Source organism: Ornithorhynchus anatinus, chromosome X1 (genome assembly GCF_004115215.2).
Source record: "Ornithorhynchus anatinus isolate Pmale09 chromosome X1, mOrnAna1.pri.v4, whole genome shotgun sequence".
Lineage (NCBI taxonomy): Eukaryota > Metazoa > Chordata > Mammalia > Monotremata > Ornithorhynchidae > Ornithorhynchus > Ornithorhynchus anatinus.
In genome coordinates, this window is record NC_041749.1 from 44582321 (window position 1) to 44792438 (window position 210118).

The window sequence follows — 210118 nt, forward strand, 5'->3', positions numbered from 1 at the left end:
TTGTAGAGGTGAAACCGGCAGGTCTTGGTAACGGATAGGATGTGTGGGGTGAACGAGAGGGACGAGTCAAGGATGACACCGAGATTGCGGGCCTGCGGGACGGGAAGGATGGTCGTGGCATCCACGGTGATGGAGAAGTCTGGGAGCGGACCGGGCTTGGGAGGGAAGATGAGGAGCTCAGTCTTGCTCATGTTGAGTTTTAGGTGGCGGGCCGACATCCAGGTGGAGACGTCCCGGAGGCAGGAGGAGATGTTGTTGTAGTATACTTTCCCAAGCACTTAGTCCAGGCCTCTACACTGTGTCCAAACCAAGTCGCTTGTATTTACCTTAGCACTTAATATAGTACAAGCATATCAGGTTGGACACAGTCCCTGTCCCACATGAGGCTCACAGTCTTAATCCTCATTTTACAGATGAGGAAACTGAAGCCCAGGGAAGCTAAGTGACTTGCCCAAGGTCATAAAGCAGGCAAGTGGCAGATCCGGGTTTAGAACCCAGGTCCTTCTGACTCCCAGGCCTGTGGTCTATTCACTAGGCCCTGCTGCTACTCTTAACAAATATTAACTTTTATTATTATTACTACTACTATTATTAATAATAATCATTCATTCAATCGTATTTACTGAGCATTTACTGTGTGCAGAGCACATACTAAGCACTTGGGAGAGTATAATGCAGTAATAAACAGACACATTCCTTACCCACAACAAGTTTTCAGCTATCTCTCAAACCAACTTTCAAATTATCTTTCTGGACTCTTTCAGCCCCCATATTCAGTCATTCACAGAATCCTACCAGTTGTTTCTTTACATAATAATAATAATGTCGGTATTTGTTAAGCGCTTATTATGTGCAGAGCACTGTTCTAAGCACTGGGTGGATACAAGGTGATCAGGTTGTCCCGCATGGAGCTCATAGTTTTTTAATCCCCATTTTACAGATGAGGTAACTGAGGCACAGAGAAGTTGTGACTTGCCCAAAGTCAGCAGGCAAACGGCAGAGTCGGGATTCGAACCCATGACCTCTGACTCCCAAGCCCGGGCTCTTTTCACTGAGCCACGCTAAGTGACTTGCCCACAGTCACACAGCTGACAAGTTGTAGAGCTAGGATTCGAACCCATGACCTCAGACTCCCAAGCCCGTGCTCTTTCCACTGAGCCACACTGTTTCAATCCCCAGAATCCTCAACTTCCTCTCCAACCCACCACCACACTGGTCTCCCTTCCCCTCCTCTCAGCACTGTGCTCGTCCGCTCATTTGTATATATTTTCATTACCCTATTTATTTTGTTGATGAGATGTACATCCCCTCGATTCTATTTATTGCTATTGTTTTTGTCTGTCCATCTCCCCTGATTAGACTGTAAGCCCGTCAATGGGGAGGGATTGTCTCTATCTGTTGCCGAATTGTACATTCCAAGCGCTTAGTACAGTGCTCTGCACATAGTAAATGCTCAATAAATGCTATTGAATGAATGCATTAATGAATGAATGGTCCAAGCACTTGTCATATCCCAACTCTACTTCTGCATCAGAGCTAAGAATAGTGTTTGGCACATAGTAAGTGCTTAACAAATACCATCATCTTTATTATTATTAGCTTCCTCGCATACATCCCTGCCTCTGATCTTTCACTCTCCAGTCCATGCTTCACTCTGCTGGCTGGGTCATCTTCCTAAAAATTGTTTGGTTCACATCTACCCAGTTCTCCAAAGCCTCCAATGGTTGTCCATTCCTCTCCATATAATAATTATGGTATTTATTAAACACTTACTACACGTCAAGCACTGTACTAAGCACGAGGGTAGTAGATAGAAAATGATCAGGTTGGATACAGTCCCTGTCCCACATGGGGCCCATGAGAGAGTAGGATTTGATCCCCATTTTGCAGATGAGGAAACTGAGGCACAGAGAAATTAAGTGACTTGGTCAGCAGACAAAAGGAGAAACTCCTGATCTATGGCTTTCAGGCACTCAATAAACTCTCTCCCTATTTATTCTTGCTCCTTTCCCACTACAGTCTGGCTACTATATGTCAATCCTAATCACTATGCCTCGTCTCATCTTTCTCGTCCTCCCTCCTACCTGGAACTCCTTGCTCCTTCACAACAGGGTAAACCAGCGGGAAGCAGTGTGGCTCAGTGGAAAAGAGCCTGGGCTTCGGAGTCAGAGGTCATGGGTTCGACTCCCAGCTCTGCCACTTGTCAGCTGTGTGATTGTGGGCAAGTCACTTCACTTCTCTGTGCCTCAGTTACCTCATCTGTAAAATGGGGATTAACTGTAAGCCTCACTTGGGATGACCTGATTACCCTGTATCTCCCCCAGTGCTTAGAACAGTGCTCGGCACATAGTAAGCGCTTAACAAATACCAACATTATTATTATTTATTAAACCACTGCTCTCCCCATTTTTAAATCACTTCTGCAATCCCATCTCTTTCAGGAAGCCTTTCCTGATTAATCGCTCACCACCCACCCTACTCCCCCCAACCACTTGAGCACTTTTCCTCCAAGAGGCCTTCCCAGATTAAGCCCCCAGCTTTCCTCACCCTGACTTGTTCCAATTGTTCTTCCCCCCTCCCAGCCACACTGCTTTTATGTACATATCTATTATTTATTTATTTGTACTGACGTCTGTCTTCCCCTCTCCAGACTGTCAGCTCACTGTGGGCTGGGAATGTGTCTGTTTACTGTTGTATTGTCCTTTCCCAAGCACTTAATACAGTGCTCTGTGCACAGTAAGCGCTCAGTAAATGCAACTGAATGAATGAATGAACTGCTAAATCACCTAAACACTTGGGTTCTCGCTCACGCCCCATCCTCCTTTTGGCATCTTTGTACATATCTTTAAAATAACCTCCAGTCTCCCTTTTAGGATTGTAAACTCCCTGAGGGCAGGGATTATGTCTACCAACTCTAGAGTGCTTTAAGAGCTCTGTATAAAGTAAACACTTATTTTTTAAAAATTTGTAATGGTATTTGCTAATTGCTTACTTAATATGTACCAAGCATAGTGAAGCAGAGTGACTTAATGGAAAGAGCACGGGCTTGGGAGTCAGAGGATGTGAATTCTAATCCCGGCTCCCCCACTTGTCTGCTGTGTGACTTTGGGCAAGGCACTTAACTTCTCTGTGCCTCAATTACATCATCCGTAAAATGGGGATTAAGACTGGGAGCCCCATGTGGGACAAACTGATTATCTTGTATCTACCCCAGTGCTTAGAACAGTGCTTGGCTCTTAGTAAGCGATTAATAAATACCATAATTATTACTTTGGTATGAGAAGCAACATGGCTCAGTGAGAAGCAGCGTGGCTCAGTGGAAAGAGCCTGGGTTTGGGAGTCAGAGGTCATGGGTTCGAATCCTGGCTCTGTCGCTTGTCAGCTGTGTGACCTCGGGCAAGTAACTTAACTTCTCTGTGCCTCAGTTACCTCATCTGTAGAATGGAGTTTAAAAGTGTGAGCCCTAAGTGGGACAACCTGATTACCCTGTATCTACCCCAGCGCTTAGAACAGTGCTCTGCACATAGTAAACGCTTAACAAATACCAACATTATTATTATTATTATTATTACCTGTCACTCAAGTTGGACACAATCTGCGCTCTACATGGCTCTCACAGTCTTAATTCCCATTTTACAGATGAGATACCTGAGCCACAGAGAAGTGAAGTAAATTCGTTGTGGGCAGGGAATATGTCTGTACGTTGTTGTGTTGTACTCTTCCAACTAACTTAGTACACTGCCCTGCACACGGTAAGCTCTCAATAAATACGGTTAGTTGATTGACTGATTGATTGATTGACTGAAGTGAAGTGACTCACTCCGAGGTCACACAGCAGACACATGGAGGAGCTGGGATTAGAACCCAGGTCCTCTGACTCCCAGGCTCATGCTCTTTCCAGTAGGTCACGGTGCTTCTCGTTCTAAATCAACAAATACTAATGATTGATTTAGGCCTTTTACATTTACCACTTGAGAGTAAATGTAGCTTGTAGGTGACACTAATGAAACTGACTGAGAATTAAGACCGTTTCCCCCTGTATACTGCAAACTCCTTGTAGGTAGGGATTGTGTCAATCGATTGTGCCACATTATACTTTTCCAAGCGCCTAGTACACTGCTTTGCACACAGTAAGTGCCCAATTGATACCACTGATTGATTGATTGACAGGAGTCCAATGTCTCTGAAAATTACTGCAAGAAGATTGAGATTGCCTCACTTCAGGACCCCAGCCCCTGGAAATCTGCATACGGTAAACAAAAAATAAATAGGATTGGTTGGTTGATTGATTGACTGATTGATTGAAAACACGTTCAGAAATGCCAGCACTGCAGAGTTCCAGGATATGACTACCAGGGTAACTGTGTCCATCAGCTTGGCTTGAGAAGCAGCATGACGTTATAGATTGGGAACCGGCCAGGAAGTCAGAAGGTCATGGGTTCTAGTTCCAGCTCCACCACATGTCCACTGTGTGACCTTGAGCAAGTCACTTAACTTCTCTGTGCCTCAGTTACTTCATCTGTAAAATGAGAATTAAGACTGTGAGCTCCATGTGGGACAAGGACTGTGTCCAAACTGATTATCTTGTATGTACCCCAGTGCTTAGAACAGTGCTTGGCACATAGTAATAATAATGTTGGTATTTGTTAAGCGCTTACTATGTGTAGAGTACTGTTCTAAGCACTGGGGGAGATACAGGGTAATCAGGTTGTCCCACATGAGGCTCACAGTTAATCCCCATTTTACATATGAGGTGACTGAGGCATCGAGAAGTTAAGTGACTTGCCCAAAGTCACACAGCTGACAAGTGGCAGAGCCGGAATTCGAACCCATGACCTCTGACTCCAAAGCCCGGGCTCTTTCCAAAGCACTTAACAAATATCATAATAATAACAATAATAATTAGTAAGTGTTTAACAAATACATAAAAAGATGAGTTCAGTTTTAAATATACTGAGCTAAACGTGCTGGTTGGACATCCATCTGGAGATGTCCTGGGAGGAAAAGGAAATAAGAGATTGCAGAGGAGGGAAATGAGGCAATATGGGCAGGGAATGTGTCTGTTTATTGCTATACTGTACTCTCCCAAGTGCTTAGTACAGTGCTTTGCACACAGTAAGTGCTCAGTAAATATGATTGATTGATTGATTGATTGATTGATTGAATGAATGAATGAATGAATGAATGACTAGTGAGGTAGATTTGGGAGTCATCTGTACAGACAGAGTAGCTGGAGTCCAGGGAGCAGATGAACTTCCCAGGAGAATGACTGTAGCATGAGAAGAGGAGGGTCTCTAGCCTGGGATTTTGAGGGACCTACTAAGGGGATAGAAGAAGGAAGAAAAGTCAATGAAGGAGATTGAAGGGCAAGAGGAGAACCATGAGAGAAAACTGTATTGATAAAATTATTATTGTTGTATTTGTTAAGCGCTTACTTTGTGTCTCTCGTTCACCCCACACATCCTATCCGTTACCAAGACCTGCCGGTTTCACCTTTACAATATCGCCAAGATCCGCCCTTTCCTCTCCACCCAAACGGCTACCTTACTGCTACGGGCTCTCGTTATATCCCGGCTAGACTACTGTGTCAGCCTTCTCTCTGACCTCCCTTCCTCCTCTCTCGCCCCGCTCCAGTCTATTCTTCACTCCGCTGCCCAGCTCATCTTCCTGCAGAAACGATCTGGGCATGTCACTCCCCTTCTTAAACACCTCCAGTGGTTGCCTATCAACCTCCGCTCCAAACAAAAACTCCTCACTCTAGGCTTCGAGGCTCTCCATCACCTTGCCCCTTCCTACCTCTCCTCCCTTCTCTCTTTCTACCGCCCACCCCGCACGCTCCGCTCCTCTGCCGCCCACCTCCTCACTGTCCCTCGGTCTCGCCTATCCCGCCGTCGACCCCTGGGCCACGTCCTCCCGCGGTCCTGGAACGCCCTCCTTCCTCACCTCTGCCAAACTGATTCTCTTCCCCTCTTCAAAGCCCTAATTAAAACTCACCTCCTCCAAGAGGCCTTCCCAGACTGATCTCCTCTTCTCCCACTACTCCCTCTACCACCCCCCTCACCTCTCTGCAGCTAAACCCTCTTTTCCCCCTTTCCCTCTGATCTTCCCCCTCTCCCTTCCCATCCCCTCAGCACTGTATTCATCCGCTCAACTGTATATATTTCCATTACCCTATTTATTTTGTTAATGAAATGTACATCGCCTTGATTCTATTTAGTTGCCACTGATTTACGAGATGTTCTTCCCCTTGACTCTATTTATCGCCACTGTTCTTGTCTGTCTGTCTCCCCCATTAGACTGTAAGCCCGTCAAACGGCAGGGACTGTCTCTATCTGTTGCCGACTTTTTCATTCCAAGCGCTTAGTACAGTGCTCTGCACATAGTAAGCGCTCAATAAATACTATTGAATGAATACTAAGCGCTGGGGTGGATACAATCAAATTGGGTTGGACACACGCAGGGCTCACAGTCTCAATCCCCATTTTACAGATGAGGGGACTGAGGCACAGAGAAGTGAAGCGATTTACCCAAGGTCACACAGCAGACAAGTGGCAGAGCTGTGATTAGAACCCGTGACCTTCTGACTCCCAAGGTTAGATAGTGCTACCAAGAGAGAGAGAGAGGGATTCACAGCACTCTAGTTCTGAGGAATATGTTAAAGAAAGATTTGGGAAATATACTGTTAACCTTGTTTCCAGGAAAGCACATGATGTCTTCTACATTCATTTCTTGTCATTCATTAAATCATATTTAATAGAAATAATAATAACGATGATGGTATTTGTTAAGCACTTAATATGTGCCAAGCACTGTTCTAAGTGCTGGGGTAGATACAAGGTAATCAGGTTGTCCCACAGGGGGCTCACAGTCCCCATTTTACAGATGGGGTAACTGAGGCACAGAAAAGTGAAGTGACTTACCCAAAGTCACACAGCTGATAAGTGGCAGAGCTGCAATTAGAACCCATGACCTCTGACTCCCAAGCCTAGGCTCTTTCCACTGTCACGCTGCTTCTGTATTTATTGAACGCTTACCATTTGCTACGCACTGTACTAAGCGCTTGGAAGAGTACAATACAACAACAAATAAACACACGGCCTACAATGCTCAGTCACAAACTCATCTACACAACACCCTTGTAAATTAGGTAGGTACAGGAAGCAGTGTGGTAAAGCAGCTCTCGGAGAGGTCAAGGAGGATTTGGAGAGACTCAGTTTCTCTAAACAGGTTCCTGGTCCTAAAAGACATCTAGAACAGACCCAAGTTCAGCCTTTATTTGCAGAGGAAGATTCCATCTTCTCTGTGTTTGAATTCTATCAACTGTTATTATCCCCGGGGTATTTTTGTAAAGCAAAGAGGTATTTATTTAAGACACAAGCCAAATATTCCATCAGGACCTACTGAAGCTAAAAAATTGTTGACAAAAATGTAGGTGAAAGAATGTTTTGGGGCCAGCGAGTTTGCCGCAACTATCCTTGAAGATATTTTCTGTGGTCAAATAAGTTTGCACCTAATCATCTCGATATGGGTCCGCAATCCTGGTCTGTCATGGCAAAAAAAGGTTTTGTTTTCTTCTTATCCTGAATGGAGAACTGATGAGTTCTGTCTATCAGGTGTTTAATGCGCTGTGCAGCTATCACCAGTCATTCTTCTGCAGGTTTAGGGAAAGCGTACAGGTGACAGAGTCAGAGGAAATTACTGTTAATGAATGTCAGCAAATGTCATTGACAAGGGCTGTTTCCAACTCCAAGATCTATTTACTAAGGAAATCACTCTACTTGACTCTGTTATTTATCTAGTAGCTGTCAACACTGCACGCTGGAGATTTATGAACAGAAAAAGTTACAGTGTGAAGGGAGAGGGCAGAGAACTAGGCAGCAAATCTAAAGAAGGAGGTGTTTTCATGGTGGGTGCTCCCTGTGGATAGGGAACGGGAATACCAACCGATACTGTACACTCCCTAGTGCTTGGTACAGTGCTCTGCATACAGTAAGCACTCAAAAAATACCACTGGTTGATTGTTTGGATGGCCTTATTAGTTCTGCATAAGGTGGTCATTGATCATCTGCTGGTTTGTCCTCTGGCTGATAGAAATGTGGAAACCAGTGCCTTTATGCCAGGTGTTTTAATTTTCACTGCCCACACTCCCTCCACTATGACTTATCTGCCAAGTTCCACACCTTGGACAAAACATCCAAATTCACCTGGGAAGCGAATTGGATGGGCTTTGGAGTAATAAGAAGAGTAATAATTATGGCATTTGTTAAGCGCTTACTATGTGGCAAGCCCTGTTCTAAGCACTGGGGTAGATACAAGGTAATCAGGTTGTCCCACGTGGGCCTCACAGTCCTAATCCCCATTTTACAGATGAGGTAACTGAGGCACAGAGAAGTTACAAGACTTGCCCAAAGTCACACAGCAGACAACTGGCAGAGGGGAGATTAGAACCCATGTCCTCTGACTCCCAAGCCCGTTCTCTTTCCACTAAGCCACACTGATTCTCATAGCCATGCTGCTTCTCATATTTGAGTGATTCGGTCCTATATGGTAGGAATCGAGAGGACATCTGTGAAGATAAGAGTCGTAGGAGATCATCAGGGTAAGCCATGAACCACAGTGACATCACTCATGTCTCAGATTCTGATTTAATGGAGTGCCGTTGCTGGTCACTCTAGTTCTGAGGAATATGTTAAGGAAATGATTTGGGAAATGCATTGTTTACCTTGTTTCCAGAAAAGCGCATAATGTCTTCTACATTCATTCATTCATTCACTCATTCATTCATTCAATTGCATTTATTGAGCGCTTACTGGGTGCAAAGCACTGTACTACATGCTTGGGAGAGTACAATACAACAACAGATAGATACAATCCCTGCCCACAGTAAGCTCACAGGCAAGCTCACAAACTCATCTACGCAATCCCTTGGAAGTTAGCTATGTACAGGAGACAGTGTGGTAGAGTGAAAGAGCAATTGTTTGGAAGCCAGCGGGTACGCGTCTGTTATCAGCCTGCTCTGTGACCTTGGGCTTTAGCCTCTTTCAGTTTCCTCATCTACCGTGTCCTCCCCCCGACTTTCCCATCACTGTAGACAACACCATCATCCTCCCTGTCTCACAAGCCCTTAACTTTGGCATCCTCGATTCATCTCTCTCATGAGAGATTAATTGATTCGTCTTAAGAAAAGCAGCATGGCCTAGTGGCAAGAGCACGGGCTTGGGAGTCAGAGGACGTGGGTTCTAATCCCGGCTCCGCCACTTGTCTTCCGTGTGACCTTGGGTACGGCACTTCTCTGTGTCTCAGTTACCTCATCTGTAGAGTGGGGACTGAGACTGTGAGCCCCACGTGGGACAACCTGATCACCTTGTATTTACCCCAGCACTTAGAACAGTGTTTAGCATTGAGTAAGCACTTAATAAATACCATAATTATTATTATTATTCAACCCACATATTCAGGCTGTCGCCAGATCCGTCAGTTGTACCTTCACAGTGTCTCTAGAACCTACCTCTTCCTCTCCATCCAAACAGTAATTGATTTACTGATCGATCCAAACTCCTCCCATACTGATCCAAGTGCTTACCGCATCCTACCTCAACTCCTGCATCAGCCTCCTCGCTGACCTACCTCCTTCCTGTCTCTCCCCTGGCTCCCCCCCATGCTTGCCTCTGCTGCCCTGATCATTTTTCTAAAGAAAGAAAACATTCTGCACACATTTCCCCACTCCTCAAACACTTCCAGTGGTTGCCCATCCATCTCGGCATCAAACAGAGAGTCCTTTGCACTGGATCATCTCCCCCCCCCCCCCCCCCCCCCCCCCCCCGCTACTTATCTCACTGATCTCCTACTACAAGCCAGCCCACACACTGTGCTCTTCTGTTCCAACCTAGATCTTGTCCCACACACTGTGCTCTTCTGTTCCAACCTAGATCTTGTCTCTCTCCCCAGTGACCCCTTGCTCACATTCATTCAATCGTATTTATTGAGCGCTTACTGAGTGCAGAGCACTATACTAAGTGCTTAAATAATAATTATTATGGTATTTGTTAAGGGCTTACTATGTGCCAAGCACTGTTCTGAGAACTGAGGTAGATCCTAGGTAATCAGGGTGTCCCATGTGAGGCTCAAATTCTTAATCCCCATTCTACAGACAAGGGAACCGAGGCACAGAGAAGTGAAGTGGCTGGGCCAGGGTCACACAGCAGACAAGTGGCAGAGGCGAGATAATAATAATAATTATAATATTTGTTAAGTGCAATGTGCCATGCCAAGCACTGTTCTAAGCACTGGGGTGGATACAGGGTTAATCAGGTTGTCCCACTTGGGGCTCACACTTTTAAACCCCATTCTACAGATGAGGTAACTGAGGCACAGAGAAGTTAAGTTACTTGACCGAGGTCACACAGCAGACAAAGTGGCGGAGCCGGGACTAGAACCCAAGTCCTCTGACTCCCAAGCCTGTGCTCTTGCCACTACGGCGTGCTCTTTCTCACATCCTCCCTCTCTCCTGGAACTCCCTCCCCATTCACATCTGACAAACTACCAATCTCCCCATCTTTAAAGCCCTACTAAAATAATATCTCCTCCACAAAACCTTCCCTGACTAACTTCTCATTTCCTGATGCTATTGGCCCTCCCTTCTGGGTCACCTATGCACTTGGGTCTTAAGTACTTTGATACTCACCCCACCCCCAAGCCCCACAGCCTTTAATACCAATATACTCTGACTTTCCCTTAGCTGTAATTTATTTTAATCTTCGTTTCCCCGACCAGACTTGTAAGCTCCTTGAAGGCAGGGATCTTTCTACAAACTCTATTCTATTTTCCCAAGCACTTAGTACAGTGTTCTGCGCACAGTAAGCAATAAATACCATTGATTAATTGATTGATTGATAATGATATCTGCCTTTCTGCCTGCCTCACAGGGTTGTGGGGGCAAAAATAAGAAGGAATGTCAGAGCTCTTCCAGAATGAAAGCATTATACGACTAAGTTATTTATTATTATCATTATTATTGTTATTCCACAGTACTCGTGTACATATCCTTATGCTTTGCTAGTTCCCCTAACTGTATTTTAAATACGTCTGTCTCCCCCACTAGATTGTAAGCTCCTAGAAGTCAGGGACCATGCCTAGCAACTATTATTGTACTTTCCTGAGGCTCGATAGGTAGTCTCACCTACTGCACTTTAAAGAATACCCAGAAGACTCCACAGAGGGTTAACTTTCTGAGCAGTTAAGTGGTGATTACTCAAGATAAAATAAGTTAATGGATTTCCATTTCCTGGTTAGGAACACCAGAATATTCTCCTTAATGTATGCATACAACTGAGTGAAAAGATAGGTGTTTTTCATTTCATCTCTATGGTTAATTTTAGTGAATCAACTCTTTTATGTGTATGTCATGCCTGCTCCGGGCAGCTTAATTTTATGTCAGTCATCTTCATCGGTACCATCTGAACACACTCAGAATTTGATTAACTAAAGCAAAGTCCAAAGAAGACTTGACAACCCAATTTAACCCCTGACCTCTGGAAAAGTCTGAGTCAGGAGATATGCTTTGCACCATGCTCAAGGTCCACAGGCAAAGCCTCTGTTGAATCATTTTGGTGATGTGAATGTAAAAGTTCGGCTTCCCGTGTCCACGTCTCCTTGATTTAAATGGGTTCTTGAGTGGAGAAGGGTGGAACAATTTTATAGTAGAGACATTTTATCTTCCAGGAGAGCACCTACAATTATAGTGTTGAAATCTTAAATGGCACTTCATTATATTCAAAAACTAGAGCTGCAACAAAGCCATGAAATGCAAAATCACCCGTGGTGGTAGAAGTTCAAAGGGAGATTTTACCCAAGAGGGAGGGAATGTAATCTGAGCCTCATTCCATCTCAGCTCCTGTGGCCTAAGGCAGAGTTCCAAAACTCTTGGAGCCTAGGCTCACAGAGAACTTGAACTTGGAGAGGACATAATAGCCACGTAGAAAATATAAGGGGGACAGGGACTGTCTCCCTGACCAGTATTTCCGCAGAACAACGCGTCAGTTTCATTGGGTTATGCAATGTTCCCAGCAAAATGCACATAATAGCCCATGTGTCTCAGCGTCTGGTATCTTTGAAGGGCTTCGGTAGTCCCCATTTAGAGCTGAAATGGCCACCGTCTTCACCTGTCACCTTTATAGGCCGACCGGGTTCAGCTCCTTTTATTCATCCCCCCCCCACCCAGCTCTACATCACTTAAGTACATATCTGTAATTTTATTTATTTATATGAATGTCTGTTTTCCCCTCTAGACTGTAAGCTCATCGTGGGCAGGGAATGTGTCTATTTATTGTGATATTGTACTCTCCCAAGCACTTAGTACAATGCTCGGCACATTGAAGCACTCAATAAATACGATTGATTGACTGACTGACTATAAGGTCGTCGTGGACAGGGAATGTGTCTGTTATATTGTTATATTGTACTCTCCAAAGGGCTTAGAACAGTGCTCTGCACACAGTAAGCACTCAATAAATATTATTGCCTGACTGACAGACTGACAGCTGACTGGGGCCAGATGGAAGCCATCAGAAGAGGTAGTGCTGTCTACCAGATGGCAGCTCCACTTCTTTTAGTTGCCCCTTGGGGTGAGCCAGGGTCCCAGCCCTCAAAACCAGCAGGAGCTCCAGGGAGTTCTCTCACCCTGCCAGGCTCCAGGGTTGGAAGAGAAAGATCTCCTTGTCCCTAGCCCAGACAAGGATCCCAGTGTAAGTTCCGAAAGCAAGCTAAAGGGGAGTCACTTCCCATGTCTGTGTCCGCCACTTGTATAGTACTTTCCCAAACACTTAGTACAGTGCTCTGCACCCAGTAAGCGCTCAATAAAAACAACTGATTGATTGATTGAATAAATACTACTGATTGTTTGATTCTTCCCCCCCACTGGAATCTCAAAGGCAACCAGGGGAGCTTCCCTAGATGAAGTGTCCAATTCCCTTTCCATTAAGCTTCTCGTGGACAGGGAATGTGTCTACCGCCTCTGTTATATAATACTCTTCCAAGTGCTTTGTTCTGTGCTCTTGCACATGTGGACACTCAATAAATGCCATAGATCAATCGCAGTCAGTTTCTCCACAGAATGGGAGTTGTAGTCTTGAGAGAACTTCACGTTCACAAAAACTCGCAACGTAGGTCTCACGCCAAGTCTTACATCGCAGGGCAGCACAGAACCATTTCTTCTTCTTTAGAAGGCTTGTCCCCTAGATAATAATAATAATGTTGGCATTTGTTAAGCGCTTACTATGTGCAGAGCACTGTTCTAAGTGCTGGGGTAGATACAGGGTAATCAGGTTGTCCCACGTGAGGCTCACAGTTAATCCTCATTTTACAGATGAGGTAACTGAGGCACAGAGAAGTTATGACTTGCCCACAGTCACGCAGCTGACAAGTGGCGGAGCCGGAATTAGAACCCATGACCTCTGACTCCCAAGCCCGGGCTCTTTCCACTGAGCCACGCTGCTTCTCTAGATACTGTACCCTCTCAAAGCCCCACCTTGCATCACCCCCCTCCCCTTTAACACCTTGCCTCAAATCACCTTGGGGCTCAAAATGGACACCTGAGCACCTTTTCAGCAAGTTACAGGCTATTTGCAATCAGGGCCCTGACCTCCCTCGGTGAACTCATTCGCTCTCAAGGCTTTGACTACCATCTCTACGCAGATGACACGCAGATCTACATCTCCGCCCCTGTCCTCTCCCCCTCCCTTCGGGCTCGCATCTCCTCCTGCCTCCAGGACGTCTCCACCTGGATGTCGGCCCGCCACCTAAAACTCAACATGAGCGAGACTGAGCTCCTCATCTTCCCTCCCAAACCCGGTCCTCTCCCAGACTTCTCTATCACCGTGGATGGCACGACCATCCTTCCCGTCTCTCAGGCCCGCAATCTCGGTGTCATCCTTGACTTGTCTCTCTCGTTCACCCCACACATCCTATCCGTTACCAAGACCTGCCGGTTTCACCTCTACAATATCGCCAAGATCCGCCCTTTCCTCTCCACCCAAATGGCTACCTTACTGCTAGGGGCTCTCGTTATATCCCGGCTAGACTACTGTGTCAGCCTTCTCTCTGACCTCCCTTCCTCCTCTCTCGCCCCGCTCCAGTCTATTCTTCACTCCGCTGCCCGGCTCATCTTCCTGCAGAAACGATCTGGGCATGTCACTTCCCTTCTTAAACAACTCCAGTGGTTGCCTATCAACCTCTGCTCCAAAAAAAACTCCTCACTCTAGGCTTCAAGGCTCTACATCACCTTGCCCCTTCCTACCTCTCCTCCCTTCTCTCTTTCTACCGCCCACCCCGCACGCTCCGCTCCTCTGCCGCCCACCTCCTCGCCGTCCCTCGGTCTCGCCTATCCCGCCGTCGACCCCCGGGCCACGTCCTCCCGCGGTCCTGGAACGCCCTCCCTCCTCACCTCCGCCAAACTGATTCTCTTCCCCTCTTCAAAACCCTACTTAAAACTCACCTCCTCCAAGAGGCCTTCCCAGACTGAGCTCCTCTTCCCCCTCTACTCCCTCTGCCATCCCCCCTTTACCTCTCCGCAGCTTAAGCCTCATTTTCCCCTTTTCCCTCTGCTCCTCCACCTCTCCCTTCCCATCCCCACAGCACTGTACTCGTCCGTTCAACTGTATATATTTTCATTGCCCTATTTATTTTGTTAATGAAATGTACATCGCCTTGATTCTATTTAGTTGCCATTGTTTTTACGAGATGTTCTTCCCCTCGACTCTATTTATTGCCATTGTTCTTGTCTGTCCGTCTCCCCCGATTAGACCGTAAGCCCATCAAACGGCAGGGACTGTCTCTATCTGTTGCCGACTTGTTCATTCCAAGCGCTTAGTACAGTGCTCTGCACATAGTAAGCGCTCAATAAATACTATTGAATGAATGAATGAATGAAAAGATCCTTGAGGACATCTCTTATGAAGTTCTACTCTTCTAAACACTCAGCAGTCACTGCTCTGCACATAATAAGTGCCCAATAAATGGTACTGACTCAATAACTGATCGACCTCAGGTTCTCCTGATTGTCTCTAAGATGGAGAAAGTAATATTTAACCAATTAATGCCATTTATGTTAGACTTTAATAACCCTGGAAAAAAGGAGCCCAGATCATTCTTAAGGCCAGCAATTCTAAAAGAGGTGAGATGTGCACTAGAAAATGGGAACTGGAGAAAAATTAAGTATTTTAGGTCATTGCGGAAAAATTTGCAATCTACATTATTCCATTCAAAGTCTCTCTCAGGAATGTTTAAAAAATTCTAGCAAGTAATAACACAATTGTTCCCATCCTTTCCTGTCATTTTTCCTTTCTTGTTATTTTTTTTTAAATTCACCCATCTGGGAAGCATTAATAATAATAATAATAATGATAATAATGGGACTTGTTAAGCACTGTTCTAAGTGCTGGAGTGGATTCAAGTTAATCAGGTTGGACAGAGTCCCTGTCCCCCTTGGGGTGCACACTCAATATTTTTTTAAAATTTAAACTTGAATTAAAGAAAAAACTCTTTAAACTCTTGAATTTTAAAATTTAAATTAAAATTTTAAAAACTCTTCAATTTTTTTCTTTTTAATTCACACTCTTAGATACTTCATCTAGGGAAAAAAACAATTCCTGATTTTACATTTTTTTTTAATTTAAAAAATTAAAAAAAATCTTGTCTCCAATCTCTGTTGAACTCTCCCCATTGCTTAGTACAGTCTCTGTACACAAAAAGACCTCAGCAAATGGAGCAAATATGCATTGGAGGTTCTGCCATCATGCTTAGATCATGTCCCCCGATGGACAGGGACAGTATGAAATTCCCAAATTAGGGAACGTTAGGCCCACAAGTGTCTGCCTGACAGGGGAGCAGTGTGGTGACAGAAGAAATGGTTCTGTGCCGGCTTGCGCCGTAAGACATGGCGTGAGAACCACGTTGCGACTTTTTGTGAACGTGAAGTTCTCTCAAGACTACAACTCCCTCGCTGTGGCGGAACTGACTGAGATTGATCAATGGCATCTATTGAGTGTCCATGTGTGCAGAGCACAGAACTAAGCACTTGGGAGAGTAATAATAATAATAATGTTGGTATTTGTTAAGCGCTTACTATGTGTCGAGCATTGTTCTAAGCGCTGGGGGAGATACAGGGTAATCAGGTTGTCCCACGTGAGGCTCACAGTTAATCCCCATTTTACAGATGAGGGAATTGAGGCACAGAGAAGTTAAGTGACTTGCCCACAGTCACACAGCTGACAAGTGGCAGAGTCGGGAGTCGAACTCATGACCTCTGACTCCGAAGCCCAGGCTCTTTTCCACTGAGCCACGCTGCTTCCCAGCGTACAGTATAACAGAGGCGGTAGACACATTCCCTGTCCTTGAGAAGCTTAATGGAAAGGGAATTGGACACTTCATCTAGGGAAAAAAACAATGCCTGATCAGGCAGAGAACTTCCTTCCTATTTAAATGAGGATTCTTTTAATAGATGTTATTACAGGAAGGAATCAATGCAGGAGTGCCCTTTGATGAATGGGGAACTATATTATAAGTACAAATTTTTCAGAATTAAAACACATCCAATGAGTCATGTGCATTACATATTGTTCAGTCATGTATTGGTCTTTCCTTAGCTAATTAGTAAGGCATGGTATGGTATTTACTAAGTGCTTACTGTGGGCCAAGCCCTGGGCTAAATGCTGGGATAAATACATAATTTAACAGATCAAACAAAGTCTCTGCCCCAGTTGGGGCTCACAGTCTAGGTGAGGGTAGAAAAATAAAGACAGTGGTAACAATGAACTGCAACAGTGGGCAACCAGAATCGACCAGCCAAGCCAGAGTGTCAAGATTTGGATCTTGGAGGTGGGAATCCCCCCTACTCCAGGTAAACAGTCCTTAGTTACCAACTCCATCAGCCACCCCAGCGTTCTAAAGGTGTGTTCTGCCATGCTGGGAGAGTCTGGGCAGACTCCAAGGGGGCAGGGCCAGGACCCCCAGTTTTAAGAGGGTGCTGAGCCACTGATCATTTGGTACCATATACAGAAAATGGGGCATCTGGCTCCGTGCCCCGAGGCACTAGGGGAAGATGGGTGGACTTGGGGAGGCGACGTAGACCACCTGGACCCCATCTTAAGTGGACACTGAGCCACATGCGGCTCGGTCCCTGACCTCCAGTCCTACTTTCTGGGGAATGGGACTTCCAGCCCTGGTTTTCTGTGGTCTTAGGGGAGGCTAAAGCCACAGTCATAGGTTTCCCAACCTTCTCAAAATTGGGGAGTTCTCAACCGGCCCTTCTCTGCTCCCTCTGCCCTGCCAGGAAAGGGGCTGCTGGGTACCCAGAATGTGTGGGTCTTGTTGAGGGCCTTGGGGTTCCTGCTGTCGAGGGAGCAGCCCAGCCACCCACTGCCGCTTGGTCCTTCCTCTGCCTCCTCCTTCCTTAATGTCAGTCTCAGATCCTGAACTGAGCGCCTGCTGGAATAAAATCAGAGCTGAGATAAGGGCTTCTTTGGGCTCATGGCAATGACAGCTCTTTTGAGCCAGTCTTCACTCTTTTGGCTCCTCTCTTTGATCACCCATCTGGGAAGCATTGGCCCAGAGTGGAGTAATAATACTAATAATAATAACAGTGGGACTTGTTAAGCCCCTACTGGGTCCCAAACACTCTTCTAAGTGCTGGGGTGGATTCAAGTTAATCAGGTTGGACAGAGTCCCTGTCCCCCTTGGGACTCACATTCTTAATTCCTATTTTACAGGTGAGGAATCTGAGGCCTAGAGAAGTTAAGTGACTTGCCCAAGGTCACACAGCAAATGTGTGACAGAGCCAGAATTAGAACCTGGATCTTCTGACTCCCAGGCCTGTGCTCTATCTACTAAGCCACGCTGTTAGGTGGTGTTTGCAGTACAGGAAATGGGTGACCTTTCCAATGAATGATCCTCACTGACCTCGCCCTTTTTCTTTTTTTTCTTTTAATGAAAAGATATTTGTTAAAGCGCTTATTATGCCCCAGACACTGTACTAAGTGCTGGGGTAGATACAAGATAATCAGGTTGGACACAGTCCCTGTCCCAAATGGGGCTAGCAGTCTTTATCTCCATTTTACTGATGAAGTAACTGAGGCACGAGAAGTTAAATGAGTTGCCCGAGGTCACACAGCAGACAAGTGGCAGAGATTGGATTAGAACCCAAGCCCTTCTGACTCCCCAACCCCTTCCTTTCTCTCTCTCTCTCCTAGATGGGGAACTAAAGGGCTTAGTCTGGGAAGGTTTCTTGGAGGAGATGGGACTTTAGGAGATTTTGAAAGTGGGGACAGTGGCAGACTGTTGGATGTTAACAGAGAGGGAGTTCCAGGCAAGAGGGAGGAAACAGGCAAGGGGTCAGTGGCAAAATAGACAAGATCGAGGTACAGAGAGTAGGTTGGTGTTAGGTGGGCAGAGTGTGTGGGCTGGGTTGTAGTAGAAAATGGGGGATAAAGTAGGAGGGAGAGAACCAATTGACTGCCTTAAGGGTAATGGTAAGGAGCTTCTGTTTGATGTGGAGGTGGATGGGCAACCCATTGGAGGTTTTTGAGGACTGGGGAGATATAGACTGCATGGTTTTTCAGAACATTGATCTGGGGCAGCAGAATGAACTATAGACTGGAAAGGAAAGAGACCAGCCCTCGTCCCTAAAGTGAAGTCCAGGACTGCTGGCCTGTAGGACACTTCTCAGATTCTGGCAAGTGCTCAGAGCCTGGAGTGGAAGATCTGGGAAGCTGTTATCAGAGCAACTGGAGGGCAAGGGTCACATCGACTAACTCCATTGTTCTCTCCCAAGCATTTAGCTCAGTGCTCTCCACGCAGGACGTGATCGCTAATGACCACCGATAGATGGATGGAAGTTTCTGACAAGTCAACAACTCGACCAGCAAGGCCGCCCCCTGGTTTGGCGTGGGGAGGGGATGGAGTCTGAGCTGGGATCCCATGACTAGCCTCCCTAACTTCCCCTAACCTCCCCTCCCCCAGGAAGCCATTTGACGGGTCCTCAGATCAGTTCCTCAAACATGCCGTTCCTTAAATCAGAAAACTGAGACGTTCTCGGTGGCCGTGGAGGCAACCTCTCCCTCTCCCCTTTCCTTTCCCTAGCCCAGAGCTTTGCTTTCTAGCCCTGGGTACCGCCATCGGTTCTGAGCACCTGCCTGTGGCAGGGAAAGGGAGACGGGCCGCTTGGCCCTTGGCGATCCCCCTTAGAAGAGCGTCTATCTGTCCCACACCTCCGACTTCCTCCTAAGTCTCCCGGACCACGTCGGCTGAGGAAACGAGGTGGCAAAGTGGTGGGCCGGGGCCATTTCAGGTGAGGCGCCTCCACACGGTTCAGGTTCAGGTTCAGGTTCAGGTTCAGGTTCAGGTTCGGAGAAGCAGCGTGGCTCAGTGGAAAGAGCCCGGGCTTGGGAGTCACAGGTCGACTTGTCAGCTGTGTGACTTCGAGCAAGTCACTTAACTTCCCTGTGCTTCAGTTCCCTCATCTGTAAAATGGGGAGGAAGACCATGAGCCCCACAAGCGACAACCAGATCACCTCGTATCCTCTCCAGCGCTTAGAACAGTGCTTTGCACATAGGAAGCGCTCATCAAATGCCATCATGATTATTATTGTCATCCCGACTCTGCCACTCGTCAGCTGTGGGACTTGGGGCAGGTCACTTCACTTCCCCGGGCCTCGGTGACCTCATCCGTCAAATGGGGAGGAAGACTGCGAGCCCCACGTGGGCCCACCTGATGACCTCATATCCCCCACCGGCGCTTAGAACAGTGCTTGGAGCACAGTAAGCGGTTTAGCAAATGCCAACACCATTATTACTAGATCACCGTTCCCAGGGAAGACTGAGAGGCCGCCTACGGGGCCCTCGCCGCGCGCCCGATGGCCGGGCCCGTGACGTCACGGGCAGAGTCCTCCCCGACCTCGGGGCGGGCCCCGTGACCCCGGGGGGCGGGGGCGGGGGCTCCCCCCGGGGCGCGCGCCGGTGGAGGAAGTGCCACGTGTACCGCGTGCGCCTGCGCCGGCTGCCGGGCGCTTCCGGCCGGGCCCTCCGTCTTCCCCGTTGCCGGCCCCGCCCCCGCGGTCGGCGGCCTCACCTTCCCCGCTCCGCCCGCCCCCCCCTCCGCCCCCCCCCCCTCGTCTCCCGGGCTGCGCCGGGCCGGGCCGGGCCGGAGACCTCGGCACCATGTCGAGGGAGTGAAGCCTCTGCCGCCGCCGCGTCCCCCGGTCCCCGCCTTGTCCCAGAGGCTCGGCGTGTGGGCCTCGCTGCCGCCATGTCCCAGCCGGGGAGGCCCGGCCCCGGCCCCGGCCCCGGCCCCGGCCGCCCCGGCCCCCCGGCCGCCCGCAACGGGGCCGCCTCGCCCGCGGGGCTGCCCTACAGCAACGGTGAGTGCCGGGGCCCCGGGGCGGCCGGGGACGGAGACGGCCGGGGAGGCCGCCACGGCCAGCGGGGCCGGGCCTCCCGTCCCCCGGACCCTCAGGACACACGATCCTTTCGGAGAAACGCTCCGGGGACCCCTCGGACCCCGGCCTCCCTCCTCCTCTTCCCACGGGGAAGCGTGACCACCCCGCGGCCGGCCGGGCCTGGGGCCGTGGGCGAGGGAGAGCAGGACCTCTCCACCCCCCCCTCCCCTCCCCCTCCGGTCCTTCAGCCCGGCTTGGCCGCCCGGGCCCGGCCGGGGGGAACCAACCCGTCAGCTCTAGGTGCGTGCGAGGAGCGCTGTACTAAGCGCTCGGGAGCGGGCAGTAGCACGGGGTCGGTGGGCGCGTAGCCTGCCCACAGTCTAGATGAATCGGGGACCTTCTCCTGCCCGGGGCGTTGGGGGGGGAAGCCGAGATGGGGGAGTCCGGGAGCCCGGGCCCGGCTGCTTCTGCCGAAGGGCTCTGAGCGTCCGGCCGTCCCACGGCTTGTCCATCCCAAGGCACGGGCTTCGGGGAAACCATCCCCCAGTACTTTCCTGCGGGAAACAAGAATAAACCTCCCTAGCAGGGCCCAGGGAACTCGGTCCCCGCCTTTCTTTAAAGGGGGGCCCAGAAGCGGTCACCGGCAATCTCGGCTTTTAACAGCTTTTGCTTTGTCACCCCTCCCTCCCCCCACAAAACCAAAACAGAACAACTGGGTTTCGGCCATTTCATTTCGGAACACCTAGAGTAAATCTCGGTGCTCCGGTTAAAGGAAGAGGGAGGAGGTCAGCGAAATAGTTCCAACACAGAATAATCTCTGACCCTTCAGATTCAAGTGTACATGTGGCATCCTGGGTCGATTTGGAGTGGGAGTGTCTTGAAGTCTTACGGCTCTTCTCGGATTCTTTTGACTTCCCGGGTTATTGGCGTGGCGGAGCGAACTCGAACGAGGAAGATTTCCTAATTCTAGAAATTGTCCCCTGGGACAAAGCTTTTATTTATGAGAACCAGTTTAAAGACTGGGTAGGCTGCCGTGATTTCCAGGAACACTAAAACTGTTTCAGTACGGAATTGGCATGCGTACAATTGTGGGTACCTAACTTATGAAGGGACTTTGAGCCCCGCGGTAAACCTTGAATATAAAATCTGAAAAGAAATGGAATTCTTCTCGTAGCAGGTCTGTCTTAAAAAGACCCTTGTGTGGCAGATAACAATGGGGGAAAGATGGGAAGGAGGGGAATAAATAGAAGAAAGGCATTAAAATTGGGCCACATTAGCCAATCAGTTGGTGTTGTCTCTCCAACGGGGAAAGAAAAGCGTAGAAACATTTTTTCTAAGTCTTTAAATGGTTTCAGCTTAATTCTGCATGATACATATGTGTGTATTTGTGTATGTATATATATAATATGCAAAAAATTAAGCTGTAGTTGGTATATATTTAAGTGCTTACTAAGCGTCAAGCACTCTTCTAAGCCTGGAGTAGATAGAAGCCAATCAAACGGGCAGGGTCCCTTTCCCACATGAGGGCCACAATCTAAGTAGGAGGGAGAATGAGTATTTAATTCCCATTTTGCAGTTGAGGAAATTGAGTCACAGAGAAGTTAAGCGACTTGCCCAAGATCACACAGTAGGCAAGTGGCAGAGCTGAGGTTAGAAGGTCCTCAGGCCCCCAGGCCCTTGCTTTACTCAGTAGGCCAAGCTGCTTCCCTACTTATAGGGAGTTCATGGTAAACTGTGAGTGATCTCTTGACCATTCACGCCTTTTCTACATGGAATACCCTTGTAGGCTTATCCTAAAAATTGACACCTGATGAATTTAAAAAGAGAAGCTAACAATGCTCCTCATTCAGATTACAGAACCCTCCAACAACTTTTTTAAGGACTTTTTTATTGGGGAAGCTAAGGAATTGGTTTCTAATGCCTTGATACCGGTGTATCCCGACTAGGCAAATGCTCTTTTCGTCTTTCTGGTTTTATTCACCAGGCATTCAGCAAACATTTTGCTGAGTACACATCGCTGAAGACCCATTTAGAAATGCTCATTTCTGAAGATATTTAGGGTGATACATTGTGTTGCTTTGACAACCACCTTGTGTTCTTTCAGATGGTAGTTTCATTGAAGTCTTTTTGAACCCAAAAATAAAATGAGCTGGCTAACTGGGGGGAGGGGGGGGCTGAATTTTGAATGTTACTTTCGTTCATAGTTTTTCATTTTTAGTCCTCTGGAAAGATTAACATCCTACACCAAGATCTGCATTCATTAAACTGTTTATTTTTTAATTCTTAGGACTTGTTCTATTCGCAGTCCCTTAGCTCTTACTGAAGGGTCATAAACTTTTAGGCTTTTACTTCTCGAGGAAGTTCGTAGTCTTTAGAGCTCTTTTTCGTGCAGCAGTATGCTTCACTTGTTTTCAAAATGATCATTCATTCATTCAGTAATATTTATTGAGCGATTAGTATGTGCAGAGCACTGTACTAAGCATTTGGAATGTACAAATCGGTAACAGAGACAGCCCCTGCCCTTTGACGGGCTTACAGTCTAATCGGGGAGACAGACAGACGAGAACAATAGCAATAAATAGAATCAAGGGGATGAACATCTCATTAAAACAATAGCAAATAAATAGAATCAAGGTGATGTACATCTCATTAACAAAATAAATAGGGTAATGAAAATATACACAGTTTATGTATATGAATATGAAAATATATACAGAGAAAATATATCCCGCTCCGCTCCTCTGCCGTCCACCTCCTCACCGTCCCTCGATCTCGCCTATCCCGCCCTCGACCCCTGGGCCACGTCCTCCCGCGGTCCTGGAATGCCCTCCCTCCTCACCTCAGACAATCTAATTCTCTTCCCCTCTTCAAATCCCTACTTAAAACTCACCTCCTCTAAGTGGCCTTCCCAGACTGAGCTCCCCACTTTTTCCCTCTGCTCCCTCTACCCCCCCCCTTCACCTCTCCGCAGCTAAACCCTCTTCTCCCCAGTTTCCCTCTCCTCCTCCCCATCTCCCATCCCACCCCCTCAGCACTGTACTCGTCCGCTGTCCGCTGGACTGTATATATCTTTATCACCCTATTTTGTTTATTTTGTTTAATGAGATGTACATCACCCTGATTCTATTTAGTTGCCCTTGGTTTTACGAGATGTTCTTCCCCTCGACTCTATTTATTGCCATTGTTCTTGTCTGCCTGTCTCCCCCATTAGACCGTAAGCCCGTCAAACGGCAGGGACTGTCTCTATCTGTTGCCGACTTGTTCATTCCATGCGCTTAGTACAGTGCTCTGCACATAGTAAGCGCTCAATAAATACTATTGAATTAATGAATGAATACAGTTGAGCGGGTGAGTACAGTGCTGAGGGGAGGGGAAGGGAGAGGGGGAGGAGCAGAGGGAAAGGGGGGAAAAGAGGGCTTAGCTGAGGAGAGGGGAAGGGGGAGGGAAAAGGGGGAGCTCAGTCTGGGAAGGCCTCTTGGAAGAGGTGAGCTTTAAGTAGGTTTTTGAAGAGGGGAAGATAATTAGTTTGGTGGAGGTGAGGAGGGAGGGCATTCCAGGATCGCGGGAGGACGTGGGCCAGGGGTCGATGGCGGGATAGGCGAGAACGGGGGGGGGGGGGGGGGCGGTGAGGAGGTGGGCAGTACAAAGAGACTGGAGGAGAGGTAGGAAGGGGCAAGGTGATGGAGAGCCTTGAAGCCTAAAGTGAGATCACTCACCTCATCTTAAAATTTAAACTCCCAAAGCCTTGTATTCAAGGCTCTGCATAGTTTCATCCGACCCTGTAATTTTTCTTCTGCTCATGTTTTCTCCTCGTCTTCTGTGCTACACATTTTCTCTAAATTCTGTGGTCTACTCCATTTTATCCTTCAAAACCTGGAAAGTGCATGCGAATGGAAGCCATGGAGATCCTCATTCTAATCCCTTTACTAGCCTGCTGTTTGATCATGGGCAAGTCCTGTGCCTGGGACTTCAAGGGAGGACTGGAAACCCTATGTGACAGGGACAAGTTACTATCTTGAGTTTACTGCTGTGCTTGACAAGAGTTCTACAGTTCTGTGGCATATAGTAAGTGTTTCCTAAGTGCCATAATTACTCTGTTTAAAACTTAATTGTTTTTATTGGGCATTTACTGTGTGCAGAGCACTGTACTAAGCACTTGGGAGAATACCATACAATAAAGCTTGTAGCCTTAATTTTTGCCTTCAGGCTTACATTGTAATGGGGGGAGACACATTAAAATGAATTTCACATAGGGGAAGGGTGGAGTAGAAGACTATGGTAAATAAGGGCTGTGGGGCCCAGGTGCGAAGAAAATCAAAGTGGTTAAGGAATACAGACCCAAGTGCGTAGGTGGGTGAAGCCAAAGAGAGGGTAAGCGGTTGGGGAAATGAGGAGGAGTTCAGGGACGACTATCGTAGGAGGTGTGATTTTTTAGCAAGACTTTCAAAATGGGGAGTGGTGGTCAGTCAATCAGTGATACTTACTGAGCATTTACTATGTGCTAAGTGTACAGTGTACAGTGCTGTGTACTAAGCGCTTGGGAGAGTACACTACAACCGAATTAGAAGACATGTGCCCTGCCCATAACGAGCCTACTGTCTAGGGTGTTCTATCAGAAATCAAGGGGAAAAGAGTTCCAGGCTAGGGCTTGGTGGTAAGATAGAGGAAATAAAGGTTCATTGAGCAGGTTGGAGTTGGAGGAGCAAAGTGTGAGTATGGTTGTTTTAGGAAATCAGTGAGGTAAGGGAAGAAGGGGAGAACTGATTGCCTTAATGCCAGTGGTGGTAGGGGGTTTCTGTTTGCAGAAGTGGTTGGGCAATCTAGATTCTAGAGGAGATTCTAGAGGAATGGGGAGACATGGATTGAGAGGGGTTTTTTTTCTATTTTTTAAAAAAACCATCCGATCAGCAGAATGAAGTAAGCATTGGAGAGGGGAGAGACATGAGGCAGGGAGGTCAGCGTAGGAGGCTGATACAGTAATCGAGGCAGGATCAGCGTGGTAGTAATTTAGATGGAGAGGAAAAGGTGGATTCTAGAGCTGTTATGGAGGAAGAATCAAGATTTGGTGGCAGACAGTATTCAAGTTGCTTGAGAATGATGAGTTGAGGCTAATGCCAAGGATACAGACTGATGAGGCAAGGAGGATGGTTGTGTTGTCTGCAGTGCTAGGAAAGTCACTTGTGGGGACAGGGTCTGGGCGGGAAGATGAGTTCTATATTGGACACTTTAAATTTAAGGGTGGGGCAAGAAGCGATGCCCTGAAGGCCACAGGAAATGGGAGACTACAAAGGAGAGAGGTCTGTGCTGGAGAAGCAGATATTGGGAATCATTTGCATAGAAATAGTTGAAACCCTGGGAGTGAATGAACCCTCCTAGGGAGTGGTTTAAGATGAAAAATAGACCAGGGAACCAAGACTAGAAGGGAAACGGTGTGGTCTAGTGGATAGAGTCAGAGGTCTGGGAGTCAGAAAGACCTGGGTTCTAATTTGGCCTTCGCCTCTTGTCTGCCCTGAGACCTTGGGCAACTCACTTAACTTCTCTGGACCTCAGTTACCTCATCTGTAAAATGGGGACAAATAATAATAATGATGGCATTTAAGCGCTAACTATGGGCTGGTCTAAGCACTGGTCTAAGCGCAGCGGGGGCAGGGGGATGGGGCGGGGAATATAAGGTGATATCAGGTTGTCCCACGTGGGATTCACAGTCTTAATCTGCTGCGAGAAGCAGCGTGGCTCAGTGGAAAGAGCCTGGGCTTTGGAGTCAGAGCTCATGGGTTCGAACCCCGGCTCTGCCGCTTGTCAGCTGTGTGACTGTGGGCGAGTCACTTCACTTCTCTGTGACTCAGTTCCCTCATCTGTAAAATGGGGATTAAGCCTGTGAGCCCCACGTGGGACAACCTGATTCCCAGCGCTTAGAACAGTGCTCTGCACGTAGTAAGTGCTTAACAAATACCAACATTATTATTATTATTATTATTAATCCCCATTTTACAGATGAGGTGGCAGACACAGAGAAGTAAAGTGACTTGCCCAAAGTCACACAGCTGCCAAGTGGCGAAGCAGGAATTAGAACCCACGACCACTGACTCCCAAGCCCCTGGTCTTTCCACTGAGCCACGAACTGTGAGCCCCACGGGGGACATAGACTGTCTAACCTGATTAGCTTGTACCTATCCCAGTGCTTAGTATTCATTCATTCATTCATTCATATTTATTGAGCGCTTACTATGTGCAGAGCACTGGACTAAGCACTTGGAATGTACAAAACGGTAACAGATAGAGACGGTCCCTGCCCTTTGATGGGCTTACAGTCTAATCGGGGGAGACAGACAAGAACAGTGGCAATAAATAGAGTCAAGGGGAAGAACATCTCATTAAAACAATAGCAAATAAATAGAATCAGGGTGATATACATCACCAGTACAGTGCCTGGCACATAGTAAGTGCTTAACAAATACCATTTAAAAAAAACCAAAACCCAAAACTGAATCTTTAAGGGACTCCCACAGTTAAGGAATGGGAGGCAGGAGAGGAGCTGATAGAGGGGACTGAGAAGCAGCAGTCTGCCAGAGAGAGGAAGTGACCAGGAGAGGACAGTGGCAGAAGCCGAGGATAGTGCTGCCGCGAGAAATTATTTAGCGATCAATTTTCCAGTGCTGATGTAGTACTGTTTAACATCTGTTGTAGCGATGGATGCATTTTTAGATAGTTATATTCTCAAAAAAGTGTTAAGAGAAGCAGCATGGCGCAGTGGAAAGAGCACGGGCTTTGGAGTCAGGGCTCATGAGTTCGAATCCCAGCTCTGCCACTTGTCAGCTGTGTGACTGTGGGCAAGTCACTTGACTTCTCTGTGCCTCAGTTACCTCATCTGGAAAATGGGGATTAAGACTGTGAGCCCCACGTGGGACAAACCTGATTCCCCTGTGTCTACCGCAGCGCTTAGAACAGTGCTCTGCACATAGTAAGCGCTTAACAAATACCAACATTATTAACCTAAAAGTAATACACTGTTTGTGTAGTGACAATTTTGTTACTGCTGAAGCTTCAGACTTGGAAAACAATTCGTGCTCTTTTAGAAATGTTAGAGATATAGTACAATTTGCACTGACATGGTAGGGCCTCAATTAACAAAACAGGACTTCAGAATTCTTTATTTCAAATTTATCACGGTGCATTTGCAATACTCAGATGAATGACTGTTTTGCCAAGGGTGATGAAGAAAGGGTATATGTAAAGCAATTGGACTTAGATATTAGCTACATTTTTGTGGGTTTTGACCTGAAATATCTAGATTCCTGTATTTTGAGGTCCTGATTTGGCCAGGTAATTTACTTGCCTGAACTCCAAGTTTATAAATATTTTGTCTGGGGTAAGCACAGAGTAGAAGGCTTTTATGTACATTTGAGTTCATTCATTCAATCATATTTGAGTGCTTAGTGTGTGCAGAGTTTGACTTCCACACTGTGGGTCATATTACCAGCACTCAGTGGAACAAACGTTTAAATCAATGTCACTTTACTTCTCTGGGCCTCAGTTACCTCCTCTGTAAAATGGGGATTGAGACTGTGAGCCCCACATGGAACAGGGACTGTGTCCAACCCAATTTGCTTGTACCTATCCCAGCGTTTAGTACAGTGCCTGGTACACAGTAAGCACTTAACAAGTAACACAATTATTATTGGTATTGGTATTTATTGAGCGCTTACTGTGTGCCCAGCACTAGAGTACAGGCTTGGGAGAGTACAACACAACAGAGTTGGTAGACACATTCCCTGCCTTCAGTGAGCTTACCATCTAGAGACAAGCTTACAGTCTAGCAAACCCATTTTAAATTAAATTTCATATCTTGATAATGCTGTTATTATGGTTTGCTAGTGGTCTCCATCATGAAAATGTCCATTTTTCTCAAAATACATTTCTCCGATTTCCCGCCCAGAACATATCAGCCACGCACAGTTAGGTATTTTGTTTATAACTTTTATTTTAAAATTTTTCAAAAGTTCAAAAAAACTGAAACAAGGACAAACAAATGGAGTTTGTTTGGTGATGTGGTCTTGGAGAAAGACGCTGTTGTCCTTCCTTGCACAAGCATGGTAAAGCACAGTTGCAATTCAGTTCATGCACAACTAGGGAACCAAGTTCACCTGGACTCAGCATTCTCTGCACATGGATATTTGGTTGAACCATCTGTATATCTTTTTTTTTTTGTTACCAGGTGCACTCTTTCTAGAAAGAGCCCACACCCCATTCTCATGCTTTGCAATAGCTCCCAAATGAGGACACTAGTCTAGCCTGTATTTTTAATTTATCAGTGATCCTGTAGTAAAAGTCATACTTAGATATTTTGTTTGGCAGATGTGGCATATTTTTAGTCTCATGGTTTAAAAAGATGGGCCCCCCACCTTCCCCCACCCCCCATTTTAGGGTCCTTGGACATTGAATTATTGGATTATTGAAATCCAATTAAAGGAATCAAACGTCACTTCTTACTAATGGATAGGACCATATGGGCTCAGGAGAATCTGTTGACTCAATCAGTGGTATTTACTGAGTGCCCGCTGTTTGCAGAACAAGAAGTGCTTAGGAGAATTCAGTAGAGTACAGTTGGTAGACATGATCCCTGACCTCACGGAACTTTCAGTCTAGTTTCTTGGGAGCTGGGTTGACCAGACATGAAAATGAATTACAGATAGGGGAAGCAGCTGAGGATAAAAATGTGTACATGAGAGCTGTGAGGCAAGTGTCATCACAGTACTTACAGGATAATGACACAGTGCAGAGGTGACGCAAAGGGAGGGGGAATAAGATGGGTGAAAAAGAGATTCATCAGGGAAGGTTTTGTGGAGGATATCTGATTTTGGTACGGTTTTGAGGATGGAGAGAATGGTGGTTTGCCTGATGTGAAGTGGGAGTTCCAGGCTAGAGAGAGGAAGTTAGTGTGCAGGCTGGGTTTGTAGTAGGAAATTAAGTGAGATTAGATAGGGGGAGAAGTGACTGAGTGCCCAAAAGTTGTAAGGAATCACTTATGATGTGGAAGTCGATGGACAAGCCTTTGAGGCTTTTGAGGAATACGAATGGGGAGACACAGACAGAATGCTTTTTTAGAAAAATGACCTGGGTGGAAGAGTGAAGTATGGCTGGGTGGCAGGGAGGTCTGTGAGAAGTTTGTTTCAGTAATCAAGGCAGGATATGATAAAAGCATGGACCAGCATGGTAGCAGTTTGGATGGAGAAAATTCTAGAGGTTGTGAAAGTAGGACCGACAAGTCCAGTCCTAAAATAGACTTTCTTGACAGCCAATTGAGATGATGCAAATTTTTGTCTCAATTGACGGTCTGCTCATTTTTCAGTTAGGGTTTAAGTATAAATGGTGTATTCTATTGTTAAGGGTGGCTATGATTGACATGAACAAGGTAAGGAAATCATTACCGTAGTGTGCTTTGAATAAACCTGTTGTATGATATGCTTGGAGAGAACCCCGATTCCTTTTGTTCCCTATGAATTTTCTCTGACAGTTCTCCCTTTACTGGTAGATGAAAATGATCACTTGTAAAAATGACTTGTTTAAGGCAAGATTCATTCCATTCTTTTTTCTTCTCCAAAGGTCCTGTGCAAAACCCATTGATGCATTCACCGCAAGTGTCTGTAAGCCAAGGATATAATTCTCCATTTCCAGGATCCTACCCTCACCAGATGCCCACAAAGCCTCCTCCAAGTCCAACACCCGGACAATACAACTACGGTGGTCCTCAGACTGTTTCTGCATTAAATAACTATCAGGGACCCCAGCAGACTCTTAATAGACCACCTCTGGACTCAAATCTAATGGCCCCTGTTCCCCAAATGCCATCACTTCCATCTCCCAACCCCGCAGCTCTCACAGCACCTGCTGGGAACTTTCTTCCCAGAGCTGATCCCACCCAGCCTTCAAACTGGCAATACAGTCAGTCTTCTAGTAGTCAGCGACCTGGTGAATCCCAAATAAACCATCTTGCTCCCGGACCATCCCAGCCAGCCTCCTCTTCAGAGAATACAAGCCTATCGACAAGTCAGTACATTGCTTCTCCTGGAGGGCCTCCTCTTCAAAACAGCTACATGAATTCAGGTAGTTCTTTTGGGACAAAGTGAATGGTATTCATGACAGAACTATGTTTAGGCTTTGAAATTTGAGACAAAGCGTATAGACAATTATTGTGTTTCTTTTAATGGTTTGTGTCTTAGGCAGTCTTGAGATATTTGCAGGGCACAGATTACTTCTCACAAGGTCTCGTCCTTTCCAGGAGTTTACTCTGCAAACATGCTAAATCCTTGAAATACTAATCTACCCACACCACATTCCTTAAAAAAACCCCAAAAAACCCTGACCCCCCCCCCCCTTTTAAAGTAAACATTTTTCCAGGCTAATTCCAGTCCACAGTTCTAGAGGAAAGGGGCATTTCTGTTACCTTCCGCCTGCAAGTTCATCTCTGCCAGGGCAATGGTGCAGCTGGGAAGCTAATTTATCCTGGATTTGCTTGAGGACAGTAAAATGGCTATGAGATTGCTTTTGTGATTAAAGGCTTTGTTCTCCAAGTTAGAAAAGGTTTCTTTCCCCTTCATAGCTTTCGATTGGATGAGGGTGTGGAGTAGACCGTTTCAGGATTAAACTAGGAGAATTCAATCATATTTATTGAGTGCTTACTGTGTGCAGAGCAAAGAGTGTACTAAGCATGCTGGAGAGTACAGTATCACAATATAGCAGAGTTGGTAGTCACATTGCCTGGATAATTTGAGAGCCAAAGGAACTTTGAAAGTTAGGCACCTTCCTTATGCTTTTTAGATAGGAAGGAAGGTTTCTGCCTGCATGCCCGTTATTAGGTATTTTCCACCAATGGCTTCTTTGGTGTGCGAGTTTAATTAACATCCCTCAGTGCTGCTCTAAGCTCCTGCCTCCCAAAGAAGGCCAGATTTAATTCCCACTCTTCACCTACCTCTTGTTTCCCCATATCACTCACCTCATCTTCTGCATACCTCCACCCTTTTCCTGACCTCTGAGTGAACTTTAGTGGAGTCCACTTTGGAAAATAATACACTTAATTTGTAATTAATTCCATAATGATGGTATTGAACTATTTATACTAACAAAACAGGTTTTTTTTTAAATTGTTTTTTCCCTCCTATTAAAAGCTGAATAGATAGCACTGGCAGTCAAATTGTAGATTCAGCTACTTCTGAAGAAACCAACCCATTGGTTTTGTTGGCAGCTGATACCCAAATAATTTGGCAGCGCTAAATGTCTAGAACAAAAGAATGATGGCCTTTTCTTAATACAAGTGCATTAAGAAGTAAACACAGTTAAAAATATCACTTATAAAATGCTCCTGTGAGTAGTTAACATGCTACCTAAGTATTTTATTATTTGTACCTGAAATAGTGGTGTGCCACTTACTCTCTTCTGTTTCTTTGCTAATGAATATCTTATGAAGATGCTGCGATTTTTATGTAACGTGAACAATTTGTTAGAAGGAAATCATTACCATAGTATGCTTTGACTAAACCTGTTGCATGATATGCTTGAAGAGAACCCTGATTCCTTTTGTTCCCTATGTATTTTCTTTGACAGTTCTCCCTTAAGACCGCTTTCCTCCCGCCCCATCAGAATATTCAGGCTTTGAGAGAAGCTAAAGTAATGCACTGTTGGGGTTCTGTTGTTACTCTGCTATTTCATAGCAGCTAGCAAACCTGTATTATACTAATGTAATGCAATCATTTTTCTCCCCTCTAGACCGTGAGCTCATTGTGAGCATGGAAAGTGTCAACCAACTCTGTTGTATTGTACTCTCCCAAGCGCTTAGCACAGTGCTCTGTACATAGTAAGCACTCAATAAATGAAATTGAAGTTGGTAGATGAGAAGGTGATGAAACTAAAGCAGAAGCAAACCAGATCACTTGTCCACAGTCATAGTGAGTCATTTATTATTAGGGTCAGGACTAACACTCAGAGCACCTGTTTCTTGGTCCTTGCCCAAATTCCATGTACTAATCATCATTCCTGTTGATCATTTTCCAGCGGTTGGTCAACCTGGACTTTTTTTTAGGAAAACAGCTCATGCAGTCTATTCTTTGTGTGCTGGAGTAATGATTTTAACAAATTTTGTTACTAAAAAAAAAAAGGCTACATGCAGGTGTGGGGTTTTCACCAAGAGATAGAATTAGAGTTGTCTCACTGACTCAGACTGGAACGATCTGTTGGAAAGGCACCACCAGGCACACACACTTTGAATCCAACACAGATGTGTAGAAGTATGTATTCGTAAGTAAAATTTATGTCACATTGCTGTCTTCCATGGGAGCCTATGCAGTTCACAACTCAACTGTAATTACTCTGTTTTTTCTGGTCTATAAAATGTGTTGGGCAATAGAAAATGTAATAGATTTTTTTAAATTAATGGTTCTTTTTCTTTGTCTTTCATGTGCTTTTTAGTGCAAGACATGATAATATATATAATATATAAGATTCTGTAGATGCCATGTAATCAATGGCATGTTTTTGAAGTTATTTTTCCATATAGAAACTTGTAAATGTGAATGCATTCCTGAGACTAGTCATGATAGTTTTGCTAGATACATATATTAATTTGAGGCCCAGTATGTATGTTTTTGGGAGTGCAGGTGGCAATTTTGCCACAGCAGCTTACTGATCTGGTGTATTCACAATTTCATTTTCAGTAATTGTCTAACACTAGTTATTATGGTATTAAGTACTTATTATATGTCAAGTATTACTATTATTATTATGTTAGCACTTACTGTGTGTCAAACACAGTTCTAAGTTCTGGGGTAAATATAAATTAATCAGGTCAGACACAGTCCCTGCCCCACCTGGGGCTCACATTCTAAGTAGGAAGGAGAGCAGGTATTGAACCCCCAATTTACAGTTGAAACTGAGGCACAGAGAAGTTGTGACTTGTGAACTGGGATTAGAACCCAGATCCTCCGTCTCCCATTCCCAACCCCTTTCCACTAGTCCACACTGCTTCCTCAAAGACCATTTCAAGATTATACCATTTTTCTTCCTCTTTCATCCCCTACTCTCCCCCAAAGTGATGAAAATAGTAGGTCCTGGGCAGAGTTGTAGTGGACTTTGTCTTTGGAAAGGCAGGAGGAGTTGCTGGGCAGGAGGAGCCTTTGACCCACCTTTTATTTCAAAGTATTTAATAATGCCTCCTGTGTACCTGTCTTATTACCAAAAGACATGGGTGGTAGAGAAGAATGCATCAGCCATTTTGAATGATCCAGAATTAGTAGAGACCTTCTTTGGAGTCTAAACTTCACTGTTCTCCTTTGGAAACAAAAAAGGCAGTTTTTTTGCTTTCTCAAGTTCATAAATTCCAGGTCTCGGGTTCTGTTTCCAACAATATCCACCCTATAGTTAGACGGATGTGCTCAGTTTCTTCACCTGCCTGTGTGCTTTCTGGGAATGTCTTCCCACCTTCTGCATCCCTGAAATTTCTGTTGCCGTATGGGAGCCTTTTTTTTCCTTATCCCCCTTAGTTCTCCTGCTAGGTAAGCTTTAAAAAAGCTTCCTAAAATAAGGTGTCTGATTAACTTGATATAAAACATGAATATCCCCACAAGGAAAACTGGAGACAAATACTAACTTTTATCATGCACATTCATTGAGAACATAGTAACACTCTTTTTTTGTTTGAAAAAGTACAGTTCAGAATTGTTATAGCTGTGAATCATAACTAGAGACTAATGACAGCACATACACGATTTTTAAAGTGCAATCATATCACTTTAGTGAATCTTGCAGTTGCTGTTAGCTGGCTCTGATGACTTTGCTGAGTTGGCTGTGTACTTTGCTCCTTGGTCTTTTGACTTGTCTGAATTGCCAAAGGTATCCGTGGGCACACTGTCATAGATAAGGGAACAGAATGGGAACAATCTTATTGTAGGTTTTGTCAATAAAAGCCCAGGCTAATCATGTGAATTTAGTGGTTACAAAAGGTAATTGTGCAATCTATTTTAATTTCAGAATTTTCTTGTAGCTCCCATTTCCTGTGGTTAAACAAATGAATATAAATATAATATCCAGTTATATTCTGGATCTTGATGACTATTTTGTTAAAGGTCATTTAAGGCAAAGGAGCGCAGTGCAAATAAAGTAATCTGATGCCAAAAAGTCTTATTTGGGCTGATGAATGAATTGAAAACCTAGGTAAACATACCATATGCATCACTTCTCTCCTCCCACTCCCCCAAAATCCACTTGCTTTTTCTGCCAAACTAGATAATATTGTCAACTTGGAGGGGCAGGTGACAAACATATTTTCATTACAGAGCTTCCTAGGCCTTTTGTTTTTTAAACCGGCCAAGTTTTTTGGCTTCCTTTTGGAAGAAAGACATCGTAGAGGGCAAGCAGTGTGGTGTAGTGGAAAGAGCACAGGGCCTGGGAGTCAAGAGAGCTGGTTTCTAATGACCGTTCTACGGCTTGCCTGCTGGGTGATCTAGGGCAAATCGCTTAACTTCTGGGCCTCAGTTTCCAGTAAGGATTAAATACCTGCTTTCCTTCCTCAAACTGTGAGCCAATGTGAGACTGGGACTGTCTACTCTGATTACCCTTAAGTTCCCCAGCACCTAGCCCAGTGCTTTACCACGATTATTATTGAGAAGATAAGGGCTAGAAAAGTTTTTGAATAGAATTTGGAAATCCGAACAGAATCTGAAGCATTTTTGGCTTGGGAAGCATTCTGTTATTTGATTTGGAATCTGAGTTATGAGACACATCAGACCAGTTTCAGATGTTGGACGCTCAAGTGCACACATAAATACAGATTGAATATGGCGATATTGTAAACAGGTTGGTGTTAATCTGCTCAGCCCTTTGCGAGCTGCTTGACATCAACTCGTGATGTCTTTGAAATCTATCAGCCTATTTTCAGACTTTTAAAATTGTTTACAGTAGTCATAATGGAAAGTGTGAGGACAGGCCTTATTGCCACTAAAGAAAAATCCAGAATCACTTTGCATTTTACACTTGCCTCAAAGTTGGTAGGTTCTTAGAAGAATATCTTAACAAGAGGATTCACTGATTCTGAGAATAATCAGTGACTAAAAATAAAGTGAAGAACCAAGATACTAAACGGGTATATGTTGGACTGAGTCTTATCTGATTATCCTGTTTCTACCCCAGAGTTTAACAATGCCAGGATTATTTTTTATGTGTTGGCTGTATCTTTGGTCCAAACTCATTACTGGGAGATTGTCTAAAAACACACTCTCATTCTAATGCAGATATAAAGATTGAGTCGTGAGAATGAAATGGTATGAGATCGCAAGCGTGCATACTGCATCTTGAAGATCAGTACCAACTGAGCTAGAGAGAAAAGGAGATAATTAAATTCCAGGTTTGGAGGAATGACGTTACTGTAAATTGAGCTTGAGGTACAATATTGGAAAACCTAGTTGTGTACTATAGCTATCCTCAAATACTCTGTTTTTTGTGAAAATAAATGTTTCTACAGGCTCTGCCCCACTGGTGAATCAGCCTTTGCCTACAACTTTTCAGCCAACTCGGGCTCCTGTTGGACCTCCTCCCTCTGGAGGCCCACCTCCAATAAGGCCACTGGCTCCCCCAAGAGGATCACCAAACAGTGCTATTCCCCAAACCCATAATAATTCAGCTACAAACCCAGAAGGTAAGGAATTCTGAACCACAAGGGGAAAGGTCCAAAATGTTTTACTGTTAAGGAATTATGGACAGATCCCGACAGAATGTAAAACATCCCCGACCAGCAGAATTGTAGCACATTCAGTACTCAAATATGGAGGTTAAGTTCTTGATTAGCCTCACCTTAAACAAAACTCATGTCACCTGGACCAGCTCCACATGCATGTGAGCCCCTGTTCCTTCTGACATCACCACTGCATTCTATTCAGACAGTTGCGTAGAACATTCCATCATTTGTCTATGCGCTGAAATCTACCCCTTAAACACTTGGTATTCACCTCATCCTCAGCCCCGAAGTATTTATACTTTGCCATTTCCTTTATCTGTAATTTATTATAATGTCTGTCTCCCCGATCCAAACTGTAAGCTCCTTATGGGCAGGGATTGTTTAATGAACCCTCCCTGGTGCTTAATTCAGCGCTCTTGCTCACAGTAAGAGCTCACTAAGTACCACTGATTCAGCCGTTCATTGTCAGTCGGCCTTATATCTAAAGCAAATAGTGAAGACACTGGCTTTGAAAAGACCTCGGTGGTATAAGCACTGTTTTGCCCCGTGAATGCGATGCAGCATAATTTTCTCACTAATCAAATTCCTTGCCCTTCCTGGTTTAGTAAAGACTCAGTCTCTTGCCTTGCAGGCTAAGATATAAGATACAAGACCCATCTCTTTTCAGTTGACTTCCTTACATTCTTTACACATGCATTTTTATTTTTAAAAGTTGCTTTTATAACCACATTATGTAACTGCTTTTATCACTATGTGTTTCATCAAGTCGTTTTGACTTTGTACTTATCCTCAGGCAATTGCATGATGATGGCTCAGGCTTTGGAATCTAGGCGGAGTTTTGTGTTATATCATTTTTCAACTATTGCAGTTTGGGAGGAAAGGGCAAAGTTAAGACTAATGAATGGTGTGATCTTTGGGATAAAGACAGCCTAAAGCATTAACAGTCACAAGAACAGCTGTGAGAATCAGAAGCCATGGTAACAGAAATACTACAGTAATATCAGTATGAAGCTTCATCCAAAATGAAGAGATTTCAGAATATTAAATGATAGCATAATACTGTTTTCTACTGGAATGGGATTTTTAAAAAAATCTCTCTAAGCAGAGGTCTTGATGTTTTCTGGAACTGGCAAAGAGGAACCACTTCTTTGTTGTTGAAAAGAAATTTAGTTGGTCTTAAGCAACTATTCCTGTTTGTGACTGGAGAGTTGGAAAAATCTTGAGAATTTTTGCACTTGTGCTGTGATTTTTTTTTTTCTGTTAAAATTAATTTACTGACTTCAGTGTTTGATCTCGCCTCAGTCTTGATTCTGTTTATTGCCATTGTTATTGTCTGTCCGTCTCCCCCGATTGTTTTTATGAGATGTTCTTCCCCTTGACTCTATTTATTGCCATTGTTCTTGTCTGCCTGTCTCCCCCGATTAGACTGTAAGCCCGTCAGAGGGCAGGAACTGTCTCTCTCTGTTACTGATTTGTACATTCCAAGTGCTTAGTACAGTGCTCTGCACATAGTAAGCACTCAATAAATACTATTGAATGAATGAATGAATGGTTCTTTTGACCTCTTGGTATGATATTGAAGTCCCCAAACCCTTAACAATTTTAGCTTAGTAACCAGGATTCAATAGTTGGCTTCTTAATCTGAAATCTTTCCTTTAAACTGCTTTTCTTGTGACTAAAAAGCACAGTCTTAGTCTTTTTTCACCATCTTTTGCATCATGTCATCCAACGATCTTTTTGTTAAATGGGTTGTGATGATTCTCCCAGTACTTTTATACAACTCCAGCTCCATCTAGTAAATTATAACAGTTACTGCAATTTCTGATGCCTAGCTTGACTGGTTTAACCTGGCTCCTTAAGTGCACACTTGTACCTACCTCTAAAAGAGAATCTCCTATAAGGAGTTTATAGTTTCTCTGACATCTATTATCAATCAGTGGTATTTATTGAGCGCTTACTGTGAGCAGAGGACTGTACTAAGTGCTTGGGAAAGTATAATACAATACAGCTGAGTTGGTAGGTACCCTGCCCACAATGAACTTCACAGTCTAATGATGTGCCTGGGTGCTCTGCTCTGACAGAATGTTTAGGAAGAAATCTTATCGATTCCCAGGTTTTGGGGGGTAGTTTGTTTTGCTTTTTCATGTTTTAAAAGTTTCAACCTGACTTGGAAACTGAAGCCATTCTGCCTCTGCATTCAGTCTTGGGTGTTCTTTTAATGGACTCCCTTTTTGTTGCTTTTTTTTTTCTTTACACACTATAGGTGATGTTGCATCGACAGCCAATAATGGATCTACGGTCTACAACAGCTATGATGCAATTGAAGGAGGTGGCTTCATGGGTAAGGCGTTAATAAATATTTGTATCAGTGAAGTGTTCTTCAATAGAAATTCAAAGTGAAAATAAATTCTAATATGCTGTTAATATTTTGGGGGCAGAAAATTTAAGTGCACAGAAGAAAATTCCTAATAATTTCACTCTCTTGGAAATGTTAATCAATCCACAAGTGTTTTGCAAATTAAATGAATGATCTTAGCTGTAGTCATGCATGACTCTGTTCTCGTTTTAGTGGAAATATGCTTATCTTTTTTGTGTTTAGACTCAGATTTCTCTTCTATATTTAGGAGCATCACATCCTCCCAACCAGAATCCTAAAGTGGCCCGAAACGTTGGGTATTCGTATCCAACCTTACCACCAGGCTACCAAAATGTAGCTGTGCCCGGGGCACCGGGAATGTCGTCCACATCCTTGCAGTATCCCAGTGGACCACAGCCATTTTCTCAGGTAAACTTTTGTTGCTTTACTACTTTTCCCTCTTTCTGCCGCACCCCCTCGCCATGCCTTGCCTTACAGGTGTGTTCTCCAGGGCTGGTTTGGAGGACTTGTAATATTCCAAGTTTCCTTAATTAATGTGAAGATAACTTTTGTAATTGATGAGCTGGATGCTTTTATTTAAAGCTTTCTATTTTTGCATGTTTTCTTCAGAGCTACGATATTGTTGAATTGGATAACTTGATTGAATTTAGAAAGCCGAGTTTTTAAAAAGGTAAATCGAAAAAACAATTAATGTAAATGATTTTTTTTTTAAGCCTCCCATAGGTGCTAATCACTTAACTGCAACCATGGGTGGGTTGAGTTTACACCCTGAAGGATTAAGAATGGTCAATCTTCTCCAAGAGAGAAATATGCTTCCTCCAACCCCATTAAAGGCTCCTGTCCCAAACCTGCATGAAGATATCCAGAAACTCAACTGTAACCCAGAGTAAGACTTTTAAAAGTAATGCAAAATCGTCTAAAATTTAACTTGCAATGATTTCTCCATTTCCCAAACTTTATTTTAGATATATGTCATGAATCCATGGCAAAGATAATTTTCTTAAAATGAATATGTAGATGTTTCAAGAAGAGTAAATTTGATTACATTCATCATTCAGTTGTATTTATTGAGTGCTCACTGTGGGCAGAGCACTTGTACTAAGCCCTTGAAAATTACATGAGCACTTAACTGAAACAAGTTGAAGAAATCCAGGCAGATTGCTTTGAAAATGGACTGATTCGAATACTTTGAAACATAGGGGTCCTGATACTGGGGTTTCCCCGATGAGGTTTTACTCTCAAAAAGAGAAACATAATTTGGTTTCTTTCGTTCTGTTGCATTCTAACTCCTAAGCCTTGTGAGACTTTTGGTATGTCCCTTATGGCTAATTGGCTGCCGAAACAGTTGGCCGGGACCAAACCAACAACTGACAGGCCCAGCAGTTAGACTCCTGGGGAACCACCCGGTTGTGGTTTGAAATACAAACCCAGCCAGATAACATGCTGGAAGACTGGCTTGATGGGGGAGGCACTCCTATAATGAATGGGAGGGTTATTAATAACAATAATGAGAAGCACTGTGGTATTAAGGGTTTACTGTATGTCAAGCACTGTACTGAACACTGGGGTTAATACAAGATAATCAGATCCCAAGTGGGGCTCACAGTCTAAGGCTAGAGTACAGGTATTGAATCCCCATTTTGCAGATGAGGGAACTGAAAAAGAGAAGCCGAGTGCCTTGCCCAAGGTCACCCAGCAAGCAAGTGGAGGAGCTAGGAATAGAACCCAGGTCTTCCAACTCCCAGGTCCAGCCCGGCTGCTTCTCTCTGAATGTTGTTGCGAAACCTTGCATTAAGGAAAATTGTGCTGTAGTACTCAACTATTGTGACACCATGTGCTGGTGTACAGCCATTTCTTCAGTAATGTGGCAAACTAAACCCAGACAAGCTCACACTGATGAATGAGCATTCCCTAGTTTCCTAATCTCATCCTAGCCAAAACGCATACTGCAAACACGTGTTATGGAAGTCTGCTCAGGGATGATTTTACTTACCTAAAGCTGGAGCATCTGGGAGGACCTTGTGGTTGGAGGATATCCCTTGTGCTACACCCAGCTGCATAAACATTGCTGATTGTCCGAGACTGGTCCAGCAGATTACTCTTTCCATTGGCTCCTGGGTCCTCTGAACTTCTCCCTCCTCCCAGCCGACTCCTGGGTTTTGGAAAAACACCTAATGCCGCTCCAGAGTTGAGGCTTCCTGGTTGCTGTGTGCTAAAGAATGGAATCAGCTGCATGGATTGCCCTTGTCTAAAACATGCCTTTCAAATGCATTTGCTATGAAAACCTCAGGAGTCAAGAGATTTGGATAAATAATGTTTAGCACCTTTCATATTGGGGGTTACTGGTAACTTGAGCGTCAGTGTTTGAAGTGGTCCGTTCATATCACGTTCAAAACTTTATTTTTAAAATATAATTTAAACATTTATTTTTGAAATCAAAACTAAATGAGGCTATTGTACATGTAACCATAAGTCAAACTCTGCCAATATAATGAAAACCATGTTTGATAGCCTGATTAGGAAAAATTTATTGCAGCCAACAAAGTGACTTAATTGGGGCGGGATGGATGATTTGGCCTCTCTTTCTGGAAGTGCTTGAGTTAAAATGTTTGGTTTTAGTTTGCAGTGAAATTTTAAAAAGGACCTAGTTGAAATTATCGGTGGGTGCCCTTGGAATGTTTTTAACTATGTAACTTTTACTTGCTCAGATATTCATTTTCATCTGTCTAGGTTGTTCCGGTGTACCTTGACCAATATTCCTCAAACTCAGGCCTTATTGAACAAAGCCAAACTTCCTTTGGGACTGCTGCTTCATCCTTTCAAAGACTTACTGGTATGTTAAAGTGCTCGAAATGAGTCTCCAGATATTTAAAATCAGACATGTGAGGGTCTTTTCACTGTAATCATTCAGGGAAAAAAATAACTTCAGGAATAATTTAGACACCTGTAAAATTGATGTTTTAATCGCTCCCGGAGGCCTAGTTTGAAAATTTGAACTACATCTCATCCAGGTTCCAAGTAAAATGCTACTGTTGAAGGAGATTCTGAGAGGTGGCTTTCTCAAGATGTGTGGCTCTTTTTATCTTTGTAGCCCCTGTCACTTGATTAATCTCCTTTGTCTTGAAGAAAATTGAGGCTTTTGAATTGTATGAGTAAGACAACAGTAAATGGGATATTATGACAAAGTACACTCTATTTAAATAGAAGCAGAAGTAATTTGTTTTTGAATGGTGCTTTCAGTGTGATTTCCCTGTACATCCTTTGGGCCACCCTAAATTTCTGGGTGTGCTTATTGCTCCTTGGAGTCATGGAAAGAGACTGCTGGGAAGGCGAGGAGGGAAGAGCAGCCAGATTCAACTCTCCTACTTTTGCAGTTTTAAAAAAAAAGACAAAAAAAGCCAGTTCAAACTCAATTTGAAGCATCTTGTCTTAAATTCCAAGTACTGTATATCTGCAGAACTGTGACTCCATCAGAACTCACATCAGAAGCAATAGGTGCGATCCCAAGGCCTGAAAATATTCATTAAGATGCTTTTAGAGCATAATAACTTTGTCTTTTTTAGCAATTGCCCGTAGTTACCTCCAGTACAATTGTGAGATGTCGTTCGTGCAGGACATACATCAACCCCTTTGTCAGCTTTCTTGACCAAAGGAGATGGAAGTGCAACTTGTGTTACCGAGTGAATGATGGTAGGTATTGAACCAGGGGATTTTGAATATACTCAGCCAGGAACACTCAGTGGGGGTCTGGGAATGCTCCATAGTCTAAGTACTCCCCACCCCTTTCCCCATCCCCCCCCCCCAAAAAAACCTCTCTGGGTCAGTACCATGTGGCTTTGTCTCTGGTTGCTCATTCTCAGGCTCCTCTGCCTCCCACCCTCTAACTGTATGAGTCCCTCAAGGCCCAATTCTAGGTCCTCGTCCATTCTCTGTCTATACCCTCTCTCTTTTTTTTAATGGCACACTGTACTAAGAGCTAGGGTAGATATAAATATGTGTGGCACATAGTAAGTGCTCAACAATTGCCATCATTATTATACAAGCTAATCAGGTTGGACACAGTCCCTGTCCCATGTGTAGCTTGCAATCTTAATCCCCATTTTACAGCTGAGGTAACTGAGGCCCAAAGAACTTAAGTGGCTTACCAAAGGTTACACAGCAGATATGTGATGGAGCTGGGATTAGAATCCAGGTTCTTCTGACTGCCAGGCCCATGCTCTAAACACTAGGCCATATTGCTAATTTTAAAAAAAAGAGCACGGGCCTAGAGGTTAGAAATCCCAGCTCTGCCAGATGCATGCTGTGTGACTTAATTTCTCTTTGCCTCAGCGTCTTCAACTGTAAAATGGGGAGTCAATACCTGTTCTCCATCCCACTTAGACTGTAAGCCCCTTGTGGGACAGGGGTTGCGTCCTACCTGATTAGTATGTATCTACCCCGGTGCTTAGTACAGTGCCTGGCACGTAGTAACGCTTAACAGATGCCATTATCCTCTAAACTTTAAGCTCCTTCTGGGCAGGGAACATATCTACCAACTCTGTCATATTGCACTCTGCCAAGTGCTCAGTGAAGTGATCTGCACACAGTAAGCGTTCTATAAAACCACCAATTGATTATAAGGGGAATGAGGTTGTTAGGGTTGAAGTAACTCCCTGGAGCCTGAGAATCGCTCTGTGATTCTCCTACAGCACTCCCATGAGTCCTGTAGGACTGCACACTCCCAGCCTGAGAACACCCGAACCAATCACCCTTAGCTGGCCCATGCTCTCCATTTCCTATAAGCAAACACTTGGCATTTAGTAATGAGATTTTGAAAGCTGCATAATCGGCCAGCAGAGAAAGTGATGGTAATGGCAGGTGCTACTGTAAACTAACATGCCTTTTCTGAGATGAATTCCTTTTTTTTTTTTTTACGGTATTTGAGTGCCTATTTGAGTGCCAGGCGTATGTACGTAGGGCTCGGATGGATATAAGCAAGCCGGGTTAGATACAGTCCTTGTCCCACATGGGGCTCACAGTCTTAATTTCCATTTTACAGTTGTGGTAATTTAGGCACAGGGAAGTTAAGTGACTTGCCCAAGCTCACAGAGCAGGTAAGTGATGGAGCTGGGATTAGAACCCAGGTCCTTTTGACTACCAGACCCATGTTCTTTTCACTAGGTCACGCTGCTTCTCAAAATTCTTCCCATTTTATCACATGGGAACCATTTCATGTAATTGGGAACAAAAGCAGAGGTAAACATACATTTTTATTCAGGAAAAAATCTGAAAAGGAAAATATTGACTGGGGGAGAGGGAAGCATTCCTTTCCATAGCTACAATTTAATGAGGATTTGCGGTGAGGCTGGATAAACCCATAAAGGTTTGGGGAATGCATAACTTGTAGTTATGGCCTTTCAGGAAGCTATGAAAGTCCAGCCTTTGGCTCTTGAAATTTCAGGTGTTCTGCCCGGAAATTAGGTCACCTGGTGAACTTGTGAACTTGCCTGAGACGGGCATTCTTGGATCCTGTTTGGATTCATGTATCTCAGTTCAGAAAGGCACCCCTGATGTGGCTCTTGCTAGACAGCCTCATCCCTGCCTGTTGCGGGTGCTTGTCAGTAGAAGGGCCATTATGGCCATTCTGCTGGCCATTATGCTGCTGCAGCTGGAAAAGTTGGGTGGGATGGTTTCCGTGCCAGCCTGGAAACCTCATCCCTTTACTCCTGCCCTTGTCTCCCTTCCAAATCTCTAAACAATAACGATATAATAATTATTCTGGTACTGATCAAGTCAGTCAATTGTATTTATTCAGCACTTACTGTACTAAGTGTTTGGAAGAGTACAATATAACACACATTCCCTGCCCACAGTGAGCTTAGAGTCTAGAGGGGGAGACAGTCAATGAAATAAATGAACAAAAGATATGTCTAAGTGCTGTCGGGCTGGAAGGGGGGTGATGAATAAAGGGAACATGTCAGGGTGACACAGAAGGGAGTGGAAAAAAAGGAAAAGAGAGCTTAGGCAGGGAAGGCTTCTTGGAGGAGTGGGTCTTCAGTAAGGCTTTGAAGAATGGGAGCGTAATTGTTGGGGGAGGGTATTCCAGGCTAGAGACAGGATGTGGGTGAGAGGTCAAGTGCTTATGTTCTAAGCCCTGGGGTTAATAGAAGATTCATTCATTCAAGTTGGACACAGTCCCTGTCAGTCACAGGGCTCACAGTCTAATAATAATAATGATGGTATTTGTTAAGCGCTTACTGTGTGCCAGGCACTGTGCTAAGTGCTGGGGTGTATACAAGCAAATCAAGTTGGACCCAGTCCCTGTCCCATGTGGGGCTCGCGGCCTCAATCCTCATTTTACAGATGAGGTAACTGAGACGAAGGGAAGTGACTTGCCTACGGTCATGCGGTAGACAAGTGGCAGAGTCAGGATTAGAACCCGTGACCTTCTGACTCCCAGGCCAGTGCTCCATCCACTACACCACGCTGCTCTCTTTTCCCTCTACCACCACATTGTTAGCAGCACCAGAGAATAGTGCACCTGTCTCCCACTACTTCCTCCCTCTCCACTGGGAGAATCTACCACCAGGGACCACAAGGGGTAGCGCAAAATAGCACCATCACCCTGACCAGGAAGTCACTGATCTGACACTGGAGGAAATGGCCTCTGCTTACCCCTAGATCACATATGCAGAAGGAGCTGAAATGAGACGAGCATTCACACGTAACCCTGAAGGCATTATGATTAAATTTAGGGAATGAAGGCACAGGGTCAAATTGAACGTCCTGTTGGAAAATGAAAGTAGAAAGTAGAAAGTGCATTCAGCTGTAACTACTCAACACTCCTAGTGTTAGTGTTTCATTTGGGTTGACTGCTTCTTTGCCTCCTTTACACCCTGTTGTTGTGGACGCTGTATTTATTAAATGCTTTCTGTGTTTGTAGTTCCTGAAGAATTCATGTACAATCCAATGACTAGAGTGTATGGAGAACCCCACAGAAGACCTGAAGTTCAAAATGCTACTATTGAGTTTATGGCTCCTTCAGAATACATGGTGAACTGTTAACTTTTTTTTTTCATTTTTAATCTGTCAGAGTGAACTGGAACAGGGTGGATCGTGAACGTTGTCCATTTTGAAAGCATGACTTAGATACATGGCATAGGAATGCTTATTTGAGTGGAGTTAGTTCCATCTGGGTACACTGTTTTATTGCCATGATGAGTGACCGGGGTGCTAAAACTGAAATCCCAGCACATAATTTTAACTGAAGCGTGTATGTTTTGTTCTTTTAGTTACGCCCACCTCAGCCACCTGTGTACCTCTTTGTGTTTGATGTATCTCACAATGCAGTTGAAACCGGATACTTGAATGCAGTCTGCCAGAGTTTGCTAGAAAATCTGGACTCGTAAGTCTTACACCTTGAGAATTATTCTTTGACCTGAAAGTAACCTAATGATAAAATTACATCCTAATTCTGTTCCTATAAAACTCAAAATTAGCCTTAGAATGTGATTTATTCTATTCATTCGTCCTTTCCTTTCCTCAAACTTCAACTTGTCGAGTGAACTGACATTTAGAAAGATATTTATGTTGTCTCTTTAGGTACGCAGAAGTGCTCAAAACAACAATTTAACAATTAAAGCATAGACTCCTATTTTCAGTTGTAAAGTGAGCAGTGGTAAAAATTTAGGTATTTCTGAAACTTAATGCATCCATCCTATGAAAATGAAATGCATTCTTAGCATTATTAGTCCTTAATTTTTTTTAGAAGTAAAATAATTTCTAGAAAGAAGATCCCAGCGCACCTCTCTTAGACCCTTTGGTCTTCTTTGGGAGAAGATGAGTTGTTTTGGCTCTATCAAGATCTTCCATTAGTGCCAAAAGGAGCATTTTGAGTAAGTGCGTCAAAAGAAGTGCTCTGCCACTTCTCTGCTGAGTGACCTTGGCCAAGTCACATAACTTCTCTGTGCCTCAGTTTATCTGTAAAATGGAGATTAATACTGTGCGCCTTAATTGGTGGAACCTGTGGTGGCTTTGATAGGTGACATGTTGATTTGCCCTACTGCCCTATAAAATAGAACCTTGCCGTACAATCTCTGGTGGCTAGATATAGGGACATAGAAAATATTTTGTGTTTAACCCCTGAACTTCTTTTTAGGCTTCCTGGCAACACTCGAACAAAAATTGGTTTCATCACATTTGACAGTGCAATTCACTTCTACAGTCTGCAAGAAGGCTTGTCTCAGCCTCATATGCTAATAGTTTCAGATATTGAAGGTATGTGGAAAACTTTTATGACATGAGTTTTCAAATGCCTTAGGGATTTTCCACATTGGAAAATAAAGTTGCAGTTGTGCTAGCTAAATGCAATTTAACATTTATTGAGCATCAACAGTGTATTGGGAACCACATACAGATTAGAAGTGGTCTCCTTCAGGGTCAAATTTTAAATATTTGGGGTAAGATCTTGAATTAACGAGACCCTTATGCAGTCATGGAAAGATTTTAAAAATTCCTTAACTGTTTTCAGTTCACGGTCAATCTTCGGGGTAGACGTGTTTAGTTTTGGTTTTTTTCTTCTCCGTTTCTTAATTTTTCCTTGGTCATATCTACATTCGCCATCTAAAGTGTTTTGTTTGGAAAGAAATACAGTTGGCCACTGTGTGACACAGTGCACACAGATACTCTTTTTGCAAAATCAGCAGTAGGGAACTATGGGCACTTTCAATAGGTTTCCCTTTTAAGGGCCAGTACAGGAAACTGTAACTTGATTCAAAGAGTTCTGGAGTGAGTCCATTTATGACATAAGTGAATCGAGTCTTAAACAAGTTCACAAATTTAAGCTAGAAAATAATTATTTTTTATAGTGTTCAAAACTGTTAAATGGCTTGTTGAGTCAGGCACCTATTGAGGCAGGATTTAAAGATGAATTTTAAATCGAGCTCCTCATTTGAAATTGCACATCCAGTGGGTTCAGGGGTTGCCACTCTGCCCCACAGAATGTCAGACAAATCCCAGTCTTCAGGAATGGTAACAGCACCCTGCAATGCAAAGGAACTGGGTGATTCGAACACTGTCAGCAGTGTGCCTCATAGATACAGGGAGATGACAGCGTGGCCTGGAGGAAAGAGCATGGATGTGGGAGTCAGAGGGCCCGGATTCTAATCCCAACTCTGCCACTGGCCTGCTTTGTGACCGTGGGCAAGTCACTTAACTTTTCTGTGCCTCAGTTTCCTCATCTGTAAAATGGAAGTTCAGTACCTGCTCTCCCTTCTCTTAGACTGTGAACCCAGGTGGGACAGGGACTGTGTCCAATGTGATTCGCTTGTATCTACCTCAATGCTTAGAACAGTGCTTGACACATACTAAGCACTTAATGAATGCCATGATGTTTGTTATAGAAAAGCCCCCTGGGTTTCCGGTTAGTCAACATTTTCTTCTCTGCACCGAGTAGCCTGGGTCTGGGTGGCTTCCAGGAATAGGCAGGGAGCTGAAACCAACCTTCCAAATTGCTGCCCTTGACCTAAGGAGCAGGGCTCTTTGGGGTGAATCATTCATTAGTGAGTCCTTGGCAAACTAGAAAGCTGTGAACCAACAACCTGCCAATTTAAAATGGTTGTTTTTTTAGGGTGGCACTCTTACCCAGTCAAATTGAATTACTCATTCTGTGGGTTTTCTTCTGCAGAAACAATTTCAAGCTCTCCCCAGTCACGTCTGCCTCTTTTCTCCTCCCAGGCTGAGATGCGCACCTTGTCTCCCACAATGGCTCCCTCTGAGCTCCAATGCCCTGAGGTCCTGGCGCTTTTGCAGAGCGTCCTTAACTCTGCCTAATGGGCTTAGAGCCACCTTCTCCGGTTTCTGTTCACCAGATCCCTTCTCTACATTGGTGCTGGTGGGCAATAATGTATTTTACTCTCCCAAGTGCTCAGTAAAGCGAGTCCTCTGCACACAGCGAGCGCTCGGTAAATACCCTTGATCGACTGAGTGATTCAAGACGGCTAGAGGGATCATAACCAAGCTGGATGTCATAAGCATAAGCCCATCAGAATATCTCTTCCTTATGAGCCCAAATGCATCAGGCACTGGGGGACTGGAGTTTGATGAGGGACAGGGGGTTCTGGATTGCTTTAATTGAAATAACTGAACCCTAAATACCTTTCTTTTTCAGATGTCTTCATACCAATGCCAGAAAACTTGTTAGTAAATTTAAATGAAAATAAAGAGGTAAGACCTCTTTTCCCTCATGGTACGAAGCCTTTAAGGTAGAATTAAATCATTGTGCTATTTAAATGAAGTACAGTAAAATACCGCCCAGTTCTATGAAATTACAGAATTTTAGACCATTGGCAATATTTTCAAATTCACCTTCCCTCGAGGTTTTGCAGTGTAGTTCTGTAGTCTGCTGTTGACTTAATGTTGTGTAATAATATTGCTTGCTCAAACGAAGGTGGCAAACCAGCAGATTCCATCTTTAGGACGGGTAGCGTTTTGGAGTGGAGGCATTTCGTCTTTTAAAAGAGGCACAACAGCTATGCTGCGTTCAGTGCACTTTGCTTTTCTAATTCACAGAATGACTTTGGGGTCAGTTCAGAAGAAACTGTCCTATTACCAGCCTGGAAATTGACATGACATAATGCAGTGAGAGGTGAACCGAATGTGTCTGAAGGGATTATGTTGTCTACCCTGTACATTTACAGTAGGGGGTAACATTTTAATGAACGAGTCTCTGGTTTGGGATATTGGCACATATGACTATGTGGAGTGAAACTTTTTTTTCTTCCATTAACTCTCCTTATTCGTGCAACTCATCCTGCGTAAATATTGATTTTTTTTTCCTTTAAGTGGTATGGCTAGTTGGCAAATTTAACTAAATGGTTTAGATTTTAAAGCAGGGAGCCCTGAAACTCACTTGATGGTGGACTTGAGTGAAATGCTTAGAGGGGATTAAAGTTCCTGACATTCTTTAAAAGTGAGGCCTTGCACCCTCAGACACTTTGGCAAAAATCTCTTGGACTTATAGTCTTGCTGGAACCTCTGCATGTGCAAGAACTGTAAGGACCCAATCCTGATCCATGTTGCTTGCCGATCTTATAACATCGACTTAATAATAGGCTCATCTGTCTTAAGACAAAACTCATTGTTTATCGTGTTGTCTGTAGGTTCTCTAGCCATCTTCATGGTTCCCAGATGTGTCTTGTCTTCGGTTTTAGCCATTGACTCACGGTGAAATCCAGTCTGTAAAATTATGACATGCCTAAGGGAGTTTTTGCACTTTCATTCCACCAGCTCATCCAGGACCTACTGAAGACGTTGCCTCAGATGTTTATCAAGTCTTTAGAGACCCAGAGCGCTTTGGGCCCTGCACTGCAGGCAGCCTTTAAACTGATGTCCCCCACTGGTGGCCGTATCACTGTCTTCCAAACCCAGCTTCCGTCTATTGGAGCAGGAGCATTAAAGTCCCGCGAAGAACCTAACCAAAGAGCATCCGCTAAGGTCAGAAAAACGCCGAACCTCCACGTTCCGATAAGGACCGCGGGGGTGCTCTTCTGCCGTCGAGCGTAACCGTTAGGATCTGAGCGCCTACCTTGTGTGCAGCACTGTATAGTACTGTACGCTGTACTGCGCTAGAGTAAAAGTAAAAGAAGTGGTCACTACCCATGAAGCTTGCGGTCTGTTAGGGGAGGAGAGCATTCAGACGTTGAATGCATATATTGGGGGTGAAAGGGAAACACCGTTACAACTGGTAACAGTAAAAGTAAATAGAAATAAATGAAAAAATGTAGGAGCAAATAAAATGATATATACACAAGCGTAGATGCCAACGTATGAGAGCAAAAGTTGGGGGGCATTTTAGTGGGGGATGAACGGTCACCTGTTCAGCAAGCTCATAGATCAGAAAGCCACCATTTGTGGGTCTGCTCTTCCCTGGCTGGAAACGCAGATATTGTCTGACTCCTGGAATGAGTAAGTCTGGAATTCAAGTTCAGAAAGTTGTGAAGGTTATTCACGCTGCTTTCCATGAATGCTTAGGAGAGTTGATGGGATGTCGAGGGACTTGGGGAATGTGTACCAGCGGGGAGAGAGGGGTTGGTGGGGCGGATATAGGGTACGTATGTGTGTGTTTTAAAGAAGGCTTTGGAAGGGAAGGAATGTAGTTGGGCTTATTTGACAGGAACCGTTTCGAGCAGGAGGTAGGGAGTGTGCAGTGAATCATACCCGAAAGTAGCAAGATGTACCTAGGTTGGCTTGGAAGGAGCAGAGAGAAGCAGCGTGGCTTAATGGCAAGAGTACGGGCTTGGGAGTCAGAGGACGTGGGTTCTAATCCCGGCTCCGCCACTTGTCTGCTCTGTGACCTTGGGCAAGCCACTTAACTGTTCTCTGCCTGTTACCTCATCTGTAAAATGGGGATTAAGACTGAGCTTCACGTGGGACAACCTTTCATTCATTCATTCATTCATTCAATAGTATTTATTGAGCGCTTACTATGTGCAGAGCACTGTACTAAGCGCTTGGAATGAACAAGTCGGCAACAGATAGAGACAGTCCCTGCCGTTTGATGGGCTTACGGTCTAATCGGGGGAGATGGACAGACAAGAACAATGGCAATAAATAGAGTCAAGGGGAAGAACATCTCGTAAAAATCGATGGCAACTAAATAGAATCAAGGCGATGTACAATTCATTAACAAAATAAATAGGGCAATGGAAATATATACAGTTGAGCGGACGAGTACAGTGCTGTGGGGAAGGGAAGGGAGAGGTGGAGGAGCAGAGGGAAAAGGGGAAAAAGGGGGTTTAGCTGCGGAGAGGTAAAGGGGGGATGGCAGAGGGAGTAGAGGGGGAAGAGGAGCTCAGTCTGGGAAGGCCTCTTGGAGGAGGTGAGTTTTAAGTAGGGTTTTGAAGAGGGGAAGAGAATCAGTTTGGCGGAGGTGAGGAGGGAGGGCGTTCCGGGACCGCGGGAGGACGTGGCCCAGGGGTCGACGGCGGGATAGGCGAGACCGAGGGACGGTGAGGAGGTGGGCGGCAGAGGAGCAGAGCGTGCAGGGTGGGTGGTAGAAAGAGAGAAGGGAGGAGAGGTAGGAAGGGGCAAGGTGATGGAGAGCCTTGAAGCCTAGAGTGAGGAGTTTTTGTTTGGAGTGGAGGTTGATAGGCAACCACTGGAGTTGTTTAAGAAGGGGAGTGACATGCCCAGATCGTTTCTGCAGAAAGATGAGCCGGGCAGCGGAGTGAAGAATAGACCGGAGCAGGGCGAGAGAGGAGGAAGGGAGGTCAGAGAGAAGGCTGACACAGTAGTCTAGCCGGGATATAACGAGAGCCTGTAGCAGTAAGGTAGCCGTTTGGGTGGAGAGGAAAGGGCGGATCTTGGCGATATTGTATAGGTGAAACCGGTAGATCTTGGTAACGGATAGGATGTGTGGAGTGACGAGAGAGACGAGTCAAGGATGACACCGAGATTGCGGGCCCGAGAGACGGGAAGGATGGTCTGATTACCTTCTATCTACCCCAGCGCTTAGAGCAGTGCTTGGCATATAGTAAGTGCTTAACAAATGCCATCATTAACTCATTATTATTATTAGAGAGATTGGGCTTAGGTGAATGAAGAGAAGGCAGCTGGTGGAGAGCCTAGAATCCGATGTCAGGTATTCCTGTTTGAAATGGATTGTAGTGGGTAGCTATTGAAGATTTTTGAGGAGGGGAGAAGAGTAGGAGGATAGACTGAAGAGAGGGGAGTCTGCAGTGTGGTGTGAAGCTCTTCCTGTCTCCTGCTTTGACCGTCATGAAAATTGGAAGAAGAGTCCATGTTTGTGTTGCATATCTTCAAGGGATTTGGGTTCCTTTTACATCCTCACCACATCCTCCCTGCCCTTACCTGTCCCCCTCAGCCACACCTATCCAGAAGTGATCCATGAAGTCAGGGTGATACAGGGAGCCAGGTGGGAAGGGCAGGACTTGAGCAACACTCCAGTCTAAGCAGAACTCTCTGGCTCCAGGCCCAGTGAATCAGTCGGTGCTCTTGTGTGCAGAAACACACTTGATTTCTTGCAAGAATATATGGGTGATGGGCCTTAGTTTTCTCATCTGAAAAAAGGGGATGAGCTGGATTGTGAGCCCCAGGTGGGACAGGCACTGTGTCTGGTTAGATCACCTTCTAGGTACCCCAGTGATTAACACGTAGTAAGCTCTTAATAAATGCTGTAATTATTATTGATGCCCATCACTTTGACAGTTTTCTAGCTCCGATGTGTTCTCTGTTGTTCGGGTGGTTAGGGAAGTTGATGTACAGTCTTAGGAGGCATTTATAGTGCATTTAGTGAAACTTCTTTTGGGATTTCTTGTGGTGAACAGGACATACATCTCACACCGTCCACTGATTTCTATAAGAAGTTAGCCCTGGACTGCTCGGGCCAACAGGTAGCAGTTGATTTGTTCCTTCTCAGCGGGCAGTACTCTGACTTGGCTTCTTTAGGTAAGTCACTTTTGCCACATTCCTACTTTCCACATTGCTCCACCGTTAATTTCCTCATTGGTAAAGAGATTCCTTATCAGTGTTGCACTGAGTGGCATGAGTGGCTGTATTTTGGCAGAGATCGTGTCTGCCAATTGAGTTGTAGGGTACTCTCCCAAGTGTGTAGGACATTATTCTGCCCAGAGGTGAGTGCTCAGTAAATACTATTGATGTTATTTTTTCATCTCGAATTGCTTAGGCTGATTTTAGCAATAAATTTAAAATCCTGATGGATGCATAGCAGTATGAGACCTGTGAAGATTGGCTCAGGAGAAAAACTACTTTTGAAGGCAGACTTTGGGCGGACAGCCTCAGGTGCGAGTCAGTGCTCTCTGTAGCACTGTGACCTGGTAGCTTCATCTGGCCAGGGAAAAGATAGGGAATATACATTGCACAGTGAAAACCTTTTCAATATCTGTTCACCCTCCTACTTAGACTCTGAGCCCAATGCAGAACAGGGACTGTATTTGGCCTGATTAAGTTGATTCGCCCCAGCACTAAGAACTGTGTTTGAAACATAGCGTTTAAGAGATACCATTCATTCATTAATCATATTTGAGCGCTTACTGTGTGCAAAGTGCTGTATTGAGCGCTTGGGAGAGTACATAAGGGGAACAGACACATTTCCTGCCCACCATAAAAAGTCACAGCTCTCTAGCCTGCATAAGTATGAATTAGGAGTGAACTTCATTTAAACGTTGGTATTCACTGCTAATTCATACTTGAACAGGTTCATTTTCCATTCAAAATCACACTGGTGGAAAATTATGCTAATTGGTTCTTGTTACAGTTGTGAATCCTAATGGACCGTTCATATGGCCTATTCTGGAAACACTGGCCAATATGTATCTTCATGCTGCATTTATAAATAATTGCATTCTTTCCCCTGTCCCTGTTGAATTGTAAGTTCCTCGTAGGTGGCAAATAAGTTTATTTGTTCTCCCAAGTACTTGGGACATGCCTTGTACTCACTGAATCAATCAGTCATATTTACTGAGTGTTAACTGTGTGCAGAGCATTATACTAAGTGCTTGGGAGAATACAGTATAACTGAGTTGGTAAACTCGTTCCGGGTCCACAACAAGCTTACAGCCTAGAGAGGGACACAGACATTAATATAGATAAATTACGGTTGTGTACGTAAGGGCCATGGGGTTGAGGGGCGGGTTAATAAAGCGTGCAAATCCAAGGGCGACGTTGATGCAGAAGGGAGTGGAAATTAAGAAATGAGGGCTTAATAAATACCACTTATTTGATTGCATTAAAAAAATTTGACTCAACTCACCAGAAAGCCACTAACTGTGAATGTCCACATTTGTTGTGTATTTTATATCTTCCAGGATGTATTTCTAGATATTCTGCAGGTAGTGTCTATTACTACCCATCTTACCATCACCAGCATAATCCAGTTCAAGTAGAGAAGCTGCAGAAGGAACTGAAGCGCTACTTAACTAGAAAGATTGGTTTTGAAGCAGTCATGAGGATAAGATGCACCAAAGGTCAGAAACAATGTTTCCTTTGTAGATCTGACTATCTTATTTTGTACTATAAAAGCACGGGTTCCATGATGCTTCCTATTAAAGGTTGACCTCAGAGAACTCATATTCTAAAATATTGGTCTAATGAAATTCATTCAATCATATTTACTGAGCACTTAATGTGGGCAGAGCACCGTACTAAGTGGTTGGGAGAGGACAGTATAACAGTAATTATAGACACATTCCCTGCCCACAGCGAGCTTACAGTCTAGAAGGGGAGACAGACTCTGGCGGGGAGAATCCGTGAGGGGGTTGTGGGAGCAGAGAAAGTGTCAAGCGGCCCCTTGTTTCTGTCCCCGAGAGGAGCACAAAGACACGGTGGTGGTGGTGACTAAATGAAGGACTCCCTGACTGGTAGTGATTCACCAGCAGGCGGGTCCAGTTATAGATGGGGTTCTAAACCACAGCAAGTCAACTCGCTGACCCATAGAGACTTATCCCCAATCTGTCCTTTGGTTATGCTCAGTGTCCCAGCCAGGGTCCAGTTGACCCAAGGGAAAGTCTCTGGTATCCGAGTAGTCTCTGAGCACCGCCAAACACCCTAGAATTCCGCTCCTTTTGTCTTCAACCCTGGCAGACTTCTTTGGCCTTCTAGCAGCACCTCCAGGGAATGGTTGGGTATCAGCTTCCTTTTGGCGGGGAGCATCCCTCCTCCCCACCCGCTGTCCCTGTTTCTCGTGGCCCCAGGCATTGTTTCCCCAGGGGCAGCAGGAGTTGTGTGAGTGCATTGTGCTGAGGTGAAATTTCCAGACATTCCTGTTTTAATCGTCCTTGAGACAAAAGGCAGCCAGCTCCCCAAACTTCCTCAGGGCAGCCCACACACATACATTCAAGGAGAAAAGGCAGAGGGAAGAGATGTGGGGAGAGCCTAACCGCAGCAATGAAGTGATTGCAGTGAATGAAGTGGTGTGCAGAAATTCCAGGCAGAAAAGCGGAAAGGAGTTGGAAGAAAAGGGCTAACAGCCATACCAAATGAAAGGCTGTGGAGGGGATCATAGCCTCTTGTGTGCGCTTTCTTCGGAGTTGCTGCTAACGTTGTATTCAAGAAGAATAGAACTTGTGGGGTTTTCTTTTGTCACTTTTCCTACCTGCCACTGCTTCAGCTTTCAGATTTCTTCTCTCTGCCCTCTTCCTTCCCTTTCCCTCATTCTTAAGAGGTGATGTGTTGTGCTAAGAGTAGCAGCTGACTTTCTACAGACCATTTAGTTATATATGTCCCTGTCTTCATTCCCTCCCCCATCCCCGGTCCCACGCATAACTTAAACCTATACCGTAGGTGTGTGCTGTATTTAATCCCGTGTCCCAGTAAAGAAATCAACAGAAAAGCATGATCTGGTCTGGGATGAATTTCTTAAGCAAAACTCTCTTTGCAACTGTAATTGCCAAAAAATTTAAATTGCTGTAGTGATCACATAATGAGGAAAATATTTGGTTCATATTAAAGTTATAAGCAGTCTTTTCCAGGAGACTACTGTTGCTTCTTTTTATAGGCGAAAGTCCTACAAAGCAGGCTACCCTCAGTTCTCTGTCAGTCTACCCTCAGTCTTTAAAAGGGTTATTTTCAAAGCTAGGAGTAGAGTGACTGGGTCCCAGAGGCATGGCGAGAATGAATTTCTTTTCCTTTCTGGTACATCAGATTTAGTGGGGAAGGAGTCTTCCACCCAGGTTTGCCTGGGTTTGGGCACAAAATGGTGTGCGGCCAAATGACACAATCCTTATTACTCGTTTATTCCTAGCACAGAATGGTTTGGAGAATAGCAGAAGACAGCTACTGAAGCCAGCCAGATCCCTGTTCCTATGCATAGTTCTTCCCTTAGTTTTAAAAATAAAAGGCCAAATTGGGTCAGAACAGGAGTCTATGAAACCTCTGTACCGTATTTAACAGTAACACCAAAACAATGCTGTGGAGAATGAGATAGTTATGCATGTTCTGGCCATAATGTTTCCTCTTGGAACCCATTATAAACCACAAATTTATCCAGGTCCTTGAACTTATTTTTCTTTTCTTTCAAAATAGTTACCTGTGATAATGAACTCCAGGTGTTGTCACCTATTCTGTGAAAAAAAAAAAATTGGTTCTCTTTTGTACACCGTTTCTTCTCTCCCCCTCCCCCCCGACCATTCCAGGAACTGGAGGAATTGATAACCTTTTTACAGAAACGCTCTGAGCATGTCACCCCCATCCTCAAATCTCTCCAGGCGTTGCCTATAACCTTCGCATGAAGTAAAAACTTCTCACTATTAGCTTCAAAGTTCTCCATCACCTTACCCCCTCCTACCTCACCTCCTTTCTCTCCTTCTACAGCCCAGCCGCACCCTCCACTCTCCTGCCACTAACCTCTCCACAGGGCCTCGTTCTCACCTGTGCCGCCGTCGACCCCTGGCCCACTGGCCCACGTTCTACTTCTGGCCTGGAATGCCCTTCCTCCTCACATCTGCCAAACTAGCTCTCTTCCCCCCTCCAAAGCCCTACTGAGAGCTCACCTCCTCCAGGAGGCCTTCCCAGACTGAGCCCCCCTTTCCTCTGCTCTTCCTCCCCTCCACAGTACCCCTGCTCCCTCCCCACAGCACTTGCATATGTTTGTACATATTTATTATTCTATTTATTTTATTAATGATGTGTATATATCTATAATTCTATTTATTTTGGTGCTAATGATGTCTGTCTACTTGTTTGGTTGTCTGACTCCCCATTCTAAACTGTGAGCCTGTTGTTTGGTAGGGATTGTCTCTATCTGTTGCCAAATTGTATTTCTAAGTGCTTAATACAGTGCTCTGCACACAGTAGGCACTCAATAAAAATGAATGAATGAATGAATGAATAACCCATTTGGTGTTTGCCCTGTCCACATTCTTTGTGTGTGTTTTGGGGGTTTTTTGTTATTTTTGAGTGGGTGTATGCATGCATGCATACACTTGAAGACCCTACTGACAGCAAAAATTCAATTTGGAGTATGGGGATGACTGGAAAGGCCAGTGTGGGATCTACAGTTCAGGCTGCTTGGGTGCATACACAAAAACTGTTCATTGCTGGGCTGTTGTTTGCAGCACTTAGTGCTATTTAATGACCTCTCGACTTCTTTAAAAATAGCCTGGTGTACTCACAGTTTCATGTGTTTGATTATTTGCCAATGTGCAGTCTTCAATACCAAAATATTTTTCTTTTGCAGGCCTTTCCATTCACACCTTCCACGGGAACTTTTTTGTACGATCAACAGATTTGTTGTCTTTACCTAATGTGAACCCGGATGCTGGATATGCAGTACAGATGTCAGTAGAAGAAAGTCTTACTGACACTCAGCTGGTTTCTTTCCAGTCAGCCCTCTTGTATACGTCCAGCAAAGGTAAGTAATCTGATTGTACCATATTGTACCAGAGAAGCAGCGTGGCTCAGTGGAAAGAGCATGGGCTTTGGAGTCAGAGGTCATGAGTTCGAATCCCAGCTCTGCCACTTGTCAGCTGTGTGACTGTGGGCAAGTCACAACTTCTCTGGGCCTCAGTTACCTCATCTGTAAAATGGGGATTAAGATTGTGAGCCCCTTGTGGGACAACCTAATTCCCCCGTGTCTCCCCCAGCGCTTAGAACAGTGCTCTGCACATAGTAAGCGCTTAACAAATACCAACATTATTATATTGTGGGTGCCCTGTATGAACACAGGTCCACTTTGTGATAGTTGTGTAACTGTCTTGCTTAAAAAGCCGAGGGCATCTGTGTTAACCCCAAAATTATGTTGGAATTTCCACATGCAAAGAACTTCAGAAAACCTTTTGGACTTTATAGCTTGAAATGAGGTAACAATTATCTTTTTAAGTAGGTAGCTAATTCCTGTTCTAAGTACTCAGTCTCAATCAATGTTATTTTTTCAGCGCTTGGTGCAGAGCACTGTACTAAGCGCTTGGGAGAGTACAGTACAATATGGTTGAAAAACACATGCCCTGCCCCTCAGAAGCTCACAGTATAAAGACCATCTAGGCTTTCCTAGTATCCAGATGTCGTCCAACCTCGTCTTGGTGGGAATGAGTGAGGTAATTCTAAACAGGCAGTTGTGTTGTCATTTTGTCCATTTATAGCAGTGCCAGGGATGAAGAAAAGTCCCGGGCAGTCCGTTCCGGCATTCATTAATCCTCCTCATCAGGGATGCCTTCTTTTGTCTGACTGAAATCTCTCTTGCTACAGTTTACGTCCACTTTGTTATACTCCGATTTTCTCAGCAAAGATGGACAGTAGCCATTCAGCCTTCTCCTTCGGATCACTCTTACAGTCCCAGCCCCATTTGATTTTCTTTGCAAGGAGTTTGTTTGCAAGCTAGATTCTGTTCAGTGTCTTCAATTTCAAATAGTCTTTTCATGGGCTTGGAGCTTTATTCTTCCACAAGGTAAAATCAGCCTAAGCACCTATTTCATATGGTGCTCAAATGAATTACTCTGTTTTGAAGAAAAAAAATCTCAATTTGGAAATATTAGAAACCCTAAATTTAGTTGAAAAGTTCAGACACCTGCGTACAAATGGGTTGACCTGATAAAATCTGTGAGCATCTGGCCGTGACAGTCATGACAGATGCTGCATCTTCCTGCTGGTGCGTGAAGGTTTCAGAATTTCAAACATCAAATCTGGCCTGACTTTGCTATCTCCAGGGCTCTTGGGAATTAATTAAAAAAGGAATTGGAGTCATGGGGTTTGGAATAACCAGAAAAACTAGCTTCAAGTAAAATATTGACTACACTTCTAGTAGCACAAATGGCTAGTCACAGTTCAGCTTTCCACAACTTAAATTCAGTCCAAGCTGGGTTAGTCCAGAAAAAAACAAAGCCAAAATATGTCCCTTTATTATGGGGGTTGGTATTACCTATTTGAAATTTTCCCTTTCCCTTCTTGTGGCATGTTTGAATCACCTGCTGATCTGAAGTGAAGGGAGTCTTTAATTCTGACACTTAGTAAGCACTAAGTGGTGACCAAGAGCAGGGGGAGCTAAAAGGTAATCAGAATGGTCACAGTCCCTGCCTGACATGGGGCTTACTGTCTGAGAGGTAGGGAAAGCATGTGTCCCATTCCCATTTTACAAGTGAAGACCCTGATGCCCACAGAAGATAAGTGACCTGCCCAGGATCACCCAGCAGGCCTGGGGGAAGGCTGAGACTAGGCAACATTCATTCATGCAAATGTATTTACCTCCCGGCTCCCAGGCTTTTTGGAAGACTTTCCCTTGGCTCCCATTGCTATGAATTTACTGGGATTTAACTGCATTTGTATTTCTTCCCTGAAGGAGAACGAAGGATCCGGGTACATACTATGTGTTTGCCAGTTGTTTCAACACTGAATGAAGTCTACCTTGGAGCTGATGTGCAGGCCATTACAGGATTATTGGCCAACATGGGTGAGAATCATGGCCCGAAAAGTCTCCACAATCTCTAAAGAATATTGCACGAATTGTTCTGTGGCAGTTATGGAGGCAGACAATAGACACAATAGGACAATAGAGCCATCAGGGCTCACGACTGGAGTGGTGGGACAGAATGAGGCTGACTAGGCCAGTCCAAGGACAGGACAGGAGAGCTAAGTTTGCAGGCCATTCTGGAATCCTGGCAAGGTGGACCATGGAGTAGCTCTGAGGTAGAAAATCTGGCTGCCTTAGGACCAGACAGTGGCAGCTAGGACAGCAGGCTGAGCTGAAGCCCATCAGGAAGGCTGAGATAAACCGGAGCACCAGGCCAGGCTGGGTTTCCTTGGCAGGGCAGTGAAAGATGGCCAGAGTGACAGAATGGGCCGGGGCTGGTAGGGAGGGGAGAGGAGGACAAGACAGGTCAGGCACCCTCCAGCAGGGTGGGTCAGAAACAAAGGGCGATCTAGGGCTGGAGAGCACAGCAGTCGGGTGGAGCTGGGCGGAACAGAGGGAGCGGGGAAATGAGAGGAGAAAGAGGAGGAAAAACGGGAAGGTTAAAAATGGGTCACAATCAATCCTTAGTACTCTCTGAGCTCTGACAGTGGTGGGGAAAAAAGAGGCTCAAAGAGGAAGACAACAAGTGGCGTGGGGGGTAGAAAACCCTCCATTCTTGGTCACAGGTTAAGAATGGGCTTTGAGAGAGAGCCTCACTTTTCAGGTGGGAGGTGGCCTAGGTTTAATGACGAAGCAGCTTTGAAACAGCACCAGAGGTTTTCAAAAGATTATATCAGAGATTCTTGTCCGTCAGGGGCAAAATCTCAAAATGTCCCTCTAGTGTTGAGAAAAAGCAGCTCTCTGAATGTTTTGGACAGTGGAAGTGACTTACCCAAACTTAATTTGCCACTTTTTCCTCATCTTTGCTTCCTTTCTCCGAAATTCAGAACCCTGGTGTCCTTTTTACTTAACTGGAGGAGACTCCTCGTTTTCTCTGCTTTCTGATAATCTTACATGCTACAACCTCTGAAGGCAGAGACTGAGTCTAATTCCAACCAGTGTGTTCTTTCCTAGTACTTAGTAAAGTGTTATACACTCTGTAATAGCTTATTAAATAATGTTACTGCTACTACCGAATCAGTGTAGAATAGTTAGCTATTTTTTCTCCTCATCCTCCTTCAAAATTACTCTGAAAAATGTTTCTTCTGTGGAACCTTCTTGGCCTTTCTCCACGCCACAGCACCGCCCAAAGTGAATGGATTTGACCACCCTAATACATTAGCAGTCCTCATGTCACTGGAGATGTAAACATCTGTAAGTGATGTGATAGGAGTTTGGACTTAACCTAGGCCTCTAAGGTAGTGATGCTATTCAATTTAAAAAATGACCACACCTCACCTGAGCAGTTTTAGGTTCTGATTGACCAGCTTCAGTAGCCCTCTGCCATTTTCTCTCATTTTCTTTCTTGACAGCTGTTGACAGGTCCGTGTCTGCCAGCCTCAGTGATGCCCGGGATGCCTTGGTGAATGCTGTCATTGACTCTCTATCTGCCTACCGCTCTTCAATTCTGAGCAGTCAGCAGCCTGGACTCATGGTTCCTTATTCTTTACGTCTCTTTCCTCTGCTTGTGCTGGCCCTTCTTAAGCAGGTGAGGGAAAAAAGGGCTTTCCCCGGGGGGAAGTGAAACAAGAATATGTATGGCTACAGGTCTGATCTGACACTGTTTGGATGATCCAGTTTCTAAAAATGGGATCCCATACCATAACCTTGCTGCAGTGGCAGGCTCGAGAGACCCAGCTTTTATGATTTGCTTGACTTAAACCACTTAAAGAATGATTTTGCCCTTTGAGTCCTGCCCAAAGGGGAGAGGAGGGTTGGAATTATCCGGTGAAGGCAAGCAATGTGAAACCATTCTTCTTCTAAATCCTGTTCTCTCAGCCATCTGAATTAGTCTGGCCAAAGCTAGAATGCCCCAAATACATTTAATATGGGTGGCTTTTTGTTTGGATTTCCGCACCCTCCCAAATGCCAAGAGGTTTCTTTAGTAATAAATATATCATTCCTTCAAAAAATTATTGCGATACTGCTGCATTAGGTGGCCAGGATCAAAGCAGACAATTGGCTGTCCGTGTCTTGAGCTTTGTTTAATGTTTGATATCTCCCCAGTAATGCTTTACTTGTTTTACAAATGCCTAACAAGGTTACCCCAATTCTTGGTGGGCTGTTTCTTTCAGAAATCATTTCAAACCGGAACAAGCGCACGTTTAGATGAGCGTATTTTTGCCATGTGTCAAGTGAAAAATCAGCCCCTGGTGTTCCTCATGCTCATGACTCACCCTAATCTGTATAGAGTTGACAATCTCTCCGATGAGGTAAAATTGATTATTGTGCTACATCTTTGTGTCTAAACTTTCACAAAGTGCATGTTGGGCTATAAAGGATGTGTCTGTGTGTTTCCCTTAAGAGGTCTGAAGACCTGTGAAAGGCGCTGTTTAATTTTATGGTTGTCAAAGTGTAGCTAAAAATGTCCTTCAAGAGTCCTAAAATGGTGAACTATTCTGAGTTCCGTGTTGGTAATTGTGTCATTTATCAAGCAGGCTGTCAAGAAAATTTTGAAAGTAGATCTCTAGTTACATAGTGTTTTCAGGCAAATTGAGTGGTAAGGTGTTTACAGAGATTAGGATATGATTTGAAGTTTCAAGGCCCTGAATTCAGGAACATGAGTGATGGCAGCCCCAGATTAGAAATGTATTTTTTTGTCCTGAGTGCCCGCGACAAGCATGTCGCAAGCTACTCCACCCTCCGCTAGTTGGGTGCATGGTAGGATCATCAGAGCTTATTTTTTTAAGAAAGGAGTAAGAGAACTTATTAAATGTGGGTGATGTAAATACCTAGAAAAGTGTGTGTTTAAAGAATATCAGCAAATCTTAGATTCATATCGAGCCTGGAATTGGTTGTTTTTCTAGTAGAAAAACCTCAAATTTTATTAACGCCTTGTGAGATCATATAAATACAGTAATTCATTAAGAGACAGCACTCTGGCTTTTCCATGAATTTTCTGTGATTTTTAGTGAGTCATATAGCCCCTAAACTCACTTTCTCCTTGTTTAAACAAGAGTACTTGTAGTCTACCCGGTAGGTTTTGTGTGCAAAGTTTGGGATTCGTGTTTGGTTTTTGTAATCCTTGGGGGGGAGCCACTAGAGGTGTTTGTTTCTGTACTTAATTAAATGTGTTCCCATATCTGCCATCTTTCCCTATTGAAGTCACAGGTACCTGGAAAACTCCGTATGTATTTCTTCATATAATACGTGTTCTCTTAAACCCTTCAGGGAGCCCTGAACGTCAATGACCGAACTATACCTCAGCCCCCCATTCTCCAGCTGTCCGTGGAAAAGTTGAGCCGGGATGGTGCCTTCCTTATGGATGCTGGCTCGGTGGGTAGTGAAGTATACTGCAGGTTCTGCGAAACACAAATTGTCCCATTAATCCGCTTACAAACACCTAACTGATGTTGAAGAGGAATGAACAGACTTAATGCTATGGTGAAAAGAAAATGTGTGGTTTCTTTTCTCTCTTTAGGTGATGATGCTGTGGGTTGGAAAAAACTGTGGGCAGAATTTTATCAGCCAAGTTCTAGGGGCTCCCAACTATGCCTCCATCCCACAAAATATGGTAAGATTGAGTTGAATATAGTGTTTGGGGTATGATTTTTAATAGTAATAATAATAATAATGGCATTTGTTAAGCACTTACTACTATGTGCAAAGCACTGTTCTAAGTGCTGGGGAGGGTACAAGGTGATCAGGTTGTCCCACATGGGGCGCTCAGTCTTAATCACCATTTTACAGATGAGGTAACTGAGGCACAGAGAAGTTAAGTGACTTGCCCAAAGTCACACAGCTGACACGTGGCTGAGCTGGTATTTGAACCCATGACCTCTGACTCCCACGCCCTTGCTCTCTCCACTGAGTCACGCTGCTTCTCCATAGAATAAGGGCATTGAACAAATTCTCCTTGGGAAGGCAAGTGCCACCAAGACTCAACTATGTGGCGTTGCTTTCTGAAATGTCTGCTTTCAGTCAGTCAGTGGTATTTGAGTACTTATTGGGTGCAGAACATTGTACTAAGCCCTTGGGAGGGTTCAGTACAGCAGAGTTGGTTGGATCCCTCTCCCCAAGGAGCTTACATTTAGAAGAGGATACTGGCATTAACATAAATTACAGATATTTACCTAAGTGTTGGGGTGGGGTAAATATCAAGTGTTTAAAGGTCCCAGTGTGTAGGTGATTTTAAAAAAAGGAAGAGGAAGTAGGGGAAATGAGGCTTAGTTAGGGAAAACCTCTTAGAGAAAAATGTAATTTTTTTTTTTTTTTAATTGGAGACAGTAGTTGTCTGGCATGGACTGAATGGTTTTTTTGAGAAAAGTGATCGGAGCAGCAGAGTGAAGTGAGGAGAGACAGGAGGCAGGGAGGTCAGTAAGGAGACTAATGCGTCACAAGGTATTTGGATCAGTCCGATGAGGAGGAACGGGCAGATTTTAACACTGTCGTGAGGGTAGAATCAACAGGAGTTGGTGACAGATTGAATTTGTGGGTTGAATAGACTCCCCCGTAGACTAAACTCGTTGTGAGCAGGGAACATATCTGCCAATTTTGTTACATTATACTTTGTGCTTAGTACAGTGCTCTGCACATAGTAGGCACTCAGTGAATACGATTGAAAGAGAGCTGAGTTGAGGGTAAAGCTGAGGTTACAGGCTTGGGTGGGAAGATGAGGAGTCCTGCTCTGTTTCTAAATGGGTCCACCATGCTCTCTCTATCCCATCTTTAGGTGCTCTCGTTGTTCTAAACAAGTTTGAGCAACGATTTGGCTATGAGCGAGACCTTATTGCAAAGCATAGCTTAGCCAGTGAGGGGACGGAGTAGTTTAGTGTAGATTTGATGGTGCCACTCATTTCATAAGGGATTTTTTGTGCTGACTCACTTTGGGAGACCCAGAGTCATTTTACCTGCTGCTGAAATTCAGCTAGCTTGGCAAGATAGGTCAGTACTACACATTAGCTTAACCTGATTGCTGCTAATGACTGGATAAGCAGTGTGATCCTGGATGCAACTGAAATCTGAGAGAATATTAAGTTGGTAGCCGTGAATGTGTTGGAATGCAGAGAGAACACTTGGTTGTGGTGTCTTTAGTGACCTTTAGAGGTCTCAACTTCCAACCTAGTGAAAACCACACCCCCTTGGAATGTTTTTCATGTCAGCTAGGTCTTTTATATGTGAATTCATGCAACTGATCACATTTTACAAATAAGGAGCTAAGTGACTGATTTTAAGTGATAGGCTCAGTTTTACCTGTTACAACCCAACCTGCAAACTTCCCTCCTAAATGCCAACTTACTCTCTGTACCTCGATCTCATCTATCCCATTGCTGACCCCCTCCTTGCATTCTCAGGCTTGGAAATGCCTCCTCCTTCGTATCCAACACGCCACTTCTCTCCCCACCTTCAAAGGTCTCCTAAAATCACAAAATCACGTCTCCCTGACTAAGCCCTCATTTCCCTTCCTGCCCTCTCCTCTGCATTGCCTGTGCACTTGAATCTGTACTCCTTAAGCACTTGATATTCACCCCTCTCTCAACCCCACAGTACATTCATATCTTTGCACTCTACCATTTCTCCTATCTGTATTTTATTTTAATGTCTGTCTTCCTCTCTAGACTGTAATCTCCTTGTGGGCAGGGATTATGTCTCCCAACTCTTTTTAACTGTACTTTCCCAAGCATTTAATACAATGCCCTGCACAGTAACTCTCAGTAAATTCCCACTGACTGGTTGATTAAACTAGGGGGAGACCTGGGATAACCACCGCGGTTGCCGGTCACACCTTCAGACCCTTGGGTATTGTGTATATCAGCAGGCCTCTTAGGCAGTAAGGAAATAGGAAGTGTTGTCCTTTACATGTTGCTACTGTGAAGAAAGAACTGCCTAGGTAAACTTTTTTATTCTGAGTACCCCCTTCTGGGACAGTCAGTCAATTCAAAGGATCGTAGGTAGAGACAGGGTGTTCAAGGGGTTGGCACAGTGTTATTTTGTGGGGGGTGGCGGTTTGGGGGCGGGGGGATGTCACAGCACCCTCCAGTCTTGTGCTAAAATAGCAGTGAGGCCATCAGCATCCTTTCGTCCTCCCCACATTGATGCCCTGGGAGTGGGATTGTGCCATGGATACGAAGTAGCCTGGGCTAGCTGTGGGTGAGGAATTAGGTGCATGAGATGGAAGCTGGATTTTCAAGACCAACGATGATCTCTGTTGACAGACACACCTTCCAGAACTCGACACAGCGGAATCTGCCAGAACAAGAGCTTTTATCTCTTGGCTTAGGGAGCACAGGCCATTCTTTCCCATACTCTACATAATAAGGTAAGTTGAAGTCCTTCAACCACTTGTGTTGAGAAGCACTGACATAAAAAACAACCATGGTACCAAAGAACAAGCTCTTGGGTCCCAAAAACTGCAAGTCTTGGCAAGTTGCCATTATACCTTTTGCAGATTTTTTGGCCCCAAATTATATTCCCTCCAGCTATGAGCCTGCCTTTACTCATACCATCTCCAAACCCGAGCCCCAACCATCCTTTCAAAGTCTCTCAGCCCTGGGCCACTTCCCTGTGCGCATCCCCTTCCTTCTTTTCCCTCCCAGGCAGGTCTGCAGTCACCACCCCTGTTTACATTTTTTCATAATTTACATGATCTCATCTACTCCTCCTTTGGAGTGGTGGAAATAAGAATAAAACCGAGAATAATGCAACAGTGATATTATTTTCCTTTAGATGATCAATTAGTCATTCTGTCTTTTGGGGAGGAATCTGTTACTGATGAGAGAGTTGAATGCAGACTAATTTTGGCAAGTCACAGGAAGAACTACTGGTGAGGGGAACGCTAACCAAAGAGATTTTTACTCAGAAAAGGCAGCTTCCACTAGCGAGAATGCAGTGAACACTCTGACGGCTACAGAACAGGAGAGGTGAAAAATCTGGGGCTTTGACTACTAATGTATTGTATCGCATTTCTACTAACCATGGCACCTTTTGTCCCCAAGGGAGGAGAGTCCAATGAAAGCATACTTTCTACAGAACATGGTAGAAGACAGAACAGAGTCTGCGTTATCTTATTATGAGTTTCTCCTGCACATACAACAGCAAGTGAATAAATGACCGAGTAAATGAAATGAACCACTGAAGGGTGTGGCTCACCTATTAATTTTATTTTTTGTTGGAAAGGAAAGTCACTCAAGTCCAAAACACTTTAACCTTTGAGAGCCTTTAATGCCTGAGTTTGTGGCCTGGTGCGATGGTTTAAGATGCTCACACTGTGATTCAGCAGAGGACAGGAGATAAAGCACCACAGCAGATAACCTAATACGTGCAATGATGAAATATTGTATTTTCAAATCAAAATGTATCTAAAAATGGTTGGACTCCTCTTCATTTGCTACAAATTGTTTTTAAATAGTTGTAGAATGAAGTAAGTCTATAAGGCAATATTGAAGAGGTAAAATACAAATTGTAAAATCAAGGATTATTTTGTTTAGATTGTAAATTGCTCTAATCTACTTTTGCTGGTTTTTCTTTTTTTTTTTTTTTTTGCTGCTAGAATTAAGACCTCAAAAAACTAAGTGTTGCAGGGAAGTTATGTACCCACAAATGAAAGATGGACCACCTTAAAGATTAAAATTGAGCAGTCCGTTTTGACATGAATAGATTTAACTTCTCAACACTTTCAGAATTTGGTGTGGTGGGGGGGAGGGTTTGAGCCTTACTTAAGATGGCTTGAGAGGGGAAATATGAAGCAGGACAGTCAAAATTTTAAATTCATCAGTATTTTTTTATACCTGAAGAACAAAACCTCCACTGACATAGGGCAGGCAGACAACTGTCCGACTGGGCTTCAGACATACCAACTACTGCACAGTTCAGATAATCCAAGCTCTCTTCAAAGATATTCACCATTTTACTAAGGGCAGGAAGAGCAAAGAGAATCTTAGGAAGGTGTGAAACTGTAATCCCCATGATCCTTTCTCTTATTGAGTTTCATTTGATCCATTTCTGCTTGACATGGTCAATCAACTGTTTCAGGTGTACGGTGAAAACGCTCCTCATGTGAAATGAGATTTTTGGCCACAAATATCAGATGTCTGTCAGATGTGCATTCTGCCTCCAAATGCACTAATAATTTCAACTATTATTAAAGTTAGAATGAGGAAACTGCAGAATAAACATGAATAATATTTTTGTAAAATTAGAAATGAAGACCTATTAAGCTTGAATGGTGGTTTGAAATTTTTTCGTTCAAGATTTCATAAGTCTTATTAACCAAAGTTATGTAACAAAGCCTGATTCCAGGATGTGCAGCAAGATATATAAAGCCTTTTTGGTCTGCAAGAGATTTCTGAGGCCAAACCAATTAAAGCCCTCGTAATATATGGATGCTGAAGTGTATTATAAGTAAAGCATTATGATAAAAAGGACTTTGGCTCAAGTAGTTTGGCCCGTGGATTTCCCCAGAGTTCTACTTGCCTACAGAGTAAGAACATCCATATGTGACTCTTTCCTCATATTATTATTATTATTATTAGTCAGTGGAAGCTTTTGGTTTAGTGGGACAGAAGTGTGTTTACAAACCCAGTCAAGTACTATCACCAGTTAAGTAGCAATTTTCAGGTTTACTTCAGTGTGAACCGTACTTCATTGAGTAGGCTCGGTGCAGGTGAGAAGCGGGGGCCCGAGGAGGATCTAGCCACTTTGGACAGAGGATCAGAAACCTCCAAAGTGTTATAATTTGACATTAAAGAAGCGGCCTCTGTCTTCCGGGTGCAGCTTCATGCCTTGTTCTCTCCATGTGCAAATCAACGGACTGGGGTCCTTCCTGGAAGAAGTTTGACAGAGCTTAATCTCTAGGTTTTGTTAATATTTAGTTGAAATGAAGTGGTTTATAAATTAGAAAAATAGAGCACGTTCTGATTCTGTTTTCCTTTTCAAATAGATTGATATATCAGTTATTTATTGTATATTGCTATTTTTCTTACAAAATTAACACTTTTGAGAACAATTTTAATTTTTAAAGCCTTTTGCAAGTGGTGAGAGGGCTGCCCAGGGCACCTGGTGGTGGCGTGAGGGCTGAGCTTGTCAGCTGGTGAACCCGCTGGGGACCTTCTGACCTCCCTTTGGTTAGCGGGGGTGGGGAAAGGGGGGCGGGGCGGCTATCTCCCCAACACCACATACATTATTAGCAGATTTCCCAAATCTACCTATTTTTTTAATTACCATTTTAGATATCATCTAACTTATTTTATGCAAACCAGGATAATGACTCTATCAATCCTCAAGGTCCTCTAAGCATAATTTCCTTATAAGTCTCAATAAATTTGGGTCTGTGACCCCCACACCACCCCAGCCCCCAAGGATTGGATTCCTTTGCGGGAGATGGATGTTGAAGCAGTTACTGGTTGCAATATTGAATGTGGGTGTTTGAGTTTTTCTTCCTTGCAGCACAGCGCGTGACCTGCTGATTCGTCTTTCACCATTGTAAAGCAGACCAACATATTTTCAGTGTAGGCCATAGTTTTCCACAAAGTTGTAAAGGGGAAATGCTTGCATTTTCTACTTGTCTGCAACTCCTGGAGTAACTGGCAAGGGCAGTCTTGACAGTTCAATCTGAGCGCGACAGGACTGCCACAAGAAATGTATTCTATTTTTCTAGTTTCTAGGATTTTTAAAAATAATTTTTGTCAGTTTGACATCCTAGGATTCAATAGTCAAGAACAGTACCTTCCACCTTCATTGGCTTATTTTGTTAATTTACTATACTGTGTGAGTCTAATAGACTGTTTTGCAATAATCAGAATAAAAGACGTGGCTCTTTTATTCAGCATTAACAATGAGTAATCAAAGATGCATAACAGCTATTACCCTGGGGACCATCAAATGTGATTTGAAGCTTCTGTTCACTATTACAGATGTAATCCTTAGAGTAAATTTAATTTTGTAAAGTAGTGTATAATATTGTAACATTAAATCCTCGTCTAAAACTCAAACATATATTGATCTTAAATGTGAAGTGTTAAATCTTGCCCCTTTTGGAATCTAAAGAGACAAGATTTACTTGTCCTCCTTTTTACAGTTTGTAATTTTCACTGTTTTATTCCTGTAAAAAAAAAAGTCATTTGTAACACATGCAAATGCTTATTTTATCTGTGCTAATTTATCAATTTGGCTACTCACAATAAAGTTAATCGAAAGAGCTTACAAAAGACCCCCGCTGAATTTTTTCCCCCCCAACCCATCAGAATTGCTGGCTGATAGTGCCAGCCTGTGTTCTGGATGGCATTAGTCTGTGTCCGTGGAAGCGGCATGGCTGACGTGAGGCGGGTGAGTGGGGAGAAGAAGAGGGGTGGGGAAACCCCAGGTGTGAGAGCTAGGGAAATTCTGACCACTATCGTCTGGCCCCAGGTAAAGTCAATGAAAGGTCAGTGCTGAACTCTAGGGTATAAAAGCAGGAGAGCTCCAGCCTGCCTCAGAGACCTTGCTTGCATCATGTACAGTGCCTTGAAGCTCCCAGCCGCTACATAAATCATGGTGGTTCTAACCCCTTTGTCTAGAAGTATTACGGCAGTTGCCCCAGGAAAAAGAAGTTGGTTACTAGGCACTCTACCACTTAATGGAGTTGGTGCTCGTAGTGCCTGGGATATTTGATTGATGTAGCAGTTGGGTGGTTTTGCTCCTAAGTTCATCAATTCATCTGCAGTGCTTCAATCACCAGTTCTTTAAAATGTAGATGGCAAGTGTTTATGCTACTGTCTTCAAGACTGCAATTGATTTACAGCATCCTTCTCATAACACTTCATATCCTGGTAAAGAGTTAGTAAAGCACCAAGCTAAGTTAGTCTCCAGGCCAAGCCACCCCAATTCCTTTAGGGTTACCTTATATAGCCCTCCTTTTGTTTTTCTCTGGACCCTCTCGCAATTTTCCCCTAATTTTGTTAGAATGCAGAGTTTTTGATATTAGCAGATGGCAAGCCTTCACAAGGAAAGAAAATATCCCTTCTTCCACTACAACCAATGATGAGTAGAGTGGTGGAGGAGTAGGACTGGCCAGGCCTCGCCTCTTGGGGGGATGGCAAGAGGGGGTGGAGACAGATAAGGTCAGAGCCCTGGGAAACTAGGGAGAGGCTGGGTCTGCCTGGCGATTATCTCCCGATAATCCTGTAGAACCAAGCTCCTCAGCTGAATCCCTCAACAGTCCTTGGCCATCCCTTCCAAATTCCCGAGGACTGGTTCTTTCCGGCCATGGGTATCACCTCTCCTACAACTCTCCCAATCGGTGGTGTCAGCTGAGCACCTGATGAGTATGAAACACTGCACTGAGCACAACAGGCAAAAAGCAAGTTTCCTGTCCTCGATGAGCTTGGTCAAAATGCGGAGACGGCGTATTTACAAAAAGCGAAAGCCGGAGGACGTAACGGGAGGTACCACTGATCTCTTTACTCCTTTCCCTTCATTTATAGAGTTCTTAGAACGAGTAAGACCGGGCAGTGTAACAGTTCCCAAATAGCACCATTTTTACTTCCAGTTTCTAATGCGATATTCGCTTTAATACGTTCTGTAGAGTATCGTAATGACTAGTTTCATTGCTGACTGATTCAATTTCTCAATGATTAAATCCCCCGGGTCTTTTCCCGCTGGAATTGTACATAAGCTACTTATTGTGCTTGAAAGGGGACAGTTAACTGGAGCTATTGCAGATTTGCATCAATGAGTGTTAAGCACCCTGCTATGCAAGCAGCTGGAGCTGCCATAAGTCTGAGAAGCTCCAAGAACTCATTCATTCAATAGTATTTATTGAGCGCTTACTATGTGCAGAGCACTGTACTAAGCGCTTGGAATGTACAAGTCGGCAACAGATAGAGACAGTCCCTGCCCTTTGACGGGCTTACAGTCTAATTGGGGGAGACAGGCAGACAAGAACAATGGCAATAAATAGAATCAAGGGGAAGAACATCTCATATAAACAGTGGCAAATAAATAGAATCAGGGTAATGTACATCTCATTAAACAAAATAAATAGGGTGATGAAGATATATACAGTTGAGTGGATGAGTACAGTGCCGAGGGGGTGAGATGGGGGGGAGAGGGAAAGGGGGGAGAAGAGGGTTTAGCAGTGGAGAGGTGAAGGGGGGTAGAGGGAGCAGAGGGAAAAAGGGAGCTCAGTCTGGGAAGGCCTCTCAGAGGAGGTGAGCTTTAAGTAGGGATTTGAAGAGGTGAAGATAATTAGATTGTCAGAGGTGAGGAGAGAGGGCATTCCAGGACCGTGGGAGGACGTGGCCCAGGGGTCGATGGCGGGGTAGGCAAGACCGAGGGACGGTGAGGAGGTGGGCAGCAGAGGAGCGGAGCGTGCGGGGTGGGCAGTAGAAAGAGAGAAGGGAGGAGAGGTAGGAAGGGGCAAGGTGATGGAGAGCCTCGAAGCCTAGAGTGAGGAGTTTTTGTTTGGAGCGGAGGTTGAGAGGCAAACACTGGAGGTGTTTAAGAAGGGGAGTGACATGCCCAGATCGTTTCTGCAGGAAGATGAGCTGGGCAGCGGAGTGAAGAATAGACTGGAGCAGGGCGAGAGAGGAGGAAGGGAGATCAGAGAGAAGGCTGACACAGTAGTCTAGCCGGGATATTACGAGAGCCTGTAGCAGTAAGGTAGCCGTTTCGGTGGAGAGGAAAGGGCGGATCTTAGCAATATTGTAAAGGTGAGACCGGCAGGTCTTGGTAATGGATCGGATGTGTGGGGTGAACAAAAGAGACGAGTCAAAGATGACACCGAGGTTGTGGGCCTGAGAGAAGGGAAGGGCCTATCCCACGGCGATAGGAAAGTCTGGGAGAGGACCAGGCTAGGGAGGGAAGATGAGGAGCTCAGTTTTGCTCATGTTGAGTTTTAGGTGGCGGGCAGACATCCAGGTGGAGACATCCTGGAGGCAGGAGGAGATGCGAGCCTGAAGGGAGGGGGAGAGGACAGGGGCGGAGATGTAGATCTGCGTGTCATCTGCGTAGAGATGGTAGTCAAAGCCGTGAGAGCGAATGAGTTCACCAAGGGAGTGAGTGTAAATGGCGAACAGAAGAGGGCCAAGAACTGACCCTTGAGGAACTCCAACAGTTAAAGGATGGGAGGGGGAGGAGGCGCCTGCGAAGGAGAACCAGGAGAGGACGGAGTCCGTGAAGTCAAGGTGAGATAAGGTGTGGAGGAGGAGGGGATGGTCGACAGTATCAAAGGCAGCTGAGAGGTCAAGGAGGATTAGAATGGAGTAGGAGCCATTGGATTTGGCAAGAAGGAGGTCATGGGTGACCTTAGAGAGAGCAGTCTCAGTAGAGTGGAGGGTACGGAAGCCAGATTGGAGGAGGTCCAGGAGAGAATGGGAGTTAAGGAATTCTAAGCAGCGAGTGTAGTTGACTCGTTCTAGGATTTTGGAAAGGAAGGGTAGTAGGGAGATAGGGCGATAACTGGAAGGGGAAGTGGGGTTGAGAGAGGTTTTTTTAGGATGGGGAAGACGTGGGCATGTTTGAAGGCAGAGGGGAAGCCTCTGGAGATTGAGTGGTTACAGATAGAAGTTAAGGAAGGGAGGAGGGCAGGGGCGATGGTTTTTATAAGGTGAGCGGGAATGGGGTCCAAGGCGCAGGTGGAGGGGGTGGCACTTGCGAGGAGGGAGGAGATCTCCTCTGAGGATACAACAGGGAAGGATGGGAAAGTAGGGGAGAGGGTTGGTGGCAGGGAGGGGGTAGGGGGAAGGGTGACTTTGGGGAGCTTTGGGGAGGGGGAGGAACAGGGACAATTGGCGGAGGTAACGGGCATAGGTGTTGATGAGGGAGGAGAAGAAGTTTTGCCTGGCGGAGGAGAGGGCAGAGTTAAGGCAGGAAAGGATAAATTTGAAATGTATGAGGTCGGCTTGGTGCTTGGACTTGTGCCAGCAGCGCTCGGCAGCTCGAGCATAGGAGCGTAGGAGGCGGACAGAGGAGGTGATCCAGGGCTGTGGGTTAGTGGAGCGAGAGTGGCAGAGGGAAAGGGGGGCGAGGGAGTTGAGATGAGTAGAGAGGGTGGAGTTGAGAGTGGAGACCTGATCATCGAGAGTGGGAAGTGAGGACGGGGGGCAAGGTGGGGAGAGATGCTTTTGGAAAGATGGATGGGATCAAGAGAGCGGAGGTCTCTTGACCTGGTTGTCGTTACCTGGTTGCCAAACTCATTACCTGGTTGTCAAAACAGGATGGAATCCAGCACGCACTGCCCAAGTTATTGTGGCCCTTTGAAGATGACCCCTTTGGAGTTCAATTGGGTCTTGAGAAGTAAGACTTCTGAATTAGGAGCCTTAGTCATCAGCATCTCAAAAAATTCCTCACAAAAGTGCCATTTTGGATACTTACCTTCCTTCCTTACTGAGTTGGAGAGGTGGCCGCCCCTGTTCCCATATATTGTTTGTGAATAGCCTAAAAAATTTTCCTTTTCTTTGGTGTAAAAATGTATTTAATATTGCATCTGGAAATATCCAGGCTTATTTCACATTTTAGCTATGATTAATCGAGACAGACATTAATGTGAATAAATGAGTAATTTATAATCTAATAAGATGATTGATCCTGTTGCTCCCTGGCAGGAACAGTCAGGTTTGCGTAGTTTTTACCTCGACCCTGATACATCCCTAGTTCTGGGATTTTCTCCCATTTCCCCAAGCTCTGATACAGAAAGAAAAGGTTGTATACACATACACATGGCATTGATTAAGCAGTGATACGGCTAACCTTCCCAGGCCCTCCTTCAACCTTTCTGTGTTTGAGGCTTTACCACTGGCAGAATGCTATACATCTTTTGAAACTCGTTGCTACTTCGCTGGGAAAATAATGTAAAGTTGCAGATATAATAGTAACGTAGGAATTTGAAAAAGTCAGGTATTGGTGGTACCTTGAACCACCTATCCCTTGCCCCATTAAGCTTGGTTACTCAAATTTTCCCACCGGAGAGGTTCTTCAAGAACACAACCCCAATCTTAGAGTTCTCCTTGTCTTTTCCCTTTCTAAGGCTTCCCTTTAAGTATGTTCCAAGACAGCCTCGATGGTTGCTTTATTTGAGGGGGTTTCATCCTTGTTTGGTGATTCAGGGGTTCTGTACGTTGAGTTCTGAACTTGGATTTTTGGCAAGAGGAGAGATTTGTTCTTTAAGACTATTGATTCAAGTATCTTTGAAATCATTAATATTTCAGGCCATCCAAGTTGTGCTGGAGAGTTTGATTGTGATCGAGATTCCACGGGAATTCCAGGAACTCATCTGACACTCCATTACTGGAAGCCCCACTGAGAAAACAGAAAGCCAGACTGGATTGGACTATTGCCACTAAACTAATAACTGCATGTGGAGGTTGAGAGGAGAGACCAGTACAATTGATAGGACAATCTTCTCAAGTGCTCCTTTCTGGCACAGCATAAACAGTTAAGTTTTGCCCGGTCGAACGGTTTTGCTAAGGAGACTATAGGTAGGTGGGGCAGTGCTTTAAATTGATAGTGCAAGAGGTTGAGGTTCTATCATTTTGTCTTAGTTTGGTAATTATTTTGAATATTGTGGCGATATTACTCATGGCCTTTCCCCCAGCCAAATTGGAGGCCTGGGTTTTAATACCAGCTCTGCCACTTGCCAGCTGTGTGACCTTGGGAAAGGGACTGACACCTGACCCTGTGGGCCCTGCCTTTTCCAGGTGTTTAGATTTCGCTCCTTCCTCTCCACCCAAACTGCTACTGGGCTGATGCAAGTGCGTCTCCTATCCTGCCGATTACTGCCCCAGCCTCCTCACTGCCTCCTGTCTCTCCCCACTCCAGTACATACTTCACTCTGCTGTCTGGATTGTTTTCCTTAAAAATCGTTCAGCCCTCTTCTCCCCACTCCTCCAAAAAAAACCCCCCAGTAGTTGCCCATCCACTTCTGCATCCAACAGAAACTCCTTGCCATTGTTTTTTAAGGCACCCAATCAGCCTCAATAAACTTCCATAACCCAGTTCACACACTTCACTTCTCCTAAGCCAATCTACTACTCATTGTATCTCATTTTATCTCATCCTCATCTGTCTCGCTGCCAATCCCTAGCCCTTGTTCTCCCTCTTAGCTGGAACTTCTCCTTCATATCCAACAGACCACCACTAACCCAATCTTCAAAGCCCACTAAAATACCTCCTCCAAGAAGCCTTCTCTGAATAACCTCTCATCTCCCCATCATATTCGCCCTCCCGGGTTGTTTGCTCCCATGCTCTTTTTTAAAATGATATTTATTAAGTGCTTACTATGTGCTACGACTGTACTAAGCGCTGGGGTGGTTACAAGCAAATCGGGTTGAACACAGTCCCTGTCCCACATGGGGCTCACAGTCTTAATCCCTGTTTTACAGATGAGGGAACTGAGGCACAGGGAAGCAAAGTGACTTGTCCAAGGTCACACAGCAGACAAATTGCGGAGCCAGGATTAGAACCCATGACATTCTGACTCCCGGGCCTGTGCTCTGTCCACTACTCCACGCTATTCTTGGGTATATATCCCCTTGTAACTTTGATACTCACCTTACTTCCCGGCCCCACAGCACTTTGGAACATTCCTTATCCTCTGCCATTTCCCCTATCTCAATAATAATAATTACGACACTCGTCAAATGCTGTCTTATTTCATTCTCCCCCATTAGACTGTAAGATCCTTGTGGGCAGGGACTGTACCAATTCTACTGTATTTTACCAAGCCTTTAGTTCAGTGCTCTACACACAAGCACTCAGTAAGGACCATCGGTTGACTCTGTGGAATTGGGATTTCTTCCTTTTCTCCCTGCCAGTTAACACAGCTCCACTTGGGACAGACACTGGGTCTGATTTGATTACATTTTAATTACCCCAGGCTTTAGTACAGTACTTAGCAAATAGGATGCACTCAGCATACACACCACAATTACTATTCATTAGACCACAGCTCTCCCCACCTTCAAAATCTTTGAAAAAAATCACATCCCCATATCAATTGCCATCTCCCTAGTCATACCTCATCAACCACCCTTGGCACTTGGGAGTATTGGCTCATTCTCCATATTTTTGGCTCTTCTGCTAACACCGCTTGTTCCCATTTTATATAAACAATTTATCTGTCCCATTCAGATGGCAAGGTCCTCTAGTGTAACTTCTCTTTTTATGGTGTTTGTTCTGAGCACATTATTATTATTCACTGTATTTACTGAGCACTTGCTGTGTGCAAAGCACTGAAATAATAACGATGGTCCTTGTTCAGCACGTACTATGTGCCAAGCACTGTTCTAAGCGCTGGGGAGAGACCAGTATAACGGTCAAACACGTCCTCTACCCACAACTAGCTTCCAGGCTAGAGACGAGTTCATTAGAGGAACTAGGGCGGTGCTAGGCACGGCTGAGTGCTGGACCCAGAAAGAGCCCGGGCTTGGGAGTACAGAGGACGTGGGTTCTAATCCCCACACGGCCACTGGTCTGCTGTGTCTCCTCGAGCAGGCCACTTAATTTCTCTGTGCCTCGGTTAGCTCATCTCTAAAATGGGAATTAAGGCTGTCAGTCCCACGTGGGACAATCTGATTCCCTTGTATCTACCCCAGCGCTTAGAACAGTGCTTGGTACACAGAAAGCGCCTAATCGCGATTATCACCGGGTTTTGCACATACTAATCAGCGCCGGCGGCGTGGCGGTCGTGCTCAGACGTGCTGGCCTGTGGGCCACAACATGAAGGGCAGGCGACAAGGGCGTGGGCACCATTCGTTCTTTCATTCAACCGTATTTATTGAGCGCTTACTGTGTGCAGAGCACTGGACTAAGCGCTCGGGAAATACAATTCGGCAACAAGTGGAGACCCTCCCTACCCACCACCGGGCTCACAGTCTAGAAGGGGGGAGACAGACAACAAAACTAAACAAACAGACGGGCATCGATAGCATCGATACAAGTAAATAGAATTAGAGATGAATGCGCGTCGTTAATAAAACGAATAGAATAATAAATATGGGCAGATAAGCACAAGCGCTGTGGGGAGGGAAAGAGGGTAGATCAGAGGGAGAAGGAGCAGAGAGGAAGGGAGGGTTCCGTCTGGGAAGGCTTCCTGGAGGAGGTGAGCTCAGGAGGGCGGGGAGGCCCGGCCCAGCCCAGCCGTCGACGAGGAGGAGAGCCGGTTTAGCCAACCACGAAGAGCCGGCGGCTGCGTGGCCGGCACCGCCGGAGGACAGGACAGGACAGGACAGGACAGGACAGGACAGGACAGGACAGGACAGGAGCGCCCCGCCCCGCCGACCATAGAGCGTCTCCTTCCGGGTCCCGCTCCGCCCCCCGGGAGAGGGGCCGGGGGGGGGAAGGAAACACTTCTAAATGAGGTGCCGTCAGCCTCCTCCCGCCTTTAGGGCTTCCCCGCAGGGCGGGACGCACGGGCCGAGTTGGAAGGGCGCCCGCCCAGGCGGAGGCGGGGACCGGGCCGTTGATGGCGTCTCGGGGAGCCTTCCGGCGCCGTGTGGGGCGCGGCCTTTGGAGGCCGGAGGAGGCGGGGCCGCTGTGATGTACGGGGGCGGGCCCGCCGTTGGCGCGTGCGCGTGGGACTGCCGGCTCGCCTGCCGGCTGGGGCGAGGGGGCCGCGCACGCACGCACGCACGCACGCGCTCTCGAGGGGGTGGGGCGCGCGCCCCCGGACGGACGGCCCCGACGCCGCTCGTGCCCGCCCCCCGCCTCTCCCCGCCGCCGCCCGCCGCCGCCCGCCGCCCGCCGCCCGCCGCCGCCCCCCGCCATGGAGCCCCCCGCCATGGAGCCCCCCGCCATGGAGCCCCCCGCCATGGAGCCCCCCGCCGCCACCGCCAACGGCGGGGCCGGGCCGGGGCCCCCGGCGGCCGACGGCCTGACGGCCTCCCAGCGCCGGGCGGAGATGAGACGGAGGAAGCTGCTGATGAACTCGGAGCAGCGCATCAACCGGATCATGGGCTTCCACAGGCCGGGGGCCGCCGCCGCCGCCGCCGCCGCCGCCGCCGCCGCCGGTGAGGGCCCCGCCCAGGACGCCCACCCCCATCTACTCGCCGCTTTCTCTCCGCACCGCCCTGGGCTCAGAGCGGGGCGTGACACCTAGTGAGCGCTTCCCAGATGCCCCGATGGTGACGGTGCTGGCTGAGCGCTTGGGAGAGGACGGTAGACGCCCCCCCTTCCCCCCCCTCCGCCCCCAGACATATTCCCTGCCCACGACGAGCTCCCCGGCTACGGGGGCGCCAACACCCTCCCTCCCCGCGCCCCCCGCCCCCCGCCCCGGCCCTTCCTGCCTCTTCTTTAGCCTTGCCCGCCCTCGGCCCCTCGGAGGTTTCTCGAACCGGCCCCAGAGCCCCCCCGCCTCCGCCCCCGTTTGCCCCCTGCCCCCATCCTTCCTCGGAGCGCAGCTTCCCCGTCCCGGCCGGCACAGGCCTGCCTTCCCTGCGTGGTCGGCCACATCTCCCCAGGACACAGTCACTCATTCCATCGTATTTACCGAGCGCTTACTAAGTGCAGAGCACTGTACTAAGCGCGCGGAATGGACAATTTGGCAACAGATAGAGACGATCCCTGCCCAGTGACGGGCTCACAGTCTAATCCCACCCCCAGACCCCGAAGGAGGGTCTCATTTTTAAAGCCACTCACCCCCAAAGGAACCAGAGGAGCTGCGCCAGCCAGCTAATACGTTACTGGGACAGGGCTGCTCACTTCCCTGCAAAAATCTTCCCATCCTTACTGAGATTCTTGGGTGGTGGGGGCTGCTCTTTCTCTCCCATCACTCCTGGGTGTACCCTCTTTTTCTCCCCACCCCCTTCAGTTGCTGACTCTATTTTGCATTTGCCGCTTTCTTTAAACTAGAAGTGCTCTTAGAACCCTTCTGTGGCCGCCCTCAAGACCGTAAACTCGTGATGGGTAGGGAACAAGTCCGCTAATTCGGTCGTGTTGTACTTTCCCAAACGCTCGGTACAGTGCTCTGCACATAGAGAGCGCTCAATAAATACCACCGGTTGATTCATCACTGGGATAGATGTTTTGCCATAAGACCTTGTTTTGGCACCTCCTGCCAGATAAGGTTACGGCACAGAAGCTATTAGAATCCAGAAAAATTAAGAAATGGCACCCATCATACTATCAGTAAGAGCGTGCTCGGGATTTCTTTTGATCGTAGTTTCGGAGGTCCCCATTTTCTCAAATTTGCACACTCTATATATTTCAGTAGATTCAACTAACCTTAGGTCTTGTCTTTAGAGTACTTTCAACATCTTTTTCTTCTAGCAGATGCCTCCATTTACAAGAAGATTATAAACATTCAAATGTCTTTTTTGGTGTTTTCAAGACACTGTTCAACTACTGTTTGGTAGGCTTATAGATATAAACCATTTTACAAGTTTCTACTGGAAATGAACAAAGAATGGTAGTAGACCAATTTCTGCTTTGAAAGCAGTGATGACTAGGGCGATTTGTGTGTGTGTGTGTGTGTGTGTCTGTGTGTGATTGCACTGAAAGTGTCGTCATCCTTCTAGCCTTTATCTTGCTTTGCCGTATTAAAGAGGTTGTATTTATTTAACCATCTCCCACATTTTGTTCCCATGTAGAGCACTGTCTGGACTTTTTTTTTTTTTTTTTAACTTGGCAGGGTGTACTTATCTTTCTTCCGACCACCATTTCTAACATAAGAAACAACCTCATAGCTCCTCGTATTCCTTTGAGTGCTTTATTCACACGGACACCTCTTTGACAGCAAATTCTGAAATGCAGACCTTGGAAAAAGGAGAGGGTGGTAGATCTCCCCCAATTAGACACTGAGCCCATCATTGGGCAGGGATTGGCTCTCTCTCTTGCCAAATTGTACATCCCAAGAGCTTAGTACAGTGCTCTGCACGTAGTAAGCGCTCAGTAAATACTATCGAATTTATGCAGTCTACACATTCCAGGATTCACTAGCATAGCGGCAAGGTACTTCATATTTATGAAGTCATCCAGACGCTGTTAAGTAGCTAACAGGAGAAACCCAGTTAGTGCTCTCAGCTAGGCCAGTCTAAATCTAGGCCAGTCTCAAAAGTTAGGTGAGGCACAGTTGCCTGAAGATTTCTAGACTTCAGCTTCACGGGACCAACAGGACAAAGGCATTCTAGGGATGAGTTATTCTTTCTGCCCCTGCCCCCTGAAGTTCCTAGACTGTATCCTAGTTGAATTAGAATGAGCCAATTTTAATTGGGCATAGCTTGAATTTGGATTCAAAACTACCATCCTGTGAAATTCTCTTTATAATTTGCCTTAGCATTGTGTACGCAGGCTAATGCTAATGTGGTCTAACATAAAACACTTTTTTTTTTTAATTTCCCTCTCTCGTAGAAGAAGAAAGTCACACCGAGCCAAAACAGCTAAGCAGTGAAAATCTGGACTGCCTCCCCGCTCCATCAGTTTCAAAGAGAGTGGTGCTCGGAGATTCAGTAGGGCCCAAGGATCAGCAGGGTGGTATATCAGAGCTCAAGAGTTCCCACCTGGGTGACAAAAAGGACTCCTTCAACGCACCTGTAGAATGTAATAACGAGGGTCACCTTGAGCTCCGGCCACGGAGCAGAGGTGATCCAACGGTGGAAAATGCCCAGAGAGGCCCCCGGCACCGGTTAGACCAGTACCTGTCAAGATTCGATGAAGCCATGAAGCTAAGAAACCAGTTGATTAGTGAGAAGCCCGGTCAGGAGAATGGGAATTCAGCAGAGGAATTCGATTCTTTTCGCATTTTTAGATTGGTGGGGTGTGCTCTTCTTGCCTTTGGAGTCAGGGCTTTTGTATGCAAATACCTGGTAAGTTCAAGTGAAGACACCCATGGAGAGTAGGAACAATCCAACACCACAAATCTCTTTCAGTACGGACTGTGGATCTTGAAAATGCTTAGTAGCGAGCATTTGTCAATGTTCACATCCAGAGAAGCAGCTTGGCATAGTGGAAAGTGTGTGGGCTTGGGAGTCAGGGGTCGTGGATTCTGTTCCCGGCTCCGCCACTTATCAGCTGTGTGACTTTGGGCGAGGCACTTCACTTCTCTGTGCCTCAGTTCCCTCATCTGTAAAATGGGGATTAAGACTGTGAGCCCTGTGAAAGAGGGATTGTGAGCCCCATGTGGGACGAGCTGATTACCTTCTATCTAACCCAGCGCTTAGAACAGTGCTTGGCACATAGTAAGTGCTTAACAAGTACCATCACTTTATTATTATTGGATGAAATTGATACACAACGAAGGGTTCATTTTTCAGGCAAAGAGAACCTGGGGAGGCCAAAAAAATAACTTCCCCTGCCCAGAGGGAAATGCTGATTTTGCTATGAAACTCTTATTGGTTTTAGGTAAACCAAAACTCATAGGAATATTCTCTAAATAACAATATGTGTAAAGTTTATGCTTGTATTTCTTCCTCAGGGTTTTTTTTTTGTTTTATTTTACACAAGATAGTGTAAATTCGAGCTTATACCCCCAACAGTTAATGGTTTTGTAGAGGGGGCCATAAATGACAAAGATAGCAATGAATGACCTAAAATGAGGTTTGAGAAAAAAGTGCATCGTGGTCCCAATAATCAAAACATCAAATTCCATTACTTACCATTTTTCTAAGGAAAAATTTGATTTTAGACATCTAATCTCAATTGAAATATTTTTTCTGTCAGGAATGAGGTGGTTGGGGCGGTTTTGTCTTATGACTTCAGAGCTCTGGAGTGGGAAAGTCTAATTTTCTTCTGTTGTGTTTCCACAGTCCATTTTTGCACCATTTCTTACTTTACAACTTGCTTATATGGGATTGTCAAAATATTTTCCCAAGGTAAGCTTGTTCTCTAAAAAAAAAAAAAATTGCATGAAAATGTGCGTTATTCTTGGAGGGCGGTGTCTGTGATTATTTTGTTTTGCTAGCTTGGGGGCCCCTACAAACAGTTCAGTAATTGGAAATTAAGACCATGCCTTGAAATGAACAGTAATAGGGATGAGTGTAGGTTTAGCAGAGCCTAAGGGTCTGGGTTGTTTAGGAATAGAGAAATAGAGTTCTCTGGGTGGTGTGTGGGGGGGGGGGTTTCTTTGCCTAAGGAGCAGAAATAAATAGGAAGAGGTGCCACTAATTTGCCTCTGGAGATCTCATCACTCTTACCCCTGGCCCTCTCTTCTCTGGAGATGGCCCAAGCAGTGAAGGGCATCTGGGTTGGCTTACAGGGTGAGTCACCAAAACCCTAGAGCTCCCGAACCTGCGGATGAGTTTGGAAGCCCCAAATCTTGGAACTTACCCTGCTGACTTGGGCCCTGCTTTCCTCCCAGCACTTCCCCAATCCAGCTCACCCCTGAGGGTGGTGGCACTGGGCATGAGGCAGTGAGTGTCCAGACCTCCCGCAGAGCTTACTCTAGTTGTACTTCTGGATCGTAGTAGTATTTGGGGAGCCTTGCTGCTAACCTAGACTTCCCCCAGCACGTTTGTCCGGCCATCTCTGGGGCCAGGAGGGTATCTTGGAAAGCCCAAGACCCCTCACCTACAAAGGGACGGGTTCAGGGGAGAAAGTATGTAGGTCAATCAGTTGTATTCACGTGCTTGCTGTGCGCAGAGCACTTGGGAGAGTACAGTATAACAGTTGGTAGACACATTCCCTTCCCACAGCGAGGTTACAGTCTAGAGAGCAAGATGCATTCATATCAATAAATTATGGGTATGCACCATAAGTGCTGTGGGGCTGAGAGGAGTGAATAAAGGGAGCTAATCAGAATGACACAAGGGAGTGGGAGAAGAGGAAATCTCAGAGCTTAATCTGAGAAGGCTTCTTGATAAAGACTTTCAATGAGTCTTTGAAGTGATGGGGGCGGGGGAGAGCGATCTTCTGTCGGATATGAAGAGGTCTGTGGGAAGGATCCCCAGGTCTCCAAACAGCCATCAGCTTAGACCAGAGCCTCGTAGAGAAATGAGGTCTTGGGGCCATTGAAAATCAGGCCCCAGCATTTCTTCATCATAGCTGAATTTCACTCTAGATAAACATTTTTGGTTCAAACGGATATTGTCCCGCTGTTCTGCCCTGTGGGTACTTGCGGGCGGTGCAGGTGCCAGTTTTAGGGGAGGTTACCGTACCTGAATAGTGGAGCCCAGCTAGGTAGCTTACACCTGGTCTGCCTGGTTCTACCTCTTGGAAGAGCCCAACCAGGAGGGGAGGAGGAGGAGTTGGCAATCTTGATCCCAAGAGTGATCTTCCTGTTGAAATGATTACTTAGCTGACTGCTTCCCTCCAAGCTGCCCTTCACTTGCCCTCAAAGAGCTTGAAAATGGAGCGTTAATGTTTTTAAAAAGAAACAGCTCAGATTCAGAAAGTGAAAGGACAGGGGGTACTGACCATTAGGAATTTGGAGCAAGGTCTTTTGGATAGTGTTTTCTGTTTTTGCAGGACAGAGGGTTACAGTATTTAATGTTATATTGGAACTGTTGGTTTAGCTTTTTATTTACCACCTTGTTAATAATATTTGTTAAGTGCTTACTATGTGTCAAACACTAATCTAAACACGAGGTATTCAGGTCGGTCACAGTCCCTGTCCCACATGGGATTCAGAGTCTAAGTAGGAGGGAGAACTGGTATTGATTCCTCATTTTACAGTTGAGGAAACAGGCTCAGAGAAGTGATTTGCCCAAGGTCACACAGCAGACCAGTGACACAACCAGGATTAGAACCCAGAATCTCTGATTCCCAGGCCCGTGCTCTTTCCACTAGGCCACACTGCTTCCCTAGGTCAGTGTCCTTCCGGTTCCTGACAGTCTTCCTTTTTAACCGTCATGTAGGTGGAGGAGCCAGGGGCCCCTTTAAACTGTCACCTCCAAACCTCAGGCAGGGGTGGGATGGCCAAGGGAAGAATCAGAGCCCTGAGCCTCTGGTTTCCTCTGGCAGAAACTCTGGGGCTCATTGACTCCGGGTGCAGGTGCCCCTTAAATCTCTGATGCCACGGAAGGGGCGATGATAGGAAGGGAGCGATAGCTGCTGCTGCTGGCTTTTATTCATGATCATTGTCCTAAACTCAGTCTCTCACCAGCTCTCACCTTTTCCAAATGTGCCAGCCCCCAAATCTGACAGGACTCTATATTTTATTGTTGGATTGTAAGTAAGATAGCCTATCTCCTAGGGTGACTTTCTTGGAGAATAAGTTTCTTCTTCCCGATCTCAAAGCACCTCGTTTTCACTAGCCCCTGGTAGTTAGTATTAAGTCACCAGGAAAGGTCTTCAGGCTTAGTTTTGATACGTGCTTAAATACACAGTGGTCAAGAGGAGGAAAAGATGGCTTTCACGTCGCCTATTTAATGGTCTGTGTAAAGCACCCGGGTTTCGGTAGCCCATCGTCGGTAGCCGATCCGACGTAGCCGGATCGTTGGTCCACTTTGAACCCAAGTCCACTTTGGCCTTGTCTTCTTTGAACTCAGCTTGTCAAGCGAAGCGAGTCCAAAGCAAAGCCAAACGACATTGCCTGACAGGCCTCTTCAGCATTAGGGAACAGTGCTGAAAAACAGTCAATCCACTGCCAAAATGAAGATTAGACATGTCTGCCGGTGAGGTCCGGTGGCCAGCTGTGCCACTAAATAGGAAACCATAACTTTATGCCCACCGAATTGACACTTGGTTTTGAGGCCTGCTTTCAGCTTAAGCTTGCTAAAAATTGCTGGGCCGATTTCGCGTGTTCTTGGGGTTTACCTGGCTGGCTCAAAGTGGTAGTGGGATTTTGCTCATCAGTTTTCCCGTGTCTTTGTTCAGGGGGAAAAGAAGATGAAAACAACAGTGTTGACGGCTGCACTTCTACTGTCTGGAATCCCTGCTGAAGTTATTAGTCGGTCCATGGACACCTACAGCAAAATGGGCGATGTCTTCACGGATCTCTGTGTCTACTTTTTCACTTTTATCTTTTGCCATGAACTGCTTGTCTTCTGGGGGGTCTGAAGGGCCAAGATGGCTGTGAAACTCAATAGAGTAGCTTGCAAAACGTGTTTTCTGTCCTGTGTTACTGTAGCACCCGTGGGGGACGAACAGGTTTCTCTCATTTTGTACAGAATTCTTCCCAGGGGTTGTAAATCCACTACTGTGAAAGGAAGAGCAGGGTCTTTGGTCAAATATGTTGGGATTGTGTCCTAGTACCAAGTATTCAGTTGCTAAATATACAATTTCAGGTGTGGAGGGTAGAGTCTGGGTGTCACACCCAGAGTTCCCAACTTACTCCACACTTCCCCCTCGAGTTGTGCTTTTTTAGAACTGAGAGACCTTTCTTGTGCATTTAGCGGAACTGCCAGAGGTCGGGTCGCCTGCCCCCGGGGACTGTTTCCAGTATTTGTCTTCTCCTTCTGTACAATAAATTAATCCATCCTAAAAATGGAAAGAACTCTCATCTCGTAGCCTTATTTTGCCTCATTTTACTCCCAAAAGGGAATACCCTTTGTCAACCAATCAGTCACATTTATTGAGTGCTTATTATGTGCCGAGCACTGTAGTAAGCACTTTGAAAAGTACAGTATAGCAAAGTTAGTAGACACGTTTTCTGCCTACAATGAGCTTGTGGTCTAGAGCAGGAGAAGGGCATGAATATAAAAAAGAATGATAATTTCCTTTGAGTACAACAATCCAGAGCCACCCCTTCTTCCTCATCTCTCCCCAGTGCATATGGCCTGAAAATATGTATCTGGCCAAATCAACCCTCCAACATAAAAATGTTTTTTTTTTTTACTGATTGGCTAAAGCTTCAGTATGTTGCAGAATTACTTTTGACAAAGCACTGATAAGAACCTGAAGGTGAGTTTTAATGCATGCAAGCCTTAACATCAACCTGAATTAAAGGACAGCCAGTGCGGTTCAAATGGAGCTGAGGGCACTGGAGTACAGTCTCTTTTCCTGGCTCCTCCGCCGCCGCCTCCTCTGCTTCCCACTACCTAACTGGGGGTGGCCCTTCAGGTTCAGCTCTGGGTCCCCTTCTATTCTCCATCTACATGCACTCCATTGGAGAACTCATTGGCTCAAATGGTTTCGACTGCCACCTTTATGCGGTTGATCCCCAAATCCACATCCCCAGCCCTGGTCTCTTGCTCTCTCTGCAGTCTCGTATTTCCTCCTGCCTTCAAGACACCTCTATTTGGATGTCCTCTCAACTCAAACTTAATATGTCTAAAACAGAACTTCTTATCTTCCCACCTAAACCCTGTCCTCCCCTGACTCTCCCTCAGTGTAGACGGCCTCACCATCCTTCCTGTCTCACCAGCCCGTAACTTTGTGTTATCCTTGACTCCTCTCTCTCATTCAACCCACATATTCAGTCCATCCAGTCGGTTCCACCTTCACCACGTTGCTAAAATCCACCCTTCCTCTTAGGAAAGTGCCTGGCATATAGTAAGCATGTAACAAATACCGTAATCGTCATCATCAAATGCTTACCAAATGCCATTTAGAAAAGATTTTAAAAACTACCAAGACTACCCAGATACCCAGAGCCGGGGCTGCACTTTTTACTAATGGCTGCTTTCAAACTACCAACCAGTTTGGGCAAGCAACAGTACTGAGTGCCTTCTGTGGGCAGAGCTATCTATGATAAATATAAATAAATATGCAATTTATTTGTTTTAATGCCTGTCTTCTCTAGACTGTAAACTTGTGGACAGGGAATGAATTCATTCATTCATTCAATCAATTGTATTTATTAAACACTGTGCAGAGTACTGTACTGAGTGCTTGGGAAGCTACAATAGAACAATAAACAGTGACATTCCCTGCCTACAACGAGCTCTCAGTCTAGAGGGAGGCAGGCAATACCAATAAGTAAGATTACAGGCATGTCCATAAGTGCTGGGGGGCTGGGAGGGGGGAAGAGCAAAGGGAGCAAGTCAGGAGGATGCGGAAGGGAGTGGGAGTTGAGGAAAAGCGGGGCTTAGTCTGGGAAGGCCTCTTGAGGAAAAGCGGGGCTTAGTTTGGGAAGGCCTCTTGGAAGAGATGGGCCTTCAATAAGGTTTTGAAGTGGGGGAGAGTCATTGCCTGGCGGATTTGAGGAGGGAGGGCCTTCCAGGCCAGGGGTTGGGTCGGTGTCGAGACAGGAGAGATGGAGGCCCAGTGAGAAGGTTAACACTACTATTATATTGTCTTCTCCCAGGTGCTTAATGCAGAGCTCTGCACATTCCCCAGTAAATACAATTGACTGATTTAATGAGCGCTTACTGTGTGCAGAGCACTGTACTAAGTGTTTGGAATGTACAATTTGGCAACAGAGACAATCTTAGAATAGTGCTCTGCACACAGTTGTACATTCCAAGCGCTTAGTCCAGTGCTCTGCACATATATAGTAAGCACTCAATAAATACTATTGAATGAATGAACTTGGGAGAGTATAGCATGGAGTTGGTAGAGAAGATCCCGGCTCACAAGAAGCTTATAGCCTAGAGGTGGGGAGGGAGACTTGGAAATAAATTACAGATAGGGGAAATGGCAGGGTAAAAGAACACATACGCATGTGCTATGGAGCCAAGGGAGGAGGGAATATCAAAGGATGAAGAACAGATCCAGCTGCAGAGGCAATAGAGGATGAAGAGCGAGTAGGGAAATGGGGGCTTAAGGCCTCTTTAAATGAGATGTCATTTTAGGTGGGCTTTAAATGTAGGAAGAGTGCTGGTCTGTTCAAATGAAGGGGGAGGGAGTTCCAGCCAGGGAAAGGATATGGGCCAGGAGTCGGTGGTGAGACAGGCAAGATCCAAGTACAAAGAGTAGGTTGGCATTAGTTAAATGAAGTGTGTGTGAGCTTAAGGTAGGAGGGGGAGATAATAATAATAATGTTGGTATTTGTTAAGCGCTTACTATGTGCAGAGCCCTGTTCTAAGCGCTGGGGTAGATACAGGGTCATCATCTGATTGAGTGCCCACTAAGTCTGTGTGTGAGGTTGAGGTAGGAGGGGGAGATTGAGTACCCACTAAGAACTGTACTCTAAATGCTTGGGAGAGCACGACTCAATCAGTAGACAGGATCCCTGCCCCTGAGGAGCTTAACAGTTTAGCAGGGGAGCAAGGCACTAGAACAAATTATGGCAGGAAGAAAAAAAGAGTATAAAGTTATATACATAAGCGCTTGGAGGAATGGCAGGAAGAGGCCTTCCCAGACCAAGCCCCACTTTCCCTCAGCTCCCCCTCCCCTCCGCAGCACCCCGAATCGCTCCCTTTGCTCTTCCCTTCCCCCCCTCCCCCCCCGCCCCACAGCACTTGTGTACATAGGTACATATCTATAATTCTATTTATCGATGCCTGTTTGCTTGTTCTGATGTGTATCTATCATTGTATTTATTTATATTGATGCCCGTTTACTTGTTTTGATGTCTGTCTTCCCCCTTATAGACTGTAAACCCGGGGTGGGCAGGGATTGTCTCTCGTCATTGCTGCATTGTACTTTCCAAGCGCTTGGTACAGCGCTCTGCACACAGTGAGTGCCCGATAAATAGGAATGAATGAATGAATCAATGAACGAAAGAATGAATAACTCCTCTGGTGCCGCTAACCTCCTCGCTGTGCCTCGTCCTCGCCTGTCCCGCCGTCGACCCCGGGCCCACGTCCTCCCTCTGGCCTGGAAGGCCCTCCCTCCTCACCTCTGCCGAACTAGCACACTTTCCTCCTTCAAAGCCCTACCGAGAGCTCACCTCCTCCAGGAGGCCTTCCCAATCTGAGGCCCGCTCTACCTCTGCTCCCCCACCCCTCCCCATCGCCCCGACTCCCACCCTCTGCCCTACCTCCTTCCCCCACCCCCCCAGCACTTGTGTCTATTTGTACATATTTATAATTCTATTTATTTCTATTCATGATGTGGATATCTCTGATTCGATTTACTTATATCGATGATGTGACTATCTCTATAATTCTATTTATATCGATGCTCCCGATGCCCATTGACTTCTTTTGACATCCGGGTCCCCCCTCGTAGACTGTGAGCCCACTGTGGGCGAGGATAGTGTCTACCTGTTGCCGATCTGTACTTTCCCAAGCGCTCTGCGCACAGTAAGCGCTAAGAGCTTGGCGATTCCTATGCACTGTTCTAAGCGCTACGGAGTACAAGGTAACCAGGCTCTCTCAGAGTCACCCCACACATCCAATCCCTCACCAACGCCTGCCGGTCTCACCTTTACAATATTGTCAAGATCCGCCCTTTCCTCTCCACCCAAACGGCTACCTTACTGCTACAGGCTCTCGTAATATCCCGACTGGATTATTGTGTCAGCCTCCTCTCTGATCTCCCTTCCTCCTGTCTCTCCCCGCTCCAGTCTGTTCTTCACTCCGCTTATCGCCATTGTTCTCCTCCCCCCCCCCCCCCTCATTGGACTGTAAGCCCGTCAAAGGGCAGGGACCGTCTCTATCTGTTACCGATTTGTCCATTCCAAGCGCTTAGTACAGTGCTCTGCACATAGTAAGCGCTCACTGAGTACTATTGAATGAATGACTGAAGGACTGAGTGAGTGCAAGAGCGAAGGAGCGCGGCGTGGGGCGGGGAGGGGGGGAGCGTGGCGTCGCCGTTGGTTCCTCCGGCCGGCAGAGGGCGCGGTGGGGCCGGGCGGCGCGGCCTGGGCCCGGCCGGCTCCCCCTCTTGGCGGCGCGGCCGCCCCTTCCCGTCGGCTGCGGCCCGCGGGATGGACGCTCCCGCTCCCGCCCCCGCTTAGCGCCGCCGCCCCCCGCTCGCCGCCCCCCGCTCGCCGCGCCTCAGCGCCGCAGCACGAGGGAGGGAACGCCGGCCTCCGCCCCGGCCTCGCCATGGGCCGGGAATCGCGGTGAGGAGCGGCCCGGGGAGCGGGACCGGGGAGGAGGAGGTTGGGGGGGGGAGGTGGAGGGGAGGTCCCGGCCCCGACCCCGGCCCCGGCCCCGACCCCGACCCCGGCCCCGGCCCCGGCCCCGGCCCCGGCCCCGGCCCCGACCCCGGCCCCGGCCCCGACCCCGACCCCGGCCCCGGCCCCGACCCCGACCCCGGCCCCGGCGGGCGCAGCGGGGTGGCCGGGTGGCTCCCGGGGCCCCGCCCCGCTCCTGTCCTCTCCCCAGGGCCCGGGGTGGGCGTCTGTCCGGGGGTGGCCTGGCCCGGCCCGGCCGGCCCCCCCCCCCCCCCCCGCCTGCGCCTCGGCCACGGGCCGTCGGGCCGACCTGGCTTGGCCTTCCCCCCTCCCGCCCCGGGGCCCGACCGGGCGGGCCGGTCCTGACGGCGGTTTCCCTCCCCGGCAGGCACTACCGGAAGCGGTCGGCGTCGCGGGGCCGGTCCGGCGGGCGGTCGGGCAGCCGCTCCCGCAGCCGCTCCCCGCCCGACAAGCGGCCCAAGCGCGACGAGCGGCGCTCCCGCAGCCGGGACCGGGACCGGGACCGGGACCGAGACCGAGACCGAGACCGAGACCGCCGCAGGGACAGGTCGCGCAGCAGGGACAAGAGGAGGTCGCGATCCCGCGACAGGAAACGCCCCAGGTAGCCCCTCTCCCCCACCCCCGGGCCGACGGCCGGGGGCGACCATGTTGGTAGCTGTTAAGAGCTTACTGTGTGCACAGCACTGTTGTAAGCGCGGGGGGAGATCCAGGGTCATCAGCTGGACCCACGGGAGGCTCACGGTCTTCATCCCCGATTTACGGATGAGGTCCCCGAGGCCCAGAGAAGTGAGGTGAAGTGAAGTGACTGGCCCCCAGTCACGCGGCTGACGAGTGGCAGGGCCGGGATAATACGCGAGGGATTTGACCAGGGTCTCCGCTGAGCGCTTACTGGGTGCCCGGCACGGTTCTCGGCCCCGGGGGCGGGGGGCCGGGGGGCCGGGGGGCCGGGGGGGCGCAGGGGGCGAGGTCAGCAGGCTGTCCCACGTGGGGCTCGCACTCCCCCTTTGACAGAAGAGCTACCTGAGGCGCGGAGGAGCGAAGCGACTTGCCCAAGGTCACACAGCAGACGGGCGGCGGAGCCGGGATTAGAACCCACGCCCTCCGACTCCCGAGCCCGGGGGCTCTTGCCCCGAGGCCGTTCGGCTTCTCGTGGAGCTGGAGCCCCGCGGCAGCTCTCCCCTTTTCCTCCTCCCCCAGCCCCCCAAATCCCACGCTTCACCCCTCCCCGGCTCTCCCGCCCACCACCCCCGCCCCCCTCGGCAAGCCCCCGGACCACAGCTCTCCCCAACCATCTCTCTTGCGATCCTACGGATTAGGCGCCTGCGGGGTTGCAAGCATCGTCCCGAGCGCCCGAGCGGGGACAGCGGAGCGGACGGACCCGTTTCCCACCCACAGTGAGCTCACAGGCCAGAGCGGGAGACAGCCGCTACACTAAATAATAACGTTGGTATTTGTTAAGCGCTTGCTATGGGCAGAGCACTGGTTCTAGTCACTGGGGTAGATAGGGGATAATCAGATGGTCCCACGTGAGGCTCACGGTCTTCATCCCCATTTTACCGTTGAGGTCACTGAGGCCCAGAGAAGTGAAGTGGCTTGCCCACAGTCACACAGCTGGCGACTGGCAGAGTCGGGATTCGAACCCATGACCTCTGACTCCCAAGCCCGGGCTCTTTCCTCCGAGCCACGCTGTTTCCCGACGACGGGTACCTACGTAGGGGGCGTGGGGCCTAGGGTCGGGTGGCCATCGGTTGCCCGAAGCCGCAGATCCGAGTGCGTGGGCGACCCAGAAGGGTGAGGAAGTAGGAGAAGTGAGGGATTAGCTGGGGGAGGCCACTTGGAGGAGGTGCGTTTCTGATAAGGGGCCGAAGGTGGGGAGGGCGGCCGCTCCGGGCCGGAGGGAGGCTGTGGGCGAGGGGTCGGCTGCGAGATGGAGGAACTGGAGAGTTAGGTGGGCGCTAGTGAATCGTGAGGACTGGATTGTAGTAGGAAGTCATCGAGGTGAGGTAGGAGGGGGCGAGGTGATTGAGTAAACCACTTTAAGCCCGTTTAGAAAAACGACTCGGACAGCAGAATGAAGACTGGATTGGGGAGAGACAGGAGACGGGGGTCGGCGCGGAGGCCGATGCACTAGTGAAGGCGGGCTACGCTAAGTGTTTCGATCGACCTAATAGTTTGGATTGAGAGGAATGAGTGGGTTCTAGGTATGTTGTGAGGTTAGAACTGGCAGGCTTGGTGACAGAATAGAGGGGTTGAACGAGGGATGAGTCGAGGATAATGCCGAGGTGAGACAGACGACTTGAGACAGGTAGGATGTTTCTGCTTCATTCAGTGATGGGAAAGTCGGCGGTGGGACAGGGTTTGGGTGGGAAGTTGAAGAGTTCTGTTTTGGGCACGTTCAGTTTGAGGGATTGGTGAGACCTCCATGTAGAGATGACTTGAAGGCGAGATTGCAGAGAAGGAGAGAGGGGAGGGCTGGAGAGGAGATTTGGCAATCATCTACGTAGACCTGGATGTTGAAACCGTGGGAGTGAATGAGTTCTCCAGAGGTGAGGATAGATGGACAAGGGAAGGGGAGCCAGAACTGAGCTCTGTCGTACTCTCCCCATCTTCGAACCCCTTCCAAAATCCCATCTCCTCCAGAAAGCCTTCTCTGATTAACTCACAACTCCCCTGTTAGGACCACCTCACCCTCCATCTAAGACTTATTTTATTTCAATCCTATCCCGAGAACTTGTCGGTAATTTTTAGTTGTACATTTGTCATAATAATTGTGGTGTTTTAAAAAAATTATAACTGTGGCATCTGTTAAGGGCTTAGTTTGTGCCACGCACTGTACTAAGCACTACTGTAGGTATAAAATAATGAGGTCAGGCACAGTTCCCGTCCACATGGGGATCACAGTCTAATAAGGGAGGACAGATATTTAATCTCCATTTTACAGAGGAGGAAACTGAGGCACAGAAGTTAAATGACTTACCCGTGGTCAGAGAGGCGGCAAGCAGTGAAGCCGGAACTAAAACCCAGGTCCCCTGACTCCCGGCCCCCTTGCTGCCTGGCACTTTGCTAAACGCTGGGGTGGATTTGCATTTTCATTTGTCTAGCTATTCCATTCTGATATATCTGTACTGCCTTCTTCTCTATCATTCTTTTTCCTCCTGCTCCCTCTATACGTCCATACCTTCTTTGCCTTCCCCATTAACTTGTAAGCTCCCTGAGAGCCAGAAACATGGATGTTGCTTGTCTTGTCCTCTCCGGAGCATTTCTTACAGTGCTTCACACTCAGCAGACACCAGTGATGATGGTGATATCCTATGTCACACAACAGTCAGTCGGTAGCGTTTATTGAGCGGTGCAGAGCACCGTACCAAGCGCATTAGTAGACGTGATCCCTGCCTTCAGGGACCTCAGATGGTTCCTGGCATTTGGCTTGGGGACGGTGGGTACCGCTGAAAGGTCTTCTCTCCGTAAGCCCTGAAGCATAGGGGCTGCCCCTCAGTACCCCCACCCCCTTGCCCTATTCCAGGCCAACTGGGCTCACTGCAAATTTAGGGTCACCAAAAGTGTGCTGGGGCTTCGACTGCTGCTCGTTAGTGGTGAATCATGACCGGGGATTGCCGGCAGTCCTTGATTTAGGGCCCTTATGGTTACGATGAACAGCACGGAACATTTCTAAATGGTCACGCCGTTTCAGCTTAAAGCCCATCCGATCCACCTTTACCCCACCAGCCTCCCCCGTGGTCCCAGCTCTGGGGCCGTGAGCGCGAGTAGTGGGGAAATGGGGAAACAGTTTTTAAAAACTTGGGTGCAGGGGTCACATTTCCTTCAAGGGGTCTTTCCCGATGAAGCCCTCCTTTCCCCAGGCCTCTCTTTTTTCCACAGACTTCCCTCTGTGTCCTCTCTGCACTCGGATATTTGATATTCACTCCATCCTCAGCCCCACAGCACTTAGGTATATGTCTTTGGAATTACATATTATAAATGATGAATAGTCATGTCCGTCTCCCGCTCTGGACTCTAAGCTCATCGTGGGCACAGAATGTGTCCGCCAGCCGTTGTATTGTACTCTCCCAAACGCTTGATACAGTGCTCTGAACATCATAAGCTCTCAATAAGTGCCACCGATTGATTGATTGGTGGATAGGAAGGGATGGGGGGAAAAGTTTAAAGAGAGCTGTGGGAGTGGAAGAGGAGAGGCTGGGGGATCAGGCCACGTGGAGTGGCGATGCAGTACTTCCGGCGAAATCACAGTGAGCGGAACCTCTGACTCAATCCAGGCGCCTCACGACTCCAATTGGTAATGGGTTGAGTCCACAATTCTGGTAAAGATGCGGGGGCGGGAGGGGGTGTTCCAGCCCCGGTTCAGGAATCAATCCCCCATATTTTACTAAGGTTTCTAGGAGCAGGTTGGTTCCAGCTTAGGTTTTGATGAAAGATGCAGTTCTCAGGAACCAATTGTGTGGTTCATCCTAGGACTTTAGTACTTGTTAAAAGAAATTAAAGTCTTCTCAGGAAACGTGCCACCGCTACCTACAATTTCAATGCCCCCGTTTCACTTTATCTTGAAATGAGTGACTTTCCCATCCCTAGTGCGCACAAAGTTATCCTAAACAAAGTTGAAACAAAGTCCTGAAGATTGATCCCGTCTGCTATTGCCCCTAACCGACCATGGTGTTGAACAGAAAAGTTCCGCTTCTATTTAGGCGTTCCAGAAGTAGAGAGCGGGAGAGAAGCAGAGATCGGAGACGGTCACGGAGTCGAGAGAGGAGGCGATCGAGAAGCAGAAGTCGAGGGAGACGGTCGCGGTCCGCCAGTCCCAGCAAAAACAAGAAAACCGAAACGAGGTAACGTGACCTGTGGATCGCTTGAGAGCACCTAGTACGGTTCTATTTTCTCTTCAGCAATTTGGGTTTTAATTTGCCTAACTAGGTGACTGCTGTCAGGGGTATTCTGAAAGACCTTCTTTGTAGTAACTCATAAACTCTCAGAAAATGCAGCTGGAACTGTGACTTCTTGTCCGGTGTGCTGATTCTTATGGTTTGGGCTTCCAGAGCTTCTGAAGGACCAGAAGCGAACCGCACGTTACCAACATCCTAGAAAGACGGTGCTTTTTCCCCTTCGAGTTAGGTCCTCGTCACTAGTTACTGATTCTCTGATATTAAGCTGGTGATTAAATGTAGAGGCGGAGATTTGTTCTCTCAAAGACTTCAGGTGCCATTCGGCTCTCTCTTCCATGCTAATGGGTGGCTTCTCTCTCTGCAGATCAAGATCTAAAGAGAAAACAGATGGCGTGGATGCTTCAAAAGAGAAGAAGAAGGAGAAAGAGGACAAGGAGGAAGAAAAAGAAAAAGATGTTAGCGTATGTGTAGTGACCTCTATGTTAAAGTCTGTGCAGACTGACATAGTTTGCTTTTGTTTCAGAAAGAGGAGTTCTCTTTGGATCTTATTTTCAAATGATTCATTTTTTTTTTTTTAAGTTTTGGAATTTAAAAGCCCAGCTCGTTCATTTGAACCCTGGAGGTAGGGTTAATTGCTCTGGCAGAGACTAGAAAGTTTCCAGCGTATCCTGCAGAAAGGGTGGCCTTAAAACCACGATCCAGTTTTGTTTTGCAATATGCCATAGTGGTATTTGAGCTTTCTTTGTCTTCTTCCCATTCTTTTGCACAGAACCAGGCAGGTTTATAATAGAAGAGTTACAGACTGGTGAGGAAGCAACAGGGGAACAGTGCGTAGTGTGGGGCCTGAGGGTAGTTAGGTGAAACTTGATTGGAAATTATTCCCCTTATCTCACCTATCAAAGTATAAACCTTTATTAGTTGGGCCTAGGGCCTAATGTTGGGGTAGTTTCCGGAGTTCTCTGATCTTAACCTGGTTGAATAGTTTTTTTTGACCTCAGAGTTTAGTAGCTTGTTACGGTCTTCTCTAAAGAAAAATAGCTTTCAAACGTAGCTTAGCTGTGAATTTGTTTCCCATGTGATGATCCCAAATGAAATGCCCTGTCTAAAGAATTAACTGGAAGTCACCATTTCTTTTAGAATTTTGACCAGAATAAACTGGAAGAGGAAATGAGAAAGCGCAAAGAGAGAGTGGAGAAGTGGAGGGAAGAGCAGAGGAAAAAGGCTATGGAAAATATAGGCGAACTGAAAAAGGAAATTGAAGAGATGAAGCAGGGCAAAAAATGGAGCTTAGAAGACGACGATGGTATTCTCTTTAATCTGTTGGCTAAGTAGCTGGTTTTCCGATCGGTTTTATTTATGTCGCTTTGAAAATATTGATTTGTGAGCTTGAAACGGTCACCTTTTCTCTGTCACATATTTTTAAAGTTTTCAGAAACTAGGTACTTTTAAGTGAGAAAATGCTTTGTAATGGAATAGGGTGTAGAGTCAAATTCCTTTTTATAAGAAACCCAGCCAGGAAAAGTCCTCGTTTTAATTTTTCTGTGAACGCATTTTTTTTTTTAAAGTGCCTTCTAGCATGATTGTCAGATCACAGAGATCCCTGGTAGTGGTAGTTAGTGGTCTTTTAGGAGACTGTCCCCATCCCTGCACCCCGCTCTCTCCCCCAAAACTCCATATAGTGCTTTGTTCTACATCTTGGGCCCTGTTAAAAGTTTTTCAGTCTGTTTGAACCAAATATCACAATTTGTGAGTTCAGACTTGAGACTCGGGGTTTTATGTGGGTTCGAACTAACTTTCCTGCCAGAGCTCCTTTTGCGGGGAAAAAGAGGCAGAAGTCTTTTATCTTTGGTGTTTTAGATGATGAAGAGGAACCTGCCGAAGGGGAGAAGGATGGAAATGAGGTTGAAGACGAAGAGTTAGATCCACTAGATGCTTACATGGAAGAAGTGAAAGAGGAGGTCAAGAAATTCAACATGAGGAGTGTTAAAGGGGGAGGTGGAAGTGAAAAGGTGCGTCAGTTCGTTTCGCGGTTTGTGTCCCCTAGGAGTTCTTGATTCCCAGCGATTGTGGGGTGGTTTTGAGCCTCAGTTCAAGCTAGAGGGCCTATTCGCTGGGTGCTCACTTGGGTTAATGACGAGTTAAGAATTGTGTTGCTAGGTCTGTTCCAGGTGAGCAGGTTGGTTGGTTTGTGGGTGTCGGTTTCCCCATCTCAACTCTTGGACCTCAGTATGAACAAACGATAGATAAAAATACAGGTGCCATCCTGGGTCCGATCCGGGGTCCCCCCTTTAATATTTTGGGTGCCCTCCTTGGCAGCGATCATAACGTTTAAGGGCACACTAGCTGAAAGGGAGGCGACATCAGGGAGTGGAGAGAGTGTGGGTTTAGGTGTCATAGGATTTGGGCAAATCACTTTTAACCTCTCCCTGCGTCGAGACGATGATGATATTGCCTGCCTTCCCCTACCTCAAGGGATGTGGTGGGGACAAAACGATCTAATCACTGTGAAAGCACTTGGGGAATGAAAGCGCTGGATCAAATCAAGATATTAATAATAACTGTGGTACTTGTAAAGCACCGAGGTAGGTACCAGGTAATCACATTGGATACAGCCCCTGTCCCACAGGGAGCTCACATTCTAGGTAGGAGGGAGTAGAAGGAAACACCTGTTTGGCAGATGATGAAACTGAGGCACTGAGAAGTTAAAGTGACTTGCCCAGGATCATATGGCAAATAAGTGGTGGTGCCGGGATTAGAACCCAGGTCCTCTGCTTCCCAGGCCCACGCTCTTTCTACTAGACCGTGCCGCTCTCTAGTTGTAGTTTATTTTCGCATCTGTCTCTCCAGTTAGATCGGTTGGTCTGGGAGGGCAAGAATCCTGTCTTCTTGTTGGATTGCAGTGTCACAAGTAGTGACTTAGCACAGTGCTAAGTGAGGGTTTGAGAAATGCTATTGATCGATTTCCCAGCTTGACTCTCTGCGACCCGAACTCTCTCATACCCCATTTTGGGCCACTCAGCCATAAATCCAATTTTTATTGTATTTCATTATTCCTACAAACAGGAGAGGAGTGAGGCAGGCTAATAATTTCAAATCTCACCATTCTTATTCACCATCAACCTTACTCGAATCAGCGTGATAGTTTTTCAGCACCCATTCGGGGCATCCGACTTTTTGGGTGACACTCCTTTGGGTCCGTGGCCCAAGAGCTCTCTCATTCATCCCACGCATCCAATCCGTCACCAAGGCCTGCTGGTCTCACCTTTATAATATCGCCAAGATCCACCCTTTCCTCTCCATCCAAACGGTATCTTATTGGTACAGGCTCTCATAATATCCCGGCTGGATTATTGTGTCAGCCTTCTCTCTGATCTCCCTTCTTCCTGTCTCTCCCCGCTGCAGTCTATTCTTCATTCCGCTCCTCAGATCATCTTCCTGCAGAAACGCTCTGGGCATGTCAGTCCCCTCCTTAAAAACCTCCAGTGGTTGCCTGTCAACCTCCACAAGAAACAAAAACTTCTCACTGTAGGCTTCAAGGCGGTCCATCACCTTGCCCCCTCCTACCTCTCCTCCCTTCTCACTTTCTACTGCCCACCCTGTAGGCTCCACTCCTCTGCCGCCCACCTCCTCACCGTCCCCTGTTCTCGCCTATCCCGCAGCCGACCCCTGGCCCACGTCCTCCCAATGTCCCGGAGTGCCCTCCCTCCTCACCTCTGCCAAACTAACTCTCTTCCCCTCTTCAAAGCCCTACTGAGAGCTCACCTCCTCCAAGAGGCCTTCCCAGACTGAGCCTCCCCTTTTCCCTCTGCTCCCTCTGTTCCTTTTCTGCCCCCCTTCACCTCCCCTCAGCTAAGCCCCCTTTCCCCCCTTTCTGCTCCTCCCCCTCTCCCTTCCCTTCCCTCAGCACTATGCTCATTTGCTCATTTGTATATATTTTTATTACCCTATTTGTTTTGTTAATGGGGTGTACATCCCTTTGATTCTATTTATGGCTATTGTTTTTGTCTGTCTGTCTCCCCCGATTGGACTGTAAGCCCGTCAGTGGGCAGGGATTGTCTCTATCTGTTGCCGAATTGTACATTCCAAGCACTTAGCACAGTGCTCTGCACATAGGAAGCGCTCAATAAATACTATTGAATGAATGAATGAGCAAAGCATCACCTGTCTTTGTTTACCTGTCTTCTCTGCCCTCTTGTTGTAGAAGTCAGGACCCACGGTGACTAAGGTTGTCACTGTGGTGACCACCAAAAAGGCCACAGTGGAGTCGGAAAAAAAAAAAGGAGAGCTCATGGAAAACGACCAGGACGCCATGGAGGTGGGTTTCAACCTACATCGACCACCTTGGGGAGGCAGCGCTGGGGAACATGCTGTCATCAATCAGTCAAGCTTATTTGGAGTGGTTGAACAAATGAGCTGGTTGCTCATCAAATGAAAGGAAATCTTTCCTCCTACTGTCCCTTTTCGGGTCGTGGGTGACCATTTTGGCGGCTTGTTTAACCCCTCCGTGTCTCTCCCCTGCGGCCTCATTAAGGCATCTTACCTCCACTCGGCACCTTCCCCAGAGCGACCGGGGGCCCGGTGGGGTCGGGTGTGGTGATGGAGGGAGGGTAACTCCAAACCGGTTCATTTTTCCTGTTAGCCCTTCACGTAAAAATTTGATGGAGGATCAGTTTGGAGTCGTGGCTAACAAACCTGACCACTTTTGGATTTGATGTGAGTGCAGTTCTCAGGGACAGTGGAGAGCGGACAGGGAAATTTTTCTGAAACAGGAAAATAAGATGCCGGGGAGGAGATGGTTGTGCAACTCCTCGAAGTGGCGGTTAAAGTATCTTCAAAAGATGGCTCCCTCTCCAGAAGCAAGGGCGGCACGGAGAACCTCTGAGTCAAGGCATTGAGTTGCCCATCGGCGGGTTTCAAGTTGTGAGTGCCCTCCATGCCGTGAGGGAATCGAAGGGCTCTGGCTCTTTGGGGAAGAGCGGAAACGGGGGAATTGAACCTCCTGGTCAGGAATTTTACAAGGGAGCTATTCTCCCGCCTTGGGTCACGCTCTCATTTTCCAATCCTCAGTATTCATCGGAAGAAGAGGAAGTTGATCTTCAGACGGCTCTAACGGGCTACCAGACCAAACAGAGAAAGCTGCTGGAACCCGTGGACCACGGGAAAATTGAGTACGAACCCTACCGAAAGAACTTCTACGTTGAAGTTCCAGAGCTGGCCAAAATGTCCCTCGAAGGTATCAATGAGAAAAAAAGGAAAAGAAAGTGATGGGATTTACGATGGTCTCTCCATCAAAGTGGTATTGTTTCCCCACCCCCCAACGCATTTTGGCATAGAAATTTCTGCTTGAACTCGTTGTGTAAATCCGGTCCGCTGCTGGCAGTCTTGGGATTGCTTGGATGCAGTGCTGGCCCGCCTCCCCACTTTTTCCCAAGAGACCCTTTGTCACCTCGTGGCTCCGACTAGCAGGAAGCATGTCAGGTTTTTCTGGTTCTCTGTCCCCGCCCTCTCCCTCCTCATTGCCTGCCACCTCAGGGGTGCCCCAGGACAGGGTCCACATTTGACGAAGGCTGGCGGTGGGACACAGGGAGGGTATGGCTAAGGTGGGAGGTGTCAGTCAGGCCGCCGCCTTGGCCAGTCAGGAGACTTTCTCTTGAGAGAGTCCACCGAATGGATGGTCCCACCTTGTCTCCATGCGCCCGGCCTGGCTGTCGTGGAAATCTCAATCCTTGGGGGATTATGCCAATGGGGAGTTGCAGCAAAAGAACTAATTCCCAGCCCCTGTTTTTAGTGGGTAGAGAATGAGATTGGGACTGTAGCGATCTCTGAGCTGTTCAGCTTTGGTATTGTGCCCAATATCCTTGCGTGGCTGTCTTGATTTTGTTCAAAGCGTAACTAAGAATCTATATGCAGTAAGAGAAACCTCCCCGCCTCTTCCCCCGCAACAAGCCAGCACCTTAAAACCCCTCAGAATCCAAACTCATCCATCCTTTGGCCAAACCCCGGAGCTGTTGTCAGTTGTTTTCTTTTAAAGTCTTAAGAATTTTGCTTTATGGTATTTGGTAAGCGCTTACCATGTGACCGACACAATACGAAGCACTGGGGTAGACAGAAGCTAATCAGGTTGGACACAGTTCGTGTCTCACATAGGGCTCACAGTCTTAAGCCCTGTTTTACAGATGTGGTAACTGAGGCACAGAGAAGTGAAGTGACTTGCTCAAGGTGACACAGCAGACAGATGAACGAGCTGGGATTAGAACCCAAGCCCTTCTGACTCCCAGGCGCGTGTTCTATCCACTAGGCCACGCTACTTAGAATTGGGGCATTCTAAGCCTCGTGGGGGGGACTTGTGGTGGTGACCACACCTGCAGTTGTCATCCCCATTGTCTCTCAGATGCCCCATGCACCTTCTTTCAGCTCCGTTAAGGACCCCACAGGAGAGCTTTTGGAGGCAGTCAAGTCTGAGCAGAAAATAAAAGATTTGGAATGTCATGGTGCTTTTGGCCTTTGCCCCGGAATGATGTGGAAATCCGTGTAGAAGCTGCCCATTAATCCCGGTTGTGTTTTGTAGAGGTGAACATAATGCGCCTGGAAATGGAGGGTATTACGGTCAAAGGGAAAGGCTGCCCAAAGCCAATCAAAAGCTGGGTCCAATGCGGAATTTCCATGAAGATATTAAATTCCCTGAGAAAGTAAGTTGGTTTTCATTTCCCACGGTTGCCGTTGGAAGCAGAACGCTGCTGGAGTGGTAGGCGTGCTCTTTGCCTCCAGGCTACGTTTTTTATTCTAGTCGGACATGTCTGTCTTTCTGAGGCAATTTTGAACGGTTCGTGGAAGACCCCCGATTGCTCACCGCATCTGCTCTTGTCTCCTTTTCAAGACACGGCTACGAAAAGCCGACTCCCATCCAGACCCAGGCTATCCCGGCCATCATGTCGGGCCGAGATCTGATCGGCATCGCCAAAACGGGAAGTGGGAAGACCATTGCGTTTCTGTTGCCCATGTTTAGACACATCATGGATCAGAGGTCATTAGAAGAAGGAGAAGGTCCAATAGGTACGGCTTGCCCTCTTTAAATGTTCTTCTGTTCCGTGCGTCTGCTTCATCCTTTGAGAACCCAGACGCAACTGATTGACTGTGATTGTTTTTTCAAAATGGGTCAATAGGCGTGACTAGGTTTGTCCCCCCCCTTTCCCGATGCCACTTTGGAATTTTGAGGCCTATCTCCCCCTACCAGCAGGTGGAGTGTGAACTACAGAGCTTTGGCACGTGACGTCTCCACTAGTGAAAACATCCTCTTTCCTGGCCCAGCTCAGTTTTTCAACTGAAATCGGCAGTTAGCTTCCTTGTGTGTCTATCTTTTCCCGACATTGAGAATGTGTTTTGGGCCAATAGCGGTGGAGTGCCAAACTCAACTAGAAACGGGGAGAGGGAAATTACATTTCCACAGTCTTTGGGGGGAAAAATGGGAGTCTGCTTCACACCTTTGGACACAGAGTTTTGCGGTTCATTTTGTCAACGATCCCTTTTCAAAGGCCAGTAGAGTTTTGGGCCAGGTGTTCAGCTTCTCTCTTGGAAATGGAGAGGAGTCTGCTTATCCTTTGCCCAGAATTCCCTTAAGGTTGTCTCAGCAAGTAGCTTGGATTCTGGCCTCCCCGAGGGTCGCTTTGAATTTTCTTGCATTTCATTCCTCTGAGAATTTTCTTTGAGGTTGGCAGAAGCCATTTCCCCCCTCATTTAACCTTCCTCCAGCTTGTCGCTGAAGCACCCGTTCAATTTATCGCTTTCTCCCTTCTGATGACTTTTGTTCCTTTTAATCTTTTGAGCTGGGGGCTTTAAAGGGGTGGGAAATAAATTAAGGTCCTAAAATCGTGAGGCTCTAAAAGATCTCAGCTTCCTTGCCGAGGTTGAATCGGCCTCTTTGGAACTTAGCCCGCTTTTGAGAATTTTGGTAGCTGAGTTGGTAACTCGTCCGTCTTTTCAGCTGTCATCATGACTCCAACGCGAGAGTTGGCTTTGCAGATCACTAAGGAGTGTAAGAAGTTCTCCAAGGCCCTGGGCTTGCGAGTTGTGTGTGTGTATGGAGGAACAGGAATCAGTGAGCAGGTATGTAAGATGATTTGTTTGTCCTTTGGGTAGCGGCCCAATTAATACCCTGATCGTAATTGTTTCTGAGATCCGCACGCCTGAGAAATGAGCTTTATAAATGTGACGTGGGAATATCAAGTGCGGGTTTTTTTGTCCTGATTTTAAAGTAATACCACAGAGCGATGTCTTTCGTGAATTTACCTTTATCTGCTTTTGCGTTTGTGTCCTCTTTTCCTGAACGCAGTAGTATTGCAACATTTAAAATAATTCTCTCTAGTCTTTGAAATGATGGTCCTAGCTGTTCGGTTAAGGCTCTTTCTTGCCTAGAGGGTAAACTCCTTCCCGGAGGGCTGTGATTTTGTATCTTCTGACTATTGTAAAAATAAGGATGAATAATTATGGTATTTGTTAAGTGCTTATTATATGTCGAACACAAGTTAGAAAAGCAGAGCTGGGCTGGATCCAAGCTAAACAGATCAAACACCCTGTTCCACATGGGGCTCACAGTCCTAAATAAAAGGAAGAATGGGTATTCAAACCCCATTTTAGAGATGAGGAAACTGAGGTACGGAGAAGTTAAATGACTTGCCTAGCATCACACAGCCGGGAAGTGGCAGAGCCCGGATTAGAACCCTGTCCCTCCGACCCCCGGGTCCATGCTCTTTCCACTAGGCCATGCTGCTCTTTAAGGGCTCAGTACAGGACTTTGCTCTAAGTAGGCCCTCAATAAATACCTTTGATGATGATGATCATGATCGGAGATGAAAATAAACTGGGAAGGTCAGGATGGGTGTGGCGTGCTCTTCTCTTAAGGGTGAGACCAGCATTCTGGAATGATTTATTTGGAAGCGTTAGCCCCGCTCTGCCGTGGCTCCTGGCACCAAACTCCGTGACTGCATCGCACTTCCCACTGACCCTGGAGGGGGAGACCAAAGCTCTGGAGGTTAGTGGAGGCTCAGGCTCGGAATTCCCCGGGACACCAGCGCATTTTCTCCCGCTGCCCAGTGGGGACCGAGGGGGTCGCTGTGGGCCTGAGCTGCCGTACCCCTGCTCCAGGTCTGTCACCACCGGGAACCTGCGTGGCTTCGGGCGGGCTGGGGGAAAGTCAACCTCCTGCCCCCCGCAGCTCCGGCCCTGTAATTGACCAGCAGCAGGCTGCCGACTCTTGCCCCGCTCCCTAGGAAGGGGAGGTAGCGAGGCGGTGGCACCGGCTAGGATCCCCGCGGGGATGGACAGGAGAAACGCCGAAATGAGGAGCCCGTGGGCCTCTCTGTGGTGGAGAACAAGAGCGAGGTGTGAGGTTGGGTACCCCTGCCCAGAGTTGGGGAGGGTGGACTCAGGCCAGGAAGAGGGCTGTTGGCTCTGGGAGACTGTGTCCTCCAGTGGGGATACCTGATGGGTCTGAGAATGTGCCAGATTGACATTACCATCAGGGAGGGAGTAAGGGTAAGTAGAGATCCACTTCTCCCTTTTGGTCAGGGAGCAACCATCCCATCCCCTGTGAAAGCCTCTGTCCCCGTGTTCCTGAGGGTCAGTCAGTCCTGCCACAGAGGCGAAAGCGGCCAGACCCATCTGGCACTTTCTCTCGACTTTGGAGGGGCCCAGGCCCTGGCATTGCGGCATTGAGTCTCCCCTTTCCCTCCCAGGTCGAGAGAGAAGGTGCCCACGTGGCTTTGCCCCCCATCTCTCCAAGAACAGGGTGATCCACTGAACCTTTTGCGGGGCAGTGTAGGTCTGTTGGGGCAAGAAGTTACTACCAGGTTAATTACTCTAATTAACGTGTTCTCCCTCTTATGTAGACTGTGAGCCCCATGTGGGACAGGAACCGCAACCAACCTGCTGACCTCGTATCTACCCCAGCACCTTGTACGGTTCTTGCCACATAGTAAGCACGTAACCGATGCCATAATTCACAGCTGTGCCATTACTGCGTGACCCAGATGCCGGGGTCAACGGGAGCGGCCACAGCCTGGCAGAACCCACCCCTGCGGGGCCCGTGCCACCGCAGTTCCGGAGAGGCTGAGGCCGCCCCAGCCCCAGGCGGCGAGAGCGCCGGCTCCGGAATTGGCACGGCACCCAACCTGCTGGGACTCCAGGGGCACTGCCGTTCTTAGACCGGGAGCTGCCACTGCCACGTAACATTGACGCTGCAGCCGAGAACTCAGCTGAGAAATGTGCCCTGGCAAAAGATTGGGTAGGGTGTCATCACGTTGCCCTCTGGTTGTGGCATGGCAAAGGGGGGCTTAGTCTGGGAAGGCCTCCTGGAGAAGGTGAGCTTTCAGTAGGTCTTTGAAGGGGGGAACTGTGCTACTTTGGTAGATGTGAGGGAGAGAGGGCATTCCAGGCCAGAGGTAGGACGTGGGTTTACAGCGGGACAGGCAAGAATGAGGCACAGTGAGAAGGTTAGCACCAGAGGACCTGAGTGTGCAGGCTGGGCTGTAGAAGTAGAGAAAGGAGGTGAGGTAGAAGGGGACAAGGTGATGGAGAGCTTTGAAGCCAATAGTGAGCAGTTTTTGCTTGATACGGAGGTTGATGGGCAACCACTGGAGATTTTTGAGGAAGGGGGAGTGACATGCCCAGAGTGTTTCTTTAGGAAGATAATCTGGACAGCAGAGTGAAGTACAGACTGAAGCGGGGAGAGACAGGAGTTTGGGAGATCAAAAAGAATGCTGATGCAGTCATCCAGTTGAGACATGATGAGTGATTGTACTAACGGTAGCGGTTTGGATGGAGAGGGAAGGGCAGATCTTGGCATTGTTGTGAAGGTGAGACCAACACGTTTTGGTGTGAGGGATTGGTTGTGTGGGTTGAATGAGAGAGCAGAGTCAAGGATGACACCATGGTTGCGGGACGGGAAGGATGGTCGTGCCATCCACAGTGACAGGAAAGTCAGGGAGAGGATGGGGTTTGAGAGGGAAGATAAAGAACTCAGTCTTGGACATATTGAGTTTTAGGTGGCAGGCAGACATCCAGGTGGAGACGTCCTGAAGGCAGGAGAAGATAGGAGCCTGGAGGGAGGGAAAGAGAACAGGGGAGGAGGTGTAGATATGGGTGTCATCTGAGTAGAGATGATAGTTGAAGCCGTGAGAGCAAGGGAGATGGAAAACGGAAGGGTACCGAGAACTGACCTGTGAGGAACCCCTACAGTTAGGGGATGGGAGGGGGAGATGGAACCCGCAAAGGAGATTGAGAGTGAACGGCCAGAGAGATAAGAGGAGAACCAGGAGAGGATGGGATGGCATCCTGGGTTTCCAGGTGGGGCGGCAGCACTTTGGATTCTTGCCAGCGGTCACCGGAAAGTCCGAAGCCGTGGTTCTCGTAAGAAAAAACTTCCAGTTTGACCCCGATGATGAGGGATGATGGAGAGTAGTAGCTGTGGCCTAGCAGATAGAGCCCGAGCCTGTTATTTAGAAGGTCATGGGTTCTAATGTCAGCTCTACCACTTGTCTGCTGTGTGACCTTGGGCAAGTCATTCACTTCTCTGTGCCTCAGTTACCTCATCTATAAAATGGGGATTAAGACTGTGAGCCTGATTTGGGACAGGGACTGTGTACAACCCGATTTATTATTATTATTATTATTATTATTATTAATCCATGTGTTTTCTAGGACTACTGGCACATATTCTGCTACCCATCTTTTTACCCAATAAAATTGGTCATTTGGTTTTGAATAGTGAAGTAGGTCCTGCCGGAAGCACATCAGACCCCTTGGGATGGGCATTCTCAGCCTGCATGGGACCACCTTATGAGAGAACAGGGACTGTGTCTGACCTAATTACCTTCCTTGTAGCTAGTCCAGTACTGAGTACTCTGCTTGGCAGATAGTAAGAGCTTAACAAATGCTAGTATAACTAGTATTACCATTAATGTGTAAAATCTTTGTAGATTAACCACACCCCCTATTTCACCCTCGCTTAAACTGGGGTCAGAAAAACTCACTGTGGCGTTCCAACTCTCATGACTCTGTTTTATCCGGTATTAGATTGCTGAACTGAAAAGAGGAGCGGAAATTATTGTTTGCACCCCGGGACGGATGATCGACATGCTAGCGGCTAACAGCGGTGCGTAGGCCACGGTTTTCCATCTCTTGTTCTCTCCCTTCCCCTCCCCCCCCACCCCCACCTCCCTCCCACCTTTATTTTTGGAAGTTTTCAACTCTTTTGTTGCTTAACTCTGTCGGTTCAAAAGCTGTGTTTCGTTGGACGGGTTTATGGAATTCATATCTCTTGAAGCTTTAATATCTTACATTCTGGTTTTTGTGGGCATTTTATCAGCAAGGGGCCAGTGGCTTAATTCTTCTTTTTCCCTGCTTGGTTGTTTTTTCTTTTCCTAAGAGGAGGACCAGAGACGTTACTGGTTTTTCACCTGAGGATGAAGCGCATCTTTTGATTTAATTAACTTTTGGTTTGTTTCTGGGCTGCCCTGGGCATTTTATCCCTTGGAAGGGTTTTGTAACCCTCCACCGTAGCATCTGGCTAGAGCTGCGCGGGGCTCACCTGGCTCAGGGCAAAGCAGCTCCTCCTCCTGAGAGGCCCTTCTCTCTCCGGAAGCTAGCATTTTCTTGGAATACTAGATGATCCGGTGAAGATATTAGAGCTTCAGGAAATTTGTTTTTTTTTTTGTAAACGTTGCATGTTTTTAGACAAAGTTTGATGCTTGATTGACGAATGCCAAATCAAAACCGTTACTAAACTGTTTACATTATTTAACTTCTGTGGGAAAAGGCCCTTCGAGATTTATAGAACTGGGCTTCCGAGACTTAAACCAGCAAAGGTAGGTGAATTAATGATCCCAAACTTTGTAAAGTGACTCGGGGCTGCGGATATTAAAGGGTGAAATGGATAGATTTTTAGAAATCTCTTATTTTAGCTTATTTTTGGAAGTCTGAAAAAAAGTATTTTTCTGGGATTTGTATATCCATGTCTTACCTAGCAAAATAATTTTGCAGCCTGCAGGGAATGCTTCTTTGTGTAAAGTTTCTTAATCACTCGGTTTAATGTGAAGTCAAGTTAACCTCAAAAGACGTTAGAGAGGACTAGGAAAATAGTTTGGAATGTCGCCTAGCCAATTCTTTTCTTTGATGTTGCACTGCTTCACTTTCCTTCTGAAATGTGACTTGATTGATTTGCCTTTATTTTATTTTATTTTATTCCTTTGTCACCTCCTGTATCTTCTTTAATAACTGTCCCGCAGATGCCTTTTATTTGCAAGCTGATGGGTAAAACCATTTGCTTCTGTTGAAATCCTCATTGATAGATTCTTAAGGAAAGATTGCCCTTCTTCCACTCGCTCCTCTCGCACTGGCTGTGAAGCCCGTTTTATTTACCTACATCTAAGGCCAATGTCAACCAATTGGGTTGGTTGAGGATCTTAGGAGATCTCTTGCAGAAAGCGTTTTTGTGTTTGTATTCCATATAAGGGGATGTAGCAGTTTCCAGTGAATGTTCCATAATAGCAGTAGATGGTTTATAGATCTGTGGAGATATGCGGGTTACAGAATGAAGGGAGGTTTTTTGCCTTCCACACATACGCTGTAATCTCTAATATGTTTTTTCCTAGGTGATGCTGTCAGATAATGGCTGATGTGGCTCGATGCTTCCTCTCAGTCTTAGTTTTATGATGTGTTTTGGAGAGGGCTGTTTTCTGAATTTTACAGGTTCTTCAGGCCCTATGATGGTATGCAAGAGCAGTTTGAAAAAAAATACAGGGCCTCAATGTACCCGTTGCCAGAATGTTTTGACCATTCGATTAAGACCCGCTCGTCAGAGCACTCAGTCGTTGTTTTAAAGATACTGAGCTTACCCACTCCAGTCAGTTTAGCTCCCTTTCATAGTTTTAAAAATTCCTCGGAGGGGAAAATGACTGTGGACTAACTCCCTTCTCCCCCCTACCCCATCCCCTTGTTTTCTATTCTCTCTCCTTGTTCTAGGCCGGGTAACAAACCTTCGCAGGGTGACGTATGTTGTCCTGGATGAAGCAGACAGGATGTTTGACATGGGTTTTGAGCCACAGGTAATTGACCATCAGATATTCTTGTACTTGAATAGCGGTGTCTTCCCCCTGACCCATTTTTAAAGTGCTGACTGTGTGCAGAGCACTGCACTCGATGCTGAGAAAAATTATACAAGTGGGAGTTAGGCAGAATCCCTGGCCCATCAGGGGCTCCCAGTGGGAAAATATGGAGGGGAGGGGATTGGCTGCAGAACGTAGTAGGAAAAACGAATGTTCAGTAGCCTGAAAGACTACATAAATGTACTGAATCTGTTGAGTCCAGTGGTAAAGGTGTCCTGTCGGGGCCTTCTAAAATTTGTGGAAGCTGCATGCTGCTGGAATCTGTCAATCACAGTGATATTGTACTAAGTGCTTGGAAGAATGCAGTGTAACTGAGTTGATAGACATATGCCCTGCCCACAAGGAGTTTACAGCCTAGAGGAGAAGACTGTCATTTAAATAAATTACTGGTACATACACATGTGCTGTGGGGCTGATGGTGGGGTGAATTTAAAGGGTACAAATTCAAGTCCAAGGGTGATGCAGAAGGTAGAGGGAGTAGGGGAACTGAGAACTTAGGGAAGGCCTCTTGGAGGAGATATGATTTTAATAAGGCTTTAAAGGTTGGGAGAGTGACGGTCTGTCTTAGAGGAAGCTCCTTACCGTCAGCTTTAAAGCACTCGATCACTCTACCCCATCCTAACTCACCTCGCTACTCTCCTACTGCAACCCAGCCCGCACCATTTGCTTCTCTATTGCCATTCTACTCACTATACCTGGATCTCGTCTGTCTCGCCGCCGACCTCTCGCCCACGTCCTGCTTCTGGCTTGGAACGCCCTCCGCCTTCATATCCGGCAGACAGTTACTCTCCCCACATTTCAAAGCCTTATTGAAGGCACAGCTCCTCCAAGAGACCTTCCCTGACTAACCCCTCATTTCCTTCTCCCCCCACTCCCTCCATCCTTATTATTTCCTTGTCCGTGCCATTGCCCTCACCAGTTGTTCCAGATGTTTAACTCTCTTCTCAAACCCCCGTCCCCCTGCCTCCCACATCCCTTGCCCTTAATGACCCGACCAGCTACTTTATTGAGAAAAGTGAAACCGTCAGATACGATCTTCCTAAAATCTCCTCTGCCCCTCTCTAGTCCCTTCCCTTCTTCAACTCTCCCATCTTTCCCAGAAGTGTCTAAAGAACCGGAGAATTGTTAGAAAGATGTGTGTGGATGGGTGGACAGTTGACTTTCTGGGATGGCTTGGGGACGGGGATGGACCGGATGACTGCTGATTCCTCTTCACCCTTTGATTCCGTCTTTGCAAACCGATAACCTCTCCTGACCGTCCTGCCACCCATCCTGTTGTGTAGCACTCTGAAATGATTAAACTTCCCTTGTGCTCTTCATCCTATTTTCTGCAGCCTGAGGACAAAGCAGACTGTAGCTTATGGCATTAGTCCAAAGTCTTCTAGATGAAAGGAATGAATGGCAACTGAGTATTTAAAAGTTTAACAGAAGTCCTGGTTTTAAGTGGGAGGGGAATTGCCAATTGGGAATATGAGATGACATGCACGCATTCTTTGTATTTTCAGGAGAGTGAGTCATTTCCTGGGTTTTAAAAGGAACCTACTATTTAATTCATGAGCAGATTTTATTTTAATTGAATTTCTGAAAATCATGGGAAATATTCATCAGTGAAAGTTTAAGAAAGCGGATTTAACTTAAGTCTGGTACCTGCCGTAGGAAGAGGAGAAGCCAGAATCAAATGGGACTGTGGAAGGCAGTTGTTTTTTCAGAGACATATAGCGACCGGGACAGGAAACTGTAAGAACGGCCGGTCTTCAGCTGGCCCTTTTTGAGTTGATTGTCCCTGGCCCTGGGCTCTCTTCCTAAGTAGTGGGGTTGAATGTACAGCCAAGCCAGGGTGTCAACAGGCCGAGCACGGGAAGTCTTGAGCAAACCTCTCCAGGCTGGAGATATCTTACCCAGAATTCCTGGGAGGGTGCGGACCGTGACCTACATCACCACATCACCTCTACCCTGTCTCCTCCAGGTCATGCGCATCGTGGACAACGTCCGGCCCGATCGCCAGACCGTCATGTTTTCGGCCACCTTCCCCAGAGCCATGGAGGCTCTGGCTCGCCGCATCCTGAACAAGCCTGTGGAGGTGCAGGTCGGCGGGAGGAGCGTGGTTTGCTCCGACGTGGAGCAGCAGGTGGTAAGTGACCGCTGCGGGGCTGTGCATGGGCAGCTGGTCTCCCCTGGGCGGGTCACTCTGGGAGGCGGTATGGGTCCTGGGGACAGTATCCTCTATCCCCTATTGCGATGGAAATTAGGGGTAGGGGATTTATAAACCATCAGCTGAACAACTTCTGAGCCCAAAAATTATCGGCTGCATTTCTGGTATGGGCACTCAGACCTCTCAGGGGCGGGCCATGGTGTTCGGCTAAGTTCTCCCCCTCTATCAGCACCTGGTGTGCGTACTGGAACCAGGATGGTTCTGGAGGAGTTTCAGTACAGGAAAGTGGATAGTATTCTCTTGAAAATCCAGCCAGCTAGTTTTAAAAAGAGACCTGCTCTCTTTGGCCCAGCCCAAGCTTTGAAAGACCGAGTTTGGGTCCCGGCCAGGTTTTACCTCCTGGGGCACCACAGTTGTTTCTTGGGGTGGCACTGCAGTTGTTTCTTGGGGTTTTCCGGGTCTTCTTATCTTCCCTCTCTGTGGAGGGAGGGGGAGCGAGCTTGGGGGCCTCAGCCAAGTTAGGGAAAAAGGAGTCAGGATTAGGCCAGGCTCAGGACAAGGGAGTTTGGCCTCTCCGCCTCCACCTTGGACTGAGAGGGACCAGAGTCCTCATAAATGCAGCAGATGGAACACCTAGTTCTTAGGCAAAAGATTGGGGTCCGCTGCCAAACCCTCAGAGTCCAGGGCTCGCAGGGTCACCTTCAGGAGCAACATCTTCCCTTTCGGTGAATCAGGAGCAAGAGATAGATGGAGACCAGTTCGGCAGACTTGGTTTGGCCTCAGGCCGGCCCAAGCTGCTCCTTCGATTTGCCTAGGGGCCTCCCATCCCAACGACTGCCCTGACAGCCCCGCTTTTATAACAAGGAACTCGGTCACACGGGGCCGCATTGGAGGGCGGGCTGCCTCCGTCTCTCAAAATGCTGGGCGGCAATGAGAGGTGTAAATCTCGTAACCTACTCCTGTGGATTATGAATTTGGCACACCTAGACCCCCTAACCCAAGTGTGCCTCCACTTCCAGCTGGCTGCCCAGCTGGCTGCCGGCAAGGGAAGCGATCAACTGGAGACCTAGGACCTAGTGCCTGGAGCCAGAGGCACACAGAAAGGTTAGAGGGCATTTCTGTGCCCATCTCCGGACCTGGAGAAATTGTCCCCCTCTTCGCACAGATGGGAGAGAGTACCTTCATGAGATCAGTCAATCAATGGTATTTATCGAACGCGGACTGTGCAGAGCACTGTGCTAAGTGCTTATCATTTTCCTTGTTCTCTGGCTGAAAAAGTAGCCGTTTCCCATCAGTAACATTTATCGGGCACCGGTTGTATGCAGGGCAGTGTCCTGAGCATCTAGGCAAGAACCAGAGAGTTAGAAAACACTGCTCTGAAAGAGCCCAAGGTGTGATGGGGAGATAGATATTGAAATAAATAAGATAGAAGATGTATTAGGGTGTGTAAAGTAAATGCAGTACGGGGGTTTAGACTTTTTGGGGGGTGATGTCTCTGCACAAAGAAATCGTCCAGTATATCTTGTAGGTGGTACACCCAGAGTACCTAGAATATGGGGTTTGTATTTTTGCAGAGCCCCGAGTTAAGGAAAACCTAGGCCGTCATAGTGTCTGGGCACACGTGCTCCTGGGGAAACCCCATTTCTCCCGCTTCCCCAGTACACCAGCTCCAAACAGGCCGGCCTTGCTGGGTGACCGTCCCCCAACACCCAACGGCGTTCCAGCCAGCAGGCCGAGTGAACCCGCACATTTAGAAGGGGCCGAATGCATCGGGAAGTCATCGAGGGCGATCCCTTTGCTGGAAATTTAGATCGAGCAGACAGAGCGGTGTATTTTCAGGAAGCGGTCCTACTGTTCTTGGTGTTCTTGGTGTTTTTAGATTGTGATAGAAGAAGAGAACAAATTCTTGAAGTTGCTTGAACTGCTGGGCCATTACCAGGAGTCGGGATCGGTCATCATCTTTGTAGATAAACAGGAACATGCCGACGGGCTGCTGAAAGACTTGATGAGAGCCTCTTATCCCTGCATGTCTCTGCATGGAGGTAACGCGCGCTTACGTGGAGGCATTTGGTTGGGGCTTAGGTTGCTTCTCGAAATTCTCCGTCACTTGTTGACTGCTCCTCTCCAGAATAAGCAGCATCAGCGCCGCCTGCTCAGTCTCCGGTAAAACTGGCAGAAGCGAGAGGAGTGGGGGGCTATCGGTCTGAGATGGACTGGCTGTCTAGGAAGACTGACAGACCACAGCCTGGACACCGGCTTCATTTTAGAGGAAAATCAGTCGACAAGCTCCGTAGAAGCCAGTTTTTTAAAGCTGAATCCCCAAGCATTGTTTTTCAACCTGTATGGTTTATCCATATTCAGCCAATGCACACTAAAAGCTGGGGATGGCTTTTTTTAAGAAAATAGTATTCGTTTCACACTGTGTGTCAAGCACCATTCTAAGCCCTGGGAGCAGGTACAAGTTGATCCGGTCAGACACAGTCTCTTTCCCACATTGGGATCGCAATGTGGATCCCAACAGTTGAACCCTCAGCGGAAACTGAGGCACGGAGAAGTCAAGGTTACAGAACAGACAGGTGGCAGAGCTGGAATCAGAGTCAAAATCATCCGACTCCCAGGCCCGTGTTCCTTCCTCTAGGCCACGCTGCTCCCCTGAAATGGTATAGTGGGTTGGTGAGCTTGGTGGTTGCCAAGGCTCATGGGTCTTGGGTACCTTCATGGAGCGGCAGCGATGACATGGAAGAGGGGGAGGGGAAGAGAGGAGGCAGTGCCAGGAATTATGGCGGCGCTGCTCAGCGGGCCCAGGGACTCAGATTGGGGGGCGGGGGGGAATCCCCAGCCCAAATGGCTGCAGCCTCATTTTCCACCCGCTCCACTGGTGCCAGATAGGAGGGCAAGCCAGCGATGGCAGTGGCGGGTGGGGGATGTTAAAGGCCTGCAGGGAAAAGCCAAGGAGAGGGAATAATAATAATTGTAATATTTGTTAAGCGCTTACTGTGAGCCAAGCACTCTGCTAAGCGCTGCGGTGGATACAAGCAAATCAGTTTGGACACAGCCCCAGTCCCACATGGGGCTCACAGTCTCAATCTTCATTTTACAGAGGAGGTAAATGTGGCATACAGAAGTAAAGTGACTTTCCCAAGGTCCCAAAGCAGACGTGTGGTGGAGCCAGGATTAGAACCCATTACCTTCTGACTACCAGGCCCCGGGCTCTAACAAAATGTACTGGCAAGGATTCTGCCCGGGTGTGGATTCCAACGCAGTGCCTTTCCACCTCCTACTTTTCTCCCCCGACTATGTTTCTCAAGTCACCTACTTCCCGAAAGTCCCAGATGGGGTATTACTGGTGTTTCTGGAGTTTGCCCTGTTCGTTCTGTTCCAACTCTTAAAATCGTGCCAGTCCAGTCCCCTGTTTTGCTGAGACCTGGCCTGTCGGATGAAAGCCGAGGCGGGGTCTCCATGCCTGCCGGTGGGCTTTACAAGCAGTCCTGGTTTGTTTGCAGGCATCGACCAGTATGACCGGGATAGCATAATCAACGACTTCAAGAGCGGGACGTGCAAACTTCTGGTGGCCACCTCTGTGGCCGCCCGTGGGCTGGATGTGAAACACCTCATCCTAGTGGTCAATTACAGCTGCCCCAATCACTACGAGGACTACGTGCACCGTGCAGGCCGCACCGGGAGAGCGGGCAACAAAGTAAAGAGGATGGATTTTCTTTTTCTCACCCCTTTTCTAATTTCCAGCTAACATCGAGATTCTGGGATAGTGGTTGGGTGGGCTGGTCCTGATTTCCAGGAAGCTTAGAGCAAATCAGTCAGTCAGTGGTACTTACTGAGCACTTACTATGTGCAGAGCACTGTACTAAGTGCTTGGAGGAGTCCAGGATGACAGAATTAGCAGACACGGTCCCTGCCCACAACGAGCTCACGGTCTAGAGCAGATAGGAGAACGCCTCCACTTGTGTGTCCTCAGAAAGGCCACAGAACTCCCCAAGGCCAAAGAGTGTGTCTTTCACATCTGGGGCCCCAACCCCAGAGAATCCATAATGGTATGATGCCAACCTTAGGGAATTTGGAAATTCATTACATTCTTATTATGTACCAAGTCCTGGTGTTGGGACATGGGAATCGTATAGGACGCAGTCCCCCCTCACATGAGACTCACAGTCTGAAGTGGGGAAAGCAGATAGCTGATCCCCATTTTACAGTTGAGGAAACGGCGGCCCGGAGTGAAGTGGCTTGCCCAAAGCCGTGTAGCAGGCCAGCAGGTGGATCTGGGATTAGAACCTATGCCTCCTGACCCCCACCCAGTCCCGTACTCTTTCCACTCGACCACGTTGCATCGGTTGGCAGCCCTTTTGGCCCTCAGTCAATCAGTTAAGTGCAGATCGTGGCACTGCATCGAAGCCTGAAGTTGAGTCTTGAGTATTTAGCAGAGGACAGGCAGTGGACCGAGGTATCGGGTGACCCAAACGAAGACTTTGCCCAGACGGTGGGGCCCGGCGTGCTTCAGCTCGGGCCACACCTCCAGCAGACTGGGGGCCAGATTGGACTTGATTCCAGAGCCGACTCTGTCCACCACTCTGCATTAGGGACAATCACTACCATGCAAGTTTTGGCAGGAAAGGACCAGGTAGCTCAGAGGAGAATTTCCTGGCGCAAACATCTCCTGTAGTGTTTCTCGTTCCACCCTGCCAGAATGGAGACTGGAATTTCCCCCAGGCTGCAAATTGAATTTTATTTCAGAGTTTGGGGTTTGGCTATTCCCACGACCTGGGGCCATCATTTGCAGCTACAGTGTAGTAGCAGTAATAGTATTATTTAAGGGCTTACTTGTGCAGAGCACTTTTCTAAGCACTAGGAGAGAGTGCTCAGGTGGTCCCCTCCTGTCGGGGGCTCACAGTGTAAGGGTATAAGTGGAGAGAAGGGACTAGGAGGCAGACACATCAGGAGTAGTGAAATATTACAGCACAACACAAATACACAGAATAAAGCCAAAATCATTAGGGTGCTGTGGCTGGAGGAGCAGAATTTCAGGCTCCAGTGCTGTCCGTTAGGTATTTATGTCCCGTTCTCCCTCTTCCCCCAGGGCCATGCTTTCACTTTCATCACCGAGGACCAAGCGCGATACGCTGGGGACATAATAAAAGCTCTGGAATTGTCCGGGACTGCCGTGCCGGCCGACCTGGAGAAACTTTGGAGTGACTTCAAAGACCAGCAGAAAGCCGTGAGTGACCTCTCCTCCCTCCCCTCTGAGCTTGCCCGAGCCACTGGGCACAGCCATTCCGTCCTGTCCCTAGGAACGGGGGATGTCCGTCTGGGCCACCTAAATGGAAAGGGCAGCGGCCATCCTCTCTGGGCCCCCTTGGATCAGCCGGTTCTAGGATCCTTCAGGGATTAGGGAGGGACGGTCAGGTTACTGTATTGGATCCAATCACTTCATAAAAATACTCTGTGAGTTTGTCAAAATAGTCTGTCTAAATTGAAGTTCATGTTTTAAAGAACTCAAGTATGAAAGCGTGTTTGAGCTGTCCCAGTTTTGGGTTATGTGAGCTATTGAAAGCTTGTAGTTGTGGCTGTTTTATGCTTGGCTGCCAGTTCTGGACCAAAACCCACTCAAAGCCATCTTGCCCATGTTCTCCATTTCACCTTGCTCCTGGTTCCCTTTCCCAAATGATTGCATCGTGGTGATTGCACTTTAGAGGAGTTGGAGTTGAGGTTGCTTATTCCTGCTCACCTTCTTTTGCCTCCCCGCCTTTTTTTCGTGGTATTTGTTAAGTGCTTACTATGTGCCAGGCACTATACTAAGCACCGCGGGGTACATACAAGGTAATCAGGTTGGACACAGTCCATGTTCCTCATGGGGCTCACAGTCTTAATCTGTATTTCACAGAGGAAAACTGAGTCCCAGAGAAGTGAAGTGACTTGCCTAAGGTCACGCAGCAGACAAGTGGCCAAGCAGGAATTACACCCCAGGTCCTTCTGACTCCCAGGTCCATGCTCTTTCCACTAGGTCATGTTGCTTCCTATCTCTCTCTGATAAAGTTGATTTAATTTGCATCTGATTGAAGCTGTGTTATCGATGTGCATGTGGTTTATTTTTCCTAGGAGGGTAAGACCATTAAGAAGAGTAGTGGATTTTCTGGAAAAGGGTTCAAATTTGATGAAACAGAACAGGCCCTGGCCAATGAGAGGAAGAAATTGCAAAAAGCGGCACTGGGTCTGCAGGATTCCGACGATGAAGACACCGCTGTCGACGTAAGTATTCTGGCCCCAAGCCTCACTGTCGCCGGAATGGACAGCACAGCGCATAACGACCTGTCCCATCCTTCCGGGTTCTCACTGGGGGAGAGACTTCCCTCCAAACCCCAGCCAAGTCTCTCTCTGCTTTGTGAATGTAATGGTGTTTGTTCAGGACAGGGCATCTTGCTGGGGCACAAGCCCAACATAGCAGCCGTCTTAAGGTTGGAACCCCGGAGTCCAGTGGTTTGGTTCTGAGGGGGTTGTACTCACCTATGGGAAGGCTTGGCCCATGGAGTCTCCTCCTGGCTTCCCTCAGGTGATCGGTTCTTGAACCCAGGTTGGAAACCCAGGGCTCCAGAAATGCTTTTTACCTAGAGGGTAGGGAGCATGGGGGTTTAAAAGACACAAGTAATTCACAGCAGAGGGTGGGTCATGATCTAGTTTTATTTGATAATATTTAAAATTTGGCTGACGATCTGGTTTGCATTAAATATTTGAGCTTTGATTTTTATCATACAATAATAGTAATAATAGTTTTGATATTTGGTAAGCGCTCACTACGTGCCAGGCTTACACATGCTACTGTACTAAGCCCTGGGGTGGATACCAGCAAATTGGGTTGGACACGGTCCCTGTCCCACATGGGGCTCGCAGTCTCAATCCCCATTTTATAGATGAGATAATGGAGGCACAGCGAAGTGAAGCGGCTTGCCCAAGGCCACACAGCAGACAAGTGGCAAAGCAGGGATTAGAACCCATGGTCTTCTAACTCCCTGGCCGCACTCTCCACTACGCCATAGGCTCACTAATGTCGCCGCTGCTGTTCCAGAGCACCTGCGCGGCCAACGCTTTTTTAGAAACCGGTTGAATCTTTAAACGACCAAACCCTTCCCATCCCGACACACCCTGTCATGTTCCAACCCTCTGCTTCAGATTCGCGGGTTCCCGATTCCATGTAAAATAAATTGTGATATTTGTTAAGTGCTTACTATGTACAAAGCCCTGTTCTAAGCGCTGGGGGATACAAGGTGATCAGGTTGTCCCACATGAGACTTACAGTTTTTTAATCCCCATTTGACAGATGAGGTAACTGAGGCACAGAGAAGTTAAGTGACCTGCCCAAGGTCACACAGCTGACTAGTGGCAGAGCCTGGATTAGAACCCGTGACCTCTGATTCCCAATCCTGCGCTCTTTCCACTGAGCCACACTGATGTAACAGAGCCCACACCTTGACTTTGTGGTGAGGGCTGGTAATGGGGCGAGAAGAACGATGGCTCTCGCACACAAGATGAACAAAAACTGGCCCCGGATTGCCAGTTACCCCAGGAAACCCCGGACCCACTGCAGTGGGGAGAAGGGCAGGCCCCCTCGGTCTCCCAAAGAGGTATTTCACTTATTTAAAAATGACCAAACTGTCCCGATAACACATTACAAATTTCAAGTTGAAGGCAGCAGAAATATTGACTACCCATCTCACAAATGCCTTCAGTACATCCTTGTGAGAGACCATTTTGGAAATGAAAATGTTAAGAAAAACTGAACAAAGACAATGTTTTCATAATAGAAGGATTTTTGACTTTTTCCCCCCACATTTAAACCCTAATTTTTAAGATTATTTTAGAGTTAGAAACATTTCCCAGAGAATCTGCTATAACCCGAAGAATCCATCCTCCAATTCCTTACAAGGCTGAATAAGCAATGTGCACTCATCTTTCTGAGTAAGCGAGCAATCCTGCAGATCTGATTCCAGTGGGCTGGTTTGTGAGTTGCCTTCGTGTGCCTCCCATTTCAGATTGACGAGCAGATCGAGAGCATGTTCAACTCCAAGAAGAGGGTGAAGGACATGGCAGCTCCTGGAACATCGAGCGTTCCCGTCCCCACTGCTGGGAACGCGGAGAAGCTGGAAATCGCAAAGAGACTGGCCCTCCGAATCAATGCCCAGAAGAATTTGGGAGCTGAGGCTCAGGTATTACGTATTTATTCCATGGCTCAACCTAGACATCATATTCAGCAGTTAAGTTGAGTTTGTGTTCTCTCTCTCTCTCTCTCTCTCTCTCTCTCTCTCAAAGCGGGGAGCTAACATGAACCTCACGTAACAGCACCCAGCTACAGAACCTCTTGCCAAGCCTGAAGAGTTTCCCCCTTCAGGTCTTTTAATTGAGGCTTTCATTAATCTGCTCTAAGTACCCTCGCTGCAGTTGGGTTCACTGGTGTAACGGATCCCCCCGACAGATGTCGCCAGGGCCGCAGAGAACCCACATACTGTCTCTAAAATAGCGTATTTCCCCTGGGTGGTTCTGTTTGTTGTCATGTGGTGTTATTAATTAGTAATAATGGTGATGGTAATGAACTTTAATAATACTATCAAAGGAATGTTTGTTTTGAAATGTTGAGAAGGTTCCAAAAAAGTGCAGGAGAGTCATTTACCAGTAAGGTGCTGGGCTTGAGGTGTGGAAGTGGGTTTTTACCTGGGCTTTGAGTCTAATCAGAAGACAGCAATTTCAGTCCAGCCACCTAAGGCACATGCAGGTTTGGGAAAGGTCCATGCCTCGTGACCGACGGGAGAAGTAGATCAGCAAACGGTTGGGGACGTCGAAACCGTCCAACAAAGGCATAGTGCTTCTCAGTGAAATTCCAGGCAATTAACTGAGGCAGTCAGTAAACTAGCTGGGAGAAGCCTTGTTGACATGAGACGAGATTTTCTGGAGAGCTTACTGAGCGCAGTTCATACTGTACTAAACACGAGGGAGCCAGAACAGATCCCCGAGACACATTGTTGCCTACCTCCGGGGAGAGAGTATCATTCTGGGCTCCGCCTGGAGTGGCGGGATGCAAGCCGAATTTCCGGCAGGGTCTTCTGGCCTGATCTTTGCCCCCGGTCGTGATTTGAGGATGGTTTTTTTTTTTCTCAAATTGCAGGATGTGATGCAGCAGGCCACAAATGCCATTTTACGAGGGGGCACCATTCTGGCACCCACTGTATCTGCAAAAACCATCGCAGAGCAACTTGCGGAGAAGATCAACGCCAAGCTCAATTACGTGCCTATAGACAAGCAAGAGGAAGAGAAGCAGGAGGGCGGACAGAACGAATCGTTCAAGAGATACGAAGAAGAATTAGAGATCAATGACTTCCCACAGGCAAGTAGCAACTTTCTTTCGTCCCAGTAGAATAGGTACCACGTAACATTTTCTTCTGGGCCTCGTTCAGCGTCCCCGTGAACGTGATTAAGCCCACACTAGGGTTTTTGCTTCTCTCTCCCCGGCCCCATTCCTCATCCCTACAAGATCTAGGCAACAGCCTTGTCGTGCCTGGTACGTCAAGCAGCTTTCTGCCTTAAGTAGCTCAGGGTTTATAAGGCCTTCAGGTGCCTTCCCACTTTCTTCCCCCAAACCTCCCTTTCTGTCTAAAATTGAGTATTTCTGTCACCGGTTAACTCGCTAGCCAGACCAAAGGGATTTGGATGAGAAAATGACGGAGAGTGTTTTAAATATACTTGCGGGGTGCTATGTGTGAATAGGAAACAACTGTGTTACTTAAGAGGCCCATTTGTGTCGTGCGGTTCTCCCGAGCTGCTTTGGCGTAGGATGTGATGAAAGGTTGCATCATGTGGCCGCTCTTTTCCCTTTGCTTAAATTAATGGGCCTCTCCTAATTCTCTTCCGCAGACTGCTAGGTGGAAAGTTACGTCTAAGGAGGCTCTGCAGAGAATCAGTGAATATTCTGAAGCTGCTATTACAATCAGAGGGACGTATTTTCCTCCCGGCAAAGAGCCCAAGGAAGGAGAACGAAAAATTTACCTGGCAATTGAAAGTAAGTACTGCAGGGAATACTCCCTGGCAGGGACACTCCCCAAGTAGTATGAGGTCAGAGCTGGGGAGCGAGGAATCGGGAATTAGGGGCTGTCTGACCTGCTTTGCCCTTTGTGATGTTGCCCCAGACAAATAATGGCTTCCTCCTGCTTCACGGCTCCCTTCCTGCCTTTAGGAGATAGTGCTCGTTTGGGATCCCAGTTGAGATTTTCATACCAAAGCAGTGGCAGTCGGAGGTTTTATCGAGCCCTTACTCTCAGCAGAGAACTGTACTAAACTCTCAGGAGAGTTCAAGAGGCTGGGTAGACCCAAACTCTGCCCTCCAGGAGGTTAGAGATGTGGGGGAGTCAACCAGGCCTAAGGCGATGACATCCAGCTGGGGACCAGTTTCTGGTCAAGTTTGGTCTCAAAGATAATTGTTGGAACACATCAGGAAGCTGCCATTCTGTCCAGCAGTATAAGGATCGGGATTGCTGGTTCTGTCAGCTGTCCGTCTCCCCCGATTTGTCTGTCTCCCCCGATTAGACTGTAAGCCCGTCAAAGGGCAGGGACTGTATCTGTTACCGATTTGTACATTCCAAGCGCTTAGTACAGTGCTCTGCACATAGTAAGCTCTCAATAAATACTATTGAATGAATTAATTAATGAATTAACACTTCTGCCAATCCTGTCACAGTTATAAAACAGAAAGAATCGTGTCCCCCTCCCACTCCGGAAAACCCGTCAGGTGGGTCAGACACATTTTTAAAACATAAAGATTTTCAAATCAGTCAACCTTCTTTATTGAGCACTTACTGTGGGCAAAGCACCATACTAAGCGCTTGGGAAAGTACAATGGAACAGAAGGCGATCCCAAATGGGTAGCGGGAACTTGGGCTGGGGCCTCCGGGCGGTGAAGTAGCAGGGCATCCAGCCCTCGAAACAGACGCAGGGACCAAGGCACAACAAGGAAATGGTAGAAGCACAACACAGAGCAGGGCAAGTAAACAGACAAGGAGCCTGTGGGGAGGAAAAAGAAGCCCATTCAGACCCTTTCCTGGCTGGAAAGCACTTAGTACAGTGCTTTGCACACAGTAAGCGCTCAAGAAATATGATTGAATGAATGAACGGGCCCTTCCTAGACTAGGGCAGGGCAGCCGCAACTTAATTGATGGGACCATGTGTTTCTGGCGCCGAGAAAGATTGTGGGGGGCCATTGAAAGTGTGTGGCCAGAAGGGGCAAGACTTGTTTACTGGTCAGGGTTGGGATTTAAATGGGAACAGGAGACCAAGTTTGGTGAATATTAAATCTGCTCCAGTCTTCATCCCTTTCCCAGGGGAGTTGGCACCGTTTAGAGGGCCTATTTTCTGTGATTATCGTTAGCCCCTTAAGAGCACCGCTCAAAGGCACGTTGTCCCTCTCTCATGATTTGAGAGAGTCAGAAGGAGAACCCCAGGCAAGGGAGGTTCCAACAGCCTGCTACTTAGCAATTTAAAATGGCAGAGGGCCCTGATGGGGTGTGGATTTGACTAATGTCAGGATTTGGACTCTGGTAGTCAGTTCACAATGGTTTTTCTCAGATGTGACCTGAGAGAGGCAGGCAGAGAGAGGGAATGTGGTCTAAGGTGTCGTGTGTTTTCCCTGGGTTTCTCTTTGCTTTTCCATTTTTAATCTGAGTTTAGAAGGTGTCCCCTCAGCAGGGTTTTCTTTGAAGACCAAATGTCTTCAAGGTGCAAAGGACCGAATGCTAACAGAACTTGAACATACTTCGGGCTCGATGGCTGGCTGATGTCCTTGAGAACATGTAGATTGATCTAAAAGAGAAGCAGTGTGGCCTACTTGGGGTCAGAGGTCCTAGGTTCTACTCCCTGGCTCAGCCACTTGCCTTCTGCGACCTTGAGCAAGTCACTTAAGCTCTCTGTGCCTCAGCCTCCTCATCTGTAAAATAGGGGTCAAATACCTGTTCTCCCTTCCCAGGTGAGATGGGGACTGTGTCCAGTTCTGATTGTTCTGTGTGTCTCCCCTGGCTTAGAACAGTATTTGGCCTGTAGTAAGCGCTTAAATATAATTATTATTATTTTTACGGTGAGCTAGGCAGATAGGCAGTTCTTTCCGGTTACGATTTGGTAACGAATGCAGACATTTTAGGTGACAATTGTTTAAAAGTATAATAATCTAAAAATGATGATCAAACTGACCTAATTGCATATATGATGGGGGTTTATGTTTAGAGCTTTCTAGGAGGAAGAGAATTTGGCACACAGGATGCAGAAGCAAATAATTTCAGTCCTTTTCTGGCATGCAATCGTGCTCTCATCTGGTGTCACCTTAATAGTTCTCTGTTGCTTCTTGGTGTGAAAATGACAGGAGGAAGCTTGTGAAATGGAGCTAGCAGAAGCTTTCAAGTAGCACTTTCTCTCTTTTAAATCAGTCACGGAAGATGTTTCCAGTCTAAAAATACAGGATGGGAATTTTCTCTAAATGCTTTTTTATTGCCCATGAAATGGAAGCGAGGTGCTGTGCTAGAGCCGTATATAATACAACAGCTGTGCCGGCCTCGCTGCTCTGTTCACCCGCTTCCTAGGTCTAGCCTCGAGGCCGCCGTTGCTGGGCTGGCTGGTTCTGCCTTGGCTCAGAGCTCCAGAAACTTGAGAGGCAATCACCGTGGTGTGTGATGCCTGTGGAAGCTTGCCTAGCCTAGCCTGGCTCAGCTCCCTGGTCCCCTGGCCTCTTTGGACATGGAGCGTTCCATGTATCCGTAACCCCTGGAGCTCTCCTTCCAAACCGGGAGAAGGGCCTGGGATGGCGGTGTTGGCTTCCGCAGCTGTGCAGTCGATCCTTCAAGGGGAGGGTATAGGAGTTGTGCCTGAGCCGCAGCGCCTAGTGGGGGACACTGGGGGGTCTTTTGCGGCAACGGAGGAACAGGGTTACGTGCTGAGTGTCCAAAATGGGGGAAGCCTGTCTGGTCCAGGAAAATGGGACTTGACATTGGAGATGCAGCAGGCTCTATTGGCGTCTGGGTTACCCAAACCGGGCCCTCCTCCTTTAGCATCAGAGGGCAGAAATGGCCATTCTGGGAGGTTTTTGATAGTTTCCTCAGTTAAGTGCGTCCATTTATGGTTGAGTGGATTTTCAAGCCTCAAAGTCAGCCGTAACAAAATGGTAGCTGGGGCCCCACGCGTTCTCCTGTTGCCCGTCCGTCAGTCCACCCGCCCCCCCCCCGTCCAGCGACCCCAGCGGCAAGCAGCACCAATTAAGTGAGTAGAGCCGATTTCATCGGCTGGGCCCTGGCAGACCCTCGCCCTCTGGCAGAGTGGTCCTTTCTGTTGAAAGACCCAGAGACCAAGAACCAGAAACCCCCGGCACGTAAGAACTCGAGAGAGACACACCGGGCTGACATTTGACCCTGCACTCGGGCCAGCATTTGACCTCCCGCGGTTCACCTGCACACCATCTGGAGTGGAGCAATGTTGGTCTCTTCTTGCCCCATCCACACCATCCACTGCCGAAGCTCAGTGTGTCCCATACCCTTGGCGTGACCATTTAAATTGGACTCTTCCCACCTAAAAATCTTCATCTTTGCCACTGCGCATGTCTGGTTGCTATGGCGAGGCCGTGGGTCAAACTCCACTTCTATCCCGCCAGGGTGTTAAGTCCATTTCTAACTGGTGCCAGCAAGTCTGTTTCAGTATTGTCTCAAGGATCCTTGCTCTTTATACACAATCCTCTCTGATTCTCCTAGTCATGGTCCCCACCAGGGGCATCTCAGCATTGACCCTTTCCTTCACCCAACAAATACGATCATTAACCCTCATTTCTCACCCCCGCCCCACTGAGCCATTTTAGCCCTGATTTAGACCTGATTTTTGGATCAAGCTCAGACACTCATCTCCTCAACGTCGAGAGCATTTACTGAGCACGTACTCTGAACGGAACACCATATTACCTGCTTGGAAATATACACGAAGGGTTAGATGTGGCCCGTGCCCTTGAGTGATGAGAAATTGCCAGATATTCAGTAGGTAAAAGATGAAGATCATTCTTTTCAAGGATGGTGTGGGGCTGTGGGTGATATTTGGGCATTTGTTATTCACCCTACCCTCAGCCCCACAGCACTTACATGTACATATCTATAAATTACATGTCATAAATTATTTATATTGATGTCTGTATCAACTTGTAGACTGTAAGCTCCTTTTGGGCAGCAAGCATGTCTACCAACATTGTAACTCTCCCAAGCCCTCAGTACAGTGTTCTGCATACACTAAGCACTCAGTAAGTATCATTAACTGATTGATGGGGGGGGGTTGAGTTTTTCTGCAACAAAGTGTTTCATTTAAAACATGTCTTTCCCTTAATGAAGAATCTATCCCAGTCACCTTAGAGGCTCACGGTCATTCTCTCTTCCCCTCCGTCAGTCATTTTCTGGCCCTTTTTGGACTGAAATCCTGAGTTCCGCTATTGTATCTTCACCCATCGTGGGTGTTTTTCGTCCTCCTTTTATTTCTGTTGTGTCAGTCGTCCGCTCAACTGTATATATTTTCGTTACCCTATTTATTTTGTTAATGAATTGTACATCGCCTTGATTCTGTTTAGTTGCCATTGTTTTTACGAGATGTTCTTCCCCTTGACTCTGTTTATTGCCATTGTTCTCGTCTGTCCGTCTCCCCCTATTAGACTGTAAGCCCGTCAAACGGCAGGGACTGTCTCTGTCTGTTGCCGACTTGTTCATCCCAAGCGCTTAGTACAGTGCTCTGCACATAGTAAGCACTCAATAAATACTATTGAATGAATGAATGAATGAAACCAACAAGCACCTGAGTTCAGCTCTCTCCTGTTCCATGTAGAGATTTTCTCAACATCAGGGTAGGGAGCCTACCCTTTTCCCATTTGCCTGTGATCAGAACAGACTTTAAGGCCTTCGACCCCTGGATCTATTGCTAGTGGCTGGAAAGAGCAGATTCAAATCGGCTTTTACGGGGAGCTGGCTGCGGGTGCTTACGGTTACCGCCATCTTTGATGCCCCTCTTGGACCTCACTCCACCCACTGGTGTGGTCTCTCTCAATCCACCCGGAGTGGCCGTGGCTGTTGTTAAATTCTGCAGAAGTAAGGGACAGGAAAAAGGCCTGTTTTTGAAGAGCCCATCTTCTGAGAGAGTCTGAGCGTGCTGACCATGCTAACGTTACTCATGAGAAGGGCCCTGCTCTGTGGCTGCCACTCGAACAGCCAACCTTGAAAGATTATCCTGGCCTACTCCACAGTTCCTGAAAGTGACCTTCACTGTTCGCTCCCTGGCCAGTAACATATGTAAACATCCTGTGGGATGCTAATAATACGTGGTTTCTCCCCTCGCAGGTGCCAATGAACTGGCTGTGCAGAAAGCCAAGGCAGAAATAACCAGGCTTATAAAAGAAGAACTGATCCGGCTGGTAAGTAAAAGCATGTGGGGCTTTTTGTTTTCTGCTGAGTTTAAAAAAGCCCACTCCCGCCCTGAGCCCTTGAGCCTGCTGGCACTCGTGTAAGGAACCACACCTCTTGTGGCAGGACCTTGACACCTGTTCTGAGGATCTGTTCTCAGATCCTTCAACCCAAAGGTGCATCGCACTATTAAAAGTGTGCAGAGCCTGGGCCTGGGAGGACCTGGTTTCTCATCCCGGCTCCACTTGTTTGCCGTCTGGCTTGGGGCAAGTCATTTCACTTCCTCTGTGCCTCAGTTACCGCAGCTGTAAAATGAGGGTGAAGACTGTGAGCCCCAAGTGGGACATGGACTTGTGTCCGACCTGATTAGCCAGTATCTACCCCACTGCTGAGAACAGTGCCTGACACTTAACAGATACTGTAAAACAAACAAACAGAGTAAGTGCTTAACAAATACCACTTAAAAACAAACAGAAAAGCAAAACATCCTTAGGAAGTTAGACTGGAAAGGAGATAAGTGCTTAGTACACTGCCTGGTACATTATCTTTTCTTATGCTGTGGAGTCCTCTCGGACCCAGTGCCCCTTACGCGATAGGTGCTTAGATCCCATTAAAAAAATAGAGATCAAACAGTTGTGAGGAAGGAAGTTCAGTGGGACCGTGGGGAAGTCACTTATTTTGTCTGGGCTTCAGTTTCCTCATCTTTAAAATGACGATTGATTACTGTTCACCTTCTCCCTTAGACTGTAAGCTCCTTGTGGGACAGGGACTGTATCCAATCTGATGAACTTTGATCTGCCCCAGCACTAACAAATACTGCCAGTTTTTATTTATTAGGAAGAGAAGGGTGAGTTGGCCCCTGCCACAGATTCAGTTACACTACGGTGAAATGCACAGAAAAAGCCCTGCTCCTAACTATGTCTCAGCATCTTGGTGGGTCTAGAAATTACAGAGCCAAAAATGGCCGGGCAGCGAGGAGCAGAGTGAATACAGGAAAATGACAAGCTGTTGAAAGATTTAACCTTTTTCTGCCTCCAGTCAGGGAGACAGCTTCCCTGACAGTGCCTAAAGAGTCCTAGAAATGTGTTTTCTGAAAAAGGCTCAAGAAATCATCATTCATTCCTTTACTAGATTTGGGCTTCCAATTTAGTCAACTGTAAAATGGAGGAAAAGTGAAAAGTTTTATGGCTAAAATGTTTATAACTGAGTGTTTGGGGAAGAACTGTAATTTACCCTTCTTTTTTTATTGCAGCAAAATTCATACCAACCAACGAACAAAGGAAGATATAAAGTTTTGTAAACACCTGGAAAACCCTGATTGCCAGTTGCCGATATGTGAAACCTTGTGGCTTCTATTGTCTTTGCAGTTTACACTGTTGTAAATTAAGATTTTTTTTTATTTTGTCGCTGTTTGTTTTTTTTTTTTATACAGGAAACAGTATTTGCTAAAGAGATCTTCATTCAGTCCCTTAGACTTATCAGTTTTAAAGCCAATCATTTTGCAGACTGATTTCATCTACAGTAAAATTTATATTCTTTCCACTATAAAAATGTTGAATAAACAGATTTTAATTCTTCTGGCAGATTCCAATTTAAGTTACAACTCTGAGCTTTCCATTCAAGTCAATAAAGTGCACTTGCATCTTTGGTTTATCAACAAGGACATTTTGATTATCTCCTAGCAAAAAAAGATACAATTCCCTTGTCTGGTTTCCCCGATTTTAAGGGTAAATCTCATGGAAATACATGGAACATCCATGAGGACTGGAGATGAGAATTTTATCCTAGAACAAGTAGGATTTGGATTCCAAATCCTTCTTTTAACCTTTTATCAGAGCAAATGGGTAATAACTGAACAACTTGGTGTTTTTATAAAATGAAAATTTTTTGTAGCATCAAAATATATAGGTTTTTGTTTTTCTCCTGCCCTTCCCCTTTGCTTTTCTTTACATTTCAAGGGATTTCAGGATGCCATTCGAAGTACTTAGCTTTCCCCAAGTGTAAATCTGTAGTAATCATTTTGTGGTTCGTTTGTTTGCTTTTTCTTTTTAATTTTTCTGATTTCCCCAGAGAAGCTCTCTCTCAGCTTGGGCTGTGGGGAGCAAACCCTACTTGTTTCTTTGGGACAGTCCTGGCACTTTTTGACACCACCACTAATATTTGCTTCGCCAGGCATGGGAACCTCTGGTGCCTCCTCAGTTAGCTTGTGGCAGTTTTACCTTTGAAGATTTATCTGGACTGCCCATTGTCTAGAAACAGGAGAGTTAACAGGAGTATGCCACTTCTACGGAACGTTTTACTTTACTCACGTAAAATCCTCTGTGAGGGCTTTATTGCCCGACCTCCTTGCCTTCAGAACCATTTTAAAGATTTAAAAAAAATGCACTGCACAACTCTGAATTTTTAACTGGTAAGCATTCCTAGCTTAGCGTTGAAGGGGTTTTTTTTTTGTTTGTTGGTTTGTTTTTTTTTGTGGGGGTGGGGTTGGGGGTTAATTTGAAAAGTGAAAAAGAATCCTGGAAATAAATTGGTTTTCCATCACACGTATGCTTTCCTGGGTGGAGCCAAGAAGCAGCACGTGCAAAATGCAAGGACTTTTGTGACTAACCCAACTGAAAATGAGGCCATTTCAAACTTTGATGTCTTAAGACTTCCTCTCCCAGTTATTTATTTGCTTATCTTCTTCCACTTGTGAGAGTTTGTGTTCTCCTTTGACAGAGCTGTATATTGCCACACAGGGCTTGGGGAGAATTGAGACTTTCAGCCAGGATGGGTTACTTTTGGAGGGTTCAGACATTTCTATCATGTTGTGGCATTTTCTGCCTTTCAACTTTGGGTTGCGAATTATCAAGAAAAGTCATTTTAAAGAATGGCCACTCTAAGGAAAACAGACTGTTAATTTGTCATTTCCAGCTTCACAGGGACAGTTCGGTTTTTAGAAATTGGATGTACAGCCTTTAACTTGTTTTTTTAACACAATATCAATATTTGTTCAAATGTTTTCTAAATTCCTCCCAAATAAAAATTTTAAAAACCTTAGAAGTGTAGTTTTTCAAAACCATTTTTTATTCAAATGTTTTCCATGCTGCTTTGCCTTTATAGTAGCACAGAAAGGGTGTTGGTTGACCGTCCAACTCCTGGTCAAGCCACTCATGTTTCTGGCCCGGGAGCTCTTGGGTGAGGAAGAGATGGTGGGGGGAAGAGGCCTGGAGAGAGTGCGGCCCTCCCACCCCATCTCTCCCAGCTGGGCCACTCCCTGACTCTCCAAAACTCCCCTGAACTGGCTCTTGAGTGACCCCTGAATCCGGGATCAGGCTGGAAGGTGAGTGGATGTACAAACAACACACCTACCCAAACGCCCTTGTGCACAGAACCTGTCTCCCTTGTACCGCACCCCCAAGGCCTGAGGGTTTATGGACGTTCTGCTGAGGTGGGGTGAGGAGAGCATGTGTGAGGGAGTGTGGTGTGTGTACGCTTGAGCATGGGCTTTTGCACACGTTGTATATGGTCCAGTCACACGATGGAAAGGAATTCACTTCCCTTTTGATTATTTTGCTCGACCCAGATATGGTTCCGGCTTACAGAGTTCATGGCTTTAAGGCTCAATTTTTAGTAAAGTTCTGACATTTAATTAACCCTGGTGTGAAGGGTTTTTTTTTTTTTAAATAGCACTGTTTCTCTTCAGATCATAAAAATATTTCACGGGGAAGCTGTGTGGCTCACTGGATAGAGTCTGGGCTTGGGAGTCAGAGATCATGAGTTCTAATTCTGGCTCCACCGTTTGTCAGCTGTGTGACTTTGGGCAAGTCACTTCACTTCTCTGTGCCTCAGTTACCTCATCTGTAAAATGGGGATTCAGACTGAGCCCCACGTGGGACAACCTGATCACCTTGTATTCCCCCAGCACTTAGTGCTTCGCACATAGTAAGCGCTTAACAAATACCATCATCATTATTATTACTATCTAGTAGAATACAAACTAAAAATCAAATTTTGTTTTGTCCAAAAATTCAGGTACTAAACTTTTTCCTGAAGAAAAAGCAGGACAGTGTCAACTTTCAAAATTGAGCCATTATCTGTGAAATTCTTGCACGATTTTTGCCAATGTAGCTCAGATTAGCACACCTGAGCCTTCCAAGTTTTCTCACCTTGATAGTGAGCCTCAGTGATGTGTGAAAATACCTGGCATTTCAGAGGTAAAATAGCCCCACCCGTTTGGGGGGATCCTTGGAACAGAAGAGAACTATTGAACATCCACTACAGTATTTAGACATATGCTCAGGATCGCACCTGGAGAGTTTTCTGTACTCTGCCAGGTTCGGTTCTGGCCAGGGAGAGTCAAGCAGAGGCCCACCCACTGCATTCCTAGCTTGGCCAGTGGCTAGTGAGTGGAAGGCCACCTGTCACAAGTCAAAACTCACCCGTGCTGGGCAGCAGCGGCACGGGAGAGAGTCGAGAGCGGAGACTCAAGTTTACTGCACGGAAGGAGGCAACGGTAAGCCACTTCCATATTTTTACCGAGAAAACTCAATGGGTACACTACCAGAACGATTGCAGATGGAGGCGTGGGGATTTCTGGGAGAGATGCATCCGTGGAGTTGCTGTGGGTCAGAAAAGACTCGACGGCATAAGACAAGAAGCTATAGGAAGTGGGTATGTGTGTGTGGTAGGGAGGGCTAGCGCAAACTTGCCTAGCAAATGAAAATTCAAGCCTGAACACAAATGCAGATAGTTTTTAGGCGAAGTGGGAGGGAACCCTACCATGTGAGAGTTAACATCCTTTACAGTGCTACAATAATGTGGGGAGAAAAGGAAGGAATGAAAGGTTAGTTGCTAGGAGAAAGAAAACGTGAGGATGTCATCATACCTGTATGTCAATCACTTCAAAGTACCTTTAAGGCTACAGTGTCTTTGTAGCTTTGAAAGGCTGCCTGGCGTCAGAGATCCCCATCCTGAGTATTTAAGTTGCTCCATGGGCACAAAAGAAAGATCTGTTTCTCAAAAATGATGCCAACTGGTCGTTTGGATAGACAACCTGGCCTTGGTTAGCACGGAGTCTCGTGCCCATAGGGTTGGATGAGCCTTGGTCTAGTCACGGAGACTTTGGAGCAGAGAGACTACTTGAGGGAATTGGTTTTAGTGCTAGTGGTTTGTGCAGCCGTTGCTAGCCCATCCACATCCCCCCTCTGACCTGAAACTCCTTCAATCTTCAGAGCCGACAGACCGCCACACTCCTCACTCCAAATCTCTCTTTGAATCGCATCTCCAAGAGGCCTTTCTTGACTAATCCCTCATTTCTACTCCCTCTCCCTTCAGCATTATCTCTGCATTTGGGTCTGTACCCTTTAAGCCCTCAAAATTCTCCCAACCCTCAGCTCCACAGCATCACGTATATAGCCATATATCCGTAATTTACTTTAATATCCATCTACCCCTCTAGCCCGTAAGTTCCATGTAGACGGGGAACCTGCAGAGAAGCAGCACGGTCTAGTGGATAGAGCCCGGGCCTGGGAGTCAGAAAGACCTGGGTTCCAATCCTGGCTCCGCCACCTAACTGCTCTGTGACCTTGGGCAAGTCACGTAATTTCTCTGTTCTGGTTACCTCATCTGTAAAATGGTGATGAAGACTTGAGCCCTGTGTTGGACAGGGACTGGGTCCAATCTGATTAGTTGGTATCTATCCCAGTGCTTAGAACAGTGCTTGGCATTATAAGTGCTTAACAAATACCATTATTATTATCACAGTGCCGGGCACATAGTGAGCTCTCAATAAATGCTTTTGATTGATTGATTCGTCAACACTCTCTTGGCCCTGCCAGTTCCTCTCCTGCTGAGCCAGCAGGCAAGGTGGGAGCAGGACCGGTTCAGGAGGGGAAGCTGGTAGTACCTGGTTAGTCAGAAATATGTCTGCCCCTAGTAGTAGGGAAAGTACTGAAAAGAGCCCCCCAAAATATGACTCCCTTCTCTTGGATGAATGCGAAGGCTGTTAAAGGGGCAGGATTTCACCATCCGCCTTTGAAACACTTGTCCAGGGCACACTCAGACCCTGACTAGGACAAAGTCCTGCAATAAATGCCTCGTGGACCCTCACCAGAACTGGATGGTTAAAGGAAAGTGTTACTTAAATGAAATTGATATCAACTTTTTTAAAATTAAAAAAAAACACACCAGCACAAGACTTATTCACCCCTTAAAGGCAGCTGGGCTGAATGCAGACCCCATATTGGCAGATGTTTAATACTACAGAACAGTGTGTGGGTCCAATTTAATATTTGCCCTTGGTGTGTGAATTCTCCTAGGCCAGAAAGGCCCCAACACACCCAGTTCATTCAAAGTAAACTCTTCCCAAGACTGTGAGCTCTTTGTAGACAGGGAACGTGCCTACCAACTCTGTTATGTTGTGCTCTCCCAAGTGCTTCAGCATAGTGCTCTGCGTAAAGCAAGCGCTCGATAATTATCACTGATTAATGGGTCAGAGAAAAAATTGTTGTCTCCAAACTTCAGTACTTCAGGATTTGAAAGGAAAATATTTGCCAAACACCCGTTGAAGATTACATCAGGAAGCCTGGCTATTCCTAGGGTTTAATGCTTCACGTTGACAAGTTGAGATACAGAGAAATAGTGTTGCCCAGTGGAAAGAGCACGGGCCTGGGAGTGGGGAGATCGGAGTACTAATTCCAGCTCCATCACTGGCCTGCTGTATGACCTTGGATAAGTCATCTGACCTTTCTGGGCCTTCACTTCCTCATCTGTAAAATGGGAATAAGATACCTGCTCTTACTGCTTCTTTGATACATATGCTGTGTGGGTCAGGGATTGGGGCCTCATCTAATTATCTTTCCCCTATTTGGCACAGAGCAAGCCCTTAACAGATACTAACAATAACAAACAGATGAAGAAGTAGCCTTTGTGCTCTCTTTCCTTCTACAACTAACACTGAGCCAGAATATTAAGTGATTAACCTGCTGAGCAGGTAAGTATGGAGATGGAAAATGCAAATATTCTGAAGTGCTATTCCTGCTCTGCACAGAAGATGAAAGAGAAGCCTCTGGCTTTGAAAAGGTGTTATGAATATATACTGATATCCTTCAGAACCCTGAAGTATGCTTAGTACAGTGCTCTGCGCATAGTAAGTGCTCAAATGGATTGATTATTTAGAAACAATTGCCACGTCAACAAATCATTCTCCCCATTTTCTCCCTTTCCCCCCATGTTACTTCCTGCTGCCAAAAAAGGTTCTTGTCAGAGTTTATATTCCTTTTGCAACCTTACTAGTGCACTGGTTAATTTAGAACTTGAACATTTTCTAAAGGATTCAGTTTCCTTCATCCATCTCTACTGAATCATTTGCAGAAGTGAAAATTAGACTATTTGCTTTTTATTTAATACCTTAATGCTCTTTCCTGGTTCCCAGGGGTATTAGGAGACAAGGGATTGAGAAATCGGTATTCCAAAACTTACCAGAAACCACATTAAACACAGTCCCGAGATTCTTATTTGTCCTACTGGTCACTGGATTTTGCTAATTATGCTTTTTCATGGTGATATAAAACATTCAGATGTGGTAGTAGAAATAAAGGTATTTATTGACTGCCTCTTGGATGCAATCCACCACCAAACTAAGCTCTTGGGAAGGACAACAGAAGCACAAAACACATTCCCCAACCGCAAGGAACTTACGCACAAATGGGGAAGTAGACTTCGAGATAGTCACAAGCAGTTAAGTGAAAAAAAAAATAGAATGCTTAATCAAATATGCAAACAAACACAAGTACCGAGGATGGGCATAAATAAAATACATCAGTGCAAGAGGGAAACATGAGGGTTGATAAAATTTGGTGTGCTGATAATTACTTGGGGAGGGCTTGCTGGAAGGGGGGGATATTTCAGGAGGGCTTTGAAGGTGGGGAACTTTTGAGTGCCCGGTCCTAGGGCTAAGGTAATCAAGGGCCTGGTGACAGGTAGAAGGTAGAACCTACATCAGAAAACTAGCTGGATGTTAAGAAGGTGTCTAGCCCAAGGAAACCAGCGGGGACTAGTGGAAAGAGCACGGGCCAGGGAGTCAGAGGACTTGAGTTCTAATCTCAGCTCTGCCTATTGCCTGCTGTGTGACCTTGGGCAAATCATTTAACTTCTATGGGTCTCAGTTTCCCCAATTCAATACTTAGACTGCCAGCTCCATGTGGAACAGGGACTGTGTCCGACCGGCTTGCCTTGAATCTACCCCAGTGCTACAGAGTAAGCGCTTAACAAATACCATTTTTTAAAAAATGAGGTAGACATAAATCCTCCTCACAAGGAGCTTACATTCTATAGGGGGCATATTGTATCTACCCCAATACTTCACTCATAGCAAGCACTTAAAAATACCATTAAAAAAAGCTCAAAACAAAAGACTTCTATCTCTAATTTCCTGAGGGCCAGCGGCCCTAGCATTCCACCATTTTTGCTCCACTCCACAAAGTAAATCAATTCCACGGGGTGGTGGATCTCCATTTCAGTAGAGAAGGCGGGGCAGACAGTTAACATCCTTGTTAACCTTTCTCAGGATCAAAGGAAGAGTTGCCACTGTTTCTCTGACTCATGTAACAACTTGGGACTCAGCCACCCTGATCTTGCACTCCTAAAATATTCGACCCATCCTCAACACTATTTTGATCGAATGCTCTATTTTGATTTCCCTGTTTGTAGGCATTTTTTTATGTCTGTCTCCCCCAATAGACTGTAAACTTCCTTCTAGGCAGGGATTGTCTTGTTCATTGTCTTGTTATGCTTCTGTTTCATCTTCCCAAGCACTTAGTGGGTGCGCAATAAGTACCATTACTACTTCTATGATTATAAATCGATCAGTGGTATTTACTGAGGACTTAATGTGTGCAGAGTATTGTAATGAGCACTTGGGAGAGTACAATATAACTTCTCTGTGCCTCAGTTACCTTGTCTGTAAAATGGGGATTAAGATTGTGAGCCCCATGTGGAACAAGGTCTGTGTCCAACCTGATTGCCTTGAATCTACCCCAGCGGTTAGAAGAGTGGCATATAGTAAGCGCTTAACAAATACCATTTTTTTAAAAAAGGAGGTAGACCTGAATACTGCTCACAAGGAGCTTATATTTTATAGGGAGAGACAGGCACTAAAATAAATTGCAGACAGGGGAAATGGCAGAGCATAAGAATAAGTACATAAGTGCAGTGACTACTCTCTTTAATCACAGAATCTTGGGAGAACAGAATGAGCATGTCTGCAAGAAGCATGTGTGTTTTTTGAAGATAATTTTCCATATGAAAAAATCTACTTTGGACATGAGACTACAAAGGTAAACCTAATATGTCCTGAGTACTAGCAGACGTTTAGTGTAAACAAGAGCAATGTCTTTGGAATATTCTCTCCCAGCTCACCCCAGGAGCCATGCTAAAAGAGAAGAATGTTTCAGGGTTTCTTACCCTTCACCCTACTACTGCCCAGGTGGTCTTGGGCAACTCCAGGGTCATCCAGAGAGGTTGTTGGTAGTGAATTGAATAGGGCAGGGGGAGATGATACAGGGCAAAAATCTCCCAGCAATGAGACCTGGCCTGGAGGATTCGGCCAGTCAGATTGTCACGCTTGCTGCTGCTGCCTGGCCATTGGAATAATAATAATAATTATTATTAATAGTTAATAATAATACTTATGGTATTCGTTAAGCGCTTACTCTGTGACAGGCACTCTACTAAGTGCTGGGGTGGATACAAGCAAATCGGGTTGGAAACAATCTCTGTCCCAGGTGGGGCTCACAGTCTCGATCCCCATTTTCCAGATGCGGTAACTGAGGCACCCAAGTCAAGTGACTTGCCCAAAGTCACACAGCAGACACGTGGGAGAGCCGCGATTGGAAGGGAAACAGCCTGACCTAGTGGGAAGAGCACAGGCCTAAGAGTCAGAAAGACCAAGTGTTTGCTGTATGACCTTGGGCAAGTCACTTAACTTCTCTATGTCATCTGTTTCCTCAACTGTAAAGTGGGATTAAATACCCGTTCTCCTTCCTACTTAGACTGTGAGCCCCATTCCTCTAGACTGTAAACTCGTTATGGGCAGGGAATTTATCTGCTAATTCTGTTGTACTGTACTCTCCCAAACGCTTACTACAGTGTTCTGCATATAATAATGATTATGATGATGATGGTATTTAAGTGCTTACTACGTGCCAAGCACTATTCTAAGTGCTGGAGTAGATACAAGGTAATCAAGTTGTCCCACGTGGGGCTCACAGTATTCACCCCCATTTTACAGAGGAGGTAACTGAGGCACAGAGAAGTTAAGTGACTTGCCCAAAGTCACACAGCAGACCCGTGGCAGAGCCGGGATTAGAACCCACATCCTCTGACTCCCAAACCTGTGCTCTTTCCACTAAGCCACCCCTCAATAAATTACACTGATTGATTGATGCCTGACAGGGACCGAGTCTGACCTAATTAGGCTGTACCCAACCCAGAGTTTAGAATAGTGTTTGACATACAATAAGCGCTTTACAAATATCATAAAAAAAGCCTACAGGTGATGAAACAACCATCAGGACAATCTGTGAGTCCTTTATTATAGTAAGAAAGGAGCCCTGTCAAATTGCAGGGTGACTGCCAGGGCTGTTCTGTTTACCACACTACTGTAACAATTTGACTTATCTCTGTTGACTGAAACAAGAACCGAATGATTGCCCCATTGAATTGACTCCTGTGTTACAAAAAAAGGGCCCAGATCTCCCGGTAAGAAAAGGGAGAGCTGATAAATTAAAGCTACCTTTCCCCCAAACCCGGAGGGCCTCTGTTCCCAAATGGGTTTGCGGAGACCAGCCAGGCTGTTATTTAAATCGCACCCTTACAAATCCTTAGCCGGTAAGAGCGAAAGATACATTAACCCACTTGACTCATTCCACAGCAGCCAGAGGGAATGCTTACACTGAAACTCAACACCCAGGCTTCGGTTGCCCTAGTTTGGGTGATCTTTAGAGTTTAGTAGTGATGGTAAAAAAGCTTCCTCTGAATTTCATCATCTCTTGCTGTAGGGAAGTTTTCCTTGAAGCAGCAAATCCTCTCATCCTTGGCTGGCTAACAAGTCAGACGCCATTAGAGCCATTAAGAACCAGACTCATTCTGGGAAAGTTTTTCAACTGGCCATTAGGTTTCCCCCACCAGACAGCGCCAATGCTCATCTAAGTGGCTAATTGCCTTCATAAATAAAGACTCAGGTAAGTAAGCTCTCTCACAAGCTGCGGGGGAGGGAAGGGAAGAAATGGGGGGGGGGGGCCGTCAATGGCCCCTTACAGGATGTAGGTGGTACCTTCAGAGGCCAGCATGTGCCTTTTGGTTTGTTAAGGACCAAGCACTAAAACAATCTGGAGTGCTTCCTCGATGGTGGATTTCTATTTCCTCTATACGCTAGCCCTCTCCGCATGGCCTCTTGCAGTTTCTAAAATCACATCCCTTCCCCCAGCTTCTTCAACTGCCCCAAGTCATCTTCCCTTCCCAAACCCTCATCTTTCCCTACCCTCCACCCCCCTGATCCGTGTGCTTCATATCCCACTTTGATTTCTGCCTCAGCTTCCTTGCTGTCCTTCCTGCCTCCTGTCTCTCTCCACTCCAGTCCTTACTTCATTCGGCTGCCCGGGTCATTTTTCTGAAAAAAGGTTCAACTTACATCTCCCCATTCCTCAAAAACCTCCAGGGGTTGCCCATCCACCTCCACATCAATCCAGAAACTCCTTACCATTGGCTACAGTGGTAAACAGCTAAATGGGCTACATGAGAAGCAGCATGGCCTAGGGGATAGAGCAGAAGGTAATGGGTTTTAATCCTGGCTTCACCACTTGTCTGCTATGTGGGCTTGGGTAAGTCACTTCACTTCTCTGCCCCTCAGTTACCTCATCTGTAAAATGGGGATTGAGACCGTGAGCCCACATAGGACAGGGACTGTGTCCAACCTTATTTGCTTGTATCCACCCCAGCGCTGAGTACAGTGCCTGGCGTATAGTAAGTTCTTAACAACCTCCAATTATTGCTATTGTTATTACTCTAATAATAATAATAATAATAATAATAATGTTGGTATTTGTTAAGCGCTTACTATGTGCCGAGCACTGTTCTAAGCACTGGGGTAGACATAGGGGAATCAGGTTGTCCCACGTGGGGCTCACAGTCTTAATCCCCATTTTACAGATGAGGGAACTGAGGCACAGAGAAGTTAAGTGACTTGCCCACAGTCACACAGCCGACAAGTGGCAGAGCTGGGATTTACTCTACTAGTTGAGCACTAATTCACATGTGTATCCCCTCTCCTTCCTTCTATCTGTGATTGATTTTACTGAGGCTCTTCCCCATTAGACTGTAAGCTCTTTGAAGGCACAGCTCTTGTCTGTTCTCCCAAGCATTTAGCATAGTGCTCAGCACACAGAAGGAGCTCAATAAATACTATTAATTGACTGTGTCTGGGTGAGAACAACAGATGAGACTTGACCCTGAAATCCACACAAGAATACTGCACAAAGGAATTGATCAGAGTCTTATTGGTTTGCTCAGTGGAAAGAGCCCGGGCTTGGGAGTCAGAGGTCATGGGTTCGAATCCCTGCTCTGCCACTTGTCAACTGTGTGACCGTGGGCAAGTCACTTCTCTGTGCCTCAGTTCCCTCATCTGGAAAATTGGGATTAAGACTGTGAGCCTCACGTGCGACAACCTGATTACCCTGTATTTACCCCAGCGCTTAGAACAGTGCTCTGCACATGGTAAGCGCTTAAAAAATACCAACATTATTATTAGCTTGAGAGGGAAGAAGAATGTGAGCTGGAGTGTAATGGAGGAAGAAAGTGGATAAGTAGTAGGGAGAGGCTCAATCAATTAGTCAATCATATTTATGAAGCACTTACTGTGTGCAGAGCATTGTACTAAGTGCTTGGGAGAGTTCAGTGCAACAGAGTTGGTAGACACTGTGGAAGCACAATGGTCAAGGCCTTGAATTTGCCCCTTCTCTCTCTGAGCTTCCCCTCCGAGTGGTTCCAGCTCTAGGCCTGATTGACCACTCTGAGTGTGTTTGGTCAGTTGATTGACTCAAATAACCTGGTCATTTCATGGCCTCAGATCCAACTCTGTTACATGCTTGACTCCAATCGACTGGCCAAGCTTGATTTGAGCCAAGCACATCACGACATATCCTTGACAAGATGAAACTACTCCCTTGAACTAATCGAGACTCCCTGGCTCTGCTTATCGGTAGTCTCGGATCCCCTTGAACAAAGCAGGTTCGGAGCTGGATGGAAACGCCAGTGGAACTTCCTGCTTTCTATCCTAAAGCATTTCTCTTGTACTGTATTCTTCTGATCATAATGGATGCTTTAACAGTTGTATATAAAGAAACTCTGTTTTACTTGAAGTTGAGCTGGCCCTGACTACCATCTGTCAACCACTACTCCCTACTAGTGCTAGAAGAAACGCTCATAGTAATAAACCTGTCTCTGTCATACCCTTTTTAAACACAATGCAGAATCTGAAGTTTTTCTACCACAGCACATTCCCTGCCCGCAAGGAGCTTCCAGTCTAGAGGAGGAGACAGACATTAATATAAATTAATGATGGATCTGTACCCAAGTGCCGTGGGGCTGGAGGTGGAGTGAATAAAGGGTGCAAATTCAAGGGCAAGGACAACGCCGGAGAGAGTGGGAGAACCAATTTGAGTCCTTTAAAGCTACAGGTCAACAGTTTCTACTGATAGGAAAACCTTTTGAGGTGTTTTGCAGTGCGGTGGGAAGTGAGCAGAATATTTCAGCGAAATGACAGCAGAGCGAAGTCTCTGGAGGCAGGGAGACCAGTGTACAGGCTGCTGCAGGAGTCATTATTGTACCTATGGACTGTTCTCAGATTATAAACCATAGCAGCAAGTTTTGTTCCATTTTAGTTCCATTGTGAACAGGGAACCTATTACCTCACATCACTTCTTTGTGTTATACCGCCCCAATAATAATAATGATAATAATGGTATTTTTTAAGTGCTTACTATGTGTCAAGCACTGTTCTAAGCACTGGGGTAGATAGAAGTTCCAAGCAGGGCTCACAGTCTTAAAACCCATTTTACCAATGAGGCACAGAGAAGTGGTGTGACTTGCTCAAAGTCACCCAGCTGACAAATGGAGTTGGGATTAGAACCCACGACCTCTAACATCCAAGCCTGGGCTCTTTCCACTAAGCCATGCTGCTTCTCAGTACTTAGCCTAATGTATTATACTCAGTGGGTTGGGTGGGGACTCAATAAATACTGTTACTATTATTGTAAGCCCTGTGAGGGCAGGGAATGGATCTTCCTGTTGTTGAATTCACCCAAAGGCTCAGAATGGCATAGTGTATAGAGCAGGGGCCTGGGAGTCAGAAGGTCACGGGTTCTGATACTGGCTTCGCCACTTGTCTGCTGTATGACCTTGAGCAGGTCACTTTACTTCTCTGTGCCTCAGTTACCTCATCTGTAAAGCGGGGATTGAGACTGTGAGCCTCACAGGGGACAGGGACCGTATCCAACCGATTTGCTTGTATGCACCCCCATGCTTAGAACAGTGCCTGGCACATAGAAAGCGCTTAACAAATACCATTATTATTAGCATTATCGTTATTATTAAGTAGTGTTCCGCACCCGGTAGATTCTCAATAAAATCAAAGAAACACTAGTAGGAAAGCAGAGGCCTGGGAATCAGGGGACCTGGGTTTGAATCCCAGCTCTGCTGTGTGATCTTGAGCTAATCACTTATCTTCTCTGTGCCTCAATTTCCTCATCTGTAAAATGAGGAAACGTGTTCTCCCTCCCCCTGAGACTTTGAGCCCCATATGGGATGGGGATTGTGTTTGATCTGATCACCTTGTGCCTAGTCTAGTGCTTGGCACATAGTAAACACTTAAAAAATACAATTATTCATTCATTCAGTCGAATTTGTTGAGTGCTTACTGTGAGCAGAGCACTGTATTATGCGCTTGAGAAAGTACAATACAACAATAAACAGGGACATTCCTTGCCCACAACGAGCTCACGGTCTAGGGTGCAGGGGGCGGGGGGGGGGGGGCGGAGACAGCAATACAAATAAATAAAATGACAGATATGTTCATAAGTGCTGTGGGGCCGGAAGCGGGGAAGAGCAAAGGGATCAAGTCAGGGCGACACAGAAGGGATGGGAGGTGAGGATAAGCGGGGCTTAGTCTGGGAAGGCCTCTTGGTGGAGGTGCGCCTTCAGTAAGGCTTCGAAGAGGGAGAGAGAGTCATCGTGTGACGGATTTGAGGAGGAAGAGGAGGAGGAGGAGGAGGAGGGCCACATAGTGAACACTTAACCAATCCGATTACTAGTCTAATCATTCCCCCGAGCGCTCGGTGCCGGGCTCGGCAGAGTGTATGCGCTGGCTAAATGGCAGCGCCGGTGAGGATGATGTAGGCAGATGCCGTGGGAGGCCACTCCGGCGGGCACCTTCCTCGGCGGCCATGGGGTTTCCCGCCGAGCCCGGCCCCTCCGCCCCGCACACTGCGCATGTGCGGCGGGGTCGGCGGCGCCCGTGCTCGCGCCCGCGGGAGCGGCGCCCCCGCCTCGGGAGCGCGTACGCCGCAGCCCTGTCGTACCTGGGGCTCGGGGGAGCCGCGCGAGGAGTCCGAGCCGAAGCCGAACCGAAGCCGAGCCGAAGCCGAGCGGAAGCCGGTGCTCGGTGTTTGCCCCGCTGCTGCCTCCGGCGGGGCAGCCGTCTGTCCGGGGCCGCCGCCGCTCCCGGGGCCGCGGGCCGGGGAAGGGAAGGTGGCGGGGCAGAGCGGGGCTCCCGGACGGTCGAGGCAGCCGGCCCGAAAGGTGGGCTTCTCTCCCGGCCCCCCGGCCCCCGCCCCATGGGAGGCCCCTGGAGGATCTGAGCGGCTGGGAGGCAAGTTACTATTCTAGGTAGGTGGGTGCGCGGCACGGCGCGGGTGGGGCGGGGCAGGGCGGAGCGGGGCCGGGCCGGGCCGGGCCGGGCCGGGCCGGGCCGGTGCGTCCGGCGGGGGCGGGGGCCGCGGGCACCCGGCGGCCCATCGTCCGTCCGTCCTTCCTTCCGTCCGTCCTTCCTTCCGTCCGTCCTTCCCACCGCGGGGGGCTGGGGGAGGACTGCCTGCCGGGGAGCTCCCGTTGCTTGCAAGATGGAGATTTAAACAACGGGCCAGGGGCCGGAGGGCTGCAAACCCCCTCCCTCTCTGCACCGGGGGTGGGGGGCGGGGCGGGGCGGGGCGGTGGGATGGGGGACGCGATCTGGGCCCGAGAGAGCTCAGGGCAAAGGCGGCCGCACTTCCAGGTGCGTCGACAGCCCCGGGACGGGCTCTGCCTTGCCTCCTCGCCTTCCACTACTTAGCTCTTTTTAAAAAAAATAAAGAGGAAAAAGGAAAAGACCGAGTAGGGACAAAAATCAAAAACCCAGTCATGGCAGCTTCAAGGGACTCCTTGACGGGGTGGGGCCTGGGATGCAGTTTGCGAGCTTTTTGAAGAAGTCCGCAAGCGCCCGTTTAAGAACTCGATTCCGGGAGTGCAGCGGATGCCTTCGGCTTCGGTGTATATCCCTTACAAACTTGTAGAGGTAATGTATTCGCTCCTCAGTCCGACAGGTAAAGCTTTTTCTTTTTTTTTTTGGAGGGGAGGGCTCCCTGCCCTAAATCTGCCGAGAGCCCGAAGGCACAAACAGGCAGATTGCAGGCAGGAAACAAAGAAGGCCGTTATTTATTTTCCTGTCCTGGTATCATAACTTTCCAGTGGGTCGCGTGAGGGTGCAGAAGAGGCTTTTGTTTTGTGCTGGGCTGGGGCCATCGGCGGGGTGGTGGGTGGGTTGAGATTTGCGTTGCACCCCTCCAGGACATCCCGGGTGGGAGGTCAGGCCGTGGTCATGGATGTGTGTATGTGTGTGGGATGGGAGTGAACCTGGGAGCCCCGGTTTCCCCTCCTTCGGGTCCCCCACGGGGAGGCTTGACTGCAAACCGGGGTCCTCCGGCTCGTCGGAAAGTTTCTGGGGGTGTCGATGGAAGTTTCGAAAAAGGAATTCATTATTTCCCCCGTTGGGAGGGCCAGCAACGGGCCGGGCTGCCCGAAGGGATTATTCAAGGTAGGGGGCAGGGGGTGCCCGGGCTGGGGGTGGGAGGGGGACATTTCCATCCTGAAGACATCGTCTCCGAGAGAATCGTCTTCGGAGGATCTCCTTTAGGCACGGCAAAACGGGCGCAGAAGCTTCGAGTTGAATCAGCCACCCGATTGCACCATTTTTGAAAGGATCGGTGCTGTCCCTTTAAGGAGCGGACATGTGCTCTATTTCGTAGCCGCGTTGCCCCCTCGATCCCCCTCTCTCTGGGACTCGCATTTGTTGTGGCTCTAGCTTCAGGCAGTCAGTGGCATTGTGGCCCGCACCTTACTCGGAAGACAAAACATCCACCATATGTGGTCTCTTCAAAGAAATCAGTGTCCCGTGAACAAACCCTTGGAAGGAAGGATGGGAGCGGGAAGGGGAGAGGCTTGTCCATATTAGGTTTGAAGCACAAAACCTTGAATTAATACGCTGTTTATGAAATCTAGTTTTCCCCACAGCCGATTTTCACTCATACATGTGTGTGTGTGCGCGCGTGCGTTTCCCCCCTCCCCCCCACGTACCTAAACTGCCCACGTAACACCATACCTGACCAAGTGTTTAGTACAGTGCTCTGCACATTGTAAGTGCTCCGTAAAAACCATTGGTTGATTGTTTGATGGAGGCCCCGGAAAGGTAATGGGATTTAGTCTTCGGGTGGAAGTGGGAGGATGTGTCCTGTTCATCTTGAATCATTAATAGGGTGAGCTGAGGTGGATCCAAGCCCTTGTGCGTTTGCTAGTCTGGAGATCGTAGGCCGAAGTGACTTTGCTTGGGGAGGGCCGGCTTGGGCCTCTGCATGGTGCGTTGGGTTTGCCGAGGCGTACCAGCTGCTCAGAGCAATTTAGTGCAGCCCTCTCCCTCCCTCATCCGGAAACAAAATTGGGTTGGGTGTGAGCCCCCGACCCCCACCTCCAGGCTTGGCATCGGCCTGGTACTGCCAGGCCCTTGACCTTTGCCCGTGGCACGGCTCTGTTCCAGGGGGCTTTTTTTTTTTCTGAAAGATTTAGGAGAAGTGGTATCTAAAGGAAAGGGGGATGATTTGCTGGAAGTATTTCAAGTATCGAAGCTACAGTCCTTGCGCCCCGAGTCTGATACTGACCAGTGCCCCCTCTTTGGATGTCAGAGAGAGGCCGTTCACTCACGGCATTCCAGGATTCGTGTGGTTCTATAATGGGAAGGTGCGTTTTAGAGTGAGGGTTGGGTTCTGGGTTAAATTCAGAATCCATCTTTCTACTGTCTGTAGAGCAGAAATTGGAGATGCATAAGGGCTCCTCCAGGGAGCGGGAATATTCTCTCTCATGTAGATCTTTCCATTTAGCTCAGAGTCCAAGACTTCCATCCACCACCTCCTTCGGCCTACGGTCATGCAATTCTTGTTGCTTACGAGAGGCTTTTTCTTGGTAATCACCAGCAGAGTGTCCACTCTGCCCTCTGCGTGCTGTCCATTGTCAATAACCGCTTAATAATCTTATTCCAGCTCTTTGACTCTATTCCCATTTCCTTTTCCTTGTCTGTTCTCAGGATCCATATTGAAATGAATTGATTAGAGTTTGTGTTTAGGAGTCATTCTTGGATGGTGGGGAATGATGTGACCATTCACCCTAGCTCATCTAATGTAATTCTGCTTATTTTTGAATTTGAATATTTTTTTAACACAAGAGAGTATCCAGTGGGAGGGGAGGGGAGAGCCCATTTCATCTACTTTGACTCCTGAGTCAGCTTCGGAAGGAGAGCGTCACCAGTCTAATAACTCACGGTAACAAGTTACTCCAGTCGTCCAACCTCATTTCCCGTTAGCCTTAACGATGTGCCCTGTGAGGACGGCGCTTTGACTGCAGGGAAGGAGTCCGGCCGCAGAATATAAAGCCTGGGATGTCCTCCGCTCGAGGAGAGAGATCAGCGCTGTATTTGTGGTCAGGGGCAAGAACCGAAGTGCGGTGAACCGTTCTGTCGATCTCAGGAGCGGGAAGCCAGTCGTGGCCTCGGCTTAGCAACCCCCGAGGCGGGCTCCAGGGGACCCACCGTGGCCATTTACACCACCCAGAGGCCCCGCTCCACCCCCTGAGCCTGCGGAGCCCCGACTTATTTGGGTAAAGGTGGCTGATGTTAGGGAGATTGTCCCGGCTCCGTGGGCCTTGGGACTGTTGGTCCCACCCCGCCCACCGGAGAGTGCCTATGTCTACTCCTGGAGCCGTATCAATAATAGATCATCCCGCCGTCAGGGAGGCTTTTATCATCCGGGAGCCGCTCAAAGACCAGACGGAGATATTCCAGGAACAGCTGCGTGGCGTGGCGTCCCATCCCGCCAGTTGGCCCAGTACAGTCTTTCCACCCAGACCGGCAGCTCCGAGATGTCCTCTTTTGCTGCCCGCTAGGGAGAACCCGCACAGATAATAGTACTTCTGCACCTGGGTTATCGAAGGGCATCTCTAGCCCTTAGACACTGAGCGGGCAAGAAACCTCTGCCTGCCGGGGTATCGGCCCCGCTCCATGCCTGCCCTCTAGGCTATAAGCTCGTCATGGGCTGGGAATGGGTCTGTGATATTGTTGCATTGTACTCTCCCAAGCGTTTAGTATAGTGCTGCCCACACAGTAAGCGCTCAATACTTACAACCGACCGCCTCCTCATTCCTTCTCTCGTTTTAATGGCTCTCTTGAACCAAGTCTGTCCCGCCGTAATAATCGGAGCAGAGGCTCTTTTCCCGTAGGCTGCTGTCAGGTAAATATTCACTTAGGTGGCTTCATTTATCCACCTCCTCCCTTTTATTTGGGCAGAAAATGATGCATCCGGTCGCCAGCGGTAATCCGGCTTTCTGTGGAACCGGCAAAGCCTCCTGCCTCAACGAAGACAGTGTGAGAGCCGCCGAGCAGTTTGACTTGTATTCCGCCCAGCAGAGCAAATACAGCCACGCGGTCGGCCACAAGCCTATCGCCTGCCAGAGGCAAGACCCGCTCGCCGAGACGCACTTGCAGGCCCCGGGCGGCCGGAGCCTGGAGGCCAAAGACGAACTCAAGAAAAAGAAAAACCTCAACCGATCCGGTAAGCGTGGCCGGCCCTCGGGGACCACCAAGTCAGCGGGATACCGGACCAGCACCGGCCGACCGCTCGGGACCACCAAGGCAGCTGGATTTAAGACAAGCCCAGGCAGACCCTTGGGTACCACCAAAGCTGCGGGATACAAAGTCAGCCCGGGGAGACCTCCAGGTAGCATCAAAGCGCTCTCGCGCCTTGCAAATTTAGGCTACGCTTGTGGCGGTGCCGCCTTTCCGTACTCCATGGTGCGGAGCAGAGGTGTGCACGGGGCGGGGGAAAGCAGCGGGAAAGTCAAAAAGCCCAGCGAGTAGCCAGGGGGGGCGGGGGGAGGAGGGCCGGGCGGAGCCGACGGCCACGAGGGAAGGCCGGAGCCTCGGCCCGGCCCGTGGCCGTCGGTATCACGGGAGGGTTTTTCTGGCTCCAGCCTTGCGGATTTCGGTTCGTCTCTTTTGTTTTGGGCCACGGCAGCCAGGAAATGTTGAATGTCAGAGGGCATGAGGAGAACTCTGTGTTTGGCGGCCGGCTTAGGCGCAGATTCCCGACTGAACCGCTCGGTGTTTCTCCCCCCGGAGTGATGCTCACGGCTCAGGTTTCACTCCCCCCCTTCTGCCATTCGAAATGGAAGCTTGCGCATTAAGCAGCTGAAATAGGCAGGAAACCATTATCTGCCTCTTGGCTCGGGAAGTAAGCCTGCACTATAGTAAAGATCCCATCTAGAGGAATTTTGAACCGGTGATGCAGAGCCATTCGGAGCCATTTGAGCTAAGCCTTTTTGTTTGTTTTGTTTCGCAATGCCTTTTTTAATGAGAGGAAGTAGAGGGTAGTGTAGAGCCCCACTTCGGCTGTTCTGTCCCGGTCCTCTGGTGTTTTGTAGATATTCAGCCACTTGGAAAGCTGATTTGTTTTCCTTCCCCTAACCCCAGTACGAGATTTAAGTTCAGGTAGGTACTCATTGGTTGGGTGTTAGTCAATTTAGGGACGTTCTCAAGTGTTTTTTCTTTATCATCTGCCTGTTAGCGGGAGTGTTTTGTGGCATTCTGCGCTGTATTTTTGACTTGCTTGAGGGTGCATTTTCCAAACGCTGCAAACGCTTCACATCACAGTCAGTAACTAGTTTATAAGCAATTGCCTAGTAAGTTTCTAATGTAGTACTTAATTCTAGAAAGAGAATGCTAAATGTAAAATAAAACAAAATATTCTTGAAGACTGTAAATAACTATAGTTTCTGCATTTTGCTTTTTATGTGCTTAGGTACAGTAGCTAATGGGTTTGTAAGTATCTAATTTGTTTATTAGCTGGATTATTTTCATGGTGCTGCCATCCCCCCCACCCCTTTCCCGGTTTTCTAGATATTCAGAATACAGTTATCCCATTGTGTGAGCATTTTGGCTGTATTTAAGTTTATTTCTACCAGAGGGCACATTCATAACAGCAAACTGTAAAGCTGGTAAAAACAGGATGCAGTTTACTGCATTGTTAGACCCGAAATATTAAGCAATTCCTAGGAATTCATCTCTGCATGAAAGGTGAAAAAATATGTTCACTGGTTAAACTATAAATACCTTTCTTGGCTCCAGTACGACGACCTCATCCAAAAGAAATGTTCCATTTTTAGCCCAGTTTGTTTTAAAAATAAAATATCTATTTAAAACATTGAGAACACACACAATATATACATATATGTATACATATATATAAGTACTTACACATATATTTGTATATATTTGGAGAGAGGGGAAAGCACCTACATCTCCTGGATTTGAAAGGAACGCTTTATATCGATTTGTATTCTGAAGATCACCGGTTGGCATTCAGTATCAGAAACCTTTGGGCTTGAAACAAAGTTTCCATAGAAAGGTAATTTAAAACTCTTAGTGTGTAATTTCAAATACCCTCGAGTCTCTGCAATTTTTGTAGGTTTAGAGGACCAGAAAGAAAGCCGATGGGGTTGATTAGAACTTGAGCGGGGGAATAAGTTGGCCTATTCAGGCCAGCCGTCCTTTGATACGAACTCTGATTGCACTCTTTGACGCCTTTCGAAACGGATGTCATATTTCGTACCTTTTTTATTAGGAAAAAAGCAGCAAGCCTTCAGGTGTTCCCCTGATGCCTGACCCATACTGAGCTGGACTTTGTGCTGTACTTTACAGTAAGAGGTGTCGAATTGTATTTGGGGACTGTGTGTGCATTGAAAACTGAGACAGTGAACCTCAACTCTCTCAGCGTTGCACAGCCCGTAGAGATGCGATCTTGGATGGCCTCGTAGCCGGTGGGTAGCGTAATGGCAGCTAACCTGCTCTTAGACTAGACTCTCTTCAGGCTGATGCCATCGATTCCAGCGATGTGTTCTCTCCCTCGACAGACTTTTTCTCAGAGTGGAGAAAACCTTTAGGAATTTCCTCGGCGCGGTGTAACTTCCGACCCAGGCGAAAAAAGGCTTCCGTGCTCATTCGCTCTCAGGATCCTGCCTTTAACCGTGTCACCAGCTGGTTTTCAGCACTGGGCTCCTCTGACGGCCCGGCCGAACTCGCTGTCGGAAGCTTCCAGCCACCTGCGGTCGACTGTCCCGAGCCCGGGCGTGGCACCGCCATCGGCCGGGCCAGGGTAACGTCGCACGTCGCCGTCGCCTCTGTACTTTACCCTCTCCTCACCTCCCCACCGAATCCCTCCCCACCCCTCCCTTTCCATTTCTTGCCTGCTGCATCTTATTCAAATGGTGCTCTGCCGCGGGTCGGGAGGTGACGCAGATGCATTCTTGTAATACCCATGTGATGGATCGCGTACCCGAGGATTTTGAAGAATTCAAGCCGAACAGGCGGGGTTCGTTCCGGTGTCGACTGGTGTGATCAGGTGAGGCGTCCCGGGGCGGAAAGGGGGGACGGTGTCAGTTGTGAACACGGGTGACGGCGGAACGGCTGCTTTTGGAGCTGGGATCAGAGCTGCCTGGAGGATTGGATTTGGGTGCTGCTGGGTCTCCTCGGCCCCCAGTTTTCGCCCCTCTTGTGAAGGATTTCCCGGGGCCACACCGAAGAGGAGCAAAGTCCAAGAGTGACATGTGAATGAAGTCTTACACTATTTTTTGCTTCTCCTATATAATCTTTGGAGTACATTGTGCTTTTTTTTTTTTTGGTAACACTGTCTCTTGTCATGGTAAACACTGAAGTAGCATGTTCAACAATTGCCTATACTTTGACGTTAGAAGTCAGGGGTCGGGGAAACTGGCGTTTTTCCCTCATGATCTGACCTTTCTTTCAAGGAAAATTGCTAATTTTGTACACCGTAATTCTGCTCATCATCAAAGAGGGTTCACTGTTTTGTATTAACACTGTCAGTCAGAAAATGATCTACAATTCAAGTAAGTTTGTTTTCCTTCTTTTTTTTTTTCTTGTTTTTTTTTTAAGTACTGGATTTGTAATATGTTTTATTTATATGCAAATGAAGCCTTAGCATTTTAACAAACAGGGAGCAACTCCAATGGTAACTGCTTCTCATTTTCCTACCAAAATTGGCTTTGCTCAACTAATCAATCTTTGGAATCAGATCATTTGGTTACCTGTATTTGGTGTCTTGCACTGGCTATTTTCAAAATACTGGCACCATATTCAGACCAAATCTCTAATATTTGACAAAACAAAGTGTGTTTCATTTTTAATATTTGGGTGGACTTTTTAAAGTAAGTTATTTGGTTTGAAGTCCCTTTCAGCAGTATATTAATATTTAGAGGGAAATTTAATCCCTTCTGTATTCACAGATCTAGTGCTACATGGGTGGGGGAAGGATGCGTGCTTGTGTCTGTGAACCCGTTATCATAAAACAGGAATCCCCTGAGCACCGTCTCGGAACTCAGGCACAAAACTAGATCGGATCGGTGAGAGCACCCCACCCAGTGAAAGAGGAGCGTGGCCTAGTGGAAAGAGCATAGGCCTGGGAGTCAGAGGCTCTGGGTTCTGATCCCGGCTCCGCCGCCTGCCTGCTCTGTGACCTTGGGCAAGTCACTTAACTTCTCTGTGCCTCAGTTCCCTCATCTGTAAAATGGGGATTAAGACGGTGAGCCCTATGTGGGACAGGGTCTGCGTCCAACCCGAGAAGCTTGTATCTACCCCAGCGCTTTGTAAAGTGTACATAGTAAGCGCTTAACAGATATCATAAAAAAAAAAGAGAGAAACCCTGACAAATGAGGTGAAGAAGAGAACTTCCTCATTGCAGTTTGAGAAGCTTTAAGAGACAGAGCAGCATGGGATGCTAATCTGGAATCTGCAGGAGCTGCTGCTCCGTCCTTCATTCATCCCCATGCTACGGATAGAAGCGTGTTACGATCCCTCTGGAGAGTGGAGGAGAATCCAGAATCAGTTCAAAAGGACTTTCCTATCTGGTCGAAAAGTTTTGTTCCCGCTGTATTCTTACGTTACAATATATATTTTAACATTGCTTAACTACGTGTTTGTAGACTCTCAGATAGGCTGAAGACTTTGCCGGGGAATTACCCAAGTAGGTAAATCTATGATCTCCAATATATTCCATTTCATCTTTGAAAGGTATAATGGTATGACAAATCATAAAGGCATTTATGTTTATCACTTAGTAATCAGACCTCTCTGTGGTTTTTTAATTTTACACAGTTTGCTTTTCCCACAGATAATTAATTATGGAGGAAATAATTACCAATTAACTAATATCAGCACGCCATCCTCTGCTGTAAAGAGTCTGATAGATACTGTGTATGTTTTTATGTCCATGAACTTGAGCTACTCGTGTGCAATTATGTGTATGGGAATGGAGTAGTGTTCATGATCTGTATCTACATCATCATATGGATGTATATTTATTAATAAAGTCAATACTTTAAACCAAATACTCTATTGCCATTTTACGCTCTTCCCCGTAACAGGATTTTCCATTTTTAAAGAGGATTTTTTGTTACACAAAGAAGACTACTAAGATACTATTGATTTTTCCCATCACTGTAGACAGCACCACCGTCCTTCCTCTATCCGCAAGCCCGTAACCTTGGGACTATCCGTGACTCATCTCTCTCATTCAACCCACATACTCGATCTATCACTAAATCCTTTTGATTCAAACATCACAGCATTGCTAAAATCCATCCTTTTCTCTCTGTCCAAACCGCGACCATGTTAATCCAAGCACTTATTCTATCCCACCTCGATTACTCTTATTAGCCTCCTTGCTGACCTCCCCGCCTCCTGTCTCTCCCCACTCCAGTCCATACTTCACTCTGCTGCCCGGCTCATTTTTCTGCAAAAACACTGAGTCCATGTTTCCCCACTCCTCAAGAACTTCTGGTGTTTGCCCATCCACCTCCGCATAGTAATCATTGTGGCATTTCTTATGCACTTCCTATGTGCCAGGCACTGTACTAAGCACTGGGGTGGATCCAGGCAGATTGGGTTGGAAACTGTCCAGTCCCATATGGGGCTCAGAATCTTAATCCCCATTTTACAGATGAGGTAACTGAGGCTCAGAGAAGTGAAGTGACTTGCCCAAGGTCACACAGCAGACAAGTGGTGGAGCTGGGATTAGAACCTAGGTCCATCTGACTCCCAGGCCCATGTTCTGTCCACTAGGCCACGCTGCTTCCTGCATCAAACAGCGACTCCTTACCGTCGGCTTTAAAGCACTCATCACCTCGCCCCCTCCTACCTCACCTCGCTGCTCTCCTACTGCAGTCTACTCTGCATATTTTTCTCCTCTAATGTCATCCTACTTACTGTTCGTCAGTCTCGTCTAGCTCACCGCCGACCTCTCACCCATGTCCCACCTCAGGCTTTGGGCACCCCCCCCCCGGCATATCAGACAATTGCTCTCCTCACTTTCCACTTTCATAGCCTTACTGAAAGCACATCTCCTCCAAGAGGCCTTCCCTGACTAAGCCCCTATTTCCTCTTCTCCCACTCCTTGTGCATCATCCTGATCTGGTCCCTTTATTCACCGCTCCTTCAGCTCCACAACACCTATGTACATATCCGTAATTTACATTAATGACCACCTTCCCCTGTAGACTGTAAGCTCACTGTGAGCGGGGCACATGTCTGCAAATTCTGATGTATTGCATTCTCCCGAGTGCCTAGTGCAATGCTTTGTACATAGAAAGTGCCCAGTGAGTCCCAGTGGGTAGACAGTGGGCCTAAGAGTCAGAGGACCTGGATTGTAATCTTGGTTTTTTTTAAAGCGGTATTTGTTAAGCGCTTACTATGTGCCAGGCACTTTCCTAAGCCGTGGGATAGATACAAGGAAATCAGGTTGGGCACTGCTCATAATTTTCATTTTACAGATGAGGTGACTGAGGCATAGAGAAGTTAAGTGACCTGCCCATGGTCATACAGCAGAAAAGTAGCAGATCTGGGACTGGAACCCACGACCTTCTGACTCCCAGACCTGTGTTCTATCCACTAGACCATGCTACTCTGCCGTGTCTCTGCTGGGTGACCTCGGGCAAGTCACTTAACTTCTCTGTGCCTCAGCTACCTCATCTGTAAAATGGGGATTAAATCCTCTTCTTCAAATGCCTTCGAGTCATTTCCGACCCATAGCGACTCCATGGATACACCCTCTTCAGAAAATCCTGTCTTCTGTCGTAAAGTCATTCTGGTATGTGTATCCATAAAGTTTTCTTGGAAAAGATAAGGAAGTGGTGTACCACTGCCTCCTCCTGCATATTAAAAGTCTGAGTCTCTACTGTTGTCTTTGATCAGCGTTTTGATCACTTGATCATGCGCCTTTGATTCTTTCCAGTGCCGCTGCTGCCCAGGCTAGGTGATTTGACTTTGATGTTTTGGCTTATACCTTTCCATTATGGGTAGCCCCATATACAACAGCTTCGAGCTTCCCGGGAGAGGATTAAATCCTACTCCCTCCTCTTTAGACTGTGAGCCTCGTATGGGGCGGGGACTGTGTTCAGACTGATTAACTTGTATCCTCTCCAGCATGTAGAACAGTGCTGGCACATAGTAAGTGCTTAATAAGTACCATAATTATTAATAAATATGATTGATTAAAACATCTGAAGTGGCTTTCCAAGCAAAAGAGGTGCTTAGCGTGGTTGTTGAAGGTGAACTCTTTCGTAGGTAGGCTTTCCACTTGGTCCTGCGTTTGGGTCTATCTAGAGCTCTGATTGGCTTCCCTCCCATCCTCTCGTGATATCTATCCTAGAGCTTAGTACAGTGCTTGGCACACAGTAAGCCGTTAACAAAAACCATAGTTAATATTATTATTAGTTTTGTTGGGGGATATGAATGTATCTGCAGCTTGGCATGAACTCTAAAACTGTAGTCGGATCCAGTTTCCCCCAGTGGTAGGATCCAGTGATGCTAGGTGTGGATTTGCTGAGCTTTTCCTCAAGACTCTTCTAAATGCTTTTGATTGGACTGACAAAATACTGGGTTCATTCATTCATACATATTTATTGAGCAGTTACTCTTTGCAGAGCACTGTACTAAGCGCTTGGGAGAGTACAATACAACAATAAACAGACACATTCCCTGCCCACAAGGAGCTTACAGTCTAGAGTGGGGAAGACAGACATTAATATAAATAAATAAATTACAGATATGTACATAAGTGCGGTGGGGCTGGGAGGGGGGAAGGACAAAGGGACCAAATCAGGGCAATGAAGAAGGGAGTGGGAGAAGAGGAAAGGGGGGCTTAGGGAAGGCCTCTTGGAGGAGATGTGCCTTCAATAAAGCTTTAAAGTGGGGGAGAGTAATTGTTGGATTTGAGGTCGGAGGGGGCGTTCCAGGCCAGAGGCAGGATGTGGGTGAGGGGTTATCGGCGAGATAGACCAGTTGGAGGCCCAGATAGGAGGTTGGCATTAGAGGAGCAAAGTGTGCGCTGGGCCGTAGAAGGAGAGAAGTGAGGCAAGGTAGGAGGGGGCAAGTTGATAAAGTGCTTTAAAGCCAATGGCTTGGTGTTTTTGTTGGATGTGGAGATGGATGGGAACCACTGGAGTTTCTTGAGGTGTGGGGAAACAGCCACCTTGGGGAGGGCTTCCCTTGGGAAGTTGAGTAAACCTCAAACAGAGGATGACTGTTGCGTAATCAGAACCTTCTGATGGAAAAAAGGGAAAAGATTTATGGCCACTTCACAAGAGCTGGGCCAACAAGAGTAGTGATTCGTGATTTGATTCAGTCAATCAAACTGTTATTTATTGAGAGCTTACTATATGCTGAGCACATACTAGGTGTTTGGGAGAGTACAACAGAGATAGACACATTCCCTGTCCGCAGTGAGCTTACAGTCCAGAAGGGGAGACAGACTTTAACAAGAAAAGTAATAATATGTGATTTAGAGAGATGTGCGCAAGTGCTGTAGGGTGATTACCTAGTGGATTCAAACTATCCAGGGTCATTTGGCCCTGCTGGGCCGGTTTAGTCGGTAGCCATGTCTGTGTTTCCTGTGGTTCCTCAATCCCAAGGGGTTGGTGGTGTAGTGTTTTGTGTAGGCTGCAAGGTGCCACTCTGCTGGTCAAGGGCTGTTATTCATCCCCCTGAACGGTTTGCACTGACTTTTGGGATTCCTATTCCTACAGCAGTTTATATTTGAGTTTTCAAGAAAGGAATTTATTTAGGTCGTCTTGGATTGCCATTGATATTGCTCAGTAATCCCATCTACCAGTGGAGTTTTATACCCACGTAAAGAACCAACCCACTTGGTTTGGTGGGAAGAAAGTGAGAGCCACAGCCCGAGGCCCCCTGCAAAATCCAATTCCATCCTCCTCTGTTTCTTCATGAGCTGGGGCCCATTTTCAAAATAGGCCCGAACTGATCAAATCAATTGATCATATTTATTGAGTGCTTCCTGTGAGTAGAGCACTGTACTAATAAACTCTTGGGAGAGTACAATACAACAATAGAGCAGAGTTGGTAAGCACGTTGCCTGCTGACAACCAGCTAACAGACTAGCCAGAGCTCACCGAGGAAAAAACCTGGTTTTCAGGACACTGTCTTCATGGGTCTTTCCCCTGTATGGACCTGTTCACTCTGTTCTAGGCTCCAGATCATTTTGTATCCTTGGAGTAAAGAGTTGATCAGGCACAGGAATGGAATAGCATAAGCCAGGGACTCCTGCCTTCAAAGAGCCACATGGTTCAGCCGAAGCCTGGTGAGAATGATCTGGAGAGAGCTGTGGCTTCAAGCTGAACATGTCTGAAACAGGGCTCCTTATCTTCCCACCCAAACCCTGTCCCCCTGACTCTCCTAGTACTGTAGACGGCACCACCATCCACCCTGTTTCACAAGCCTGTAACCATGGCGCTATCCTCGCCTCATCTCTCTCAACCTGCTTGCGTATTAGTCAATTGATTGCGTTTATTGAGTGCTTACGTTGTGCAGACCACTGTACTAAACACTTGGGAGAGTACGATACAGCAGAGTAGGTAGACACGTTCGCTGCCCACACAAGCTCAAATGTACAATCCGCCACCAAATCCTGTCGGTTCTATCATCACAACTGTTAAAAACTGCCCTTTCCTCTCCACCCAAACTGCTGCTTCACTGATCCGAGGAGATTTTCCCAACTCCTCACTCACCTTCCTGCCCCTTGACTCTCCCCATTCCAGTCCATTTTTCACTCTTCTGCCTGAATCATTTTTCTACCAAAGTTCAGTCCACATCTCCCCATTCCTCAAGACCCTCCAGCGGTTGTCCATCTACCTACACATCAAACAGAAACTCCTTACTGTCGTATCGACTTTGGGGGAGCGACGTGGTGAAGTGATCTAGAAGCCAGAGGACCCAGATTCAAGTCTGAGCTGCGCCACTAATCAGCCGTGTAACCGTGGACAAGTCCTTTAACTTCTCTGTTCCTCAGTTTCCTCATCTGCAAAATGGGGATGATGATACCTTCCTTTCCTACCTACTTCACAGGGTTGTCCTGAGGGCAAAAATTAGCTAATTAACTTGAGAGTGTTTGGGGAATCAAAGTACTATAGAAAACCACGGTATTGTTAAAGCACTCAATCGATTCTCCCCCTCCTATCTTACCTTGCTGATTTCCTACTACAACTCAGTCAATCATTCAATCAGTCATATTACTGAGCACTTACAGGGTGCAGCGCACGTACTAAGCTCTTGGGAGAGTACAATACAGTTGGTAGATGTGTTCCCTGCCCACCAGGTGCTTACAGACTAGACAGAGAGACAGACATGAAAATAAATTATAGATCTGGACGCAAGTGCTGTGAGGCTGCAGGTGGGATGAATATCAAGTGCTTAAAGGGAACAGATCCAAGTACCAGGGCAACACAGAGGGGAGAGGGAGTCAGACCATTCATTCATTCATTCATTCATTCAATCGTATTTATTGAGCGCTTTCTGTGTGCAGAGCACTGTATTAAGCGCTTGGAAAGAACAATTAGGCAATATAGAGAGACAATCCCTGCCCACACCAGGCTTACAGTCTAGAAGGGGGGAGTCAGACATCAAAACAAGTAAATAGGCATAAATATAAATAAAATTATATATACACATCAAAACAAGTAAAACAGGCATCAATATAAATAGAGGTATATAATTTTAAAAATTAAAAAATATTCCAAGAGCCATAGGACTTTAAAAACCACCACCTCTTCACCCTTCTGAACTTCTCTTTCCATCAGGGTCTTCAGGGATCGGTTTTAGAAATGCATTTGCTTTCCTCAAAATGGATGCAAGATTTCCTCATCGTCCAATCGTGGCTGATGGTGGAAGAACCATAACATCTTCAGCTGTTTCAGCACTTCGGAATGCTGCACTGGGTTGTCAGATGATAGGTCACTGCATCCCCAGGTTGTATCTATAAAGAGTTGTCTGTCGCCTGGATTTTGGTTTCCGCGGCTCTCTGTGTGATTGTGGGTTCCGGTGTATGTGTGTGAGTGCATTTCTGGGTCTGTGACGTGAAGGATCTGCCTGTGCTTGTATTTTATAGAGCAGCAGGGTGGCTTAGTGAATAGAGTACAGTGTAACAGAGTTGGTAGACATCTTCCCTGTCCACAAGGAGCTTCCGATCTAGAGGGGCTCTGCACCAGGTAAGTGCTCAATAAAAACTATTGATTGATTGATTGATTTTTTCAGTGTGTAAGCAATGTCAATGAATCATATGGGCTGCCTTGAGATGGGCCATCTAGCAGGTGGCCTGTAATCATTCACCGTTACTTGGTTCCCATTCTTCCCACTCCTAATGCACGAAAAATGCAGTTGCTCATGAGAGAAGATACTGAAAGTATTTGTAGCCAGAGATGAAGTCATAATTAAGCCCTCACACTATGCCTAGCACTGGAGTAGATATAAGATAAATCAGGTCAGACACAGTCCTTGTCCCACATGAGCTCACATTAGAAGAAGTAATAATAATAATGATAATGTTTGTTAAGCCCTTACTATGTGCCAAGCACTGTTCTAAGCACTGGGATAGATACAAGGTCATCAAGTTGTCCCACGTGGGGCTCACCGTCTTAATCCCCATTTTACAGATGAGGTGACTGAAGCACAGAGAAGTTAAGTGAATTGCCCCAAGGTTACACAGCTGACAAGTGGCAGAGCCGGGATTAGAACCCATGACCTCTGACACCCAAGTCCGTGCTCTTTCCACTAAGCCACTCTGTGAATGGGAAACATCCCCATCAGACAGATGAGGAAACTGAGGCCTAGAGGGGTTATGTGATTTCCTCAGGGTCTCACAGCAGGCCAGTGGGAGAGTTGGGATTACAACCCAAGTCACCAGGCTCCCAGTCCCATGTTGCCTTCTCTAGGCCTCGCTGCCTCTCAGCACATTTAAAATTTTTGCCTCAAGATCAGAGGTGAAATTGTTTTTCCCTCATTATTTTTTTCCTCGAGGGGAACCCAGTAATGCAAATCGTTATATTATCCTAAATAGCCTTGCTGTTTATCCAGTGAAAAGAACACTGCTCCGGGAATCCAGAGACCGAGTTCTAGGCCCAGTTCTACCGGGAGCTGGCTGACGTGGGTGAAGACCGTACGTGCTCCCCGCCCATCCATTCACTGGTTGTATTCCGGGGCCCGGCAGCGATGGAAGCGTGGCCGAGTGATAATGCTCAAGCCACTAGCACTAAGCACTGCTAGAGAAGCAGCATGGCTCAGTGGAACGAGCATGGGTTTGGGAGTCAGAGGTCATGGGTTAGAATTTCATTCATTCATTCAACAGTATTTATTGAGCACTTACTATGTGCAGAGCACTGTACTAAGCGCTTGGAATGTACAAATTGGTAACAGATAGAGACAGTCGCTGCTCTTTGACGGGCTTACAGTCTAATCGGGAGAGACGGGCAGACAAGAACAATGGCAATAAATAGAATCAAGGTGAATCCCTGCTCTGTCACTTGTCAGCTGTGTGACTGTGGGCAAGTCACATAACTTCTCTGTGCCTCAGTGCCCTCCTCTGTAAAATGGGGATTAAGACTATGAGCCTCACGTGGGACAACCTGATTACCTTGTATCTACCCCAGTGCTTAGAACAGTGCTCTGCACATAGGAAGCGCCTAACAAATACCAACATTATTATTATTATTAAGCAGCAATTCCTCTGTTCAGAACTAAGTCACAACCATTGTTCCTGTTGGGTGTCACTCCTTCTTCCTCATTAATCTAAATTCCAGATTTCTAGAGACTCCTCAGAGAACTCCTAGGAGGTCAGCTGCAATACAAACCTCCATTTTTAGGAGGGAAAACTAAGGCCTCAAGAGCAGAAGGGACTTATAGGTCTCAAGGAGATCAGATGGTAGATCTGGGACTCTCCAGAATCCAGAGTTGCCCTGGATTGAAACTCTAGTCTACAATCAAAAGGTCAATCAATCAATGGTAACTACTGAGCGCTTACTGTGTGCAGAGCACTGTACTAAGCACTTGGGTGAATACAATATAACAGAGTTGGTAGACACGTTCCCTACCCACAACGAGCTTACTTCAGGATGAGCACCGTCAGACATTTCTAAAATGGAACACTCAGAAGGAGCCAACCTACAGAGAAAATGGCTTAAGTTAAAAAATGATTCCTCGATTTCAAATGCTAGAGAAACAGCGTGGCTAAGTGGCAAGAGGACGGGCTTGGGAGTACGAGGTTGTGTGTTCTAATCCTGGCTCTGCCACTTAGCTGTGCGACTTTGGGCAAGTCACTTAACTTCTCTGTGCCTCAATTACCTCATCTATAAAATGGGGATTAAGAATTTGAGCCCCACGTGGAACAACCTGATTCCCTCGTATTTATGCCAGCACTTAGAACAGTGCTTGGGACATAGTAGGGGCTTAACAAAATACCATTATTATTATTATTTTCACACCCAGGAGCCAAGAGACTTCTCTTCAGGCCCTGAGATGGATTACTCTGGTCATGGAAACTATGGAATGAATTTTCTGCAGCCCCAAGCAAGTAGATAAGCTACCACTGGTAAGATTTCAAATCAATCAACAAGCGAATGGCATTTATTGAACACCTACTAGATGCCAAGCATTTGACTAAGCACGTGACAGAGTACAACGAAAGCAAGATATCCATTCCCTGACCTCAAGGAATTTATGGACACTATAAATCATAAAGCCAGGGTGGGAGCAGGAGGAAGAAGTAGAAAGGAAGAACAGTGATGATGGAACAGACTTTATCCCACACAGGGCTCACAGTTCCTCCTCTTCATGGAGGGAGAATGGGGATTTTTTACCCCCATTTTACAGATGAGGAAACTGAGACACACAAGTTAAGTGACTTACCCAAGGACTCACATAGCAGGCAAGAGGCAGAATTGGGATTAGAACCTGTGTCTCCTCACTCCCAGATCCGTACTCTTTCTAGTCAACCACACTGCCTCCCAAATAGAACAGGTATTGCCAGGGTGGAATTTAGTGCAATAACTCTTTTCTGCCAGCACCAGATGGCTTTGGCTGGGAGAATGGCATACAAAAAAATAAAAAAAAACAAAAACAAAAAAACACGCCAGTTAACTCTTTTTGACTACCTGAGTTTTAGTATGAAGATTCAACCTCATACCATTTGGTGATCAAATATGTTTCTAGTCACACCTTTTCTGAGTAGTATGGTTTTCACGGTTATTACTATCTGCTTAGGCCAAATATTAGGGCTGGAGGTACCTGAATCACTTGTTTTGCCAAAGTGAGTTGAGTTAATGAGTTGGTGAAAACGTCTGAATACCCCCACCAGAACACTTTAAATGAATCTGAATTGTTGAGGGAGATTTAATTCATCGCAAGGTGGTTGGATTAATGTGTTATTTCCTCTAATTTAGACTTTATACCTTGCTGGTGAAAGCAGCTTCTGTCAGGAGGTGGAGAAAAAATCGCCTTTTGAAGTTTGATAATTCATTACACGTTATGAGCCTATCGGAGATCTTGACTTTCAAAGCTGTGAATTTAGCTACCAGGAAAAATGAGTGAAAGGACAGACTCTGGCCAGAACAAAGCCAGTTTTCATCATCTAAGTTGCGCCTTGGCTGCGAAACGCTGTTACTTTCAAGGCACCTGGGTCATTTTAGGCCAGTACAAGTTAAACCACAGGCCAGCTGTCTGCTCCTCGGGCCTGTACTGCTCCTTAGATGAAATTTCATAGTGAGGACAGGTTATGTATCAGTCCCTCCCTAAGCCCTGAAGTGTCCCCTAAGAAGTCATTCATAAATCATGACGATGCCAGCTTTTGAACCTCTCTGGGAGCTACTCGCTACTCGCATGGCTATTGTGCTCCCGGGGTCACTTAATGAAGTGAACAATAAGAATTGCAGTGTGTGGGGTGCCCTCGGTATGCTGCTGGGGTTTGATGCCAGGTGCAGAATGGCTGATGACAGGAGCGCACGATGATTTATTCATAGTGAAAAGCCTTCGGTCTCTCAGCCTTTATGCCGTGGCTCAGGGGCACAAGGAAGTCTGTGGAGAAAGTGGGGCAGCTTTGGGGAGGGCTTGCCAAGTCTTGGCTACTCTTTGAGCTTGCTGTAATTAATGTCCTTTCAGGCCGAAATTCACTGTTTCTAGGCAGGGCTGGCTCTAGGCATTTGACTGCCAGAAACAGGGAACAAATTCACCGGCCCCTCCCATACCGTACAGTGTGGTTATGTTATGCCATGGGGGCGGGCGGCATATAACGTAATGATATTATTTGCAATGTTCTGTGAAAGTAAGTTGATCTGCAGAGCATTTTTATGGTATTTGTTAGGTGCTTACCATGTGCCAGACACTCTACTAAGCAATGGGATAGATACAAGTCAGGTTGGACGCATTCCATGACCCCCACCCCCCCATATTGTAATCCCATTGTGGGTAGGGAACGTGTTCACCAACTCTGTGATAATGTACTCTCTCAAGTGCTTAGTACAGTGCTCTGCACACAGTAAGTTCAGCTCAAAAATGTAAGCTTACAGTGGGCAGGGAATGTGTCTGTTTATTGCCCCCGGCAGTATGGTCTAGTGGTTAGAGCACTGGTCTGGGAGTCAGAAGGACCTGGGTTCTAATCCCGGCTCTGGCACCTGTCTGCTGGGTGACTTTGGGCAAGCCACTTAACTTCTCTAGGTCTCAGTTGCCTCATCTGTAAAATGGGAATTAAGACGGTGAGCCCCGTGTGGGACAGGGACTGTGTCCAACCTGATTGGCTTGTACCCATCCCATCGCTTAGTACAGTACCTGGCACATAGTAAGCTCTTAACAAATACCACAATTATTCTTATTATTTATTGTTATATTGTACTCTCCCAAGCACTTACTACAGTGCTCTGCATTCATTCATTCATTCATTCATTCAATCAATCTTATTTATTGAGGGCTTACTGTGTGCAGAGCACTGCACTAAGCACTTGGAAGATACAATTCAGCAATAGAGACAATCCCTGCCCACAGTGGGCTTCCAGTCTAGAAGGGGGGAGACAGACATCAAAACAAGTAAACAGGCATCAATAACATCAATAAAAATAGAATTATAGATATATACACATCAGAACAAGTAAACAGGCATTAATATAAATAAATAAAATTATAGATATGTACATATACATAAGGGCTGTGGGGCCGGGGGGTAGAATAAAGGGAGCGATTTGGGGTGATGGGAAGGGGAGGGGGAGCAGGGGGGCCTAATCTGGGAAGACCTCTTGGAGGTGGTGAGCCTTCAGTAAGGCTTTGAAGGAGGGGAAGTGTGATTGGCGGATTTGAGGAGGGAAGGCATTCCAGGCCAGAGGAAGGACATGGGCCGGGGGCTGGCGGCGGGACAGGTGAGAACGAGGCACAGTGAGAAGGTTAGCAGCAGAGGAGCGGAGTGTGCGGGCTGGGCTGTAGAAGGAGAGAAGGGAGGTGAGGTAGGAAGGGACAAAGGGATGGAGAGCTTTGAAGCCAATAGGAAGGAGTTTTTGCTTGATATGGAGGTTGATAGGCAATCACTGGAGGTTTTTGAGGACGGGGGGTGACATGCCTAGAGCATTTCTGTAGAAAGGTAATCCGGACAGCAGTGTGAAGTATAGACTGAAGTAGGGGGAGGCAGAAGGCTGGGAAGTCAGAAAGGATGCGGTTGCCGTAATTCAGTTGGGTTAGAATGAGTGACTGTACACACAGTAAGCTCTAAATAAATGCAGTTGAATGAATGAAGCACCCAATAAATGCCACTGATTGATTGGTACATGGGCTCCCAGTCTTAATCCCCATTTCACAGATGAGGTAACTGAGGCACAGAGAAGTAAAGTGACTTGCTCAAGGTCACAGAGCAGACAAGTGGCGGAGTTGGTACTAGAACCAAAGTCCTCTGACTCCCCAGGCCACTGCTCTTTCCACTAGGCCACGCCGCTTCTCACCTCTCATGGCTATGCCCACCCTCTCTGATGGTGCCCCCTCAAGGTGGCCGCGTTGCTGCTTACCGTCTCAAACCGGCCCTGTTTTTAGGCAGGGCTGAGCACTTCTTTCACTGATGAGTCATGCAGCCTGTTCATAGACTAGGGAGAGCACTGTGGAGAGGAAAGGGAAAGTTCCACAAGTATAAACCAATTGGTATCCTCTGGAGGAGTACTTCTGAGTTGAGCCCAGCCAGTGTTTAATTTGGATTGGAGGAGGTGGCAGAGCTTGAATGAGACATCTTGCATATTGCATCTTGCATATTCCGTTACCAAGACCTGCCGGTCTCACCTTTACAGTATCGCCAAGATCTGCCCTTTCCTCTCCACCCAAACGGCTACCTTACTGCTATGGGCTCTCGTTATATCCCGGCTAGACTACTGTCAGCCTTCTCTCTGATCTCCCTTCCTCCTCTCTCGCCCCGCTCCAGTCTATTCTTCACTCTGCTGCCCAGCTCATCTTCCTGCAGAAACGATCTGGGCATGTCACTCCCCTTCTTAAACACCTCCACTGGTTGCCTATCAACCTCCGCTCCAAACAAAAACTCCTCACTCTAGGCTTCGAGGCTCTCCAACACCTTGCCCCTTCCTACCTCTCCTCCCTTCTCTCTTTCTACCGCCCACCCCGCACGCTCCGCTCCTCTGCCGCCCACCTCCTCACCGTCCCTCGGTCTCGCCTATCCCGCTGTCGACCCCTGGGCCATGTCCTCCCGCGGTCCTGGAATGCCCTTCCTCCTCACTTCCGACAATCTAATTCTCTTCCCCTCTTCAAATCTTTACTTAAAGCTCACCTCCTCCAAGAGGCCTTCCCAGACTGAGCTCCCCCCTTTTTCCCTCTGCTCCCTCTACCCCCCTTCACCTCTCCGCAGCTAAACCCTCTTCTCCCCCCTTTCCCTCTCCTCCTCCCCCTCTCCCATCCCACCCCCTCAGCACTGTACTCTTCCGGTCAACTGTATATATCTTCATCACCCTATTTGTTTATTTTGTTTAATGAGATGTACATCACCCTGATTCTATTTATTTGCCATTGTTTTTATGAGATGTTCTTCCCCTTGACTCTATTTATTGCCATTGTTCTTGTCTGCCTGTCTCCCCTAGACTGTAAGCCCGTCAAAGGGCAGGGACTGTCTCTATCTGTTGCTGACTTGTTCATTCCAAGTGCTTAGTACAGTGCTCTGCACATAGTAAGCACTTAATAAATACTATTGAACGAATGAATGAATATTGGATTCATCATGTCTTCGAATGTGTGCAGCAGGGTTATTGTCATTAATATGCTGCCTAGACGGTCATAGATCTATTCAAAAGAACAACTCACACATATACTAATATAGTGTCTGAGTGTTAGATACTTGCAAATTGAAATTACAGATTGATTTTTATTTTCCTAGCTGAAACTGCAAGCCCAGAAGTTAAGAAGTGCCAATTCTCGAGGGGTTTTTTTGTTGGTCTCTCTGTGGTTTTTATTTTTACGGTATTGGTTAAGTGCTTTCTATGTGCCAGGCTCTGTACTAAGTGCTGGGGTAGATACAAGCTAATCACACTGGACACAGTCCCTGTTCCACATAGGGCTCACAATAATAATCATAATAATTATGGTATTTGTTAAGCACTTACTATGTGCCAGATACTGTTCTAAACTCTGGGGTAGATACAAGATAATAGGGTTGGACACAGTCCTTAATCCCCATTTTACAGATGAGGGAATTGAGGCACAGAGAAATGAAGTGACTTGCCCAAAGTCATCCAGCAGACAAGTGGTGGAACTGGAATTAGAACCCAGGTCCTTTTGACACCCAGGCTCGTGCTCTATCCACTAGGTCTGGCTGGTTCCCAATGAGGTTCCAGGGATGAGCCTTGGCAAGCCTGGCCCAACCCAAGCCCTGATTCATTTTACCTCAAACCATTGCAGCTTTCCCCCGGGGTCTCAATAAAAAGGAAATTTATTGGGCAAATCAGGCTGGGGACTGTGATGATAATAACCACCACCACAGTAATAATAATAGTAATAATAAAGTGCTAAGTGCCAAGCATCGTACTAAATTCTGGACTATGCCCTAGAAAGGAAGTGCCTATATACCCATTTTTAAAGCCTCCTTGAAACTCTTCTCCAAAGGGAGATTGCAAATTCCCCTGGCTGACCTATCTAGTGTGACGAGAATAGAACCCATGAGAGAGAGAAAAAGAGAGAGTGAGAGAGAAAGAAATCCCCTTGGATTGGAAACTCCTGTTACCTGTTGGATTCTCTTGAGAACAGGGGTGAAAGAGGCACCTGGAAATAGCCAAATTAGGCCCAGGTGTGGAATCTGGGTGGGGGGAATTTTAGGAATTAGACTTCCTTGTTTGTTTTGCTCAGAATCCAAGGGCCTCTAGTAGGTGAGTGAGTTTTAGAAGTACTCCGTACCCAGTCCCATCAGACCCCAAAGATGAGTAGTGGTAAAACTTTTCAACTCTGGAGGATTTCTTCAATCATACTCTGAGATAGACTTTAACTGACAGACAACAGTCTGCAAGATAGTCCCTTGAAGAACAGAGTGGGCTAGGGAAAGAGCATGGGCCTGGGAGAAAGAGGACCTTTGTTCTACTCTAGCTCGGACACTTGCCTACTCTGTGACCTTGGGCAAATCCCTTAACTTATCTGTGCCTCAGTTTCCTCCTGGAGAACCTCCAGAGGCTGCCCATTCACCTCTACATTAAACAGAAACTTCTTACCGTTGGCATTTAAAGCACTCAGTCGGCTCTCTCCCATCCTATTTTACCTTGCTGATTTCCTACTACAACTCAGCCCACACCCAAACTACTCACTTTACCTCAATCCCATCTATCTTGCCCACATCCTTTCTCTGGCCTGGAACACCCTCTCCATTTCATATTTGCCAGACTCCCACTCTCCCCACCTTCAAAGCCTTATTAAAATCACATCTCCAAGAGCCCTTCTCCAGCTAGGCCCTCATTTCCCCACCTCCCTCTCCCTTCTGTACCATCCATGCACTTGAATTTGTATCCTTTAAGCACTTGATATTTACCCCACCCTCAGCCCTACAGCACTTATGAACATATCTGGAAATTATTTAAATGTCTGCCTCCCCCTCTAAATTGTAAATTTCTTATTGCCTGGGATCGTGTCTAACCAACTCTGTTGAATTATACTCTCCCAAGCACTTAGTACAGTGCTCTGCATACAGTAAGTGCTCAATAAATATCATTGATTGATTGATTGATTAAAAGGGAGGATTCAAGAGCTATTCCTTTTCCTACCCCAGAGCTTAGCACAGTGCTTGGCACAAAGTAAGCACATACATGCTATTATTATTATTGTTATTATTAACATCAGAGTTCTGGTCCAGAATAAATTGGGTTTGGGGGTTTTAATACTAATTACAGTACTTGTTAAGTGCTTACTATTTGCCATGTACTTTTCTAAGAACTGGGGTAGATACAAATTTATCAGGTTGGACATAGTCCCTGTCCCACATGGGGCTCACAGCCTTCACCCCCATTTTACAGATGAGGTAACTAAGGCCAAGAGAAGTGAAGTGACTTGCCCAAGTTCATACAGCAAAGTTGTGGAGCAGGGATTAGAACCCAGATCTTTCTGAATCCCAGGCCCATGCTCTATCCACTAAGCCATGCTGCTTCTCCAATAAAGTCAACAAGGCTAATGGCAGGAGATGAGAGGTGAGGGAGAGTGGCTGAGGCCTATGTTTAGAACAGCATTTAACTTCAGCGGAACCTCAAAAGCCTGACTCCCAACATCCTGACCGAGTCCTGGTGTTCTTCCCCTGACACACATATGCGAAGGTAGATAACCTTCTCCCAATATTTCTGGTCTCAAGCTGTCCAGGCTCAAACTCCTCCTGGCCTGTACATACCAGAGCAAGGCGAGGCTTAGATCCCTGGCCCTGGGGTGGGGGGAGAGGAGAGGGAAGAAGGGGCTGTCCCTGCCCTCTGTGTGAGCTGCTGCCCAAGTCTGGACTCCAGGTCTTCCCTACTCTGTCAGGCAGAATGAGCCTGACCAAACTTCCCTAGCCTCCACCTGCCCCTCAGAGTCTCCACCATCAGATGTGCTCTTATCAGCTTACTGATTTTTTTGTGCATTTTCCCAAAAGGGCCTCCTTAAAACCCAGTGCCAAGACACACTTCCTTCCTCCCTTGGCTGTGGTCATGTTAAATTCCAATCTATGCTCAAAACTTTCCCCACCATGATCTCAGATTGGAAACCAATGCATTAAAAATCGGGAGAGCCCAGATATCCCAGCCACTTCAGTTTTAGTTCTGCTTTTTCATTCATTCAGTCGTATTTATTGAGTGCTTACGGTGTGCAGAGCACTGTTCTAAGTGCTTGGGAAGTACAATTTGTCAACATAGCTTATTTGAGAAGTGGCTTTTTCCACCTTCAGGATACCATTGATGGATTCAGGACTTAGCAGCTGACGGGAGACCCCTTTATGATTTAGATAAGCTAAAGAACAGTACATTGGAGCGATTTGGGACTAGCCAAAGGTTTAGGTGCTGACTCCCATGGGGCAAGAGGGGACAACTACTCCTTGGGATCAATTAGTACACAGAGGGGTCAAAGCCATTAGCTTCTCTGCCATAGCTTTTGGGATAGGGTGGGCAGCCGAAGCAGGTCAGCTCTGCCCTCTGGAGCTGCCACTGGTCTGGCATCTGTTGGGCCTAAAAATCATAAGGGACTCTCCTGTTTATCAAAGAATCCTGAAAAACATTTGGGGAACATGGACAGCGCAGACTCTAGTGGCCACTGAGACAGCTACCCTGGAAGTCACTTGCTCAGTCGAAGGGCTGCCGGGTGGCATTGACACGGTCCTACAATCACTTCGTCCTCCAGTGGACTCTGGGGGCAAAAAAAAATCTTGCCTGCCCTTTTCAAAGAACTGCCTCCAGGCTTTCTACTTGCCCATTACACCCACTGCCTTAGCTGGGAACACGGCCAGCAGGGACAAGAAAGTGGAAGTGATGCTACACAAGTCACTTGCACTAAGAATAGTAGGAATAGTAATGATAATAATGATAATCATAATATCTGTTCAGTGCGTACAATGTGCTAAGCACTGTACTAAGCACCGGGGTAGATACCAGATAATCAGGCCCCACGTGGGGCTCGCAGTCCAAGTAGAGGGGAGAACAGGTATTGAATCCTCATCTGGAACTGAGGAAGAGGAAGGTTAAGTGACTCTACCAGGGTCACGCAGCAGGTACGTGGAGGAACCAGGGTTAGAACTCAGGTCCTCTGACTTCCAGGTCTGTGCTCTCTCCTCTAGGTCACGCTGCTCTTCTTACCGACTATCAAGATTACCATTATTATAACCCATTCCTCCGCACAGGTTCTGGCTCAAGCCTGAGGAACGTCTGAATATCTCTACGGGAGACTTCATCACTATTGGGAAAAATACTTAATAAAAGCCTTCTATCATTTTGCTCTCATTTTGAGGAGAACTAGATTCTGAACAGCTCAGCGTAGCTATAATGGAATCCTGGTATATGCTGGCTGGCCCTCACACATTTCTCTAGATGCTGCTGTTTTAAGAAACGCCCTATGCTGAGCGTAGCAGACACGCAGTGGAACAGTCTGCCTTTTCACACTCGCTCCATTTTAGGATTCACTGAGTGTATTTAAATGTAAGCCCTGTCTGACTCACTGTCTCCAAAATGCTTCCCAGGATAGACTCCTTTTAACTGCTCTTCCCAGCGGAATTTTCGTCAGGATGCAAATGTTTGGGTATTTCTCTTGGATTTGGCAGCCCCCAAATTAAAAAACCTGTGACCTTTATGCAGGAGTTCCACTTGGGCTGGGCCTCAGGAAGCCCAAGTCTCTTTCCAAATGGGAAATTAGATTAAATGAGAAAGGAGAGAGGGCCCAGCTGATCCTAAACCTGCACACCCCAAACCTTAGCCTTCTTTGCAGCCAAACATGGGGGGGAGGGGGTGGCAGTGTCTGAATCTTGAGAGCCAAAGCTACCGATTTCAGTGCCCATAGAAACTAAGAATGTGAAAAGAAAGCCCAAATAAGCGAACTCAACTGATGGTTTTAAAAAAGGTTGTTATTTTGGTGGTTTTTTTTTTCATCTTGGATGGAACTCTTGGGTAGGGGACATCTGTTCCATATCTCAGCAGAACAGGAGTGCATCTCCAGGCAGCACAGTTGATTTGAAATACCAAGAGTGATAAAAGTTTAAAAAGCACCTCCACAACTGCTGTTTTCTAGCCCAGTTGTTGGAGGATAAATGACCTCGTGAATGAGTTCAGTGTTAATTGCAGGTGAGCATTTGTAATCTGTGGAGAAATGCCTCCATATCTTCTTTTTTAAGATAGCCCTGAACACCCTTATTGGAGTATTTTAGGCCTCATATAAAATGATGCTGGGGCATTTTGTAGATATCCAATTACTACTTAACATTTATTGAGCAATAACTGCTCTCTAGAGGAGGTTTAAAAGTGCTGTTGGGTCTGTACTGTGTATCTGCTTCAAAGCAGAAGTCAAAAAATATTGAAAAAATAGGCCATTCCCAAGAGTCAGTGTTTAGACCTGCAGGATCTCAGGGAACGTCAGTTTGGTACCCTTTTTTTGTGGGTGTTAAAGGAAGGTGCTGGAACGTGTCCTCTTTCCTGACTCTTCTATGGAATCCTTTTCATATTAGCTTGGCGTTAAATTTCCCTTTCGGATGATATTTTTCTGTACTGGATTTTTGTCTAGCTCCAAATACAGCGGTATTGTAGCAGGCAAATGATGGCAATATGGGGGGAGTGGGAACCAACCTGTTTGTGGGAATTTGGTGGCTGCATCAGCTGCCACACCAAAGAAGAGCGGTATGGCCCTGGCGTGGAGTCAGAGGATCTGGGTTCTAATCCCGGCTCCTCCACGTGTGTGCTGCGTGACCTTGAGTAAGTCACTTTACTTCTCTGGGTTTCAGTTTCCTCGTCTGTAGAATGGGGATTCAATGCCTGTTCTTCCTGTTTAGACTGTCAACCCCATGTGAGAAAGAGATTATGCCAGACCTGATCATCTTTCATTCAAATTCATTAATTTCACCAAATTCATTCAATTGTATTTATTGAGCGCTTACTGTGTGCAGAGCACTCTACTAAGCACTTGGGAGAGTACAATACAACAATAAACAGTCACATTCCCTGCCCACAGTGAGCTTACGGTCTAGAGTGAGGGAGACAGAAATCAATACAAATAAATAAAATGACAGATATGTACATAAGTGGTGTGAGGCTGGGAAGGGGAAGAACAAAGGGAGAAAGTCAAGTGACAAGAAGGGAGTGGGAGATGAAAAGTGGGGCTTAGTCTGGGAAGGCCTTTTGGAGGAGATGTGTCTTCAATAAGGCTTTCAATGGGGGGAGAGTAATTGTCTGGAGGATTTGAAGATGAGGGTGTTCCAGGCCAGAGGCAGGACGTGGGTTAGGGATTGGCATTGAGACAGGCGAGATCGAGGCACAGTGAGAAGGTTAGTATTAGAGAAGCCAAGTGTGAGGGCTGGGTTTTAGAAGGAGAGAAGCGAGGTGAGGTAGTAGGGGGCAAGGTGGTGGAGTGATTTAAAGGTAATGGTGAGGATTGTTTGATGTGGAGGTGGATGGGCAACCTCTGGGGTATTTTGAGGAGCGGGGTTCCGTGTCCTGCTCTGAACAGAGTTTGGCATGTAGTAAGCACTTAACAAATATTGTTTATTATTATTATTATTAATAAGGCAGACTTGAGCTTGTTAGAAGATTACCAATTACTGAAGAGATGTCACAAGGCAAGACTTCTGTCCTCTAGTGTGAGATTACTTGTGAAGGGGATGTTTTGTTTTTATGAGAAGCAGCAGACTTAGTGGAAGAGCACCACCAAGGAAGTCAGAGGCCCTGAGTTCTAATCATTGAACTTCTCTGAGCCTCAGATTCTTCATCTGTAAAATGGGGATTGACTACCCGTTCTTCCTGTGAACCCCTTGGGGGACAGGGATGGTGTCTGCCCTAGTTATCTTGTACCTACCCCGATGCTTAGTACAGTGCTTGGCACATAGTAAATGCTAAACAAATGCAATTATTATTACCATTATGAAATCTCTGTCTCTCAGCATACGATGTCATAGCTGTAATACTGAGCTGTCATAACAGGACTTGTTCATTCATTCAGTCAGTCGAATTTATTGAGCGCTTACTGTGTGCAGAGTACTGTCTAAGCACTTGGAAAGTACAATTCAGCAACAGAGACAATCCCTGCCTACAATGGGCTTACAGTCCAGAAGTTGGGACACAGACATCAAAACAAGTAAACAGGCATCAATAGCATCAGTATAAATAAATAGAATTAGAGATTATATATATATACAGATCAGAACAAGTAAAACAGGCATTAATATAAATAAGTAGAATTATAGAGATGTGCATATATACACACAAGTGCAGTGGGGTGGGGGGGATAGAGCAAAGGGAGCGAGTCGGGGCGAGGTGCGGGGGAGAACTGAGGAAAAAGGGGGGCTTAGTCTGGGAAGGCCTCCTGGAGGAGGCGAGCCTTCAGTAGGGCTTTGAAGGGGGGGAAGTGTGATTATTAGGAAAAGAAAGAAGAGATAGTGATTGGCTGGGAGGGAATCCCCCTTTGATCATTTCATTCATTCATTAATTCAGTCGTATTTATGGAGCGCTTACTGTGTGCAGAGCACTGTACTAAGCACTTGGGAAAGTACAATACAGCAATAAAGACAATCCCTGACCACATGCAATGGAAATGATGGAAAATAATAATAATAATAACGAAGGTATTTGCTAAGTGCTTACTAGGTCCAAGTCTAGGACCTAGACCAAGAACTAGGTCTAAGTTCTAAACACTGGGGTAGATACAAGGTATATCAGATTGTCCCACATGGGGCTCACAGCCTTAAACTCCATTTTACAGATGAGGTAACTGAGGCCCAGAGAAATGAAGTGGCTTGCCCAAGGTCACACAGCACACAAGGTCAGAAGTAAGTGATGGATGGGTCAGATAACTCAGACTTTCTCTTTGGATTAAAGACCTTTCTTTATCAAGCGTTCTTGCTTGTTCAGAATGACCTACTGGTAAAAATGAGGTCCTTTACGACTTAAAAGATATACACCCATCACTACGTTTAAAACCATAACTTCTTATCGGGGATAAATGAGGGACCGATAGCGTGGGTGGCTTAGGATGTTCACCAGGTACATTCAATTAAAGCCATTATCCGGCCTACGTTAGACAAACTCTACTATAATCTGGTTTCCAAACTTTTTCAGTCCCTTGAGTAACAAAAACCTCAGCTCACAGAGCACTTTTAATGGGGTGGAGATTTAATTTCAGCCAAAGTTCAAGTATGACATCAACTGTTTATTTTCTGAAAACAGCTTTAGATAAGAAACAATAATACCGAAAGGATTTTAACAGACCATCCCCATTGCCCAACCATTCCTGGCTGTTTTCCAATAGAAAAGCTCAAAAAAGAAAAAGAAAAAAATGCACCTGCCGCCTGGTGGCCAGAAAGAGAAAAGTTAACTGCAAAGTCCCACAAACTGTATTTTGAGTATCTCGAATAGAATCGCTGAAAAATTACCACCATTTGTTATGTGTCAACAGCACTAGACCCTGTACAGAGCATAATTAGTTGCAGTTCCAGCCCAGAAGGGACAGTGGTTAACCACAGGATGTCGAGGTCTGCGGGGGCCCAAGAAGCCTCAAGTTGGCCTCCATTTGGCAATTAATCATGCCTCATCACTGCCACGGATTCTGGGCCGTGCACCGGTCAACAAGAATAGTTGCCATACCACACGGCGTGGAGGCCCAGGGAAAGTGGAGCTGACTCAGGATGGGCTTCTGTGTCTGCAGTACGGTCATCGAGGAGTGGCATGGCCTAGCGGATAGAGCACAGGCCTGAGAGTCAGAAGGATTTGTCTGCTGTGTGACTTCGGTCAAGTCCCTTCACTTCTCTGGGCCTCAGTTACCTCATTTGTAAAATGGGAAATTGACTTGTATCTACCCCAGTGCTCAGAACAGCGCCTGGCATACAGTAAGCGCTTAACAAATACCATTAGAAAAGTGACTACTATGCCGGGATTAGGGTACCAGGGGCTGCCACTCCATGGGGCAAAGGCCTACAGGATGGTCTGGCAGGGGACCTTCCTTGATGGGCCCGGGGACCAGGAGGGGGAGAGAAGTTCCCGAGTGACCTCACCAAACCAGAAATGTCTGACCTGGATTGCTGCTGGCACTTGAGCATCCAGGCTGTCCCGTAGGCGCACACACATACACACGCTCAAACATGTCACCAATACTTTGCTCTAGGCTCTTTACAAACAGATAAGATGTATATTTAAAGTGAGAGTGGGTAGAGCGCATTTACAAAGGGAAAAGAGAGTGAAAGGTGCACATTCCCGTCTTCAGTCTCACTGCGGTCCTGTGACTGGGTTGAGGGAATGAGGTTGATGGAAACAGCATTTATGATACATGAGAAAGTATCAGATGCTTTCATTCATTCACTAGTATTTATTGAATGCTTACTATGTGCAGAGCACTGTACTAAGCACTTGGAATATACCATTCGGCAACAGATAGAGACAATCCCTGCCCATTGACGGGCTTACAGTCTAATCGATGCTTGGTAAACTGTCATTCAGTCTTTCTCTCTCTCTCTCTCTCTCTCTCTCTCTCTTTCTCTCTTTCTCCTCCTTCCTGAGAAGCCAACTGGATTCTGCCTAAGATGGCTACTGTTGGTACCAGAGAATTCTGGTCCCCCTTTTGTTGACCCTAGTCTTTGAATAAACAACAGATGTAAATTACATTTCATAGCAAGCAATCGCGATAGACTGTAAGCTCATTATGTGCAGGGAATGTATCTACCAACCCTGGTGTACTCTCCCAGGCATTTAGTATGGTGGTCTTCACACAGGAAGCACTCAATAAATATCATTGATTGATTGATTGTTTGCAGAACACTATACTCAAGACTTAAGCATATTAACATTTGTCTCCCCTCTGGACTGTAAGCTCATTATGGGCAGTAAAGGAACAGTAAACATGTCTGCTAATTATGTTGTATTGCATAATAATAATAATGTTGGTATTTGTTAAGCGCTTTCTACGTGCAGAGCACTGTTCTAAGCGCTGGGGTAGACACAGGGGAATCAGGTTGTTCCACGTGGGGCTCACAGTCTTAATCCCCATTTTACAGCTGAGGTAACTGAGGCACAGAGAAATTAAGTGACTTGCCCACAGTCACACAGCTGACAAGTGGCAGAGCTGGGATTTGAACTCATGACCTCTGACTCCAAAGCCCGTGCTCTTTCCACTGAGCCACGCTGCTGCATCAGTCAGTAGTATTTATTGAACACTAAGGGGAGAGCACTGTATTAAGCGCTTGGGAGAGTACAAAACAAAAGAATTAGCAGACGCGTTCCATGCTCTTAAAGAGCTTAATTCTGTTCCAAGTGCTTTGTACCGTGGTCTGCATGTAGCGCTCAATAAATACGATTGATAGATTGGCAGAGTACAACAGGACTGGTAAACACACAGCCTCTGCCCACAATTTATTCATAATAGCAACATAGCATAGTGGATAGAGTACGGGCCTGGGAGTCAGGGTTGTTATAATCCCAGCTCTGCCATTTGTCTCTGAGTGGCCTTGAGCGAGTCAATTCTCTTCTCTGGGCCTCAGTTTCCTCATCTGTAAAATGGGGATTAAGACCGTGAGCCCTATATGGGACAGGGACTATGTCCAACCCGATTCCCTTGTATCCATTCCAGCGTATAATATGGTGTCTGGCACATAGTAAGCACTTACTAAATGCCATAATAATGATAATAATAATCACTAATCTAACATAAAGGCATAATAATGACTGTGGTATTCTCTTCCAGGTTCCCGTGAACATGGACTGAGCTTTGGAACTGTGGAATCCAGCAGAGTGGAATTGGAGAGAGGTTGGGTGCTTAAAACATAAAGGCATCTGATCCCTTATCCAAAGCAGCTGGCTGTAAACTGGACCATCTTGTACAAAACTGGAAAAATGGCCACTCCAGATAATGCCAGTTGAAAGGGTGCAGCTGCCCTGTGGCTCCTGGTTTTTAGGGAACCTATTTATATTGTTTATACAGTCTACATATCTATATGGGAAGCAGCATGGCCTAGAGGAAAGAGCACAGGCCTGGGAGTCAGAGGACCTGAGTTCTAATCCTGCTGTGTGACCTTGGTCAAGTCACTTAATTTCTTTGTGCCTCAGTTCTCTCATCTCCAAAATGGGCCTTCGAAACCATTGCTGGGTCTCTGCATCAAGCCCAACCACAACTTATTCCCCGCCTCTGCCACCGATGCTCCCTAAAGTGGAAAGCGACTTCCCATTTGGCTTCTGGGAGCCCCCTAGAATAACTATATCTCAAGTCTATGCCTTAGCCCTAGGCCTCAACGGGCGGTGATTAATCAGCCCGTGCAGGTAGGAGACTGGGAAAGCAGTTGAGTCAGTGACCACAACTCACCGGACATTTGGTCAGTGACTTTTCAGCAGTTGGCTGGAAAAGAGGAAGAGATTGGGGGAATACAGCAATAGTGAAGGGTCACAGGTGGGAGAGTCAGCATCGTTATAGGAACAGTGATTTAGGTTAGAGGAGAGGGGGTGGGTTTGAGATGGAATGGGGGACGATGCAGAGAGAGGGAGTTGATAGCTTGTGGCATCTCAGGTGTACAGGTGAGCAGTTTGTGGGAAATCTCGAGGGGGGTGACAAGAAGGAAAGCAAGGATTGGAAAAGACATACTGCTTTTGCCAGGGCTAAGGGAGCGTCTTGAGTTCTAGGAATGTGAAAACACATGAGGATGGTTGGTGGGAAAGGGGGAAAGGAGAGGCCAGACCACAGGTCAGCGGTATTTACTGATCGCTTACTTTGTGCAGCACATCGTGCTAAGCACTTGAGAGAGTATTCAATATTCAATAGTATTTATTGAGCGCTTACTATGTGCAGAGCACTGTACTAAGCGCTTGGGATGAACAAGTCGGCAACAGATAGAGACAGTCCCTGCCGTTTGACGGGCTTACAGTCTAATCGGGGGAGACGGACAGACAAGAACAATGGCACTAAACAGCGTCAAGGGGAAGAACATCTCGTAAAAACAATGGCAACTAAATAGAATCAAGGCGATGTACAATTCATTAACAAAATAAATAGGGTAACGAAAATATATACAGTTGAGCGGACGGGTACAGTGCTGTGGGGATGGGAAGGGAGAGGTGGAGGAGCAGAGGGAAAAGAGGAAAATGAGGCTTTAGCTGCGGAGAGGTAAAGGGGGGATGGCAGAGGGAGTAGAGGGGGAAGAGGAGCTCAGTCTGGGAAGGCCTCTTGGAGGAGGTGATTTTTAAGTAAGGTTTTGAAGAGGGAAAGAGAATCAGTTTGGCGGAGGTGAGGAGGGAGGGCGTTCCAGGACCGCGGGAGGACGTGACCCAGGGGTCGACGGCGGGATAGGCGAGACCGAGGGACGGCGAGGAGGTGGGCGGCAGAGGAGCGGAGCGTGCGGGGTGGGCGGTAGAAAGAGAGAAGGGAGGAGAGGTAGGAAGGGGCAAGGTGATGGAGAGCCTTGAAGCCTAGAGTGAGGAGTTTTTGTTTGGAGCGGAGGTCGATAGGCAACCACTGGAGTTGTTTAAGAAGGGGAGTGACATGCCCAGATCGTTTCTGCAGGAAGATGAGCCGGGCAGCGGAGTGAAGAATAGACCGGAGCGGGGCGAGAGAGGAGGAAGGGAGGTCAGAGAGAAGGCTGACACAGTAGTCTAGCCGGGATATAACGAGAGCCCGTAATAGTAAGGTAGCCGTTTGGGTGGAGAGGAAAGGGCGGATCTTGGCGATATTGTAGAGGTGAAACCAGCAGGTCTTGGTAACGGATAGGATGTGTGGGGTGAACGAGAGGGACGAGTCAAGGATGACACCGAGATTGCGGGCCTGCGGGACGGGAAGGATGGTCGTGCCATCCACGGGTGATGGAGAAGTCTGGGAGCGGACCGGGCTTGGGAGGGAAGATGAGGAGCTCAGTCTTGCTCATGTTGAGTTTTAGGTGGCGGGCAGACATCCAGGTGGAGACGTCCCGGAGGCAGGAGGAGATGCGAGCCTGAAGGGAGGGGGAGAGGACAGGGGCGGAGATGTAGATCTGCGTGTCATCTGCGTAGAGATGGTAGTCAAAGCCGTGAGAGCGGATGAGTTCACCGAGGGAGTGAGTGTAAATGGAGAACAGAAGAGGGCCAAGAACTGACCCTTGAGGAACTCCAACAGTTAAAGGATGGGAGGGGGAGGAGGCTCCAGCGTAGGAGACCGAGAATGATCGGCCAGAGAGGTAAGAGGAGAACCAGGAGAGGACAGAGTCCGTGAAGCCAAGGTGAGATAAGGTACGGAGGAGGAGGGGATGGTCGACAGTGTCAAAGGCAGCAGAGAGGTCAAGGAGGATCAGAATGGAGTAGGAGCCATTGGATTTGGCAAGAAGGAGGTCATGGGTGACCTTAGAGAGAGCAGTCTCGGTAGAGTGGAGGGGACGGAAGCCAGATTGGAGGGGGTCTAGGAGAGAATGGGAGTTAAGGAATTCTAGGCATCGATTGTAGACGACTCGTTCTAAGATTTTGGAAAGGAAGGGTAGTAGGGAGATAGGACGATAACTGGAGGGGGAAGTGGGGTCAAGAGCGGGTTTTTTAGGATGGGGGAGACGTGGGCGTGTTTGAAGGCAGAGGGGAAGGAGCCCTTGGAGATTGAGTGGTTAAAAATAGAAGTTAAGGAAGGGAGGAGGGCAGGGGCGATGGTTTTAAGAAGGTGAGAGGGAATGGGGTCCGAGGCGCAGGTGGAGGGGGTGGCACTTGCGAGGAGGGAGGAGATCTCCTCTGAGGATACTGCAGGGAAGGATGGGAAAGTAGGGGAGGGGGTTGTTGGGGGGGAGGGGAGAGGCGGAGGGGTGACTTTGGGGAGCTCAGACCTGATCGTGTTGATTTTCGTGAGGAAATAGGTGGCCAGATCATTAGGGGTGAGAGATGGGGGAGGGGGAGGAACAGGGGGCCTAAGGAGAGAGTTAAAGGTCCGGAACAATCGGCGGGGGTGACGGGCATGGGTGTCGATGAGGGAGGAGAAGAAGCTTTGCCTGGCGGAGGAGAGGGCAGAGTTAAGGCAGGAAAGGATAAATTTGAAGTGTGTGAGGTCGGCTTGGTGCTTGGACTTTCGCCAGCGGCGCTCAGCAGCTTGAGCATAGGAGCGTAGGAGGCGGATAGAGGAGGTGATCCAGGGCTGTGGGTTAGTGGCGCGAGAGCGGCGGAGGGAAAGGGGGGCGAGAGAGTCGAGATGAGTAGTGAGGGTGGAGTTGAGAGCGGAGACCTGATTGTCGAGAGTGGGAAGAGAGGACAGGGCGGCAAGGTGAGGCGAGATGCTATTGGAAAGACGGATGGGATCGAGAGAGCGGAGGTCTCTGTGGGGCAGTAGCGAAGATTTGCAGGGGGAGGGAGTGTGAGAGATGAGGCAGGTGAGAAGGTTATGGTCCGAGAGAGGGATTTCAGAGTTGGTGAGTGAGGAGATAGTGCAGCGGTAGGAGATGACAAGATCGAGGGTGTGACCGAGTCGGTGAGTGGGCGCGGTATGGTGGAGGAGGAGGTCGGCAGAGTCGAGGAGGGATAGCAGGCGGGCGGCAGAGGAGTCGTCGGGTACATCCGTATGGATGTTGAAGTCTCCAAGGATCAGAGTGGGCAGAGAGAAGGAGAGAAGGAAGGTGAGAAAGGGGTCAAGGTGGTTGAAGAAGTCGGAGGTGGGACCGGGAGGGCGGTAGATGACGGCGACAAGTAACTGGAGTGGGTGGTAGAGGCGAATGATATGGGCTTCGAAGGAGGGGAAGGAGAGGGAGGGGGGAGGAGGGATAGTGCGGAAGCGGCATCGGGGCGAGAGGAGGAAGCCGACGCCTCCTCCCTTACCGGTGAGTCTGGGGGAGTGGGAGAAGGAGAGGCCTCCGCTGGAGAGAGCGGCGGCGGAGACCGTGTCTTCGGGAGAGAGCCACGTTTCCGAAAGGGCGAGGAGGAGGAGAGAGCGGGAGAGGAAAAGGTCATGGATGAAAGGTAGCTTGCCTGTAACAGAGCGGGGGTTCCAGAGGCCACACTTGAAAGTAGCTGTGGGTGCAAGGGGAGGAGGGGGGGAAGGGCGGGGGGAGGGGAGGGTTTGGATGGGAAGGAGGTGGCGGGGCCCTGGACGAGGAGAGGGGGATGAGGGGTGGCGGTGGGACAAGAGGACTGGGATGGGGCGTGGGTGGGGAAGAGAGAAGGGGGGAGGGGGTGAAGAGGGGGTTAGGTGGGGGGAAGAGTAGGGGGAGGGGGAAGAGGGGTAGCGCTGGTAAAGTGGGGTTCTAGGGCGGGAGAGAGGAGTGGGGGAGGAGACAGAGGAGAGAGCGGGAAAGAGCTGAGCGAGAGAGGGGAAGGGGAAGGGGAAGGGGAGGATAGGAAGGGGCGGGAGGGGGGGGGGGGAGGGACATGGCGAGGCCAGAGAGGTGGGTGGCAGCACTGACAATAAACAGTAATAAACGAAATCGGTAATATAGCAACATGATACAATATGATACAGTACAGTGGTGCTAATATAGCAACATGATACAGTATGATACAATATCGTCGTGTTAATAAAAGGGGTGATGACCAGCGTCGGGGGTAGACTCGATTAAGGGGCGACCTGATCAAATTCAAAATCTGACGACAATAAACAATAAAAAGCGAGATCGCAAATATAGCAACATGCTACAGTAAGGCACACTACAATAGTGTTAATAAGCAGGCGATGACCAGGGTCGGGGGACGAGCCGACCCTACCCGATCAGACTCAAAGTCAAGCGGCCAGCGGCCGAGAGTGTCCCAGAGCTCATGACCAAATAACCCTGTGGCGGCGGGGGGGCCCTGAGGTTGTCCGGGGTGGGTGGCGGCCGTAGGCGGCGGCTAAGGCAAGGTAACATGGTGAGAACAAGGACGTCGTCGCCCGGGGCGGGGGCGGGAGGGATGAATCACCTCAAGAGGGAAGAGGGAGTGAGGCCTTCCCAAAATGGCCGCCTCAGGCAGAGTGGGGGCTTCCTAAAATGGCCACCTCGGGCGGAGTGGGGGAGCGGTTGGGGAGCACAATGTCCCCGGGCCCGAGCAGGGGGACACAATGTCCCCCGAGGACACAATGTCCTTGGGGCCGAGAAGGGGAGCACAATGTCCCCAGGATCGAGAAGGGGAGCGCAATGTCCCCGGGCCCGAGCGGGGGGGGGGGGGGGTGGACTGGAAGCTGGTGGCTGGGGGTCTGTGGGGGCGAAGATCCGTAGTGTCGGAGTTCCCGAGCGGGGGTGCGGAGATCCAGGTTGTGAAAGGCTGAGGCGGGCGCGGGTCCGGACGGTCCGAGGCTCAGCTCCCCGGTGGAGGCGGAGGAAGCGCAGATGAGTCAGCGAGCGGTAGGCCAAGGGGGGCTTGTCGGGAATCGGGGCAGGGGCCGGGTGGGCCGAGGTTGCGCCTCAGGGGAGCAGAGATCCCGGGCCCACGTGGTAATGGCTCCAAGGGTCCGGGCGATGACAAGGCTCAGCTTCCCGGGAGAGGGGGGGTGGTCTCGGCGTGGATGAGTCGGCGGTCGGCGGCCAAAAAGCCGCTAAAGTCGGCGGTCGGTGGCCAAAAGGCTGCTAAAGAGCTAGGCTGGAAACGGGGGGCAGGCAGCCCAAGGAACCACCGCCTGGGAGGAGAGCTCCAGAGTCCATGTGGTGGTCGATTCAGCCCCAGGGGAGCAGAGATCCCGGGCCCATGCGGTAATGGCTCCAAGGGTCCGGGCGATGACAAGGCTCAGTTTCCCGGGGGAGGGGGCTGGTCTCGGCGTGGATGAGTCGGCGGTCGGCGGCCAAAAAGCCGCTAAAGTCGGCGGTCGGTGGCCAAAAGGCTGCTAAAGAGCTAGGCTGGAAACGGGGGGCAGGCAGCCCAAGGAACCACCGCCTGGGAGGAGAGCTCCAGAGTCCATGTGGTGGTCGATTCGGCTGGGAAGAGGGGGCCCGGCGGTCTGAGACTTACCCCCAGGGGAGCAGAGATCCCGGGAGAGTAGAGTACAATAGAGTTGGAAGAAATGTTCCCTGCCCACAAGAAGCTTCCAGGCTAGATGGGGCGACAGTTGTCGTGACTTAGTGGAAAGAGCATGGGCTTGGGAGTCAGAGGTCATAGGTTCTAATCCCAACTCTGCCACTAATCAGCTGTATGACTTTAACTTCTCTGTGCCTCAGTCACCTCATCTGTAAAATGGGGATGTCTGTGCGTCTTTGAGCCCCATGTGGGACAACCTGATTACCTTGTATCTATCCCAGCACTTAGAACAGTGCTTGACACATAGTAAGCTCTTAACAAATACCATATTGTTATTATTATCATTGTCAAAATAAATCACTGATAGGGGAATGACAGTATAAGGATATCAATCAATAGTGTTTACTGAGTGCTTACTATATGCAGAACACCTTACTAAGGGTTTGGGAGAGTACAGTACAACAGAGTTATATTGTATTGGAGGGATAGTGTGGGATGAGTATCAAAGCGGTTAAAGGAAGCAGTGTGGCTTATTGGAAAGAAAACGGGCTTGGGAGTCAGAGAATGCGCATTCTAATTCTGGCTGTGCCACGTGTCTGCTGTGTGACCTTGGGCAAGTCACTTAACTTCTCTGGGCCTCAGTTACCTCATCTGTAAAATGGGCATTAAAAGTGTGAGACCCATGTGGGACAACCTAATTACCCTGTATCTACCTCCAGCGCTTAGAACAGTGTTTGGCACATAGCGCTTAACAAATGCCTTAATTATTATTATTAAAGGAGTACAGATCTAAGTGTAGAGGCAAGAAGGGAATGATGGGTTAGCCAGGGAAGGCCTCATGATGAAAATATGATTTTAGGCCAATAACCTCTTGGGGCAGGGGAGAGGACCGTACAGTGCTCCACACACAGTAAGTGCTCAATAAATACGATTGAAGGATTGAATGAGCTCATCATTCATTCATTCATTCATTCATTCACTGGTATTTATTGAGCGCTTACTATGTGCAGAGCACTGCACTAAGCGCTTGGAATGTACAAATCGGCAACAGATAGAGACAGTCCCTGTCCTTTGACGGGCTTACAGTCTAATCGGGGGAGACGGACAGACAAGTACAATGGCAATAAATAGAATCGAGGGGAAGAACATCTCATTAAAACAATAGCAAATAAATAGAATCAGGGCGATGTACATCTCATTAACAAAATAAATAGGGTAATGAAGATATATACAGTTGAGCGGACGAGTACAGTGCTGAGGGGATGGGACGGGAGAGGGGGAGGAGCAGAGGAAAAGGGGGGAGAAAAGGGTTTAGCTGCGGAGAGGTGAAGAGGGCGGGGGTAGAGGGAGCGGAGGGAAAAGGGGAGCTCAGTCTGGGAAGGCCTCTTGGAGGAGGTGAGCGGATCAGAGTCTGAGTTCGGCAGTGCAGTGCTTCGCGGCCTGAACGGGCTGAAAACCCAAGCGGTTTGGAGGGCAGGGAGTGTGTCCGTTTATCGTTGTTATACTCTCCCAAGCGCTTAACACAGCGCCCTGCACGCCGTTGGCGCTAAATCGTTTAGACCGTGAGCCCGTCACTGGGCAGGGATGGTCTCTATCTGTTGCCGAATTGTCCATTCCAAGCGCTTAGTCCAGTGCTCTGCACATAGTAAGTCCTGAATAAATACGATCGAATGAATCAATACGATGGATTTGAACCGACCGGAGCCCCCAAGGGTTGCGGCCAACACGAAGCTGGGCCTTTGCCCGCACCCGAAATGGCCCCTGAGGACGCCCGCCTGTGACGTCGCCCGAATCCAAGATGGTGGCCGAGGGTGCGTGCGCGCGCCCTCAGCGGCCGGCCGGGCTCGCTCCCGGGTGCGGGCTCGCTCCCGGGTGCGTGCTCGCTCCCGCGTCACCTACGGCCGCCCCTTCCGCCCTTTGCCCTGGGCCCGCGCTGTCGGGGCCCGGCGCTGTCGCGCCCCGACGGCGCCGCGCCGCGCCGCTCCGCTCCGGTTTGGCCCGGTTTGGCCCGGTTTGGCCCGGTTTGGCCCGGCCCGGCCCGCCATGGGGCCCTTTGGCCTCCAGCTGCTGCTCTGGGCCCTGTGTCCCGCCATCAGAGGGCCCGTGGGTGAGTGGGGCGGGGGCGCGCGGAGGGGAGGGACCCAGCTGGCCTCCCCTCCCGTAGCTCGTCGTGGGCAGGGGGCGTGGCCGCTAATTCTGCCCTCCTGGCATAGGAATAATTAATAATAATGATAATAATGACGGTATTTGTTAAGCCCTTACTGTGCGTCAAGCGCTGTTCTCAGCGCCGGGGTAGACACAAGCCAATCGGGTTGGACGCAGTCCCGATCCCCACTTTCCAGATGAGGGAACCGAGGTGTGGAGAAGTGAAGTGACTTGCCCAAAGTCACCCAGCAGACAAGCGGTGGAGCCGGAATTAGAACCCAGGTCCTTCCGACTCCCAGGCCCGGCCTTCATCCACCAGGCCAGGCTGCTTTACCAGTGGCTCAGTGGAAAAGAGCACGGGCTTTGGAGTCAGAGGTCATGGGTTCGAACCCCGGCTCTGCCACTTGTCAGCTGTGTGACTTTGGGCAAGTCACTTAACTTCTCGGTGCCTCAGTTCCCTCATCTGTAAAATGGGGATGAAGACTGTGAGCCCCACGTGGGACAACCTGATTCCCCTGTGTCTACCCCAGCGCTTAGAACAGTGCTCGGCACATAGTAAGCGCTTAACAAATACCAACATTATTATTATTATTATTATTAGTGTTTGGTAATAATAATAATAATGATATTTGTTAATTGCTTACTATGTGCCAAGCCCCAAGTGCTGGGGTAGATGCAAGCTAATGAGGGTGTCCCACATGTGGCTCACAGTCTTCATCCCCACGATACAGATGAGGTCACCGAGCCACAGAAAAGTGAAGTGACTTGCCCAGAGTCACCCAGCTGACGAGTGGCCGAGCTGGGATTAGAACCCACGACCTCTGACTCCCAAGTCCGGGCTCTTTCCACTAAGCTTGCTCTGCACCGAATCAGGCCTCCAACCATCCCACGGATCGATTTACAGAGGATGCGGTGTCTGTCATTGCCCGGACGGGGCCCGGTCAGGCCGGTGGGGACAGAGCGCTCAAGTCAGTGCCCAAGTCGGGGTTCGGCAGCGGATTTAGAGACTTGGTGTCATTTGGGGGTCGCACAGGGCTTTGTCGAAGCCCCCCCCGGCTCCAGGGGCCCCTGTGCCTCCAGTGAGTGTCAGTGCAAGCGGGAAAGAGACGCTCAGAGGGCCTGGTGGGGTCCCCACAGTGCTCACCCCAGAAAAGAAGGGGCACCAGGCTGCTTTGGCAGGCCCAATTGGCAAGGGATCCTCTGCCCTCCTCCCCCTCCGCCCCCCATGGATACACAAGAAGCAACCTTCGGGCCTGAGAGTCAGAAGGACTTCACCCCATGTCTGCTGTGTGACCGTGGGCAAGTCACTTCACTTCTCTGGGCCCCAGTTGCCTCATCTGTAAAATGAGGATTAAGACTGTGAGCCCCATCTGGGATAGGGACTTTGCCCAACCCAATTACCTTGGATCCACCACAATGCGTAGAACAGTGACCATAAATAAAAAAATCTGCATCAGTAGGATCATCTTGAAACCGAAGGACAATTTATTTTAGATATTTGAGGGCTCCTCTTTGCAGAGCTGTTATGATCCTGTAAATATTTTGTAAACTCTGACCCATTCTGAAAGGATGCAGTCAGGGCAGTGGCTGAGTTGGGAATGGGAGCAGAGTTTCACTTGGTTACAGTCCTGGGTAATTGTATACTAAGGAAAATGTGGATTCTAGAAAGGAATCAATATTTCTTGGGCACTTCCTGAGTGCATTCATTCATTCAATAGTATTTATTGAGCGCATACTATGTGCAGAGCACTGAACTAATCGCTTGGAATGTACAAATAAGCAACAGATAGAGAGTTCCTGCCCATTAATGGGTTTACAGTCTAATCTGGGGAGACAGACAAAAACAATAGCAATAAATAGAATCAAGGGGATGTACATCTCATTAAAACAATAGCAATAAATAGAATCAAGGTGATGTACATCTCATTAACAAAATAAATAGGGTAATGAAAATATATACAATTGAGTGGATGAGCACAGTGCTGAGAGGAGGGGGAGGAGCAGAGGGAAAGGGGGGAAAAGAGGGCTTAGCTGAGGGGAGGTGAAGGGGGGGTAGAGAGGCAGCAGAGGGAGCAGAGGGAAAAGGGGAAGCTCAGTCTGGGAAGCCCTCTTGGAGGAGGTGAGCTCTAAGCAGAGCACTGTACCATGTGCTGCAAAAGTACAGTGGAGTTTGGAGAAGCCGCAAGGCCTAGTGGATAGAGCATGGGCCTGGGAGTCTGAAGGACCTGCTGTGTGACCTTGGGCAAGTCACTTCATTTTTCTGTGCCTGAGTTACCTCATCTGTAAAATGGAGATGAGGGACATGGACTGTATCCAACATGATTAGCTTGTATCTCTCCCAATGCTTAGTACAGTGCCTGACAGATAGTAAGCACATAACAAATAGCATTAAAAAAGAGTTTGTGGACACAGTCTTTGTCCACCAGGGGTTTACAGTCTGTACACACAATTTGACCCATGTGTCCCACCTGAACACAATCTTTTCTTTTGACCTTAAATATCTGGATAGAAGGTTGGGTAAATGTTCCCTAATTTCCTAACAATGTTCTGTCTCAAATCCATAGTGAAAACAGGCAATATTGATGATCTGAGTAAACACTTAAATTCTTCAAGTCTTCAGGTCTGACCTATATTTCATTGAATTGTGCTGGTAGAAAACTTAATTCAGAACAAGAATCCTATTCAAGCCAAAAATCCTCTCTCTGGCCAAAGAAAGTTGAAGGTGGACAGTGATGATGGGTTTTAGTCTATGTCTGAAAGACATGGGAAAGGAAACTTTACTTCCATGTCTCATCAGTGGCATTTATTAAAGGCCTACTAAGTGCCCATTTTGTTTACATTGGTAGATCTGGGGCTCTGGAAATTTTTTTTAGCAATTTTGGCTACTCTGAAAAATTCATCTAAGCCCTGAGACTTCATGATGGCATGGCTGATTTTTGCTCAGAGTGAAGGATGCCCTGTTCAGCCCATTCCCCATCCACAGTGGAGTATAGCAGGGATGCGTAGTAGGCTCCATTTCATTCAGTTAACCTTTTGCTTAAAGATACCACAAAAGATTTGGTTGTGGTTGTTAGAATATGTTTCTTCACAACAGGGAAACACTTCCAACTCAAAGTTTGAGTATCATCCAGGGTCCCAGGGAGAGTCAGGAATTGCTGTGTGCATGGGACCCCATCAAAGGTCTAAACCCTAGACAAACAGATGAGCAAAAGCTGCTTCACCGAATCCTCCAAGGTGATGCTGATATCAGCCACCATGAGGGAAGCCTGATGTAGAATCAAGAATTTAGGTTGGCAATCCAGAACTAAACGTGATGGCAGAATCCTCGCATTTAGGGAGCACATTGACCAATAACACAACAAAAGACAAGGTGGAAAGCCGACACATCCTTTGCGAGACTGTCAAACAAGTGCTGTGGCAGAGGGATCTCAGTGGTGTGCAAACCACTAAACTAAGCACTGTACTTGGGTGAGTACAATACCACAGAGTTAGTTGGTAGACACTTCAAGGGAAAGTCTAAAGGGAGAGACAAAAATGAAATTACAGATGTATACATAGATGCTGTGGGGCTGAGGGTGGGGAAATGAAGTACTTAAAGGGGACAGATCCAAGTGCAGAAGAGACACAGGAGAGGGAGTAGGGGAAATGACATCTCTGAAAGTATTTGGTTCTTAGACCAAAACATTAAATATGCTCAGGTTGAATTGGCATTTTGGCTGAAAACCAAGATGAAAATTTTTTAAGGATTTTTAAATTGTCAGCCACGTCATTTCAAATCATGTCTGAATCTGTAAGTGCCTAGCCTTCTCTGAAATATGGAAAAAAAAAATCCGTGTTTCCACATGCTTGCAGTTGTCAGATGTTTCCTGTTCCATTGAATCAGTGGTATTTATTGAGTGCGTACTGTGTGTGGAGCACTGTACTAAGCACTTGGGAGAGACTATTACAACAGTGTTGGTAGACATGTTCCCTGGCTACAAGGAGTTTACAGTCAAGAGTCCAAACTCCTTGAGTGAGTTGTCTACGCTTGCAGCCTCCACTTCCTCTCCTCCAGTTCTCCTCTTGACGTCCTCCAATCTGACTTCTGTCCCATTCACTCCAACAAAACAGCTCTCTCAAAGGCCTCCTCCTTCAAGTCCAACGGCCTCAACTCCATCCTAAACCCCTCAGATGCTTTCGTCACTGTGGACCACTTTCACCTGGAAACGTTATCCAACTTCGGCTTCACAGACACTGTCCTCTTCTGGTTCTCCTATCTCTCTGGCCGCTCAGTCTCTTTCACAGGCTCTTCCTCCCACCCCATAACTGTGGAGGTCCCTTAAGGCTCAGTTCTGGGCCCCCTTCTATTCTTCTTCTACACCCTTGGTGAAATCCCAGCTCCTATGGCTTCAACTACCATCTCTATGTGGATGATTCCCAAATCTACATGTCCAACTCAGATCTCTCTCCTCCTCTGCAGTCTCACATTTCTTTCTGCCTTTAGGACATCTCTACTTGAATGTCCCGCTGACACCTCAGACTTAACATGTCCAAAACAGGTTTCTTCATCTTCCCACTCTAACCCTATCCTCCACTGACTTTTCCATCACTATAGACAGCACCACCATCCTCCCTACCTCATGAGCCCATAACCTTGGCATTATCCTTCACTCATTTCCCTCATTCAGCCTGTATATTCAGTCTGTCACCAAATCCAACCTTCATAACCGCTAAAATCCATCCTTTCCTCTCCAGCCAAGCGGCTGCCGTATTAATCCGAGCATATATCCTGTCCCTTTTGATTATTGCATCAGTTTCCTTTGTGACCTCCCTGCCTCCTCTGTCTCCCCACTTTGGTCTATACTTCACTCTGCTCCCCAGATTATATTTCTACAAAACCATAATGGCCTTGTTTCCCCACTCCTCAAGAACCTCCAGTCGTTGTCCGTCCACTTTCACATCAGATTCCTTATCGGTTTTAAAATACTCAATTATCTTGCCCCCTTCTACCTCACCTTCTTGATTTTCTAGTACAACCCAGCTCACACACTTCGCTCCTCCAATGCCAATTTACTCACTATAGCTCAATCTCATCTATCTCACCCCGGACCTCTTGCCCACGTCCTGTCTGTGGCCTGGAATTCCCTCCCTTCATTTCTGACAGACTATCACTCTCCCCACCTTCAAAAGCCTTATTAAAAGCACATCTCCAAGAGGCCTTCTCTAAGCCCTCATTTCCTCTTCTCTCCCTTCTGTGTTGCCTTGCACTTGATTTGCACCCTTTCTTCACCCCACCCTCAGCCCCACAGTAATTTGTGTACATTTCTGCAATTTATTTGCATTAATGTCTGCATCCGCCCCTAGACTGACCTGAGGTTTTGTTTTTTAAAACGGTATTTGTTAAACACTTACTATGTGCCAGGCACTGTACTAAGTGCTGAGGTACAAACATATTACACAGGTTGGACACAGACCTTGTCCCGCATGGGGCTCACAGTCTTAATCCCCATTTTACAGATGAGGTAACTCAGGCACAAGAAACTTTAAGTGACTTGCCCAAGATCACACAGCAGAGAAGTGGCAGAGCCGGGATTAGAACCCAGATCCTTCTGACTTCCCAGCCCAAGCTCTACCCATTAGGCCTCACTGCTTCTAGTTATGCACAAGCGACTTGTCTACCAACTGTTATATTGTGCTCTCCCAAGCATGTAGTACAGTGCTCTGCCCACAGTAAATGCACAGTACGTACCATTGATTGATATTATCAACTGATCAGCAGTCAAAGTCGCAGAGTCCAAGTGACAGCCATAACTATGGTTTTTGGCATTTTAACTCAGAGTTAAGAAAAGAAAAGTTTACCTTCACAAGTCAAACCGGTTTGAAATATCTAATATATTTATTGATTAAGGTACTAGGCATTAATAGTATGCCAATCACTACACTAAGCGCTGAGGAAGATCCAGCATAACAAAGTGGATACATTTCTGTCCCAAACCGGACTCACAGTCTGAGAGCCAAACATAATTATACGAAAAGTGGTTAAAGTGTTTACCATCGGTTGGTGGCTCATATGAGATCTGCACTGTGGATCCTGTATCTTGTCAGCCTCTCCCCCTCCCCGCCCTCGCACACCCGGCCTTAAGAGAATTTCATCATTAATGGGGTCTTCCTCAACCCCCAAAACAACTCTCTATGCTTGTGTGTGTGCATACATATATGAGTCTCATCATCATCATCATCATCAGTGGTATTTATTGAGCCCCTATTGTGTGCAGAGCAATGTATTAAGTGTTTGGGAGAGTACAGTACAACAGAATTTGAAAACACTTTCCCTGCCTACAATGATTTTTCATTTTGAAGGGGGAGAAAGATGGTGATAGGAATAATTTATAGTATATAATAGATATGTAGATAAGTGCTGTGAGTTTCTTGTTTGTAAATGATCGAGGAGCCTTGGCCTAGTCAAGAATAATAATAGTGTTAAGTGCTTACAGTGTGCCAAGCACTGTGCTAAATGCTGGGTAGATACAATGGAATTAAGTCAGACAATCCCTATCCCATGTGGGATTCTCAGTTGAAGGAGGAGGGAGAACAGGTACTGTATCCTTATTTTACCGATGAGGTAGCAGGCGCAGAGACATTAAGTGACGTGCCCAAAGTCATACAACAGGCAAGTGGTGGAACCAAGAGTAGAAGACTCTCGAGCCGTGCATTTTCCACCAGGCCACACTGCCTGTGTGAAAGAGGAATTGTGGGTGCAGCAAACAAAAATGTTTTGAGGATGCCGTCGGGAGCATTCTTATGTTAAAAAGAAATATATGTATATATATATATATATATATATATATATATATATATATATATATAATATAATGGTACTCGTTAAACACTTACTATGTTCCGGACTCTGTATTAAGTGCTGGGGTAGATACAAAACAATCCGCCTGGTCACAGTCCATGTCCCACATGAGGCCCTTTCAGTTTGTTCTGAATGCTCTTGCATTCGTGGTTTTTTGGTTTTTTTTAATTTCCACTTTGCAGATGAAAATGAGATTTCCTTGTCTGAGCAGCAGAGGCAGACAAAACGACCTGCCTACTCAAGTGGTGAAGAGCAGCCCAGGGAGACAGTTCGGTACAAGATGGCGGAAATAGCTGATGCCATGATGGGCAGCGAAGCCAACAGCGATCATCTGGAGCTCTTGTCGATGATTCCAGGAGAGGCATCGGACAGGCAGAGCTCAGAGCTCAGCGTTGGCACTTGTGAGGCGGGAGTGCACAGCTCTGAATGTGAGAGCAGGGAGAACCTGTTTTCTTCATCTGAATCCAGAACAGAAGTTCCAGAAAAAGGAGAAGAATATAATTTAGCCCTAGCAACAGTGCACGGCGATCCATCGCCCGTCGAAGAGTCTAATGGTACCGAGAGCTTGAAAACTCCCAAAGTGAACTGTGATGAGAGAAACGTTACAGGAATGGAAAATTTCACTCTCCAAATATTAAATATTTCACAAGTAAGTAGCAATTTTTTCCATGTTGTCCCTTTTTGTCTGTTTTCACTTCCTTTGTCATCGTCACCAGAGGATGTTTATTTGTCCTGCCCTGAATTTACATGCAGAAATTATTTTACATTTTGGTGGTATTTTTTCAAATGTATTATTACTGTTGTTATGATACTTAAAGTACTTCTTATGTGTCAAGCACTGTTCTAAGCCACTGGGGTGGATACAAGATAATCGTGTTGGACACAGTCTTAGCAGGAAGGAGTAAGATTTAATTCCTGTTTTACAGATGAGGAAATTGAGGCACAGAGAAGTGAAGGGGCTTGCCCAAAATGACACAGCAAGCCAGTGGCAGAACTTGGATTAGAACCCAGGCCCTTTAACTCCAAGGCACATGCTCTTTCCACTAGGCCACACTGCTTCCTGTAGATTTTGTGTAGAAACAAGCACTTGGTGATTCTCTAGGTCTTCATTCAATAGTATTTTTTCATTCAGTAGTATTTATTGAGCGCTTACTATGTGCAGAGCACTGTACAAGGCACTTGGAATGTACAATTCGGCAACAGATAGAGACAATCCCTGCCCGGTGATGGGCTCCCAGTCTTTCATGGCAATTGCAAGGAAAGCAAGAGAGGGTTAATTAGAGAAGCAATGTGGCCTAGTGGATAGACCACAGGCCTGGGAGACAGAAGGACCTGGGTTCTAATCCCGGCTCCGCCACTTGACTTTTCTGTGATCTTGGGCAAGTCACTTAACTTCGCTGTGCCTCAGTTCCCTCATCTGTAAAATGGGGATTAAGACTGTGAGCTCTGTGAAAGAGGGATTGTGTCCAACCCTATTATCTCATATGTACCCCGGCACCTAGTAAAACGCCTGGCACTTAGTAAGTGCTTAACAAATACCACAGTTATTATTAAGAAAACTGAAACTGTCTTTGGGATTTGTCAGTTGTATTTGTTAAGTTCTCTTTGCCAAGTACTATGCTAAGCACTAGGGTAGATATATGAGAATCAGGCTAAATACAGTCCCTGTCCCACATAGGGCTTCTAGTCTAAAAGGGGAGGCAGAACAGGTATTAAATCCCTATTTTACCACTGAGGAAGCTGAGGCTCAGAGAAGTGAAGTGATTTGCCTAAGGTCACCCAACAGGCAGTGTGTAGAGCTGGGATTAAAACTCAGGCCCTCAGAGTCCCAGGCCCGTGCTCTCTCCACTAGGCCACACTGCTTCTCTCCTTGTTGACGGGGAATTAATAGATTAAGGGAGAAGTAATGATGTCTGGACTATTTAGTTCTCAGCCCAGCTAGCATTTCCAAAGTGTTATTTCTGCCTTTGTCTCGAGGATCTGAATTGAGACAATTCTAAATCTGTGTCATTTTTTCTAATGTCGTCGTTAGTCTAGGTGCCAGCTCCATGGAGTCGATCAGCTCTTCCCCTCTCTGAACCTGGCTCCCATCCCTGCCCTTCCCAAGTTTCTGACTTTGGGCTGAAAAGAGTAGTAGTGTGGTCAAGTTAAAAGAACATGGGCCTGGGAGTCAGAGGACCTGGGTTCTAATCTCAGCTCTGTTATTTGCCAGCTGAATGACCTCGGCAAGTCACCTAACTCCTCTGTGCCTTAATGACCTTGGCAAGTCATTTAGCTCCTCTGTGCCTCAGCTTCCTCATCTGTAAAAGGGGAATTCAATACCTGTTCTCCCCCTTACGCAGGTAGTGAGCTTCAGACAGAACAGAGAGCTTCTGGTGGATAGGGAATGTATCTGTTTATTGTTGTGTTGTATTCTCCCACACGCTTAGTACAGTGCTCTGCACACAGTAAGCACTCAATAAATGAGTGACTCTCCAACCTGATTATCTTGTACCTACCCCAGGCTCAGTACAATGCTTGACACACAGTAAGAGCTCAACATGCCATTATTGCGTAAGGAAGGACCTTGAAAAATACAGCAGTTTTTGTGTGTCTGCCTCGTTAGATTGTAAATCTCTGGAGGGTGGGGCATCTGAGTCTTGGCTTGCATTTCATTCATTCAGCTGTTTTTATTGAGTGCTGTGTGCAGAGCGCCGTACTAAGCGCTTGGAAGGTACAATTCGGCAACCAATAGAGACAATCCCTACCCAACAGTGGGCTCACAGTCTAGAAGGGTGGAGACGGACAACAGAACAAGTAGGGATCTATAACATCAATATAAATAAATAGAATTATAGATATTTACACATCATCTATAAAATAAATAGGATAATATGTACATATATACATAAGAACTGTGGGGCAGCGAGGAGGGTAGAGCAGAGGGAGGGAGTCGGGACGATGGGGAGGAGAGGAGGAGCAGAGGAAATGGGGGGCTCAGTCTGGGAGGGCCTCCTGGAGGAGGTGAGCTTTCAGTAGGGCTTTGAAGAGGGGAAGTGTGCTAGTTTGGTGGATGTGAGGAGGGAGGGCATCCCAGGCCAGAGGAAGGGCATGTTTTATTCTTCCACGTACCGCCGCTGCCAGGTGCACAGCATGTACCACTGGTGATGATGAGGATGCCCCCCAACTTCCCCGCCGCGGCTCAGGAGATAGTCATTCATTAATTTAAGAGTTCAGCAGCTAAGCGATTGGATTATACCGAGGGAAATCTGATTTCCACTGTACAGTGGATCATTTTCCGTAGCAATGATAGTACTCATTAAGCACAGTGCAGAGCACTGAGCTAAGCACTGGGAGGATATTAGACATGGTCCCTGTCCCTCAGAGCCGATTAGTAATGAACGTTTTTTTCCTCTGTCACAGGACCTGATGGAATTTCTAAATCCAAATGGCAGCGACTGTACACTGGTCCTGTTTTACACACCTTGGTGTCGCTTTTCTGCTAACTTGGCCCCGCACTTTAACTCTTTGCCCCGGGCGTTTCCGGCCCTTTATTTTCTGGCCCTGGATGCTTCTCAGCACAGCAGGTATTTATCGTTAATGACTTCCAAGTGGCCTCATTGTTGTCATCGCCGGGGAAGGGCAACACCCCTGAGGGCAGAGCTAGAGGAATGAAGGTTAAAAGTTGCAGCGGGAGGGATTTACGTCAGAAGGCCTTGGTAGGATTGTTTAGTGCCTGTGCATTCTCCTCTGGAGGTCTGTAAGAAAGGATGGATCATCTCCTCATCTGGATGGTACCTGTATAATCCTGCCTGAAGGCAGGGAGAGGAGCTCATTAGTTAAGGTCTCTTCCAGCCCTGGGATGCTGTGATGACTGTTAGCAAGTTGGCAGGCAGCCTAGTCTGCCCCAGTCAGCCGGATAAAAAAGTGTACTGCAATTAACGCCCGTGACGTTTTGAGAAGTCCCCACTAAATGAGCTTTCTGAACCCATATTTAGCTAGCTCTCCCCTTTGCTTCTCTCCTGTCATCATTTTTCTCCCAACACTTAAAAAAAAAAATCCAAACTTCACTTAATGTCCAGGTGATTTTTTTTAGGCTCGTTAAATGAAGCATATTAATAATGATGGTATTTGTTAAGCGCTTACTATGTGCCGAGCACTGTTCTAAGTAATGGTGAAAAGAACCCATTTAGTAAATGATCCTGCTACCCCTTTATAATAGGGGCAGTATTTCAGTCTTCCAGATCCTGACTAACTGGTCTCGTTAACTCCTTTCCAAAACTGGGCTTGCACAATTTGGAAAAATGACTTGGCCGTGTTGGCAGTTTTCCCTCCGAACTCGTTTCCCGTGTAATCTTGCATAGCGTTATTTATGCGTTATGAATTATTATGTACTTACTCATTCTTGCCTAATCATTGGTGTTTCCCCGGAGTCGTCCCGAGGCCCAGCGCAGGTCCATTTTTGCAGTTGATGGAATAGTGGTTCCATTACGAAATAGGTGTTCGTTAAATCTGTGGAGGACACCAAGTGTATTCATTCATTCATTCATTCATTCATTCATTCATTCATTCATTCAGTTGTATTTATTGAGCACTTACTGTGTGCAGAGCACTGTACTAAGCACTTGGGAGAGTAGGATACAACAGTAAACAGACACATTCCCTGCGCACGACGAGCTTACAGTCTAGTGGGGGGAGACAGACATTAAATAAATTACAGATTTGAACATAAGCACTGTGGGGCTGGAACAGGGGATGAACAAAGGGAGCATGTCAGGGCGATGCAGAAGGGAGTGGGAGAAGAGGAAAAGGGGGCCTCTTGGAGGAGATGTGCCCTCGAAAAGGCTTTGAAGTAGGGGAGAGTGATTGATTGTCAGTGTATATTGATTGGGTTGTCCTGGAGAGCCTGATAATAATAATAGTAAATGTTATAACTATTATACTACTAGTAAATGTACATTGCCAAGCAATGTATGAAACACTGGAGTAGATATGAGATAATCAGGTCGCAAGTGGGACTCGGAGTCTAAGCTGGGGGGAAGAACAGGTATTGAATTCCCAATTTGCCGATGAAGGAACTGTGGTACAGAGAAATTAAGTGACTTTCCCAAGGTCACACAGCAAGTACATAGCAGAACTGAGATTAGAACCTAGGTCCTCTGACTCCCTGATGCGTGTTCTTTACACTAGATCTTGTTGTTTTCCTGTGTAAGTAATCGTGGTATTTGGGAAGTGATTACTGTGTGTCAAGCACTGAACTAAGTGCTGGGGCGGATATAGGATAATCATGTCCCACATTAGGCTTACAGTTGTCTGTTTCATTATATTTGTTAAGCGCTACTCTGCGTCAAACACTATTCTAAGCACTAGGGTAGGTACAAGTTAATTAGGTCAGACAAAGTCCCTGGCCCAAATGGGGCACACAGTCTAAGTAGAAGGGACAACAGGTATTTAATCTCTATTTTACAGTTGAGGACACTAAGGCACAGAGAAGTGACTTGTCCAAGGTCACCCAGCAAGCACATTGACAGAGGCAGGAGTAGAATCCAGGTCCTCCAACTCCGAGGCCCATGTTCTTTTCTCCAGGCCACACTGCTTCTCACTGTTTAAGTAGGAAGAAGAACAGGTATTGAATTCCCATTTTACAATTGAAGGAACTGAGGCACAATAAAGTGAGTTGCCCAGGGTCACACACAGCAGGCGAGTGGTGGAGCCGAGAGGAGAACCCAGATCCTGTGATTCCCAGGTCCCTGCTCTTTCCACCGCCATGGCATCATCCTTGATTTTGAGTCCCTTAGTCAGCCGTTTGCCAAATCCTGGCAGTTTTTCCTCCACAACATTTCTAAGATCCACCCCTTCCTCTCCATCCAAACGGCCACCCCACTGGTCCAGGTTCTCGTCATATACTGGCTTGACTGCTGCATCAACTTCCCATCTCTCCCCGCCCCACTCCATACTTCTCTCAGTTTTCTAAGATGCCATTCTGCCCTCAAAAACCTCAAATAGTTGGCCTTGTTTTCTCTACATCTGGCAGAAACTTCTGACCATTGACTTGAAGGCACTCAGTCTCCTCTCTCCTTCCTACTTATTCACTTTGCTCACACTACACCTTAGTTTTGCACCCCTGATTCCTCTCAAGATAGCCTATTTAACTGTGCCTCAGTCTTTCCTCTCCAGCCACCAACCTCTTGCTCACATCTACCCAATGCCTGGAACTCCCTCTCCTTTTCTATCAGCCAGTCGCAGCTAGGCCCTCCCCTTCTTCAAAACTTTTCTAAAATCATAACTCCAGTGGTCTTCCCTTGATTAATTTATCATCTTCCCAAATTTAGTCCCTCAACTTTCACTTGGACATTTCTGCGTCACCATTTAACTACTCAGAGTCTTGTGTCCACCCTAGTGCTTAATGCCGTGTTTGGCACATAGTAAGCGCTTAACATGCCATTAAAAAATGAACCCAAATCCCTTAGCATTCACATATGCAATCAGTCAGTGGTTTTTATTGAATGCTTACTGTGTGCGGAACACTATACACAGGGCATGAGAAAGTACAATATAGTAAGAGTTGGTAGACATGAACTGTGCCCTCGAGGAGCTTATCTAGAGGAGGTGATAGATATTAATCCAAAAAGGGAAACGGCCGAGTGTAAAGGATATGTACCTGGTTCTGTGGGGCTGAAGATGGGGTGAATATCGAGTGCTTGAGGGGTACAGATCCAAATGCATAGGTGATACAGAGGGGACAGCAGGTGGGAAACATGAGGGCTTAGCCAGGGAAGACCGCTTAAAGGAGATGTAATTTTTAGGAGGGCTTTGAAGGTGGGGAGAGTGATGGTTTGTCAGTTATGGAGGAGTCGGGGGTTCCGGGCCAGAGGGAGGACACGTGCAAAGGGTCAGTGGTGTGACTGACGAGATCGAGGTACAGAGCAAAGTGTGCCAGTTGGGTCTTGGTAGTAATATGCATTTTCCATACCCTATTACTTAAGCATGAACTCTTGTACATTTTCCCTTTTCCTTCCTCCTCCTATCAGTAGTTTATTTTAATGTCCATCTCCCCTGCCAGATTGTGAAATCCTTGAAGACAGGAATCATTTCTACTGATTCCACTGTACTCTGCACCAAGTGCTTACTATAGTGCTCTGCCCATAGCAGGTCCTCAATAAATACTATTGATGCATTGAACATTAGCATCCGAGAAGGAACTAGTTTCCCTTATGCACCCGGAATTACATCTGCATCTTCCCAGTATTCTTTCTCAGGGCTTAGGACAGTATGTCACCCATTATCATTGCTTACTAAATGCTCTTGGTTCAGAGTATGGCAGTCGAGGGATTATCAGGAGTTAGCGTAGGCTGAGAAGAGAATACAGGACAAAACCCCAAAACTCAAATTCTAGTTGTGGATCTAACGCTAGATTGCTGACTGACCGGAGGCAAATTGTTTAACTTCTCTATTGCTCAGTTTCCCTGACCATAAAATGGGGATAACTGCCCCACCTTAGCTCACAGGGATGTAGTTGAGATAATTGACATTAAGTCCTGGGAGCGCTGCAGAAGAAAACTTGTTTATACATAAATTCAGGGCACTCTCCTAGTGGCTGACATGCCCAAAATGAGGTAAGGTGCTTCGTCTCTCCCTTTCTCTCTCTGGATATAATTAAGGAGTTCTCTCAGAGAGTGTAAGCTAAATCTCCTTTATTTTTCCTAGTCCTGCTCAGGTACTTACTAGAATACTTGTCCATTTCTTGCTCCACTGCTTAGATTTCCAATATTTTTGCATATAATTGATTTTTCCAGGGTTGGCAGCGCAGTGTTCTCTTGAATTTTGGTAAGTAGTAAGGTTCAGTTGGAAAGTTCTTAGTATAATGCTCTGCGCCTAGTAAGTGCTCAATAAATATCATTGATGGATTGATTGCTGGAGCTGGCTGCTGGGTTCATATTCATTCATTCAGTCATATTTATTGAGTGCTTACTGTGTGCAGAGCTCTGTTCTAAGCGCTTGGGAGTTTATAGTACAACAATAAACAGACACTCCCTGTGCACATCGAGCTTACAGTTTAGAGAGGGGAGCTAGACATCAATACAGATAAATAAATTAGAGATACGTACATAAGTTCATATGAGAGTTAACTCCCCAAATAAATCAGAAACCTGGAAGCCTTTCTTTTTCCTATAGATTTGTGATCAAGCAAGTATTTTGTATGTGCAAGTCACCATTTCTTAATCATTTTTTCCAATCCCCTCCTTTTTACAGTTTGTCTACTAGGTTTGGTACTGTGGCTGTACCTAACATCCTACTCTTTCAAGGAGCCAAACCAATGGCCAGATTTAATCACACCGACCGAACACTCGAAACTCTGAAAGCCTTCATTTTTAATCAAACAGGTATGCAGGAATGATCTCCTCATTTGTCGCATTTTGCAGGTAGACCACGGTCTTCTCGAGATTTGGATCTCACCGAAAAGTGCATCGTACTTCCGAGGGCCTGAGGTTTCCGGGTGTCAGCCCCAACCTGCTAAATAACCCCTCAAGGGTTGGTGGTAGAAAAGCTTAAGCATTTCATTTAATGAGCCGGATTTTCCCCTCTTGTCGAACGAGACGGGACTTTCTGAATTCCAGAGAAGGGCTGAGGTTTAGGCGCCGTCTCCACTCCTCGGGCCTTTGTCCTGGGCCTTTACAAAGCCACCGTGAAGGGTCCTTTTGTGTGGTGTGTACTGTCATTTGGGGGCGGGGGGACTGGATGAGAGATTCTAGATCCCCGAGATTCTGCTGTCGCTGTTGTCTTTGGCATCTACCCGGTAGTCCTGTTAGAGAGTCCTGCTTCTAGTAAAGATTAGGAGGGAGGTTGTTTCTCCTCTCCTCTCCTCAGTGTCAAGAGTATGTCATCATACCCAGCCCCAATTCTTTTTATAGAGTTTTAGAGATCTTTACCTGCACTTGTCTAAAATTAAGTTTAACTAATTAAAATGAATTACTGGTAATTACGAAATGATCACTCATTTTTTCTGACATTTCCTCCCGGCATTCACGAGACAATCTAGTCCCTTATTCTGCTGCCACTGATTGTAAATCCATTTTGTCTGTCCATCTCCCTTGTTGTCGACAACCGTCCTTGGTCGACAACATACCCGAGGTTCCTGAAAGAGAGCCCCACCCCAGTATAATTACTACTCCAAGACTAAGTCGCTGGCTCAAGATGTCCAGAGCAATGCTGTTTACTGGATGTAGGCACACGTGACCCTCCCACTCTGGTGTATTGGCCAGTGGTCTCAAGCCCGAGGAATGGAGAGGAGCAAAGCAGTGTCCTTCAAGTGCCCCTTCTTTTGTCTCCAACACCCACACTCCTCCCCAGTTCTGCCCTCAAAGATGGGGCTGTCTCCGATGACACTTCTTGGGTAGTCTGGGGCATTCTTCCAGTATTCTGGGGGCGGCTTTCTGCACAGGCTGTAAGCTCCTTGAGGACAGGAAACGTGACTACCAACCCTATTGTGTTGTTGTTTTTATTATACAGTGCTCTCCCAAGCACTTAGTACAGTGCTTTACACACAGTAAACACTCAGTAAATACGATTTAATTGAATGGAACGTTTTGTTTTTCAGACAAGAGACTCAGACTTTTTTTGATCCTTTCTGAAAAAGGCCCCAGAGATTAAATCAAAAGGGACTTTCTAACTGAGGAAAAAATGAGTTTCTGAGTTAGCCCGCTGTGATTGAAATGCGTGTTCCTGAGTTGTTGAGAGAGTCTAAAGTGGAGACTAAACCAGCCTCTACCCACCTGAAATGGAAGACTCATGAGCTCTCCAGTATGGAAGTGCTTAGAGTACAAACGAGCTCTTTTTAAATTATAGTGGACATTTCCAAACCTAATGCTGAAAAGAGATGATCTTTTGCAATCCTAAGTGCATAAATGAAAGGAGTTGGTAGATTCATTTTTTATAGTAGCTCTATAATAAAATGATTGTCATAGTGAAAAAGATTCTCTTAAGAAAATACTCTGTTCTCCCAAAACTAAGCATCTTTTAGCTAGAACAATGTGAGGAAATCAGGGAATATCCTTCTGACAATGTGCAGCTGGCTGTGGTGACAGAAGCAGCAGTTGTGTATTTATCATCATCATAATAATTATGGTATTATGCACTTTTTATGTGTCAAGCACTGTTCTAAGGCACTGGGGTAGATACAAGATAATCAGGTTGCCCACGTGGGGCTCACTGTCTTAATCCCCATTTTACAGATGAGGTACTGCGTGGCATCGGGCAAAACCTGCGTGATTTAGGGCGAGTTTTCCAGAATGCGTGGTTCATTAAGAACATTACCTTCCATGTTATAGGGTAACTGAGCCTGAAGGTCATTTTCCTGATACCTTTACTGAAAGATGGTAGCTAATAACCATACTATTGTTTTAGCAGTAGACAATTCACTGGGTCATTCCACTTTGATGGGTAGAATGAAAAGTAGTTTTCTCTTAAGTGTATTTAACCTGTTGATTTTTCTTTCAGGAATAGAGGCCAAGAATGACGTGGTAGTGACAGAAGATGACCGAATAGGCCCTCTCCCCAGTACTTTAACAAAAAGTGTGGATTGGTTGCTGGTGTTTTCTCTGTTATTTTTAGTGAGTTTTATCATGTACGCTACTGTTCGGACGGAGAGCATTCGGTGGCTTATTCCAGGACAAGAGCAAGAACACCAGGAGTAAGGATGGACTGGAAAAAAACCATTATGCTTACATTTCAGGAGTTTGCACTGCAGTTCCATTTAATTTCCTTCACTGGGATGGGTTAGGGAGTGGGGTGGGGGCTTATAATTTATTTCAGATTAACAGGATCAAGCATTTTGTTCAGATGCTGGATGTATATGTCATCCATGGATTGTGTAAGCTAGTAATGGAGTAAACAGATGTGAAAAGATTCATTTGGTAGATGCGCTTTTTTTAATTTTATTACATGGATTTAAGCATTTTTAGGGGAGTAAAAATAATTCTTGATCAGTGAGCAAAAAATAAACATACTGTCCCTAGACTGTCTAAACTTCCAGAGGTTCAAAGTTTGTGATAATGCTAAAAATTCCTTAATTCCTTATGATTTAAAAATCTTTGGTCATCTCTAATCTTGGAATCTCTTTCAAATGCCACAATCCGTTAGGTGCCTTAAGGAAAGTGTTGCTTGTGGCATCACAGGTAGCAGCTGTTTTGTCTGTTGGCTTTTCTTCTGGGACAATGAAGTGTTATTGATATGACATATTTGATAATATAAATAATAAATAATTGATAAAAATATATTTGCCTTTACAATTTTTTTTTCCATGAAAGGAGGACCGGAGTGGAGCTTTGTTCGGGTAGTTACTTTAGTTGGATCAGGCCCAGTGGAATATTGGAGAGAGGATTTATTCAGTCGTATTTGAGTGCTTACTGTGTGCAGAGCACTGTACTGAGCTCTTGGAAAGTACAATTCAGCAAAAAAATTAGCGTTTTTAAGGTGTTGATTTTGGCCCCAGCTGTCCCAATGAGGCACCTCAACAACTGGACTTTGACCTCTGGCTGTAAAGTAACCTCGAAGTTTAAATTGAAGAATGTATTATTATCGATATTTAAAGCAGTAGGTAGAATTCCATTGCAGGTTAATTCCCTAGCATTGTATATCACATGTGAAAGGAAATGTATAGAATGAATACTGGAATAGTGCCTTTTAAATCAAATATTGTTAAAGCAATCCAGCTGTAAAATAGATCTGATGGAGTTAAGAGCGGGGTTAAGAGGAGCCACGTGTGAATGGCAGCCTTTGCTCCGTAAGTAAACGTGTGGCAAAAAGCAAATACCATACCTTTGAAATACTGTGTCCTCTACACAGTGGGTGTTCAGTAAACACTACTGATCTGATGAAGGTGTGAATCACTGCATTAAAAGTGAAGGAAATGGGATGAACTGGATTTAATTGGCAGTGTGAGCATTAGTTGTGAATGACTGTAAATAGTACAGACCACTCTCCTAGGCGCTTCTGAGAGTAGCAAGGCAGTCAGGTATGCTCAAGGCACATCTCCTCCAGGAGGCCTCCCTTAAGCCCTCTTCCTTTTCTTCCATTCCTTCCGTGTGGCCTCGAGTTCACTGTGGGCAGGGAATGTGTCCGTTACACCGTACTCTCCCAAATGCCTAGTACCGTGCTCTGCACCCAGTAAGCGCTCAATAAGTACGATTGAACAAACGAATGCCTGCACACAGTAAATGTGCCCGAAATATGATCGACCGACTGCCTTGGGCAATTTAATCTTAGAGCCTCATTGACCGTGTCACCTGCAGTCCAGAGCTAGGGACTGACCCTCAAGGGGCTAGCTCCGTATTGTTTTTTTGTTGTTTTTAAGTGGTATCTGTTAAGTGCTTACTATATGCCAGGCACTGTCCTAAGAGCTGGGGAAGATACAGACTGTATCGGCTGTCTGTGGGCCGGGAACACGTCTGTTTATTGTTGTGCTGTCCTCTCCCCAGCGCTTAGTCCAGTGCCCTGCACATAGTAAGCACTCAACAGATCTGACCGAATGAACGAAAACGAGCTACAGCGAATGCACAGCCCACGTCCCACGTGGGAGTCCTGATTTTCATCCCCATTTTACAGACGAGGCGCCGAGGAAGGGAAGTGAGTTGGCCAAGGTGAGGCAGCGGACGGGTGCCGGGGTCGGAGCCCAGGCCGCCCGTCTCCCAGGCCCGCGCTCTCGGCGGGAGTTGGCCCTGCTTGGGGAATTAGTTGATAGCGTGGCTCAGTGGAAAGAGCCCGGGCTGGGGAGTCGGAGGTCGTGGGTTCGAATCCCGCCTCTGCCACCTGTCAGCTGCGTGACTGGGTGAGTCACTTCACTTCTCTTTGCCTCAGTTACCTCATCTGTAAAATGGGGATGAAGACAGCCTCACGTGGGACAACCTGATGACCCTGTAGCTACCCCAGCGTCTAGAAGAGTGCTCTGCACATAGTAAGCGCTTAGCAAATGCCAACATGATTATTGATGGGTCCGAGGCGTTGTGTGCAGGGGCGGGGGCGTGGGGCGCCCCGGGTGGGGAGGGGCGTGGGGCGCCCCGGGTGGGGAGGGGCGTGGGCCGGGGGCCAGCGGGTCCGGACCCTCCCGAGCCGCCGCCGCCGCCGCCGCCGCCGCCGCCGCCGCCGCCCGAGGCAGCCTTCCTCAGCGGCCGGCAGGTGGGGCCGGTGAGCGAGGGGCCGTGGCGGCCCGCTGTCAATCAAACTGGTGGTCGTTGAAGGGCCGGCCCTCCGCGGGGCCTGCCGCCGGACCCCCGACCGGGACCCCGACCGGGACCCCGACCCGACCGGGCCGGCCCCGGCCGGGGAGGCAGCGGGGGCCGAGGGGAGGCCGGGCTCCGGGCTCCGCGCTCCGGGCTCCGGCAGAGCGGTGGCCGGCCCTGGGCGGGGCCTGGGGCGGGCCCGATGGCGGCGGCGGCGGCGGCGGCGGCGGCGACGGCGGCGACGGCGGCGTCGCGGGTGCGGCTGCTGGTGCGGGGCAGCGGGCGGGTCGGCGGGCTGCCGGCTTCCCCCTGCCGGCCCAGGAGCCTCTCGGTCATGGTGAGCCCAGGCCTCCCCTCGGCCCCGGGACAGGTGGGAGGGCGGCGGCGACCCCGAGAGACCACCCCCTCCCCTTGTCGTCATAGGGTGGGGAGAGATCATAAGCTTAATGACGGCGCTATTCGTTAAGCAGCGTGGCTCAGTGGAAGGAGCCCGGGCTTGGGAGTCGGAGGTCATGGATTCGAAGCCCCCTCTGCCACTTGTCAGCTGTGTGACTGTGGGCAAGTCACTGCACTTCCCTGGGCCTCAATGACCTCATCTGTTAAATGGGGATGAAGACTGGGAGCCTCACGAGGCTCATTACCTCATTACCCTGTATCTACCCCAGCAATTAGAACAGTGCTGTGCACGTAGTCAGCGTTAAATACCAACATTATTTATCATTATTATTATTATTATAATTAAGCGCTTACTTATGTGCCAAGCACCGCTCTCCGCGCCCAGGGCCGTGTTAGAGGAAAACGATCCCGGGGCCAGCGGGAAACACGGAGCGGAGAGTGGGGAGAGTCGAGGCAGGGAAGTCAGGGCGGAGGCTGCTTCAGGATTCAAGTCAGGGTGTGATAAGCTCCGGACCCCCTCTCCCCCGTCCCCGCCGAGAGACCTAACTCCCCCAGGCGGGGCCGGGGGTCGGGGCCCCGGGGTCGGGGCCCGCTGGGCCGCCGCACCTTCGGCGGCGAGCGCGGCCTCCTGCCGAGAGCCGGGGCCTGGGAGTCACAAGGTCAAGGCTTCTAATCCCGGCCCTGCCACACTTGTCCGCCGTGTGGCCTCGGCCAAGGCACTTCACTTCTCGGAGCCCCGCTCCCCTCATTCATTCACTCAGTCGTATTGATCGAACGCTTCCTGTGCGGAGAGCACTCCTCTAGACGCTTGGGAAGTACAATTCGGCCACAGGTAGGCACTCCCTGTCCACAGCGGACTCACGATCTAGAAGTAAAATCATCTGTAAAAGGGGTGCTGGAGGCTGTGAGCCCCATGTGGGACAGGGACTGTGTCCGACCTGATTTGCTTGGATCCACCCCAGCGCTTAGTACTTGGCAGGTAGTTGGCATTTAACAGATCTCACAATTAGTAGTAGTAGAGGGCAGGTTCCGGGGCACGGTGGACTGCCTGGCTTCAGGGGCGGGGGAGACCTGAACGGTTTCAGAGAAATAAAACCACACTGAAGAAAAGTTGAACCCCCACAGGGAAGCCGGAAGGTCAGGGAGTCTTAGGCCTTTACTGTCATACCGGACAGGTGGTTGCAGACAGGTGCTCCCAGAGACTTGCTGATTGCAAGCTTGCTTTTTTTAATGGTATCTGCTAAGCACTTCTATGCACCAGGCACTTTACTAAGCCCTGGGGCAGATAGAAGTGAAGCAGGTTGGGCCTGGTCCATGTGCCACATGGGGCTCGCAATCTTAGTCCCCATTTTACAGATGAAATAACTTAGGCGTAGAGAAGTTGAAATGACTTTCCCAAGATCACACAGCAGACTTTTTAACTCCTAGGCCCGTGCTCTATCTACTGGGCCTCGCCGCTTCTCCACCCAGAATTCTTTCCTCCCATGGCACTACTCTAACCTCCGAAAGGCCTTGCTGCATGGCCTAGGCGTTTAAGGATGCGAATTGATCAAGTCATAAGATGCCTGAAGTCAGGGACTTCTTTAATGTGCTCCCTGGGTGCCTAGAATAGGTGCGTGTGTGAGATGGGAGCTCAGTGAATACCTGTTGACTCGTGCTTGCGGAATGGGATAGCGGCTCTGAGTTCTAAGGGTAATAATATTAGTTGTAGCATTTCCTAGGTGCTTACCGCATACTAAGTCTTGGGGTAGATTTAAGATAAATGAGGTTAGATACAGCACCTACCCCAAATGGGGCATAAGTGGAAGGGTGAGCGGGTATTTAATACCCATTTGAGAGATGAAGAAAGTGAGGCGTAGAGAAATGACGTGACTTGTCCAAGGTCACACAACAGGCAAGCGGCAGAGCCAGGATAAAAACCCAGGCCCTCTGACTCCCAGGCCTGTGCAGTTTCCACCTCACTGTGCAGTTCTTTCATCCTCTATTCTCCTCCTCGTTCTGGTTCCCGTTCCTCAGATTCATCACCCAAGCTCTCAAGTTCACAACACTTTCTCCAGTTGCCCTCTGAACTGGTGTTTTCCCAAAGAACCACCTTCCTGAAAAGGCCTCGAAGACAAAATGGAGAGTTTGAGTGCAATTATAATAATGGTGCTATTCAATCATTCATTCACTCATTCATTCATTTAATTGTATTAAGTGCTTACTGTGTGCAAAGCGCTGTAGTAAGCACTTGGGAAAGAACAATACACCAATAAACAGTGACAATCATTCATTCGTTCAGTAGTATTTATTGAGCACTTACTATGTGCAGAGCACTGTACTAAGTGCTTGGAATGTATGAGTCGGCAACAGAGACAATCCCTGCCCATTGATGGGCTTACAGTCTAATTGAGGGAGACAGACAAAAACAATAGCAATAAATAGAATCAAGGGGATGTACATCTCATTAACAAAATGAATGGAGTAATAAAAATATATACAAATGAGCAGATGAGCACAGTGCTGAAGGGAGGGGAAGGGAGAAGGGGAGGAGCAGAGGGAAGGGGGGGAAAGGGGACTTAGTTGAGGGGAGGCGAAGGGGGAAAGGAGAGGAGCGGAGGGGGAGCAGAGGGAAAAGGGGAAGGCCAGCGTGGCTCAGTGGAAAGAGCATGGGCTTCGGAGTCAGAGGTCATGGGTTCGAATCCCGGCTCTGCCACTTGTCAGCTGTGTGACTATGGGCAAGTCACTTAACTTCTCTGTGCCTCAGTTACCTCATCTGTAAAATGGGGATTAACTGTGAACCTCATGTGGGACAACCTGATGACCCTGTATCTCCCCCAGCGCTTAGAACAGTGCTCTGTACATAGCGCTTAACAAATGCCAACATTATTAAGGCCTCTTGGAGGAGGTGAGCTCTCAGTAGGACTTTGAAGAGGGGAAGAGAGTTTGGCGGAGGTGAGGAGGGAGGGCATTCCAGAACCGTGGGAGGACGTGGCCCAGGGGTCGACGGCGGGATAGGCGAGAACGGGGGACGGTGAGGAGGTGGGTGGCAGAGGAGCGGAGCGTGCGGGGTGGGCAGTAGAAAGAGAGAAGGGAGGAGAGGTAGGAGGGGGCAATGTGATGGAGAGACTTGAAGCCTAGAATGAGAAGTTTTTGTTTCGTGTGGAGGTTGATAGGCAACCACTGGAGGTTTTTAAGGAGGGGTGTGACATGCCCAGAACGTTTCTGCAGGAAGATGAGCCGGGCAGCGGAATGAAGAATAGACTGGAGCGGGGAGAGACAGGAGTAACGGAGATCAGAGAGAAGGCTGACACAATAATCCAGCGGGGATATTGTGACAATTCCTGCACACAGCAAGCTCACCCTCTAGCGTCTTTTGCTATTCAGAAGGTTTTCCCCAAGTTTGGCCAAATTTCATCTGGTGCTAAATTGGCAGGGAAACCCAACATGAAATAGGAATTTTTCATTAAGAATTGACAGTAGATGATGGATTATTTAATAATAATAATGATGGCATTTGTTAAGCACTTACTATGTGCAAAGCACTGTTCTAAGCGCTAGCGTAGATATAAAGTAACTGGGGTGATTCATGTTGAACTCACAGGCTTCATCTCCATTTTACAGATGAGGGAACTGAGGCCCAGAGAAGTTAAGTGACTTGCCAAAAGTTACACAAGTGACAAGTGGTGGGGCTGGGATTAGAACCCACAACCTCAGACTCCCAAACCTGTGCTCTTTCCATTAAGCCACACTGCTTCTCAGTAATGGTCATTATTATATATTATAAATTACTTTGACTAATGTCTGTCTCCCCCTCTAGACTAGAAGTTCATTCTGGGCAGTGAACATCTCCCAACTCTGCTGAAGCATTCTCTCCCAAGCGCTCAGCACAGAGGGCTGCGCGCAGCAAGCTCTCAGTAAATACCATTGATGCGGTGTGGCTCAGTGGCAAGAGCCCGAGCTAGGGAATCAGAGGTCGTGAGTTCTAATCCCGGCTCTGCCACTAAATCGGCCATGTGACTATGGGCAAGTCACTTAACTTCTCTGGGCCTCAGTTCCCACATCTGTAAAATGGAGATTAGGACTGTGAACCCCAGGCGGGACAACATCATTACCTCAAATCTACCCCAGCGCTCAGTACAGAGCTCGGCACATAGTACACGCTTAACCGTTACCCTTGTTATTATTACAGCGTGGCTTGTGGCTCAATGGAAAGAGGGAGTCAGAGGACATGGGTTTGAATCCCAGCTCTGCCACTTGTCAGCTGTGTGACTGTGGGCAAGTCACTTAACCTCTCTGGATCTCAGTTCCCTCATCTGTAAAATGGCGATTTTAATTCAATAGCATTTATTGAGCGCTTACTATGTACAGAGCACCATACTAAGCTCTTGGAATGAACAAATTGGCAACAGATAGAGACAGTTCTTGCCCTTTGATGGGTTTACAGTCTAATCGGGGGAGACAGACAAGAACAATGGCAATAAATAGAGTCAAGGGGAAGAACATCTGATGAAAACAATAGCAAATAGAATCAGGGTGATGTACATCTCATTAAACAAAATAAATAGGGTGATGAAGATATATACAGTTGAGCGGACGAGTACAGTGCTGAGGGGTTGGGACGGGAGAGGGGGAGGAGCAGAGGGAAAGCGGGGAGAAGAGGGTTTAGTTGTGGAGAGGTGAATGGGGGGTAGAGGGAGCAGAGGGAAAAGGGGGAAGCTCAGTCTGGGAAGGCCTCTTGGAGGAGGTGAGCTTTAAGTAGGGATTTGAAGAGGGGAAGAGAATTAGTTTGGTGGAGGTGAGGAGGGAGGGCATTCCAGGACCGCGGGAGGGCGTGGCCCAGGGGTCGACAGTGGGATAGGTGAGACCGATGGACGGTGAGGAGGTGGGTGGCAGAGGAGCAGAGCGTGCAGGCTGGGCAGTAGAAAGAGAGAAAGGAGGAGAGGTAGGAAGGAGCAAGGTGATGGAGAGCCTCGAAGCCTAGAATGAGAAGTTTTTGTTTTGTGCGGAGGTTGATAGGCAACCACTGGAGGTTTTTAAGAATGGGAGTGACATGCCCCGAGTGTTTCT

The 210118-nt window shown here is 47.1% G+C and overlaps 6 protein-coding genes across 11 annotated transcripts in view; all 6 read left to right on the plus strand.

Annotated features, from left to right (window-relative positions):
* Positions 1-20347: 20347 nt before the first annotated feature.
* On the plus strand, positions 20348-70220 carry SEC24A (SEC24 homolog A, COPII coat complex component; the record flags this gene model as incomplete). Its single annotated transcript, XM_029051068.2, has 23 exons — positions 20348-20408; positions 30030-30530; positions 35935-36108; positions 38411-38488; positions 38772-38932; positions 39238-39410; positions 41255-41357; positions 42088-42214; positions 45447-45556; positions 45796-45908; positions 46662-46780; positions 48672-48727; positions 49790-49996; positions 52849-52969; positions 54349-54507; positions 57717-57890; positions 59811-59921; positions 61394-61569; positions 62156-62293; positions 63252-63356; positions 63502-63594; positions 66236-66339; positions 67016-70220. Coding segments are annotated over 23 exons (3279 nt in total), but the record flags the coding sequence as incomplete, so codon positions are not given.
* An 8581-nt stretch (positions 70221-78801) lies between these two features.
* On the plus strand, positions 78802-86364 carry CAMLG (calcium modulating ligand). Of its 2 annotated transcripts, none has more exons than XM_001510631.4 (4): positions 78802-79000; positions 81339-81793; positions 82733-82798; positions 85740-86364. In XM_001510631.4, exons 1-4 carry the CDS (start codon positions 78802-78804, stop codon positions 85920-85922), a joined length of 903 nt encoding a protein of 300 aa, XP_001510681.3. In that variant the 3' UTR covers positions 85923-86364. The 2 variants fall into 2 exon arrangements, with proteins under 2 accessions (XP_001510681.3, XP_028907786.1); XM_029051953.1 differs by having other exon boundaries at positions 78802-78978; positions 81338-81793.
* A 4300-nt stretch (positions 86365-90664) lies between these two features.
* On the plus strand, positions 90665-130528 carry DDX46 (DEAD-box helicase 46). The gene is made up of 23 exons (XM_029050151.2): positions 90665-90756; positions 91199-91432; positions 95532-95672; positions 96091-96187; positions 96864-97029; positions 97584-97735; positions 99928-100041; positions 100794-100959; positions 102295-102415; positions 102604-102779; positions 103708-103829; positions 107796-107874; positions 109743-109825; positions 111852-112016; positions 113917-114079; positions 115541-115734; positions 117127-117264; positions 118146-118295; positions 120074-120250; positions 121201-121419; positions 121947-122091; positions 127427-127500; positions 128742-130528. The coding sequence occupies exons 1-23, from the start codon at positions 90740-90742 to the stop codon at positions 128787-128789; spliced, it is 3141 nt and encodes a 1046-aa protein (XP_028905984.1). The 5' UTR covers positions 90665-90739; the 3' UTR covers positions 128790-130528.
* Positions 130529-143058: 12530 nt separating this feature from the next.
* CX1H5orf24 (chromosome X1 C5orf24 homolog) lies at positions 143059-151495 on the plus strand. Of its 5 annotated transcripts, none has more exons than XR_003754566.2 (3): positions 143783-144074; positions 147387-149914; positions 150008-151495. XR_003754566.2 is itself a non-coding variant. In XM_001510080.5 (3 exons), exons 1-3 carry the CDS (start codon positions 144033-144035, stop codon positions 149757-149759), a joined length of 513 nt encoding a protein of 170 aa, XP_001510130.2. In that variant the 5' UTR covers positions 143796-144032; the 3' UTR covers positions 149760-151495. The 5 variants fall into 5 exon arrangements, 4 of the variants coding, with proteins under 4 accessions (XP_028907262.1, XP_007669206.1, XP_001510130.2 ...); XM_001510080.5 differs by having other exon boundaries at positions 143796-144074; positions 147387-147816; positions 149719-151495; XM_029051429.2 differs by lacking the exon at positions 143783-144074 and adding an exon at positions 143059-143410 and having other exon boundaries at positions 147387-151495.
* A 32983-nt stretch (positions 151496-184478) lies between these two features.
* Positions 184479-202729, plus strand: TXNDC15 (thioredoxin domain containing 15). The gene is made up of 5 exons (XM_029051656.2): positions 184479-184601; positions 191660-192126; positions 194880-195043; positions 199710-199840; positions 201954-202729. Exons 1-5 carry the CDS (start codon positions 184538-184540, stop codon positions 202148-202150), a joined length of 1023 nt encoding a protein of 340 aa, XP_028907489.1. The 5' UTR covers positions 184479-184537; the 3' UTR covers positions 202151-202729.
* A 1702-nt stretch (positions 202730-204431) lies between these two features.
* Positions 204432-210118, plus strand: part of LOC114806484 (thioredoxin domain-containing protein 15-like) — a 15756-nt gene continuing 10069 nt past the window's right edge. Inside the window, 1 exon segment of the mRNA XM_029051069.1 lies at positions 204432-204678. Within this exon segment, the coding sequence (XP_028906902.1) occupies positions 204432-204678 (247 nt within the window).

What these genes read in the sequence shown, in the direction of transcription:
- CAMLG (XM_001510631.4), top strand. Translation starts at nt 78,802, where the DNA reads ATGGAGCCCCCCGCCGCCACCGCCAACGGCGGGGCCGGGCCGGGGCCC. An exon ending in CGCCGCCGCCGCCGCCGCCG is followed by an intron (nt 79,001 to 81,338) that starts GTGAGGGCCCCG and finishes CCTCTCTCGTAG; the next exon opens with AAGAAGAAAGTCACACCGAG. An exon ending in TGTCAAAATATTTTCCCAAG is followed by an intron (nt 82,799 to 85,739) that starts GTAAGCTTGTTC and finishes GTCTTTGTTCAG; the next exon opens with GGGGAAAAGAAGATGAAAAC.
- DDX46 (XM_029050151.2), top strand. An exon ending in CTGCATGTCTCTGCATGGAG is followed by an intron (nt 114,080 to 115,540) that starts GTAACGCGCGCT and finishes GTTTGTTTGCAG; the next exon opens with GCATCGACCAGTATGACCGG. An exon ending in AATTTACCTGGCAATTGAAA is followed by an intron (nt 122,092 to 127,426) that starts GTAAGTACTGCA and finishes CTCCCCTCGCAG; the next exon opens with GTGCCAATGAACTGGCTGTG.
- CX1H5orf24 (XM_007671016.4), top strand. Translation starts at nt 144,033, where the DNA reads ATGCCTTCGGCTTCGGTGTATATCCCTTACAAACTTGTAGAG. An exon ending in TCCCTTACAAACTTGTAGAG is followed by an intron (nt 144,075 to 147,386) that starts GTAATGTATTCG and finishes TTATTTGGGCAG; the next exon opens with AAAATGATGCATCCGGTCGC.
- TXNDC15 (XM_029051656.2), top strand. Translation starts at nt 184,538, where the DNA reads ATGGGGCCCTTTGGCCTCCAGCTGCTGCTCTGGGCCCTGTGTCCCGCC. An exon ending in CGCCATCAGAGGGCCCGTGG is followed by an intron (nt 184,602 to 191,659) that starts GTGAGTGGGGCG and finishes TCCACTTTGCAG; the next exon opens with ATGAAAATGAGATTTCCTTG. An exon ending in GATGCTTCTCAGCACAGCAG is followed by an intron (nt 195,044 to 199,709) that starts GTATTTATCGTT and finishes TCCTTTTTACAG; the next exon opens with TTTGTCTACTAGGTTTGGTA.